The following is a 259235-nucleotide window of genomic DNA, read 5'->3' as shown; positions in this document are numbered from 1 at the left end:
CAACACTGGCAGGACCCTGGAAGACCACGGGTCAAATCTCCATTTGGTCATGGAAACCCACCAAGTGAGCTTGAGCAAATCATATTGTCTCATCCTCAAAAAAAAAGGCAATAACAACACCTCTCTCAACAAATCTTGCTAAGAAAACTCCACAATAGTGTTGTCTTAGCATAATCAAAAGTTAAGATAACATTAACATACAGGAAACACTGCATGAACACCAAGCACAAAGTAGCTGCACGCAACAACATCCTGCGGAAACTTACTGGCAGCTCATGGGGTGCAGACCCACAAGTAATAAGAATATCAGCCCTGGCCTTGTCTTTCTCAACTGCTGAGTACACCTGTCCTGTCTGGCAAAAGTCTGCCCATGCAAAGCAGGTGGACATAGCACTAAACGAAACATGCAGAATAATCACAGGATGCCTTAAACCTACACCTGTTGATAAACTCTACAAGTTAGCTGGCATTGCCCCTCCTGACATGCGATGGGAAGTTGCTGCTAACTGTGAGAGAAATAAGGTCAAACACTGTGAAAGCCACCCACTGCATGACTATCAGCCTCCTCCCACCAGACTCAAATCAAGGAAGGGCTTCGTGAGAACCACCACTCCTCTTGATGTTCCTCCAGCAGCAGCAAGGGTGTCCCTCTGGGCAGCTAAACCTGGCAATTCTAACTGGATGGCCCCCCACGAGGGTCTTCCTTCCTCCAGGGGCAAACCAAGAATGGGCAACTTGGAAGTCCCTGAACAGACTCGGAAGTGGAGTGGGCAGATCTAAAGACAACTTGGCAAGGTGGTACTACCTGGAGGAATCCTCCACCTTGTGTGACTGTGGAGCAGAACAAACAACTCCGCATATGTATGCTTGCCCACAATGCCCTGCCTCATGCACGGAGGAGGAGTTGTTCAAAGCTACGGACAATGCGGTTGCTGTTGACCATTTTTGGTCTAAAACTATTTAGTTGCTTGTGATTTCCTTTTTTTCCCCCATCATTTTAAAATGTATTTGTTATGCAATGCTTTTGACACGAAATAAATAAAATCAGAAGTTGGAAATGACTTGAAGGCACACAAAAACAAATAAGTTATTTGAGTATTATGATTTGCTGGGTTTTGAAAATAAGGCAGATACGAAAAGCTAATAGACGTTACTTATTGATCCACAGCTCACCGAACACTGAATCCATCATGGCTAAGATAAAATACTAGCTTTAATGGAGCACAGAACAAAACTGTATTTTGCTGATCTGTGGAAACACTTGATAATTTGCCCAGAAGAGGGCAATATCACCATGTTGCTTACAGCTATGATAAAGGATCAGTTTACAGCTGAGATTTAAAAGCCAATCCAATTTCATGAATGTCACATTTCCTGTATTTGCACAATCTCTCCTCATAAGTAATAACCAATATTATAGTATAATATAGACAACACTGAACAATGTAATGATCAGATGCACTCTAGTGAATTGTATCTTAATATTTGTCCATTCACTAAAACACACATTTACCATCTGTCATTTACATGTATTGTAGTACCCTGAGTATCCTCACAGATACCAAAATCAAGACCCACTATATACAAAAGAATAGTAAAATAGCATTACTTATATAAAATAGATTTTTTTAAAATATATTTTTTCAACCATGGATGGTTGAATATGTGGATGCAGAATCCACTGATACTGAAGGTCAACACTGCCTCAAAAAGATAAAGCAAAATACCCATCTGTTGCCCAGGATTGTGATGGTTAGGACAAAGTTGTCTTCCTGCCTTAATCTCAGTTCTGTTATAGAAGGCTAAAGGCAGCTGTGGTTGTCAGTTCGGGGTTGTCCCTGGTCTTGAAATTTCCAGACCAAAACTGTGTGCCAAATGCACTTCCATAAGATCAGAAAAATCAAAGGGAAAATGTAAACCAGTAATAGGGAATGCTGAATATACATTGCAATCACCAGGAAAGAGGACACCAGGTACTGCAGTAACCACATGGTCATTGTATTAATTTCATATACAAGCAAAGTGATGCTAAAATATTCTGCAACAAAGAGTTCTGCCATATACAGAGCAAAAGATGTTGGATGGCTAAGCTGGATTCAGGAACAGAAAAAGCACTGGGTCATACAGCAAATATACATTGGATAATGTAATACTAAAAAAAATCAGAAGAAAATCGGCCTGTGCTTTATGGATTATAGCAAAGCCTTTGATTGTATAAATCATGAAAAGGTATGGCTTACACTTAAAGAAATGGTTATGCCACAACATGCAGAACAAGAGACTACAATGAGAACAGAATATGGAAAGGCTACATTTTATTAACCCAGTAATTCAACTTGTATTCTAAACATACCATGATACTCAAAAAAAGGATTGGAGGAAGAAACATCAGCAATTTTAGATATGCAGATGACAGCTTAAAACTAACAGAAAATAGAAAAGACTTTAAGCACATTTGCTGAAGAAAGTCAAGGAAGAAAGTGCACAGGCAGCTTTATTGCTAAACATTAAAAATGGTCATAGATTATTTATATAATTTTAAAGTAGGCAATGAATGCATTGAAATGGCTTTTTTAAAAGAAAAAAATATCAGTTATTAACTAGAATGGAGATTGGAGTGAAGAAAATAAAAGACGACCAGGCTTAGAGCCGGCCCTAGGTATTTTTCAAGTGTAGGCGAACAGAAAATGTTGGATAATAAGGAAAAGCCTATTAAACATCAAATTACATTAAGATTTTACAAATTAAGCACCAAAACATCATGTTTTACAACAAATCAAGAGAAAAAGCAGTCTCGACTGCGCCCCCGTATGTTTTGCACCCAAAGCAACCGCTTAATTCGCCTTATTGTTGGACCGGCTCTGCGAAGGGCAGCTCTGAAAGAACTAGATGGGATCCTGAAGTGTTAGTGTATAAAATTGAACACTAAAGTGGCAATTGTGTATCATCATATTTCTAGTTTCTGTATGGTTGTGAAAGCTGGACAGTTCAGAAAGCTGATAGGAAGAAAATCAATTCATCTGAAATGGAGAAGAGTTCTTCAGATAATGTGGACTTAAAATTGTTGTTTTAGAGCAGATCAAGCCTGACTGCTTTCTAAAAGCCAAGATGACTAAATGGTTATACTTTGGACTCTTCATGAAAAGACATAACTCATTAGAAAAGACAATATTGCTTGGAAAAATAGAAGAGAGCAGAAAAAGAGGAAGACTACCTCGCTGATGGATCGATTCAATCAGGAAAGCCAGTGTGACTTAAAAGTCTCTTATTCCTAGGGTCACCATATGTCAAAGTTAACAACAATAACTACAATGTATCAAATTCCTGCAAGACAATGGTGTCATGTTAGTATTATCTTAATCTTATGTACTTATCAGTAAATGGTTTGGCTTGCTGTGAGTTTTCTGGGCTGTATGGCCATGTTCCAGAAGTATTCTCTCCTGATGTTTCAGCCACATCCTCAGAGCATGACCTCACAACCTCTGAGGATGCCTGCCACAGATGTGGGTGAAACATCAGGCGAGAATGCTTCTGGAACATGGCCATACAGCCCATAAAACTCACAGCAACCCAGTGATTCCGGCCATTAAAGCCTTTGACAACACAATAAAATGGTTTGCTTTTATGTCTTTTTTACTTTTGTCCTGCAGAGGGCAGCCCTGTATCACTAGTATGAGATGATACTGGCTTTTGCCAATAAGTCAGGGGAAAAACTGAAAATTATCAGTCTCCTTTTTTAAAACTCGTTCTGGCTGCATGTATATTTGCCTTCAAGTCACCTGTTGACTTAAGGTTATGTTATTTAAAAAAAAATAGAAAGGGAAGAGTAAGTTTGTGAAGAGAACCTTATTTCCCAGTTTTATTTCTTTGTTTGCAGTTTTAAAACTGCAAAATTCAGGGCTTAAAGAAAACCAAGCTCTATTTCACTCCCCACATGTATGTGTGTTTAAAAGAGAGTATGTGTGTATGTGTGTACACATACATTTTAGTCTCCATATGATGAATAAGAATCCTTTTGAGGTTTCCAGTTTCCTAAAGTGTTACTCAGAATCTAGTACAAGGAAACTTCTCAGTTTCCTAAACCCTTTTAAGTCTACTTGGAGTGGATTACTGATGGCACCTTGCGTTGGTTTTTATCAAGCTCATTTTATGGTCCATTAATTGAATAGATAATGTTTCTTTGCAAGGGCTGAAGGGTCATTTAGTATTTTCAACGGGATTTCTCCATTAGCTAAGGAAAATTGGGACATTTGTTGGCGAGGCAAAGTACTTGTGAACCGAGGAGCATGATTCACACAAAGGGAAGCACGTCTGAATCCCGTGGGTTCCAGTGAAAATATCATAATCATCATCATCATCATCATCATCTTCATCATCATCATGAAGAAGAATACAAATAATAATGTTGTTTCTTACCCACCTTATAACACAGACTGAAGGACATGCTAAATATCTCTCACTGAAATTGATTGGGGTTAAAACTATTTAACTATTGTGGTTCAAAAGGTCTAAGATAAACTATAAAAATAGGCGTTGTGTGTATCTTGTGACAAAGACAAACAAGGCCAAAGACTTCAGGCTTTGGAAAAGATAGAATCTCCCAATTCAATGCAGCCTTTGGGAAATTCTGAAAGGTGTCATTAAGAAGTAACTTTCCCATATTGTGCCCATACTATTCTGGCTGGTTCTTTCATTCAGCAACGGCAAATCAGTGTTTCAGATGTCTAAGTTTTATATAACTAAACTGGCCCAGAGCAGTTTGAAATCATAGCAAAATTGCCTCCCTACATCAACTAAGGTATATGCAGGGGGTGGTATGTGGGGTGGGGACAGCAGAGCTGACTCTTCAGAGTCCCATGTTGGGCAATGTGATCCCTAATGCCCAGCAATTGCTTACCCTGCTTTATTCAATAACTTCCTCTCTATGTCTTTTCTCCCTGCACTATACAAATCTTTCAAGGTCTGTATACTGTTCTCAGCAGAATTAGGAAACGCTGCTTATTTTGCTGAAAATAAATACCCTATTTATTTAGCAATTTTATTGAAATAAATAAGAACAGCTAGCATTCCTGGCAGAAACCCATAGAGGAATTTGATGTTCACCTTTCAATAAAAGTCAGTTGGAAGGGAAATACCACAACCAATCTATCTATACTAATAAAGGAGGGAATCTTTATTTCTCTCTATGGTAGAGGCTGAAAGGCATTTCTGCATGCTTGCACATATTCAAAAGCTGCAGTCATTCTACACTGTGGTAAGAATGTCCAAGTGGGCATCGACGCTGTAAAATTAATGCAGTTTGACACTATAACTGCCATGGCTCAATGCTATAGAGTCCTGGGATTTTAGTCTGGTGTGTGTGTGTGTGTGTGTCTGTGTCAAGTCACTTCTGGTGTAAGAGAATTGGCCGTCTGCAAGGATGTTGCCCAGGGGATGCCCAGATGTTTGATGTTTTACCATCCTTATGGGATGCTTCTCTCATGTCCCCATATGGGGGACTGGAGCTGACAGAGGGAGCTCACCCATTCTCCCTGGATTTGAACCGACAACCTGACAGTCAGCAGTCATACCGGCACAATGATTTAACCCATTGCACCACGGGGGTGGTGAGGTACAAGCAGTCCTTGACAGAGAAGGCTTTGTAATGGAAACAACAGATTCACAGATGAGGCCAAGCAACATCAGAATGTGGTCAGGATGACAAAGGATATTAAAGAGAAATAACATGCAGGTGTTTGCTTTTGCCTGAATCTGTAGGGAAAGACAATATTATTTCACCTCTTCTCCCCTTGCTGGGTTAGTTGAGTGCAGACTTTGTTGTTGTTTATTCATTCAGTCACTTCGGATTCTTTATGACCTCATGGACCAGCCTAGGCCAGAGCTCCCTATTGGCCATTGCCGCCACCCCCCCCCCCCCCCCCGCTCCTTCAAGGTCAAGCCAATCGCTTCAAGGATACCACCCATCCACTTTGCCTTGGTTGGCCCCTCTTCCCTTTTCCTTCAATTTTCCCCAGCATCATTCTCTTCTCCAAGTGCAGACTACTTTTGCAATTTGAACTCAGTTTCCTGCAACTGAAGCAAACTTAAGAGAAAGGTGGAAAGAGGAGAATCCATGTGATTTTGAAAACAGTTGAAAGTAGAATGACAGATGATGAATTGGAACTTTCTATCAAATGGTGCATCTACACTAGAATTAATGCAGTTTGACACAACTTAACTGCCATGGCTCAATGTACTGGAATTCTGGGGTGTGTAGTTTGTTGAGGCTCTAGCACTCTATGACAGGGAAGTCTAAAGACCTTGTAAAATGATAACTTCCAGGATTCCATAGCACTGAGTCATGGCAGTTAAAGTAGTGTCAAGCTGTATTAATTCTACAGCACAGATGCACCCAAATTGAGAGTATGAATTTTGTTGTTGTTTTTGCTGGAATGTTGTGCCTTCAAGTCATTTCCAGCCTATGTTGACCCTAAAGAAGATTTCTTCAGATGTCAGCTTCCTTTGGTTTCTTGGAGGCTGAGATAATATGTCTTGCCCAAAGTCAACCAGCGGGGATTTGAATTCTAGTTTCCAAACCACTCAGACAACTACACCACACGGGCTCCAAGGTTGAAGGTTGCCTTTACCATTACATAATCTTGCACCTATGGTCAACTTTAAATCACTATCATTTATTTATTTATTATATTTGTGACAAATTTGTATTTATAAAGACATGGTGTCAGTATGTGGGTGGGAAGGGGGGCATAGGTTTGCACCGTATTTCAAAAGTTATTCTGCATTTTTTCATGTTATCTTTATGACATGATTTTCACATTCATATGCCAATATATTTGGACACGTTGGTATCAACCACTGTCATATAGGAATCTGCAGTGAAGATAAAATTGATACGATACCACAAAATAGGTAAAGGTTTCCCCCTGATCTTAAGTCTAGCATATCTTATCTGGATGTGTGGTATTCTTGCTTAGGGCCCTTCTAAGTAAAGGTAAAGGTTTCCCCTAACATTAAATCTAGTTGTGTCCAACTCTGGGGGTTGGTGCTCATCTCCATTTCTAAGCCGAAGAGCCAGCATTGTCTGTAGACACCTCCAAGATCATGTGGCCGGCATGACTGCATGGAGCGCTGTTACCTTCCCGGCAGAGCGATACCTATTGATCTACTCACATTTGCATGTTTTCGAACTGCTAGGTTAGCAGAAGCTGGGGCTAACAGTGAGAGCTTACCCCACTCTCCAGATTCGAACGAACGACCTTTCGATCAGCAAGTTCAGCAACTCAGCGGTTTAATCTGCTAGGCCACTGGGGGCTCCATACCACAAAATAGTGTGGTGTAAAAGGAGACTTTGAATGCGTGTTTGTTCACAAAGTATATTAGGTGACATGGGACCTGGAATATCTTATAAGTGCTTTTGGTGAGAATCAAGGGAAATGTGCATTGTCCTTTACATTTAAAGTAGGAGAAAACTGAATTAATAATATCATAATAGGCTACTGAAAACAGCCAATACAGAGGTTTCTAAAACTGAAAGGAGGAAAATGCACAGTAAAATAGACACAGATTCAGAATGAAGAGTGATTTTGTTTTGGTTTTTAATCTCTCATTGGACTGTAACCAAGATTTTCCCCGTGTTTTGAGTTAGCCAGGTAAATTGTGAATAGGTGGCTTCATGTATTTGGGGCTTCTTCGGGTTCCTCCATTTACCTAACAAAAGAACAGATGAAGGCTTTTCAAGATAATATTTGCATAAATCCATCAAAGATGACATACCTAGAAACAGGATATACTTGAAACTGGATAATAGCTCAGCAGGCTAAAAGCACTGGGTTTTAAGGACAGTGTTTTGTTCCAGAGATTGGATAGGTATGTAGACCATTTTGCTAAAATAAAAATCTTTAGAGGATAAATCTATTTGCAATTTTTGCAAACTACTCAGAGTAATTAAGCCAGGTTGGGGTGTGTCTTAAAACATTGAGAAACTACCATTAAAAAAGGAACTGACCCTAGTGGAAACTTGGTTTAATTAAAGTACAGTACTAGGGCTATAGTTCTAGATACAACTGTTCTTGTTAGATGTTTTCCAAATTATTCCAACCAATGGCAATCCTATCATATGGTTACCTTAACGAGATTTGTTCTGAGGATGTTGGGAGAGTGTAACCAGTTCATCCAGTGAGTTTCCACGGCTGAATAAAGATTCAAACCCTAGTCCCCTAAAATCCTAGTCCAAGGTCCAAACCACTATGCCACATTCTCAATGTGGGAGTAAATTCCACAGGAAACCGTTGGACTTATCTCTTAAGTAACTCTCTTTATGTGTAATATGAGATGTTATTAAGACATTAACATTAATGATCATGAACTGTTACCACAGTTGGCAGGTTAATATTCATATACAGTACTTGAATTGCTTGGGGTGGATGCTTAGGATTGTAACCTATATGCATATTTTTGCAAAAAGTGAGACATTTGCACACCGAATTGCAAATTGCTTTACACAGGACAGCAACTGGATCCTGCAGATGTTTTTACTGAGAGGGAAATCTCAACTAGATTTGATCCTAGAACTGCAGTATGGTGGACAGATTTCATATCTGTGAGACCTACCTGATTTTCTTACTGAAACCTGAGACCCACCAGGTAATGGCAATTCCAAAATGGTAGTTGACTTGGCCAACTATTATTCAAGAATAAAGTGTTCATATACATATATATAAAGTCCAGGAACTGTGGTCAGAACTACAACAAAGTTCACACAATGTTCAACTCTTGTTTTCCTCATTTGTGAGGAATAATGTTTAAAGTTCTTGTTAGGCAACTGGGTCTCAGTAATTCCTCTTGACAAAGAACACGGAGATCCACTAATATATCTTCTCTGAATGTGTAGTATTCTTCCTTAGGGCCCTTCTATACTATACTAAAACCTGAGAGGAAATGAGTGAAAGTAACCCACTTCCTCTTGGGTTTCAGTCCCTACCCCTCACCCAAACCCTGGGCTTTCCTTGGTAGGGTGGCTAGATGGCATCCTGGGTAAAACCAAGGTTGACCTGTGATGCCAGTCATTCTCCCTCCAGCCCCCCATTTCAGCCTCAAAACATACCAGAGAGGCCTGTCAGTAGTGCAGGTCTCCCGCTACAGTCCTCCTGGTGTGAGAAAATGATGTGTCACGAGAGGAGAGGAGGGAAATTCCTCCCCTCCACATCCTGACACACCATTTTCTCACACCAGGAGGACTGTAGAAAGAGGCCAACACTGTTGACAGACCTCTCTGGTAAGTTTTGGGGCTGAAATGGGGGGCTGGAGGGGAGGGGTGGGCGCCATCCTGCTCCTCCAGGCTTTTTGAAGCCCAAAGAAAGCAGGATGGCTGTGGAGACTAAGCCCCAGAAGTGTGGAAGCAGCCCCAGAAGTCAGTCCCCAGAGGCCCAGCACCTCAACAAACCGGGCCTTTCAGTAAGGCTCAGATCTGTTGAGGTGCTTAATTAATCCAAAGTAAATTGGGAAACCCAATTTACTTTGGATTAATCCGGGTTTACCGGAAGTGTCATTTGGATGCCTCTTGTAAACCCGTTACCTATAATGGGTTTTGGGCCTGTATAGAAGGACCCTTAGCTGTGTTTTAATACTGCAGCTGATATGTTGATCTTATTTGCACTTGCTGTGCGATAACAGTCAGTATGTTCTGAGGGCTAGATTTATTAATGGGAGTTGTAGGTCACATCAGGGGTTAGGTCTCAGGAGACGTTTTCCAAGGAACAAATGAAGTCCACTCATCCAGTTAACAGAATGACTTATACCTCAATACTGAACATATTTTCATGGAAGAATGTCTCATTGATTTAAATAAAGTTTACCTCTAGATAAATTTTCTTAAAAGAAGAGCATAAAAACACAATTCTATATTTAAGTTTAAGATTTTCATTTCTTATCTATTCTATCTGAATTGTTCTGTTATAGTGTGAGATCACTCAAAACTTTTGGAAAACAGATGTGGGATAAAACAGGCAAAGGGCTGAAAACCACCCTGTATGCAAGAGAGAAGGTAGGATGAGGATACATTTTGTGTGGTGTGTAAACCTCCTGTCAGCAGCATGTTCACTGGCAACAGGCCAATAAGGAGGAGGGATAGAGATAACTATGCATATAACAGATCCAAAGCGCCCCCCCCCCCCCACACACACACACACATACAAAGAAAGCACATTAAGGAGGTAAAGACTGAAGACCTGACATTCTGATCAGCAACTTTGGTATCTGACAATCTGGAAGCATCTCAGGACTGAATGAGCCACTATGCTAAGTACATCCACAACAATATTAGGTAATGCTAGGGTATAATTCTCTGTGGTACAAAGAGGATTTTTCTTCTGCTGCTTCCTGCATTCCATGACAGGGACAGAAAGGCTACAAGTCTAAAATCATGCTCCCTGGTGATGAATTTGACATCTCCATCTTCTTGATTTTACAAGACTATTCTTGAGTTTTCCAGCTTTTTTCGTGGTAATGTGCAACATATGCAGGCTCTCCCTCAATTTACAATATTAAGAATAATGTATATATATTAATTTTACTGCCAAAGTCCATTCATTGAGATTTCTACCAAATATTGGAACACCTGTGTAGTTTTTTGGGCACAGGATCTCTGCAAAGTGGAAGCCCATGAAAAGACAATCCCAAGAACACCTTTCTAGGCATCTATGGGCTCAGAAGTTGGCCATAGAATTTCACTGAAAAATCTAGAGACGATTTAGTAGAAGTTGGTCATAAAATTGTCATGGAGGGCTGAGAAATTCCTAGAGAAACAATATTAAACAAGTCTATAGCAGACTCACAAATGTGGAGGTCTGACTATAAAATCTAATCATTACCAGTAGTCTGGATTTTAGTAGGCAATAATGGGGCCAGTGGCTTGCAAAGTTAAAGATCCCAGGGCATTTTGATAAGTGGGAAAGATGACATCACTTGCCACCCTCTGGAATTCCTGTATTTTTGAATGTAGCTGCAACTTAAACAGTAAACTAGAAAAAAAATGGATGGTAACATTGTATTTTAAAGCATTTGGGGCAGTTTTTAAAAATGTTCCCAGAGCCTTTTGATACTGTACATGTACAATCCTAACACTATTATTCCACTTCAGCTTCCATGACAACCGCTTATGGAATATTAGGATTATAGCTTGGAGAAAAACCAAAACTTTATCAGGCTGGGAATCCCAAGATCTGATTGGCACATAAAATAAAATCATAGTTATAGCTGTGTAAGGTCTTCTTCACATGGCCCCTGGGGTCTTGCCATTTCGTTGGCAGTCACCAGCAAAAGGGACTTGTGGTGCCCTCCCCGTGTGCCCGCCATTTCCCCTCCAATATGGGGCAGGGGCTGCTGAATGTCGTCTGATGACATTTGGCAGGCCCTGGCCAGGCCTGACCAAAACTGCGAAAACAGGGCTAAACCCCACGCCCTCCCTTTGAAGAGGTCCCAAGAGAAAAGCATTGATTGTTGAAAGAGAAACACTTTTAGAACATCCTAACAGTCTGCACTTCTGGCCTGTACATTTATCCACTTAATCATTTATATTATCTTAACACTAAGGATTATTATTCACTTCAAGAACTAGAAACAGTTTAAGCAATTCAATAATAAATGAAACCAAATGAACAAGAGAAATTGAATCTCCTACTATTTTCATAGATGGGGCAATTGTTAAGTGCTGTATACAGTGGATAGACTTTCTTCAGAACTCTTGGATGACTTATTACAGCTTTCCTTCAGTATCTAAGTAATTGCTCTTGTAAACAAATCAGAGGTGTTTGTCTTTATTTCCTGTTTCTAATTTTAATTGCATTTAGACAATAAATATAGGCCACAATAAAAGTTAGTTAATTAGAAGAAGTCTACAATGGTAAATTAACACCCTTCATTTTGCCAGAAGGAAGTTCAAAAAGCTGGAAGATAATGAGTTTTATTAGCTCTCATCATGTGAGTAAAGTTGACTTGCCTTGAATATTGGATCATTTTGGTACTTTCTTCCCAAAGAGCTCCCTATAGGATGAAATTGATCAATGGCTAATTGATCTATCTGTTTCTACCCGTTGGCTCAACTGATAACTTGTTGTTTGCCTTAAAATTGTTTCCCCATTTAGGGCAAGCCTAAAGAAAACCTATCACAGGGTTTTCTTGGCAAGATTTGTTCAAAGAGAATTGGCAATTATATTCCTTTGAGGCTGACAGAAGCTGGATCTACACTGCCTTATATCCCAGGATCTGATCCCAGATTATTTACTTTTAACTGGATTATATGAGTCTACATTGCCAGACAATCTGGGATAAGCAGAAAACCTGGGATCAGATTCTGGAATATAGGGCAGTGTAGATCCAGCCAGATAAAACTTGCCAAAGGCTACCTGATGGGATTCCATAGCTGACTTAAGGGTTCAAACCCTGTTCTCCAGAGTCACAGCCCAATGCTCTAACCACTATACCATGGTGATGACTACCAGCTAATAAAATATTCCTAGCACTGAGCAATTTGATCAGTAAATTCATGTTTTGTAAGGAATTATATTTCAGCCTTTTAAAACCTGGTAATATGTTTACAGTGTGACAAGAGTACAGCCCCATAATATTTGATTAATAGTTGGGAATAATTGAACTGGAGAAATCTAAATTAGGGGAAATTGGTCTAAATTCTACTAGTATTCTTGTATCTGGTTATTCTTACATCATATTTTCCCTGGCTTCAGTTCTCTGGTGGTACTTGTTCCCTTCAGTGTACATGCTCATGCCATCTTTAGTTTTTGACTAGTGTTTATACCTGGCATTACTTGGGTGTTGGAAGGGCTGCTGGCCCCTACTTTCATACTTTCTTTCTCTTTTCCTCCTCTCATATCTTCTCCACTTTCCTTTCCCTTCCTTCCTTACCTCCTCTTTCTCCTCCCTCTCTTCTCCTTTTCCTTCTCCTTCCTTCCCCTTCCCTTTCCCCCCTTTCCAACTCTGAGAGGGCCTACCTTGCAAAGTCTCCATACCAATATGGCTTTTTGTGTGGCTTTTTCCTTTGTCCCTCCTTCCCTTCCCCTGATACACAGGTCACTTCTTCCCAGTGACATCACAGAGGGCCACTTCATCTAGCAACAGCCTATGTAATACAGAGTAGGAGCCTCGTAGTGCAATGGGTTAAACTCTTGTGCCATAAGGACTGCTGACCAAAAGGTCAGCAGTTTGAATCCGGGGCGCGGGGTAAGTCCCATCTGTCAGCTTCAGCTTCCCATGCGAGAACATGAGAGAAGCCTCCCACAGGATGGTAAAATCCCCGGGCGTCTGCTGGGCAATGTCCTTGCAGACCACCAATTCTCTCACACCAGGAATGACTTGTAGTTTCTCAAGTTGCTCCTAAAACAAAAAATGTAATACAAACAGGTAGACAGACAGACAAACATGCATGCTTTGACCTTTATATAGATAGATCATGGGAGGCAAGGGAAAGTGATACATGGAAATTTACACTTCACCTTCATTTTATAAGTTGTTGAGTGTACTTCAATATTATTTTAAGGTTTGTTTATTTATTGTGTCAGAAGGGAACCAATAAATGCCAGACTTGCAGCATTAAAGATATTCATGCTTAACATCCAAATAAAAGCCTGATTCTTATGATATTCACCCAAGTTATATGACATTTCAGACAAATAGGAAAAATAGTCAATCTGAGCATGCACCTAAATAAATAAGTGATCTGAATAATAATTTGCATGACTTGCAAACAGTGGTTGGGCACTAATGAACTCAGGCCTAATGCCAGATGAAGTGATATCTAGTTAGGAAACTAAGGTCTATGACCACTGTTGTTGCTATGTGCCTTCACATAATTTATGACTTACGATGACTGTTAGGCAAATTTATAATTGGAATTTCTTGGTATGATTCATTCAAGAGGGGGTTTCTCTTTGTCTTCCTCTGAGATTGAGAAAGCAGATTTCTATGGCTGTTTGGTGACTGGAACCCGGGTCTCCCAAAATCCTAGTCCGACAAACCAACATACCATGCTGGCTCTCCTTCCCACTTAGTGTTAGTTCAACTTCTCTGTCAAGAACTCCTTCACGCTAACTGGGTCCAGGTTCTCCAGTAAAGATTTGTCCTTTGCTTAGTGAGTTATGGGAGAGCTCCTGTGTCTAACTAACTAAATTGAGATGGGATACTGGTTTGTTGTATTTTTATGAGTTTACTTATGGGAGACTGCATGACCCTATCTTTTTGTTGTTTACACATACATGCCACACAACCAAAGTCACATGCAACCAAAATGGTGAAAAATTTGTAGTTGGTACAGTAGTATCCAAGGACCTGTCATGTTGCTTCTCAATAATGTCCCCAACCCCCATATTAGAAAGTGACCTTTTCATAAAAGAGTTCAAAGGACAGATACTTCACTGACCTTTTGTATTTGAAAGGCTTCAGCATCTTAAACCAGACATTATTTTGAAAGGTGGCCTTGTTTCATTGAAATGGATAGAGAGCTAGGTTAGAGGCTATGACAATAAATAATATATGAACGACAGCACAAGAGCACAATTAGACCAAGGTTAATAAGCATCAATTTCAGAGGGCAAAGGATTTTGCTTTAAGAGTAACAACCATATGATAAATGTGTTCTGTTGAAATACCAGCTTGATAACAGGTAATTATATATCACTGCATATAGGAAAATGCAACCCCCCCCCCCAAAAAAAAACCCAACAACAAGTGGTCTTTGTAGTATCACATCATAAATCAGGTACTATTAGTTACTGAGCATCCAAACAGCTTGCACAGATAGCTTGCACACACACACAAAAAAAACTGAAAACAATATCTATGTCTACTTATGAGGTATTTCAACAAGGAAGAGGCATACATATGTGGAATTCTCCAGTGAACATCAAAGGAAGATAAAGAGAATTAGGTAGGACTGTTGTGTTTATTCATTCAGTTGCTTCCGACTCTTTGTGACCTCATGGACCAGTCCATGCCAGAGCTCCCTGTCGGCTGTCGCCACCCCCAGTTTCTTCAAGGTCAAGCCAGTCACTTCAAGAATACCATCCATCCATCTTGCCTTTGGTCGGCCCCTCTTCCTTTTTCCTTCCATTTTCCCCAGCATCACTGTCTTTTTCAAGCTTTCCTGTCTTCTCATGATGTAGCCAAAGTACTTCATCTTTGCCTCTAATATCCTTCCCTCCAATGAGCAGAAGCGCATTATTTCCTGGAATATGGACTGGTTTGACTTTCTTGCAGTCCAAGGCATTTTCCTCCAACACCACAGTTCAAAAGCATCTATCTTCCTTCAATCAGCCTCCCTTATGGTCCAGCTCTTGCATCCATAGGTTACTACGGGGAATACCACTGCTTTAACCAAGCGGACCTTCGTTGCCAATGTGATGTCTCTCCTCTTCACTATTTTATCGAGATTGGTCATTGCTCTCCTCCCAAGAAGTAAACGTCTTCTGATAGCCTGGCTGCAGTCTGCGTCTACAGTAATCTTTGCGCCTAAAAATACAAAGTCGTCACGGCCTCCACGTTTTCTCCCTCTATTTGCCAGTTATCAACCAGTCCGGTTGCCATAATCTTGGTTTTCTTGATGTTTAACTGCAACCCAACTTTTGTATTTTCTTCTCTCACCTTGGTGATAAGTTTCCTCAGCTCCTTCTCACTTTCAGCCATCAAAGTGGTATCATCTTCATATCTAAGGTTGTTAATGTTTCTTCCAGCAATTTTAACTCCAGCCTTGGATTCATCAAGCTCCACACATCACATGCTGTGTTCTGCATACAAGTTGAATAGGTAAGGTGAGAGTATACAGCCCTGCCGTACTCCTTTCCCAATCTTGAACCAGTCTGTTGTTCCATGGTCTGTTCTGACTGTTGCTACTTGGTTGTTATACAGATTCCTCAGGAGACAGCAAGATGACTTGGTATCCCCATACCACCAAGAACTTGCCACATTTTATTATGATCCACACAGTCAAAGGCTTTAGAATGGTCAATAAAACAGAAGTTTTTCTGAAACTCCCTAGGTAGGACTATATTGTGACTTTTTCTATCACGACCAATTGTTTTGCATCCCAGTGTTGTCAATGGTCTTAATCATAACTCAATTTAATAAACTGAAATATGAATGAACTTTCTCATACATGCAGCCTCTACATTTCCTCCAGTGCTGTAAGCAAACAAAACAGCATTTCTTTGACCACACTTCAATTTTTCATCCAAACATTGGACAGATACATGCAAGTATATGCAAGCCTGTGTGACATGATAGGTTTGCCTTAGGATCAACATAAATCAGAAATGATTTGAAGACACACAACAAAATCATTTCAGTAGGGTTGGGTTCTCATCATAACGATTTCAGTTGTTCTGCACCAACGATAATTTACTCTTTGATAATACCCAAAGAGTTTTGTTAGCTGTTTAGGTTTGGCACTCATAAGTGCACCTCCCCATTGCCAAATACACTAATTAAGAAAAGACTGGGAATTACAAAATGCAGTTTAATTTTATCTATATTTCCTGTGTTTGGAGGGACTGCTGAGAAAATGTGGAAATGGTTTAGCGCATAATTGTGAACTTGCTCAGAGATGAAGCCACAAAATGGCCAAATCCTGTGAAAATGACTCAATTAACAGCAGTCCGTCCAGCTTAGCGAATAGTGAGGATTGAAGTTCACCAATATCTGGAAGAGCACTCATGCAGTAACATGTGACTCTCACAATTTTGCAAATGCGGACTGGGTGCAGCTACTTAGTGAAATGTATGGGTGAGATCCAGTGTGAGAAGGAATGAAGTCTATTCTCTTTGTGACATTTTGCTTTCCTTAACCAGCCATGCCTGACTGAGGAAGCAAGACTGCAGTAATTATCCATGGTCTCTGTGATAAACCCATCATTATCTATAAAACACGTCAGATTCTTTTGAATGCTAATGTATCACTTAGAAAAACATATTGCACATGTCACACACTGATGGTGATTACATTCATGATTTATAGGCTCTGCATTTACATGTTTATTGACCAATAAACAGAAAAGAATAATTTCTTGCTTTTATTTGGAGCACCTGTCCTCATCTGACTAATTACATCTGTAGAAAACATTTGTGACATTCACAGTATTAATTACTCTCATACTTGATGGAGGTGAGTGCTGTAATGGACTGCACTTTGAACACTTTTGCTAATGGGACTTCCAACCACATGAACTTTCTACCAACATTACCCAAGAACTCTGTTTACACATTTGGCCTTTACACTGGAATTCATGCAGCAAACATTCAGACGGATTTTACAATTTATTATAAGGATCATGATGATTGGCTAATAACCATGATTTCAACATGAGCTTTTGGATGTGCTTTGGTAATTTTGGTAACCAAAAAGGTAACTTTTCCAATTTATGCTAAGGTGTTCAATATGTACAAATCAGTTAATTGGTTTCAGGGCTGTAACAGCTTTCCTGATAGTCGCCATTTCCTTCAAAGCCATTTTTGAAGATGATATCCACTCATGTCTTTAGTTTACAACTGTTCTGGCTTGAGTTCTGCATGGCAGAATGGGGTTGGATTGGATGGCACTTGTGGTCTCTTCCAACTCAATGATTCTATCATTTCCTGCATGGAATATAGCAACACTGGCAACAGATATTCTAAAGCAGGGGTCCTCAAACTTTTTAAGTGGAGGGCCAGTTCATGGTCCCTCAGACTGTTGAGGGGCCAAATTATCATTTGGAAAAAAAAAACGAACAAATTCCTATGCACACTGCACATGTCTTACTTGTAGTGCAAAAAAAACCCAACAACAATTATTTGTTTGTTTATTTGTTTGTTGACTACATTTATACCCCACCCTCTCTCACCCTGAAGGGGACTCAGAGCAGGTTACAAGTTGTATATACATGCAATATATTATATTATTAGTATAGCACAATATTAGCATTATATATTACTATATTGTACTATACCACTATAGTGTAATATTAATAATATTACATTTAATATATAATATTATATTGTATTCTTATTAGTATTATATTGTCTTACATTATAATATTATTATTATTTTATTTTTTATTTTTTTATTTTAATTACTTATTAATCGCCCTCCATCCACAATGCTCTAGGCGATTTACAAGATAAAATTGTAAAGGATAAAAATACATACATACAAATATTGATAAAAATTAAAATAGATTAAAAGCTATAGTAAAGAGCCATGTCTTGAGTGCTAGGGCAAAAGGCCCTAACTCACTCATTATCAATATTATATGTATATAGGTATATGTATATAGGTACACAATATATGATATTATTATTACCATAGCACAATATTTAAAAATAAAAACAATTTTAACCTACATAATCCTACCAGGATTTCAATGGGAAGTGTGGGCCTGCTTCTGGCCAATGAGATAAGTTAAGCAGGATTGTTGTTGTTGTGTGCCTTCAAGTCATTTCAGACTTTGGGTGAGCCTAAGTTTTAAACTGAGGGCGGGGGCCAGGTCAATGACCTTGGAGGGCCGCATCCGGCCCGCGGGCCTTAGTTTGGGGACCCCTGTTCTAAAGCATTTTCAGGGGATTGGTTGACAAACCCTAGGAAGATCAACAATTTTGAAATGGCTCAACCACAGCATCTGGATAAAAGATTGAGGAAGTACATAGGTCTTCTGGTCACTGTCTTGGCATTCTTGTACCTTCAGATTTATATCCGGATAAATTCATGTTTGGTTTTATAATTTCTTAATATCTTTAATAGTACTCTGTGGCATTTTCTACTTTTTATTTTGACAATGCACAAGTAGCTGTTAAAACAGCCAGTACAGTATAGAGATGTGGGTTTTGAACCAAGACTCTCGTGTTCAAATTCCTTCTCAGCCATGTACACCCTAGCAAGTCACAGCCTCTTAGAGAAAAACAGTGGAATATCTTCTCTGAAAAAATCTTGACAAAAAATACTGCAAGTCAAAGTTAACTTGAAGTCATATAAGAACAAAGTATGTATCCTAGTTTCCAGGTGCAGTAGCAGGTACATAACTGGGATTTCCTAAGGCCAGTCAGGTAAAATGCCTGCACTTGGAAATACTTTCACTGTCTCTGTGTATTTGTAGGCTCTTGGTTTCAGGTTGGAAATTCAGTTTACGGGGGGGGGGGGGGGGGGGGGGGCTATAGAAAACATGTGGCCCACAAGGTTTTTTTTTAGAGGCCCCCAAAACCTTACAGGTTCAGAAGGAAACCTCAACCTGGAGCTGCTTTTCTATCAGTGTTTTGGGGAAAAACTTTTCTGGGGCTAAAATCCCCAAAAGATTGCAACAGTGTTCCCCATGCTCCGTAGGAGTCCTTGGGGTTCATTTGGGAGCAGAAAAATAAACTTTCAGAGGGGAAAAACAAAGTTTCCTATAAGGCAATGCATCCTCTAACCCCTGACAGGTACTCATTCCTGAATTAGCCTTATATATAGTGCTATGTCAACCTTATCATTAATTCAAGTGAAGTGAGGTGGTAAATTGTGATGGGAACCCAAATGGCCGCAAGTTGTTGGAGGTACATTTGTTGTAGTCATGCCTTGTACCCCATAACACTAGTTTCTTGCCCTCAAGTGAAGTGGAAGGCAACATCTTTCTGTTAGATTGAAGTGCCAGTGTGGTAGGTTTTTTCATTAATTAATTGGGGAATGTGCCATGATGTTCATCTCAGGTAACAAGTTATTTTGAACTCTAGCTGTTTCCTATTCAACAAAAATATGTATTAGTTATTAAAAGTATTTCTACCAGTCCTCAACTGCTCTGAGGCAATGAACAAATAAAAAACCAATTAAACTAATACAAAGATAAAAGTATTTTAAAATACTCTTTTAAACCACTTAAAAGCAGTTCAAAAATAATCATACTATCCAGTTTTGAAATGGTTAAAGGAAGAAGCCTGGGCATTTTACAGTATGTTTTATGACTACACTCAAAAACACATGGTTTTCCACAGGCAACTGAGCAGCTATACAGTGTTGCCTTGAATTAGTGCAGAAACAAAATATTTGCAAGACAGAAGTCCCATGCCAAGGTTCAGAAGACAGGATACTTCTACATTCATTGAAATTCAGGGCCTCAGTAGGAAACTGCAATTTTGACAGATCTTGCTGGACCTTGCCAGCTTAGATTTCCAAGTTTAGAGTGTAAATGAAGAAGGAGCTTTGAAGCAAGATGCTCATATAGGATAGAAGATGGAATCAAGCTGACAGTCTCTGAGAACGTCAATGACAGCCCATCTGCAGATGAAGAGCAACTGTCCGTCCCTTATGAGGCAGATTATGAAGTGATCCCATACTTTTCCATGATATTCATTTTATGTCCATAATTATAATGGCATTTTATCAATGTTTATTTTAGGGTGGATTGATTTTATTGTGTTATTGTTTTTTGTATTGATGATGTAAATTATGTTTTTACCTTTTGTATTGATGTATTTGTACTTTATTGCACCATGTGTATTGTTACATTACAAGTGCCCTGTAAGCTGCCCCAAGTCCCTTATGGGAGATAATGGCTGGGTAAAAATAAAGTTTACTTATTTTATTTATTTATTTTCATATTCATATGTCTACTGTGGGAGCCCAGGTGGCAAAGTGTGTTAAAGCACTGAGCTGCTGAACTTGCAGACCGAAATGTCCCAGGTTCAAATCCCGGGAGTGGTGTGAGCAGCCACTGTTAGCTCCAGCTTCTGCCAACCTAGCAGTTCGAAAACATGTCAATGTGAGTAGATCAATAGGTACCGCTCTGGTGGGAAGGTAATGGCGCTCCATGCAGTCATGCCAGCCACATGACCTTGGAGGTGTCTACGGACAACACCGGCTCTTCGGCTTAGAAATGGAGATGAGCACCAACTCCCAGAGTCAGACATGACTGGACTTAATGTCAGGGGAAACCTTTACCTTACTTATGTCTACTGTTAATTTCTATATATGTCCAGTGAGTGCCAAGATCTGGTGTTAGAGGCAATTGCATGCCATACTGTCTATTTATCTCTCTCCACCCCAACTGCCCTTGCTGTGCTCTCTGAGGGAGAGAAAATATCTGCTGGACTTTAATGTCCTCCACTGCCATTCCCTTTTCTTTACGTGTAATGTCTGTAGATTATAGAACCATAGCTAGTGTGGTGATTTGGTTGTTGCGTGTTTCAATTCCTGCTTGGCATGTTTGGCATGTGTGGTCTTGTGTAAATCACTCTCTCACACAACCTAAAAGGAAAGGAAAGGCAATGACTCCTCGCTGGACAAAGCTTTCCAAGGAACCTCTGTTTTAGGGTTTAGTAAGGACATTAGTCAGCAAGGACTTGAATGCCAACAGCAAAATCTGAGAGCAGGGAATTGTTAAATTAACAATTTGTTACCTGTTCTGGGAGACTTTTTGGTTGAAGGTTGAGGTATAGATACTTAAAATAAATTTAAAAAGTTGTTTCTTGGTTGGTAAACCTATACCTGGGCCATAACATTTCAAACTGCAAATGGGGGTTTATGAAACTGAATGCATTTTTTTTCTGTTAAGGAGATATTCTGCATGAAAGAACACACAAAATACGAGGCCATCTGCAGTTTGTAAGGCATGGGTTACTTCACCACAGAACCTCACTGAGGAACAAAGCAGATAATTTCAAAATGAAGGCAGCTGATAGCTCTGAAACAGATTTTGCCATATAGTGATCCATTTAGGACCATATAGTCCACAAGGGACTATAACTTTGTCGTCTAATGAAACCATAAAAGATTCCTAAAGCCTTCCGTGGGTTAAAATGAGACTGGGAACATTACATGTAAATTTCCCGTTTTAAATTTAATTTTTTACTTGAGTCTAACAAGAAACCATAACCTTTATCCAATGCCCTCATTGATCTGTTGTCTTAACAAATAAAGTTTCTTGATTAGGTTTGTAAGCCCCACATCAGTAAATCAAATCACCTTGGGATAAACAGGCAGCAGTAGTTTCTGCTGAAAGCCCCAATAACACCAAAATAAATCTATTTCAAATAAACATAACTTCATTGTCAATTCGACAAGTTGGACTAAATGACTCCTGTGAACTGATTTATATATTTGTCCGAAATCATTTGCTGATAGGAAGCTGGAAACAATTCCTTGGTCTCTGGGCTGATTTATAGTAGAAAAGGGTACAAAAGAAAATGGGGTTCTCTATCTTGTTCCCTTCCATTCCTAGGCTCCTGTTACTATAGAATTGGCACCTTTTTGTTTTTTAATTACCTTCTCCATGGCTTGGGAGTTTTGATGACTTGATTAAGCCTTGCAGGGCAGTTCCAGTCCCTACCCATCTGATTAATTAGCCTGAAGCTTATTAACTTCCTAATTCTAATCAATAAAGCACCGATGCTTAACAGTACAAGGACAAACTAAGGATAGTACTTTTATTTCAATATATGGAGATTCTAACATAGTTTTCTTACTTTTACTCATCTATTCCATGCAAGAGTATTCTGAAAAAAATAGAATATGTGCAGGCAAAGTGCGTATATACAATAGAAGATGTATGGAAGAGAAAAAAGAAAGCTTTTTTTTTGTATATTGATATTTCCGAGAATGCACATTAGCAATTAGATCCTAACAGCTGTATACAAGCTAAAGACAAAATAGTTTCATTAGAAAATTGCATTAGAATACTTGTGATTTTCACTAAATACACCATTATCAGAGGACCACACTCATGGTCTTATCTGCAATATGGTAATTTAGGAGAGGTGGTCTGAGGATGATCTCTGCCATGCTTAAGCTATGAAGTGGCTTGTGTATAGGTAGGTAAAGATTTCCCCCTGACGTTAAGTCTACAGTAGAGTCTCACTTATCCAACACTCGCTTATCCAACGTTCTGGATTATCCAATGCATTTTTTGTAGTCAATGTTTTCAATAAATCGTGATATTTTGGTGCAAATACAGTAATGACTACTTAGCATTACTGCATATTGAACTACTTTTTCTGCCAAATTTATTGTATAACACCATGTTTTGGTGCTTAATTTGTAAAATCATAACCTAATTTGATGTTTAATCGGCTTTTCCTTAATGCCTCCTTATTATCAAACATATTCACTTATCCAACATTCTGCCAGCCCGTTTATGTTGGATAAGTGAGACTCGACTGTAGTTGTGTCCGACTCAGGCGGTTGGTGCTCATCTCCATTTCTAAGCTGAAGAGCCGGCGTTGTCCATAGACACCTCCAAGGTCATGTGGCCAGCATGACTGCATGGAGTGCCGTTACCTTCTCGCCAGAGCGGCACCTATTGATCTACTCAAATTTGCATATTTTTGAACTGCTAGGTTGGCAGAAGCTGGGGCTAACAGTGGGAGCTCACCCCACTCCCCAGATTTGAACCGCCGATCTTTCGGTCAGCAGGTTCAGCAGTTCAATGGTTTAATCCTCTGCACCACCGCAGGCTCCGGTTGAGTATATAGATGTTAGTTTTAAAATGACAGATCAGCTCCAGAAGTTTCTCAGAAGTGTCTGTTGATTGCAATAGACTTTCTATGCTTACATGTATCTGCCAATTTCTGTTTGATTGCGGTGTAAGTTAAGTTGTGAGCCACAGTTAAGGTAGATTCACTGAGTCATGGGAGCTAGCTAGCTACTGACTGACATGGTTACACTTTGCAGCAAGTTCATATTCAGTTTTTGCCTAAAGTACAAGCATTGATTCTGAAGACATTTTGGCTGTAATTCCTGGTATTCAAATGCACCGTAACAGATGTGTTTTTAAGACAATATGAGTCTGGTATAAGCCACCTATGTTCCAGCTTTGCAGCTACCTCGAAGCAGAGTTTTGAAAAGTTATTCTTTGAACTACAGCTACTTGAATCCTCCAAACCAGTTTCTATGTTTGCCTTGGAAGTGGATGGCTATCATAGCAGAGAGGTAGGCCATGAGTCCCAGATTTATCTATTTGCTGGAATGGACATGTCAGCATAGCCTTTTATACCATGTCTTTCTCTCAACAAAGATAATAACAACATCGTTTGGTACCATTTCACACTACAAGACAAAGAATGACATAATTGGATGGCAGCTTATGTTCCCCAACAATTGGTACATTTCGATTATAGGCCATAGTAGATTATTATTTTCATTTATGTTTCCTAAATAGTCTACATTTCTACTTCAATGGGATGATGGCAGCTTCTCCTTACAAATGTGCTTAAATATTTACTGGTACTTTATAAGTCTGTGGCTTTATAAGTCACTTCTGTTATGGTCACATGTCAAAACACTCACTGAGACAAAAGAAAGAAAAATATATAGTACTTTTCAGGAAATGAAAAAGAAACAAAGAAAGTTTGCAATTGTAGTCTAACTAGATATACTCTGGTTTAAATGGTTCTTATTCCACAGGAAGAAAGACAATAAATATAAGTTGCATGAGAGTTCTTTTTCTCACTTATCTTATCCTCCACAGGCTATTTCACTGGTAATTCCCAAGCAATTTTATTTGAATAGGAAGAACTTGCAGAAATGTTTTGCCATTTTTGATAAATATCCAGTAGCCTAAAGGAATGATAATTTAATTGAATGGGGTTGCTTTTTAAAATCAAAGTGTCTCTCAGTGGCCTGTGGGAACAAAAAGGGTTTCAGGCTTTAAGGAAGCTATCAGTCTCTGCTTTTATGATAGTTTTAGTGTCTGTGCTGTATTGGCTTCTACTTTAATGATACATCTATGTTGTCAAGATACATACAAAAAGGAAGGGTTATTTGTTAATGATTTCATTAGCAATCTGTTATTAAATAATATTGAATACTAATAGTGATGATGATGGTGATGATGATGATGATGATGATGATGATGATGATGATGATGATGATGATGATGATGATGATGATGATGATGAAAAAAGTGTGCCCATGCTGTTTGGAAGTGATAGTCCAACAGATCTAGGAGGCACTGGTTTGGAAGTTGTAGTCCAACAGATCTAGGAGGCACTGGTTTAAGGGAGGCTGATTTACAGACAGACACTTTCCTGATTGATTTTCACATATGAATGCAGACTCTCCCATTTATAGTATATACATAGCTGTTCTGTTCCATTTAGCTATTTCTGTTAGGGAAGAGGGGGCCTCTAAAACCCAGCATACCAGAGAACCATAGAAATAAAAATAAAAACAACCAGGCTTTCTTACAGACTCTTCCATCCCACCAAGGAATTAAGTAACTGCAAGCTGTTCCCCCTCACACTTAGCATATGTTTTAACAAATGGATTTTAGTGTCCAGAGAACAGTAAAATTCCTTTATCCCTCACATGTCCCTTGGGGGCCTGGCTGTAGCTTTCACTTGAGGACATTAATGGAAGCATCCTAACCAGGGTGAGTTTTCTAAAACAATGACAACTCAAGGTCATTCTCCTCAAAGTGACGCATGTTCAATATCATAGCTGGAAAAGGCACAGATACAGCACACAGACATACTTACAGATGTCAATCAGATTTGTTGTTTCTTCTTCAAATCAGAAATGTAATGGGGGCATTTATGCTAAAAGGCATTAACAAAATCAAGAAATCAATTTCTAGTAAGAAGCATTCAGGATGGAGAAATGTTCTTCCCATCTCTTCTCATTGTTTTTTCTTTCTTTCTCACAGACATTGCAGGAAAATATAGAAGGAGACTTTGCACCAAGTTATTGATGAAAAGTGGTCAAGGACATATATTTTCTTGGAAGCTAACACCGAGAGATATTCTACAGAGCTGCATTGGCAGAGGATTTTAAGTCAGCAATAAAATAGCTTTGAATGCATCTCATTATGGTCACTAGTAGTCAGAAATGACATCAAGACCCACCAACAGCTTAAAATGTATTCAGGTGGAAAGGTGGTGGTGGTGCTAAAAAAAAAAGGAGCAAAAACAACATGTTAGAATTCAGAGGTAGCCTTCTGCTACTAGAAAGGTTATTTTTATGTATCCTAGAGCAGCTATGTAAATGTATGGTTAAAAGCAGGGGGAGAAGAAATATTTTTACATTGTCTTCTCTCCCATCCCCTCCAATAGGAAGCGTTCCATGAGTAGTGTTCAACTCAAAGGAAAAATGGACCCAACAGTCATTTTTGTTATTTTTCTGCTGTTGTTATTTGTCATTAAATCAGCACTGATTTCTGACAACCCTATGAATCAGAGACTTCCATGAGCCACAGCACTGTCCTTGCAATCCCAGAGCCATGGCTTCCTTTATTCAATCAATCCACCTAGAATGCTGTCTTCCAATTTTCCTACGTTTCCCACTTTGCTGAGCTCTTAACACCTTTTCCAGTGCTGCATATACTTTCACACTATATCCAAAGTACGATAGCTGCAGTGTAGTTATCATGATTTCTAGTGAGAATTCAAGACTGATTTGCTCTAGGAGCTCATCTGCATGAACAAATAATCCTGGCCTCACTTTGAATCCTGTGCTGGTTGACTATTCACAATTCAGTCAGACTTTCAGGGAATATCCTGGGTTTTTTGCCCTTAATCCAAATAAAGTCAACTCACGTGAAATGTGGTGCTGGAGAAATTATGTCTGCCATGGAATAATGAAGAACAACACTACCAGACAATGCTCTACATTTGAACATTGGTTTTTAGATACCTTCAACATGGACAAGCATAAAAGTCACTCCACCGCCACCACCCAAAATAACTGTAAGGTTGCCTTAGGAGGTTCAACATACTGAAACGTGTTATGTAATTCTCTATCACCGATAAAGGCTCAGGGTAATTCATTTTCCTGAGACAACAGCAGGAAAGAAGAAAAGCAATTCTGAGGAAATGTTGTGACATCTTTCTGGCCCTTTCAGCTTTCTTAGGACACAAACGCCATTGCACATTTGGCTGTCAGCATATACCAGGGCAGTGATATGTCCTACCAAGACTGAGACTGTGCCTCCCAAATGAACCCCTGGGGAACCCCTACCGAGACTAGAAGAAGAGACCAGTTAGGATTTAAGAATCTAAGCTGTTAACTGGCTACAATTTGAGAATCTGAGCTGTTGTTCTTACAGTTACAGGCATCTATTGTATTTGTGGAAGAAAAGAATGGAGGTGCCTTTACATGTCAATTAAGTTGGGCTGAATGGATCAGGATCCAAGTGCTCTGACTCTTAAGACAAGTTAAACTCCTGAAGGATGGAGACAATCTCTCAGCAGGAAGGGAGGGATGAGGTAACATTTAGCCTGAGCTCCTTTTCAGACAAACTCATCGCTCCTGCAATCTGGGGAGCCAACCATTATCACCGTCATTATCATAATTATCTTGTAAATCTATCGCCTCTTATTCTAGGCATCTATCAGGAAAAAGCCCAAGACCTTATTAGTGTGGGCAATAAAGCCTAGCTGAGAAGGAAGCTAGCTCACCGATAAATGAATCATCCTTCTGGCTACACTCCTATCAGCTTTGTTAATTCCAAGTGACATTTATTGATAAGCTACATTTTATCACCCCATCATCAGTCAGATGGACACTCTCTTACCAGACCTTTGTGATCATTCTCTTTGGTCAACATCAGGCTATGAGCGATATGCACAGGCACCTATGGCCTTTTACAGTACCATACTCCTGCTCTTGCCTGGCTCTCTCAGAAAAGGCTACTTTAATACAGGTTAAGCGTCCCTGATCCAGAATTCTGAAATTTGAAATATTCCAAAATTCAAAATTATTCATAAAGCTAGCCGAGATAGTAAGACCTTTGCTTTCTGATGGTTCAGTGTACACAAGCTTTGTCTCATGCACAAAATAATTTAAAGCATTTTAAAAATTACCTTCAGACTATGTGTATATGAAACATCAATGAATTTCATGTTTATACCAGGGCGCCATGTTTAAGATTCTGGGAAGTTATACAATTATAAGTATTCCAAAATCTGAAAAAACAACATCCAAGCATTCCTGGTCCCAAGCATTTCAGCTAAGGGATATTCAACACGTATATCCCATTATCCAATAGCAAATACAGAAACTCTCACAAAACTTCAGCTTGATTTATATTGCATTCATGTCTTGGAGTTCATATTGGCATGCCAATAATTTCCTTACCAGAAATCTGGTAGCAATGCTGCAATCCAAGGCAGTGCATTAGCACTAAACAAAACACATCTGAAGGAAGAAAAGGGTACTTTTTAAAAATGGCCATGATCCAGCACCATTATACACACTTAAATCCCACCAAAATCAATGAGATTTCAGCATGCCAAAATGCATTCTGAACTGTTGCCCGGATGTTAATGAAAAAAGGCTTGTTTTGCTTAACTACACCAATCATAGGTGCCTTTTTCAATTGGATTTTTATTTACTTTTATTGATAAAGGTTTATTCTACAACATTATCAAAAGTTTAACATGACCCTGTTTCATTTGAACAAGTTACTTCATAACAGTCCTTGTGGTCAATACATCTCTGATTTTAGAAGATATTGCACCAAAAGCCATTTATATTGATGTTAAATGGTCTGAATCCCATTTTGGAGAAAAAGTGATATATGAATTCAATAATTAAGCAAAACATGAAGTATGATATATGAACATATACCATGTTTCCCAAAATATATATTTTGCTAAAAGACAGAAAAGTGTTACTTCAGGTAGTCTAGTTTAGGATATTAACATTTTGTCTTTGCACAACACATGCAATATGCACAAGGCATTTTCCTTGCACACAGGGCAACTGGAAATGTGAAATTAACTTTTAAGCTAATGATATCAAAGTACAAAGTCCTAAGCTAATGATTTTCAAAGTACAAAGTCTGGTAAACTATGAGCAGAAGAAAAGTTGCCAATAGCTGGCACCATTTTCTATACACCTAAAATGTGCAGGTGTACAAAGTACATGCAAAATGCTGCTGAAATAAAATACTATTAATTTCCATTGACTTGAATTAAAGAGTCTAGCACTCTTTTCAGGCTATTACATTGGAACCACCTGGGTACAACAATTCTTACTTGTCTGGATCCTAAGAACAGGAAAGAAGATGGGCCCAACATTTTCCAAAATATTTTGGAAAATGCTGTCTTTAAGAAGATAGTATTATTGAGGCCTTTTAATTTAAGATTAAAGCCTTGGTTACTTGGTGGCAATTCTATGTATCAGCCAAATGTTCCATAGGAGCAGCATATCTAACATTAACAGGAAAAGCCATTACTTCTTGAATTTACATTGGCCATATGACCCAAAAAAACAAACAAACAAACAAACAAAAACAAGGAGCCATTTTTAGGACAAAAATGGTGCAATGGCAACCCTAGTTTCATCCCAAAATGTGATCTGAGCTAAAGTTTTACAATGTTGGTAGTTTAGTTTTAAATTACTGCTTTTGGACTACCGTTTACAATGTGCTCTATTTTCTAAAATCTCAGTTTTCTACTCTTTTTGATTTGTGGTCCTGTATTTCTTAATTTTTTGTTTGAATTTTGTTTGGTTTACTTTCCAAATGAAAAGGCTTGGAGATTCTTTCTCTCATCTTCTTTCCTCAGACATTCTTATAAGTGATATTTTAGTATTAGATGTTTATACGCCAGGAAAGTATTCCATTATAATAAGTGTCTTTCACAGTGTAATTTAAAAGATAAGCATGATTAAGATATGTAGGCAGAATTGTTTTACGGTACTTAACAGTACTGCAGCTCCCTAAAATACCCTTAAGGTATCAGATCTAATCTGTCCATGGAACTAATCAGGGGCAGTGCTGGTTAGTAATTGGATGGGAAACCTTCAACAAATACCAAAGGAAGAAACTGGCAAAACCATCTCTGAATACTCATTGCTAAAGAAAACGTTTCCCAAAGAAAACCATGAAATTCTTGGAGTCGTCTTAAGTTGACAAGAGAATTGGCATGTACACAAACATATGGTGGTAGATTAACAGCCTTTGGGAGTTTGTATAGATGCAGCCATCATTGCCTAAGTCTCTGGCTATTACTGAGCTACCTCTAAAAAAGAATTAATAAGTAAGAAGCATTCTGGAGTCCTTTTGATAATCCCGATGCCATCCCTTTTGAAGTTTAATATCAAATTCAAAGAAATGTAAGGAATGTCTGACTAACCTTGTTACTGGCCAAGTTAATCAGCCAACCACATCTTCAGTGTTTTGATAGAATTGCTGTATACCCTCGATTAAATCAAGCATTTAATCTAACATGATTTGTTCTTAATTACTGTACATTTTCACCCCTGACCTCCAGTTTAGAACTATTTACCCACTGACCTTTGTCTTGCTCCTTGTAGAAATATCCAAAAGTATTGTAAAGAAGTCTCCATATAATCAATACCCATATGTTAATCTAATGCATTAATGGGCCTTCCTTACAGATTGACAATTATTTCACTTCTCTCCTGCAAGTGACCCTATAACGCAGGAAAACAGCTACTCAGAGAAACCCATCCTTTCACTCTTCCACTACAGCATGGACATTATCTCACAAAGACTGAAACAGAGGCTTAGGCTTTTTGAAGGGGAGCCTTTATAAGCCACAGCTCCTCAGGGATCAAGAAGAAAACACACTGCATTAATCAGCAATCCCAGAAGAAGCAGACCCACCATCTGCTCCATATCCTTTCAAGCCACATATAGACATAACGTTGGGGGCACTAAAGCACCTGTTTCCCGGCCGACAACAAATACTGAGTGTGGAATCAGGGAGACGAATGTAAATTGTATTCACTCTCAGTTCACAATTAGAAACTGTGTACATGCACATACACAAGCATACATAAAAAATGAGAGTAGAAATCCCATGCTACAATTTTTGCCACTGCTAAAGAAGACTCTAAAACACTGCAAGGCAGCATATTCCACTGTATAATCAAAGGCTATTACTTTGCTTCTCTATTTTGTCTATCATTGTCCTGACAAGGAATTTGCCAGAGTGGTCTGGCACAACAAATGCCATCATTCCCAACCAGGCTTGCCATTATAGACATTCAGAACGTCCAGCCAGTGTTCAAATGCCTCCAAAAAGTAGAGCGTGCCACCCTCAAAAGCAGTCCAACAAACCTGGAACTTGGAAAAGATTGTGCCAGAAGAAAGGGGTAGGGGACTCATGTGTGCTAATCCTAATGAAATTCCGTTTTCTTTCATAGGTACGCTCTGTCTTTCACTCACAATACACCGAGAAATTAACACTATTTCTTACTGTGAGTGTTTGAATATAGAAAAATTGTGCAATAGTTTGAACATTGAACTATGACTCTAGAAACCAGGGTGGGAATCTCCAATCAGCCATGGTAACCCACTGGGTAGGAGCTCCTAGTAGTGCAATGGGTTAAACCTTTGTGTCGGCAGGACTGCTGGCCAAAAGGTCATCAGTTCAAATTCGGGGAGTGGGGTGAACTCCCGTCTGTCAGCTCTAGCTTCCCATTCAGGGACATGAGAGAAGCCTCCCAAAGGATGGAAAAATATCAAACATCCAGGCGTCCCCTGGACAATGTTCTTGCAGACGGCCAATTCTTTCACATCAGAAGCAACTTGAAGTTTCTCAAGTCACTCCTGACATGGAAAAAAAACCCACTAGGTGATCTTAAGCAAATCACACTCTCTCCACCTCAAAGCAAAGACACAATTCTTGACAAGAAAAGCCTATAATAGGGTCACCATAGGGTCACCATATGACTGAAAGGGCTTGAAGGCACACAACAACTGGCAGGGAAGCCTTCAATGACTTCAATATCCTGTTTCTATGAGTCCAGGAAGATAGAAGATAGGCAAGGTGTGGCACTTCTGCTATCTTTTCCCCTCCCTATGATTGTTTAGCTTATTTTATGCCTTTCTTCCCAATGGCAATGGCAAAGGCTAGCAGCAACAAGGCTAGCACAAATCAGACCCATGTTCAAAGGCATGTCTGGGGGATCGAGATAGCAGTGGGTTCAGCAAATAGACAGCATTAGCTGGGCATCTCCTCAGTCTACATACCTCTCCTTGCCCTTTCTGGCATCATAAAAGAACTACTGCAGAGATTAATCCACAGGTGGGAAGAAGGCTCTAAGTTCTACTCTCTAAGGCTGAGGTTCCCCGCCTTCCCCTCTCTGAGGATTTTGTAATGCCTACAAAGCAGTAAGCCTAGTAGTGTCCTAAAAAGGAGATATTTAATTAAAAGGAAAAAATATTTTAAAAACAGTATGTCTAAAACTTCATTGGTTACTTTTATTTTATTACAGAGAGCCAACATGACATAGTGGTTTGAATGTTGGGACTATTACTCTGGGATGCCAGAATATGAATACCTGCTTAGCATGGAAACTTATTGAGTGACCCTTGGGTTATTACTCACTCAGCCACAAAGAAAGGCAATGGCAAAGCCCTTCCCAAAGAAATCTTACTCATGATAGGTTCACCTGCGGGGCGAATATAGCACTGAATGAGACATGTAGAATAATCACAGAGTGCCTTAAACCTACACCTGTTGATAGACTCTATAAGCTAGCTGGCATTGCCCCCAACGTGGAAGTTGCTGCCAATTGTGAGAGAAATAAGGTTGAATATTGTGAAAGCCACCCACTGTATGGCTACCAGCCTCCTTCCAGTAGTTTCAAATCAAGGAAAAGTTTCATGAGAACCACCACTCCTCTAAAAGTTCCTCCAACAACAGCAAGAATATCCCAGTGGGCAGCAAAATCAGGCAATTCCAACTGGTTGGCCCCCCATGAGGGTCTTCCTCCAGGGGCAAACCAAGAACGGGCAACTTGGAAGTCCTTGAACAGACTCAGAAGTGGAGTGGGCAGATTAAAAGGCAACCTGGAAAAATGGCACTACCTAGAAGAATCCTCTACCTTGTGTGACTGTGGAGCAGAACAAACAACTCCGCGTCTGTATGCTTGCCCACAATGCCCAGACTCATGTACAGAGGAAGAACTATTTAAAGCTACAGATAATGCAGTCGCTGTTGCCTGTTTTTCATCTAAATCTACTTAACAGCTTGTGATCCCTTTATTTTATCAGTTTTAAGCTTATTTATTATGCAATGCTTTTGACATGAAATAAAACTTGAGGGGCACCAAATGTTTGCATCACACCATCTTGTGGGGGGGGGGGGGAGGATGACTATTGAATGAATATTTACATAAATTAAATGAATGCCTTGTTTTTTGTTAACCCTAAATAAATGTATCCCAAGACAGTAGTGGTTTTCATTGTTGATATGCCCGTTAAGCCTAACAGAAAAATTCTAAGCATTTCTAAGAGGATGGGTTCCTTTTTTATGGCCTTGGTTTTTATTTTTAAAAAGTGTTTTCATTAAAGAATTCCCTTGAAAACATTGCTGAAACTGATACTGCTGCCATAACCTACTTCTCAGTGTGCCTCCTTGTTTTATAATGGCCTTTGCATTAGGCAGCTTGCTGGGGAGCCCAGTGATGTCCATTTACTTTAGTAAAGATTGTTATTGAATGAAACCTTTAATGGGGAGTGTTTATGATCCTGCTCAGCTAAGAGCTCTGAGCCCTGTCTTTGAATAGTCTTTCTCTCCACCTTGACAGCTATTAGAGAATCGATGCAGGTAATATGTCAGGCAGTGGTCAGCACTCACGTCAACAGCAAGGTAGGGCTGAAATGGAAACTGACAGGTAGCCACTTAGAGAGAGTCTGTGGGTCAAACACATTGAAAAGTGAAGCTCCTCCAGGGAGTGCCAGTATTCTCTAGCTGGCCCTGCGATGGGAGAGGCTTCACGGAGGCCAGACACCCTTCAAACCACAGGATAACTACTGTGTTTCGTCTCACAACACAGTCAGGGAGAGTAGCCTTCTGACCAAAGAGCCTGCGCAACTGTGGGACTTAAAGATGTATCCAGTTCCTAGGTTGGGGAAGGAACAAACTGCAGGAAGAAACCAGGCAAATTCTTTGGAAAAATAACATGTTACACAACTTTAAATATAAATCTAGAGATATTCCGAGACTCTGCCTCTGTTGCTTATCTGTGCATTTTGTTATCTCCTTTACATAGCAAATTTCATTTGCTGTTGCTATCTGCTTTCCCAATACACATCCATCAAGCAGGACATCTACTGTTAGCCCTATCTTGCAAAAATAGCTATGTCAACTACAACCTTCCAGAAGCCATAACAGACAAAATTTTGAACTTGCAGTTCAAAAAACACTGGGGGTTTTGAAACTTTATATTCAAGTTGCGGACTGAAAATGAGAGAGATAACTGCCCAGGTGACCAACCCATGGCAATAGTAAGATTCAAACCCAACTCTTTCAATCCAGTTTCTACACAAATGTAAAAATATTTTCAGTGTTAATTACTTACATTCTAATAATGCTCTGCATGTCCAATTGTGACTCTCTTACACACTCAGGCATACACTCTTACACACTCAGGCATACACTATTAGTCCATGTTGTCTAATCCTTAGCTGGTAAAGAGCAATTGCAGACTATGTATGGGAATATCCTGGCCATCTGCCCAGGGCAAATCATAAAAGGCTTGGTGAACTGTAGAATTCATATACAGCCAATGGAAGGGGATTTTATCACAATAAAACAATTCTTACACAACATAAAATTTGAACATTATCTTTGGCTGTTTCGTGTGTTGGCAAAAAAGGATTTTCAACAGTTATATACAAACAAAACAGACATGTAGACAATTCAGAGAGACATATAATTACAATGGCAACATTCGTTGTAATTATTTTACAGCTGATTGTATTGGGAGAAAAGTACTAATATTAAAGCTGGGCTCTGAAGCGCATAGTGGTGTTGTAAATCTCTGGACTGACCTTGAGGGGTAGGTTGTGGGTTCTAGGAAAAGGTTTTCCCCTGACGTTAAGTCCAGTCATGACCGACTCTGGGGGTTGGTGCTCATCTCCATTTCTAAGCCGAAGAGCCGGCGTTGTCCATAGACATCTCCAAGGTCATGTGGCCAGCATGACTGCATGAAGCGCCGTTCTAGTCATTGCTAAATCATGGAAAACATGCTTTGTACACAGGCAGTTCCACTCTTGGCACCTCAAAGTAGGGCCAAATGGCCTTTTAACCAAAAAGTCATACTGAATCACATTAAAGTAAAGGTAATGGTTTCTCCTCTACATTAAGTCTAGTCATGTCAGACTCTGGGAGGTGGTGCTCATCTCCATTTCTAAGCCAAAGAGCTGGCGTTGTCCATAGACACCTCCAAGGTAATGTGGTCAGCATGACTGCATGGAGTGTTGTTTCCTTTGCGCCGTAGGAGTACCTATTGATCTACTCACATTTGTATGTTTTTGGACTGCTAAGTTGGCACAAGCTAGGGCTAACAGCGGGAGCTCATCCTGCTCCCCTGATTCGAACTGCCAACCTTTTGGTCAGCAAATTCAGCAGCTCAGCGGTTTAACCCCCATTATCTGCAGAGGATAAATTTCAATGTCTGTCATGGATGCTGGAAACCATGGTTAATAAAATGGTTATTTTGACACCACATAAGCTGGAGCCATCCCACATAATTGCACTGGAGGACCTAAAGACACTTCCAGTGGGCTGGGTACTTCTTTGGAGCAGGGTTAAGTGAAAGAAGGATATCAGATAGGGGTGTTGTACTGTATTTATATACAATAGGTAGACTACACAAGCCATGGCAACCCTACCTATTATTTGCTTACCCATTTTTCATCAGCCATTTTCCTGCAATAGACTAAACTTGCCTCATTGTCATCATCCTGCCGTTCCAAACTATATTTCCTCTGTGCAGGCCTGTGGAGAAAGTGGGAGCTACTCCTGCGTGCAAATCAGCTGTAAAGAACCTGCTCTCTGAGAACACAGATCTCTCCCACACCAGAGAAGGCAGCCACAGTAGGAAGGATGATTTTCCTTGTTTAATGAACAGTTTGGTTTAATCAATATTTGTTTGCTGCATTATCTGTAGCTCACTAATCTCTTGGCAGCTTTCTTCTATTCTGTGGGGAAGAGCAAATCTTCTCTTTGTCTTTCTCTCACCTACTCCACCCTGTTTAAGTACAGTAGAACAAGAGCTTGCAGGTCAGAGTGGGGGTTTCAGGGCAAAGTGAGGGAAGAGAACATCTGAACATTTGGTGACATGCTACTGGATTCAGCCAAAAGGCACCAGATGTCACTGGGATGTCTTTTGTTGTGCTTCAGTTGCCAGTCTGGGTTTTAGGGCCATATCACTGTTTTAACTCTGCTATTGTCATTCACGTTTCAGGGGGGAATCCATGCCCCTCTATTTGAAGCACAACAAAGATCCCAAGCTTGACATCCCTGGTTTCTGCTTAGATCACTCTCAATTTAAAACTGAAAATGCTCTGTGAGATAATATAAAACAGTAAAATGCATTCACTTGTCCTACAACGTATAGTTCATTGTGGTTATCTGTCATATAGAAAGAAAGAGAAATAAGGCAATTGGTTCTATTTGGGGTATATTTGGAAATCTATACAGTAAATTACTAATGCAATATTTCTGTCCTGATATGATACAAATCCAGCTTTAATTTAGTCTTGTCTTTATATTTCTGTCATGTGTTTGTTTATTTACTTGACCAAAATTCTATTGTTGCCTCAGAAGACAAGCTGTCTGAGCAACTCAGAAACAAAGCATTTGCATATACAGGCAGCCACTGAGTTATAAACATCTGACTTATAAACAACTCATAGTTAAGAACAGGAGTAAGACAACATGAAGTAAGAGAAATTCCCACACAAATTCCCTTGAAAGAGAAATTCACTCCTGAAAGTTATCATGGGGAAAAAGTTTCTCAACAGAAGCTTTACCACCAAACCCTGTTTCCACAACAAGCCACATTTTTTCAAAATCCAATTATCACAGGGACAGAAAGTGAGGCAAAATCTTCTGAATAGAGGCAAAGACAGCGAAACAAACATAACAAGGGTTTTAACCTTTCTCTATGCTACCTGAAGCTGGAGTTGGCTGGAGTTACACTCAGGAAATGTACCTGTTCCAACTTAAATACAAATTCACCATAAGATCAAATCTACAGAACCTATCTTGTTTCATAACAAGAGAAGGTAAGGTTCCCGTATGAATTTTATGCTTTGCTGAGAATTAAAACTCAGTCCAACATACCACATTTGGCACCATATACTGGATGAACTACAGTTAAATATTTTAAAAGTCAGCATCACATGCACCAACAATATTCCAAATGGAAATATACAATGGCAAAGCTATTTCCATCTAGGTACATTTGCACGTGGCATATCAGCTCAATCTGATGTTTGAGGTGCAAATCTTCCAAGCTTCTTGTGACAATTCTAGATCTGTAAGCATCTTTTTGTGTCACTCTCACTCTCTGGAACCAAATTCCTAATTCTCCTCTCATCCAGAGGGGGTGGGGGTTGTTTTATCTTACAAATGAAGTCTTTTTCTAGTAACCCTTTGGTGACCTGCCCTCTGCCATTGCTGAAATACTCAGATGTGGTTGGTTCCCACTTAATTTTCAATTTTGCTTTTTGAAATGATGGTTTTCAACATTTTAATTGTTTCTGTGGGAGTGTTCTATTTGTGTGGGTTCCAAAAGGACAATATTTTAAAATTCCCCTTTAATCCAGCTTTCAATGTCAAAGTTTTAGGTCATATACTCTTTTGGCAGAAATTTGTCTGTGAATCTGCAGACAGTGTTATTTCCACTAATTTTTTTAAGATACCAAATCATGATAGGAATTCCACAAGAAAGCCAGTTTTATTGTTCATATCAATCAAAACATTAAAAGCTACACAGAAAGGTAACAGGTAAGGAAGGAACATGCATGAACAGTGAGCTGTCGTTTCTAAAGCTGCACCCATGGAAACCAGAAACTGATTTTTAAATGTAGTTTAATTTAAAATTCAGTTTCAGAGCCTGAAAAGTGCAATACTGGAAGATGGTGCTTCTTTCCCCCATACAAGTTTCTTTTACAGTTCCTCTCACATTAATGCCATGAAAACTGGGAGGTAGTGGCATAGTCTACATTCAGGACAAAAAGGACAAAGAAAAATAGACTAGCTAAAATGTATGTATGTAACAGGCTATGAATTCGTAAGAACCAGAATAAAAATTTAAATGGTTGAGACCAGCTCAACTCATCCTTCTTTGCAGAAGGGACCAAGATCCACCAGAGATTTCCATTGGTGTACGCATTTGGGGTGGTTTTCTCAGATTTCCCCTTTTTCCTGATATAAGGAAAAATCAGACAAAACCATCAACAACCCACACACCATCAGGAGTATCCCATAAATACAATTAAATTCACTTGAAATGGTATGAGTTCAACTGACTGAACTCTAGAAGGGGCCTCTAAAAGTCTCTCAACTGTTTCCTTTGCTCTTTTAACAGGTTAAGTTAATAATACATTTCCAAAACAACAAGTGAAATGATACAATAATTCACTAATGAACTGGGAAGCAAGAGGGGGATAACCACAACAAAAGAAATACACTTAATCACCTCCATCTGAAATAGGCACGACACTGGAAACATGTGTAGAATAGTTGTTGGCAAATTAATTTGATATGGCATCTCACTATTGTTTTATAGTCCTTTGCTGATTTGTTTTACTAAGAGGTGAACATCAAGTTCTGAAAGTCTTAACGGCTGCTAAAAAGGTAAGCAGTACTTTAAAACATCCCGTTGCAACGAGAAGACAGAAATAGTAAAGCTTCAGCTGTTAGTTTGTCGTCTGAATCGTTGCATGTAACTTTGCATGGAAGCGAAATTCATCTGCCTCTAAGAATGTTTTACCACACACCGTGCAAGTGCGAGGCTTGTCTTTAGTATTATGCGTGCGCCGTACATGACTGTCATGGGCAGCGTGTGAAGCAAATGCCTTGCCGCAGTGTTTACACTTAAAGGGTTTCTCTCCAGAATGCTGGCGGATGTGAGTACGCAGGATGCTGGAAGCAGTGAATGCCTGTTGGGAATCAGCAGAAAGGGAATTGGTGGAAAGAAAGAAGAATAAAAAATGAGATCCAAGTGATTAGGGATGAAAAAGCCAACCCCAACCCCTATAGATATTGATGGGATTCATTGCAAGTTAATACTGAGTCAGACTGCTTCTTTACAGGAAAAACAAAGGGTTTGCAAATTTAATTGGAAAAGCATAATACTCTGTTCACACTGCTAATTTGAGCAAATCTCCACCCACAGAGCTTAAGTTAACAGCTGAGTTTTCTCTATCACATTTAACAAGGTGAGTACTCATCAAGATAAGAACACAAAGCATTTTTGAAAAATAACATGGGGAAATAAACACAACACAGAGCATAGCATTCTACAAGGAATCAAAACTTCCCAAGAAAATAGCACTGGGATGTGACTGTCCTCACCTTGTTGCAGTAGACACATTTATAAGGCCGTTCCCCAGAGTGAACCCTCATGTGCTTGTTTAGACTGGATGACTGCGAGAAACTTTTAGCACATATACTACACTGAAATGAGAGAGAAAACATGTAATGGTTCTACAGCTGTAACAGCACATAAATTCCTAGTAGTGTTTGAGATGAAGGTTTTAATGAAACTATGTAAGACTGCTTTGAAAACAACAAAACTGCAGCAACAGTCCTGATCTGTTTGTTCTGTGCAATTAAGTTCCATCTGAAATACACATGTCACTGGAAACATGTAAAATATCTGGACAGTGATCACCATATTATCCCTGAATATGTATGGACACTGGGTCTTCAGAGAAGGTAAAGGAACATGTCACCACAAAGCCCACACAAAGACTAACATTTGGCACAAGGCTATTGTCTTATCTATGCCTACTAAAGTAAGTCTATGTAGTTTCAAAATCTTCACTATTTGTTAACACAGACATTGTTTTAGAGGTTAAGATTTGTTGTTGTTGTGGCGTGCTTTCAAGTCATTTCCAACCTATGATGTTTTCTTAGCAAGACTTACTCAGAAGTCTGCCATTGCCTTCCTCTCAGGTTGAAAGAATATGACTTGCCTAAGGTGACTTCCCAGTGGTGTCCATGGCCAAGCGAGGATCTGAACCCTGTTTCCCAGTTCAATGATCAAATCACTACACTATGCAGCAATGCTAGCTATTTTAGCATTGTTTTACTGTTGTTGTTGTTGTTGTTATTTATTCATTTCTATCCCGCTTTTCTCCCCTGGGTGGGATTAAAAGCGGCAGACTGATAGTAATAAGTTTCATTGTCATCAAGGTATAGCAATTGAAAGGATTATCTCTTTTCTCTATCCTATTTATCTGTGACAGCCTGGCAAGAAATGAGGCAACTGCATGGAAATTAACTTTTATATACTTAGCATTGGGATGCTACCTTATATTGATCAGACTACTGGTCCATCTAGTGCAGTATTTTCAGTGCTGGCAATGGCTCACCTGAGGCTTCTCTCATGTCCCCGAATGGGAAGCTGAAGCTGACAGATGGGTGCTCGCCCCGCTCCCCAGATTCGAACTGCCGACCTTTAAGTCAGCAATCCTGCCGGCACAAGGGTTCAACCCATTGAACCACTGGGGGCTCCATCTTTAAAATATATCACTTGAAGTAATTGCTTTTATTCGCTTCAGCTTGAATTATTAAATTTTATTGACATGACTAAAGCTGGCAGTAGAGCAGAATTCTCTACCCTGCATTTTTGTTTAAATATTTCATAATTCTCCTATCTGTAATCTTAAAATTCCAGAAGTGTGATGTACTCCATTACTACCAAACAGAAAAGCATACTTTTGGTTACATTACTGCAGTAATTCCCACTAAGTAGCCATTACTATCGATACCTGTAGGTACTCCGCCAGCATCAATTTCAATGAGGTGCTGAAGACATTTTTACCTACTTGGAAGCAGATGCCACTGATTTTGGTAGGATTTTCTCCCAGAAAAATGTGCTTTAGAACTAATGATGAATGTGGCCTCTATTAAATCATTGAATAAACACACAAAACAAGAACATGGGAATTGTTAATCTATGCACATCAAGGAGCAAGAATCCCAACCTAAAAAGCTTTTAAGAGAATGCCTAGAAATCATCAAGAAAGAAGGGAATTGGTTGGCAGATGGTATGAATCCCTTCTTCAGACCCAAGAAAACTCTTTCTATAGGTCTCCATGACATTCCCAGGAGAAAGAAAATAAACAATTGGGCAATTCTAAGTCCACTCTTGTTAACGGCTACTTTAAATCAAACCCATATAAATAGCACAAGAAGAATCCAAAATCCACACTTGGCCGACTTGAACATTTGCTCTAACTAAAGATTGTGGATCTTGTCTATAGGCAACCCAAATTTCTTCTACTTGTGGTCCTGAAAAGAGGTTTAAGTATCAAAAGAGCATTTACACTGACTAGAACAACATGCATATCCCCTTTTCTTGCACACTCACTCTGAACACAAGCCTGAGATCATTTCTTGTGACCTGTTCCTATTTGCTCACATTGTTAAGACACACCAGGAAGCTTATTACCCATTAAGCTTGAAGCCATGCAGCACACTGCATTACTTAGAAGTAGCCTCAATGGGACATACTTCTGAGCAATGCTTACTCTAACATATGTTCCATTGTGTTCACTGAAGCTACTCCTAAGTGATGCTGTACACCCAGTGAGGTAGTTTTCCAAAGTTCATCTTTCATCTTAAAGATGAAAAATAAAATGTCACAAAAGCCAGAGATTGGCGAGACTTATTCTGAAATGTCTCCTTGTCCACTGAAAATCCACTGCATTACTGATTCCAACTGCTTTAGGCAAGGCTGCATTTACTAAGTAGCACTTTCTGGGGATCGCAAATGCCTTGCTTATTCAAATGTAAAATGAGGCAGTACTCTGTATATGTTTAAAAGTATTCTCTCTTCTGCTGCTCCTGCTACTTCAAATGCTGCAAGGTAGGGCACACCTTTTCTCTCACCTAGAATAATGCATTTGTAGCCAGCTGGCAACCTCAAAAGCTTTTAAAAGAATGAAGACCTATGGTGGTTCTCCTTACTTTATGAGGCTTGTGCTTCTCGTGGACGTGGAGAACGTGGATCCTTAGGCGGTCTCTTTTTTCAAAGGATCGGCGGCAAAGTTGGCATGGAAACTTCCTGTCCCCTTGGTCCACACATCGCGTGTACTTCAGATGTTTGTCCCGATAGTATTTGTAGGCAAATACCTTCCCACACTGTTCACACTTATAGCCCTCCACTGACTCTGTAAAGGTGGATACAATATTGTTCAGAGCAAAGGATCCACTGTAGAAGGCAGAAAGTCTGCGTGGGAGTAAACCCCAAGAATTTCAGTTGGGCTTACTTCTGAGTCAAAATGACATTTTGAAACATATTTCATTGAGAAGGTCACAAAATGGTATGGCTAAAATTAAAAAGGTAAGAGAAATCTAAATTCTGAACAACTGCAGTTCTGCTCTCCAAATATTAAATACAAGCAAGTTAATTTTCATCTCATATTGAAATTGCCAGTATTATTCAAACAATCCTTTTGAATAGAATAGGAGCCCCCAGTGGCGCACTGGTGAACTGCGCTGAACTGCTGAACTTGCTGACCGAAAGATTGGCAGTTCGAATCCGAGGAGTAGGGTGAGCTCCTGCTATTAGCCCCAGCTTCTGCCAACCTAGCAATTTGAAAACATGCAAATGTGAGATCAAAGGTACAGCACTCTGACGGGAAGGTAACGGTGTGCCATGCAGATGCCGGCCACATGAACTTGGAGGTATCTACAGACAACACTGGCTCTTCAGTTTAGAAATGGAGATGAGCACCAACCCCCAGAGTTGGACACGACTAGACCTAATGGCAAGGGAAAACCTTAACCTTATCCTTTTAACATTCATGTGTGTATATATGCCTTCAGGTCACCAGTCAACCTAAGAATTTCACAGGGTTTTCTTTGATCAATAAATAAGAAACAAATAATTAATACTCAAGTGTAAATCTGCCATCAAGTCCAGTCGTGTCCGACTCTGGGAGTTGGTGCTCATCTCCATTTCTAAGCCGAAGACCCAGCGTTGTCCGTAGACGCCTCCAAGATCATGTGGCCGCCATGAATGCATGGAGTGCTGTTACATTCCTGTTGGAGTGGTACCTTTTGTTCTACTCACATTTGCATGTTTTTGAACTGCTAGGTTGGCAGAAGCTGGGGCTAACAGCAGGAGCTCATCCCACTCCCTGGATTTGAACCGCCAAACTTTCAGACAGCAAGTTCAGCAGTTCAGCGGTTTAACCTGCTCTGCCACCGGGGGAGTAAGGTGGCACAGCAGGTTATTCTTGAGTGATTACTTTACTCTTCAAGAATATTACAGAATTACACAAATGAAAGAGAAAAACTGGAAGTGTCTCTCCATTCATTAAGCTTCACATCACATGAAGCTGGGTAAATAGCTCACTCTCTCAGCCTCAGAGAAATGCAAAGGCAAATGAATCTTGCCAAGAAAACCCCATAAGTACATTTCCAAGGTTACCATAAGTCAGTAATGAACTGAAGCCATACAACACGTCCATTGGGGAGGTGCTGTCTTAATTCTGAATTAGCATATCCAAATTACACAGAGCTTGCTGATGGTGTGGGGGTTAACATTAAGAACTACACAATATTAACCATCCATAAATGCTTATTTTATTTTTAGAGAGCAACAGAAATGTGAAAGAATACGAAAACATTAACAGGAAAACAAATTTAAAATAAAAATTCTTTTTCATAATTGGAGCCACCTAATGAAAGTCACTGGGACATATCCTTACTGCTGCATGCATTATTTTTTACAAAAAATGTAAAGAGACCACTACAGGGTTAAACAAATTTGTGACCAAAAATTGCCCAGCAATTTCCTGAAAAAGATCAGAAAGCAGAAGATGATCAATGAAGTAGAGAATTTGGTAATAAAAAGATATGTTTCTAAACCAATAGAACTGCAAAAGTGAGATTCAGGGTGAATGAAACAAAAGGTTCTAAAATGCCTCCAATTTTAGCTCTGATTCATTCACAGGCTGCCTACAGGGCATGTCCAAAAGAAACCACTGGCATGCCTTGTTGCCTTTGGGAAAATTCCCCTGGAGCGAGAAACACCTTTTTCCTAGTTACAAAGCTTTTCCTAGTTACAAAGCAGATTCTGTTAATCACTCTCCTCTATCTTAGCCATTGTATCCTTAAATAGGAGGACATACTGATTATTATCTGCAATTCTGAGTAAAAAAGAGATATATAATGGTATGGGAGTGGTCACATTTTCAATTTGGAGCACCTGATGAAGTGGCAAAACAAATGGGTCTGGTGGGGTTGCTATGTTTTTATTCCAACTAAGAGACCAAGGCTGTATCTACACTGTAGAATTAATAGTTTGTGTAGATGCAAGCCTTGGTCTCTTTCTGGTTGGAATAAAAGCAATTGCAACCCCACCAGACTTGTTTTAAAGAAGAAAGTATTTAACATCAAGCCAGAGGATGCTGTGGTTTTTAATTTTGAGTATGTTTTTATGGATTTTAACTCATTTTTTAATACCAGTGATATTTTATTCTGTTTTAATGTTTGCATATTAGATTTTAAATAGTATTGAAATGCTTTTGATGTAAGGCACCTTGAGTCTCCTAGTGGAGAAAAAGTGGGGTATAAATAAACATAATAATAATCCTACAGAATCATGGAAATTGTAGTTGAGTATGACCTCATCATTATTTGGCAGTGTTAAAGATCTTGAAAAACTACAACTCCCAGGATAGCAGTTAAATTGGTGCCAAACTGCACTCATTCTACAAGGTAGATACACTCAGGCTGCAGTTTTTAAGGTACCTGGGGGCGTTTCCAATGCTCTTTCAAGCAGGTAGAATTCCTTTTGAGAGCCATATAATGTGTGTGTCCAAATGTAATTGATCTAATTATTCTAATTCCAGAGTTTGGAGAAAATCTGAATTACAACTCCTGGTAAATAACACCATGTAACAAAATCTGAAAAAAATGTCTGTTCCTGATTTGAAAGTGTTATTTCCTGTTTAATTGTGCAGTGCTTACACTGAAAGTAGTTGCTATACTCCAGAAACTTTGTTTTTGTGTCTGCTACAAACTATGTTGAATTGAGTTGTTGTGAATATGTTAAATTGGTTGCGACTATGAGTTATTCATTGAAAAACTATAGCAAAGTGTGGTACAGGATATCCTGCAAAAACAAAGTTTTTATAGTTTAATAAACTTTTCCCATGGTTTTATGGTAGAACCAAATAGAAAAAGGCATTGATACCCATGAACAACAATCATATAGCATGGTTTAATGGGAATTGTAACTTGCCTACCCCGCCAGAAGGTGTGGCCTCTCCTCCCTCCCTTGCTTATGAGAAGGTTGTCAACTGACCTTCTGGATGGTGCTGGGAACGCTGGGCATCCAGGGTGCCCTTGAGGCTGAGAGGGATGCCCAGGAACTGCAGATAGCCATCGCCATACCAGACCAGCAGCTCTTGGCCAGGAGGAATGGTCTTGCAGCTCTCGTAGTAGATCTTGCTCTGGCACTGGACGGCAACCAGGTTTTGCTCCTCAGGGAAACGGGCACAGTTCACCAGTGCCATCCAGTTCCCCGAAGCACCTTTGCCGTCAATGAAGTGGCTCAAGCGGCCATCCTCGAAGATCTGGGGCAGGGAGGGAAGGGGATGTGGACGGAGAAACATTCGTCAGGAGCTGGGAATAGGATCTATAGATCAGGCATGGACAGACTTCAGCCCTCTAGGTATTTTGAACTTTGAACTCCCATAATTCCGAACAGCCGGTAGGCTGAAGTTTGTCCATGCCTGATTTATGGCTCTGCTCACACACTGCTCACAAAGATCAGCTAAGGGTCCTCCCATCAAATACAAAGTTGCAATCCTGTGTCCATCTGCACAGGAATAAGTTGAAAAATTCAACTTTTCTGGACTAGATCTCCCCAAAACCCAGGCATCGTGGGTACTGGCATCCTTCTATAGCACATACGTACACCCTCTTGTCCCAAGCAGGAGAATAGCAGGTACCTCCCACATCAAGGAGTTGTCATCATAGGTCTTGATCTCACTGGTGTTGACAATCTTGCCCTGGAAAGGGCCAAAGCGGAGCCCTTTGGGGAGGGTCTGGGTGCAGAAGACGCCCAGCTGTGGCCCCTCTGGAGTGACCCTCTGCAGCACCGTCAGCCCTGCAGGCAGAAAGGCAGCCAAAGAGGGTTAGAGGCATTCAAACCCCGCTAATACAATTCCTCTTGCCCTTCTTCCCTCTCCACACACACACACACCATTTAATTACCTTCAGGAAGTTGTAAAGCCGCTCTGTCCAACAGTGGAGGTTGGGCATCCACTGCTCCTAAAAGGGGAGGAAAGAAGAGAGATCTTGTGTGCCTGCCTGCTCAGAGCCACATCCCATGGGACTCAATAGGTCAATGATGGGCAAACTTTTGCGCTTGGTGTGTCAAAATTCACCAAAAATCCTAGCATGACTTGGGTAGTGTGTCACTTCGAGAAAAAACCCATAATTTTGCAATATGTATAGTTTAAATAACAAAAATATATAATTGTAATATATAACTGTATTTAATTAATCAAAAACTATTTACTACCATTATTTCCATGTACAACAATCTATGGTACCTCTTGCAGTTTCCACGCTGATTTCTCTCTATTCTAGTTTCAATTTAGTCATGAATAATGAATAATATAATAATAACATCATAGTAATAATATGATAATATACTACAATAATAATAATAGAATGATATAAATATACAGTAGAGTCTCACTTATCCAAGCTAAACGGGCCAGCAGAAGCCTGGATAAGCGAATATCTTGGATAATAAGGAGGAATTAAGGAAAAGCCTATTAAACATCAAATTAGGTTATGATTTTACAAATTAAGCACCAAAACATCATGTTTTACAACAAATTTGACAGAAAAAGCAGTTCAATACGCAGTAATGTTATGCTGTAATTACTGTATTTACGAATTTAGCACCAAAATATCATGATATATTGAAAACATTGACTACAAAAATGGCTTGGATAATCCAGAACCTTGGATAAATGAGGCTTGGATAAGTGAGACTCTACTGTGTATATATATGTGTGTGTGTGTGTGTGTGTGTGTATATATATGATGTGCATAATTTCCATGGACTAAACAACAAAACCACTGGACCAAATCACATAAAATTTGGCCACAAAAGACATAGTCATCCAATCAATCTGCATGGGACAGCGTGTCAGCAAAAATGGCTAGATGTGTCAGTGCTGACATGCCTGTCATGGGTTGGCCATCACTGCAATAGGTCATGGGGTATCTGCACTATTATAATAGTGAGTTGTACAGGACTGAAACCTGGGGTGCATCAGCACTATAGCATGAATGAAGTTCTATACCACTTGAACTGCCATGGCTCAGTTCTATGGAATTATGGGTGTTTGATAAAGTTTTGAGCCTTCGCTGCAGTGTGTATGTGTGTGTGTCTGTGTGTGTGTGTGTGTGTGTGTATACATGCACAGGTGGTTTGCCAATCTACAAATCCCATTATTCCATACCATTGAACCATAGGAAGGGAGATGTTGACAAGTGGAAAGCGTCCAGAGAAGGGCGACTAAAATGATCAAGGGTCTAGAGAACAAATCCTATGAGGAGCGGCTTAAAGAGCTGGGTATGTTTAGCCTGCAGAAGAGAAGGCTGAGAGGATACACGATAGCCATATACAAATATGTGAGGGGAAGTCATAGGGAGGAGGGAGCAAGCTTGTTTTCTGCTGCCCTGGAGACTAGGACGCGGAACAATGGCTTCAAACTACAGGAAAGGAGATTCCACCTGAACATCAGGAAGAACTTCCTGACTGTGAGAGCTGTTTGGCAGTGGAACTCTCTGCCCCGGACAGTGGTGGAGGCTCTTTCTTTGGAGGTTTTTAAGCAGAGGCTGGATGGCCATCTGTTGGGGGTGCTTTGAATGAGATTTTCCTGCTTCTTGCAGGGGTTGGACTGGATGGCCCATGAGGTCTCTTCCAACTCTACGATTCTATGGCAATTAAAATGATATGGAGCCCCTGGTGGCCCAGTGGGTTAAACCCTTGTGCTGGCAGGACTGATGACGTGAAGGTTGGGCTGCTGACCTGAAGGTTGCCGGTTCTAATCCAACCCGGGGAGAGCGTGGATGAGCTCCCTCTAGCAGCTCCAGCTCCATGTGGGATGCAAGGATGGCAAAAACATCAAAAAAAATCCAGGCATCCCCTGGGCAACGTCCTTGCAGACAACCAATTCTCTCACACCAGAAGCAACTGGCAGTTTCCAAAGTCACTCCTGACACGCAAAAAAAGAAAAAATTAAAGTGGTGTCAAACTGCACTCATTCTACAAGACAGATGCACCTCTGAGAAGGTACAAAAGAATGAAGGACATCCAAGGCCAAATGTTTAATACATCAGAGTAATTAAATCTCAAATCATCTCCTACATTCAGATTTTATTTTTCTTCACAAGGACAAGAGGTATACCTCAGCCATACCAGTTGTAAAATGTATGGAGTTCTGGGATTTGTAGTTTGGCGAGGGACTTGTGAGTTTTCTGACAGTGTTGTCATTGAAGGGAATGTGCTACAGAATCCTAAGTACTACAAATCCCTGACTACAGCAGGATAGTCATCACAATTAAAGTGGTGCCAAGCTGTCATAATAGTGACAAATATCCCAGGACTGGAAATACTATTATTATTATTATTATTATTATTATTATTATTATTATTATTATTATTATTATGTATTTTGTCAAGGCTCCAGAACAGCTATGTTTCTTGGGTTGAATGCAGAAAGTGAGGAAGGGACAAACAGTCTTGTGGCAATGTGTCGTCGAAGGCTTTCATGGCCGGAATTACTGGGTTGCTGCAAGTTTTCTGGGCTGTATGGCCATATTCCAGAAGCATTCTGTCCTGATGTTTTGCCCACATCTATGGCAGGCATCCTCAGAGGTTGTGAGGTCGGTTGGAAATTAGACAAGTGAGGTTTATATATATCTGTGGAATGTCCAGGGTGGGAGAAAGAACACTTGTCTATTGGAGGCAAGAGTGAATGTTGCAATTGGCCACCTTGATTAGCATAGTCTTGTGGCATTTTTTAAGATGAACCGATTTACAAATTTCTGGACATTCCCTCTCTCTTTTTGTCTTGAATATCTAAACTGCAATCTTGTATCCACTTATTGGAGTAAAAGCCCTAATGGACTGAGTCAGATGGCCTCTGAGCAAACATGTATAGAATTCACCTTCAATAGAAAGGAATAATACAGTAATTCCATAGCCAGAATATTTTTGGAACAAGAGAAGAAACTTAGTGGCTTCCTTTCAGCTAAGTAATAGTCTAAAGAAGATGTTGAGCTGATGAGGTCTAGATAAATTGGTAACAGCAATGCCATCAGTAGTCATTACAGTATATTTGTAGAGGACTTTAGGGGGGAAAGCATATTAAATTTAGCCGTAATTACAGTATTGATCCTCCTGGCCAATTAATGGATTGAACTACACAGACCTGCTTCCTTTTAGACCACTTAATAACTACCACCTTCCCACCCCTTCCAGCTTATTCCATTCCTGCGGGAAAGAGTTCTAATCTAACTTTGGGTTTTACTATATTTCTCTGGAGGTTGCTAGTCTAGTCATTCTGAATTGCTGTGAATTATATATAAAAAGTTGAACAGATGGATCAGTTAAATAAATAAAGACAATTTTTCCACCAATTTCATCTAAGAAACCATGTTATACAAGGGAGAATTACTCCTACAGCAGAAAATTGTTTGAGGAGGATCACATATCAGCTAACCGTTTCCAAATCCTTTCCCTATCAGAATGTAATCTGCAAAGATCCAGTGTGATCCCACAGAGCTATGCAGGGCTACCTTTGGAGAGGAATCTCTAAGCTTTCCAAGGGCTTCATCCCCAACATCTGTGCGCCTTGGATTGCCTCCATCAACATGGTAGAACAAATACAGCTGGGCACCACCTTAACAGCCATAGCTCAATGCAATGGAATCCTGGGAGTTGTAGTTTTACAAGGTCTTTAGCCTTCACTGCCACAGAGAGCTAGTGCTTCCCCAAACTATACACCAGGCATGGGCAAACTTGGGCCCTCCAGGTGTTTTGGACTTCAACTCCCACAATTCCTTCTGGAATGTTTGCAAAAATGAGGTTTTTCTTCTGGAATGTTTGCAAAAAGTGGGATTTTTCTTCCGGAATACAGTAGAGTCTCACTTATCCAAGCTAAATGGGCCAGCAGAAGCTTGAATAAGCAAATATCTTGGATAATAAGGAGGGATTAAGGAAAAGCCTATTAAACATCACATTAGGTTATGATTTTACAAATTAAGCACCAAAACATCATGTTTTACAACAAATTTGACAGGAAAAGTAGTTCAATACGCAATAATGTTATGTTGTAATTACTGTATTTACGAATTTAGCACCAAAATATCACCGATATATTGAAAACATTGACTACAAAAATGTCTTGGATAATCCAGAACCTTGGATAAGCGAGGCTTGGATAAGTGAGGCTCTACTGTATTTGCAAAAACCTGGGTTTTTCTAGAATTTTTGCAAAAAAGTGGGGTTTTCTTTGGGAATGTTTGCAAAAAGTGGGATTTTCTTCTGGAATACTTGCAAAAAACTGGGTTTTTCTGGAGTGTTTACACAAAGTGGGGATTTTTTCTGGAAGTTTTGCAGACTAGGACAGGGAACAATAGCTTCAAACTACAGGAAAGGAGATTCCACCTGAACATCAGGAAGAACTTCCTCACTGTGAGAGAGAGCTGTTCAACAGTGGAACTCTCTGCCCCGGACTGTGGTGGAGGCTCCTTCTTTGGAGGCTTTTAAGCAGAGGCTGAATGGCCATCTGTCGGGAGTGCTTTGAATGCGATTTCCTGCTTCTTAGCGGGGGGGGGGGGGGGGGGTTGGACTGGATGGTCCATGAGGTCTCTTCCAACTCTACTATTCTATGATTCTATGATTAAGGGGCAGAGGGAAAAGGAAAGGGCCTGAGGCTGGGAGTTGTAGTCCAAAAGTTTGCCCAAGCCCGCTATACATCCTAGGACTCCACAGCATTGAGTCACAGCAAATGGTATCCAGTGGCTCCGCCTGGCAAGCCCGTTCAGCGAGAAATGCCCACGACGGGGGGGGGGGGGGGGGGGGGGGAGGGGAGAGAGAGAGAGGGGGGGAAGAGAGAGATCGAATTGCTCAGGCACTGAATGGAGTGGTGTGAAAGTGCGTTAACCCTGGAGTGCAGACGCCCCCTCCTGCCCTTGCGGGCCCCTCCTCCTTACCGGCTCCGGCGCCGTAGAGCACGGCGTGCAGCTCCTGGGCGGAGAAGCAGTACCCGGCGGGCGGGCTGCTGCTGCTGCTGCTGCGGGGGGCTCCGTCGGGGCCGCGCTTCTTCTTCTTGGGCGGCGTCCAGGAGGGCTCCGTCTTGGGCGGCAAAGGCGCCGCGAAGACCGGCACCGGGCGGGGCAGAGGAGGGGGCAGGGACGGTGGAGTGGTGGGCGCCCCGAAAGGGCCGGCGGGGCAGAAGGGGAAAGGGCCCGCCAGCATCCCGGGGGCGCAGGGGACGGGGCCCGTGGGGAAGGGCTCGGGCGGAGGAAGGGCGCCCAGGAAACGCGCGGGGGGCGCGGGAGGGAGAGGCGGCGGGGGCCCCGGGCCCAGGGGAGCAGCAGCAGCGCCGCCGCCGCGGAGGAGCAGCAGCAGGGACTCGCTCCGGCCTCCCGCCGCCTCGCCGCCGCCGCCTTCGGGGTCCTTGGAGGGAGCCCTTTCCGCCGCGGAAGAGGCCATTGGGGAGGAGGGGAAAGGCCCAGGGACCTGAGGAGAAGGAGAAGAAGGCATTGTTTTATGATGTTGTTTATTCATGTTAACGTGTCACGTTTTAACTATGTTGTGGGGATTTCCCCCCATGTAAGCCGCCCCGAGTCCCTTCAGGGAGATGGAGGCGGGAGACAAAAATAAAATAATTATTACAGTAGAGTTTCACTTATCCAACGTTCTGGATTATCCAACGCATTTTTGTAGTCCATGTTTTCAATATATCGTGATATTTTGGTGCTAAATTCATAACTACAGTCATTACAACATAACATTACTGCATATTGAACTACTTTTTCTGTCAAATTTGTTGTATAACATGATGTTTTGTTGCTTAATTTGTAAAATCATAACTCAATTTGATGCTTAATAGACTTTTCCTTGATCCCTCCTTATTATCCAACATACTCGCTTATCCAACGTTCTGCCGGCCCGTTTATGTTGGATAAGCGAGACTCTACTGTATATTATTAAGAGGGAAGGAAGGAAGGGGAAGAGGAAGGAAAGAGAGAGGAAGAAGGAAGGAAGGAGAGGAGAAAAAAATAAAAGGAAGGAAAGGAATGGAAGGAAAGGCGAGGAAGGTAGGAGGGAGGGAAGGTCGGAAAGTAAAAGAAGGAAGAAAAGTAAAGGTAAAGGTTTCCCCCTGACGTTAAGTCCAGTCGTGACCGACTCTGGGGGTTGGAGCTCATCTCCATTTTTAAGCCGAAGAGCCGGCGTTGTCCATAGACACCTCCAAGGTCATAACTGCATGGAGCGCCGTTACCTTCCCACCGGAGCGGTACCTATTGATCTACTCACATTGCCATGTTTTGGAACTGCTAGGTTGGCAGGAGCTGAAGCTAACAGCGGGGGCTCATTCCGCTCCCGGCATTTGAACCTGGGACCTTTTGGTCCGCAAGTTCAGCAGCTCAGCGCTTTAACACACTGTGCCACCAGGGGCCCCGGAGGCGGGATACAAAAATAAAATAATTATTATATTATTAAGAGGGAAGGAAAGAAGGGGAAGAGGAAGGAAAGAGAGGAATAAGGAAGATAAAAATAAAAGGAAGGAAAGGAATGGAAAGGCGAAGAAGGAAGGAGGGAGGGAAGGTAGGAGAGTAAAAGAAAGAAGAAAAGGAAGAAGGAAAAGAGAGACGGAAGGAGGAATAAGGGAGGAAAGAGGAGGAAAAGACAGACGGAAGAACGGAAGGAAGAAACTAGAGGGAAGGGAAGAAAGAGGGATTAAGAAATGAAGAAAAGATGATGGGAAGGAAGAGAAAGAAGAGAGAGAGGAAAGGAGGGAAAGGGAAGGAAGTGATGAGGGGAGGAAGGAGGGAAGGAAGGAACGTAAAAGAAGGAAGAAAAGAAAGGGAAGGAGAAAAATAAAAGTGGAGGAATATGGGAGGAAAGAAAGAAGGTGAGGAAGGAAGAAAAGGAGGGAAAAAGGAGGACCAAGGAAGGAGAAAAGAAAGAGGCAAGGAAGGGAAAGGGAAGTTAAAGAAGTGAGAAACGAAAAGGAGAATATGGAAGGAAAAGGGAGGAAAAGAAAAAAGAGCGAGGAATGATGAAGTATGGAGAGGAGGAATAAAGAATAAAAGAAGGAAGGCAAGGAAAGGGAAAGAGACAGCAAGGAAAGAAGGAAAGGGGGAGAGAAGGTGAAAGTAAAAAAGAAAAAAGGAAGGAGGAAAAGAAAGAGGGAGAATAAGACAGGAAAGAGGAGAAAAATAAAGGGAATGAAGGAAAGGGGAGGAGTGGAAGGAAGAAAAGAGGGAGGGAAGTAAAAGAAGAAAAAGGGAAGGAGGAGAAAAGGAATAAAGAAGGGAGACTAAGGAAGGAAAAAGGAGGAAAAGAAAGAAGGAAGATAAGGAAGGAGATGTCAGAAGCAAGAAAGAAGCGAAAAGGAAGGAAAGAAAAAGCAAAGAAAGAGGGAGGGAGGAAGTAATGAAAACATGAAGGGAAGGTAGGGAAGTAAGAGGAGGAAAAGAAAGAAGATTGGAAAGAACGAAGGGAGGAATAAGCAAGGGAGGAAGGAAAGTGTGGAGGTAGATTAGTAACCCTGCTCATGCTTGTCTCGGAGACAGAGGAGGAAGGGAGCGAGTAAGATGGTAAACAAAACAAGGCACCATGGCCCCTTCCACACAGCTGAATAAAATCACACATTTTCTGCTTTGAACTGGGATGTGGACTCAACCCAGTTCAAAACAGGTATTGTGGGATTTTCTGCCTTGATATTCTGGGATATATAGCTGTGTGGAAGAGCCTTCCGTCAGCTGTTGCCGGTCTGGGGACCAAACCCGTTGGGTTTACTATCGAGCCAGCCCTTTATAGACTTACCATGGACGGCAAACTCCCTCAAGCCTAAGATACACCCCCGACACACTCAGGATTGAGCCTGACCTCTCTGTCCCTCCGTCCGCCACCCCACTGCTCTCCTTCATATTCTAGGGGGCGATCCATCTCCCCAGAAATCACCAAGTCTGCTTCTTAAGGGGTGCATTTACACTGAGTGCCGTTTGACACCACTTGAACTGCTTTGGCTCCATGCTGAGGGGCCCTGGGATTTGTAGTCCTGGTGGAGAGAACTAAAAGAAGTTGAAAAAGCCCTGGAATGTTCTCGCCTTGAGCCACAGCAGTGAAAGCGCGCTTGGGAGGAGCAGGGAAGGCTCGCTCCTCAACGGACCTGCACGAAAGTCGGTCCTGCTTTGGGTTTTACCTCCCGAGGAAATGGAAGTCGTTTCAGCTGCCTCCTTTCTTAAGACTTGTTGCCCACCACGACGCTCTTTCCTGAATTCTCCCCCCTCTAAAAGTCCGCAAACGGAAGAAACTGAAGACAATTTGCGACGGCAGCCACCTCCTGCCCCCTTTCCTTAGCTCCGCAGTTGAAGTCTTGCAGGGCTAGGGAAGTTGGTTCGGAGTAGCTGCTTTTCCTCCTCCTAATATCCCAGCTACTCACTTCGGTGCGGCTCAGCTGACTCGTGCTCCTCTCCCAGTCGCTCTCTTTCGGTCAGGATCGCAGCCGATCCGTCTCTCCCGTCGGGTCTCTCTGTCCGTCACTCTCCATCCCTTAGACGTAGCCGAAGAGGCTCTTTCAAGGTAGCGCCACGTGCCTGGGGCGCAGATGGGGCCAAAAGGACGCGAGGGGGGAGGAAAGGCGAAGTCCCCTCGGCCCACCCTTTACCTTGCCCCCACCAACCCCAACCTCTCCTGGGTCCGGGCCAGGGATTGGCCAATGAGCAGCTCTCTTTATGGCTCCAGGAAAGAGGGGCGCACCAGCATCACACTCCGCCCATCTCCTCCTAAAGTTGTTGTTGAAATACTTGACCACTCCAACAACTATAATGTCAGACTACACAGAGAAGCCATTGAAATTCACAAGCATTTGGACAACTTCAACAGAAAGGAGGAAACCATGAAAATGAAAAAAATCTGGCTACCAGTATTAAAAAGCTCTAAAATCAGAACAGTAAATAAGAAGCAACACTCTGAGACATGGGAACTAGGGGCAGCTAACAAAGGATGCCCCCAGGCACAAAGTAGCCAGTAGATGAAACCATTCAATGCAAATTAGGGTGATTAACTGCAACATTCAGGCTGACCTCCAACTGACGAGAGTTCTTCCCTCACCCTGGACTTCCCACAGATATGTATAAACCTTCCATACCCTACAACCTCTGAGGATGCCTGCCATAGATGTGGGCGAAACGTCAGGAGAGAATACTTCTGAAACATGCCCACACAGCCCGAAAGACATACAACAACCCTGGAATCCCGGCCATGAAAGCCTTCGACACTTCCTTGCTGAGTTTCTCCATACCTCACAACCTCTGAGGATGCCTACCATAGATGTGGGCGAAACGTCAGGAAATAATACTTCTAGAACATGGCCATACAGCCCGGAAAACATACAACAACCCTGTTGTTGTTGTTGTTGTTGTTGTTGTTGTTGTTGTTCCTCTTCCTCTTCCTCTTCCTCCTCCTCCTCCTCCCTTAAGAGGGTGTAGTGCTCTCTAGGCTCCGGTTCAAGACTGCTAAACCCGTGACTGCTTGGAGTTCGTACACCACTTTAACCACCATAGCTCAAAGCTATCGATCCTGGGAGTTGCAGATTTTTGAGCTCGATACAGTAAGGAACCCCGGTGGCGAAGTGTGTTAAAGCACTAAGCTGCTGAACTTGCAGACCGAAAGGTCCCAGGTTGAAATCCCGGGAGCGGCGTGAGCGGCCGCTGTTAGCTCCAGCTTCTGCCAACCTAGCAGTTCGAAAACACGCCAATGTGAGTAGATCAATAGGTACCGCTCCGGCGGGAAGGTAACGGGCGCTCCATGCAGTCATGCCAGTGGCCACATGACCTTGGAGGTGTCTACGGACAACGCCGACTCTTCGGCTTAGAAATGGAGATGAGCACCAACCCCCAGAGTCAGACATGACTGGACTTAACGTCAGGGGAAAACCTTTACCTTTTTATACTCAACTACATCCCGCGTTTTTTCACGTCTAGAATTAAGGCTGCCCGACACCACTTGAACTGCCGCGGCTCCAGACTATGGGATCTTGGGGAATCTGTCGTTTTCCTGAGACGAACCTTCTCTGACAAGAGTCCCGGAGTCCTACCAAACTACAACCCATAGGGTTGCTGTGAGTTTTCTGGGCTGTATGGCACCACCGTTTATGTCAGGCTTGGGCAAATTTGGACCCTCTAGGTATTTTGGACGTCAACGTCCCAATTCCTAACAGCCTCAGGCCCGCTTAAGCGGCTGAGGGGGAAAAGGAAAGGGCCTGAGGCTGTTAGGAATTGGGACGTTGACGTCCAAAATACCCGGAGGGCCCAAGTTTGCCCATGCCTGATCTATGTGCTGATGTGTGTATTCTGGATAACGTGGAATTCTGGGCTGTGTCTCTTGTCAAGGCTTTGGCAGGGAAGGCTCTTTAGAGCTCGTGAAACTACAACTCCCATGATTCCATAGCATTGAGATAGAGCGGTTAAAGCCCTGTCAAAACTGCATTCATCCAACAGTGTAGAGGCGACCCTTGATTGTGTCACAAAAGCCCTCGCAGCCGGATGAGACTTTCAAGCCAACGCAGGATCTTTAGAGAGGAGCTGAGAAATTAATAATAATAATAACAAATACTTATTATAATAATATTGTAAATAAAAATAATAGTTACCTGTCTCTCCTCAGGGTTCGAGGCGGGGAATAACACAGTTAAAATACATAGATCGACATCGCCGCCAAGGAAATCAAGTTGTACTGCAACCAGGCTTTGAAGCTGCAAAGCCATTCAGTGCTACTCAAAGTGGCCAATTGCAATGCCTCTCCTCAGGGTTCGAGGCGGGGAATAACATAGTTAAAATACATAGACATCACGGCCGAGAAAACCAAACGGTACTGCAGCCAGGCTTTGAAGCTGCAAAGCCATTCAATGCCACTCAGTGTGGCCAACTGCAACATCCACACTTGTCTCAAATAGACAAGAGTTCTTTCTCCCACCCTGGACACTATTCTATACTTGAGTAGTTTCTAACAGACCTCACAACCTCTGAGGATGCCTGCCATAGATGTGGGCGAAACGTCAGGAGAGAATGCTTCTAGAACATGGCCATACAGCCCGGAAAACTCATAGCAGTCCAGTGATTCCGGGCATGTGAGTTTTCCGGGCTCTATGCCCATTTTTCTAGAAGCATTCTCTCCTGACTTTTCGCCCACATCTATGGCAGGCATCCTCAGAGGTTGTGAGGTCTGTTGGAAACTGTAGCGTCTTGAATATTATTATTTTCTAAATAGCTCCAGGTGTATTAAACGCAGCAACCCAGGGCATCCAATGGGAAAAAGCCACCGTCCAGGAAAGCTTGCTTAGGCTGGATCTACACTGCCGTTTGAATTGCATTATATGGTCAATGTAGACTCATATAATACGGTGCAAACTGCATCGTATGGAAGCGTAGATCCAGCCTAACGAAACGTATTCCCGTTTAAAGCAAAGGCAGGACTCAGGTGCTTTCGTTGCAACACAGGATCACATCCCGCTGCAACTATTCCATTCTTTCTCCCCTTGCTCCAAAGGAGTGTTGTTTTAACCCCTGAAATCAAAATCAACCGTTTTAAAAACTACATAGGTTTCTACGAATCCGATTTTAAAAGGTATCTCCCGTCATGCAAGAAAAAAGAGGATGTTTTAGGGGTAGACAAATAATCGATTTCCGTCGTCGCAGAGGAGGGCGGCAGAGCAGGAAGAGGCGTCTGTCCCAATGAAAAGCGAGTGTAAGATGCGGCAGGACTCGAGTTAACTTCCTAAAAACACTCATTGCGGAGACGCTCCGGAGGGAGCGGAGGTTTTGTGTGGCGTGTACAGCAACTGGGATCGGCGGTTGCCCATCCAAATACCAGCCGGGACTCGTCGTGAATAGCTTCCAAGATGAGCGCGCGACTCTTCGGGTATTTGGGCCCCACGCCACTGAGATATACACCGCTGGGATCTTGTATACCCCAAAGAACATCTATAGGTGGTGTTCCATTGAGATTTGTTTTAATGTTCCCAAATCATGTTGGAGAGCCCGCGATTGAGAAGCTGCCTTCACTCGACACAACGGGTAGCATCACCCTGAATAGCTCGCCGCAATCTGATGCGTTGTCCAAGGCTTTCATGGCCGGAATCACTGCATTGTTGTGAGTTTTCCAAGGTGTATGGCCATGTTGCAGTAGCATTCTCTCCTGACGTTTTGCCCACATATATGGCAGAGATCATCAGAGGTTTTGAGGTCCAGGGTGGGAGAAAGAACTCTTGTCTGTTTGAGGCAAGTGTTCATGTAGCAATTAGCCACCTTGATTAGCATTGAATAGACTTTCAGCTACAAGGTCTGGCTGCTTACTGCCTGGGGGAGTCATTTGTTGGGAGGTGTTAGCTGGCCCTGATTGATTCATGTCTGGAATTCCTCTGTTTTCTGAGTGGTGTTCTTTATTTACTGTTCTGATTTTAGAGTTTTTAAATACACTAGAGTCTCACTTATCCAACATTCTGGATTATCCAACACATTTTTGTAGTCAATGTTTTCAATACATCATGATATTTTGGTGCTAAACGTAGCATTACTGCGTATTGAACTACTTTTTCTGTCAAATTTGTTGTATAACATGATGTTTGGTGCTTAATTTGTAAAATCATAACCTAATTTGATGTTTAATAGGCTTCTCCTTAATCTCTCCTTATTATCCAACATGTTCGCTTATCCAACGTTCTGCCGCCCGTTTATGTTGGATAAGTGAGACTCTACTGTACTGGTAGCCAGATTTTGTTCATTTCCATGGTTTTCTCCTTTCTATTGAAATTGTCCACATGCTTGTGGATTTCAATGGCTTCTCTGTGTAGTCTGACTGGGTAGTTTATTAGACAAAATCCACCCAGAGGAAAAGTGTTCTTAACATACATCAAGGGAACAACTGACAGCATAGGGAAGCTGATGAAGAAACACAACCTATAAACTATTTACAGATCTACTAAGAAAATCCAACAAATGTTACATTCAGCAAAAGACAAAAGGGACCCTCTCACCACTACTGTATACCATGCAACTGTGGTCAAGTCTACACGGCATTGCCCAAACACGGATCAAGGGACACAAAAGGCACTGCAGACTAACTCAATCAAAGAAGTCTGCCATAGCAGAGCTTTTGATGAACCAACCTGGACACAGCATATTATCTGAGAACACAGAAATGCTGGACCACTCTAACAACCACCATGTCAGACTACACAGAGAAGCCATTGAAATCCACAAGTATGTGGACTATTTCAACAGAAAGGAGGAAACAATGAAAATTAACAAACTCTGGTCACCAGTATTTAAAAACTCTAAAATCAGGATAGTAAATAAAGAACACTCAGAAAACAGAGGAATTCCAGACATGAATCAATCAGGGCCAGCTAACACCTCCCAACAAAGGATTCTCCCAGGCAGTAAACAGACAGACCTTAAAGCTACTAGGCTATTCAATGCTAATCAAGGTGGCCAATTGAAACATTCACACCTGCCTCAAACAGACAAGAGTTCTTTCTCCCACCCTGGACAGTCCACTGATATATACCCCACTTGACTAGTTTTCCAACAGATCTCACAACCTCTGAGGATACCTGTCATAGATGCAGGCGAAACGTCAGGAAAGAATGCAGCCCGAAAAACTCACAGCAACCCAGCTTCTTCTGATGCCTTTAATAAATTGTCACCCAAATGATAAGAGAGAAAAAAAGCAGCAAAAGGGCACCCAGTTCCAGCTTTCGCCCCGATTTCAGTGGGATTTTGGAAAAGGCAATGAGGCTGATTCATGTCGGATTAATTCAGATTGACGCTGATTTAATTTGGCCACGCCTCCTGAAGCCCTTTCTCCATCCAACCAGCAGCTGGTCCTGATTGTAGTGCGGTGAGGCACCAACAATTTAGCAGAGAAGACGAAAGACTTTGTAAAACCCGCATGATTCCATAGCATTGATTCATGGTAAAGTGGGGTCAAACTCTATTGATTCTACAGTGTAGATGCAACCAGGAAATACTGCTTCTACCACTAGTGTCTCCAGTTGGAGGTTAACGCCAAGCCTTGGATGTGAAGACCAGCCTGCTCCCAATCTTTCCTAATACTTTCCTTCCAGTGGTCTTTTCCATCTCCTGAATACACCTTAAAGTGCCAATGGCTGTATACTAGGGGACCCTGGGGCTTGTAGTTAGTGAGGCATTAGACCTCTCTGGGAAACAATCTCACAAAACTACAAATCCCATGGCTCCATAGAATGGAGCCATGGCTGTCAAGTAGTACTAAAGTGTTGTAATTGTGTAGTGTGAAGGAGATCATGCTTGAGAGCTATTAATAATAATGCAGTCTGAGAAAAGTTCGTTTTGGACTAAAGCTCCAAAAATCCCAAAGCAACCAGGGAGTGCCCCTCCTCTGAATCCCTCGCAGCCTATCCAAAAGCTAGCTGTCCTATTACAGTGATGATTGGGACCTCACCGTTTCTCGCCTGAAAACGTTTTCCTAAGTGTTTTGAGTGTTAGACTATGGTTATTGAGAACAGTCAGTGGGTGCATCTCTACGCTGTAGAATTAACGCAGTTTGACATCAGCTTAATTGCTATGACTCACTGCGATGGAATTCTTCATTGGCTATAAGTAACCCTAACCCTAACCCCCCCCCCCCCCCGCCCCAATTTATCTTAATGCAGTGACCAGTGCAGATGAGCACAGTCTCTAAAGCAGCAAAGGCACGCTGCTCAATCTTGAATGTGATATTCTTTCCAATACTTAAACATAGCTATCATGTCGCCTCTTATTCTTTTCCCCACAACATACCCAGCTCTTTAAATCACTCCTCATAGGGTTGGCTTCCAAACGTTTGATAATGTTGGTATCTCTTCTTTGTACACTGTTCCAGTTTGTCAATATCCCTCCTGAATTGTGGTGCCCAGAACTGGACAGCATTATTCCAGGTGAGGTCTGACCAAAGCAGAAGAGAGCGGGACTAAGTCTTCCCTTGATCCAGGCAATATTCTCCTATGGATTCAGCCTAAAATCACATTGACTCTTTTAGCTGCCGCATCACACGATTGACTCCTGTTCAGCTTGTGGAGTATTAAGACTCCAAGATCCCTTTCACACGTATTACTGTCAAGATAGGTGTCACCCATCCTGTCTGTATTTCATGTCTTTTGCCTAAGTGTAGTACCTTACATTTCTTCATGTTGAAATTCATTCTTATGATGGCAAATGTTGTCCAATGCATTGGGAGGGGAACCATGTGCTGGAAATAGATCTTCAAATAATAGATACTGAATCATTTCCTGTTTCAATTGTCCAAATGTAGGAGGCAACTGGATCCTGTCTGATGGTTTTCAACATGACCCAGCAGCCCTTACTAGCATAGCTAATGGTGAGGTGCCAGGGAAATTACCATCCAAAAATATCCGGAAAACCACACTTGTACACTCCTGTTTTAGAAATGCATCAATGTGCATTGAGAATATTACCTTGGGGAGACGGGACAATATCTGATCATGCTGCCTGGGGAATTCTGGGAGCTGCAATCCAAAAAAGGTAATGATCTGCTTCTCACCAGGGCTTTGTCATGCTTTCCTCTCCTTAATGTATCACTATGGGATTTTTGGAGCTCAGTACAATGTTATCCTCGCTGCCCTTAGTGCCTTGGAATTTCTTTTGGGGTAGAATTTCTTTTGGCCCTATTATTTGGTCCCTGCTGGCCACTCCAAGGCCATAGACAGCGTGTTAAAGCACTGAGCTGCTGAACCTGCGGACCAAAAGGTCACAGGTTTGAATCCACAGAGCAGAGTGAGCACCCGATGTTTTCCCCAGCTTCTGCCAACCTAGCAGTTCGAAAACATGCAAATTTGAGATCAATAGTTACTGCTTTGGTGGAAAGGTAATGGTCCTCCATGCAGTCATGCCGGCTACATGATCTTGGAGGTGTCTACGGACAACACCTGCTCTTCAACTTAGAAAAGGAGATTAGCACCAACCCCCAGAGTTGGACACAACTGGACTTAACGTCAGGGGAAAACCTTTACCTAACCTAAGTATACTGATGAACAGCACTTGGCCAATTAAAACACTGCCATGACATTTTCAAAGTATTTTGAATAAACTATGCGGAAATAACATTTTCAATATCACTGCGAATGAGGCATTTATTATCCAATATTGGTCTGTCTTCTCCTTTATTCTAAAAAAAGGCCCATCTCACCAAGTGCACTCAAATTTTGAAAAAAAGTGGCAAGTTGATTCCCTTTGCCCCAACTATACTGCAATATTCTCTCTACCCACTCCCTTCCCCAATGATATGGAAATTGCCCAAATTTCAGCTGCTTCCTGGAAGTGATATTTATGTCACTTTGGGTCATCAGAGAACTGCCTATGGGCTTATTTCTTCTGCAGTTTCCCACTCTGGTTGTCAGAAAGTGATTTGTACTTTGCTTGTGATTTGTAGAACAAGGTAAGGAACTTTCAGCATTTTAGATGTTCATAAATTTGTTGACTAGGGATCCTTCCACATTACACAATTGTATCACTATGATCCCACTTTAATTACTGTGGAACCATTCTATAGATCTGTCATTTAGGGAATAGCTCTGCCTAAAGACCCTAAAGGCACCACAATGGAAGCTACACAAGGATGGGAAAGCACAAATAAATAACAAGTGCTGTAGACTATATTTTAGAGGAAGGAAGTGCCAAATGCACCTCTGAGTATTCCTTGCTTTAAAAAACCTTATGAAAATGTATAGGCTCACCATAAATCAGTAGGTGACTTGAGGGCATGCAAATAAATACAATTCTTACAGGAAGCTGAAATGCCTCAACAAACTGCAAACTCCAGTATTCCGTAGGCTGCTGCCATGGCAGCTATTATGGAATCATAGTGTTATAATTGTGTAATGTGAAAAGGCCCCAGGTCTGATGAGATCAGTAATGTCACTGGCTCCACAACACAGGACGTAGAGGTCTACATACACTTTCCCCTGTTGCAGACGATGTAGTTTCTCTGACCAACATTTTTGTTCAGTTCCTCAGGACAGATGATACTTTATAACTGGATTGACCTTCCTTATGGTATATTAAGGGGATATCTAAGGGGAAATCAGCAGACTTGTAACCGTTTTATATGAAAACTTAAGCAGATGAGCTTCCAAAGGTCCAGTGTATGGGAAGCAAACTGCAAGGGAGCTAGTTCAGTGTTCTATACCAGTTAGTATTCAGAACAGTGGAATTAGTAATTTGGGGGGTGTCATTTTGATTCTTCAATTATTTGGCTATGATATTCAAATCAGCCAGTGCAAAATAAATTCTGCATATTATTAAAACAGAGGAAATTATAGATCTTCTAATTAGATATTCCTCCTCTACACAGCAATTCTTTTTTGTGGAGAGTCCAGGGTGTGGCAAGAGTCCTTTGATGGGAACCAACACTCTGAGGGCAGAGGAGACCCAAGGACGCTAATGACTGAACAAAGGATGCCCCCCAGGCAAGAGACAAAACCTTTCCAATGCTAATTAGGGTTATTAACTGAAATATTAATGCTGGCTTCCCAGTGACAAAGGACTCTTGCCACACCCTGAACTCTCCACAGATACATATTTTTTCCTTTCCTTGCCTAGTTTATCCATGCCTCCGAGGATGCCTGCCATAGATGTGGGCAAAACGTCAGGAGAGAATACTTCTGGAACATGGCCACACAGCCCGAAAGACATACAACAACCCTGTGATCCCGGCCATGAAAGCCTTCGACAACACCGTGAAGTGACATCTTGCAGGAGGCCAAGGGAGTAAAGGTTGTGGGTGGCAATCATTTAAACCATGATGGAGCCACTTCACCTTTTACAGTTTCTGAATATTCTAGAAGCAACACTTAATTCACCAATATTCCTCCTAATTCTTTCTGAACACGGCTAGAATTATGCCATGGATTAGATAAGCAACAGGAGAACTATCTAAAGTGATGAGCATCGAGCATTAATATTTATAGGATCTATTGCTAACTATGTCAACAATTTTTACTCTTTGGTGCTTGATTAAAGTACTTACTTTCATCCAGACTTTCCTAAATTATCTTGTTAATCAAACTACGTGAGCTGCTGATTATGCCTTATATATGGAGAGAGAGGAAGGGCAGTGCATATTTTAATATTTTACTATTGTATTGTGATTATGGTATAACTGCTTTGGTAAATGTTTTATCAAATTCTATATAAATTGGTTAAGTAAATACCCAATATATAGCACAACGTTTTTCTTGGTGTCTTGGTTTTTAGGCTTGTTCCTGGCATTATTTGGAGTGTTGATTCAGAAAATTGCATTGGACAGGCAGCATCAGCTCTACTTTCTTAGATATGGTTATCATGTTTTTCTATGAGAAAGCAGATGAAAACTTGTATATGGCAAATGTTGCATATCTCAAAAACTAGACCTGATATGGGAAAACTAGTGCCATTTTTGGAATCAGCAGGTCAAATATACGCAGAAACAGGTCTAACATTTGAGGCACCAGAATGTGTTTTGGCCCACAGGTCTCCAAGGCAGACAGAGTTACTTGTGTGTACACAACTATGTAATTTGTACTTCACTCAGATCAAGATTACATTACTTAAACAGTTCAAATGTCCCAGTTCTAGAACATGTAAAAGTAAAATGGAGCCAATAAGGTAAGTTGTAGATGGAGTTCAACCCAGATGTCAGCTCAAATGCAGAAAGGCACAATAGAAGAAAAGCTGCTGTATCTAAAGCCATGTAAAACCCGAAGGCATTAAAATTTATTAAATGATGCAATAACAGAATTCTTTATTTACAATAGCATTATTTAACATCAAATAAGCAAACAGCATCAGCAAAGCAATATTAACTTGCATAAATGTATTTAAAATTTCTCTGAATATATCTACCTTTGCATAAACTGCTCACACTAGAAATACAAACATCAATGCAGGTGAACAAAGTGATGTTCAGAGTCAACTCAGTTTTGAAAATAAATCACAACCTGAAAACACTGTAAGCTTTCTCCTGAAGAACCATAGTTTATATATTGCTTAGTTTTACCCTCGTATAATCTTTTCATATACACACACTCATACACATCTCAGATGTAACTTCATGAGGAACTGTACAAATAAAACCCACAAATGGCAAAAAAGGAAAAAAAACAAAATAAATGAGTCAATGTCTGAAGAAATGTGTCCATCATCTCTATTCAACGACTGAAAGCTAAGTGATGATGCGCTTATTCCAAAATTGTACACAATTCACTATACAAATATAATACATCAGACAGCTATGTAGGAATATACAAGACTTAAAAACAGATCTAAGGCATTATGCTAGATTTTAGCATTTTGAGGTTCTTGCACATAGCTTTACCTGTAGTAAGAAACCGAAAAGATTTTGTTTTAGTCTACAAAGAAACACCAGGGAGAAATTTCTAATTAAAAATCAAAGCCACTACAGTAATTTTCTTGTGCAGAGAATGCTTTTGCTCTTAGGCAGCAATACTACCATACAAATACTAGAAAACTTTAAATTCACACCAACAATTAATGGCTTAAGTTGCATTTCAAAACTGATTGTGTATCTTTGGGTTTTGCAAGTAGTGCTGAACCACCTTTGTGTTAAGCCTGCATGAGCTCCATTTTTTTTAATACAGATTAAAAATGCATTGTATAAATGGCAGAAACACTGCTTTCAGTTAGTACAGCCAATAGAAAGACAGGTGGAGGCAATATCCTGAAAGTTGGGGTAACTACTTAAAATGCTGGAAAAGATCCATTGATTCTCAAGTGTACCCAAACAAACTTGGTCAAATGGAGCTTTGTTTTGTGTTATTGTTTATCTATATGTATTCCTCTGACTTAATATGAAAAATGATTTCTTTTGCATTTAAGTGTCAATATGAAAAACACTGATTATGTTCTAACAGAAAACCCAACCAGTATCTCTAGCAACCTTGTTGTGTACTGAATAAGAAATACTGATTATAGAAAAGACATTGGTATCATTTTCTTTGTCTCTAGCATGATTAAATGCCTAAATCCATTTATTGTGGTGAAAGTTTAAAAAAAATCAAGATGAATACAATGATTCTAAGCTCAACTGAAGAATCAGTGAATGGTGTAGACATAATTTGAACTAGGTCCCATTTAGAATTACATATTTGTTCTATTAAAAACAGATCTGAGGTCTAATAACTGAAATATTATCAAGGCAAACTCACCTAAACATCATCTGATACAAAGAGTTTTAATTCCTCTAGATGTAGGTTAATTTATACATTATTTCAATGTAAATATCATGGAGCTCAAGGCTGACACTGATTTCTACCAGATGGCTCAGTTGTTTGAATAGCGACTTTTGTGTTTCAATCTACAAAAGTGTTGACTGCTGAGAAATGCAGTTCCTCCCAGTGTAACAGGAGGGATACTCAACAGGAAACAAATGGTTTGAAATGCACTCTATATACTCAACGTATTATTTTCAGCATTCTATGAAAGTCGGATTCTTTGTATATTTCAACCTTCATCACAAGCAAACCAGATTCCAAGGTAAGAAACCTTCCACTCCCAAAGACATGAATGATGATTGAGATAATATAAAATGCATTGCATTTTAAATAACATCCAAAATTTGAGTCCAGGTACGAAAGTGTGTGGCTTGTGGGTAAGAGAAAAACAGGAGGTTGAAAAACAATCAGTTTCCTGATATTTCAAGTCCTCAGAAACGGATGTTAGCTTTTATACTAAAAGATTACTCAAACCACAGCAGGAAAGAGTAAAACCACTATAAGCAGTGGGCTGCTGAACAACAGTTTCTCTAAGATTATTAAGAAAGAATATAAACATACAAAAAAGTCAAGAATTGGCTCCTACAGTGGCTGCATATAATATAAGTTTAGATAAATGACTTATGAGCAGAATCGCAAGGTTTAGAAAATGAAGAGTCTCAAGCCTACAAATTAGGTCTAATCAAGGCATTGTGATCCTTTACAAAACACTTTTTTTCCAGGAGACACTCACGGCTATGAAGATATCTAATTTAATACTGAAGTACCTCATTTGGAAATCAACTCCACAACATGTATACCTCACAAAATTATACAATTAAAACACTAAAGTCTTTAACTTAAATTATTGCTTGTTTACATAGAAACTATTTTTTATGTACCTTACAAAACTTTCTCATAGTCCACACTGCTTCAAAATAATTAGAACATCTGATGGTTAATTCTGTAGTGATATCTGCCATCGCTTAAGTCAGTGTTTTCCCTAGTTGTGGAGATGGGAAAATGGAAAATGTTTCATTTATAGGAGATGCCTTTCACTTTGACGGTTTGCCTCAATCCTGCCACTTCCATCACCAAGAGATGCACCTTTATTTAAAATTGTTATTCAGCAACTAATCGCTACCTGTGATTTAGAGCTCAGGTAACAGGCCTACGGATTGGATGGGGGTTACACATTTCTCAATCTTGTAGGAAAAGCAAAGAGAAATGGCAACTGAAGGCAGGAGAAAAAGCAAGAACATTAATTCTAGTCAACTCTTAGGATGCTGAAATGAATTGAAATGAAAACTTAAATAGTGCATGACTCATGGTTTTATTTAAAGTAACCCAAAGGATTTATAAACAGCCCTCTGATAGGGTATCTTAGCCTGTTTACTAATGTAAACCTATTTAAAACTGACTGCTGTTGTTTTCTAGCATGGTATACACCTAGTCACCAGACACACGCTTCTCAAGCCTATTAGTTAGATGCCCAATGTCTGCATTGTGTTATCTCCCACTCTGGGAGTCACCATCCAGCGTACTCTTTACCTTCCAAAGAGAAGGCCACTGATTTCCAGGTGGAACTGAATCCTTTGCACTAGACTGTGTAGCTAAGGAAAACAAAGAAAGAGATCAAGATCTAAACCTAAAAACAGAACAGAATGAGAGGATGGTTGGTTTTCCTTAAATACATACATTTAAATACATTCAATCTGACATGGTTTATGAAAACTGGCTATCAACATTTACTTTGCAGGAGAGATCTAAGTTGCACTAAGGTGAATGCAGTGAACAGACTGAGCAACTGTCTGCACGCTAGCTTCAGACTGTCAAAGAAGAGTCTGCTCTTCCACCAACAACGGTTTCGATTCCACTCAAGAGTGGCATTGTTCTGTTTGCAGCACTAATTTCTACTTTTTCCAGAAGAACTGACTGGCAGAACAATTGGGGCAAGACCAAACGTATGCAGCTCTTCAAACTGGTAAGTAGTTTGGTCTGGAAAGGCCAGTCAGTTGAAGATATAAGCAATCGTCAGCGTCAGCAATATTTCTGCAAGACAAAAAAGATGCATTAATAGTAATGAATACACATATACTTTAATCTTCTCTGGAAGTTTTCAAGCAGAGGCTAGATGGCCATCTGTTGGGGGTATTTTAACAGTGTTTCCCTGCATGGCAAGGGGTTGGATTTGGTGGTCCTTGTGGTCTCTTCTAACTCTTATTCTATAGACTTCAAATTGGCAGAACCCTCTCCAAATATATGACTCCCAATTTCCAGGCACAGTGAAATAATAATGATTACAATGGAGTCAAACTCAACAGGGTCTAACTTTCTAATAAATTAATTTTACACAGTATAGTCTGTTCTGTACAAGTTATGTAAATAGTTTACATACTTTGGGACACTTCTGTTTGCTGAACTGGTGCTAAATTCATGATTTTCATCATATACAGTACAGTCTCGCTTATCCAACGTAAACGGGCCGGCAGAATGTTGGGTAAGCGAATATGTTGGATAATAAGGAGAGATTAAGGAAAAGCCTATTAAACATTAAACAATGTTATGATTTTACAAATTAAGCACCAAAACATCAAGTTATACAACAAATTTGACAGAAAAAGTAGTTCAATACACATTAATGCTATGTAGTAATTACTGTATTTACGAATTTAGCACCAAAATATCACGATATATTGAAAACATTGACTACAAAAATGCGTTGGATAATCCAGAACGTTGGATAAGCGAGTGTTGGATAAGTGAGACTCTACTGTATTTGGGTTATAAAGAGATATGGTTCCAAGGATGGATTTCCAGTAAAAAAAGTTTAGAAGTTCATTTAGGGAGAGTCATCCTGCTTGGATGTTTACCTACAGCTGTTCATTGCTTTCCAATGGAACAGTATTTGTGTCTTTAACAGATTCAAGACTGAGATATTAATTCTTTCTTACCCGTGATGCATCTCCCTCCTGCTTTATCATATCCATTCCAGGTAGCTGGTTCGGAAAAAGATTGCCTCCTCTCATAGCAGGATCATTAACCTAAAGTAAGGTAAAGACTAGTTTGTAAGTTAACCACAGAAACAGAAGCTGACTGTTAGCTGACTATAGTAGAGCATGCAAATAGAAACCTTTCTTGTAAAAAAGAAAGTCTGAATAAGAAGGTGCATTTTATATGAAGTGCCATGCATGTGCTCCAACCAACTTCTTTCTGTACTATGTTATACTTATGCATACTTGATAGACTTGGTGATATATGTATATGTGCCTGGACACAAATACATATACATCCTGCCCAAGATTTCGCAGAAGACTCTTTAAGGCTACAAACCATGCCTCTTCAGATTTATCCTGAATTTAATTTAAAAGAATAGAATGAGTACAAGTGCGGCTTGTAGAAATAGGAAATGCTTATTTCCTATTTGGTAACTTAAGATGGCTTCTGAGCAAATTGTGTTTGCTAAGTAGCAGCAGTGTCAATGTGATAAATATTTGGGAATGTAAAGCTGTCTTTATATAAAAGGAACATACAATTCTAACCCTAAAGACTCTTACTTACCTTTTAAAAACAAACCACAGTAACATTCATATGGCCTGAGTTATGTTTCATCCACAACATTACAGAGATCTCATCCACAACATGAAAAAAACTTCTATTTCCTGAAGTGCTCCAGGCCGAGAGTTCTCACCTGCTCAGGACCCATGGAGGACAACCCTGATGTAGGCACAGAGGTTGCTGAGGTCATGCTGATCTGCCCTGTCATCTGGTTCATGTTGTTCATACCGCTTGTGTTGGTCACCATGGATACATTGATGTTCATGTTGTTATTGTACATGCTGGTGTTGGCTTGCTGCCCAAAGTGTGGTGGAGATTGTTGTGAAAACATGCTACAGGATGAAGTACACATCGGCATGTCAGAATCAAAAGGTCCAAATTAAAAGTCACTCAGGGTGCAAATACTCTTGGAACACTTTAAAAGATTTGTTGATAGACCTGGCAAAGGAGTCTAAAAGGCATGATTTTGGTAATTCATGGGATCAGGTTTAGGCAATGATTTTACCATAATTTTCCCAATTTGTATGTATCTAGTTGTTTGTGGAAGAATATTTGCTATTTCACCCACTTATGTTTCATCATCAAGATGAAAAGATAAACTGAAATATTCTGAGCTGCCCTTAGTGTGATTCTCAGATAGTTGTGAGACTGGCACATCCATTTCAGAGAATCAATGAAGTATCAGAGGCATGTGTATATTCTAAAAAAGATAGTCCTGTAAGGATCAAACTGCTTCAAGCAATTTTCTTAATGGTGGAATAAACCTCAGAAATTAAATGTAAACACAGCCTTTGATGAAGATAAGCTTTAAAACAAATGAAATGCTTTCAAAATTTAGGCTGCATCCATATCCATATTTGCCTGGGAGTAAGTGCCAAAACTTACTTCTGTGTACAACTGCACAGGATTGCATTATGAATTCAGTTGTTTTGATAGTTAGAACATTGCTTGTAAATAAGCTCTTAAATAAATTTTATTCTGGATATTCTTACAGTAAAAAGGGAATGATAGTGGACAAATGTTCTCACAAACCACAAAGCTTTTTTTTAAAAGAAGGACTTCCATGCGATTAAATACCAATGGGTTGTTGTATGTCTTTCGGGCTGTGTGGCCATGTTCCAGAAGCATTCTCTCCTGACGTTTCGCCCACATCTATGGCAGGCATCCTCAGAGGTTGTGAGGTATTCCATACCTCACAACCTCTGAGGATGCCTGCCATAGATGTGGGCGAAACGTCAGGAGAGAATGCTTCTGGAACATGGCCACACAGCCCGAAAGACATACAACAACCCTGTGATTCTGGCCATGAAAGCCTTCGACAACACATTAAATACCAATGCTCACAAAATTCCGACAAATGGAATAAGAGCTTTTCATCTGCTCCTATATGGCGTCATACAATCACAGTAACATCTCTAATTTTTTAAAATGTGCATTAATTCACCCTGTTGAAGTATATCTGGTAAATTATGATGGAAAAACAGTCCATGAGGGAAGGTACAATTAAGATTTCCTTCTCTTGTTTTTCTTTTGATTTCAACAACGATTCTGGTGTCAAGCTGCAGAGTTGCAGTGCTATGTGGATGGCCATGTTCAAATGCTGCACCTCTTTCTTAATGCGCACAGGAGGAAAAGAGTCATCAAACGATGGTTGCTGAAGAAGTGCATGAATGAGTTATGTGACAAGAGTAAAAACTGACATGCTGCAAGTCACAGACAAGCCACAATGATTTCGAATTGTGAGAACCTACCTGTTTGCACCAATATTCCCTTGTGCCCATCCGTTCATCTCTGTGGAGGACTGGTAGGCAGGATTGGCCTGAGACTGCTGTATCATGGGACTCTGGCTATGCGCCATTCTTGGCGACATCAGGGGACTTTGAGGAGTAGTAGCCCCAGTGAAGCCTGGGTCGGGCTGCTGATTTATACCTAGGAAAGAGAGCAGGTACTTCAATCATCCTCTGCATGGCACCTGAGACAGCACAAATGAGCCCCAAACAAATACTGCTATGAACACAGCACTGAAATCTATTTGAAGAGAACTTAATGAACCAAGACATAACTAACTTCATGTCTTCCTTATGGCCACTCCCAGGCCACAAGTATTGTAGATCCCTCACTGTTTCTATCCTATCCCAGCCTCCCACATTTGTTAACAGACATCTACTGGAGATTGGTTGGAAAAAGAGGGAACCAAGCTTACACCAAATGTCAAACGCAGGCAGAATAAGATCTCAGCAATTCCTTTGTTCAAGGTGAAAATTCCTTCTTTTTGCAACTTCATCCTTACTCGTTCAATAATATGAACAACCAAATTTGGATCTTATTAATTTTAGCTGAGTGGCAGAAAAATAAAATAAACATGTTCACAAATACATAGGAAGTGAACAGCTGTTTATATTTAGGACTGATGAAATTTGTTTAGAACTTAAGAATCTACACTGCCACATAATCTGGAATAAACAGATACTCTGGGATTAGATCCTGGGATATAGGGCAGTGTAGATCCACCCTTAGTGAAACGATAACTTTTGAACTATTTCCACAAGGGTGAGAAACTGCTGCCTGAGAAAAAATAATCCTCCATTCCAATAATCTGGACTATTCCCATTTTAATTACTAATACAGAAGCTTCTCAAGAAGCTGCGAGGGAGAAGCTGTGATCCAGAAGTCAAGAAAGTTAGGACAGAGACTGATGAAAGATATTGAAATAAATCAAAATACCATAATTTGGAGGAAATGGAAACTGTTGGGTGTTTGCCTGGGGAATCCGGGGGTTGGTCATTGTTGCTGGTATGCCGCCAGAGGCCACCATACTTGGTGTCATATTCATTGTCTGTCCTCGCATCATCAGAGTTCGCTGTTGTACTTGCTGTTGCATCTGCCTATGCCTTAGGTGCTGGCTTAGTATCTCCCTCTGCCTCTGGGCTAACATCTGTGAATTGATAGGTCCCTGCAGGAAAAACAAAGATGGATCATCACATGCAACTAGAAAAGGCATTTTCAGAAGCTCATACTTGTCAGGAGTGCTGGCGTGTATCTCTGCCTTGCTGTTTAATTTTTTTATTGGTAAGGTGCAGGATTATGTCTGGGACCTTCAAGCGCACTACCATTCAGTTACAGTTGCTTACTTTGGGGAAAGAAATGAGAAAAAATCCACCCAGACAAAACTCCATGGTTGAGTACATCATCATATGAAAGTGGTAGGAACTACTAGAATAAGGCCAATCTACAAAGTAGGGCCTAAAGTATAACTTGCAGTTCTAACATTTGCAGGCTGAATTATCAAACTACACACATTGTAAAAAACATTCAGATTAAAAGTAGTTTTTAATCCTTTGTGTTTTAGCAATTTTAAGGACAGAAAGCATAGCTCCCATATAGAGATACTGACACAGAAAACAAGATCCATTTGCATTGTTGTCTCGCAACTCCACTGGTTAAAATTATAAGATGTGTTCCTCTATGGAAGCCTCTCTAAGTATAGCACTATTCTCATCTGTTTACAGTGGTGGCTAGCTCACTTATGCACAAGCAAGAACTTTTGAAACTGAGATTTAAAACTGCAGAGGTTTTAATTATAGACCATCAGCTATATAAATTAGAATAATATTCAATACCTGATCCCTCACCTGTGTAGGTACTCCAGGTCTCAGAGATAGATTCATATTAGAAACATTGCTGATCTGATTTATCAGTGGCTGGCGGTTCTAGGACAAGTAGGAAAAAAGAAGAAAATGAAATTAAGAAAAACAAAGTACATTAAAATGCCAGAAGAAAGAATTTTGCTTTGTTCACAAGTATCAATCATAAAGTTAAATGATAATGGCTCAGTTAAGATGCAAGGCCGTGCCTTATTCTTTGACGATGAACTGTAGTAAGGATTCTGGATGTAACAGCAAACCATGATTTGCCATGACAAAGGAAATATGGTGAGAATCTGAACGTGAAAAGACAAAATAGTGTGCAAGCTTGACATTTGTTCAGATAATGTCAAATTATGGTTCATATACAGTAGAGACTTGCTTATCCGACATAGACGGGCTGGCAGAACACTGGATAAATGAAAATGTCAGATAATACAGAGTCTCCTACTGTTACCCATAGAACAGCCTGGCAGGAAGTGCCTGGATGCGGAAGAGGAGCGTGGAAATCACAGAGGGAAGGAGGAAGGATGCTTCTGCTTCCGGTCCTGCCTCTTTTCCCCCTATTCTCCCTCCTCCTCCTCCTCTTGCCCTTTTCACTTTTTGGGAATGGAGAGAGTTGGAGAACGCTCCTTTAATTGAAAGGGAAATGCTGGAGGAAAAGGGAATGTCAGATAAACAAAGGTGGGATAAGCGAGACTCTACTGTAATGTCAAACTAAATCTCATACATGTGTATGTGCAGGGTGTGGACTAATTTGTGCAGTGTTATGACAGGACACTGTTCATTTTCTCTGCATACATGAACTATTCGTATTTTATTTGTTGGATATAGCAATGTTGAGGAAAACAGAATAAGAAAGGTGAAGTCGATTCCCACAACTTCACTGAAGGCTTTGAATGAAAATATGCAGCAGACCTAAAGAACAGCTGCTGGGAAAAGTGAAGTTATAAATAGATTTTGCCAATTTGAGGATGAGAGATTTTCTTCTTTTTTTAGTACAGTAGAGTCTCACTTATCCAAGCCTCGCTTATCCAAGCTTCTGGATTATCCAAGCCATTTTTGTAGTCATTGTTTTCAATATATCGTGATATTTTGGTGCTAAATTCGTAAATACAGTAATTACAACATAACATTACTGTGTATTGAACTACTTTTTCTGTCAAATTTGTTGTATAACGTGTTGTTTTGGTGCTTAATTTGTAAAATCATAACCTAATTTGATGTTTAATAGGCTTTTCCTTAATCCTTCCTCATTATCCAAGATATTCGCTTATCAAAGCTTCTGCCAGCCCGTTTAGCTTGGATAAGTGACTCTAATGTAATTGTTTTTATATATACCTTTTCTTAAATTCATCATTTGGCCAGAACACAGATGTGCATAGAAATATTGCAGGATATTTAGAAAAAGAACAACAACATGTGACTTACACTGCAATATATATGACCAAAATAAATCTCAGAAGTTATCACTGAACCTTCAAACAAGTATACAAAATCTGAATACTACGGACAGGTGAATATGTATTACCAGGAACCAAAATCAATGTCTTGTCTCAAGACTATTTATTTCATATGTGAAATCAAATATTTACACAGCCTATGTATTTCTCTATGTATTTCTCATGAGATGGTAAAAACAGCATCAGACAGCATATGGAATACCTGCTGTGCTTGAAGTCTATGCTGTAGTTGTAGTCGCAGTTGATTTGGTTGGCTCTGCACTATACCCGCAGGCCTTAACCCAGGCCTGGGCTGCATGCGCAGTGCTGCGTAACCTGGTCGCTGAGCCATTGGATGAAAGTTTGGATCCTGTATTGGTGGGTAATTGCCTTGGGCCATTTGAGCCTGAGACGCATACTGCTGTGTGAAAACAGGTGCCTTTTGTTCCAGGATGATGTTTGATTCTTGACTTGAGAATGGCTCTGGATCCACAGCTTGGCTCTGCTGAGGGAAAACAAACAAAAATGTACCCGAAGACAGAAGACTTGACGATTTTAGAATGTGTATGCGCAGAGACTTAAAAAACACACCTAATTGATATATAGGCAGTCCCCAAGTTATGAACAAGATAGGTTCTATAGATTTGGTCTTAAGTGGAATAGATATATATCTTTGGATAGTATAGGGAAGAGTTAACACTCCTGTGGTGTTTGTTTTGCTGTCTGTGCCCGTTCGAAGATTTCATCTGTCTCTGTGATAATTGAATTTTGAAAAATGTAGCTTGTTGTGGAAACAAGGATTGTTGAAAAAGGTTCAGTGGAGATACCTTTCCCCCATCATAACTCTTTCAGGAATGAATTTCACTTCCTAGGGGTAGATTTCTCTCACTTCCTGTTGTCTCACCCTATTCTTAATTATGAGTCGTTTTAAGTTGGATGTTTGTAACTCAGGGACTACCTGTATATACAGTTGTACTGGACAGAAGGAGAAGCATTTATGTAAATAAGCTGTGATGGTCCCAGAGCTCATACACCTTCCTTCCCAACTCTTTTGCAGCTAAAGAGATCAAGAGAAACTGTGGTTTGATTCAACTGTAGTTTACCCAAATCACCACTTTTGAGCTGAAACATCACAACACTCTGAAGATTGTTTAAACTCTGAATAAAAAAGTTCCTCAAATGTAAAAGATGAGGCAACTTGTTCCCATCTCAGGAAGCAACCATTACTTTTATGTCTAAATTAGCCACTCTACATCTTGATTCTGTCAGGTCTTTGGATCTTGGATCAGATTTCTGTGCCACACTCTACTGAAATAAATTAACTAGAGAAATTTCAAAAACATTTAAAAGATGCCAAAACATTTAGTAGCAAGTTTACCTGACTAACTAGTTCTGGTATTCCAAGAGCTCTGTCAATTTCTTCAAGACCATCAAAATTTCTTAGTGCCATATAAAGCTGGTCAAGAAGAGTTCCCTCATCACTTGGAGACTCCGTCACAGGATGCTGGCACAGCAAGTCATCTGGAGAGCTCCCAAATGGTTGCCTACAAAGAAAAGTAGATGGCTTGGTAAAAGATCAGATCTCACCCTATCCAAAGTTCCAGATTAATTCAAAAAGAATCCCAGTTTGTTCGGCAAGAAATGCTACCTTGGGCACACCCTGTTTCATCTGGGATTTAGTTAGTACAGTACTTGGATGGAGGAAAGGCTAGTTAAGAACACACTGAACTAGACAGTCAGACTCAGTAAGGCTCAGATTCAGTAAGTAAACTGGCAAAGCACAAGTCCTTATAGTAATACTTATGTCTCAGAGGACTGTTTTTTATCCTCATTTTTTTTCAGCTGTGCAACAACAGTCCGAATTTTCCTGATCGCAGCTCCAGGAGGAAGGGGATAGCATGAATGGACATCTACTTACATGACATTGGATGTATGCCAGACTGTATTAAAAAATAAACATTAAAAAAATGTTTGTGAACTACTGCCACTGAGTTGTGGACAGATCTGAAAAGTGAAAAAATCTAGGTTTCTGATCAACCACAAAGCAAAAGTAAGAAACACAATTTATGTCAAAGAGGAAGTGGAAGCACGCATTTGTCTTTCCTCATTTGCTGTTTTTCATTTGCAACTTTCTTTAGCTGCTCGCCGAACTCCTACATCCACCACACATGGTATGTATATTATCATTCTAGGGAGCATGAAGGGAGAATGGTAAAAGTGGTAGGCAGACAAAAAGTTAAGAAACCCTCACTGTCACTTTTCTGTGGTAAATCGTACTTTCACATTATATTCAACAGGGAATTTATCTTAGACCTCTTTATTTCTATGCTTATCACTGTCTAATTAAGAATACAACAAGGATTTCAATTAGTTTGTGCTGCAATGTTCCTTCTATTTTTATATATGGTTTAAATTTAAATTTTGGTGTTATTTTAGATTTTAAATTTAATGCTGGATTTGTAGCATTTTCTTGAACAAGATTTGTTGAGGAGTAAAGCAGCACTTAAATAATGTAAATTAAAAATATTTTTGCAAAATTGTTTCTAGGACTGATCAGTTGAACAATCTTGCATCTGAGTAAAAAAGCAGATATAACATTCAGCTGGCTAATCTAAGTAAAATTAAACTGAACATATTTAAATGTAATAATCTCTCTCAACCAATGTGTGAAACAGTATTCATCTTCATCATCCCATGTATGATAACATTTCTCTACATGGAAAAGATGATCTTCTACTTGCAGACATTTATTCCAAAATGAAAGAAAACCAAGTGTTAACCAAACATAATCATGGTTGCTAGAGAAAAGGATATTGTTGCACTTTTGAAATGAACAGAGAAGAACTTTGTAGCATAAATTTTTGTGGACCAAGTCTATGTCATCACAAGCATGGAGCGAAGTGACTATGGACAGACAAGTATACCCATGAATGGGAAGGTGTGTGTACGAGTACCAATAGAAATGAAAAACTTGTGGGTATGGTGATGAGGTGAGAAGTTGAGTTTGAATTATATTTATTGTTGGGGGGGGGGGGGCAAGATATTGCATAAAGCCAAGATAACCCTATGAGTGGTAGAAGGAATTCTTGGAATGTAGTGTGATTCTGGCTGGGAACCAAGAAGGGGTTATGACAAAATGAGCAAAGGAACCATCAAGAAGCTGGGGTGTTAACTAGTGATATGTGTAGTGTGCCAGGAAACCATTGTCCCAGTTCAACAGTCAATGGACTGGAATTTGTGGCTACATCCCAATTCTGTTGTTTCTCTTCCTAATCTCTCATTGAAGTTTGCTGTTATGAGGTCTGAGATGGAATGCCAAGAACACTGAAGCATTCCGCAACTAGCTTTTGAATATTCCCATTGTGTTTTCTACAATCACATTTGGTAACAGAAACTTGCTCTGCATATTTATCTCAAATAAACCATACTGAAATATTTTTGATATCTCTTGTGATAAAGCTAAGTACTTGGTAGGCCTACATAAAACCAGTAGATGTGTTGTCATTGCTCTGAAAAGATTTACAAAGAGCCACAACACAGGCTGGAAGCTTACACAACTATACAAGGCTAAGAACTAGACAGAGAGACTGCTTCTTTCCTTGTGACAGGATTGAAATGACTGAGATCAGCAGAAGCTTTAAAGCTGAAGCTTTATTGATATAAATCAGTAAAGACATTTAGTCATTTATTCATCCTGCTTGATCTTAAATAGGTCAAGTAAGACAGCCATTAGGCCACAGTGAAACAGTCTTCCTCAGACCTTTCCAGAAAGGAGTAATTCAAGTGCAGTCAGTAAAATGCTTCTTGTTCCTTTTTACTAGTTGATTTATTTATTTAGAAAAGCATTTTTATCTTGCCTTCAGGCACAACTTTAGGTCTGAAATCTAGTCCAAACTCAAAAGATAACAATACAAACAGAATTTAACATCAGCAACAATAATGAAGAAAGGCTATACATAGGACATTACTCAGTGATTCAGTGGGAAATGTTAAGTGTTTTTATTGTAAAAATGTGGCCACAGGTTAATTATGTTAAGGAGTGCTTTGAATATATGTGCAGAGTAGAAATATGAAATAGTAGAAAACATGGTAAAAACAAACAACAGGCAGCAGACACAAGACCAATATTATAAACAAAACATAAACCAATTTACTTCAAGTAAACCCGTAACTCTTAGGATCACCAGAAATTTATATTTTTCTGCAGTTTTATAAAAGATTTATGCAATCCTGTATTAGTTTATATTTAAGCTAGTAACATCCCCTGAGGTGATTCATCTAAACCTGATGGAAACATTCCACTGTGCTCTGATTTCTGGAAGACTGGACCTCCTTCTCCCCATGCAGCAGATGCCCAATAAAGTAGATTGAGAAGAAAGATGCAATTGTGGCAATAGAGCCAAAACCATGACTCAGCGATAATCATGAATATGAAATAATTACCTAAATTTTAACTGTTTTGAATTCATGATCATTACGGAGTCATGAATCTGTAACTATTTTGTATTTGTGTTTTGACGCTATTGCCATGATTATAATTCACCTCCCAATCTATTTTTGGGGAATCAACTGCATGCAGAGAAGGAGGTCCATTTTGTCAGAGATCAAAGCACAGTTGAATTATACTTAATCTTTTAAAGGTATATTTTGAAGCTTTATATGTGTCTATCTTTTTAGTTCTGAAATATAATTTTTATTCATTTTATGGGCTCCATTTTGTATTGTTTTAATTTAATATTTGCAAGAGTGACTCCACTATTGGATATCTTTCTGGCAATGAACTAGGAAAGAGGTGATCCACAACTTCCTGCATCCCCGAAACTAGCCCCAGGAGGTTGACATAAAGAGTTATTTGGGAGAAGAAGATTCCATCATGTTGGTGGTTGAATACTACTGCAATATAGGTTACAACTTTTTGCTTGGGATGAAAATACATTTTACACACATTTGCTTGAGCCAAACACAAAATTACTGCTGTAAGAAAAAAAACGACCTATAACACAGTCCATGAAGGGCAAGTTCAAGAACAGTGCAATTGCACCACTTACAGGAGTCTACAGCAGTCCTGGACCACTTACCAGTGCCAGTCGATTTGCATTGTTCCCTGGCTCATTCAGGAAAAAAAAAAAGCTGCCCCCCCCACATCAGACACTTTGAAGTACTGATTTAGAGCAGGCCTGCACAACTTGTGACCCTCCAGGTGTTTTGGACTTCAGCTCCCAGAATTCATGGCCATTGAACAAGCTGGCTAGGCCTTCTGGGAGTTGGAGGCCCAAACATCTGGAAGGCCGCAAGTTGTACAGGCCTGATCTAGAGTATTCTAAATAAACCATTTCCCCCATCAAAACCATCTGGTTCAATTGACAGAGCTTATACCTCCACACTTCCACTAATTCACTTCTATTACGTGTGAATAAGACAAATATATTTAATAGAGGACATAGTTGTGAAATAATAAAGGAGAAAAAGTCAACTTAATATAATGCATAAACAGAATGAAATGAATGATTTGCAAAAGACACACTCATCATTAGATATAATCAACCTACCGGTTCTGATTGCTAAAGGATGCCTGATCGATGGGTAAGATACTGTCTGGCCATGGAGCAGTCTGATTGGGAGGGGCCTGTGGCTGGGTATACTGGGGTCCTCCCATATTCATCTCTAGCTCAGAAGCCCCTGAGGAAGGAAAAACAATGCAAATAAAATATCACTGGAATCAATGACACTACTTTCAGGTGGACAACCTGTTTATTACACAGAGCACTCTTTTCTTTAAAGAAGCTGAGATTTTGTTGGGAGAATATCTTCTCTCAAAAAACATACCTTCAAAATTACTGCAGCTTTCCACCCAACATTTCTATGTTGCACTGAAAGTGATGGGATGATTCCCCAGCAACATAGGAATGTCTACATTGGTATGAAGAGCTGCACTGCTCAAAAGGTGGGTTATTGGGGGACTTTTGGTTATTGCATAGGCCTATAGTCTAAAAATGAATGGTAACAACATGATTCAGATTTACATAGTAATTAATGAACAGAACAACAAGTATTTAGACTTCTCTCTGTTGTAAACCTCAACATATGGGCACAAAATCACAGAGATGGAAGTGACCACAAGGATCTAATCCAGGGGTCCTCAAACCTTTTAAGTGGAGGGCTGGTTCATGGTCCTCAGACTACTGAGGGGCCAAATTATCATTTGGGGAAACAATGAACCAATTCCTATGAACACAGCACATGTCATATTTGTAGTGCAAAAACAACAACAACAACAACAACAACAACAGAATACTTTAAAAAAATAACCAACATAAACCTATCAGGATTTCAATGGGAAGTGTTGGCCTGCTTCTGGCCAATGAGATAGTCAAGTTAATTAGGATTGTTGTTGTTGTGTGCCTTCAAGTCATTTCAGACTTTGGGTGAGCCTAAGTCTAAAACTGAGGGCAGGGGCCAGGTAAATTACCTTGAAGGGCCGCATCCGGCCCCCAGGCCTTAGTTTGGGAACCCCTGATCTAATCCAACCCCGAGGCAGGAATACACAATCAAATCACTCTTATCTAGCCTCTTTCAAAAAGTCCAGAGAAGGAGACTCCACCAGATACTGAAACAACATATTCCACTGTGAAACAGCTGTTAGTATCAGGAAGTTTTCCCTAATGTTTAGAGGGTATGATTGGTTCGAGTCCATTGTTGCTATTTGGGCAAACTAGCTGTGCAGCTACTAAAAGAAACATAGATCTGTCCCCATACAAAATATATTCCTAGCACTACTCTTATCTGCTGTATTGTCAAAGTAGCTGTATTTGCATCCAATTACATCTAGGTGGCATTATCTTCCAGCTGCCATTGTGTAAAATTCAATGAAAGCAGAACTTGTGACAACTAGATTTCAGCTTACCCATATTCATGACTTGAGACTGAAGCATCTGCCTTGGACCTGCTTGACTGTTAGGTCTCAAAGGAAGGCTGGATGTTGGGTTTCGTATCATACCTCCTTGGATTGGCCTATTCATGGTGTTTGTTGTCGCAGCACAGGTAACTCTCACAGCAGCACCTTGGGATCCCCAGTCTCCTGATGGCATACTAGACCGAGGAGGATTACCACCAATCATTCCTATAAAAAACAAAGGCCAAAACCTTTTGTCTTGAGTAGAGTATTAAGTCTGAAGTTTTGATAGATTAAGTCATAAGAATAATGTTCTAAGATAGTCCAGAACCATTCTCTTCAACATTATTTTAGTGAAAAATATTTTTAAAGCAGAATATTAAATCAAATGGTATGTCAGCATCATCTCCCTCTCATTTCTAATTTTCTCTATCAATTATAGATTCATTAATTATATATAAAATAATACACTAAAGTAAATCTGCTAAGAGTGGACGAGGTCAATACTTAATTCCACACAGTTGGTTGGTATGATCATCATGTTGGTTAAGAAATATGCTATCTCAGAAATAATCCATTACATTTGTTCTTGCTTAAATCCAATGATAAAGAACAGTATTTTCCAGAGACACCCATAATCAAACTGAATTTACAAGAGCTTTGAGGGATTTTTATTTTTCAGAAGGAACTTTAACTGTAATACTAAATCTGTGTACTCAGAAATAAACCCCACAGATATGAAACTGAACATCCCAGGGTTGTTTTAGGAGTGCAGTCCTATATACAGTAAATGAAAGTGGGTCTTTTCAATGCTAGCTTTGATTTATTGCTGTAAGATTACTACCAAACACATTTGCTTATGTTACCACACAGAGCTATTCATCCAATGGATAAACTATTGTCTTTGAGAAATCTTGCTTCCTTTCCAACTATAACCAATTCTTGAAGTCATGTAAAACATTGCAAAAAAAATTGTAGTGTTCACAGTTTTCTTTACCTGGGCTATTGTTCCCTAGGTTTGCTTGATTTCCCATCATTCCTTGACTGCCCATCATTCCGGGCTGAGGTATTACTGAATATGGACTGTTGTTTCTTATGGGTGTAAAGGTTCCAGCACCTGATGTATTCTGCAATGTGATATCAAGCTGCAAACTCTGGTTTGGTAACATCCTTCCCAACTGCGCTTGCCTTGCATTAGTAAAAGCTAAACAGGTGGAAATTGAGGGTAGAAGAAGGTAGGAGAGATAAATGCTTGAGATCAAACTCTTATATTGTATTAACAAAAGAAATGGTTGTAAATCAACAGCAGTAACAACTATAATTCTGACCACATTTTAAAAAATCTGTAATATTGCTTATGTTCTTAAATGTGTGTATGCAAGAGAAACAAAATGCATAACTAAAGGAAAGAACGAATTGATGATGGATAAATGAATGAAGGGTAGAGAGGGCAGCTGCATGTATGTGCGTGTTTGTTTGCATGGATGCCCAAACATCTATGCAAATATGTGTGTCCCTCCATTTCCTGCCTGGGAGTGTGTGCAACCCTAATTACAAAAAATGTATTCTCATTCCGGATTTAAGTGACCAAAGATGTGTCAGATCTTCCTTTCTGTATTTTACTGTAATGGTTTAATTTCTCCTTTGGTGTTAACAGTGCCACGTCCAATGTCAATAAATAACATGTTGAAAACTTATGCTTTAGTGATGGAGAAAAGCTAAAAGGTTATCAGCAGAAAGCATGAATTTAAAATTGAGAGCTCCATAGTAGTATAATATGTTGGTTTGAGATTATACAATATCTGATCTGACAACACCATTCTTAAGAAGTAGAACAGCAGATGGTGCTGTGTGAGCACTGCAGATTTCTAAATTGCACTAAAGTATGGAAGACTCACAGGCAAACCCTACATTTTTTTCTCTTCATGCTAATTTTGTTGTGTTCATGATAGGGTAATAGCTCACTCACTGCTTTGCGACATCCTCATTGCGGGTTTGGGGGCTCCAACAGGTGTGCCAGGGCTGTTTTCACCTGCGATCTGCATGAGGTCATTGATGATGGCTTGTTTATCAACTGATCCTGCTGAAGCAACTGGTCGGGTATCTGGGAAAAGCTGAGACAACTGGCTGTTCTGTAGGTCATCCAGAATTTCTTCCAAGTTATCTAGCTCACTGCCAGGCTTTAATGAAAGAGGAAGAAAAAAAAGCATGTGTTTTTCATAGTGAGAACAAGCTCTCTAACTGCGGTAGTCCAAGTAACAGGAAACAGAATGAGGACCTGTAGCACCCAGTACATCTTCCTTCACTTCGAAGGGTTTGGTATCTACTTCTACAAACAACACATTGTTGGGGATTTGACAGACAAGGAACACTAGTTGTATATGTACTCGAAGCTTTCCTGTCACTGTGCTTCTGGAAGCACAAAGCAGACCAATTAAAGCTCTCTCTTAAAAGCAAACTCGTAATATTCTCTTGCCATAGCTTAGCCATGAGTTGGCACAGAGATATCTCCAAAGGATGCAGATTTTCATGAACAAAGAATCTTTGTTCAGCAGAAATCAAGACTCTGTCTTCAATGTAATGCTGCTTGTTTATGACGGGGCTAAAGTACTTTATAGAATAGTTATTTCCACATGGCTAAAAAGGCTTTACATCCCATCCTAGCTTTTTCTAACTAGAAGAAAAGTACAGAACACATAAAACCAATAATTTCTTTAAAAAAGAAATGTGGAAAAAAAAAGAAATAAGTGAAATTATTTCCCTGTAGCGAGAAGGTACAGCCAAAATCTTAGTTTGAAGAAACAACAAAACCCTCCAATTTGCGAGCACAAAAATACACTGGTTCCTACTTAGGAAACAAAATATTCTGTTTAGGATTAAGATGATGGTCTTTGTATAATTTCTTGAGTCTCATCTATAGCATTCCTTAATAATACATTCTCAGAAAAGTTTATTTTTGGACAGCTTCATCCTTAGTAATGTTTTACACCAATTATGACTGGAATTTCACCATTATTCTCCTTTTTATTACACTCACAGTGTTCTAGTGATAGGAGATCGTCCATTTACATTCTGTGCTATAAATAAGACTATTTTTATATGTTTCAAATGTTTTATAGATGTGTGTAAGGATGACATTAAAAGACTGATTTGCACCATTGATTTTTCTATGATATTTTCTCATTATTTCTTTACTATAGTCTATTACTAACATTTTTATGGTAAGCTGTGCTTCTTTTTTAAAAAAATAAAAGTTTACGGGTGACCGTCCATTGTGCCACACGCAAGAAAATCACTATGGAAGGAAAGGGGTACATACCAATAAAACCCAAGGACAGACATTTTTACATGACTTAGCCCCTCCTGGGGAAACACAGAATTCATTTATAATTTAATACAAATGTTAAAAGTTGAAACAATGACAATGCAGAAACTTTCTGACCACATCAGATCACTCCTGACATAAAGAGGGGAAAAAGTCCTTAGACAACAAGAGCAATATTACTATCTGAATCAACCTTTACATGTAGACCTATATTTGTCATTGGACTACAACTCCCATCATGGGGTTACATTCCCCCTAAAGACACAGGTTTGCAACATGGATATACTTCTAGATTCAGCTCTGAGTATGGTAGCTCAGGTTTCTACATAGAGTAAGAGTCACCGTAAGCAATTAAGGCTTATATGCCACCTGTGCCTGTCTCTTGAGCTGTCTGACCTGCCCACGGTGACACATGCCTTAGTTACATCTTGTTTCGGTTACTGTAATCAGCTCTATGTGGGCCTACCTTTGAAGAATGTTTAGAAATTCAAAACGTAACCAGATTACTACCTAGGGGTAGTTAAAGGGAACATATACCCATTTCTTACAACAGTTCCAGCAGTTCCCCCAGCTGCCAGTCTGTTTTCAGAAGCAATGCTGGTAAAGACTTCAAATTATCTGGAGGGCTGCATTGACCCATAGGAAACTGCTCACACCCAGACATTTTCAGGGAAGGTCATTCTATTTATCCCATCAACTTCAAACTCATCTGGTGGGGATATGGGAGAGGGTTTTCTCACTGGCTGACTCCAGATTCTAGAGCTTCCTTCCTAGCAAATCAATCAAATGTCCATCAAAGTCTCCTTCTGGTGGCAGGAACACATCTTTTTGTTTTGGCAAGCCTTGGGAAAGCCTCATTTTTAATTATTTCCCAGACTAGGAAAAATAAGCTATAAATAAATAAACTCCTCCTCCTCATCATCATCATCACCATCCCTGATCACTGGTGCTGATAGGAACTGATGTTCAAGAATATCCTGAGCCATGTGTTTTGCACTCTCTGGCACAAAAAAACCCAAATATAAGGACAAGTACTTTTCGATGGCACCAATAAGCAAAATTTAAAAAATAGTTCTCTAAAATAGATCAAAGTTGTTTAGATATTATATAAGTTTTAGCAATAGAAGATATTTCTAAAAGAATGGAAAGTCAAATCTGTCAGCTAAGAAGATGATTTTTTAAATATGTCTTATACCGTGGTGTGCTTCAAAGTACTTCCTGTTCAGAAAAAGTTACACTTGAAAGGGAAATGTTACGCTTTTCCCCATCAGACTCTTCTTTATAAAATATTTACTACACCAAGGCATTGCTATATTTGCAATGAAGATTACATATTGAAATTAGCAATTAGTTTAAACAAACATGAAGGGAAGCTTAAACAATCTTATTCGTAAGTATCACAAGAAGGGGAGAAAGGAGAGAAAACTCAGAGGAAATAAGAACATTTTAGAATTTAGAAGTGTTCTAGAAATATATGGTTTTAGGTTTTGATCTATATTTAGAGCTTAGACTTCCTGTAAGAAAGGAGATGGTTCTGTTACTAGCCAAAATTATTTCACTTTCTCATTCTAGAGTGAGTTTTTGTGGTTTATTACACATAGTTTAAGGGCAGATGCTGATTGAGATCCTTTCTTAAAGCAGAACCTCCTTCTCCTAATGACTTAACACAAAATCTCTTTCCAACTTGCCCTTTAAAGTCTTCTTTAGAATGAATGAATATCAAGCACTGAATTTGATTAGTCTAAGCTCCCTCTATAGAAGTGGCAGTATCTACATCCAGAATGTAACTGATTAGCAAGTTAGTATATCATATCTTTCAGCTGAGCAGGTATTGGTGGTATGAGGAAGCTGAGAAAACTCAATCACATGTGAAATCAAATGCAATCACACAACTTCCCACAAAGGAAGGATGAATGCAGAGATGTCACAAATCATCCTGAAAAAAGAACAGTTTACACATACATCTGACATAATGCAGTTGCTGAATGAGAACAAAAAGACATTCCATTTACCTGTTCGATTGGCTCAAACCGCATTTCTTCTTTTTCTGTCTTCATAGCTACTGGCTTTGTGCTGCTGGAAGGGTCTGTCTTACTGTCCGACCGCTCCAGTTTGGGGGTAATGTCTGGTAAACCAATATCTTTAGTATCATCTTTATCTAGCAAGTAGCGAAGTAGTGCATTTTCTTTCTTCTTAGGACTTACGGGTTCCTGTTTAACAGTCACCTCTGAACCAGGAGCTGTGCTACCGGTCTCCTGGCTCAGTTCTTTGCCTGTGGCCTCTGCTGTGAGCTTAGCCAAGTCTACAGGAGAACTGCTGTCCTGCAAGAGCCTGTGCAAAATTTTATGCTTCTCCTTGAGTGAGGTTCCATGTGCTGAACCAGAACCAGATAAACCTCCCATGGAGTCCTTGTTAGCATCTCCCATAGCATTAGACAACGGTGAAGGCTCCATCTGATCAGATTTGGTGGTCAGCAACTGTAAGAGCTTTGTCTGGCTTTTGCCATCATGCAGTCTGTTCTGTCCATCAGGCCTCTCACCACCAACAACCTGGGGCATATTGTCATTACTTTCTTTCTGATCTCCTGAATGGCAGACGTTTTCTGCTTGTCCAGTTGTACCTTCCGATTGCTCCCCATGAAGTCCAAAGCCATCTTTAGAGTCCAGGCTTCCCATTTTGCTCAACTGGGGAGGGTTCATGTTTACAGGGGAATTTTGTAAATTACCCATTTTTACATCAGGTGAAGCCAATGATGAACCGAGAGAAACTCCATGCCCTTCGCTGAGAGCTTGAAGTGCATTGAGGGAACTGTTGGTATAACTATGGCTATTTCCTGTGCTGCTGCAAACTCCAACAGGTGAATGCAAGCTTCCTGCAGGGGAAAACTGACTGGGTGGGATCCGAGGACTTCCTGCCACTCCAGGACTGACACGATGCCTTGGGGAAAGCATAGAGTTTGGCTGACCTGGTGTCATTCCAGGGCTGTTTTGAGAGGGGCTATTCATTTTTAGTGCATAGTTACTACCCTGAGGAGTGGATGCTTGTATACTTGACACATGATTCATCCCGCCTGAACCACCAAACCTGCTCGCTGGCATGCCCATTTGTTCCTTTGGGCCATTTATGGCAAAATTCATATTGCTACTGATGGTCATATCCTGACCTGGATTCCCACTGCACATGGTCTGATGGGCAGGGCTGCTGGAGCTAATAGGGTTCAATGGCTTTCCCATTGCTTGTCCAGTTAGATCCTGGCTCATTCCACAGACATTTTGTTCCCTGTAACATTGGAAAACTACAATTAAAATGCAAAATAGAAACAAGTTATATGTCTAAAAACCATTAAGAAAGAAGGGAGATTTTTCAAAATTCCAATATACAAGGATGAACTTAGTACTTGTTTTACTCTTTAAGTATTTCTATACCTTGGGTATGTAATGGCATTTATCAAAAAGCTGGAGAAGATCTTTTTGAAGACTGCCACTACCCATTACTCAGTTATACTGAATGAAGGAGCTGTAAGCCCTTAATTTTGCATCTTGTATTACTCCTCAGTGCTGAGTTAGCAAGCATTATATATATATGTGTGTGTGTGTAGCTGTATGGTTTTCTTGGGCAAAAAATACTCAGAGATGGTTTTACCAGTTCCTTAGTCTGAAATACTACAGCATTCAGTGTTCATTGGCGGTCTGTGATTCCCAAGGTTGGATCCCCAAAGGTTGATGAATGACAATTCCCAAGATTTTTGACAGTTAGCCATGCGGGTAGGCACTTCTAAGCATTGGTACATTGGTATCCAGCAACAACTAGGACAGTGGTTTTCAACATATGGGTACCCTGATGTTTTGGTCTACAACTCCCAGAAATCCCATCCAGTTTACTAGCTGTTAGAATTTCTGGGAGCTGAAGGCCAAAACATCTGAGGACTCACAGGTTGAGAACCACTGATCTAGGGGAAAAGTTTGGGAACTTCTATATAAGACATGAAGATTTTGTTATCTATCTGCATGAATATATTTTACATATGGTATCAAAAATGCATTATGTGATTCCATCTACACCATTTTAAAAGACATAGAAAAAGACAGAGAATAAAGTAAACCTGCACTTTTGTATAAAAATCGGTGGCTTTTTATGGATGTTTTGAGCATACAAGAACCCATCTTTTACAAATCTAGAACCACCATAGTGTTTGACATTAAGTCTAGTTGTGTCCGACTCCAGATTGGTGCTCATCTCCATTTCTAAGCCAAAGAGCCGGCGTTGTCTGTAGACACCTCCAAGGTCATGTGGCTGGCATGACTGCATGGAGTGCTATTACCTTTCTGCCAGAGTGGTACCTATTGATTTACTCACATTTGCATGTTTATAAACTGCTAAGTTGGCAGAAGCTGGGGCTAACAGCAGGAGCTCACCCCGCTCCCCAGATTCAAACTGCTGACCTTTCATGCAGCAAGTTCAGCAGCTCAGTGGTTTAACCTGTTACACCACCGGGGGCTCTAAAAGTGTTTGATACAGCTTACAGCAAAAAATCAACATGTATAAAACTGATCTTGGAAAAACAAAACAAAAAATACCACATTACTATAGGGGCCAAAACGACTGCTGCAAAAACATTCAAAATGTGATCAGGCTACTTAGAGATGGATTTTGTGTGCATATAGGCTCAAGAATGTATGCCAGGGACATGTACGGGAAGGGGGGGATTGGAGCTGGAGAGAGTTCTTAGGTAATTAGTGTACCAAAAACACATTTTATTGTTTGTGGGTAATCTCAGAAGTAACAGCACATACTGCATACAACACATGACTGGGAAGGAGAGCAGAAATATTAACCAACCATCAGAAAGCAAGCTATATTTGCTATTAATCTTCTTCCCTAAAACTTGGTTTAAAATCTTGTGAAACGCTATAGTATGAACAGGGATAACTGAAAGCTTTCCAAGACTCTGTGGAATAAAGAACCCAGTCTATTCTAATGGCGTCTGACAATCAGATTTTGGAGATCCATATTTCGTGCAGCAGACCAGCCTATATAAAAGGATGTCTCTTTCACTTTCCACCAGTGAAATCTTTAGTTGAAATAAATCTGTTGTTTGGTGATGTTTTAAATATAGTACAGAAGATTCTACAGTGTACAGATAAAATTTGCCTTGAGACGTATATGATCTATGGCCAAAAATCTCAGGGTAAGATTTCTTTCCATCTTTTCCTGGACTGAATTCCCTTGGAAAGTGCTTTTCTGTATAGATATTAACATCATCAGATATATAACTAACAATAGTTATTAGGTGTTTGTGATACATGGAATCCACATTCCATATAGCAGCGCTATCTGGTGAAGGATCACATATTCAGGAAGGAATTATTGGTGTTTGAGAAGGGAAGTAATCTCTCCCCAAGAAAAACACATTTTTGAGGGAAGATTGCTTCAGAAAACATCTCAAAAGACATCCAAATTTAGTTACTGATTTAGCTTTCCTTAAGCATACAAGGTTTTTTGTTCCATTGCAATACAGTGCTATGCTTCTACCGATCTGTAATGAAGCCTTAAAATATGAGTACTATCAGATGTTCCAGAGCTCCTGCAAAGTTTTTAAAGAAATACGAAAGTTTGAAAAATTGCACACTGGAGGAAAAGTGTTCCATGAACGACATTAATACCATTTTTGGCACTGTTTTAGACATTCCTTTCCAGTGTTTGCACTGTAAATTCTGCAGCTGAAACATTTAAACTTTGCCCTGCTGGTGGCATGAGAACTAGAAGAAAAGCTGAGGAGAAAAAGAAACTGTCCAGTCAATTACTGATAAAAAGACATGAATGAAGTGGAATGGTGAATGAGATAAAACAAATATTCATCTTAATATGCCGCTTCTTGCAAATTATGACTTGCAACCCGGCAGTTCTTGCTTAACATTGCCTTAGCAGTCTCCCATGAAATATTAAATAAGCCCCCTGAATTCTAACAATAAGAGCTTTGAATGGTGAAAAGTGTAACTTTTAGACAAGTGAATATATAGTCAAAGCAAATTATCACTGTTACAGAAGTTGTTTTCTTCTTTTGCAATAATACACAGATAAAGGAGAAGCGATGAAACAATACTTCCTAAACCTATTCTTTATAATGATTCACACTGACACAAGTATACAATTGCATCGAAAGATATAACACAAAGGTTTTAGTTTTAATTGATGAATGACAAATAAACAATATATTTCAATCTAGTTTCATTCTCTATTTTTCCATATAATATTTTTAAAGTTTTGAATTTATTTTCAGTTTAATAACAATATTAATTTGATTTCTTACTCGCCTCTCCCCATGGCTTGAGGCAGGTTTACAATGCAATGTTCTAGAAATACAAAGAATATTGAAGTTTTGGGAAATAACTGGTATTGTCCAGTCATCTCTTTTAACTACTTACTTGCAAAATGATAGCATTAGTTTATCTAAGCGAACCATGCAAGATGTTTCTATTGCAGACTCCCACTACAAGTTACAGGAATGAGGATTGAGGGAGCAGCTGTTAACAGCAATTATTTCTAAGTCTGCACATGAGAGCTGGTTAGAATAAACCAAAAGTGCTAAATGAAAAATGATTTTATCTTATACAAAACATATACATTGAAATGACATATATAGGGCCAGGATAGATGCAAATCCTAAAGTGAAAACAACTACCTATATCTTTAACTGCAGCCCCAAATTCATTGTTTTGAAATTCAATTCCAATAAATTGAATTTGCTTTCAAACAAATTTTTAAGACTGAGGAAAAAAAGGTTCCTTTAGAAAACAGAAATATTTAAAATCAAATCTATTGTTTTATTTCATGACAGAGCCAACACAATAAAGACATTATCGACTTATAAGAAGTTAAGATAAATGCATATTGTATACTCTTGCTGCAGCTGTTCCTAGTAAGTGGAGCCGAAGATTTTCACGATAAAGTATTCTTATAAATTACCTGTGAAGCATATGCAGGGATATTACAAGCTGAGGTTCATTAGTAGTCTGATTACAGATGAGCTTGCTCTTCGTTTGGGCAGCAACCATAGTGCCATCAGACAAAGAAAATCGATAGACAGGACTGAATGCCAGTCCCTGCCTCAGCACTGCAAGCAAGCAAAAACAAGAAAACAGAAAGTAAGACACTCAGAGTGCTGAAGATCGTTCACATGAAAACATGGAGTCGGTCTGTTAGCACTGCCTTCTTTAGAAAGCAATAAAGATTGTGATTCTTTCTGCAATATCAGCAAGAGTGTGTTAAAAGAAGAGCAAATGTTTTGCTGTTTCAGACCAAAGTACAAGTGCAGTAAAGTATTAACTGAAAGCAAGTTCAGGATGCTGCCAATTTTAGGGAAAATATGCACTTACCTGTGAATTATCTTTCTGGATAATTAGAAACAGGAATGACTTCCATCCACCCCAACCATACATGACAGGGACTAACTAGCAAGCGACTGAAGTCAGTTTGAGCTTTCTTACAGTGTCCACAAGAAATTCCACTTATTCTATTTTAGAAAAACTAGTGAAGCACACTTGTAGGAATGAATTTTCTAACTACAGTACAAGCAGACATTAAAATGATGCAATAGTCTAGCATCCCCAAGGATGAAAAAAAAATCATTTTGAACATATGCTAGCTTTAGCCATTATATCACAAGGGAAAGGTGAATGCTTTGCCTTCTGCTCAGTCAGGCATTTCTACAGTTATGTAGAAATGGAAGACAGAAGAGCAAAAGGTGCTTACAAAAGATTGTACATAATTAAATACTCTGTCTGCTTCAAGTATTACGCAGAGACTCACAAGGACAGCACCTATATTCAAAATTATGAGCCATTAAGAGTTTTCAGTCTGGAGGTATTCCTCCTCCCTGTCCTAGAATAAGTAATTCTTTTTTGGGGTATGGAAAAACAGTGTAGGTTGTCCCCAATTCAGTCCCCGCAGTGCCTATGAACTCATTGAGTAGTCTGCAGCAAGCAACTCTGATTGTAAGCTTGCCATACCCCATTCCTGTGATACAGCCAATCTTGCAAGATTCTTGCCAAAAAAAAAAAATTGAGATCACAAAATGTATCCATAACTGTTTCTTAATTCATGACTTATTCATTGCCATGATTGTATCTCATTCCCTAACTGGCTGTATGGAGAGATACCTTTCTCCTTCTCCCTGGCTGAGTGGGTACCTTTGCTGATGTCAGCCCAGGAGTCCCTCAATGGCCAGGGGCCCTTCCAGAGTACTGTGGCTTTCTGGCAGTGGTGACAGGGAAGGCAAAGTGATGGTCTAACGGGGCAAACCAGTTTTGGCCTCACTGGGCCATGTAGACACTGCCCCACCACTATTCAGTCATGGAGTGTGCGGCTGCCTCCAGGGCCTGTCCAGAGTATTGTTATTCTGTCCTGGCAGTGGATTAAGTGACTAAGTAAATAAACCCATTTACTCTGCTTTCCTCCTAGCCCAGAATGTGTTCTAGCTGCTTATTTATCCCAGATTAAAGGTAAATGGTGGTCGCAATTAATCATATTTGGTGATGGAAGACTGTGGAGGATACGGATGTCAGCAAAGGGTGAGGTGCAGTGCGGTGGAGAAATGCAGTGATATTTTGTCAGTTCGCACACCTGAAGACAGTGGTTCTCAACCTGTGAGTTCCCAGATGTTTTGGCCTTCAGCTCCCAGAAACCCTAACAGCTGGTAAACTGGCTGGGATTTCTGGGACTTGTCCCCAAAACACCTGGGGACCCAAAGGTTGAGAACCTCTGCCTCAAGACAAAATCAGATGAACCTTTTCAGATTTACTACCAAACATGGTTTGGTACTCTATACATAATACACTTGAACCTTGAATTTGCTTTTCTTCTCTTTTTCCAATTCAATTTAAAACTTCTAGTTACTCAGCAAAACGTATTTTGTGACTGTCTAGATATTGGACAAATCATAATCAAATCTAGAGAAGGGGAAGAAGCAAACTGTATGCAGCACCAAAGCAGAATTTGTGTTACATACGATTTGGAATGGCATGTGTTGTGAAGACACAAAATTAGAGGCACTGCATGAATCTTTCTGTCTCTACACATATTTTATACCATATGTTGTTTTTGCTTATTTTGTAAACTTTCATCATACAGTCTTCACATGTAGAAATGTTGGTTAGTGAAGCCTTTTTACTTCAATAAATCTGCATTTATTTTCCCCAGTTTTAAAAATAATTTTAAATATAGCAACTATATTTTCTTTTTTGGGCAAAAAGTCTTTAGAATTTAAATTGCCAGTTTCCAAATAATAGGAAACAGCAACCAAGGACACAATCCATGAAAGCTACATATCATTCTTTTCTAGATTTGTGTTCTTCAGTTTTGCTTTTGAAGCACATTGCTCTTATTTATTTTAATGCTTGCTTAACTATGACACTTTCAATTCATGATTGTATTTAACCAATTTAAAAACATGTATACTTGGTTATCACTATACCATAAAAATATTTTTGCTGCCACTTTCCAACCCCCAAATTCTAAAAATGTATCAAATATTTGTGATTCAGATATTACTAAGAACAAATTAAAACAAAACCCCACAGTTTAATTTTAAAAATGTATCTCTGCCAACATCCTTGTTTCTTCTAGTGTACAAAGGTCCAATTTTTATTGCTGACCTATGATACATTTGCAATTTTCCTGTATCAATCATGTAGTATATCAAATGACATTCAGAAGCTGACAGTGCTAGCAAGATTTACCCTCCCCCTGTTTGCTCAACTTGCAACACTGGTATGGTAGGATTTTTCTTCCTGTTCCTGCCTTCATGTTGTCCATCATGGTGCTGCATTTAAATTATTTTGGCAGGAGGAAAGCAGGAAACACACGTTAAACAACCAGAAAGGCTTATGTAGAGTAAGAATGCAAAGAAAAACAAAGCCTATGTTAACTGTGAATAATGCAAAGTCATTTTTTACACTGAAAGTATGTTATTGTTTCAGTCTAACCTTTGGGCAGAGCTCTCAGGAGCAACAGTTCTTTTGGTATAAGAACAGGAAATTCCAACACTCCCTTGTCAACAGCAGCAATGTTATAGTCACTAAAGTTAAACTAATTTCAAAAACAAGGGGTTTCACTCCACAACCATAGGCGTAGGGGTAGTGTTTTTAAATACATATATAGAATTGGTGTCAAATTAATTCTGCTCAAAATCAAAATTATTCTGATAACTTTAGAAGGATAATATCTGAAATATTATCCTTCTTATCAAATACATGGATAAGTCATCTTCACAACTTTCTGAAAAAAGTGGTATACAAATATTACAATAACTGCGGTATGATCACCTTATTGAAGGAGGATACGTTACAAGACAGTAACACACACACACATGGCTATGTGAAATTGTGGATAATTATCAACCTTGTATTTTGATTATGTTTGGGCCAGAAGCATACTACAGAACTGCACTAGAGGACGTAGGCAGACACACAAACTCTTCCAGTGGAAATACATTTTGGAGTGTGGTTAAGTGAAACTGTGTATATCAAATCTGTGGACAACCGGGGGGGCGGGGGGGGTCATACCATAAATAAATAAATAAATAGAAAAAGTATGCTACAGTGCTTTCCAAACATTAAATGGAGCAGGCACGGCAATATTAAATTTTCCATGTTTGTATTGGAGCTCTTGAAAGACATCTGAATTATGATCTGTCATAGGTTTCTTTTTTCTCCTCTACTGCAAACATTCCACTTGAACAAGCAAAGCTGCAAACTCTGAGAGGATCCTTACCATCCTGATGATGCTTCCTGGCATAAGACAAATCACCTTCCTGCTGTGCATAGAATCTCTGAATGCACCTCCTTACTACATCTTCCCAACCAGGCTTCATAGCTGCTCGCATGATACTTGTGTCCAGTGACGTAATCTTGCCTGTGTTTATCAAAACCATTATTATAATACATAAATACAATTTTTTTTTAAAAAAAGAACAATAACAAAGATTTGACATGTGTTCTTACACTACCTTGCAGATCCTGACGAGTGCTAAATGTCTCCGATGACGGCAGCGGCCTTTCCTTCATTGGAACTCTTCTTGCCACGCAAATCAAGCAAGACTGCAAATCTAAAAGGGAACAAAACTATTTTTAACTAGATAAATGTCTTGACTAAACAATATAGAATAAATGTGTTTGTTTGTCTATGTACGTATGTGATTTAAAGGGCAAAGCCTACTGTTTTAATAATACTGTCTTGCATTGGACTAAGGAAAAATGTAGTCGAATCTGACAAAGTCTACAAAGAAAAATGGCAAACAGTACTGACTATTACTTCATAGCAGAATGAATGCTATGCTTGTCTCAAAGGAATCTTTAAAAACATACGTATTTGATTTTTAGCCTGCTCTGTAGCTATTACACTACATTCAAAACCAAACAAGAGTCTAAATTAACATTAGACAGATCCATTTTGTTTTTTGGTCACATTTCCCTTATCTTGCTCAATCAATTTCTACTCCCACAGAAATCTCAATCCAAATATCTTCTTGACCTCTCAAGCAGTGTCATCTCAAAACTGGCTTCTCTATTCCCAGTGTTGCATCATTTCCAAATGTAACAGCTTCAAAATATCTTCCAATTCTTTTTGCTTGCAACTTTCACTTATAATTTTGAGCAGCATTGCACAAAGATCTAATCACATTCTCAAATCAGTCCTTCTTTTGATTAATCCAAAACACTAATTAGTAACATCCCTCATATACATATATTTGTGTCTTTCATATTTGTGCGAAGCCTTGCATAAAGATATCATATACATAAATTCATTTAGAGCAAGAAAGACTGAAGCAGACATCCAGGACCTATTCAGCAGATCAGGCAGGATTTCACATTGGCATGTAAAGAGGAAGACTTGCATAAATCCATTAAATCCAGAAAAAAAACCCTCTCAAAAGACCAGTAAGTCCAAAATTTGAATTTAAGTGCAGCACTGACTATAGGTATTCTAAAAAACCCTTTTCTCCAATTCCTGGAATTCAATTAATTCCAACTGGTGATACTAATCATCCTACAAGAATTGCTTTTATGCATCTCAGACCAAAGAGTCTTACTTCCTTTTTGAAGCTGCATTCTCCTTTTGCTGGAGACAAATAAATTCTCTTTCATGTTCTTCTAACAACTCCTTAGATTCCAAACAAAATAAGAAGTTCTGCAAATTGAGGTTTTCAATAAATAAGCCTCAAGCCATCTCCCCCAAAGCCCTAAAATGTTAACATTTTAGAGGCTACTGTCTGGCAGCTGCTCCTTTGAGCACACAGATTCAAGCAGATCAGAGATAGATATAGAATGATATATACCTATTGTACACAAGCAGAATTTATTCAAGCTCTTGATCTCCTCAACTAGTACCTCAATTACATAGTAAAAGTTTTCTGATATGAATTTATGAGTTTCTTACATTTTAAAGTGAAGGAATTCTACATTTACATGTAGTTTAGGTTCAACGTTTCTGAATGCCACTAAAAACTAACCAGCTGCATTTTTCTCTCTTACTTGTATACTGCATACATCTGGAATACTGCAGATTATATATTTCACTCAAATTGCATACTGTGTTTGAACACACTTTCTGAATATTTATGAACTTGAGGAATCTCATATTACAAGACAAGCCAAAAGAAACAATAAGCAGTTTAGTAGGCAGTAGCCATAATTCCTAAAAACTAAAAGAAGATTTTCCAGGATTGCCAGAGAGAAGTTAGTGGAAAAAATCTGCTTATGTTTTCACTGCAGTAAATATCACAATGTGTACCCTATTTCAAGCAAACATATTTTGGAGTAGATCTCAGGGCCCTTCCAAACAGGTCCTATATCCCAGGATCTGATGCCAGGTTTTCTGCTTTAACCCAGATTATATAAATCCCCACTGCCAGATAAACTGGGATAAACAGAAAACCTGGGATTAGATCCTGGGATTTAGGGCTTGTCAGGAAGGATCCTCAGTGACAATAACTAGGATTTCCAAATCAATTAATTTATGGTCAAAGTGTTATTGATGCTGTAACTCCATTCAAAGATACATTTGCTTTATAAAAAGTTGACCCAACTATTCTATTTACTAATGAGACATTTCCTACGAACTGAGAAATTAAGATGTATGTATGGGAAAACTCATGACCCTCAAGATATTGGTCAACAACAATTGCCATCACTCCATATAAATGGCGAATCATGTTGAGGGGAACTGGAGAGCAATAATATTCAATGGACCTCAATTTCTTTAGTCCTGATATGTTAAAAAAAAACCCCAACCAATATAAAATATGATTTTTGTTTACCTTCACCTTCTTCCTTGATGGACTTTGGTTGAGAAACAGCGAAGCACTGCATAGTTTCGTATTTCTGATGTGCTTCCTGGTTGTCATGGCCTTCTTCTTCAGAATCAGTTAAAGGCTTTACCAACATCCGACAATTAAAGGTATGGCTGTTACGCCGAGGAGCTTCACCAGACCAGGGTCCCCCGTTCACTAAATAAAGCCAAGGTCATACACAACTATTAGTTGACAATCAGAATTTTCTGAGTCTTCATATTTAATATCTGAACGCTGATTTAGTACTGATGACAGAAGAAATGAAAATCAGTTTCTCTCATAATACTTCATTATGATCAATGCCAAAAAATAAGTAAGACTCTGACTTAGAGCTATTCCAAATAAGGTTTCTGCAGTTCAGCACTATGATAGGTGGACTTGCCAAACACTCATGGAATACTTTAAAATTATTATGCATGTTTACCTATCAATACTGTTTCATGAGAAAATATATTACATTGTGAAACAGCTTTCAGGTTCATAAAAAATCATTCCCAAGCGCAGAGTTTTAAAAAGTACATTTAAAATTACATTAATTAAGAAACCAAGACATTCAGGGCACTGTAAAATATGTACCTAAGTATCCTAAAGGCAAGGTTAGCCTTGATTAGTACTTGGATGAGTGATAGCTAATGAATACTAGATATTTATAGCAGTGGTTCCCAATCTTTGGGCTTCCAGGTGTTTTGGACTTCAGCTCCCACAATTCCTAACATCTGGTAAGATGACTGGGATTTCTGGGAGTTGAAGTCCAAAACACCTGGAGGCCCAAAGATTGGGAACACTGTGCTATAGGAACCAGAGGAAGGAACAGGCAAAACCACCTCCAAGTATTGATTGTCTAAGAAAACCCTATGCAATTCACAGGGTTGCTATAAGTCCAAGTAACTTCAAGGCACATATCCAAACAAAATATCATGTCCCTGTTCATTCTAGATTAGGATAGCTTTATAGGTACTAAAATATAAATTATATAAATTATATAAACATTAAAAGCAAAACATAACCTGTATTTTTACAAAGATGATAAGTATATAAGGAATTAAACATGCAAAATAAAAAAAATGATGAAAGCAATGCTATTTCTGCAGAACTCAAAACCCTGCCATTTGCTTATGAAACATCTACATCTCTGATCACTGCTACTAACAAATCATTTCTCAAACATTTTGAATAAAGAAACCTTTTTGAATTTAACACTGTGTTCAGATTTTGTAGTTCTGATAAAGGAATTCCAGAAGCAGCTATCTGTTGCTCTTGTTAGTATTTGGAGATACTCCACATCTGAATAAATGACCCAAAGCAACACTAGAAGCTGCAGGGTTCCCAAACTGCCCTCATCTTAGTAGTTATTAAATACTATTATCTCTCTTCACGGTCTACTCTAAAGAATCTTCAGAGCCACCAGAATGAGTAAAAAAATTATTTACATGTTTCTAAAATATTACAATTAAGCTATCTTGTGGAAGGAGGAGTCAATGGATCTATGGAAATCCTCTGCCCAGGAATATCTGAGATATGCAGGCTTGAGATGAATGGCATGGCTCAATTGTTTAAGGACTGTCGCTTTCTGTACAGAAATTCAATATGAACACCTTTGCATGTCCCACTTTTAAGAATGTATAAACAGGAACTCAAGTTTTGTCTCTTTTGTAGGAAGTCTATACTTTTTATGCATTTTCTTATTTCAGTTCCAAAGCAAAGAGAAAAATGAAAAAAGATGTTCCAGTTTTTTGAAACAAAGAATTTATGCTTTAATTAGATTTTCAATCAGCATGGCAATACTCTAACATAAAACAGCTTGTCAACATTATAATCCCCATTTAGCACCACTTAGCTAGCTTTAAAATAGGAAATAGCTCAAGAGGATTCAATCAGATGAGTTTATAGCAATGTGAACTATACAGCTGAAAACTCTTATATGAAGTTGTGAATAAGGATGCATCTATACTGTAGAATTAATGCAGTATGATATCACTTTAACTGCCAGAATCATGGGAGTTGCAACTTTACAAGATCTTTAATCTTCTCTGTCAAAGAGCACTGGTGTTTCACCAAACTGTAACTCCCAAGATTCCATAGCATTGAGCCATAGCAGTTAAAGTGGTGTCAAACTGCATTAATTTTGTAGTGTAGATTTAACCTAAGATTCAAGACAAAAGTAGTTTATGTAGTAAGCCATTTGAGAAGTTGGGTTGAACACAAAAACTAACAAACAACTCTTAAACTATATATAATGAGATTAAAGTCCAGCAATTACAATATCAATGAATAAAACAACTAATCATAATGCATTTTGTGCTTTGGAAACATAATACCTAAAGATTTGGGCAGCAGGTTTCTGACAAATTCATTGTGGTCCCCTACATGCAGGATGCTATATACACTTGTGTTCATCAGCTCTTCTTGGTTGTACCTTAAGTACTGTGTCACATTCTCCGACACAAACACCACATTACCTTCCAGATTCACTACAAAGAAGAACCCATCAAGGGCCTGGAAATTCAGAAAACAATATGTTTTAGTTGAAATCATGCATCCAGATAAAAGCAGCTATGTTGTTATTATTTCCTAAAATTAAAATTAATAGAGAGAAAAAAGCCAACATTACTTGCTAATCATCATGTAAAGCACTCAAGAAGCATAGAGTGGGGAGAAAAGAGTTCATGTTCATTAGAATATTTGTGAAAAATCAATGTGAAAAAGCAGTTGTGTTGCTTAGCAACACCTGCTGTACCAATGCAGGCATGACGGAGCATAAATGCCCAGGAATAGCTCAGAACTTTCCTGTTGAGAGTTATTGGTATACAAAAATTAACATGCCCATGGATGATTCCAAAATATATTGATTAGATATGGCTTTATTTGGAATATTTAAAAATATTTACACTATCAAGGGAACATATCTAAGGATACAAAATGTACCAGTCACTATCTTTCATAACACTGAGGGTGCATCTGCACTGTAGAATTATGTAATACAGTTTGACACCATTTTAAGTGCTATGGAAACACGGGCCTTGTAGTTTTATAACAGTAGTTCCCAACCCTTTTTTGACTAGGGACTACTTCACCAGGGACCACTCTGACCAGGGACCACTCTCCAACATTAGTACCAAAAGGATTACGAATCAGTTTTTGGTCAACTTTAGATTCGGTTTGGTTATTTGGGGTGCTGATTCAGAAAATTGCATTGGATAGACCACATCAGCTCTAGTTTCTGATACAAAACATATGCCATCCAGTAGTTGCCACCTGCTCACCCACAGAAAACCATATTTAGTAATCTAGAGATGTAGTCTATCCAATGAAATTTTCTGAACCAGCACCCCAAATAACCTTTTCAGTTGGGGCTGTGTTATTATCCGTAGTAGTAACGGTGAGGCTGCGGACCATATTTTAGTTCTTGCGGACCATTGGTGGTTCACGGACCACAGATTGGGAACCACTGTTTTTTAAGGTCTTTAGCCTTCTCTGCCAAAGAGTGCTAGTGTCTCAAAAAGCTCTTGTATTTAACAGAACCGGATACAGGTGCTTGCACACTCCCTCCTTGACAATTTTATATCTGATGAAGTGGATTCCAGTAGCCAATATTGCCATAAAATATTTATTAGTTTTTAAGATGTCATAAGACTCATGGTTGTTTTCATTTGAACAGGGTAATACGGTTTTCATCTGGACTTTAGAGGAAGTGCAAAGTTGTGTTATTACTACTCATAAGAACACTGTAAACAAATCTAAACACAGAAAGCTTTATAAACCTCACCTCAAGCATCATTGGTCCAAGTGCATCCTTATCAATAACACTCTGACCTGTAGATGACACATCAGCTTTCTGCACTTCATCTTCATTGGCTGCTGCTGCTTTTTCTGCACACAAAAAAGGAAAGGGGAAAACATGCACACTATGAAGCCATTCAAATATAAACATTTCCTGCAATAAAGTCACTTTTAATACATTCACCTTTGAGAACCAAGAGAACGGCTGGCAGAAAGGCAAGGGTCTTTTCTGTAGCTGCCCCAGCTCTGTTGACGATATTACTTTTTGAGCCTTACAAACAGATAATCAGTTCCTTAAAATGTAGCATGATCAGCAGCAAGCCTATCCAATGCACACTCCCCTTTTGCACACAAATACTGCTCTTGTCAAGTTACAATCATACAATCATGTTAACCATGATTAATGTAATAAATGTTTAATTGTAAGCAAAATTTAAAAATGGGGTTCAGATCTGATACTTTTAAATTTTGGTTTATTACTTGTTGATGACACACAAAAAGGAACAGAATAAAATCAGTCAACATGCCTACTGGATATTCGACTAAATTAAATCTACCCATAACTAGAGGAACTATCTTTTCGCCAAAACAAAGGACCATATATAAACCTCTGCTATGGAGTGATAGAATCCTATATAAGAAGGTCTCTACTCTGTATTGCAGCTCTCCATGTGTCTACAGCAGGGCTTCTTAAACTGTTCCATTCACAACCCCTTTCTGCTCAAGAAATTATGTGACTCCAGGCATATAGGTATATAAAACGGGTATAAAAATAAAACATTTGTTGACAATAAATCAGCATTTGCAAAGTTTTAGCTAAACAGGCTGATTTTCTTTTTATGAAGTGGAGCTGAATCACTTTCTGCAGGATACACTGTGAATGCTACACAACAGAAGTGTATAATTGTCTTAAACAGCTATTAGGTGACGTTCTGAAAACTTTTACTACTGTATTACCAAATTTTTCAGGACACCAACATTAAATGAGGGGATCCCATTTGGGGTCGGGATCCACAGGTTAAGAAGCAGTGGTACAGCATCAATTCTGGAGAGGCTGGAAACTCTCCAGAGCCAATTTTGAGAAGGCAGAAAAACAAGAGGAAGCAAAGAAACCAGCACTGAGCTATCACTAACACAACACTGGATTTAGTTCAATGAGCCAACTGTAGTTTCCAGTACTCTACACAGAAATAGAACATGTCATAATGATCTAAGAGCACTTAGGTAATTATTGTGACTAAGGTATCAATGGACATCAAAAAATTATTGGCCTCCAAAAATCACTGTGGGTGTTGGGGAATGATGGTAACATCTGTGGCCTAGTCTTTCTCTCTTATACTGTTGGGCAGTGCCACAACATGAACAGAAAGCTTTGGGCCACAGAATAAGCAAGTTGCTTTTTTGACGAAGTCCCATGTACATTTTGCATTTCAAATCTTACATTTGCTATAATACCCGTATTTCATGACAAAAGAGTTGCCACCGCATAATAGTCACACCCCCACTTTTTGGGTACCAAAAAGGGTATTTTTGTTTTCCCCATTTGGAGCTGATTTTCCTTTCCTTCTGTGAAGTCAAAACAGTTCAAAAACTATAAAATGGAGGTCTCTGAACCTCCACTCTTCTCTCTGTCCTCCATGGCAAGGCAGTTTAAAAAACCTGAAATTGAGGTATCTGGAACTTGGATCTTTCCTCTTTCCTTCTTTCTCCAACTGGCTCTGCAGTTTTAAAAAACTGCTACTCTTTTGGAGGTAAGGCATTCTATTTATTTTATTTTTTAAAACCCATAAACTGTAGAATCCAAGACATTTCCCCCCTCACATAATGGTCTCTCATCTCCCCTTTTTGATGGAAAAAAAAAGGGGGGGGGAGTGTAACTATGTAGCAATTAAGTATCAAAAATTATTAGTTTGTTTTACTTGCATTGATTTACACATCCAACATCTGTAGACAACTATAACCCTGATGTTGTTGATGACAATGTAGCTCATCTTGTACTTGCACAACAACTGTAGCTTAGGAAATGTAAAACACTCATTATGAAACCAAAACTGTATCACATAAGAACCATGACCTCACTGTATGACCTTTAGTATTTCTTCACATGAACAATTAAAGGTTAGAATATGCATATCAGACAATCTATAGTTATTGCAGTAGAAACCAGAAACTATTTCCAAATGTCATAGTTTCCAAACTTTATCTAATGTGCATAAAACAGAAATTTAGAGTTGACAGAAAAGAAAGCAGTAAATGTACAATTTTGCAAGCATCTACTGGAATTGCACAAATTTATTTGAAGTAAAAAAAAAAGGGGGGGGGGGAAGTACTCCGTAGGAAATGGCAACACAATGTTTGTGAAGTTCATTTTATAGAACACAATGTGATAAATTTAGGCATTGACTTTAGTGTTATGAAGGTGTTGTTTCTGCTGCAAAACAGCAAAGCAGCTACTGTGCTACACTTCACCTTTTCTTTGATTTGCTCCTCGTTTATTAGGAGCCTCTGACACTCTCAGAAGTATTTTACCACTTAATGTGTTATTGTTGAGGATAAAGAGTCAGGGAACAGATAAATAATATGGTTTGGGAGACATCCAAATTAAATAAGAAAAGTAAACATAAACCTATTCCACTTGTTCCTTTTACTATGTGTACATCCAGTAACTTCCTCCAGCTTGGCTGGAAGAAGAAAGTGATGGCTACTACACTGAGTCAAAATACATTAGCCCTCAACAATTGCAGCTTTTGACTTTTGCAGAAATGATTATTCATGGATTTTTATGTAAACGTTTTTTCTAAGAATTTCTAGATCCTCCTGTGGAAGTTGATCCCATTATAAAGGCATACTGGAGGACCTAGAAAAGCCTAGAGAAGTGTTCCCTTAGGTAAAAAAAAATATATATACAGCAGTTTTTTTTTACTTTTGTAATTGTCCTCTGCCCCTAACCCCAATGTGGAGGGCTGACATAAAACATATAGCTGTGTGTATGTATGTATGTATGTATGTATACACACATGTACATATATGTGGGCTGTGGCTCTAGTGGACTAATATTTTGCTTCCCACTCTAAATTCCAATTTAGATTCCTCAAACCTTCTATATTGATTGCTTTAAAAAGTACTGTTCTAATAGGCCTTTATTGGCAAAACAAACTGAAAAGGGGCAGTCTGAATAAAGACTACAGTGGGTGGCAAAAGCTTAGATTCCATTCCATGGGCTTATTTTGGAGTATAAAAAGGACACAGCTGTTAGGTACATCTTTTGTGTTATCTGCAGTTTGAACCCGAGATTAATACCTATGAAAACAAACATTAGTTAATTTAAAACAATATCCAAGTAGTGGCACTCTAATGGTGGCACTCCAGTAGCTGGAATGATTTGTATTTTCTTAAGACACGACTATAGCTTTATAATATTTAAAATACCATAACCAGAATGGCTGGGCTGTAACAGCATAGAATAAAATTTACAAGCATTAAAGCAAACCGATCTTTCAAATATAAACAAAACTTCACAAGGTAGTAAATTCTAGATACGTAAGATGCTTGGTTAAGGCCACCTGGTATTTAGCTACTCTTACATTTTGTTAAACATTCAGCAACATCTTTCAAAATATTTTTATTTGTAATATTTAAACCTTTGGGAATTTCTGATAACCTCTAGCAGGTTATTGAATATTTTGAGCAGCAGAGAAATGCCAGTCTTTCATACAAGATTTTGAATTTTTTTCCAATGAAGGTATGAAAGTATGAAAGTTTTCCAATGAAGGTATGAAAGTCCTTTCTAGTGCTATGGCTTGGCAGCAACACCATACTATCCCAAGGCATCTTTTTATTCCGAAAACCAAGAAATGAAGAATGGTTTCAGCTATATTTTACAGAATACCTTTGCAGAGTAAAAAGGCCATTACAGAAACCGGCACATTTATTGCTAAAAATTAAAATATTATCAAAGAGATAGATATCACCACAGAAAGGTTTTAGGAGGTAAAACAAGGGAGAATTATGCATCTGCACTGAACTAAAATTAGAAAAGCTGCCATATGGCTCTGTGAAGCCAGCAACACATTCTTATTCATTAGGAAGCATTCTGCCAACATAAAAACACAAGGCCCTTCCTGCACTCTCCAAATGTGTTTATCTTTTCAACATTAATGCACGATATATCATCAGCTAGCTGAAATCTCCTGCAGTGCATATTTAAAAAGCACAGCTGCACTATTTGCCAGCTTGTTTACTCACTGAGATCAGCCTTAAGAGTGAAGATCTGCTTTACTCCCTTTCCTAGCACACACTCCCCTTGTCAGCAAATGAAAGCTTCTCATAATCCACAGAGAAGGACAGCCGTATGAGCCAATCCCAAAGAACCAGCAACATCACACAGTCAGCCCCACTTCCTTTATCTGCCTAGTTGACAGCTGAACACAGAAAGCAGACTTAGTATCAGTTTTATCACTGGTAAGGAAAATTAGTGCAGAAGCAGATTAATCAGAGCTAGAAATTGATTCATTCACCACAAAGCTTTGACTTCATCTTCCTTGCAAATGTTTCTTTATTTGCAGAACTCTGCTGACCTCTGAATGCCTCCCTCTCCCTTGAGTCAACAGCCCCTAAGTAAGTCCATCTACCCATGGAAACTAAGGAAAATTACATCCTGTCTAGTTTCTATTTACTTGTGATGTATTTCAGAATAGAAACCTGAAAAGCATTTGAACATAGCAAGTTTACATAAAATTATTTGTTTATAAAATTAATTGTTTTAAAACATTACAGGTTGAGTAAGCATTGGATCAGAATTGTTTTGAATTTCAGATTGTTTTGGGATTTTGGAATGTTTGCATTTACATAATGAGATATCCTGGTGATAGTAACCAAGTCTAACACAACACAATTTATGTTTCATAGCCTTAAGGTAATTTAATACCCAACAATTTTTTTAGTAATTCTGTGTATTAAACCAAGTTTACATTGAGCCATCAAAAAAACAAAGCTATCAGTCAGTGCCTCAGTCATTCACATGGATAATTCTGCATTTTGGATCACCAAGCATTTTAGATTTTTGGATATGGGATATTTAACCTGTACTTAATATTGATTTTGTCAAAATAAGCATTTGCAAACTGATTCAAGGATTTATTTACATGTTTACACTAAGACCTTTGGCTAGCATAAACAAAGAGCAGAATGCATACAAATACAATGGGTTGTCATGTTTAACAGGACAAGGAATGGGAAAGGAAATGCATATGGGGTGAATGTGACTGGAAGGTATGTAAATCATAAGGGTCCAAATTTGCTAATTGTGGGTAACAGTAAAAACCAACTTTACATCTGCATTAAATCACAATCCGAAGAAGACAGCACTCCCCTCCTCTCTCTCTCTCTCTCTCTCTCTCTCTCTCTCTCTCTCTCTCTCTCTCTCTCTCTCTCTCGCTCAATCAATCAGTGAAACCCATCCTTCCTTCTCCTTTCCCCCCAGAACAAGACTCATGGCAGCCTCATAAACATGATTCCAAAGCTAATTATGTAGATCATAAGGGTCCAAATTTGCGAATTATGGGTAGGTAAGGTAAGGTGTGTAAATCATAACGGTTCAAATTTGCAAATCATGGGTAACAAAAAAACCAGCTTTACATTTGCATTAAATCATAATCTTATGACGACCTCTGAAGAAGAAAGCATCTCTCTCTCTCTGAATCAATTAAAGCCTTCCTTCCTTCTTCCCTTCCTCTTTTTTCCCCAGAACAAGATTCATGGCAGCTTCAAAAACGTGATTCCAAAGCTAGCTAAACAAAATACTTTTCTCAACTTGAGCCAAGATAATATTGCATTACAGAGTCAACCCCCACTGAATACAAGCATGATGTTCTATGGTGTGACATGCTTTTCTTTTTCTTGAAAGGAAAACAAATAGAAACTGAAGGAAACTAACATGTGATTTGCTTTCAATGTGTCATTTTACTATGATGACATATTACAGATTTCCTAAATCCATGAAAAAAATAACATACTGTATCCATTCTTTTTCTTACCAAGAATATTTAAGAGCTCATTTTAAGATGACCGGAAATCAGAACGATGGTTCCAACTATCTGCTTGGATCTAATCAAAATTCATTCTAGGAGGTGCTGTAAAACTAGGTGCTCATGTTTCTGGGAAGTTGATATGATTGGATTTAGAGACCACAGAAAAACACCAAAAACTGTAATAAAAACTGTAATATTCTGGTAATCTTTAGTCATCTCAGATTTAATATTATCGATTCCAACATTAATCCTTTTATGAAATTTTGTCAGTTTTCCAATGTTTTCTTGCCAGATAAGAAACATATAATCTAAGCATGAACTCAATATAATGATTCATGTTTATATAAGGCATTCTATAAATAATTATATGAGATTGTATAACATTAATTATAATGATACACTGGTAACTTTAGATATTATCTCACTGTATAACACCATATCACAGGAGGAACATGTGTGAGATTTGGATTCATGAGAAATAATGATATCGACTACACTATCTTAGCTCTCACAAAACTGGCTCCTTTTAGAAAGTCATTTGAAAAGGGAAAAGGAAAATGTTTGGTGAACTATGTATGTGTGGAATCAGAGGACCATAAAACAGATAAAGTAATTCTCCAATGATGGTCCACAAAATTTCAGTAAAGATGATTTAGTGCTACTTCTAAATGTTAATGAATGCATATACTTATGTACACGATTTGGAAAAAAATGACCCGGGACAAAGAATGGACTCGCCAGGAAACTGAAACCACCAAAGAGAAGTGATGCGGTTATGTCTGAAAATAAAAGACTTCAGGACAGCTCAAGATAACAAGGGATGCTTCGACTATTGTATATCTAGTCATGGTTTATTAGAGTATCAACAGAGATTCAACATATCACAATTATAAAGCAAACAGTGAAAAGGGATATAACCTATGTGAAATGTGACGGATTTCATTCGTAACAACTAATACTAATAACCAACATGGACAGCCTTTTACTCCCTCTGTCAGGGTTGCAAACTATTTAGTGCTGTACTCTCGTATGTTAAATCAAACAAAATATTGTAACTTTGCAAGGATATCCATCCCTCATGACATCACGGAATAACATTTCACCAACGTTGCTTACTTTCATGTTCCACATAACCTTTGAAAACCTTTACGCTAACAGGCCCCTAAGATCACACTTTTTGCTAAACCCTCTCCCAACAAATGCTTTAAAAAGCCCACAAACACCAAAATGACAAACAATTTCTGGGTTATGCAACCACATAACAATCTCCCTGTTTCGTTAAGCTACACAATTTCACATTTACAGTACTTGCTGTATAAACAAACATTTTGTTTTACCAGTGCCAGAAAAGGACTACATTTTGCAAATTAGTAATTATTAGGACAAGGAAGCTTGTCAACCTAACTGGATATTTAACTCAAGACCATTGACAATACTATGGATCCTCAATGCTATTCAATATCTTCTGTTTGCAGCTGATGGAATCTAAATAGGGACAGCTACACTGCTTTTGTATAGTATGCTAGTTCTACTGCTGCATTACCTCCTTTAACAGCATGCATATATGTGCATTGGCCTGAAAGAAGAAAACAAAACCACAACTCTACATATGCGAAAGTTCAATTTTGACTTTTCAAAATAAATCTTGTGCATTTGTCCTGTCACTGAAACCCTGAAGCAATTTGTATAAAGTAATACTATGCATAAAAACAATTTGCACAATGTTTATATTGACTGACACACTGAGCATTTGATTATGCAAAGTATAATAAAGTGGACTTATATTCCCTCCTAGAAACACTGGGCTTGGCATCACGAGGACAACTTTATACATTATATATCAATACACTTTACTTAATTCAATGGAATTTACTTTAGAGTAAACATGTTGAAGATTCTACTTAATCTTGCCCATGCTCCTGATAGTCACTAGGTGTCTTTAAATAGGAAGAGCTCACATGTCTCGTTCCAGGAAAGTCCAGTACTGCTAAGTCATTTTGGATTCTTTGAATTCCAGCCCCTTCCTTTGAAAAAAGGACACATAAACCTTTCCTATGTTACTTTTAAGAAGATGTAATACTCCAATTACTCAAGTGGCAGCATAAATCTGCTCCTAAAACAAGATATTTATACAACAATATATTTCAAAATTATGGGACTGAGTGGATGGCCCACTATTTTAGTGGCACGGAAAGTGTTATGGTTGAGCCTTCTGGCTCCGATACTAGGAGACGAGGTCGTAAGACTCCTTGAGAGTCAGACTCTTTTGAGGAGCGTGAAAGGAAACGGCTCCGGGACTTATTTGCAGAACCAACAGACGAAGACTCCTTTGAGGGTTTTACCGAGGGAATGGAGGAAGAGATGGTTAGCTCAGAGGAGGATGACATGGAATGGACTCGTGTGAGGGAGGATTTGGGTGTCACTGGCAATGATAGCATGGGAGGCGACTGGCGGGTTGCAGGATCGGACCCGTGGACGGGCTGGAGAGATGGAACGGGATCCACAGCTGGGGATGCTGTGGGGTGTAGTCAAAGGTGTTTTAGTTCTGATGAGGATGATGATGAGGAGGCACCTGGAATTAGGATAGCAGCTGACAGCGATGAGGAGTTATGAACTGGCATAAAATGGGGTCTAGAATCAATGGCTAATTGCGTTGGGCAAGGTAATCTGGACGAACGCTTGGGCTCTTGTTGGGGAACTTCCTGAAGACGGGTGTGATTCGTTTGCTGGATACGTAAGTTACCAAGGACACTGGGCATAGACGGCGGGAGGAACTGTGTGGGCTTTTTCTGTGCAACTTGTGTTTAATCTTGATAGCTTGGACCTCCGTCGTCTTTTTGACGGACATTATTTGCCAACTCTGGATTGACGCTGGACTGACTGACTGACTACGACTCTGGACTAACCCTTCTGTGGCTATCGGTGGAACTTGTGGAACCTTAGATGTCTGCGTTTGGCTTTCGACCTCAGACCGGATTGGGACCCCGCTGACCGTCATTACCCTGATTGATGTGCCTGTATCTGGTTTTCGCCTGTTGCACGGAGGAGCAACAGCCCGAGTTACTTCTGTAGCTCTTGAGTAGCAGAGGGGAATCTGCTGCTGGGTTTAGTGTTCATTTTGACCTTTTGTTAACCAGTGTTGTTTGTTTAATTGCCAGGCTGAAGTAAGCACCTTTGATTTAACCCGGATTAAACTTCTGTTTAATCCGGTTTATTCTTTTGAACTGTTTAGACTCAAACGAAGCTATTTTTGTTACTTTTTATACTGAAGACAAGTGTTTGCCTAGTCTTTTGTTTCCTACGGGCAATTTTTAGTTCTGTAACCTCAATAAACTGTGTTGTATTCTATTTGGAGGCGTTCTGTCTATGACAGAAACAATGTGCAAACACAGCAAAAGGAATGTTGTTCTGGGAGGGGAAATATAAATGTATTTCTAATGTTTATATTAGCACCAAAGACACCTGACTAGTTTCTTACAGCATTATTATAATCCTCATGTAACAACTGGAAATTTCTTGCTGTTCCAAGGACCAAGCAGAGCATAGGCCTCATCTACACTTATGTTATATGTGTTGATAGGGGTTGTTGTTATAATTTTATGTGACTTATTTTATACTTTTGTACCGTTTTTAACTGTTGTATGTTATATGTGCACCCTGGAGTGCCTTGTAAGCTTCCCCGAGTCCCTTCAGGGAGATGGTGGCGGGATATAAATAAAGATAATGGTGATGGTGATGATTATTATTACACTGCCCATTTAATGCAGTTTTAAACTGATACTGAAGAAAGTGGTTTTGATGTTCATATGATTACATAGGAAATCATGGAAACAGATTACATAGGAAATCCTGGAATCAGTTACATAAACCATATAGCACCGATACACATTAGGGCTTTTGTTTTGCGCGTTTTCGGGGAGTTTGTTGTCTGGTTGCTAGTTTTGAACTGTATCAAATGGTCAGTGGAGATGGGGCCATAGAATATTAAGACACACGAAGTGACACTAGCATGAAAATTCACCATATGTGACCATTCTATATTTCACTCTTTGGTGTTATGGACATTCTCCGGAAAGAACACATTAACAGAAACTGATATGCAATGGGGCTGAGTGGCTGAAGCTGACTTAAAGTGGTACTTGAGTCCTGGGATATTATGGAATTATTCTCTCTCGTTCTCTCCTTCTAATATGTTTACTGTCACATAAACAAAATATTCTCTCAAACAGGTTCTAAGCATCAAGAATGCATAATTACCCTCTTATGTGCAGCACTAGAAAAACAATTCAATGAGAGATCATGGATCTGAAAGTGTACACTTAGATTTGTGCAATTACCACTCATCTTCTTTTCTTTGTCAATTTCACATATGTCATTAACACAGTGGTTAAAATAATTCAGTGCTTGGTGCATAAGCCAAATCTGAAAATGAAACTTGACACCTCTAAAGTGATCATTAACAGCTAGATTTTTCATCACCATCTTGATAACCAGGCAGCATACTGCTGCATATTTAACATGCTGATCATTGATGCCCATCAGCGGGCTTTGAACTAACAAGAAAGTAATGTAGTGTCTGATATCTGAAAGTATGGGTGGCAAGCTTGTGGCAAGAAAAGGAAGAATAAAGGAACCATATTGATATACGTATTTCAAGGTGTAAATCAAAACTAAGTGAGTCAATATAGCCTCAATACCTTAATGCTAATTTTCCAGGCAAGAATTTAATGCTGTAACTGCAGCTGCAACATCAGAACTACCATTATGTTATGCCATGTTTATTCAGCATCATGATGCACTCTTCGAAGTATGTTAAGTGCCCAATATTATAGTTAAAAAAAAACAGATAAAACATACTAGATTAGAAATCTAGCTGTGACAAAATCTCCATTTTAGATACTATATTATCAAGTAAGCTGTGTCTTATTCCTAGAATAGTATATATTACTAGAAACATCACATCCAGCCTTCACATTTACAGGTAGTGCACATGAAGGAATAATTTTGTGGTGTCACTATTTTTAAGAGGTCTGGATGAGTTCACTTTTGACAGGTGGCAGTAACTGTAGATGATTCCTTTTAAAAAAATAATGCTTTTAAATTATTTTCCTTTTCTGAGGGAATATCATCATAGCTCTTTCCTGAGAACTGTTGGCTGATATCCCGGCTTCCCTCAAACATACTGATTATAATGCAAGTTCTGTGGAATTCTGGAGAGGGTTCATCTTGTCATAAAGACAAACAGATTTACTGTGGCATATGTGTTTGTGGGGTAGGAGCATGAAGTAGTCAAGGGTTATAGCGGTAAATTTGTGATGACACTTCTATGGAGACCCAAAATGTATACAACATAAGAACAGCTTACACATTTGCAACAGCAGCCCCTGTTATAACACTGTGTGTCTACCTGTATTCTTATTAGTACTAATAATGGTTTGCTGTGATTAAGTAAAGAAAACTGAGACCCCTTCCACACAGCTGTATAAAATCCACATTGAACTGGATTATATGGCAGTGTGAACTCAGATAATCTAGCTCAAAGCGGATATTGTGGATTATCTGCCTTGATATTCTGGGTTATATGGCTGTATGGAAGGGCTCTCAGATAATACAGTTCAAAACAAATATTATGGATTCTCTGCCTTGATATTCTAGGTTATTTGGCTATGTGAAAGGGCCCTCAGATACTGCAATTCAAAGCAGATATTGTGGATTATCTGTCTCAATATTCTGGGTTATATGGCTGTGTGGAAAGGCCGTCAGTCAAGAGCAGTGACCAGAGGCTTCCAAGGCCCCATCTACACTGGGAGTATAATGTAGTCTTCACCCTCTCAAAGTTGCTTACCTGTTTTCCAAGCACTTTCATTCCATTTTAATTGAAAACATAGACACTGTTGCTTTTACACATGCTTATTTTTTTGTTCAACAATTCCAATGAAAATTAAGAGACATATGTTTTAAACAAATTATATTGTTATGAATGATTTCAAACACGACGTACTAAAGTAAGTGAAGCTGCCATCTCATGTTTATTTGAAATGGGAGAGGGGGCCAACAGGAGATTAAAAACAAAACTAAAAGTATTTTCCTTACCTTGTTCTTTTATTTGACGAATCTGCTTCACAGTTTCTTTCAAGATTGCACATTTGTCAGGTTTGAAGTTAAAGTTGTCAATATCATTAAAATTAGCAAAAATCAGTTCTGCAAGCTCTTCTATGTACTTATTCTCTTGTTCACGATTACGTTTTTCAGTGCTTCTTTTAGGACTGCAAGAAATTGTTAAAAATAAAACTTTTAAAGACTAGCACAGCAAAGAGATTTGTTTGATTGATTTATTTAATTGATTTATATTCTGTCATTCCCCCAAGAGTGATGATATGAGGCAGCTTCCAGGATAATTTTTAAATTTCTAATAAAACACAAGAAAATTATATAAATTCAAATACCTACCAAAACTAATTACTGTATCAAACACTAATTCACACTATTTTAATAATTACATGAAAATTAATAGTCAAATATTGGTAAGTTCAGCACATCGGCTCTAAAACCTCTGAATAGGAAATCACTTGTGGAAGGGCCGCTTTTTTGCCAACGACAAGGAAGCTAACCAACTTCCCATAGAAGGAAGGGAGCTCTGTAACATGGTTGCAGACACCAAAAAGACCTTTCTTATGTCTGTGTCAAACAGCTCATTGAAGGTGTTTGAAACCAAGAAATGGGATTCTCCTAGAGATCTCAAAATCTAGGAAGCACTGCAGCTTTCAGAAGGCTGGAACCAAAGTAGATAGGGACATACGTGTACAAAAACACGATAATCTCCTGTTGGTTTTGAAAAATAGGATGACTTATGGATGCCTTTTAATTTCTTTTATTTAAATTTTCATATTTTTCTAGTTATTTAATCTTTGTTTACATATAATTACACTATATGGATGGCACGTACTGTATGTAAATTATATGCAAGCCGCTACTTTTATGATTTTATTCCTTTTCCCTTGAACTTCTAAGCTCTACATTTAGGATGTATGTGTGTGTGTGTGTGTGTGTGTGTGTGTGTATATATATATATATATATACACACACCCATATTTACAAACAAAAAATTCCCAAGGTAGGTCTGAACTCTAGAAACCAAGGTCTAATGCACATGTATAAAACTTATCAGCAATGGAAACTGCTGGTTTCTGCCAAACTGGAGATCCAAATGTTTCTTCCTTGTTTCCAGTCCACATTTGTGGATGGAAAATGCCAGCAACAACTACAGGAACACTGGTATTTTTAAGAAGAGTATCACCCACTCTTATGTCTGATAATTCATAAAGGAGAGGCGAAATTTTGGCCTTCCCTATTTTTTTCTGTTTCTTTTTGCCTACCACTCTTGCTCTCTTGTCATTACCATACTAGTTGCAGCTGGTAGGAACTAAAGACCAAAACAACTGGAAGACCAAAGATTCTTCAGCCAACTGTCAATTTCTCTAATCGAGAAGCATTGAATGTTTGGCATTGAATGTTTGTTGTGCTTCGCCTTGAGTCCCCTTCGGGGTGAGAAGGGCAGAATATAAATGTTTTAAATAAATAAATACTATGAGCAACTGATATTCTGAAGTATACTGATTTGGCAGGTATCCCACAACCACCATAAATTCTTTCCCCTCCATGATTTTGTCTTACCACTTTTAAACTATCAAATTATGTAGTACTATTGCATGTTTTAGAAAGAAAATTCGTATTATAAATATGTGTCATGTGGAACAAATTTTAATTTGCCCTGCATCTGTCACCATTCAGTTTCTACATTTGACTCTGTTTCTCAGAATTATTACAAATGGAGAAAAATTATCTTTCTACACTGCACAAAATTCTGTCATGTCAGCCCTTGCTCACAAGGGCACTGAATATAGCAACAGGAAAATGAATTTACATAAATTCATCTTAACCATGGTATACAATTCAGCTGCAATGCTTTCCTCATTGTAATGCATTGGCAGACCAGTCTACATTATCCTTACCCTATGCTGCCAAGGACCATCTGTTTTATTCATCATGCCTGGGTCAAAATCTCATATGTAAAAAGACAAAATTCTTGCCCCCAAAGAATTTACTGTCTAAATTATGGTTATGGAAGAAAAAAACAAAACTGCAGAAGGGAAGAAATATGCAAGGAACAGCAAAAAAAAAAAAAAAGAAGAAGAAGAAGAAGAAGAAGAAGAAGAAGAAACAAGTGATACAAGTAAATGTGTTGCAGGTGTTTAGATTTAATTACAGTTAGGGACGGGCGTCTAAAGTAAGGATTAAGCAAACCTTCTAAAAAGTGCTAAAGTCTGATACCCAACCATGTACTATTGGCTGCATATTTGAAGGGAGATTCCAGGAAAGAAAGAAACATCTGTAGTAAATTGGCATGAATATGGTGTAGGACAGTGGCTCTCAACCTGTGGGTCCCCAGGTGTTTTGGCCTACAACTCCCAGAAATGCCAGCTAGTTTGCTGTTAGGATTTTTGGGAGTTGAAGGCCAAAACATCTGGGGACTGACAGGTTGAGAACCACTAGTGTAGAAGATAGTATAAGACAGACTCTCAGGTTGAGAGGCTCAATTAGAGTGGACAAACAGAGGAGAAGTACAAATGGAGCTGTAGCTAATGATTCAGTTGGACTCAAGCTCAAAGAGCGTTCAGATGCTGGCTGACATGCTCAAAATTGAGAAGGCAGTCCAAAGCTGCACAAGACACATAATAGGAACATCGAATGTGAGGAGCAGCAAACAGGGGAAATTAGATATTGTAAAACAACAAAAAATAAAATTTATAAATGTTGCAATCCTTGAGATGAATGAGCCAAAGTGGACCAGAATGGGGCATTTTTAGTCCGATAATTACACACTTAGAAAATAAAAATTGAAGAAAGAGGATAGAATTAATAGTGAAGAGAGATGCAGCATGAGCAGTCAGGGACATTAATAATAATAATAATAATAATAATAATAATAATAATAATAATAATAATAATAATAATAAAACTTTATTTATACCCCGCCACCATCTCCCCGCAGGGACCTGGGGTGGCTTACATGGGGCAGAGGCCCAAACAACATAGAACAAAACATAGGCAACATAATACAAATCACACTATAAAAAGATAAAACAGTAATACAATATATCAATTAAAATAAAAATACAGGATAAAAAATTGCATTTAAAACACATAAATGGTAAAATCATAATAAAAATGGGATAGATTATTAAAAACCATCTGGGGCTGATTAATTAATGACTGTATCTCCAAAGGCCTGCCGAAACATCCAAGTCTTCAGTTGTTTCCTGAAGGAAGGTAGAGAGGGAGCCAACCTAATCTCCCTGGGGAGTTCCAGAGTCGGGGAGCCACGGCCGAGAAGGTCCTCTCTCTCGTCCCCACCAAATGCAGTTGTGAGGAGGGTGGAAGGTGGAAGTGAGAGAAGGGCCTCCCCAGAAGATTCCAGCGATCGGGTGGGTTCATAGGGGATGACGCGGTCACGAAGATAGGCAGGTCCTGAACCGTTTAGAGCTTTATAGGTAATAACCTGCACCTTGAATTGGGCCCGATACAAAGTCTGACTGCATAATATCAGTAAGTCTCCGTGGAACACCAATAAGTATAAGTATAATCCAAATGTATCCTCCAACAACAGAAGATGAAATAGAAAAATTATGTGCGAGAATTCAGGAAATTCATCACACATCAAAATAGGACATGTTAGTAATCACAGATGATTAGAATTACAAAAGCAGAAGACAGAGTAGAACCGAACACTGCAAGATAATTTGGCATAGGATTAAAGGGCAAAGCAGAGAAGTGATTTATTGAATTTTGTGAGGTTAAAAGGTTGTGTTTTTTTTGCATTGCAAACAAATAAGGTAATAGGGTCCTGAGTGCAACTTTTCCATGACTTGTGAATGTGAACAAAGAAAACTACTATAACAATCAGTAAAAAGAAATAAAAGAAGATAATTAAAAAGACAGAACAAGAGAACTCCTCCACAAGATCCAAGGAATCAAAGGAAATTTAAACCAAAGTAGGGATGCCATGTGACTAACAGGAGAACACATTACACATTATTGATTATTAAGAAAGAATAAAAGACAATGAATGCAATATACTGAAAAAGTATATATAAGAGATGAAAGGATGACAAATATAGTAAAGAAAACCCATCTGAAAGTTCAGCTTTTGACAGTGAAGACTGTACTGGCCCTTTGACTTAAAATTAAACTGACTGCAAGCATCTCCAGCAGTAATACATTTAGTTAAAACCATTTCCTTCTGTAGAAACAGAAGTCAGAGAATAAATTATTATGTTTTATGGATGCAATAAAATAAAATAACTGCTTGACAGTGTATATCTGCAACGGTAGCTAAAATCATAGCAAAGTGAATACACAAAGCCAACTGGACACATTTGCTTCCCTCCATTCCCTGAAAGTCTCCGGCTTCTCAGGTTCTATGAACATTGTAACAAACCTGGGTCCAAGTTGATCAGGACATTCCTTGCGTTTCCTTGACTCTGCCCGGGCTGGGTCAGAGGAATTTTCACCAATCCCACTCATCTTAAACACATATCAGCAACTGAAAGAGAGGAGAGATAATACAATGTTATGGAAAGATTTCTTCAACAACTTTGCTTCTGCATTGATCAAAGAGGAAGCATACTGCATTTTCTTTTACTTCTTTATGGCAATTCCATAGGTATACTCAAGAATCCACATTGTTAACGTGACTGTTAATATTTTTTATACATATGAAAATTGGAGTTTCCAGTATGCATGGCAATACAGTTCCAAACAGCATGACAAAACAACCTACCAGCTACCAGCATCTCATTTATTTTCGTTCCAAGATTGTCATACACTAAATGATAATTTTCTAAAAGAATTTGTTTTTTGTTTTTAAAGGACAACCTGCAAGTCCTGTTATTCAAAATTAATAAATACTAATAACAATGTAAAAGAAGGTACTACTATAGAAGGCACTACAGGCAGTCACTGAGTTACAAACATCCAACTTAAAAAATGACTCATAGTTAAGAATGGGGCGAGATAACAGGAAGTGAGATAAATCTACCCCCAGGAAGGGAAATTCACTTCTGAAAGAGTTATCAAAGGGAAAAAGGTGTCTCAACTGAAGCTTTCTCATCAATCCTTGTTTCCACAACAAGCCAATTTTTTCAAAATCCAATTATCACAGGGACAGAAAATGAAGTGAAATCTTCTGATTTAAGTCACAGCTTAAGTCATATCAAAGCAAAGTGAATATAGGAAGCCAACTACATACACTTGCTTTGCTGTCTGGGGCACAGACAGCAAAAGAAACGTAACAGGAGTGTTACTCTTAACCTTTCCCTATGCTATCCAAACCTAAACACACCCTCCCTCCCTCTCTCCCCCTACTTCTATATATTTGACTGGAGTTACACTTTAAAAATGCACCAAATTCAACTTAAATACAAATTCGTCTTAGAATAAACCTACAGAATCTTTTTCGTGACTTGGGGATTGCCTGTATATCGAAATTAAGGCTACTGAAACCATGTATCAGCCGTAAATCCATGTGATACATGTTTCTTTAATAATATTTAGTGCTACATTTGCTTCAACCAAATTCAAAATATGTTCCAGAACACCAGTCCCCCCCCCTTTTAAAAAATACAATCTGTCACTGACAAAAGCAAGTAAGAAACTGACGGCTAGTACATAACTCAGCACACAAGCTGTCATTTTTTGCCCTTACTAAACACGCAACACAGTCATGATTACAATTTTTCTCTTAAACAGACTGAGAAGGGGGATTTGGTAGGGATATTGTGCTGTGAGATGGATTATTCAACGCTTCCTTATACTGACCGGTATTTCCTCTGAAACTGTTCTACTGGGGCAGGGGAGTCATACAGTACATGTAACAGCACTAAAAAAAAAAAAAAACCCGAATAAACAACAATATAGAAAAACCACAAATCAAATATAAAAAGACAACACCTTGGGCCAAATGCTATATTAAATATTAGATAATAAAACCTTTTGAGAAAAACTGTGTAACAAGAAGAGCCACGAGCATCCCTTTTATTCTAGATCTGGGGTGGAATATCCCAGGAGTAATCTACTTTTACTCACTTCCAAGGCCAAGAGAGCCAAAATTTGAGCAGACATAGGAAAAGGTAGTTTACTTTTTTCTTCTAGATAGGTCTATGCATTTGGAAATTCAATCTTTCTGACAATATGAACAGTTTTATATATATAAAAAACATTCTACTAGTTGTAATTATACAACTGTTAGTTGTTGTTGGCAATGAAGTGATACAGCTATCATTACAACAACATCATTATTCAACAACAAAATGTTTAAAAATGTCCCTAAACAGTTAGATAAAACAGCTATCAAATGAAATTCTTTTATTCAAACGGCATATGGGACACTAACTGCTACTACATAAAAAGTAATTCTCAACCATCTCTTCGAAGGTTTATCCCAAATTAACCCTACACATGTAAAAGTCTACAATGAATCAGGCAAGCCATTTTCCTCCATCTCCAAAACATTTTTATAATGATAATAATAAAGTATAGGGCGTAGCAGGTTAAACCACTTAGCTGCTGAACTTGCTGACCAAAAGATCAGCAGTTCAAATCCAGAGAGCAGGGTGAGCTCCCACAGTTAGCCTCAGCTTCTGCCAACCTAGAAGTTCGAAAACATGCAAATGTTTGTAGATCAATAGGTACAGCTCAAGCAGGAAGGTAATGGCACTCCATGCAGTCATGCCAGCCACATGACCTTGGAGGCATCTATGGACAACCCTGCCTCCTCATCTTAGAAATGGAGAGGAGCACCACCTTCCAGAGTCAGACACAACTAGACTTCAAGTTAGTGGAAAACTTCAAATTTACCATTATAGGAGTAGACCAATAAAATAATTACTGCCACCATGTAAAAAAAGTGAATATTAAAAAATGTTGATCAGAAAAACTTAATTCAGCAATACTTCTATGAGATAAGACATCCTTTCCATCCTGACCCAGAAGTATTACATCTATTTTAGCAATTCTCTTTTTCTGTATTGAAATTGGAAAAAAGCACCTCTTTGCATATACACACACCACATGAGTAAATTCCCAGGATGCAGTTACTGTCACTGAGAACCATTTCGCTTCTACCAAATGTTGAGTAAAAAGGAAGAACTAGAAAACTCTTTCCACACTATCTTTCCTGTCATTACTAAGAAATACTTCCTGTTTTTGCTGCGACACATACCATTATTTACATAATTTAAAAGAACAGTAGAAGTGACGCTTAAAACTGCATATGCAATACAAGCAGTGATAATCTGTCAGATAAACTCAATGTTTATAAATAAATGTACACATTTTAAAAAATCAAAATGGAAGGATAGATATGACTGAATGCACCCAGAAAAAGTAGAAGAGATAAATGTTAGAAATCATAAAATGTATTCAAAGTTTGTAGTAAACGTCAACTAGAAGAGACCAATGATAGAAATTGTACACTTCACTCTTGTAGTAAATGTCAACGGCTCACTTGTGCTTCCAGTTGTCAGACTTGTCCAAATTTACATTTAGAGCTGATATGATCACAAAAAACTCTACCAGTACATTTGACTCTAAATAAGATAATAGTTTCATATTTAATCTACATGTAATGAACAGTGGCTCTTGGACATTTAAGGGCATTACCAAAGGGCTGAAAAGATGCAGTCAGATCCAAGGCCAATATTTTTTTTCAATAGATTTATCTGAATTTTCAGTGGCTAGGTTAAATTCACTGGCTTTTCATCTAAGGAACCACCCTATCTAATCAGGTCAACAAAGATGCAATGAGATGCGGTGGTGCAATGGGTTAAACCCTTGTACCAGCTGGGCTGTTGACCTGAAGGTTGTCAGTTCAAACTCACGAGACGGGGTGAGCTCCCGTCTGTCAGCTCTAGCTTGCGGAGACATGAGAGAAGCCTCCCAGCAATACATCTGGGCGTCCCCTGGGCAACGTCTCTGTCGACAGCCAATTCTCTCACACTAGAAGCAACTTGCAGTATGTTCTCAAGTCGCTTCTGACACGATTTAAAAAAACAAAACAAAGATGCATGTCTATAGGCAAGACTAATAAGGTTTAATTCCATAGAGAATTGAGATATATACTTGGTTTACTGGGTTATACAGATTTTTTTTCCGTGTCAGGAGCAACTTGAGAAATTGCAAGTCGCTTCTGGTGTGAGAGAATTGTCTGTCTGCAAAGATGTTGTCCAGGAGATGCCCAGATGTTTTGATGTTTTGACCATCCTTGTGGAAGGCTTCTGTCATGTCCCCGTATGGAGCTGAAGCTGATAGAGGGAGCTTATCCGTGCTCTCCCTGGGTTGGATTTGAACCGGGCAACCTTCAGGTTAACAACCCAACCTTCAAGGCAGCAGTCCAGCCAGCACACGGGTTTAACTCACAGCACCTCTGGGGGCTCCTATACAGATGTAATCCATCTACAATACAGGAAGATAAATAAAGGAAACAAGAAAAAAGTTGTTTGGAGAAATAACATGAAACTCTCTCTTTAAAAAGTATAAAAGACATCGAGGTGAAATCTTGTTCTTTTCATCTATAGTATCTTGCATGTGGTGAGGTTCAGACAAAGCGTGACTCCACCTATCCAGAAGTATATTTTACAGGTGGAATGGCTTCATCTTTAACAATATCCTATCATTTTTTTTACTTTTACTGTGAAAAGTTTCTTATAACAGTCCTTGCCTTGTCAGTGAATCACTCTTGATCATTTTACTCTAATGGACAAAAGATTGCATAGTTCAACATTAAGGAAGAACAAAAGTATACTGGTCAATAGTAAGGGAGGAGGGGTCTAAACCCCCCACCCTGAAAAACTAGTGCTCAGCTGCACCACTTAAAAGGAAGAGTCAGATCACAAGAAATTATAAATAGAAGGAACAGGGCATAACAAAGGGAAACTAAGAAGCCAAGTTCATCTCTTATTTTTCAGTTCACATTAATACCATTTCGGCCTTACCATGTTTGCAATTAACCCTTAAATGTTTGTGTTTTTTTCTCCTTCTAACATTTTTAGTGAATGGGAAAATTGTGGTTTCGAATAGTCTTTATACTGGAGATATACACTTCTCATCTTCACATCACTTGCAACATCCTACTTGATGAAGGCATGATTTTATATTTTAAAAATAACTGTATTTTAATGTGATTATTGTTTGTGAAATAAATATTTCATCATGGTTAAACTTATCATTAAAAATGTAGTAGCCACTGGAAAAACGGCCCTTTTTCCAGTCATGTGCCAACAGCCAACATGATAAGAAGTTACTCTCTGTAAGCAGAAGGAAACAGAAAGTAGTGTAGTTCCTCTTTTGTTAGCATAAGTCCATGGTATGGAAGCAGCCACTGAGAAGATCTTATTTGATATGCTAACAAATGGGTGCTACACTGAGGGTGGCAAAACCAGAAGAAGGATCTACAGCCTGGGTAGGCTTACATGAGTTTTAAACAACTTGGACCCAAGCCATACATGACTTTATAGATCATAATCAGCAATGTGAATTAGTGTAGATGGTGAAGATGTACTAATAAGAGTCATATGCATATTGTTCTTGGCCTGGGACAATCACGTGGATCCACATTTTGGATCATCTGACATATTCAAACACTTCCCGTATATACCGGTATATAGAATTCAAAAGGGATGGAGCCAAAACATATGTTAACATCAGTGGATGCAGCTGATGCCCTAGGTTTGATTGTGTAAATACATTAATGATTGGCCAAAAGACTTAATCCAGAAGTATATGCACAAACTGCAAAACTTTTCAAGGTACGGAACAAACCAAGGTACAGAACAAAGCACATTGACAGAGTTGCCTAGCAAAAAGTTTCCAGACAGCAGCTACATTAGTTAGCCTGCAAAAACAACAGAGACTTGAGGCACCTTGAAGACGAATAAGTTTTATTCTTTCATGGACTCTAGCCATTCATCAAATGTTTCTAATGGAGGAGGCTGGAATCCATGGAAGTTCAAGCCAAGTAAAACTTGTAATATTAGCAAGGAATTATTACTTCTTATTCTACAATTGTACAGAAAGAACTCATGATTTTTAAAACCAGTCACAAGGTCCTAATGTATTCTCAAATCAGGCCTGGAATATAGAGGATGCATGGTTGATGCTGAAAATAATAGCCTTAATCTCCTCCTTTTGCTTCTAGAAAAGAAAGTAAAAGAAAATATAGCACATAATTTTTTCCGATGTGATTTCTTTTTCTCTGTAAGCAAAAGCCAAACAACCATGTCTGTCTGTCATAGCACAAGAATACGATTTTAAATGTTTTCTTTTACTACACATTACCATTAAAAAAGAAGGAGCTATAGCCAGAAAGTCATTGTATCTCTAATTCTGCCTTCAACTGCTCTGTTTTACATCCAACAATGGAAAAAAAGTTAATATCTGCTGAGTAGATAAAACAAAAATAAACACTCTAAATAATATGCTAAAGTCAACAAAGTATTTTTAAAACATTCTTAAAATGTCACATGGTTCAGAAAATTGTGTAAAAAATAAGACATCCACCAAATGCCCCTCTTCTGGATAAGATACCTGTGTAAATTGCACACAATTCTTTTCTATCATCTGTTTTAACAGAAAACGTATGCAAGTTCAGATGTATTGTCCATTTCAACATATAATTCTGCCAGTTCAATCACAATATCCAATAACAAAGTTACTAGCATTTCCCCTTCATATCCCAGGATGATTACTTAACATTTTATAAAGAACAGTCTATGACTTTCCTAAAACTTTACTGTTATTACAACATCTGTAACTACTCAAAACTTCTACTCCACACAATCATCACTATTCATAGAATGAAAATAAAGATTCATTGCTAGCAGCTTGTGTCTACAGATGCATTTTTAAGTACACACAGCCTACTGTTCTCCAGACTGAAAGTTAAAAAGTTTAATACTGAAGTCAAAGTACAGATTTAGCAAACAGGTAGCTCTCATTTGGATCGTACAGTCACATTGACACAATTTTTATGTACGCATGTTAATACATAACGTAATGCCTAAGTATACATTTGTCATAATTTTAAAGTATCAAATCTAAATGTGTTAACTTTATTACTTAATCCAACCATGCAAAGAATCTATGTGTATGGGGGAGCAGGGCAGTCAGATGACTTGCAAAATATATCTCAGGACTACTGTCTCAGAAATGGGACTTGGCCAAAGAATACAGAACATGCTAAAACTGAGCTAGTCATGAACCAGACTTTGCTTCGGTTTTCCATGGATTAGTACTGTCTTCTGTCAAGTTATGCCACATATGGTGATACCATGGAAATTTCAGTTAGTTCAGAACACATTGCAATATTACTATCTAGGCTGAGGAGCACAAACATGCCACATTTATACCTTTGCCAAATTCAATGGACTGCTGGGTCCAACTCAAGTGTTGCGTTGGACTTATAAAATAATGTATTCTACAGCTTGGGACAGCTTAGACTAGTGGTTCTCACCCTGTGGGTCCCCTAGCCTTCAACTCCCAGAAATCCTAACAACTAGTAAAATGGATGGGATTTCTGGGAGTTGTAAGACCCAAACACCTGGGGACCCACAGGTTGAGAACCACAGACGTAAACAGGTATGCCTCACCATACTCATAGAAGTGAAGGTTGCAGCCCTAGACTAGAGACAACTCAATGGAACTAGAGTGCCCACCATGAGATAGTCTGGGTGTAATTACCCATATTTACTCGAGTATAATGCACCGTCTAACGTAATACACATTATTACAAGAAAGTGCATATTACAAGAAATGGATTTGTCATTAAATGTAATGTGCCCACAGTGCAGGCATAGCATGTCAGGGAGGCATGCAGCATTTGGGAAGCCAATGCCCCTCTTTTTAATGCTTGCAATTAAAATCAGGCTTGCCTCAAACCAAAGGCTAACATGGCTCCTATCCTATGTCATTTCACTGTTTATTTTTTCTCTAAATTTAGATTCCTTTTATGACATAGGTTTAAAAGATTTTAAATAAACCCTTCTATTATTTGTATTTTCTTTTTTAGAAAATCTTTGTTAGAGATCAGAGAATATGGCTACAGAGTAAAATATAAACATTTTAAGGGGGAAATGGAGCCCCTGGTGGCACAGTGGGTTAAGCCCTTGTGCCAGCAGGACCACTGACCAAAAGGTTGGTGGTTCGAATCCGGGAAGTGGGGCGAGCTCCCATTTGTCAGCTTCAGCTTCCCATGCAGGGACATGAGAGAAAGCCTCCTACAGGATGATAAAACATGAAACATCCAGCTGTCCCTCAGCAATGTCCTTGTAGACGGCTAATTCTCTCACATCAGAAGCTACTTACAGTTTCTCAAGTTGCTCCTGACACAAAAAAAGGGGAAAACCCATAAAATTTGTCAAAGTTTACAACATGTAAAATTTAGACTTATTTACTTCTGCTGGATAATCCATTTCTAGGGTGGCAGTCTACTTCATTCGTTCCGATGTGGTTTCAGCTTCAAGAAGATGTAAAATTTTCAAATAGAGAAGCAACATATAACAGCATTGGTCATGGGTATTTTTTAAAAAGAAATTCAATGCCCCTTATTCTTCTTTTCACTTCGTTTCTGTCGTTTTCTTTCCAAAAGATCTTTGTGGTGTGACCCATTACTGGTAAAGTCATGACCTATCAGTTGGAAATTCCTCTTGTAGAACATAAAAACATTTAGCAGTTTGATGCAAGGTAGTATACTTCCATAATGCTTTTCATAGAAACCCCCCCCCCTTCAAAATAATGTATTAGAAAAGTGAACATGCCTTCCTTTGTCAAACTAAAAAGCAATAATGCTCATGAATTTTTGAGCAAATACAGAAATGCCACTGGGAAGGAGAAGTAATAAGCACATTAGGCTGCAAATGGGCAGCAGGAGCTCTTTATCACATCTTGTCACTATCAGATATATGGCTAAGATTCATGATTTGGATTACTGACACTTAAAAGCCCATCTCTTCCTTTACGTTGAAAGAATTCATTTCACATGCCAAGAACTTCAGTTCTGGCAAATCTAAGCATAATTTTGCCGTTTTAAGCTATAACTACAACTAGGGAGGGGAAATTAGCTAGTCTGACATCAACAGCACAAAATGGCTTCTAGTTTCTGTATTCCTATACACTAAGGTTCTTAATATAGCTATTCACTGAGCTGCTTACATATTAGACTACGTCAGCCACCTCCAATAAGCCTGTCTAATAAGCCCTAAAATAGCAAGAGAAGGTTTCAGCACTATAACAGAGAAAAATGCATTCTCTGAATAATGTGTAAGAGTTGTGATTTTGTTTCCACCAATTCTGACTCACTAGGCCACATGTCTTCATACACAACTTTTTTCTACTGCTGACAAGGCAATCATTTCAGTAACTTCATTATTTACAGTGACAATGAAACTACATCAGAACTACAGAAAGGTTTCTGCTGAGACTCAAGAAGCACCACAAAGATTAGTTTGAATAGAAATTTCATTCAAATCGTATTACACATATTTTCAATATACTGTACTCATACATAAAGCATTAAGACTGCAATAATAAATTATCTTCCCTTTAATTTCTAACTGGGGTAGGAAGAAAGAATTTAAATGCTCATGACTTGATGTGTTACAAGTTACTTAATATAGCTTTTACTGCACAGCAGACCATGAAAGTGAGACTAAATGCAATATGCTGCAAAATTATAATTATAATTACCTTGTTAATGACCATCAACTTCAAATATCATTTACTACTTAAGTACTTTTCAGACCACTTACTAGAATATCCTATTCTGTCAGTTTACATGCAACATAACTCAAGTCTTCCTTCCTACTTTATACCCCAGATGAGGCATGAAAATATAGAACAGCCAAAGGAAGGATAAATTAATTATGTAATGGAAATAGTAAATCTGACTATATAAAATGCTACATGCAAGAAACAGAACATCAAATTGTGAAAAGTACACTCTGGAAATTCAATATAAAAACTAAATTGTTTTAATTTATAATTTATGATATTTCATTAAAAAGTCTTCTGTGTCTCTTAAATATGACATCTTGAATGTATTTTGTAGGCAAACAAAATGGACTTATTCTTTCCTACTAACTGCATAGCAAATTTGGCCACATAAGTGGTAAGAAGAGGCCACTAGGCTATGTTGTCCAGGCCAATATAAGTTGGGTATTCCTTATCCGAAATATGTTTTTGGAATTTTCAGATTTTGGAATATCGGTACTTGTATATATGTAGATAATGTGATCCAAATCTAAATACAAAATTTATTTATGTTTCATTTGTACCTTATAAGGATAGCCTGTTGGTCCTCTGTATTGATGCATTTAGCATCCAAGGATTCAACTTTTTAGATTTTTTTAAAATCAAAAAAGTAAAATTTCAGTTGCAATGTTATATTAGGGATACCATCTTATTATAGCACTGAATGTGATCTGACTTGAGCATCCACAGATTTTGGTATCTATTGGGGGTTCTAACTCCAGTGTCTTCCAAGGGCCTGATATTTTTAATAATTTTTTACATGCAACAAATTTTAGGTACATAAAACCATCAGAAAGCAAAGGTGTCACTACCTCAGCCACCTATGTTGCTGATTTGATCGCATTTGGAATTCCAGAAAAGGGAGGCTAAACCTGTGTATTGCACAGGAATATCTTCTTCTGTGACACATTTATAGACCAATACAATGGACGGTGACTAGATCTTTCACCTTTGAGCGTTATCGATGTCATCATGGTGTAGTAGAGTTTGTGTGTTGAACTATGACTCAGGAGACCATAAATAAAGTCATAGTTCATCCATAGAAACCCACTTTTTTCTCATGTCAGGAGCAACTTGAGAAACTACAAGTTGCTTCTGGTGAAAGAATTGGTTGTCTGTAAGGATGTTGCCTGGGGATGCCTGGATGTTTCATGTTTTTCCATCCTGTGGTTGGCTTCTCTCACGTCCCCGCAAGGGGAGCTAGAGCTCAAAGACAGGAGCTCACCCCGCTCCCCAGATTTGAACAGCCGACCTTTCTGTCAGCAGTCCTGTCAGCACAAGGGTTTAACCCACTGCGCCACCGGGGGTTCCTATAGGAACCTTGCGTCACACTATCCCGGCCTCAGAGGGAAAGATCCTCCCCACCAAAGAAATCTTGCCAAGAAACTCTGTGATACAATTGCCATAAATCAGAAATTACTTAAAGGCACACAACCCCAAGAAAATACATAATATGCACACCTGAAACAGACCTGAGTTAGCACAGAATGAAAACCATATTGCATGATCTACAAAGAGGAACTTATAGGATTCGAATGTCAGGAAATACTACTTAAATTCTACAACAACACACCAATGAAATGATATAGTTGCTTACCTGTAACTGTGTTTCTTCGAGTGGTGTTCTGTGGAATTCGCACATATGGGATTTTCCCTGCGCCTGCGCAGTGTTCCGGAACCTTCTAGAATCTCTAAATGAAACATTTTGGCGGCAAGCCCCGCCCACTCTCCCCAATAGAGTATCTATATAGCCCGGTGGGCGGGGCTGGCCCCAGTTCCCAGCCGCGAAGAAGCAGCTGAGCACTGTGGCATGAGTACCGCGGGGAGGATGGGCGGGTTGTGCGAATTCCACAGAACACCACTCGAAGAAACACAGTTACAGGTAAGCAACTATATCTTCTTCTTCGTGGTGCTTCTGTGGAAATCGCACATATGGGAGACTGACAAGCTACTCACCAATGGCGGTGGGTCATGCCACGCATGAGAAGAGGATGGCCCTTCCGAACGCTGCGTCTCTCTTCGCCAGGATGTCCAGCTTGTAGTGCGTGGCGAAAGTGGATGAAGAAGACCATGTTGCCGCCTTGCAAATATCCTCCAACGGAACTCCTTTAAGAAAAGCCTGAGACGTAGCCAACGCCCTCGTGGAATGGGCGACTATCCGCTGTGGAGGATCTTGGCCTGCTAGTTTATACGCTAATCGGATCAGCGACACTATCCAGGATGCCAAGCGCTGAGAGGAGACTGGGGTCCCCAGAGCATCCGCTCGGTATTTTAAAAATAACCTGGTTGACTTCCTGTGGCCCGAAGTTCTTTGGGTATAAAATGCTAAGGCCCTCCTCACATCCAAGGAATGCAATGCCACCTCCAGGGGCGATGAGGGGTTCTGGAAGATTGCTGGCAGAGTTAGATCCTGGCTCATGTGGAATCTAGAAACCACTTTGGGTAAGAAAGTGACGTCAGTTCTCAGGACCACTTTATCCTTATGAAATCTCAAGTAAGGCGGGTCCGCCCTGAGGGCGCAAAGTTCAGACACCCTTCTTGCTGATGTGACCGCCACTAAGAAAGCCGTTTTCCAGGAGAGGTGCGAAATATCACACGAGGCCATGGGTTCAAATGGGGGTTTGGACAACTGAGATAGTACCAACTCCAGGCTCCACGCCGGTGCGGGTGGGGTCACCGGGGGGTGCAAGTTTTTGAAACCTTTAAAGAAGAGCTTGACTAAGGGATCCTGAAAGCACGACTGACCGTCGAATCCCCTCCGATACCAGGAGATGGCCGCCAGGTAGCATTTCAAGGAGGCAAGCGAGAGGCCCAAGGTGGATAGGTGTAATAAGAAGTCTAGGAGGTCCGACGTTGGGGCCGAGACGGGGTCTAGGCCTCTTGCCTCTGCAAACTTACAAAACCTAGACCACTTGTATCTGTACGATTGCTTCGTGGAAGACTTTTGGGCTGCCCGAAGAATGGCCTTCACCGGGGAGGAGAGTCCTTGTTGGGTTCGATCCTCCAAGCTGTAAGTCGTAGAGTTGCCAATTCTGGGTGGCGGACTCTGCCCTGATGAAGCGTGAGCAGGTCTGGAGAGTTGTCGAACCTGATGAAGCTGCCCTTGGCTGCCCTCCATAGTGGCGCAAACCACGGTTGGCGAGGCCACCACGGAGTCACTAGGATGCAGTTGGAGTCGTCGCGTAGAATCTTCGTGACCACCCTGCCGATCAGAGGAAGGGGTGGGAATGCGTATAGCAGATCTCCTGTCCAAACAAAACGAAACGCATCTCCTAGGCACCCTGGGGTCGCATTCGGGCGAAGACGGGCACAGAAGTTGGGGCAGTGAGTGTTTTCCGGCGACACAAACAGGTCTATTGCCGGCCACCCCCAACGGCGTGCCAGGAGTCAAAACTCCTTGTTGTTTAGCTGCCATTCATGGTTGGAGGTGGTCGTTCGGCTTAGGGCATCCGCTAAGGCGTTGTCTTTGCCTGGAAGGTGGACGGCTTGGAGGTTTATCCGTCGATCCACACACCAGTCCCAGATTCTCATGGAAGTTTGCAACAGGAGCCTGGAATGTGTCCCGCCCTGCTTGTTCAGATAGAACTTCACTGTAGTGTTGTCTGTTACCAATCTGACAGTGTTGCCCCGGAGCAGGCGATCGAATGCATGCGGAGCTCTCTCCACTGCCAGTAGTTCCAACAGGTTGATGTGCAAGGTGCGGTGTTGAGCTGACCAACGACCGTTTATTGTCATGCCGTTGAGATGGGCCCCCCATCCGTCTTGAGAGGCGTCTGTCGTCAATTCGAGTGATGGTGTCGGGGGGTGGAATGGGAGGCCCTTTAGTAGGTTGTGACGCTTCAGCCACCACTCCAGGGATTCCAGGACGCTGGCTGGTGGTCTCAGAAGTGTCCGTTGGCTGTCGAACAACGGGTTGAAAACTTTTAGAAACCAGAATTGGAGTGGTCTCATCCTCAGTCTGGCCAGGTCTACTAGAGATGTTGTTGAGGCCATATGGCCTAAGATAGACTGGACGTGCCACGCCGACGCCTGTCCAGACATACGGAGCTGTGAAATAGAAGCACGGATGGAACGGAACCGTTCCTCTGGTAAGTAAGCCCTTTCGGCGATAGAGTCCATAAGAGCTCCTATGAACTGGATCGTTTGTGACGGATGTAAATGGGACTTTTCCTCGTTGATGATCAAGCCAAGTCCCTGCAAGAAAGACAAGGTGAAGGACACATCAAATTCAAGTTGGGGTCTTGAGTCAGAGACTAGCAACCAGTCGTCGATGTACGGGAAGATCGTAATGCCCCTCTGCCTCAGGGCGGCTGCGACGACTGACATGCATTTGGTAAAAACCCGTGGCGCTGTGGCTAAACCAAATGGGAGAACGTTAAAGGAGTAAATCACATCCCCAATAAGGAAACTCAAGAACCTGCGATGGGAGCGCCTCACCGATATATGGAAGTAGGCGTCACGAAGGTCTACCGTTGCAAACCATGCTCCCTTGCGGAGGAAGGGGAGAATGGTGGCGAGGGTGACCATTCTAAACCTCCGAGCTTTGATGTGTTTGTTAACTGCTCTCAGGTCTAAGATGGGGCGTAGGCCTCCACCTTTCTTCTTTATAAGAAAATATCTTGAGAAAAAACACTTGTGAGCCCTCTCAAGCGAAAACTTGGAAATTGCTCCTTTCTCAAACAGCGTAGTTACCTCATCTCGGAGGCACTGTGAGGGTCTGGTAGGACGGAGGGTACCAGTGCGGGGTAGGGACTCAAATTCAATCGCATAACCTCTCTCAATAATATTGAGGACCCATGCATCCGACGTTATCTGTCTCCACGCACCTATAAACGGGCCCAGTCTATTTAGGAACGTGGGGTGCCCTTTCTGCTTTCCAACATGTCGAGGCAATAACATTTGCCCGTAACTAGAAACAGAACCACATAAACTTGGAGAACTTAAACTTGAACTGGATGGCAACCGGGAGTGGGTTCTAGGCTGTGAGCTAGAACCGGCGCCTCTGCTTCTCACCCTGCTTTCCTGCACTTCGGTGCTGAGATTTGAAGGGAAAAGAAGGACGTCTGGATCCCGATGGACGAAAGGAAGGCCTCTGCCGCCCTCTAAACGCTGGAGATGAGGATCTTCTACTTCGATAATACTGTCCCCATCGACGTCTTTGATAGTAGTAGGTCTGCTGAACACCGCACTTGTGAGCTGCCTGTGTCACCTCGTGTGTGTCTTTAATTTGGGCATCTGTGTCCGGGTTAAAAATACCTGCCTCATCTAGAGGAAGGTCCTCGATGACAGACTTAGCCGATGGGGATAGGTTTGCGGCCCGGAGCCAGGCATGCCGTCGTAGGGATATGGCCCCAGCTAGGAGTTTGCCTGAGGCATCAGCCACATTTTTAGCCAGCTCCTTCTGTACTTCCGACAAAAGACACGCCTCTTGCTGGAACGCCTTTGCCAGCGCCTGGTCCTGCATTGGGAGTAGATCAATGTATGGAGCCATCTTCTCCCACAGGTAGGATTGATAAGCACCTGTATAGGCTGTGAAGTGTGCCATCCGAGCGAATAGGCATGCTGATGAATAAAACTTTTTGCCCATACTTTCTAGCTTTTTTCCTTCTTTATCGGTTGGAGTTGGTTGAGACCTCTGCACTGCCTTAGGTTGGGTAGCGTCTACTACCTTAGAATTCAGTCTGGGTTGCTTTGCCAGCCACTGGGCCCCTGAAAGCTCAATCTTGTATAAAAACTCCGCCCTCCTGGGGGTTGCAGGAAGGGAGGCTGGGGAGACTCCTTCATTCTTTACCAGTTCTATGAGATATGGCAGTGACGGCAGGGATGTAGTTAGAGGCCCATGCTGCTTGGAAGAGGGGTAAACAGGATCCTCAACAACTTTAACAGGCTTTGGAGCCGGCAGATTGAGGGCCCGCGAGAGTCTAACTAGAAGCGCTGAGAAAGTCTTAAAATCTTCCCCAGACCCAGGGTCAGTAACATCATGGGGGTCTAAAACTACTGCCTGGGCTTCCAGTGACTTATCTTCAACTCCACTAGGGGCTTCTTCCTGCTGCGGAGGGACAGGCGTCCTAGGAAGGGAAGCTCCGGAGGTGGATGCCATTTCAGCCTGCGTTTCAGTCCCTGGGCGCATGCGCACCATAGGCATCGCTGGGGCGTGGCGTTGGCTGGCCTCCTCCAATGGCGCTGGCTTTGTGGGGGCGTGGCCATGGCGGCTGTCCTCCAATGGCGCTGTCGGGCCCGACGCCATGGAGGCGTGGCTTCGCGCCGGTGCCGAGGCAATGGCAAACTGCCTATAGGGCTCCCAAGGGTCGAATCCAGGAGGAAAAAATGGGTATGGAGGCAGCCCCTGTCCATAAAAAGGGTATGGAAGACAAGGGGCTGAGGAGCTGGCCCTGCCATACCGGTAAGTAGAGCCCTCACGAGGTGGGGATGAGGAGTCAGCAGAGCTGGCTGAGGCAGCTCCTCGCCGGCGGCGGGTTGATCGACCCCGTCTGGGGCGCTTAGGAGAGGGAGGGGGGCTGCTCGAGCTGGAGCTGGAGCTAGACCTTCTGCCCCTTCTTTCTCGGTTCCGCGCCTCCTGCAGTACGCTCGGTGGTGACGGCACCGGCTGGGCAGGGATAATTCCTGATAAGGAAAGCGCTTGCGAGGCCTGAGGCTCGATCGGAGTCAAGGGAGGGGGGTTGTCCAATCTTGGAGAGAGGCTTGCCCTCGGTTGGCACTGAGGCAGCGGCTTGGCCCGTGGGGCCTTATTGAGATGTTTTGTTTTCTTGGTTTTCTTTTTGCCTTCCTTCAGGCCCTTAGATGGCTGTGCCACAGTGGTGGGTACTGGCTCTTCTAATCCGGGCGCCTCTTGGGTGATACTCTGCAAGGCCTGTCGAGGTGGTGGACACGAGGGCTCAGCGGCCTCATCACCTCCAGCGGCCGATGGGCTTGGCCGGGACTCCTGGGCCCCTGGGGCATTTGGGGCTAGCGCCTGTTCATATAGCAAGGCTTTAAGCCTCGATTCTCTATTTTTCCTCGCTTGGGGGGTAAAACCTCTGCAAACTTGGCAGGATTGAGGGTTATGGCTCTCCCCCAGGCAGAGGAGGCATTTGGCGTGGCCATCCGCCTCAGGGAGTGTGCCCCCACACGCATCACACTTTTTAAAGAAGGACGCCATTAATACTGGCCTTAATTAAGAGTAGTCAAGTCCTTTCCTAGGTCTGTAGGGCGGAGAGAGGCAAATCAGATCTTTTCCGAGGTACTTTCCGAGGTCAAATAGGCAGGAGAGAGGCAACGGGTGTCCAAAAAACAGTCCAGGTCAAACCAGTAGGCCAAAAATGAAGTTTGAGATACTCAAGGTTCCTAACTGCTGCTGAGCGGCGGAGAAAAAGAACTATATACTCTATTGGGGAGAGTGGGCGGGGCTTGCTGCCAAAATGTTTCATTTAGAGATTCTAGAAGGTTCCGGAACACTGCGCAGGCGCAGAGAAAATCCCATATGTGCGATTTCCACAGAAGCACCACGAAGAAGAAATGAATGTGCACCATATTTTTTAAAAATGAAATACATTTTTGCCACAACCATTCCAAAGATGAGTTACAAGGTATTGCATAAGTAACTAAATAAAAGACATTGCTTGTTTAACAACCAGAACCCAGGAACAGCCAATGAGTCTTCGCCTTCTCTCTCATTATTAAACTTCAGATAACATAGAGATATACATATGACTAACCTGGCAAAGAAATGCATGTATTGTGATTTAATTTTTCATCCATAGTTTTAACCTAGACTTAAAAAATCTTACCTTTTGGTTATCTCATCATTTAAAAAACAGCTGATATAGCATCTAATGTCAGATTTTTAAAAAAAAAAACTATGGAAGGCTACAAACACAAACATTTTAAAATATTTTGATAATATGAATCTTAAATCTGCATCTTTTTATGCTAGCAGGTATTTGGGAAAGGACGAGGGGCAAGCTGGGGAGGTGGTGGGTGAGATTCTGGGTATTAAATGTAATTTTAATTGTATTTATTACATTTAAACTTTATTTTAACCTTAAATCCACACTGTACTTCAAATGTATTCCCTTTTTCAAAAATTGCGACCAGATTATGTGGTTGTTAGCCACCTTAAGTTTCATGGGGAGAAAAGTGAGGCAATAAATAAATAAATAAATAAAGCTATTAGTTCTTGGAAATTTTAAAATCAGGACAAAACAGCATTTAAAATGTAAGTATTGCTATTTCATTTTTGTAAATGCCAAAATACACTAGTATGTTTTAGGGAACCACCCTGAGCAATGACATGTTGCCTACTTAGAAATCTACTGCTGCCATCTACAACCCATCCATCATTAGCTGTCTCCACATTGATAAGTCTACATTACTGAACTGGATCGAAACCATTTTCCTTCCACCAGCACTCAACGTCAGTCTTAATGTGCACATACATTTCAGCACCATTCCACATCTACCATACAGAACCAAATTTCTCATAGTTGGGAGAAGGAGAATATATCACCAAGAAAAAAGTTAAAATCTGTTTACCCTACTTCATGCACACTGTCTAATGACAAACCAAAGTGTTCAACAGTCTCAAGTCAAATCAGATAGTTCACAAAAATGTCAAATAGTCAGGTGAACAAGCAGGGGGGAAAGCCAAACGTCCAGTCCCGGGTCAAGAGCCAATTACTAGTAATCCAAGCAACAAGATTGATTCCATGAATCCAGAGCCGATGTCCAAGAGCAGTCCAAGATTCCAAGAGCGCATGAGGGTTCAATGGTCCAAAGTCTTGGCATGGATACTGAAGTTGCGGCCAACAATCAGGTAATACACACCAGTCCCTTAAATGCACTTTCATGGGTGATCCTTGTTGCCAGCCCTCTTCTCAGCAAGCCTTACTGATCTACTCAGCTGAGCCCTTTTTTCCTGAGTTCCACAAAGGAAAGAACATTTAACTCTTCCTTAGCCTGCTCAACCAAAGCATCTTGTGTTTGGCCAGGAGGCTCAGTAGTCATACCTTCTGGATGTGGCTGAGGGAGTTGCTGTTCCTGGCTAGACTCTAGTTCCATAGTCGAGCCATCACTCAGCAAACCTTCATTCACACTATCCATGATATTCACTAATTCTATTGAATCTGCCAACATCACTTTCTCATTCAACAGACTCTATTCAACAAGTGTTGCATTGCTCTCTCTAAATCAGTGGTTCTCATCCTGTGGGTCCCCAGGTGCTTTGGCCTACAACTTTCAGAAATACCAGCCAGTTTACCAGTTGTTAGGATTTCTGGAAGTTGAAGGCCAAAACATCTGGGGACCCCCAGATTGAGAGCCACTGCTCTATAGCCTTAATTCTACCGAATACCTACTTGTGCCTCGCAAAAACAAAAACAGAGGCTGAAAGCCCAAAGCCATGCAGGGACCTATGAGAAGACAAGATATGAAAGAAGGTCTCTCACAGCACTACAGGCGAGTGGCACACAGGCACCAGCTGCCACACCAGGTCTTTGTTCTCATTATCTCAACTACATACAAATGTAAAGAAGAGGCAAGAATGGCAGTATATATTGCAGGGAGTTACTGGACAGGACAAAGTGCTGTCCTGTGGGTCATACAATATGAACACACAACAAAAGTATTGGTGCACTTTGTCTACAGTTTTGCACTGAGTGGTGGATGCTTTGAGTTCCTGAATGACACAATGACTCATATCCAAAGACTGTACGATGTTAGTCTGCAATACCAGTATGCAAAGGCATGTACCTTTGAGACTAACTGAAAGAAGGAAATTGGTAGCATGGGTTTTCCTAGACTTAAGTCTACTTCCACTGAAGCTGCATAATCACAAGCTCAAACTTCCTTTGGAAACTTTTTCCTGGTGGTCCTTCTCTTCATAGAATCCTCTTTATATCAGGGGCACTGCATTCACTAGCAGAATCTGGGACACTTTCTTAGCTGTGTAGATGACATAGCTATTTCCTCTGCTTGGCTTCAAAAGCATTGCATTTCCAGATCCCTTGGCAATGAGGCATGAACATTTGGCATGAACATGATCTTAAGTGAAGCTAATTGGTGTTTTACCCTCTGTCAACATGTATGTCTTGCAGAATTGCCATCTCTTCTCACCATTTGCACATAAGGTAGAATGAGAGACTGCTGATATAGATGCAGATGCTGGTCCTAACTGGATGTATGTGTTGGTGTGCATGCTGTGCAAGTATTGTGGCAATGAATTGGTGTTTATCAGTCTTATTTCCATGGACACCACGGGAATGCCTGCCACTGGCATAATTTCTTTTCTTCTAGTGCCTGCATATCCACCTGTCAAAGGCTATTGAATACAACAGATTTTTCACATGGTTAACCCCAGTGGATCTTCCTCCTTTATTTAGCTCTTAATATGGACATAAACCTTTATCTGGAGTGAAGTTATGTGATGAAAATAAAGTATGCTGGACAAATATTAGGCTATATCCTTTTATCATGATACTTGATTTTCTCTTCACAGAAGGAAAGTTTGGCATGAAAAACATTGTTTTGTGAACTTCAACATGCAATCTGAAGTGCTGCACCCTGAGCATGGACTTAATACTTCTGTGAGAATTAGGTTTCCTTGGGAAAAGATTCTGTAATCACAAACACCAGAGACCATCAATGCAGATTCATGACTTTTCAGGGAAAACTAGTTATTTTTTAAAGAAAAAAATATTTTTCTCCTCTAATATTTTCCCATTAACTCACCAGTATTGTAGTCATATTGTTTCAAGAACTCTAAAACAGCATGCATTTTGGAGATACAGACAATGTTTATAAACATTCTTTATCAGAGAAGCTGCTCCAAGTCTTCAAAATGTCATGGTTTGGCAATGTGGCTATGACTGTTTCTAACCATTAAAAAGATTTTCAGAAAAAAATTAATCAATCCTATTCTTTGAGTGCCCTGAGAAGCCTGCAAATGCTGTTTACAGTAGCATCTAAGAATCCTTCTGCAGACCAATCAAGATCCTAATCACAGTGCGATTGTTCTTCTATCCATTAGAGCTGTTTCGCAACCTCCACTTACATACCTTACACCCATTATCAGTACCCATATCTTTCAAATAAATACCCAGAGGTTGACCTTGGCATGTGCTTTGTCTATGTAGACATACTCTGTCTTTTAATCTTCAACCCACAAACATGTGTAGGCCTGTATTTCTGGCACTGCCATCAGTGTGTTACCAAATTGTTGCTTCTTGCTTTCGTAGCCTTTAACAGTGTCTAAACTCCAGTGAGAGCTCACTCAACACTACTTCACACTTTTCCTGCTTCGCATGCTGTCCAGAAACAAGGTACATAACATACACAGAAGCTACTTGTACTGAAAATATGTTGAAAAGTAGCATAATAAATGTGGGTTGATTAGCAAACACAACATATGGTGAAGTAATCATGTGACAGCACAATTTACTCCAACTGAATTCACTTATTTAGTGGTATGAATTTAACTGCATCCTTACACACAGCAATTTTCTATACAGTACAGCCCCTGTGCCCACAAGACCTGTGATTTCATCTACTCATATCTGACAAAATACACCCTCTTGAGGTATCTTCTAAGTCCTCCAAGCATTCAATTGTGTGCTTCTGCAAGGAATTACCTTAGATGCAATCTGGAGAACACAGCAAATTCCTAGAGGATACCTCCTGAGAAACTTGAGGTCCTCCAATTTGACTCTATGGTAATGTCTGGCAAAAGTCATTCATTTCAAAATGATTTCTAGTGTTAGCTGCTTTGAGAGAAGAAGGTAAGGTAAAGGTTTTTCCCTGACATTAAGTCTAGTTCAGCCCGACTCTGGGGGTTGGTGCTCATCCCCATTTCTAAGCCGAAGAGCTGTCATTGTCCGTAGACACCTCCAAGGTCATGTGGCCAGCATGACTGCATGGAGCACTGTTACTTTCCCACCGGAGCGGTACCTATTGATCTACTCACATTTGCATGTTTTCCAATTGCTAGGTTGGCAGAAGCTGGGGCTAACAGCGGGTGCTCACTCCCCACATTCAAACCTGTGGCCTTTCGGTCTGCAAGTTCAGCAGCTCAGTGCTTTAACACGCTGCGTCACCGGAAGCCCCCGTGAAGAAGCGGGACATAAACACTACTATTACTAAGATTCACTATTATCCAAAGTTTTTCATTTCCACAGTAAGTTCAGAATTGTATACCCACTGTACACCTCTTACCTGTATTTCATAAATTTAATTTTTATAACAGACATTCTAATAAACACCAAGAAGAAGAAAAACTAAAAAGTCTTGCATGTTAAAAATGCATATTACATTTATAAAGCTACACATGTACTTTACACTTTAGAATGATAGGACTAAGACCAAAACCATATAACAAGTGGACAAAGTTAATGAATCAAATTAGCTATTCTGCAGAAGCTGAACACAACTTTACAATTTAAGTCCCTTGTATTTATTTTATTTATTTCCATCATTTATATGCCGCCCTTCTCACCTGAAGGGACTCAGGGCGGCTTACAATCTGGCATAATTCAGTGCCACTATACAGTATATCAATATATTTCCTCATCAGCACCCCATTGCACAGAGTCTACTTTCTTATCTTTAAGAAGGTAAAAGCCATTTCTGTCATGGGAGTAAGTTAGTTTGCTGGCTTCAAACTACTCAGAAACCATCAGGACATTTTTATTTGGAGAAAGAGAAAATTTTCTCTGTGCTCTACCTACCACCATTATCATTCCAAAAAAGGTGTCTCAACAAATAATTAAGACAGCATAATGTATCAACAGGAGTGTGATGATATACAGGAAGGCCTTCTGTAACTAGAGTTGTAAGTAGTTGATAGTTAAGAACAAGTTGTCTTTTCTACTTAAAGGTCAGGAGTAAGAACAAACTCTATTGTGTTACAGAAAAAGTTTACAACCTAGGTGTGCATGAGGATAGTTTTGTACTGTATCTACAACACAGATATATGCATGTGTGCAGGACAATTTATCACTATCACCCCATATAATTAGCTGCATTTACTTGTGAAATAGCTATGACAGGGGACAGATTTTTTCTCAGTTTCTCCTGATGTGCATTTTAATGCAAATGCTGCAATTCATATATAGCCATAATAGTCACAAATTCACACAGCATTCGGGACAAGATCCTGAAATGTAAAGATATATTTTTGAATACTACAGTTAGGATTGACCATGCTATCATATTTCCAATTTCTATGTATGGTAGTGAAAGTAGGACAGTGGAGAAAGCTAGTAGGAAGAAAATCAACCAATCTGAAATGTGCTAATGGAAAAGAGTTCTAGGATTCCATGGACTGCTAAAAAAGGCAAATAAATAGCCCCTACAGCAAATCAAGCCGCAACTCTCCTTAGACATGAAAATGCCTAAACTAAGATTGCTGTAATTTGGACATTTAAAGAGAAGTCATGACTCACTGGAAAAGACCACCATGCTTGGAAAGGTAGAAGGCATCAGGAAAAGAGAAAGGCCTTTATTACAGTAGGATCATTCTAGGAAGTTGTGGCCCTGAGTCTGCATGACCTGAGAAGGGCTGTTGGTGATAAGGTAACTTGGACATTTCTCATTCACACTGTCACCACAATTTGAGGTCACCTTGACAGTAGTTAGCAACAAATTCATAAATAAGTAGTGAATATATTATGTCCCTAGAAATCAGTCCCCAAGTATTAAATGGAACTTACATAAAACACCAAGGTGCACATATATACAGAGAATTGTATTAGTAAAACTTTTGAAGTGTTGCTTTACAGAAGAATAAAGGTTAAAAAAACAGGAAGTGAATCAGAACAATAGGCAACTTTTCATTTCTGACGCCCGATATGATCCAACCTTTGTCTCTAACAGACAGAGTTCCTTTCATACACTTGAGATTTCTAATTCATCAGAGAAGTTCTGCTACTGAAATGAAGGATGCAATTTTTATATGTTTTCCCTCCCTCCAGTGTCACCTACATTGACCAAAAGGTTGCTTTGCAAGACTAGGGATACTCAGGAACTGTGGAGAGGTGCGCTGTAGGAGAATATTACAATCGGTAAAATTTTGTTGTTCGATCGTTTTGGGTATCATTGTTTAGCCAACAGAACTACCATGCCAATAAAAGAAATACAGAGGAGGAGCTTAATTTGTCACCACTTGAAGAAGAATCTTTACAAAATTAACTTCGTAAAGGAGAAGGGTAGAATAAAGATTTCAGAATTTTCCAATTAGCCATTTGAATAATACTTTGTGTGTTTATAATAAAGCTGCCCCTCATATGTGTACAACTCTGTTTCCAGAATGGGCATGCACAGGACTAAACTGAGTCTTTTCTTTCTCTCACCCTAGATGACCCTCAGCACATTGTTGTTATTATAGAAAACTAGAATCCTGTCTACTCTCACCTATATAGTTATCCAAGCCCTTGCTAAACTTGCAACAATTTCTTCAAGCTCACAAAATATTGAAATCTTACAAGAGCAACGATGATATGTTCAGAGACATCCAGGTGTTTCCCCATTTTGTCCCCCCGGGTGAGAAGGGCAGGGTATAAATGATTGAAATAAATAAATAAATAAATTTTGAGTATGCTAAGAGTGTGGAAAGCCCATTTAAAGTGAACAAAGGGGGGGGGGTAAGCCTTTGGTTGAACATTTCTAAAGGAAAGGACTTCACATTAGATGATTTAACAATAAACTATTTATGCCACCATTTTACATGTGTGCATGCAAACATATATAACAATATTCCACACTAGAGAATGGGAATATAGCTAAAACAAGTATGACTACATTCATAGCAGTTATTTTCATGAACATGTTATAGTCACAAGGAGACTGAGTAGTCAAGGATATTTTACAGGAAATGCACAATAAGCACCAAGTTGTTCTCTGAAGAACCACCATTTTCCTAACATAGCAATATCTGGATACATTTATCTTTTTGTTCAGGTTTGTTCTATAAATTTATTCATAGTTAAAGATGCAACATAAATCTGTCATGAAATCTGGGAACAGAGCATATTAAAAGTTAATATAATATTGCTCCTTTTATTATCTGAGGCAGTGGCTCTTCAGCTTTTTGAGATTTATAGACCCCTTTGACAATATGGACAGATATGGATCACCTTTATAGGAACTGAAGGAGGAAAAAGGAAGAAAAGGGAATTTTGTGCCTGGATCCTTTCAAACCCATCCATGCACCACCTTGGAGGTTTATGGATCCTTGATAAAGAACCCTGTCCCATGGGAACCCTTCTGCTAATCTCAGTTTGGAAATTTGGTACCACCATTTCCCAAAACCACTAAATTGGAACACCAAAACAACACTAGATGTTCAATGTGATGGAATTTTAATTTATTTTGTATGTTATTTATTTGTTGCATAGCCCAAGTTTAATAGCTATGCAAATAAAACCAGTCTTCTGCTAGTTATCTTCCAATATATTATATTGATGCTTTTATCATTATTCCTCTCACTCAGAAAGAGCCTCCCTGACATATATCCCACCTTCACTGAAGTCTTAAGTAAGAGCATTTTCTGCCTGTATGCTAATCAATAATTAAAAAGATGCTAAGCATTAGAGTAGCTATCACTGCCTCCTCAATATTATATATCCAGGATAACTGACAAAGTGCTTATTTGCATTACAGTAATGGCTTTGTCCCTGCCCTTAACTTAAAGGTAGGAGGGGAGACTGTAAAAGTTGGGTTTAGTTGCATTTGAAAATATAAATCATGCATGAATACAATGAATTTGTGGGCAAGATTATTACTACGATTCAAAGAAAGGAAATATAAAACAGTGTCAGCGCAGAAGAGAACTTGACAACGCCCACCCTTCAATATTTGTGTGATGAAAAGGCTTACAGTACAGGCTACTCAAAAGTAAGTCCCACTGAGTTCAATGGTGCTTAACAGAAAAGTGTGGACATAGAACTATAGCCTATATTCATTGTTAAAGAAACAGTAGATTAACTAACACAGCGAACCCATCAATATCTATCAAGCTGAGATTTCTACACATTTCTATCTTCAAGGTTAAGAGAAAGGTAAGAATTGCCAACATGGATAAATAAATCAGAATGTACAACAACTGACAAATACACAGTATGAAGTTTAACTGAACGCCCTTGTCCATACACAACCACAAAGACGTGTGCTCTGAGGATTAGAAAATGAAGTTATTACATGCAATTGTGTTTACTACTACAGTATTTGACCTATTTAAAGCCCCAGGGCAGCAAGCATGAAACAAAACAAAAATGCACATTCATTTCTCCTTAGATCTATACATAAAAATTAGCCATTTAAAAACCGTAAGATACTGAATTGTAATTACAGCAATGCAAGAATACATATCCTTGAGCTCCGTTTTCTACTGAAAAAAAATACAACTTATCATATAAACAATGCTTAGATTGTATGGCTGGGCTTCAAAAATGCTTAGCTTTGACATTTTCTACTATCAACTATGAATGAATTCATTTAGCTTCCAGTTCAACTGTTAACAAGGAATCTGCAAGGTTATCAGTAGAAAAAGAAGAAGAAACCTAACAAGCACACACGTAGAAAGCCTTTCTCTATTTGCTAAGGAATGCTGTTACTCAATTGTCATGCTCTGCATCTTCTACATTGCAGTGAGAGAGAGAAAACGAACATACCAAATATGAAGTCATTGCACCTTGGAAAACACACCTTGTAATCTTCCACAGACTGCAGCTCAATATGAAATCTCATCAGTTTCTCCTTTTATCTTCAGCCTGTAGTATAAATAAAATCCACACCCTGCATGCTGACTGTTTTATTAAAGCAAGCAGAAATGAGCGGAAAACGCATTAGAATATCTGCCCTGCATTAACTTAAAGCAACATTGTCTTGATGTAAACTAAAACACATGCTGAGTGAGGATGTGCGCACATAGCAGCTTATCTTCTCTCTCATCTGCTTCTAATGACAGCTGATAAACTAGCCACAACTAATCCTTTTCTAGCTGCTGATCAAATAGACAATCCAGCATGGTGGAGCACTCGAAAATTCCTCCTGCTTCTGTTCTACTGCTGCTCTAAAAAGCAGTTTCCTTTTCATTGAGATAATAGCTTTTTCTGCAGTCACATGACTCAGAACCTACATTAGCACAGCATTATGATAATAGACTTCCCTCCCCCTTCTCCACTGCTATTAAGGAGGGCATCTATCCTAAAAACCCACTTAAACATTTTTGCAGAGTAAAGTGCCAACACGATCTGTCTCTCTGAAGGAAAACAACATCCGTGAAAGCATTCCAATGCTCTGTCTTCCAAATATTGCATATACCCTAGCTATAAACAATTAATATAGAATGAAAACTATATTATGAATGATATTTAACAAGCATAAGTGATTATTTGATTTCTGTATTCTAGGTTTTCAGCCACAATTTAAAGTTGATGGTATTATTTTTTTTCTGTGTAAATTTGCTACCTTTCCATACCTAGCAAATACAATGCACTATTTTTAGTTTTATCCACGATATTTCCCCATTATAATGAATAGTTCACATTAAGTTTTCTTTGAAATCAGGAGTATGGACAGTCTTTGCAAAAGGTGTTCAATCATTCACTTTTTGTCCTTTTTCAAGGCTGAAGCACAAGAGGTGAGATCAACTTAGTGGACAACTTTCCTGGAATACAAAAATTTGCTGATGTTGAGGCTTTATAATGTTAGAAAGCCATGTAAATGAAAATCTGCACGCAAATGGTAAGGGTTTTTTTTAAAGGTATTGCCATATTTCTTTGATTCTAAGATGCCATTGTTTGTAAGACACACAAAGTTCCAACAGATAGATAGATAGAGCCACGATTCTAAGACACTCCCCATTTTTTAAGATGTTCATAGTGGGGGGAAAGTATATCTTAGAACTGAAGAAAGACAGTATTGTTGAAGTGGTGATCACTATAGCACTATAAAGTAATGGTTTAGAGCAGTGGTCCCCAACCTTTGGCCCTGCAGGCGTTTTGGACATCAACTCCTACAAATCCCAGTCATCTGATCAGCTGTTAGGAATTGTGGGAGCTGGAGTCCAAAACACCTGGAGGACCAAAGGTTGGGAACCACTGGTTTAGAGAAATGTGTACTTTCAGACGGAGAACTCCAATACCATAATCTCTGATCTTTCCTATAACCTCCCAGACTCTTGACAAAAGATTGGAAAATCAAATAGAAGCAGCTTAATTTTTCATCTCTGCCAGTAGGATAATTTATACCCATCGATCAATCAATCATGTTGTAAGCAATGTGATTCATTTAGATCAGTTCCACTGCAGAAAAAGATGCGCAATAGGCCCATGTAGCTTGAAATATAGAATTATTTTCTTAGTAGAAATGCTTCATTTGAAATTTCTTTGAGCCAAATAAAGTTGAAATTGTATTGTCATATTGCTTGTGTACCATTTTGAAAAAAAATAAGTTCAATTTATGTGTACTGGGAAGTGGGATAAAACTTGCTGTACAGCAGTGGTTCCCAACCTGTGGGTCGCAGCCCAGCAGTGGGTCACAAGAACGAAAATCCGGTCCACGAACCTCCTTTCTCTTTATTTTATAAATGTTATTTCTGCTCCTTTCCGCAGAGCTGACCATTGCACTGGATAGACCACAACAGCTCTAGGTTATTAAATATGGTTTTGTGTGGGCAAGCAGATAGCGACAATTGGATGGCATATGTTTCTTATCAGAAATTAGAGCTGATGTGGTCTATCCAATGTGATTTTCTAAATCAGCATCCCAAATAATCAAATCAAATCTAAAGTTGACCAAAAACCAATTCGTAACCCTTTTGGTACTAATATTGGAGAGTAGTCCCTGGTCAAAGTGGCCCCTGGTCAAAGTGATCCCTAGTCAAAGTGGGCCCTGGTCAAAGTGGGCCCTGGTCAAAGTGGGCCCTGGTATAAAAAGGTTGGGAATCACTGCTGTGGAGCAACACCTCCACAAAATTGTACAGCAGCTCCACAGTGTTCTTGAAGAGGAAAACAATTTATATGATTTTCTAAATAGAATTATGTAGTACCAATGAAGACAATGAGATACTAGTTTAATAGTTAACAGTTGTACAGATTTAAAACATTTAAGTGGTGAAACTACTGGATATGCATAGCAGTATAATTTTTTTCTTGGCGTCTTAATTTTTAGGCCTATTCCTGGGGTTAGTTGGGGCGCTGATTCAGAAAATTGCGTTGGATAGACTGCTTTAGCTCTAGTTTCTTAGACATGGTTATGACAGTTTCCTATGGGCGAGTAGATAGCAATTAGTGCGAGTAGATGGCATATGTTTTGTATCTCAAAAACTAGAGCTGATAGGGAAAAAATTGTGCCATTTTTGAAATCAGCAGGTCACATTTATCCAGAAACAGGTCTAACATTTGAGTCACCAAATGTATGTTGGCCAGTGTAATCTGTTGCACTCCTCACAATGAGATTGCTCAGTGTTATTATACTGCAGATGGGGTGGCTGATAGAATGTGCTTTACTTAAATCCAGAAAAGAAGTCTATGGAAAATAAAGAGATTCAAAGAAGAGATGTCTCAATCTGTAGTTCAGCCTCTGATCTTTTGCGCTTCATAGCTCTACAACAGGTTGTGATAATTGCCAGGTACTGCATCAAAGGCACCAACTTTTTCAGGAAATGAAAAATATTCTGAACTGCTAGGTACCAGGAATAAATGTAAAAAAGATTACAGCTTTTTGAAGCTGTGATTTACGTCTCGTTGAGGACAATTTTAATGCAGGGGAATATCATGAAAAAGAGGGGGGAAAAACAGTCAATGCCTTTAAGAAAATAAAAAGTAGTATTGTTTGTTGTATTTCAATATTACAGTACACTTTATATTAAATAGGAGAGGGTTATTAACTGTGATACCCCTGCAATCCTGAAGCACGGAAAACTGACGTATGGACTGAGTAGCAATATTAACTGTCACATTTATTTTATTTATGCAAGCCACTTGCTTTTTAGCACCCCCCCCCCCCCAATATTTATTTCTTATCCAGAGGAAACGGTGGCAAGCACACTGATTAAATTTGCAGATGATATGAACATGGGAGGAATAGTGAACACCGCTGAGGCAGATCTAATATTCAAGAACAGAAAGGCAGTGAGAAATAATATGAGCTTCCACAAGGACAAATGCAAAGTAATCCACTTGGGAAGTAAAAATTAAAGAAGCATGTACAAAATGAAAGCATGCTGGCTAGACAATGGTACCGATCTGCAGACAGATGTCAAGTTCACAGCGGATGTAGATCTAAGACACTGTAACAGCAATATAGCAGGAGAAGCAATGGAAAATAATGGAAGCAGAAATAATGTAAATAAAGAGCCCAGATAAGAGGTACTAGCATGGTTAAATGCCAATAGAACAGAAAATAAATAGCTTTCACAATGCATTGCTGATAGAATAGAACATCAGCAAATAGGAGATGAGGAAATTAGTGAGGAGATGCAAGAGAAATAACTACCCAGTATCAATCTTTGGTGAAGCTGCGGCATGGCTAAAGGCTCCAAATAGACTTCTAGTCATGCCTCATTTAGCCTTTCAATGATCAATCAATAACAGGGAACATGGGACCACAAGCAGAAATTGTGGTTAAGAAAAATACTGAGCCCATTCAGTTATAATACTGTTATTATATTGCCAAGGACAAGTCTTGCCCATTGCCTCTTCCATCTCCTGCCCAACCTTGCTTGCTTGCTTCTTTATGTCACATATGTTTGCAAGACATCTAGAAAGTCCAGGTGTGAAGGGAGAAAGACAATGTATGAGTCTGAGACTTCCCCCTAAGTTAATCATAACACATATAAAAATGTAGTGGCATAATGCTCAAAGGACCATTGCTAACGATACAGGAAGACAATCCTGGGAGTCTAGTAGTGAGGATAACTTTAATCTACAAGACTTCTCTTATGATGATCACATTTTAAATATAATAACAACTAAGAGCTTCTAAAACCTAAAATAAAACAAACATGCAACAGAATTAGCAGGGAAACCTGAAATAAATAATATCCAATGAATGTTGTGATAAGGACAGTTCCAGGACCCAGTATCACTCACTGAGTCTGAGAACAAGAATGGGGACCAAAGCAATTTTCTTGCTACTGAAAATGACCCTCTTTCTTTTCATAGCATTAAACTCAATCTCCACCCCCACAAAGGCCTTAAGATTAGGTTTAACACAATAATGAGGCTTTAACATAAGCCTTTAACATAGTAATTACTATATTATTGATGCATTTTGATACTATATTGGAACATCTGGTCTTAAGACTTTTCTTTCATGACACACACATATAAAATACATTATTTAAGTATAGAGCCCTACACCAGCAACATATAAGCCATAAAGTACTATCTGTTATTTTGAGAGATTCAATCATCATAGTATCCTTTTAGCTCACTTTGAAGGTCTACACTAACCAACTATATTGTGTATATATTTTAATGCAATAGAATATGAATCCATTTTATAGCACCTATGCTACTCATATCTTGTCCTAGTTTTGAATAGAATGAAAACAAGCTTTAGTTTACAGTTGATAATAATTCACAATAACGGAACCTCCTAATTCTTCGTTCTTAGCAAACACAGTAACATTCCCTGGTGCAAGATAATATCAGTTTATCACCAGGCAGTGCTGCCTTTGAGTATCTTCTGACTCGTAGAATCATAGAATCATAAGTGTTGGAAGAGACCTCGTGGGCCATCCAGTCCAACCTTCTGCCAAGAAGTAGGAAAATTGCATTCAAAGCACCCCCAACTGATGGTCATCTATCCTCTGTTTAAAAGCCTCCAAAGAAGGAGCCTCCACCATACTCCAGGACAGAGAGTTCCACTGTTGAACAGCTCTCACAGCCAGGAAGTTCTTAATGTTCAGGTGGAATTTCCTTTCCTGTAGTCCTCTGCCTCCATGATAAGTGAAGGCACAATGGGGGCACTGGGTTTTTTTTGTTTTCTACATCCTTACCTGATAAAGACATCTGGAGATCTCAAAAACTTAAAGATAATTCTTTTCTGAAGTGAAGGGGTGGGGCTTGATAGAGGTATTCTCCTAATAATCATACTAGTAAGGCCTTTGCTTTAATGTCAAAATGTTCTCCTTAGCATTCTGTAAAGTTGCCCACACTGCGTATGAATCACCAAGTGTCATAAAGAAAATGGTGGCATATAAGTCTACAAAACAAGACCAATAAATGAAATGACCACAAAAAAACCTACATAGGGGAGGAGACAGTGTTTAACAAGAGACCCTTCTGTCCCTCTCCACTCCAAGAAAAAGTAAAGGGGCAACTTCACTACATATATTCGAGTAAACATTATGTAGTGGGCATTCCACTCCCTGATGAACCAAGCTGCTGAGTGCTCCTTGCTGCTACAAAAGCTGGAGATAGGGTTTCCCACTTCCAAATAACACAAGACACATTGTGCAATGTAATCTGTTGGGTTTTTAAAAATTAAATTATATATATATATATATTTTAAAAAAACCAGAATATATGAAGGATGAAAACTTATATCCAAAAATTTAGGAATGTCTTCTTAATTTCAGATTGCCCTTTTAGTAAATATGCAGAGTAGTAGGCTGGATATATAAAGCCTGCTTAATGTTTCCTTTAAAGTAAATTTTTGAGTTACATTCCATCTTATTTATTATGACTTGGTTTTATTTTTGGTGATTTAAATTGATTGACTTGTTAGGTGTTTTATTATTATTTATGTCATTGTTTTGTTTTAAGCCGCTCCAAGTCCCTTTGGGAGAATGGGTGGGATATAAATAAAGCTTCATTCATTCATTCAAATTTCTATGACTTCTGTTATTTAAAAAAGACTTAGTGAAAAACTATAAAATATTGTATTCAGGTCCCTGATATCCTTTAAAAACTAAACAATGTTAGTAGCTATAAAAGCCTGTTAAATTCAGAAAATCCTTCCCCATTCTTTACCGTATATTTGAAAGCAACTAAGTAGTTAACAAAAATGTACACAGACACATCCAGTGGACTTTGTTATTTGTTTTCTTTTAAGTTCAGAAGTTCTGTTTACTATGTTTTCAGTGGGGGGGGGGCTCACTTGTGTTGTAACTCTAGTAATGACAACCCTATTTGTGCAAAACAGAGGAAGTATTAACTGTTGGGAAGAATCAGATTCAAGCTCAGTTCTATCTTCCATTGATGTTATTTTTTGCAAGAATACTCTGATGTATTAGAGCTTGGACTAAGATATAGTTGTAAAATTTTCATAGTAGATTTAAACTTCAGTTGCTCGTCTCAACTAAAATATATAACTGAATCAATGCAAACATGGAAAACTAACACTTATGTAATTTCCACAGATTCGATGAATTTTAGTTGAGATTAACAACTGGAAGGAAGCCGAGAAATACTGATATAAATTATATATATTTGTGCATCTCCACAGATCTTTTTTCATTGCTAGAATCCTATATACTATATAGAGAAGAACATTACTCTGCAATACTATACCACAACAAAGTTTTCAAAAAGACAATTCTGTTTAGGGAGAACAGTGTATTTCTAGCCATAAGATTTTCACACACATACAAATTCAGAAAGTAAAAAGATAATTTAAGATTGAATATAACTTACTGTGCCAGGCAGTAAGGTATGAGTCTTGCACAGGTATAAGTAACTCAGTTTTTTCCAAACATGACATAGATTATATGTGAGGACCTAGACTAATAATTGACTTACAACCAATTGTGTTGTGCTTTAACTATGCTATGGGTGACCCAAGTATTGGTAATTTCATTGACAAGTGTCTTTCTGACACAGTTTACACAAACTTAGAGTACTTTTTATTTAGAAACATTTCTTTCCTATCATATGCATCAACACACAAGGGCTTCAAGGTAAAAGCAGATTCTGTGATGTCTCATGGGCCATGTAGTCCTGTTCCTAGTACTATTGTGGCAGACGAAGAGGAGAACTTGGGTTTCCCACCGATTCAGCCAGAATTGGAGCCCCTGCACCTGCAGGATGTTTGCCCTCAAGAAGTCAGCCAAACAAGCCTTGGGCAGAATTCTCCCCCGTTCTCTCGTAAGGATAATTATAATCGAGATAGAGGCACTAGGGAGGCGAATCGCCAAAGCGCCAGAATCGCTGCCAGACAATTAGCTGATTAAGCCTGTTTCCCTTGGGAAATCTTAAGGAGTCATGCATCTGGACACAGTCTGGGTTTCACTTCTTGTTCCCCAGGGAAAGTGTTCCTTGGCGGGAAAACAAGATCCTATATAGGTGTTTACCCGCAAGGAGATCCTGGCGGAGTCAATTTGTCAGCTTCAGGAGTGAGATCGTGTGTGGACTACGCTACTCCAGTTCCTTGTTTCCAGGACCTTGCCACGGACCTTGTTCTAGTTCCAAGCCTGCCTTGTTCATCGGACCTCGCCACAAACCTTGTTCTTGCTTTTTGCTTCTTGTTGCCTCGTATCAAGTCTTGTTTGCCAAGAATCTAGTTTGTTTTCCAGCCTTGTTGTCAAGCTCCATTGGACTAAAGGACCCTGTCATTTCCCCACACTTGCTCAGCAAGTGTGTGTTTCGGTTAATGGATTATAACTCTGGACTCTAATATCTCATATTGGACATTGATTTCCTGGACTATATTTGACCTTTCCTGAAAGGTCTACTTCTGAACTATATTCTTCACTTGTTTTTATTGACTTTATATATTCCTTTAATAAAGATATTAGATAGATTCTGGTCTCTGTGCATGGTTATTGGTGCTCTGCAGCCTGGGTCCTGACAGATTCAGCTTTTGCTAGTCTTCCGGAAAACAAGGTACCCACTCCTCGCCCATGGTCCCAGGACCATAATTTTTGAAACTACCAGTTCAGAATATTGCCAATCTTCAAGCCTACACATTTAATCATCAGGCAGAAGTATCCAGAGCACAATATGAATACATTTACATTATCAATATCATGAGGATCAGGCAGGTACTTATATATGCTTTCTTTTACCACCTTAAACAAGGTTAAACAGCTCACATAAGGCAGAATGCCTAGAATCTCCATGGCTGGATTTGTCTAACAAAGTGGTGCTTTATTAAGTCAAAGCCACATTTCATTTTCCAGTGGCAGTGGATGCACAGAAGGTTTGTCTATTTAAAGAGGGTAAAATTTTAGCACCATGAGACAGCTGGGGCAAGGCAGAACACTAGCAAGTGTTTCACTGTTTGCCTGGATATATATGACCTTCTGAAATAACTCCAACATCAAAATTGGAAACAAACACTGGTTAAACTGCACAACAGTTAAAATAGTGTTGCAGAGGTGAAAATATAAAGTTAAAATTGCTGTATTTACACTTAAAACAAACTCCTGACAAAAAATTCAGTCCTAATATACCTCCTTCTGTTACCAGAAGTATTTTGGGCAGGAGAATGTGAGCAGATTCAACTTGTTTATACAAAATACATCAAACAATGATGGAATGAGGAAACTTTAATCGAAACAATTTTTATTGATCAGCTAATTGACTTTATCAAAACAGGCAACATGAAATGGAAAAGCTAGCTCTGTATAGGACACCAAGGTAGAACATATCGTGAGCAACAAAAAAAAGTGAACAAAATGCATTTGAATGTATTACTCATCAAAGAAAAGTGAAAATGCACACTGAAAAGTAAAATAATGGGAGGCGCAAGTGGTTCCTTCAACTTTTCACAATTTGGACAATTAACCAGTTCTATGAATAGTACTATGAGGACACTTTCAAAGCAGCATGGGCACTCTTTGCAAAAAAAACAACAAAAAGCCCAAACAAAAATAAAAATAAAATTTGATTCTCTGTAATTGGAAAAGCAAATTATTCCAAATATAGGCGCCTAAGTTGTAGAGTCAGCATAACTGGCAACAGATGAAAGAAATGTATACAAGAGACAAATTGAAGGAATTCCAACCATCTCACCATACTTTTTTTGTGTTATGCAGAGCAGTGCAAAAGGAGGACTTGCAAATATTGTTTATAGAAAAATAAAACCCACAGGGATCACAAAACAGAACAATGGGATACAATGAGGGGTAGTTTATCTTATAGTAATAGCAACACTAATGGTTAAGAATGGAAAAATAAAATATAATGTATAGGATGTTTTACCATGCAAACCAGAAAGATAATGGAATGATATATTGGCCACCTTATCCTAGAACATGGCTTTTAGATCAATTATGAAAATAGCAATGAATTTTCAAAAATAACTGTATTTAGCTACTTTGAGAGTCCTGACTTAAATGGAAAAGATGAATACCCATCCAATATTTACAAACAACAGCAAAGAATCCAGGCAGTTAAAACTCTGAGTGTAAGTTTAAAATGTAATGATGGCTATCTGGAGGCTTTTAATAATATTTAAAAAGGTAGGACTCTGCATAGTAAACATAGTATTTAAATACTCTTAGCTTCTGTACTGACCCAGAAAATGCCTGCACAAAATAGTACAAGCATTTTTGCTTGTATTGCTTGCATGTCTCCATAACAGACATGAAAATAATACAACTGTCTTGAAAATGTAGATGAAACATCTGGTCACACCGTTAAGTGCTCCCCACCCCTCAGTTGGTTACAGTTAAATGTAAAGACATTTTGTCTCTATTCTGCAACTGAAGCTGTGCTTTTATTCACAGACAACTAAACTGCATTACAATGCATATCCTGTAGATAACTAATGTAGGGAGTATCTTGATGCATTGCTCTGTATTTCTGTTTTTCTATTACGTTTTTTATCTTTTTAGGTGTATCTTCTCTAGAAATTTGCTAGGTCCTCCAATGTAACTCCATGATAATTTCTAGGAGAAGCATATCAAGAGAAATGTCTGGAGGTTCTAGAACATTCATAGAGAGGACATATTTTGTAGGATGCAGGTTAGTAAAACTACGGATGCCAATGTCACAGGTATGCTGGTTGGGCCAGATCTACATAAACATTATTAGACTCAAATATTACATACAATTATATGTTACAAAGCTATGCCCCGTCTCCATTTTAGCCAATCCATGAGGTCAGGTAATATTTAGAAGACCTCTTCCACTTACAACTCTGTGACAAACGAGCAGACAGACTCCAGGGAGAAACCTTCTTGGAAGTGATTGAATCAGTCTGGAATAGGTTTCTGAAGGAGGTCCATCTGGTATCTACTCTGGTATCTTTTGTTTTCAGGCAAAGATCTCATTCTTCTCACATTCTTTTTAACAATGTGTTTTATCTCCAGTGTTTTTATGCTATTCTACCATGTACTGTTTCAGATTTCCCTGCTTTTTTTTGGTTCTATCAATGTATTTATCTTCTTCCTGTAAATCTATGCTAAATGAGATTCTTTGAAAAGTATGTAAATGACCAGACTAACCAACTATTTGTTTGTCTCTGATGTCACCAATGAATTATTATTATTCTGGGACTCTTCCTGGATTGTGCTAGTTGACTATATCAAATACCTATTGATATACATCAAAAACCTTCTATAAATTGATTTCCAGAAAGAAAGAAAAACAAATGATTACATCCAACAAGAGATGTGCTTCCTTATTTCCAGAAAAAAAAACAAATGATTACATCCAACAAGAGATGTGGTTCCTTATTTTGAAAATGTATCCAACAAGAGATGTGCTTCCTTATTTTGAAAATGTATCTCTTCAAACTATTAGAATCGAAGTGTGATTTGTTTTCACTTCAAAATACAGAAAATATATTTCCTAGTTAAAAATGGAAATATATTTAACTCTTTCACAGTAAATAATCCTTTTACACTCTAGGAGTCTTAAAATCGGTGTGATGATATATCAAATTAGATTATTATTACGTTGGAAGATCATATATCTCCATATAAAACGTATCTGCAACGGCACTCTACCAAGACTTTGAGTGATCAATATGAGTGATAAAAATTCCATTCCATTTGAAATGTTGGGAAGAGAAACAGAATTTTAGAAATTAGAAAATATATGTTTTAAATTTGTAGCATACCAGACATAAATACTAATAGGAGTACTACCAGCATGATTGGCATAAGCAGAAGAATCCAGTTCTAGAAAAACTAAGAGAAAATGATACATGTGTTATTCCACTGGGTTTCAGCAAAACATGTCTTGCTGAAATGAGTAAGGTTTACACCAAGAGATTACTGAAATTAATGTAGTTCATAATAATCTCTGTATGGGAATAAGTTTAGGTTTTTTAATGGTATCATGCAAACATATTATTGAGCTTTACAACTGTGAATTAATTCTAAACATCAACTGGTATTCCTTTGTGCAAGTCAGATCTTTCAAACAAGAAAAAAAGTGTTTGCCTCATAAAAATTCTTCTTGCAGAATACATAAAGAAGCTGTCAAATTTCTGAATGTAAACCCAACTACTAAAATATTCAAGTGCAATGAACAGAGCACTTCTTAAAAGAGCTAACACTTTGATAATCAAATGGCTGGAGTGTACAAACATGTGATAGCAGCAGCAAGGGCAAATGTAAACACAAGCACAAAGGGATCTCTAGTATATTTTTCAACTTCTGTTTTCACTAGATATAATCATTGAGAAATATCTAGTATACTTCCCTTTCTACCACTAGACATGGGAACATTTGACAATTACCGTATCAAGAACACCTCCAAACTAATTTTGTCATTTCTTTAATGACAACTGGTTATGGGCATAATCTTATTATCTTTAAGTGGTCACATTTCCAAACATGACTACTCCTACTGTTTTAGCCAACTGGGGTTCACTACTCTGTATACTAATTTTCACTGGGATTGAATGATATGAAACCAAAACAATGAATCAAACCAAAAAAGGAATCAAATAATACTGGCTCTATTTATTTCCCTTGATCAGGACACTGCGGTACTACTAGCCAATTTAACTTATTAGATATTCTTCTAAAATGACTCAACTCCTCAGATTTCCTGAGCAAGACTGAAGTTCATCTTATACTTGAAGGCATTATTTTCAGAATATTTCAATTTGTCAAGGTAGGAAGGTGTTCCTGAAGGATTAGACTCTGAGGAAATGAATAATATGGATCTAGTACTAGGCAGACTGGTTGTCTCTGGGAGTAGAAAATAAAATAGATAGTTTTGCAATATCAAAAGAATAATTGCAAAGCATTTGAAGAACCGGGATAAGAAAGTATAACAGGCCTAGTCCCACTCCAGGGTGATACTGCACCTGCATCCTGACAACTGGCAGAAATTTCCTGAGTTTATTGAAACTGATAACACACAATTAAGTCTTTTTAGATGCAACAAGATACTCCACTGGTCCTCTCCCCTCCCAATTCCAAAGGCTTCAAGTACAGACTCCAAAGTTGGTTACTTCACCTGCTTAGGAAATAACCTCTGGCCTCATTCAGATAAGTAGGTCACAGTCTTCAATTCTATTTTTTGCTAGTAGATTGAACATCAAATAAGTAATACAATGTCCTAGTCCTGGTTACTTTACCCAGTAGGCCCTCTAATGCTCAGTTGATAGCCTTCTAAAGTCCCGGTTCTCCTTTCCTTATGTTGCCTTTGCTTCTGTCCATTGTTTCCCATTTCAGTTGGTTCCTCTAAGGTAGGGATGTCAAGGTCACTTTCATAGTGGGATGAATCAGCCTTATGATTGCCTTCAATGGTCCACTGAATCCATGGATACTGAGGGCCACCTATAATTCTTTATGTAGTGGTCACTGCTCTTTAGTTTTTACCCAGTTTGGGTCTGCCAACACCTACCACTTTTGATTATCTGCCATGTGGACTGGGGGGTAATGGGAACTGTTACAAATCAGCATTCGGGGGGGGGCACATAAAATGACATGGTGGGCCGAATTTAACCCACGGGTCTTGAATTGGACACATGTGCTCTAAAGACTTCCAATTATGCTTCTTCACAAAAGGTATGTTCCTTCCCCATTCCATGCCTAACACAGCAATTCTCTATCTTTTGTAATCCTGTTGTTATGAACTTCATCTTCCAAAAACTAAAAATCCAAAAGTCTGAAAGTTGAAACTCATAACATCTGGAGACCATTAGTTAAACTGAACAACCTCTGATGCTGTAAACCTGTTGTGAATGTTATGTACTATGACTCTGGAAACAAGGTTTAAAATTCTTATTTGGCCATAGAAACCCACTTGGGCAGTCACTCTCTCTTATCCCCCTGAACAGATCTTGCCAAGAAAACCACATGATAGGTTTATCCTAGGCTCATCCTAATGCAGGAACAAGTTGAAGGAATACAACGATTATTCCTGTTTACAGTACTCAATATTAGGTGTATTGCTCCCAATGAACTAATTACCTAATAAGTATGATTACTAGAACTGCATTGTAGGATTACAATCGAATATCAGTTTACCAGGGAGTACACACAACTGAAATTAGTAGATCTCCTTTCTGTATGATTATAAATAGAAGACCTCCATAAATCAACCTAAAAGGAGCCCCGGTGGCAAAGTGCGTTAAAGCTCTGAGCTGCTGAACTTGCGGGCCGAAGGGTCCCAAGTTCAAATCCCGGGAGCAGCATGAGTGGCTGCTGTTAGCTCCAGCTCCTGCCAACCTAGCAGTTCGAAAACATGCCAATGTGAGTAGATCAATAGGTACCGCTCCGGCGGGAAGGTAACAGCGCTCCATGCAGTCATGCAGGCTACATGATCTTGGAGATGTCTACGGACAACGTCGGCTCTTCAGCTTAGAAATGGAGATGAGCACCAACCCCCAGAGTCAGACATGACTGGACTTAACGTCAGGGGAAACCTTTACCTTTACCTATATATCAACCTATAATGGATAGGGCGGATTTCTAGTTGTATGTTGGAACTACCTTTGCTAACAGAATATGTTATGATATTATGGTGTGTGGACTATGATGATAAACATAGATATGATTTAAGTCTTTTTCCAGGAAAATTCTCAAGCATTCTGAAGAGTTTGCAACACAAGGAAATAGGCTAGTGCATTTTAAACCAACAGGGTTTTTTTTTTTAAGTCTCACACAGAAGTACCTTTTAAATACTCTTTTAGCTGTTCAACAAGAGCAGTTTTTCTGGGTGACATACAGTACTGCAGTAGTCAGCTACAGAATTTCAAAACCATAGCTGACGGACACTGAATCCCTTCTCTCCAGATAAGGCCACAATTGTTTTATCTTAGGGAGAGAGAAAACGTAGGCCTTGTTACTGCTATTATCTGTGCATTAAGAAGTAGGCCAAGGTCCAAACACATACGCAGGTTATACATTTGCTAGACCAACCTCTGCAGTCACCAGCTGATTGCCCACTTTTGGAGTCAACATTCCCAGCCAGCATCACTTTGGTTTTGCCTGGAGTCAGCTTAGTTAGTTGCTGAAGCCCAGGCACAAGACCAGCCGGGCACTGGGTAAGCATCAAAACAGATTTTCTAAAAACTGTAATCTATTAAGAATACCACATTTCAAAACTCTATACTTATTCTGTGACTTTCTGGAGATATGAAAGCATGAAGGGAAAAAATAGAATCCCACAAAATGCAAAACAGATCTATTCAATCTGTGGAGTAATTCCACAAAATTACTATTATCCAGTTAGGACAAAGTAAAGTCAACTCCCCACATGTAATGATTTCACTAGCTGCAAACACTGAAGTGTAGTATAGAAAAAGTATAGAAACATAACAGCATATTTTTTATTTTAGCTTTTTAAAAAAGCAATTTTGCAGGAGAACTTACTTCTACCCAACAGTCAGTCCTACATTCAGAGCAAGCATGGAGCCACTTGGCACATAGAAACACAATAAAAGCATTTGGAAAGTTACAGTAAATCCCACTTTCAAAGTATTTCTAAATCTGTAGTTCTGTATCAACTGCTTATTTTCCAGATACAGGAGACTCTCAGTTAACTGGAACTCAGGTAACAGAACTTTAAAGCAAAAATTCAGGACTTAATACTACTTTTTCACAAAGGGGTTTTTGTAATACAGTAAAACTGTTCCATTAAGTTACATTTGTCTTTGTCTTAATTTGCTCTTGAATTCCTGTATGTCAATATTAGTATTAAATCAACACATAGTTTATGATATAGTATGGAATATAATATTAGTTAGGCCTATTTTAATAGTAACCCCAAGCAACCAAAAACTACATTTATCCAGCATCCAGAAATCCCTGTGAGTGCTGGTTAATTGAAAGTCTACTGTAATAGCTAATTTTCTTTACCTTGAAAAAATACTGATTTTTTTCCTAAAAAAAAAAAAAAAGTCCAATGAAATAATTCTGTAAAAGTTTGTCAGTAATACAAATTAATGATTTTTAAAATTAATATTTTTTTCAACTCCCTAACTTTCATACTATCTCTTAACTGGTGCATTTTCAGTAGCTTTGAATGAGGCAAAAATGCAATGTATTTTGAAACCGTATTCTTACTGTTTCTATGACAAATATTGAAGCAAGTACTGAAAGCTTTCAGGAGCATATCTCTGAACAGGTACAGACATGGCTAAAATGCACTGATTTGTCTCAAGAAAGATGTTTACAGGAATTAAACTACGTTCAGAACAGGCTTCAGCATGAACTGCTTTCTTTTAAAAATTCCTTTAGTATCTGCAATGAGACCTATTCACACAGATCTTTCAGCAAGAAAAGACTTCTAAATCACAGAACTTATTACACAGTTAATACACTGTACATTCAAACTGTCTTGTATCAACATCTGAAAAATTTAATTACAAAACAAAAGGAGGAGGAGGGGTTGAAACCAGCTGAGTCATTGACAGAAGTGACTGTATATCCTTACATGCCAAGGTAATTAAGAATGCGTAGGTTTCCTTCATTTTTTGTTGTAAAGTTTACAATTTAAAATATGCAGGTAGAAGAAAATGGTCATAATGTGTCTCTTTGATATGTACAAACACCCAAATGAATACATGAAGACAAATATTTAACTGGTCAAACTTCTGCCCAATAGAATCCATATATTCCAATACTTTTAACACTATTTAGCCTTTTGTTTACCCCCAACAACATGCTATACGCTAACTGCAATATTGTAATTTGGATTGCACCTACATTTGAGAAAATCAGGTTGATTCCAAGAGGGTTTGCCTCCAAAACAATGTGCTTCTAATTTTTGGCCGTGGAGCCGGCATATGTGTTATTTATAGCACCTCTCCTGTACATTTAACTGATCATGTACCATCGACTCATGTAAGTATTGTAACAGATAAGGTAAAGTTGCTATATCATCCAGATAGTAGGGTATTACCTTGATTCTTGGCATGCTTGATATCAAACTCTATTTTTTTTTTCAAGTGCAGAGGTCTTGCTATGGGGCAAAATACAGAAGAACATTCACTCACTTGACAGTTACCCCCCAGGGCTTTGTATGGTATTTTCATGGATCTTAGGGGTTTTTTTTCTAAAATAAAGAGAAAGAAATCTGATTTTAAAAGCAGAAGTACCAGTGTATGGCAAGATATTATTATTGTTATCTTATTTGTCTATTATGAATTTATATGTCTACTTTACATGGTTTTTCTCTTCTTATTAATTATAGCAGTGGTCCATTTTGAAGAACTGGAATATGACACCCCTAAAGCATCTATTGTGCAAATAAAGCAGATGTGATCTCAAAAGTTTTTCCCCAATAATTAAATAAAGGAACTGGTTAAGGCAGCAGTTCTCAACCTGTGGGTCCCCAGTTGTTTTGGCCTACAACTCCCAGAAATCCCAGCCAGTTTACCAGTTGTTAGGATTTCGGGAGTTGAAGGTGAAAACTTCTGGGGACCCACAGGTTGAGAACCACTGGGTTAAGGCAATGTAAGAACCAGTTGTACATAATTCCTTTAATTTCAGTAACCATTGAGGACTGCAAATTAGTTAGGAGAAGAGTAGACACTTGAGGTTTTCCAAGTAATGGCCACTATTCCATCTAGTTGAAATACCCTGTATTTTAGAAAGTTCTTCTGTTCAATAGTGTGCTTGGCAAATTAACTAGGACATAATTCATTCTACAAGGGTGAATGATTTTGTTTTCTGTTCTTTATCTATATTCATAATAGAATCAGTATACTGTACATCTCAAGAGTGAATTTGGTAGAACAATGTTGCAGCAATTCATCATTCCCTCTTTTTCACTTGCTAGGATCTCAACAACTTAATATCTTGTCTACTGAGAAATAAAATGAGCTGCATTCAATGGAACCTTGAAGTGAACTGGGTACAGGCTTGAAGTTCAATGCTAAGATACTATCTATCTATATTGTTGCAATGGCAAGTCCCGGTCTGTTATGTTTACTTCTGAGTAAACACACAGGAATGAGCTACTACATTTTTAAAGCTTTTACATTAATGAGAAATACAGCTGAAAGATACATCAGTATATTATAGTTTTGCTGGTTCGAATCCAACCCGGGGAGAGTGTGGATGAGCTCCCTCTGTTAGCTCAAGCTCCATGCGGGGACATGAGAGAAGCCTCCCACAAGGATGGTAAAAACATCAAAATATCCAGGTAATGTCCCCTGGGCAATTTCCTTGCAGCCGGCCAATTCTCTCACACCAGAAGCGACTTGCAGTTTCTCAAGTCGTTCCTGACATGAAAAAAAAGTTTTAGAAGTGGTGCAACCATATAAATCAGTAGTGGAAATAACTGAGGCCCCTTCTACACTACCATATAATTCAGATTATCAAAGCACACAATCCACATTACCTGCTTTGAACTGGATCATATGAGTCTGCACTGCCATAAAATCCAGTTCAAATCAGATAATCTGGATTTTATATGGCAGTGTAGAAGAGACCTGAGTCTACACAGGTATAAAAATCTGGACTTGCCCAGAATTAACTCCTAGCTGTCCTCAAGATGTTCTAGTTTTTCTGGTGAATATCATGTGTTATCCTAGTTTAAACTGGCTTTGCCCCACTTTAGGCAAAATAAAGGGATGTGCTGGAGTTTGATCGAAATGCGAGAGTATCCCATGGTTTTGGGGCCATCTGGATAGTCGAACTGAGTTTGAACTGGACTGGTCAGAGGGGAAACTGACACCAGCACCTTTTCCCTGTGCTCAAAGTGTAGCAAAAGGGGGATGGATCGTGTCGTGTTGCTGCGTTCACAGCTCCCAGCCAGCCATAGAGCTCCGTGTGAGCTCTGGCTGTCGTATATGCCCCGTTCTGATATCAAGAGAGGTGTCCATTATCACTAGGAAAAGTGTTAAAACCCTACTTTTTTCATTTATCTTCCTGTTTTACTTTTCTAGTGTTTTATTTCCTCTTCATTTTGGCATGTCTTTTATCATAATTTTACATGGTCATTTCCCTATATATTCATTTATTGCAAATCATCAGCTTTAAAAAATAATTAATCACCATCATAACATTTTTTTAACTTTCTATTTTTGTTAATTTAAAAAACATGGTACAGTAGAGTCTCACTTATCCAAGCTAAACGGGCCAGCAGAAGCTTGGATAAGCGAATATCTTGGATAATAAGGAGGGATTAAGGAAAAGTCTATTAAACATCAAATTAGGTTATGATTTTACAAATTAAGCACCAAAACATTATGTTATACAACAAATTTGACAGAAAAAGCAGTTCAATATGCAGTAATGTTATGTTGTAATTACTGTATTTACGAATTTAGCACCAAAATATCACGATATATTGAAAACATTGACTACAAAAATGGCTTGGATTATCCAGAAGCTTGGATAAGCGAGGCTTGGATAAGTGAGACTCTACTGTACTTGGATTTTAAAATGAAAGTCAATCTGGATATATCTATGTTCCAAGCAGAGACCTGCAGGTCTCCACAAAGAGCATCTTTAGGAAAGTTAAACACACAGAGCTGGACTTTAGGAAAGAGTATGCAAGAAAAAGGTTGGACAAGGAGGATATACAAAGAGCAAACATACAAAACTAATGACTAGTCAAATACATGTTTGTATTTTCTCTTTCCTTTGATTTCTTTGCTGCCACTATTGCATTCAGTTATTTTCACTGAATTTCATTAACTCCCTATCTAATTTGTAGTGAAGAATTGGGAGGGGGGTCCACAAAAAGGGCATAGTTTAATATGACCGATGGGTTGCATTTTGCACATCTGTAGAACAGAATGAACCATCTATTTTGCAGCTCTGATTTCAGATGCTTCCTTTCAGGAGTAGGCAAATGAAATTATATTAATGTTTTTGCATTGCCTAAGATAGCAAAGGAGCCCCAGGTAGCACAGTGGGTTGAAACGCTGACCTACTGAGCTTGCTGACCAAAAGGTCAGTGGTTCGAATCCGGGGAACAAGGTGAGCTTCCGTTGTTAGCCCCAGCTTCTGCCAAGCGAACAGTTTGAAAACATGTGAACGTGAGATCAATAGGTACCACTCTGGCGGGAAGGTAACAGCGCTCCATGCAGTTATGCTGGCCACATGACCTTGGAGGCAACTACAAACAATGCCGGCTCTTTGGATTAGAAGTGGAAATTAGCACCAACCCCCAGAGTCGAACATGACTAAACAATGTCAGGGGGAAAGTTTTACCTACTAAGATAGCAAAGTTTGTATTATCTATGCAGCCACCAGGAAAGAATCTGGCGATAAACTCGGATACTTGATTTCTGTGATGTGAATAGATTAGATTCAAATTACAAAGGTTTTTTTTCTAATCAACTGACCAATTAATAGACTAAATTTCCATATGAATAAACAGAATTGTTCTGGGGAAAAACCTTTTCTGCTACATGTCACAACAGGCACCATTTTAGAACAGACATCTTCTCTTGCACTTCAGAGATGAAGGAATGTCTTTCCAAAGATGGTGCAAACTGCCTAAATTTTCCTGTAAGTACTTGTTTTAAAAACAGGTTTTTAAGTTTCTTTTAATATGTGCAGCCTAATTAATAATGAGGTCCTTTTAATGTGATCAAAAAGATTTTCTTAATGTACGCTATTAATAGACTAAATGTTGCATCCATGTATAAACCCTTATAATTTCCCTGAAGTATAAAGGTTAATAAATCTTTCATCTCCAAAACCTAACTTGGGGGGAGCAGCACTAGAGGATTAAAAGAAAAAAGTTTGATATATACTGTGTCAAGTGCTTGCTTTACGAATCCTCTCCCCGGTTTGTCCCAGCAGCCTTTCTCTTGACATCGGCAGACCTCCAACCAAAGAAGGGAAATTGTGTCAAGAAAAAAAGTGGAATAACTTTGATTAATATAACAAAGTCTTAGTAATCAAAGTAAATAAACGAACTGCATGTTATTTCTTTAAGAACACTTAACAGTCTGGATCAAATACCATAAGTGGTAATAAATATATAGGATAATATTCAATGGTATACATATATTATTCATGACGATTATAAAGAAACAACTATATGTGTTATGTTTGAATGTTTTTAGGTTTTTTTTATGTCAGGAGCGACTTGATAAACTGCAAGTCGTTTCTGGTGTGAGATAATTGGCTGTCTGTAAGGACATTGCCCAGGGAATGCCCAGACGTTTTTGCCATCCTTGTAGGAGACTTCTCTCATGTCCCTGCATGGGGAGCTGGAGCTGACAGAGGGAGATCACCCACTCTCTATGGATTCAAACTGCCAACCTGTCATTCAGCAGTCCTGCCGGCACAAGGGTTTAACCCATTATGCAACCTGGAGCTCAATGTTTGCAAGTAACAATTGAGAAAATAAACCAAGCCAGTTATCTCTTATGATTTATTTCCATGGCAAAATATGTGATATTTTCTATAGGACAGTTCATTTCCTAAGTATTTTAATTAACAGATTATGAATTCCACCCTTTCTTTAAGAGGTGTTTAGATAGATGTCAAATACATGAACACTAGAAAATATAATACTAACCATAAACAAAAATAAATAAACAATAAAAATACAATATACAACAAACTTATATGTGGTCATAATAATGTACAATTGTGATTCACATATTTAAATGTATCTCTATCAGGGACATTAACTTGTTTGAGGGACTGGATTTTTATCAGAAAAGGGGAAGTGAATCTTCTGCTTATAGACATCCAGCCTACAGATGGTCTAAATCAGATCCACATCACTTTAATGTCTCATTTGCAGCAGGTGAGATATCGGGAGGTGTGGCCATATGCCCTTATATCAAAGAGTCACCAGCTAAAGTGGCAACTAGAGATTCTTCCAGCTGCTTGCCCGGGGATTGTTGTTCTGCCTTGCCTTCTTAAGGCAATTAGCACTCATTCAGCTGTTGCAGAGAAAGCTGAGTAAGTCCAAAGGTTGAGACCTAGTCAGCCCTCCAAGTACTAGATGACTAGTATTATAACCTGAACACTTTTCCAGACCAGGGAAGATGGTTATACAGAAAACTATATGCCTTCAGCCAGCATTTGGGCAACAGGTTGACTCTCAAGTTATTTAGGATTCCATCTCTCAATAATGTATTAGCATAAAATGGCAAGAAGCCTCTGGCAACTTTGATTTGAACCTTCTGCAGGCTGCATGTCTATAAGCAGAATATGCATTTCTTTTTTCTGCCAAAAATGTTATTTAAAGATCCATGTCATATCCTGAAACAAAGCTATTAATGCCAGAAGTGCTAAAGTAGAAGTTAGGAACTTGTGGTCCTCCAAATGTTTAGCCTCAACTCATTATCCCATAGTTTGTATGGGATGATGGACCAAAAGTTTCCATCTATTGCTGAAGGTGAGGCCCTGATAAAGCTCACTTTTAGGAAAGCTCTATTTATTTGGTTACACACACACTACCTTTCTTAGTTTAGAAGTGTTCCTAAGCAAGCTTACATTCAAACACATATACACACGCACACATTTTCTTTAACCTTTCAGCATTAAAACATTAAAATATCGCAATAACAGAAAGCGATAAAAGCAAACTGTGTTTAGAAAAACACTATTTACCATGTTGTCGAAGGCTTTCATGGCTGGAATCACTGGGTTGTTATGTGTTTTCTGGGCTGTATACACACAGCCCAGAAAATACACAACAACCCACTGTATTTACCCTTTCATGTATGTGCTTCAAAAAAGGGGACCAACCAGATCTTCTGGAACTATGCTCAGCAATCTGGGAGCTATCAGACACTACACAGGTCCTGCCTACCATTACAGCCAAATACTGTATCCTTCTAAAGGCAAGAAGATATGGGTGAAGGCTTCAGGTGAGTATTATACTGAGCAGACAGATTTATGTGAAACAAGCATAGCTTCAAATACTTTCTTAATCTGTTTAGAGTCTTCTAAATATGATGAATGGCTTCTAAAACATAATAGAAATCATTGCAAATGAAACAGATCTGGAATCTCATAATGGTACAACTTATACATTGCCCCGGCAGTCAGATTTGTACCAGGTGCTGTTCAGATTTTCTAAGGGACTCTGGTTTGCTTTTAGATAATTCACCCTATTCCATCAGCCTCAACAGTTTAGAGAGGCTTTTGGGCAGTCAAAAGTAGTTGCAGGGAGGAGCAGTGACAAGAAACTTTCCTTCTGTGAACCTCTTTACTGTAATTGGCTAGAAGCCAATACTTCCACAGTTGCTTTGCTCTGCAAATTATCTGAGGCAAGTTAAATGTGCATGTCTGGGAGTAGGGAAACTTGTTTAAATTGGGTGCAACCATACTTAATATTCATACTGTTTCCAGGCAACGTTTTGATTATTTTATTATGCACGGAATACCATGTTTCATAGCACATAGGTAGCCTAAATATAATTAGCCTAAATTTGATTACAAATTCATGAAAAATTCAAAGTAATATTTGTCAAATTTCTATTAATATGCACAAAGCACGTTCCATATATATTCCCGTATAAGTTTTTAAAATCTGATTCTCCAGCAACCCACAAAACCTGGGTTGATTCATTAATGAGTCCAAGCTGGAAGAGGAACCCAGCACAAGAGGTAGATATGGGAAGCTCTTGCTACATTACACCTCGGTTGCCCAAACCAGAGAAAGAAAGGCAGATGGAGCACAGTGGCAGTGGCCACTTTTAATAAGGCCTTCCTACATAAGCTTCTCTGAAGAGAAACTGCTGCTGCCATTTATATAGGGGCAAACAGGTTTTATAGTAAGCCCTTATTAGAAATAGCTACCACAATATCTGTAATTCTGTCCACAGAGAAAAGAAATGGAGCAATTTCTCAGAGGACAGAGGAAACCGTAGCCTCTGTCCACTGAGAAAGGAAATCAACTGATTTTCCCTGCAGAGAGAAGGGTTCTCACTGGCTTTGGCACTCAAAAGCTCAATGCAGGCAGCCTGGCTCCACATTGCTCTCATCTTGATCCACGGAGGAGGGCTTTGCATATAACTGAAACCACATAACACAAATTTGCATAATATGTTGCCCTGCTGTATATATAATAGAGGGAACATTATTGACACATTCCTTTTTCAGTACTGTCATGTAATTGTTCATCTAAATGACATCTATACAAGAAAAAGTTTATATAGTAGACTCTTAGTTAACCAACCCCCATGAAATTGGTAGGTGCCAAATAAATGTAGGACAGTTACTATTAAAAATAGGCCTAACTAATACTATAACTATACTATAGGTAAAGGTTTTCATAGAATCATAGAATCATAGAATAGTAGTTGGAAGAGACCTCATGGGCCATCCAGTCCAACCCCCTGCCAAGAAGCAGGAAATCGCATTCAAAGCACCCCCCGACAGATGGCCATCCAGCCTCTGTTTAAAAGCCTCCAAAGAAGGAGCCTCCACCACAGTCCGGGGGAGAGAGTTCCACTGCCGAACAGCCCTCACAGTGAGGAAGTTCTTCCTGATGTTCAGGTGGAATCTCCTTTCCTGTAGTTTGAAGCCATTGTTCCGTGTCCTAGTCTGCAGGGCAGCAGAAAATAAGCTTGCTCCCTCCTCCCTATGACTTCCCTTCACGTATTTGTACATGGCTATCATGTCTCCTCTCAGCCTTCTCTTCTGCAGGCTAAACATGCCCAGTTCTTTAAGCCTCTCCTCATAGGGCTTGTTCTCCAGACCTTTGATCATTTTAGTTGCCCTCCTCTGGATGCTTTCCAGCTTGTCAACATCTCCCTTCAACTGTGGTGCCCAGAATTGGACGCAGTATTCCAGGTGTGGTCTGACCAAGGCAGAATAGAGGGGGAGCAGGACTTCCCTGGATCTAGACGCTATTCCCCTATTGATGCAGGGCAGAATCCCGTTGGCTTTCTTAGCAGCCGCATCACATTGCTGGCTCATGTTTAACTTGTTGTCCACAAGGACTCCAAGGTCTTTTTCACATGTACTGTTGTCAAGCCAGGTGTCCCCCATTCTGTATCTTTGATTTCCATTTTTTCTGCCGAAGTGAAGTATCTTGCATTTGTCCCTGTTGAACTTCATTTTGTTAGTTTCGGCCCATCTCTCTAGTCTGTCAAGATCGTTTTGAATTCTGCTCCTTTCTTCTGGAGTGTTGGCTATCCCTCCCAGTTTGGTGTCGTCTGCAAACTTGATGATCGTACCTTCTAACCCTTCATCTAAGTCATTAATAAAGATGTTGAACAGAACCGGGCCCAGGACAGAGCCCGGCGGCACTCCACTCGTGACTTCTTTCCAAGATGAAGACGACGCATTGGTGAGCACCCTTTGGGTTCGTTCGCTTAGCCAATTACAGATCCACCTAACTGTAGTTTTGTCTAGCCCACATTTTACTAGTTTGTTTGCCAGAAGGTTGTGAGGGACTTTCTCCTGACGTTAAGTCCAGTCGTGACCCGACTCTGGGGGTTGGTGCTTATCTCCATTTCTAAGCCGAAGAGCCGGCGTTGTCTGTAGACACCTCCAAGGTCATGTGGCCGGCATGACTGCATGGAGCGCCGTTATCTTCCCGCTGGAGCAGTACCTATTGATCTACTCACATTTGCATGTTTTCGAACTGCTAGGTTGGCAGGAGCTGGGGCTAACAGCGGGCGCTCATTCCGCTCCTGGGATTTGAACCTGAGACCTTTCGGTCTGCAAGTTCAGCAGCTCAGCACTTTAACACACTGTGCCACCACCAGGGGCCATAACTATACTATACCATACCATAAATGGTTTATTGACTTGATATTAATATTGAAATACAGTAATTAAATGCAAATAAAGACAAACCTAGCTTCCTATAACATAATTTACTGTATTACATGTGTATTTTAATTACAATTTTAAATATTACTTCTTTTTTGCCAGTTGCCTGATTTCCAGTTAATTGAGAATCTACTACAGGCAGTCCCCAAGTTACAAAAAATAGGTTCTGTAGGTTTGTTATTAAGTTGAATTTGTTTGTAAGTCGGAACAGGCACATTTTTTTAAGCATTAACTCCATCCAAATGTAAATATTTTTTAGTTTTGGATAGAATAAGGAAGGGTTAACACCTCTGTGGCCCTGTTCAGAAGATTTCACCTCACTTTCTGTCCCATTGATAATTGGATTTTGAAAAACGTGGCTTCAGTGGAGATACCTTTTCCCCATGGTAACTCTTTTGGGAGTGAATTTCCCTTCCTAGGGGCAGATTTTCTCACTTCCTGTTGTCTCACCCTCGTTCTTAACTATGAGTCATATGTAAGTCAGATTTTTGTAACTCTGGCATTGCCTGTATCAAACACTTTTGATATTAAAACATGGCATGCTACATGGGAAACAAAATATGGAGAGTCTGGCACAGGTTCATAGATTCAGACTTTAAGAATCTTCCTGGTTTCATTATGCTGTCTAAGAATATTGAAGCATGTGTAGTATCAGGCAGATTCATTCATAATTTAAAGGGTTTTTTTTCTTCCTCAATTGTACATCTTTTCTTTGTAGAAATCACTGTACCTCTTATAACTTCATCATCATGCTCTGTGAACTCAGGCCAGTAAAAACCCTCAAAGTAAAAACACAGTCAACACATTTTCTAGGCATTTGATGGTCTCACTTGCAATCTCTACATGACAGAGTAGGGCTAGGGAAATAGCAAGAGAGTTCATAATTCAGGTCAAATAGTAAATTAGCATGATTTGTGACACATTAATAATGAGATATATAATAGCCACTAGTTTTGAAAGCACAAATGATTGTACTCTATCTGACTAAAGTAGGGCAAGTACTCTATGCATTGCAGTTTATGGCAAAAATGAAAAGAGCAGTTGCAGCTAGTGACCTAAGAAACTGATAACATGCTTTAGTCATAAAAAATTACCAGTTACTCAATAAGTCCAAATGTTTCACCCTTATTTACCCTTCTTTGCCATCTCTAAAATAAATAAATACGCTGTTCCAACAAAAAAAATCCTTTAAGTTAATGGCTGAATGTAATTTTTCCTGGTTCAGTTGATCTATTCTACTTCAGATAAGCAATTATAATTAGAACTATATAATTAATAAAGTTTTTAAAATGCTGGGGTCACTTAGAAGAGTTACGTATTTATTTTTCATAGGAAAATTAATTGGCAAAATAAATAGCAACTGTGTAACAGTATTAAAAGACACACACACACACATTTAAAATTGCAGCAGTTGTTTGTCTTGAATAAAAACGGAAATTGTTAAGTAGTCTTCAACATGGAGCATGCATGCATGTCATGTTTGAGATCATATCCAATATTCTAACTTTCGGTTTTTCTGTTTTGATGACCAAAAGTGCTCAAAATCCTCACTCATTAAGGCATGTAGTAGGAAATAGGATCGGAGTCCCTACAATAGCAATTAATGGTTATACAAAACTATTCGTTATACTATCAATTTCATACTCCCATTTAGCACAGGACAAAAAGGGAGAAAACAATCACAATTTGATTTAGCAGATTGCATTTAATTTCTTTTAAGGATAGTAAAACCAGAACATTGCTTTCACATATTAGGTCTACTGGGTGTTAAAACCTGTTTTGCAATAATTCCGAAACCAATAACCTTGTGTGGGAAGAGTATGCAGCAATAATCTGCAATCTGTTAACAGCAGCACATTTGCACCAAGCCTATTTCTTTCCCCAATTTACAGATAGAACTGTTCAAAACAGCCAGCAATCAGATAAAAAAGAAGTCAGAACCTGCATCAATGCAAAACTGAACAGAAAAAAGCCAGTGGTTTATGTGTTCCCTGATTGAATGTTGCACTTTGAGATGTTATTCGTTTAAAGGCAAAATGTGCATCATTATCCAGTCCATGGTACTCAAAAAAGAAACAGAGCTGAGCACAAATGTATCTTATATCACTTTACAAATGGGGATACAAAAAACTTGAACATTTACCAAAATAAGAAATGTTAACAAGAAATGTGTAAAAAATATTTTACTATACATATTACATGTAGAAAACATGTAATATGTATAGCTGCACTACATTAGACTGATTCAATCTTTCCAAAGATGAATAACTAACATCAGTGCCTTTGTACCTTGACTGCAAAACCTGTCTGTCAGGAAGAAAAGACTGAGAGTATAGCAATGCAACGCAAGCTGTATTTCTGATGATATTATATTTTACATTTAAAAGTGGATTTGAAGTCAGCATGATATAATGGTTTGAGTGCTGGACTACGACTTCTGGAGACAAGGTTTCAAATCCAGGCTTAGCCAAAGAAACCCACTGAGTAGTCTTGGTCAAAACTTCTTCTCTCAGGATCAGAGGAAGGCCAAGGCAAACCCCTCTGAACAAATCTTGTCAAGAAAACCCTGTGCTAGGGCCCCCTTAAGTCAGAAATAACTTGAAGACACACAACACCAGGAATCTAGATGGTAATTTACTGTGAAAATGTAACTGAAACTGAAATTGAAAACATTCCAATTATTCTTGTTTACTCGAAAACACAACAACATAAGCAACTCCACAATGACACTTTCAGGAATATCTCTAGAATGCCTCTGTGATTCTAAATCAAAGTCTGATTTTTACTTATCACTGTGAAATGATTTGAAATTACTTCCCCATCTACTTTCTGTACGTGTGCATAAATCTAAAAGGGACACAGAGAGACGTTCTATTCTCTTTACGCAAGAACAGAACACCTTTTCATGAGGTGAGATTTTTTTTTAAAGTAAAGAAACAGTCATCTTCCTCCTGACCTAGTTCAGAGAGACAGGTCTGAAAAGCTGCGCATAGAGATGCTGTCCATGTGATTGGGGCCTGTGATAGTATGCAGAGCATGTTTAGGAGAAGCTCTGCTATTTAGACCCTCTGTGTGAAGAGAACTGATGGATAGAGGGAGCAGTGCTAGCGGTCTTCAAATGTTGAATCGGCCCATTTATATAATGAGTGAATGGGGCTACAAGGAATATTAAAGAACTCAAAGCAAAATTGGTAATCAAAACTAGGGCACAGGAAAAACTCAAAAGCAAAAGTGCAAGTCGGAGAAAATGACTGAGTGAATCCTTCTCTAGGACCAGAGAATGCTGTCCAACAAGATTCTGTACAACATTGGTCTCACCCCACCCAAGGTGCAAACAGTAACAATTACAGACTAGAGACACTACCCTGAAACTAGGACACAAGGCCATTTTGCAATTGGAGAACAGGGATGCAGCGTAAATAAATAAATTCCTGAGTAGTATATATATGAATTGTATTGATAAGTCACATTACCTGAGCATGAAATGGGAAAGAGGCAATTAAATCAACAGAATCACACTCCACTTAGATTCCTATCAGGAATGATTGCATGTACTTCTGTGTAATTCAGCCTCATGTAGAAGTCAAAGGTAAGTTGCAGGCTAAAATTATGAAATTTGCTTTGCTGTTTGTGGCATGTAACAAATATTTTCCTCTCCTGTTAAAATGCATAGAAGGTAACAGCACTCCATTGCAGTCAAGCCAGCAAAATGACTTTGGAGGCGTCTACAGACCTCACTGGCTCTTTGCCTTAGGAGATGAGCACCACCCTCCAGAGTCGGACTCAACTAGACTTAATGTCAAGGGGAAACCTTTACCTTTTTATTGCACAAGTAATCTCAGTCCACACATTCAATCTTGATAGCTATCACCTTTGGGCACCTGATGATGGGACTTCAGGTAAGAGAACTCCATTTAGAGCAGTCATGAGCAAACTTCGGCCCTCCAGGTGTTTTGGACTTCAACTCCCAGAAATCCCAGGTAGCTTCCCGATGGCTAGGAATAGTGGGAGTTGAAGTCCAAACCACCTGGTCCAAGTTAGAGTTAGGGTAATATTTCCAATAAAAATAAAAATTTTCAAAATCACCTAGAAAATGCCTAAAGAATGGCATGCTTTCAATAGTGCCAAACAAATCTATGAATAGCCAGGATTACTTTCATTTCAGCCCTTACTATGGAACTCAATAGGAAAACAAACAAAGAGAGCATGACAAACCTAACCAAGTATATTTTATTTATCTTAAGTTTAGTTTAGAAACAAACATGAGGACAAGTCTGTTTCTACAGAAATAGACTTGCTTTATCTCCGAAAAATGCACAAAACACAAACAAAGAGAGGCATAACTGAGCTAACTAAAAATCAATGTGGTGTTTAAACCAAACATAGCATTTGCCAAAGCAGACTAACTAGTTGTAAAAACCACACTGCAGCAGCTTTTTAAAAAACATGACAATCTTGGATGCCTCACCCATGTTTGGCAGCAAGCCCCAGCCATATATGCAGCACAATCATGTCTCATCACACTATGGTTAGAAAATACTGGGGGAAATGGGTGTGACAATGAGCCATGCTATCCTTAGTTTAAACAGATGAATTCAGCCATAGAGACATTATAAACATGTTGATTGTAGGGGGAGAAATCACTGAATGTGTTTTCCAAAACACATGAGACATTTCTTATTTTAGAAGAGTGGAGAGGTGTCAAATTCCCATTCATCCTTGAAGCTAACAAGATGATCTTTGCCTAGTCTCTTTGCCTTACTTTTTTCAAAGTGTGGTTATAAGGACAACATTGAATACTACATATACCATTTCTTGAACTTTGTCTAAATATGATAACATATTTCTATATGAGAAAAATATATAAAAAGTGTCCATTTGGCTAATTCAGACCAAACTGTTTGTAAAGTTTATTATGAGTTTTTTTTAAGTTCAGATAAATAAGTGCCACAGCACACAAATATTGACTGGTAAAACTCTAGAGCAGTGGTTCTCAACCTGAGGGTCCCCAGGTGTTTTGACTTCCAACTTCAGAAATCCCAGTCAGTTTACCAGCTGTTAGGATTTCTGGGAGTTGAAGGCCAGAACATCTGGGGACCCACAGGTTGACAACCACTGGACTAGAGAAAGCAAGGAAAGAGTAAATGAAATATCTCAGAGGATCACTATAATTAAGGTCACAATGTTTCCTCCAGTTTTAATGTTTAATGTGAGCTTCTCTTGTATAGCTAAGACTCAAAGAGCATAACCGCTTCAGCTTTTCAACATATTTAAATAGAAGTACTTGGCTTAAAATATTAAAGAAATAAAGAAGAAATGGACTAAGTCCGCTGTTTTCTTCTTTATGTTGCGAAAGGGCAAAACTAAAGACTGAGTCAGTACAGGAATGTCATCATACACATCAAGTTAAACAACATGTATGGCCAATGCTGCCATTGTAGTATCTAAAGCATCACTGTTATCCACTCCCGCAAACAGTCTTGAGATTTAAGGTATCTCTGCTCTCTCCCAAGTGTTCTATTTTTATTTATTTATTTATTTACTTACTTTAAAAGTCTGAATTAGCTGCTCAAGAACAGTCTTGGGAGTGTAATCATTTCGCCATGTATCCCAAAAACATACAACAAAAATGCAGTGTTGGTCCCTTATCAGCGCTTTATAAGAAACTGTTTCTATTCTGTGTCATTCACTTTATCTATAATGGGAAGGTCAGACAGGATAAATATTACAAGATTACAAGATTCTTTTTTTTAATGTCCTCATAAAATAAACAAGTTTTAATAGATACATTTCTTTGTCAACCTGGGTCTAGGGCAACTTCACTTTTTAGCTAGCTTTTTAAACTAGATCATATTTTTTCATATCTTGGTAGGAAAACTGATCACTTGCACATTGACATTACATTGGATTGCTACTGGTTCATCTACACTGCATAATGAATGCAGTTTGACACCACTTTGGGTGCCATGGTTAAATGCTAGGAATCCTGAGAGTTGTAGTTTGGCAAGGCACCAGCACTCCTTAACAGAGAAGGCTAAAACTGCAGCTCCCAGGATTCTATAGCATTGAGCCAGGACAGATAAAATGGTGTCAAGCTGCCTTAATTCCACAGTGTAGATGCACCCATAGACTTTCATAGAATCATAGAGCTGGAAGAGACCCCATGGGCCATCCAGTCCAACCCCTGCCAAGAAGCAGGAAATCACATTCAAAGCATCCCTGACAGATAGCCATCCAGCTTCTGCTTAAAAGCCTCCAAAGGAGCCTCCACCACATTCCGGGGCAGATAGTTCCAGTGCTGAACAGCTCTCACAATGAGGAAGTTCTTCCTAATGTTCAGGTGGAATCTCCTTTCCTGTACTTTGTAGGAAAATTTCTGAAGGTAATTTTAGCTGCCAGTACGACTGTCCTTTACAGCTTAAAAATGTATAGTACAGGGAATGAACCTCCTCTGATTCAGTTTCATCCTTCTAGATCAGTGGTTCTCAACCTGTGGGCAATGGCACAGCAGTGGGCCACAAAACTGAAAATCTGGGCTGCAAACTCCCTCTTTATTTATTTATTTTATTTCCGCTCCCTTCTGCAGAGCCGACCATTGCACTGGATAGACCACTTCAGATCTAAATTATTAAATATCATTTTCTGTGGGAGAGCAGATGGTGACTTCTGGATGGCATGTGTTCTGTATCAGAAACTAGAGCTGATGTGGTTCTAGCCAATGCAATTTTCTGAATCAGCACCCCAATTGACCAAAAACTGATTCGTAACCCTTTTGGTACTTGGAGAGTGGGCCCTGGTCAAATTGGGCCTGGTCAAAAAAAGGTTGGGAACCATTGTTCTAGATTATTAACTGATCATAGGAATAGGTCTGGAGAATAAAGGTATACCTAAACAACATATGGTCCATGGGCTGGATGTGGCCCACAAAGGTCCTCCCTGTGGCATATGGGTGAGGCTGCACTTTCCCCTTGCCACTTGGCTGAGTAGCCAAGGAGAAGCCTAAGTGCTTTTCCAGCCATGTGCTGTTCCCCTGGAAAGAACAGGCCTTCCCCTTCAGCCAGCAGGGAGGAAGGGTGGCCTGCATAAGTTTTTTTCAATATTGGCCCATTTCAAGGGCCAAGTTATGCAGACCTGGAATACAGACAGGGGGGAAACAAAAAAAAACTTTGCTGATTAAATTTGTGTCCCCATACATACTGTAAAACAATGTTTCTATAATGTTTTAATTAAGTTTGTTCTTTACAAAATGTATGAAAACGCTTTTATTAGTGTACTATAGAACTGAGGATTTATCGTAGATTGGAGAGAACCATTTTGAATCAATGCCACCAAACCTATGCCTCTGAATTGTTGTAAGGGTAAAATAAAGAAACTACTATGTGTACTCTATTGAGCTCCCTTGAAGTTTGACAAAATGTATGTGGGGCAACAACACAATATGTATTGGTATTTATACAAAGATTCTGCCAATATTTAGAAATATCTGATGTGCCATTTCAGAAGTGAGAACTATTAGCTTTACTGCAGGTAGATAACATCCAGATTTCCTGAACTTTAGCGAGTTCAGTAAAACTTATAAGAGCACAATCCTAGACATCTACATGTCTATGTTTAGTAAGACCCGTTTCCAAGAAAATACATAAGGGGCTACAGCATGTGCCCACCTGGATGTAAAGTTTCTACTCCTTTGATCCCTTCTTTTTATTTGTTCTAAGTATAACTGAAGAGCATATACAGTACTTCTAGGGCAGACTACAGAAAGAATAAAAAACAGTTAAAGTACAAGTGGTACAATATATATCAAGCCAATAAGCTGGAAAATATGGTGAATAAATGCTGGGAAATAAGCAAAACTTGTTTTTTCAACTCTTTTGAAAGCCACCTTCTGTCTCATTAAGACTATTTAGAGATCAAGCTTCAGTACTTCCTACAGCCGTCCCTTGAAAAGATGATGTCTGGCAATTTTATGTAAGGCAATGTTACATTTTTTCAAAGAAATCCAAAATCTGAACTGAGATTTTTAGAAGAATACCTCTGCACAAAGCATATGCATAACTATTCTCTCCCCCCCCCCCCCCCCAGCATCAATAAAACTCACAAAACGGTCATGAATAAAAACTAAAATGAGCTGATTAGCTGCAGTTCATGCTACATTCCTGTAGTGGCTTGCCTGAATAAGCTCCTTTAAAGCCTCAGTCATGTGAAAAGGAGAACTTGGATCAAGCAGTTTGTAGCCAAACTCTGTGCAAAGGCTTCTGGCCATGCTCCCAATCACTGTCAGCCAGATAGCAATGAGAATAAAAAGATGAGGAGGAGCCCATCTGACAGTCTATACTGCCTACTACCTCCTACTCTAGAGCAGGGATGAGAACTGTGAGGCTAGCCAGCTGCTGATGAACTCCAACTCCCAACATTCCCTCGCTACTGGGTTATGCTAGGTCTGCTAGGAATTGCAATTCAGCAATCACAGAAAGCCAAACAATGTACACCCACACCCTGGTCTAGTGTCTGTATGGGTTTTTACCACTGTTACCTGGAATGTTCCCAAAGCACTCGCTAAAGAACACATATGGAATATTTACAGATTAAATGGTGGACCACGGTTACTGCTACAAGATCAAATCTAGTTTACTCTTGGGGTTGCAAGATCCGACTTTTCATCTCCTCTTGCCAGATTGAATGCTTCTGACTCCATCTCAATTAACTACAGCTTAGTGAATAGAAGCTACCTTCATAAACTGTGACTTAAAACATGGTTTATTCATTCAGCCACTTCCGACTCCGAGACCTCATGGACCAGCCCACGCCAGAGCTCCCTGTCAGCCATCGCCACCCCCAGCTCTTTCAAGGTCAAGCCAGTCACTTCAAGGATACCATCCATCCATCTTGCCCTTGGTCCTCTTTCTTTTTCCTTCAGTTTTTCCCATCATCATTATCTTCTCCAAGCTTGCCTGTCTTCTCATTATGTGACCAAAGTACTTCATCTTGCCTCTAATATCCTTCCCTCCAGTGAGCAGTTGGGTTTTATTTCCTGAATTACGGACTGGTTTGATCTTCTCGCAGTCCAAGGCACTTGATTTCAGTAGTCATCACTAAAACAAAGCTTGCCCATGTTCAACCATCACAAGAAACCCCAAAAACAGAAACTGAGGCTTTCAGTCTCCTCTTCACTATCACACTACAAGAACTGAAAATACTATTTACTAGGCTTGCTCAAATAATTCGTTTTCCCCGTTTACCGTTATTGATTCGTTATTTTCTATTGTTTTGAAGCAATATCGAACCTTGGTTGTCCACACGTCTGGATATTGCGGTTTCGAATCGCGAGAGGCCGTTTTTTCTAATTTCTTCGTTTTTTTCGTTAAGAAAAAAGAGCTTTTGCAAAGCACCCAAACTCCTTTCCTTTTGCCCCTCAGCCAATGGGAGGCTCAGCCAATGGGAGGGGGCGAGGGGGAAGGAGGCCGAGGAGGAGGAGGAAGACGGAGGGGGGAAATGGCCGCCGCCGCCGCCGCCTCGCCTCAGCTCAGTGCATTAATTAATTGGGCCTTAATGAGCCCCCTTCCAAGCCAAACCCACCAGAGAAACACCCTCAATGCAAACCTTGCAACGTCCTTCTCTCCTTCTTGGACACAAAGGCAAAGGGAGGAGGCACTTCGGGTTCCCAAGCGACCTGAAAAGAGCCATAGAGAAAGGGAGAGCCAGTGCGCATGCTCCACCCTCCAAGGCACACAAGGGGGGAGTTCGCATGGGAGCCGGAAGTGTTGGGGCCTCCGTCCCTCCCTTGCTTTTCCTCTTTGGTCTCCCTATCTTGAACACAGAACACGCATGAAAAAAAACACACCATAATTTCACAATATATAGTTTAAATAACAAAAGGAAGAGGAAGGAAGAGGCCCGGGATGCGAGGGGGTGTGGGCCAGGCCCGTCCTCGGCTGCTCCCAGGGGCCCAGATTCGCACCCTCCCTCCCCCCAATACAGGTCTCCAGTCCATACTACGCTACATGAACTTGAATGGATACTGTGGTTGTGTTGTCGAAAGCTTTCATGGCCGGGATCACACTGTTGTGGTATGTATTCCGGGCTCTATGGCCATGTGCCAGAAGCATTCTCTCCTGACGTTTCACCCACATCTGTGGCAGACATAGAGGTTTTGACGTCTGTGCGAAGCTAGGCAAGTGGGGTTTATATATCTGTGGAAGGTCCAGGGTGGGAGAAAGAACTCTTGTCTGTGGGAGGCAAGTGTGAATGTTGCAATTGGTCACCTTGATTAGCATTGAATAGCCTTGCAGCTTCAAAGCCTGGCTGCTTCCTACCTGGGGGAATCCTTTGTTGGGAGGTATTAGCTGGCCCTGATTGTTTCCTGTCTGGAATTCCCATTTTCTGGGTGTTTCTGGGAAGGTAATGGCACTCCATGTAGTCATGCCGGCCACATGACCTTGGAGGTGTCTATGGACAACACTGGCTCTTGGGCTTAGAAATGGAGATGAGCACCAACCCCCAGAGTCAGACATGACTGAACTTAACGTCAAGGGATACCTTTACCTTTACCTACACACACACACACACACACACACACACACACACACACACACAAAAGCAGGGACTATATATATATATATATATATATATATATATATATATATATATATATATACACACACAATATATATCACACACACACCAATTTAACAAAGTTTCAGCCACAAAAACAAAGTTTCTGAAGTAGAACAATGACTTTCACAGTAAAGACAACCCAATTTAACAGGAAATAAGACTTTCAAACCAGGAACAGATTACTGCAATTATTAAAAAAAGGTTTATTATAAAAGCTATGAAAATTTGCCAAAAATCAGAGGATAAGGGAAACGTTCCACATTTTGGTGAGCTATCAGTGTTAAATGTGTTCTACCACTGTACCAAGTTTGAAGAAGATCACTCAAAAAATGAGGGCGGGAGAGCCCCCTAAGTCCCCCCCCCTTCGGGCTGTTTTTGGGCCACCGCGCATGCACGTCCGCCATTAACGAATTAATTTCGAAAATAACGAATTTTCGTTAATTTCGAAAATTTTTGGGGGCCAAATTCGTTATTAGCAACAAAAACGAAAAACTGCCCCCTCTAGTTTTGAAACGAGTTTAGAATCAAATTTTTCATGGATCGATCAAGCCTACTATTTACAGTGTTTATGAATAGTGATGGTTGTTTTATTCCTAATCATAAGGAAATCTAGACAGCACATCCTGATGAGACTGGCAACAGGCAGAAAAATGTAAACCCTGGATGCATTCATTAATTAAAACTTTAGATGGGGAAGTGCAGAAAGGACTGGAGAAGAGATGTACACACTGCACATCTTAGTGACAGCTGGCAATGCATATACATGTCATTCAGTGGTTAACAATTTTAACTGCTGAACACGCTGAGAAAGGAAGAATATTACTGCACTGAAAGTATGTGTTTTTCAAATACTAAAATTAAAAGGTGCATTTGAAATGTTATACCTCCAGACACAAGATGAAGCATGGTTTAATTCCTTTTTATGTTCCTCAGTGTCTTGTCTCTCCTTTTGGATTATATTTAATTCCTTGAACAGGGTCTGGATTGCTTAGGAAAAAAAACAAAATGAAGGGGGCAGGGGAAACCAAGAAAACTTTTAAGCAGTTTTTTTTCTCCAAGAAAAAATGTTTTAAAAGAAAATTCAAATGCTGCACAATCCAGAACATCTTTGGGTATTTATCTCAGGAACACCACCTGTAATTCTACCAACCATCTGGTGACAAATTCTTTGCTCTGACTCTTGCATCAATCCTGCTTCAGAGTTCATTTGCCACAGCAAATGGTCTGTTATTGGAAATACTAATATCAAATCTGGAAAGTGACTTGTGAAAATATAGAGACAACCATGAAAATGATGAAATGAGAGATTAGAAGAAGCAGACACAGCTATCACTGAAAGATTAAAAAATGAGACTGATTGGGCAAAACTGAATATAATAACATTAGAATTCAATTAGTCTTCGTCCCGCAACAACATCTTTCTCCTTTCCTGAAAATGTATTTCTCCCTTACGCTGCAGGAGGAGTGCAAGGGAGGGGCCTTGTGTGGTGCTCACATATACACAAGAGCAAAGGGAGAAAACGGGACTGTTATCTTCTAAAATAAATTATTGATACATACATATAATGTATGATGAAGCAAAAACTCTTTTTCTCTATAAAAGATGTATTAGTGCATTTTTTTTCGTAATTCAGAATACTGTTCCACATAATCTATGGATGGATTAGGTTTAAAATGAAATGAAATTAGGGCCATGTACTTACTTACTGCAATATGCATTTAATGGTCAAATACTGGTGAACACTTATCCAACAGGAGCCATGGATCTGGGCCTTTAATAAGCAAGCAAGTCACAGAATAGCTTAGTTCTCCAAAGTGATTTTGCTACTGATTGCAAGAAACATCAACAACCTAAAGGTTGGGAAGCAATGGACACTAAAAATGTGTGTGTGTGTGTGTGTGGGGGGGGGTGTCTGGTTCTCTTGAAAGTGTATCCCTTTCTATTTCTAAGAAAAAGAAGTAGAATTCTTCAAGAAGGGAGCAACATCTGATTTGGTTTTTTAAAGGGTATTTGCACAGGGTGAAAATGAATTGCTTAAGTGTAAATTGAAGCATTAAATACTAAAGCTAAACAAACTATGAAATGGCTTTGAATGAGTGCGAAATGAATCTTCTAATTGGCTTAGGAAGCTAATTACTGAGAGAGGCTTTAGCTCTTAAAAACTAATGTAAACTCCTAGAGCTTCTCAAGAGCTGCAAGAGGGTCCATTAATGATTAATATGAGCAAATGAAATAATTCCAGTTTCAAAAACTACAAGCATTGCGGTTCAAAGGTCATTAATTGAAGCCATGTTAAGCAAGTGAGGATGTTATTAAACAGTTACCATTTAAACTAGAGTCACAACAAAACCACACAGGAATTACACATTATATGCAATTAGAAGGAAGTTATATATTTTTTACAAAAAATGGCAAGGATTTGCTTTGGATTCTTTTTTTTCCCCTTTAGAACTAAGAGGACAATATACTCAGAAAATTTTATTGTTAGGACATTTTGATCACCTGTATGAAATAGTAAATAGGTTTAAAATAATAAGCATTAAATACTTAGATACTCCCTTTTTATTTGTATTCTGGGCTCAAGTCCGGAGTCTCTTGCATAACTAAGCAGAAGCAATGAGCTACTCTTATAAAAGCTACTGCATCTCCCATTGCCATGACAATGGGTTTTGATGTTGATAAAATACACAAGAGGGAACAATATGGCTGTATTGCCATGGAAAGGAAAGTGGGAGGATGCAAGGATATTTAAAAGTAGGCAAGCCATTGCGAAGAAAGACTTGTGATGTGATCAATAATTCAGAGACCCAATGAAGTGAGAAGGAACTATCTTAGGGCAAAACCTTGGAGAAGCATGGGCTGGATTCTGAACTCAAAGATCATGACATAATGATGTTACTTTTAACAAAATAATCTTGTTGCATTGAAAATGTTTGTGCTTCATTAGGCAAACTATTTAGTAGAACCAAGCAATTCATACAGCTCTGAATTTGATACACCGTAACATGAACATACGAAGTATCTCAAGCATTTTTACAGAAGTGATAGACTAATAATAATAATGATAATAATCTTTATATCTCGGCACCATCTCCCCAAAGGGACTCAGGGTGGCTTATAAGGCACTCCAGGGAGCACATATAAGACACAACAGGTAAAAGTGGTACAAAAATATAAAACAAGTCACATAAATTATAACAACAACCCTTGTCAACATAAATAGCATAAAATCAAAATCATACACTATTAAAACAACAGTAGATAAAACTAACTGCCGTCAATTCACAAAAAGGATTAAAGGGTGGGGGCTAATCTAATCTCTTTTGGGAAGGTATTCCAGAGCCAACCCAACATCTGATGGGTTCTGATTCATGATGATGATGAGGATTTCTAATGATATTATGTTACTCACATTTAAATTAATTCATTTTCCTAGCATCTTTATTTTGCTTAATAATAACCTTTTGCAACAGAATAATTTTAACACAGTTTTAGAGTTAAATGTATGGTTCTGATTCATGATCAGCAGTTCTTGGAGAAGAGACAATCCCCACTTCTTCCTGAAATTGCACAGTAACCCCAGAATCTGTTTCAGATAGCTGTGACACCTTCCAGAGCAAGTTTTGTGAAAGACATCTAGCACACCTAGCACAACACTGAATCCAAACACTGACACAACAACAAGTGGCCATGAGCAAAGCAAGCTTTTAGTACAATAACTGACTAGCATTTCTATGTTCAGATTAATTTTCATCCACAGCACAGCCATAGGCAAAGTCCTGCTGTAACAAGTCTTCAGAGCAGTTACAGACAGCTCTAATCACTATCAACCTATCCTAGGCACTTGTCTTATCTACATGGGCACGAGCTCCAAGCACAAATGCTTTAGTGTTTTTACACAACTTTCATCTCAAAATGTAGTAACATCAGAACAGATACTCATGTCCCACTAAAATGAACATGAAATAATAATGCAAAGTGACATTGCAATAGAATTTGTGAAATGGATTAAAGTAAATAGGTTGGTTTACAACTTAAAGCTAAAAAGGTTTCAGTGTCAAACTAAGAGGGTTCAATACTTCCTGCAAGTGCCATTAAAATGCATATAAAATAAATAAGACATTTACCCAAACATGCTGATCCTCCCTTATTCAGAAATATAATCCAAAATATTTCAAAATCCAAAATGTTTTGCTATCTGCTACTTACTTCTACCTTTGGAGAAAGGGGGTTAGTCACATGTCCAGCACTCACTAGGGTTTTGTTCAAGGCGCCCTGATGAGGCAGAGAGAGAAGAGGCAAGGGGCAGGGAAGATGACTCCACTTACACAAGGCCCCTGTAAAAGGCAGTTATCCCAGATTCTTCTGCACTTTCCTTCCTCCCAGACAAAGGTGATGAACAGTAGGACAGGTACAGAATTGGCAGTTAAGGCTACCATGGAATGATCCCATTGTCCAGTACCTGTACTGACCCAAAGAGAAAGAAAAAACTCTGTGTGTGTGTGTGTATGTGTATCTCTCCTTTCTTATCAGATACTTTGCTAAAAGGGCAGAAAGTGTGCCATCAGACATGGAAGTGTCAAGGGTGTTTGCTTTTTACAGGGACCCTGTGTAAGCAAAGGTCTTCCCACTACTCTCTTGTAGCAATGACAGAAGCACTTTGGTTTTTCTCTGATCTCATACTGAAATTCAAAGATTCTGCACAAAAGCAGGCACAAAAGTCTGCACCATGGGGCATGCCCAGGCAAATAGCCTCAGACTGGGTACCAAGGCTCTCCAATATTTATTGACACTTGAATAAGTTTTTTCCTGAGTCTGGATGGAATTGGATTGTGTTGGGAAAGTATGTTGTTGTTGAACAGAACTTTACTCCCTACAACACAGACACTTTTATCCCCATAAGCAGAGCTCTCCATAGTTTCAGAGAGCTCTCCATAGTTTCAAAATATGAACATGAATATAAGTACAAGCATTGCAGCAGAATACTGCTTGTACACACTGCTGTTAGAGGACTAAATAGAAATATGAAAGCCATGCACAGATCACCATATGCAACAATGTTGGCCTTTCTGTCTGTGGTGGAAGAAAACAAATCTCTCTTAAGCCTTATGGAAATCTGACTGAGTATTGTATCTGCACAGGCAAGCAATATCCCTTATCTGCTCAATGCCCACCCTGATAAAGACTTGAGATAAAATAAGTTATACCACATTTTTAAAGAACCCTTTGTACACAAAACACATCAGCATTGATACATCAGATCAAGCTAGACTATAGTTCCCACCTCTCCAGCCAGCAGGTCTAGGGACAATGGAAGTTGGATACTAACCCATCCCGGGGTAGTTTCCTTAGACATCACTGCCAATAGCTTGTAAAATAAAATTCACTGAAATTGTACTATTAAAAGGTCACTGCTCAAAAGAGTAGCAAATGTGCTTGGTTTGGAACAAAATTCAGGAATTCATTTTGGTCTGCATCCTAAAACATGGTCATACATATTGATGCATGCGTCATACATATTAGATTAACATGTGTTATTTTAAGCTAGGACAGGCCAACTGAATTTTAGAAAAAGAAGTAATGTGTTATGGAAGCTGGTTTCCTGAGCAATCAGACTTGCCACTATTGTTGCAGCTAGTAATTAAATTACTCTACCTGACAGCTTTGACAGGTCTACAATCAACTCCTGACATCTCGAACACAGTGCATGAATCCAAGAATAGAGATTCAAAAACAAGTTTTTGCTAATAAGTCTTTGTGACATGACTACGAGAACTGATGAAGTACAGCTGGCTTGTTTCCTTAAGCAGTGGTTTTAAAACCAAGGAGGAATGTAATGTTTCAAATATTTGAAAAAAAAACCTAGTACTGGTTAAATTAAGATGCAGAGCCAGCAAAGATCTTCCTTTTACTCTCTGTATCTCTCTTTCTTTCTCTCTCTGAAATGATACTTTTCTCCACGTTTGTTTTGTATCTTATCTACAAAGGAACAAATAAACATCCCCCCCAATTAACACTAACTAAAGATTATCTGAGCACACTGCATCATTGCTTATCCATTCTTCTCCCCATGCAACAGGACAACTATGATTTAATAGGCCAATTTTAACCTATTTCAACAGGAGTAGTAACATTAGCTGGTTGCAGCAAAAAAACAAATATTCCAGTAGCACCTTATGATTTAACAAATGCATCTGATCAAAAGTCCACTTTTTCCCATAAGGCCATTTGTTGAAAGTGCCACAAGACATTTTGTTAGTTTATCCTTACTCCTTTTATTTCATATTTGCTACATTCCTATGAAAATGCCAAAGCAAACCAGCTGCTCCACAGCTCTGAGCTGGCCAAGCTTGAGTCTGAATTCATTCATTTTTTTTACTTTAAACAGACTTTCTGTTGCTAGGGACAAATATGACAGTAGAGTTGTCATATGCCATAATCAATTGGACAGGAAAGCTTCAATATGCAAATTATGTTTGAAAAACATTGTTTCTAGAGATAGCTTTTGAGCTTGCATTCTACCATCCTATTACATTTTATCACAGATGGTGATTTTTTTTTAAAGATCTCTACATTATTGTCAGAAAAAGGCACCAGGATTTCAAGCCAAATACATTTTCACCAAAGCCTTTCGTCAATAGTCTGCACGGCGAGCAAAAAGCTGGAGCCTCAGCAGTTAACAGATCACAGGAGAGGAGAATGAATCAGGATAAATCCACATTTGCAATCTTAGTTGTCTAAAATATGAGCTCAGTAGTTCAGAATCATTACAAGGTTCATCCTAAATTAAACAAGTGAGAAATTATCCTAAGTTCACCAGGATTTCTCACCCACTGTAGTTAACTACAAACAGAGGGATCGCATTATATCATCTTCTCAACCTGACATATTTTAAACTAAATGGCTGAACAGTCAATATACCCATTCAGCCTCAAGTCTTGGACATCTTGAGACCTCTGCCCAAAAGGGGATTAGTGATACCAAATAGAGATTCCAAGATAGAACTCCAACCCTTTGGCTGTATTATTCAAATTCTAAAAGAACATTTGACAGTCCTAGGTTTATGTGCCTTTGTGTGTGCACATATGCACAAGTGTGTGAGAATAGTGTCACTACAAGGGAAACTAAAAAAACCACAAGTAAAGTATCTTCCTATCTACATACCCACAGGCAGAAAGGTGGGGTATAAATAAAGAAGAAGAAGAAGAAGAAGAAGAAGAGGAGGAGGAGGAGGAGGAGGAGGAGGAGGAGGAGGAGGAAGATGAAGAAGAAGAAGAAGAAGAAGAAGATAATGCACACTCATTCACACAAAACCCATTTTGTCCAGAGCAAACTATCAGGACTTAGGAAGCTGAAGACAGACTGCCACAGACCTTCTCTTGATTGCCCAGCCTCTTCTAAAGGTTGTTCTGCTTGTAACACTTGATTTCCACTGAAGTATGAATAATTTGCCTGCATATGGTGTTTGGAATTTGTCCCCTTCATATGTTGTTGTTGTTGTTTGCCATCAAACAAGGTTTCCATGGTTGAGCAGGGAATGAAACCCTAGTCTCCAGATTTGTCATGCATTGCTCAAACCAGTAAACCACACTGGCTCATCCCCTTCAAATATCTCTGAACTAAATGTTGATTCAAACAGCAAACTAAAATTACTGTTTTATAAAGCGCGAAACTATAGTGTGGAGCCCCTGGGCGCGGCAGATTAAACCACTGAGCTACTGAACTTGCTGACTGGAAGGTCAGCGGTTTGAATCCGCTGGACAGGGGTGAGCTCCCATGGTTAGCCCCAGCTTCTGCCTACCTAGCAGTTCAAAAACATGCAAATGTGAGTAAATCAATAGGTACTGCTCTGGTGGGAAGGTAATGGCACTCCATGCAGCCATGCCAGCCACATGACCTTGGAGGTGTCTACTGACAACACCGTCTCTTCGGTTTAGAAATGGAGATGAGCATCATTTCCCAGAGACGGATATGACTAGACTTGGGGAGAACCTTTACCTTTACTACACTATATATTTCTGATTTTTTCTTTTATTATTCTTATAGCAAGTGTTTTATCTCGTCTCCAATAATTTATGAAATTACTGTTTTATGAAATTACTGGAATTCCATGATCCATTTTAGAAGGCAGACAAAGCAAAGAATGCAGGATTTGACTGGCTATTGATTCTTGCCATTTTGACAGGATTATACTGTAAAAGGTATCTTCTCTCACTTTACATCTAATGTAATTGAGTTGCTGGATTACATCAGAATATATTAAGACAAAATATAAAAGACATTTAGCTGGCTGAGTCCTTGACACTATTATGATTTACTTCCCCCAAAAAAAGCTGTATTACAATTATTGTGTTCAGTTTTCAGGATACAGCTATCACAATGTATCCATTATAAACTCCATAAAGGGGTGAAAAAACATTACAGATTAGAATTTAGTGGGTCAATATCATTCTTTTTATTCTTGGCTAAAAAAGTGCATGGCATCAAAACTATTTTTTTATTTATGAATGTTTACGAATGTTTTCAACTTCACCTTTTGTTATAAGACAGACAGACACACACACATATATACACATACATACATACATATATACATACAGTTCAAGGAGTCTAACAATATCACCAGGGCTGGATTTATTAAATATTCATCTAGCACAATTGCTCTAAGTCTTTTACTTATTGGAGAGCCACTGCTAAAAGGAAATGCTGACAAACAGCTTCTTTTCTTTTCTTTTTTCTTATTTCCTGAATCTCCCTCTATTTGTTACCAACATCTTGAATATTACTGAAATAACTGAGTAAAACTGCATAGGATCAGTCTGTTTGTCTCACTAATAGGACAGAATGAGCTAATAAAAGAGTCACAAGTGAAAGCTTTTTGTTTTGCAATTCTATAGTATGTTTCTGGTGGAAGTTGACTATGGAGGTGCATTGGAGGACACAGAAATATTAGAGAGATGTTCTCTCTATGCATTTGCTAGGTGCTACAATGTAATTCTTTGGTATGTTTCATTAATTTCAATAGGGCTCACTATTCCACAGTAAGTCCAGGAACATATCCCTCTACCGATATAGGGTTGTACTGTATGGCTTGAATGGGCAGATTAGTAGAATATATGTTCTGCATCACCACTGCAACCAATTGTATAAAGTGAGGAGCGGCTTATTTACAATGTACATTTTAGTGATTTTCTGTGTACATAACCCTACAGATCTTCTGTGCACATAACTCCACTTCACCGAGATGGGGGGAGGGGGGGAGATAATGGGATGTGAAAAGTATTTGAACTGAATATTAAAAGAAAGTGTTACTGATCTGATTCCTATGCCTAAGACCTTATGAAGTCCCTGCCAGCTACAATGGAGATTAGATACACATAAATAGTCTAGATATAACACAGATTTATACATTTAAAAAACATATTGTCAAATGTGTACAATCCTATTATTTCCTTATATGACAAAATATTATTGAGCAACAACAAAATATACATTCTTTTGAAATCTCCCTACTTTATTTTTGATGAGCACTTTAGGATACCATAATGCAAGTACTCCAGAAAAAAAAATGTGTATGCTGTTTTATAATTGCCTCTTTTGTTACTGAGGCTGTCCCCCCCCCCCCCCAACATCTTTAACACTGCAAAATTTGCTCAGTCATATCAGTGATTGAAACTAAAGAATAGAACTGCATGTCATATGCCTCATATAAAAATTAGAGAAAGCATACCCAAGGTAAACTAAGTGTTTATTTTGCTGAAGCTTTAACCTTAAGTTAGACACTTACAAGAAATACCAGAAAGGAATGTTTACATAGTACAAATGATTTCTTTATTTTTGTACTTCTCTTTACAACTGAATGTTTTAAATATGTTTTTCCTACTAAGTAAGCACTATGCTAATCAGTCTATTTCCAGTGCATGTAACTTCTGCATGTGTTCATTCTCTTATATCCCAAGATTCAGAAAAGTGGAAAGTCCAGAGAATTGGATTTTGAATGGCACAGGCCTGTACGTATTTACTTAGACGAAAGTTTCAGTGGATTTACTTCGAATCAAAATTCACCTTTCTGCAACTGGAATCTAAATATATCTCTGTATCTGAAAAAATCAGCACATAAACAACGAACCTTAGACTTCTGAATCGGTGAACAACAGAATTTGGCTAATCTAGAGAAAACCAACACAATCATTTCTTTTCAAAATTCTTTTTTAAAACACCGTATCAATATCTAGAGTTGCAACCATTCAAATAATAAAAGAACAAATATATTTAGTAGCTGTTACACAGCTAATATAAATATTCTCAAGAGCTATCAACAATGTTCCCATCTATCTACCCACAGTCAAGCATTCTGGAAACATGAGGTACTTTAAGTAGTTTTGAACTATACAAACCAACTTACCAAGCCTAAAATCTGTTTACATACAGTACAGATACATTTAAAGACACATGCACACATACACACAATAGATACTTAAAACCACAAATAGTGAATTTAATAGTGAACGTAAAACGACAAATAGTGAATTCTATTTTGAGTATACTTGAGCTGAAAGTACACCACAAAATATCACTGGAGAACCTGGAGAGACTCACAAACACATTTAGGGATAACATTTTTTGGGGCATGGTAAATCAAACTGTGGATATTGAGTCTGTGGATAAGGGAATCAAATGCTACAATCAACTATAGTTCTGCTTCTTCCTGATCTCGCTGCTTACCAGCAGCTGTTTCCTCCTTCTGACTCAGCAAATACAGTCAATTCCTCCCCAACTTTTACAACTGCGGCACTAGCAGTGTCAAAGGAAGGCACTATCTTTACACTTTCCTTAGCACTAGGCAGCTCTCAGCATAAGCATGTCCTCACATCTCTTACCCAAGTCAAAGGATGTGCGTGTGATGAGCAGGCGAAACAAGGCAAGCATACACAATATAATGCAGTCAGCAGTACAGTGATACCAAACACTTCTTTAGCAAGTCTGTGGCACGCACAGATTTTAGTTGACTGCAAAGCACAGCCAAATTCAAACAAACCAAGGTAGTGGTGAAGGCTCTTTTTTGGAGGCTTTTAAACAGGGGCTGGATGGCCATCTGTCGGGGGTGCTTTGAATACAATTTTCCTGCTTCTTGGGGAGAGGTTCAACTAGATGGCCCACGAGGTCTCTTCCAACTCTATGATTCTATGATTCTAGTGTATTCCAAACAAAACAGAATAGGTGCCATCTTTGGGTAAGCAAGGCTCTACAACAGGATTGCCTAACTCATTTTCATCAAGTACCACATCAGTCTTATGGTTGTCTCACAAGGGCAGTTTGTAATTCAATACAGTATAAATGTAACTATGTTGCCCTGGCATTGCCCAGGCCACATAAAATGACATGGCAGGTCAAATTCGGCCCACAGGCCCAGCGTTTAACATGAGTGCTTTACAACTATCCCTGCATAGGTTATGTAATCCAATGTCTATTTACATGGAAATAAATCTTAATGTTGCAGTGTTTTTTTACTTCTCTACTCATAGGATTTTATTACAAATTATATAATTTTCTAAGTTTATGGTCACATTTTAAAATACTGCTTAACTTTGGAGCATCAATATAACATGCTCCTGTAAAGCAGATCTCTCTGTATCCTAGGATTCTGGATTAGTACTATAAACATTCTCCAATTAAGAAGTCTTAACCACTCGGTATTCTGATTACTTTTAAAGACCCATTACATTGAACACATTAATAAGTTAATTACAACACTATGAGAAAAACAACTTACAGTTCTCTCCCAGTGTCTTAGTACATTCATACTATATCCCATTTTCTTATTACATCCATACAATTTTATTAGTATTGCTATATTAGACATTTTTGCTGGCACAATTAGGTATTTACGTTATTGCAAACCAACCTAAAACAAACTGTAAAGACAAAATGCAAAAAAATTACAATGTTCATATTCTTAGAAAGAGACCATATTGTTGTGAACATTGCACAAAGAAAGCCAGCAGCATGCTCATTGCAAAATTGATCCTAAGGCATTATTTGAGTAATATAACTATCTAGTTCACATCTAACCAGCTCATAAACTAGACATCAGAAAGGACCTGAAATCAAATACACTACAACCACACCATTCATATGAGTTTATAAGTTTATAAGTTTATAACCATAACATTGAATGTTAACTTAAAAAGCTCAATTTGTTAACCATTGATAAGCTTAAACATGTATTTTTATTACTTTAGAATTTGCTGGTTAAGCTTTCAATTCATTACATCATTATCTTTCATTAAGGGAACAAACGTGGAAATACATTCTTTTGAGAATTACTAGGCTACATCAACAGGACATTTTTTTATCTGACTCTGATGTGTCATTCCAATCATTTTATATAGAGAAGTTGGTTCAAGGTCATGCATCCTATACAGCAAACTGCAACTATCAATTAAGAATGTCAGATCTTGAAAGCCTATCATAACACATTCATGGTTCTTAATGTGTGATCCAGGATTGGGAAAAAATGGAATGGCCTGAAAGGGAGGCATTACAGGAAAGAAAGTAACATTACAAGATGGATAGTTGGCTCTGAATTTTAATCTGAATTCTAATCCCTCTGCCTATACTCCTTATCCTCATAGCTGAAAGGAAGGCATGGTGGCATCTAAGATCACCTCTGTGTTTTGTAAATTCCATATGGACCACATACAATGAGGTAACCTTAACATAAAACCTGGAAGTAAGCCATAAATAAATAAATAACACTTGACAGAATAGCTAACTGAACTTTACACAAAAGAGAAAACAGCACTCAACAAGGTGGGCCAAAAATATCTAATACATGATTCAGGTCTGTCTGACATTTAATCTAGTCTGACATAGAAACAAAGTAGTCACCTTTGCTGTCCCCTCTCCTTTCTACTTCATCTTAATTTTCTGTCTGTTACATTATTGTCTGTATATAAGTAAATTGTATGGTGTAGAGTTAATACTAGTTAGGAACACCAAAAAGAGTGGTGAAGGTAATACTATGTAGATGTGTGTACATCAGATTCAAATGTTTTGCCATATGAAAAACCAACAAAACTGAAACTTTAAAAAAACGTAGGAGCTGTATTCTACATGTATTCAGATGTTAGGGAAGGCTACAACATTCTATTCTTACTCAACTACATGTCAATCCCATTGAGTTCATTGGTGCCTACTTCTGAATACTACTTGGTCCTGGGGTGGGGGAGATATTCCACTTTGCCCACATCTCAGTAGTACTTTGTGGGCACAAAGAGAAAGCAATCTTCAGTTCAGTTTTCTAACAAGTGTCTAGTTTTTTTAAATGATTTTTTATACACACACACACACACATATACAAATAATAAAAGTGAAAATCTGAATGTGTGTATGTAGCACTGGTGTCCACTAACACAGACAGCCTGCAGCCTCCACAAACAGGTTAAAGTTCCCAGTGCTCAGGAGCCACCAAGTCACTCCCTCCCAGGACATTGCAGGTTACAGTGAGCACATCCCAGTGTTCATTTCTTTCTCCATTTACATGACCCCACCCACTGCCTCTCCCTTAACCTTTTCCTATTCTTTTCTATGGCAAACAGCAAACATAGGAATTGATCAGCAACTAAGATACTAGATAGACTTGGGGAGAATTCACCATGATTTATAGGAGTTATAGGGACTGGGATGTAAAGTTCTCCTGCAATCTATGAGCACTCTGAACCCAATCAACAATAGACCTGGAACTTAGAACACAGTCCAAATACAGTCAGCTTTGTATCCTGACGGGGTTTGGAGGTGATTGCCCTAGAAATCTGGGAGTTGTAGTTCACCTTTATTCGAAGAGCACTGAACTCAGTCAATGACATATCTGGACCAAACTTAAGTGATATTACCTAACATCTCAAAACAATAATGCCTTTTTCAAATCACGCGGGCACCGCTGGGTCCTTAAGCTAGTATAAAATAAACTTAAAATTCCCCAAAAAGAAAAAGAAAAACAAGCATCCTCTCCTCTCTTTAATTCTTGACCATGACTCCTGTCACACATATCATCCTTACAAATTAGATATTTTTCAATGATCCTTTCAGACATAAATTTTACTAAAGAAAAGTTACACTGAACTACTGAGCTTGATGGGGGTTACTTCTGGATAAATGGGTTAGACTGAAAACTAAAAGCCAAAGTGACCTTGAAGGACCCTCTCCACATTCTTACTGACAATTTTTGGACTCTCTGCATTTTTAGACATAATTTTGGCTCTTTTATATATCTATAACATATCTGGTGCACTCTTTTATATATCTAATCAGAAGTAACTGTTGTTGGGTTAAAGGGGTTTGACTCCTGGGCAACAAGATCCAGGATGGATTGCAATCTGAAAGACAAAGCAACACTGAAAGGAGCTCTTCCATGTACTGAAATAAAAGACTAAGGGCTCCACTGCCAAAAACCAAGGATACTATAAAATGTTAAATCTCTAAGACCCTGAAAATGTCTGCCATTGTCAATCATTGGCTAAGCATTAAGTTAATGCCCCTCATTTACAAGGAATTATCAGTTAATATGTTATTTTAACTTATTAAGTCTGCGGTGTGTGTTTTTTGTTTTGTTTTTTGAAAAATTGCTCTACCATGAATAAACCATGTTGGCACCTAGTATCAGTGTCAGTAGGTGCTGGGATTATCTTTATTCTCCTTTCTGAAGATGGGAACAATGTTGACCTGTCTCTAGTCTGTAAGGACCTAACATATCTATAATCTCAAAGATTACAGACAGAGACTCCAAGACGACTCTTGCAAACCTTGTCAGCAACAATACATGCAGTCCACGTGTCTCTAAAGAGTTGAATTCATTTAAAGTAGCTGGGTGATCCCACATTATGTATTCTGGAATGAAGACCCTTTCCAGCATAATTTACTTTATTTTCACCAAATCCAGCAGCACGGAGAATGGTGTACATACAACTGCAGTGTGATGGAGCCTTATGTTCAAGCGTAAGCCTTTTCACAACACCAAATAAAGCAGTTTCTCAAGTGCTGTTTTACTTCCTGTAACAAATGTATGAGAAAATTGTACACTGGCAAATTATGTCTTTAAAAAAACCCCTGAAAACATTCAATTGTATTAGAGTATAACTAAAACATGACTAACTCTGTCCATTTTAAGAAACTGATCTAAATTTAACATAGTCCAGACCTCACACATTACTGTCCTAGTTTCAGAAGCATGGTTTTGGACCCATACTTATATGTTTTACTCGTAGTAAAAAGAGAAACATTCTTATATAGGCACCATATAAAGCACTTTTCCTTAACCTCCAGATAATTTGAAATCCAACTTCTTCCAGCTCTAGGAAAAACAACAAATTGGGCAGAGTGATATGAACTGTAGTATCTGAAGAATACCAAGTTTGGTAAGTTTTAGATAAAGCACAAGGGCGATACACATCCCTCCATTTGTTATTCAATTTAAAATCTTCTCTATTTCTATACAGAATACAAAATAAAGGTCCATGTGAATTTCAATCCACCAGAACTAGGAGGGCCACATACACCCCAGTCCAGAAAGCAAAAAATCATTCTTTAAAAAGGAAATACATAAGGGTTTGTCTGCACAGGCAATAAATCTCTGGCTCACTCTGAATTGGCTCCTGGCTATCTTCATTGAGCTTCACCACTTCTAGTAAGTATCATGGATTATGCTGGGTTAATCTATGTTTTAATGGATTGTTTTTGATTATTTTCATCTCGATGTTTAATTTTTTTGTGATAAGTTTACTGTTGTTATTGTGCATTATCTTGTATTATTTTGAGGTGTTTGCACTCATTTCATGAATGAATGTTTGCCTTTTTGTTTTGTGTCTGTAAGCCACCCTGAGTCCCTTCGGGGAGAGAGGGTGGTCTAGAAATAAAGTTGTTTATTATTATTATTATTATTATTATTATTATTATTATTAATCCAGTTTTTGCCTGCTTCCGTAAAAGTTGGGGGTTGTTCCAGAGTTTGCTTGAAACTTTGGAAATCCAGTGGCCTCAATGCAACTGGATTCAGTCTGATTTGAACTGATGCACAGTCCACATGGGGTACTGCTGCCATCACCTTTTTCTTACACTCATCCAGAAAGGAGAAAGAAAATGGGTCATGCCAGTATCACCACCACTGCTGCTCCCAGCCAGCTGCAGAATTCCACGTGAGCTCCTGGCTATGTTGGATGCCCCATTCTGACACCACAGGGGCATCCATGAAACTATAGCAACTCCTTGCCTTCTCCCAGATTGTGCCAGTAGCTCTGTTGAGGGTGCCTACAACAACCAGGAGCTCACATGAAGTTCTGTGACTGACAGAGATCAGCAACATAAAAGATAAGATGATGGGTTTGTCAGGGCTGGTGTGGTCTTGGCCTGGCTGGACCATACCAACCCACTGCTGCAGCAGATTCAAGAGGCTGTGTGAGGCCACATTTCTGCTCCAAACAATTCCCTGATTTACTGGCCAATGTAGATATAGTCTACATCTGTCAAGATCAGCTGCCTTTTTCATTTGGACAGATAGGGAAAAAAAACTAAAAAAAAAAGGCACATTAGCCTCTAATAATTTTTTAATTCTAATTAATCCTAGTCTCTAGTGCAGGTCCTCCTCTCTCTCTCCTCCTTGCTCCCTCTATGTTTCTGACTCTTCTGGTTCTCGTTAGCAGCATAACACCCATGAGACCCTTCTTTCTCTGCTTCCCATTTCTCAGACTGAGTCAGAACACCCACAGTAATGAATAACAGGCAGAACACCAACATCATCATCCTGTTACAATGGAAAGTGCTGAATTACAGTGTTGGTAGTTAATGGCAAAAAGTAACATTCATTCCCATTTTGTTACTTAAAAAAATAACTAGCTATTGAAATACCTCAGTAAGGTAACACTTCTGCCAGGCTCTAACCATCTTTAATATTCTTAATATAAAGAACCCTATAAACCTTTACACTGAAACTAATTTGAGAATTTTAGGACTAAATTTTAGGACTATCTCTTCTTGATTTTTGGGTCCTGTTCATTTCTTTTATCGATGCAATGTAACTATTTCAAAGAAAGAAGAAATATAACCAGTTCAAGGTATTAATCTTTACAAACAAATTTATTTGTACTTTGATGTGTCTCTTCAAATTGTTTTGGACTTATGGCAACCCTAAGCAGAACCTATATTGAGTTTTCTTGTCAAGATTTGTTCTGAGGGGCAGTTGACTTTGCCTCTGAGAGTGAGAGAGTGTGACTCTGCTAAGTGGTTTTTGACAGCTGAGTGGAGATTCAAAACATGGTGTCTGAAATCATGGTACAACACTCTAACTACTACACATTAGCTCTCTATATTTTGCATAAACTACATTTTCATTAAGGGCAGAAAAAATGAATAGCATGTTTAGCATGATTTCTAGTAATAACACCTTAAATGCCATGCATGGGTTTTTTATTATCCAATAATAAGTGAATATAGAATTATGTATAAGAGACTAACGTTATAGAATTTGCAGAGTTCAATCAAACTGTTGTAGAATATTGGTGGTTGGGAGGTGGGTTTTAAAATGTACAATGGCTTGTTTGTTATTTTAACACACAGAATACAGGACGAATGCATGTAAGATTATGAACAGTGTTTAAATGGTAATATCTGGTTTAGATTATTGTAACACACAGAGCTGCCTTTGAAGACTGTCCAGAAACTGTAGTTAGTTCAAGGTTCAGCTGCTCGACGTAATCAGGAATTGGGATCATATTTCAATTATGCTTAAACAACTGTATTAGTCAGTCAACTTGACTGTTTTCCATTTGATTCCCATCTTTTAGGTTCTGTTTCTCCCAGACTGTCACCAAGACCATAAGCAAAGGCTTAACAGCACGCATAGTTCAAAAGCCAGGTTGAACTCTTAGATAATACTTAGTTTGTTTTGGTATTGCGGAAGATCCAAGATGACTTTACCAAATACAGATTACTGAGACAGCTATATCAGATTTTTCAGCCAATTAGTACCAGGCACTATTTAGGTTATCTGACAAGTTTTCTTTTTGAATTAAAGCATTACAACTTTACTTAGAAATTGTTATGATTCTATTTACTAGCATTTACAAGTTAAGATGGACATTAATCCAAGTCACAACTTGTTATCACTCCTCTGTATACCATCCCCAATACATAATAATAATTCAAAACATAACCAGTTTAACAAGCCCTTTAATCTTATGTTGAAGGAAAATTAGCAGAACTGAACAATTTGATCTGCCAAACTGGTGGAGACTGACAACATGCACACTTGTGTCTATATCTAGATGTAGCAGCATACACATAAGAAATGTATTTTCTTTTATTTACTTGGTATTCTCTCACTCAAAAGTACAGTTTGATTTAAGAAAGGTGGGAAATTGAAAAATATCCTCTCCAAAGAACATACCCTTAACACCCAAAGCTTAGAAAAGAATAGAACAGCATTATTCATTTGAAATACCACTTATGCAAGCATTAACTTCTCAAAGGGTCACTTTTTCACTTTATTTTTCCCAAGATGCCAGCCATATGGAGTAGTTTTGCTCCTCTCTCTTCTAACAACAAGCAAAAACTATTAAATTTCCTCTATCACTTCTCTAAAAATGCAAAATGAGCTATTCTGTTAGGAATGCTACAAACATTTTTTAAAAGTTTCCTGACACTGCATTTTAGACTTCCATCTGTTCTGTAGTACAAACAGGAAGTGTAATGCTTTTTTTTAACCAAAGGAAAGAAACAAAGAGGACCCAAGGAAAGGTTTGAAGAACACTCTCTATTTTCCGCTTTTGTGGGAATGGACAGGAAATATTTGCTTTCAACAATAAGCCACTTTCTCCTCACTGTTAAGAAGAGTATGCATACATGGGATGTATCCGGAATACAAACCTAACAAGCAAATATTCAGTAATTAAATTGTCACAAAATTTAAAAGCAAACAGACAGAAACACCATTGTTGAATTTTGTCAATACAATAGACTTTTAAGACTAACTTATACATTGGTTAACTTCATGCTAGAATGTCCCTGGACTGCAAGAGGTTTGCATCTACAGCCAGCATATCTTTGAGTGAGAATTGCACTGAAGTCTACAAAAGATGGGATGTGCAAATGCAAAGGAACTGAATAAATGAAACTCATGGCCTACAATTACTATTTGAGGCAGGAACATTCCTTGCGTTCAGCAATTCAACTACAGTACAACCCCATATCCGGGGTGGGGGTAAGTTTCTGGCTTTCGCATGAATATGTGAAACAGCAGGTAATATTCAAATGAAGAACTTTTGGCATGAGAATACCAAAGAGTTGTGCCAGACAACCTAGAAAATGCCTAGAAAGGACATATTTTGTCAAACATGGATAAATAAAACCATGGATATCGGTTCCACGGACACACTGTATTTGCCCCTTTCAATTTAAAAGAATTATATGCTGTTGTTTGTTTTTAAAGAGGAACTACAACTTAAAAGTGTAAGAGACATAAAAACCACCTGCCTGCTCTTTCTTTTCTTTAAGAAAAATTAATTTAAAACTCCATACAAACCAAGCTAGACTAAAAGATAATATGTAACCCAAGTGAGCTCTGTGGCTGACTGAGGATTTCAATCTGTGTTTTCCACAGTCCCGGTTAAACTCTCTAGTCATGAGTGGGCAAGAAGTAGAATCAAAAACAGAATGCATACCACATTTACTTAGGAATCTAACACAGGAATACCATTCGATTCAGAAGAAGTTTGGCCTACCTATGTCTGTCCTAAACACAGGCACAAAGTACAACAAGCCCTGAATATGGTACAAGTTCAATCACAGGACACTAACTTGCTGGTATGCTACTCTTCTTCTGGAGTTCTCAGCATAACCTCATCTGACATACAGACACAGGAATGAGGCCAAATTCTTTGAAGTTATTTGAACTCCATGGGGAGAAAAATAGGCTGGGGGTAGGGAAATACTCAATTCTTCAAAATGCTGCACTTTATACCAACTGAATGCACAGGTGGACAAATTTACAGTAGACATTTTGACATATTTAAACTAGTACTTAAGAAGCCATGCTGCAGTCTGTTTAGAGGTTCTAGTGGAAATGCTGGATTTTGTTCTTTGTTAGGATTTCTTTTCTTTTTCATCAAAACATGGTGAACGTGTCTTCCAGTTTCTATAGAATATTGTAGTGTGTAAAGTATTTTTTTACAACACAACCTTATCCATGAGCATTAGTACAAAGATCACAAACCCAATGACAGAATTTAAATGCATGAAGCATTCAAACATGAGAAAAAGTTGTGCTAATTTGCTTTGTACGATCTGACTTGAAAAGGGATGGAGCCAGGCTACATTTGAACGACCTTGTACACTGTCCCTGCCCATTACTCTAAGCCAGTGGTTCTCAACCTGTGGGTCCCCAGATGTTTTGGCCATCAACTCCCAAAAATCCTAACAGCTGGTAAACTGGCTGGGAATTCTGGGAGTTGTAGCCCCAAACACCTAGGGACCCACAGGTTGAGAACCACTGATCTAAGCATTGAGGAGAAGGAATGTACAAATTATTGGCATCCATTCACTATATTGATCCTTCTCTTTTTGGAGTCAGTACTTCAGGATTCTAACAATATACTGCTAGGTATCTTACATAAACTTATCTGAGCAATAGGAAAGGCATCACCCATTCCAGATCTCAAAACAATCCATTAATCAAATGGGCAAAGGAAGTAAAGCAATATGGAAAGTTGCATTCACTGAACCCTCAGGGGCCACACCTTACAGAGAATTTCAGCAGCAAAAAAGGGAGAAAATTCACAATTTTTCTTTGAAAACTAGGCATATGATGAAATAACATTTTGTATTACAGCAGAGTCATGGTTCTAGGAAGTCTCCAGAACCACGAATTTTGCTTCAAAATAAGGTGTGCTCTCCTGACATGCCTTTTTTTGTGGACGCATGCATAGTTTGATCCTTGTTTTGCCCCTTAAAAGTTAACAACAGCAAAATAAAATCATCAGAGGAGAAGATAGAAAATGCAGGAAATTGTAAAATCAGCCCTATTTACCAGGTGTTGCTCACTCCTATAGTGAAGATACATTTCACCCTTCCTTCTGAGTAAGTGTACTTGAGAGTCAGCTCTGGTTAGTACTTGGATGAGAGATCACCAATTAATACCAGGTATTATAAGCTATATTTCAAAGGCAGGGACTGGTGAAACTATTCAAAGTATTTCTTCTCTAAGAAAATCCTATGAAATTAATGGGGTTGCTATAACTCAACAAGCAGCTTCAACAGACAACATTCGCTCATCAAAGTTGTTTTTTTTTCAAACTATTACCAATATACTTTAAGGATCTGCAGAAATAGCAAGGTTCTAGTCCAAGCATGTGAGTGAAATCTTTATAGTAATTTGTTTCATTTGTTTCTATACCATAGCTGATGTTCGCATGACACAGAATTAACTGAATCAACACCCCAAGCTAAAGTTCTAGAAAGTGTCATTAAATCCTGAGATTCCATCCATGAAGAGATGGTATAGGTACATCCCAAGCCTCAATAATCAAAAGTGGCAAGGACAACAATTATACATAATGTACAAAGAAATTACAAAGTAGCTTCTTATTTGAAAATACAGTAGTCCCTTTATCCACAGACTTGATATCTATGGTTTCACTTACCTATACTCCCAAAAATGTTTTCCTGAACTGTTTATAGGCTACTTTAGGCCCTCCAAAGTTATTCTATACTATGCAAGTATAGTAAAAAAAAATAATAGGGTTCTCTGTTATCTATTTAACCATAATTACCTAATTAATAACTCTAAAAGAAACTTGAGGTCTCAGGAGATCATTATTTTAAAAATCATAGATGTATTCTATATTTTCAATTATGTTGATGCTTAGGTATTTAATATATTTAATAAAAATATTTTAAAAACCCAAACCTATAGAATACCATTTCATTTAACAGAGTCCCATCCGGGAGATAGGGTGGTATATAAATAAAGTTTTATTATTTATTATATTACCAGTGAAATAAACATACACATATATTGATTGTAGGAATGTAAAAGTAAAAGCTGTTTTTACCAGGAGTCCTTATAAAGAACATAAACAGCCAAGTCAACAGTATCATCATAAAAAGTGTCCTTAGATCTTTTAACAAGCTGGTAGATAAACAGAACTAGAAAATTAAATTTTCTGAAAGACAAGACAAATCTATTGGTCTTCATCCAAGAATCAGTGTCATTGTCCGGGCTTTGTATTTAATTAGAACTATTTTACTGTCAGGCATTTACTTGGGCAGATCTTTCACCATATTCAGTTAGTAAGCTCTGGAGCAAACACTGGGGAGAAAAACTGCTTCCATAAATGCATCAAAATACTGATTCCTTATATCAAGAGAAAGTCCCTAAATTGGGAGAAAGGCAGGATAAAAATAAGGCATATAAATAAATATAAGTAAGATATTCCTTAAGATGTAAGAGCTTAGTTGCCTGTTCTGGATCCCAACAGTGTTTTCAAGCTATACTGTGTGGATGTATCATCAATTTAAAACTTATTTACTGATTTCCATAATAACAGGGACAATCCTCTGCAAATTAACATACTTGAAATGGAGTAACAAAAGAAAAGACAAAAGCGATGCCCTTGTTGTTGTTTATCCCAACCAAAGGAATCAATAGAATTTTGGTCAATGTTGATTGAGTGGGCTTAATCTAGATGGGAATAATACAATTTAAGAGTTTTTTAGTTGTTGTGTCTTTAAAGACATTTCCAACTTACAATAAATAATAATAAAACTTTATTTGTATACTGCTCTATCTCCCCGAGGGGACTCAGGGTGGTTTCCTACATAGGTAAAGCATTAGTTTACCAACACAAAAAACATACAACAATCATAATAAAACATCAACATAATTACTATTAACATGGCATATTCATTTGAATTAAATTATGGCAAAAGTAAGGTTAACCTGTTTTTACAGGTTTACTTTTGCCTTCCTCTGAGGCTGAGAGAGTATGACTTGTCCAGGATTACTTACTGGGTGGGGACATGAGAGAAGCCTCCCACAAGGATGGTAACAACATCCGGGCGTCCCCTGGGCAACATCCTTGCAGACAGCCAATTCTATCACACCACAAGCAACTTGCAGTTTCTTAAGTCGCTCCAGACATGGTAAAAAACAAAACAAAACACCCTACTAGGTTTTCATGGCAAATGGAGATTCAAACCCTGGTCTCCAATGTTATAGTTCATAGTTTATAGTTCAATCCTACATTATGTAAACTATCTTTAATATTGTTGTTTCTTAAAATTCTTCCCCAGACAAACCTCAGCCCTTCTAATAAAGAGGAATGCTCAGCATAAAAAATCTATCTACTTGAGAAATATGACATAATATCATTATTTCATTTAATAAACTATACTGGTACATTATTACAAGTTTTGTCTAAAGAGCTGAAGCATGGAAATTAAGCAGATGGCTGATTTCCAATACTGTCATTTTCTTAATGGAACTACTTCTATTAAGCAGAAGGAGGCAACACATCATAGTTCATATGGGCCCTCAAACAACTGTTTTGGCTGTGGCTTCCTCTATTTCCAGCACTGAAAAGTCCAAATCTATTTAACAAGGAACAAGAAAGGTACCTGTGCTTAAGTATGTATACACAGTACTTTACCTAGGTTGTATACAGAGGCCTCAATGTTAGTTTTGGACATTAATTTGATAATATTAGAAATTAGAAAATGTATTAATTGCTCCTGACATCAATAATTCAAATGTAACAACTGTATACACTCACGTATAAGTCAACTTTATATACACATGAAGGCAGTTTGGAGGGCTGAAATTATGGGTTTTGATATGATCCATGGATGAAAAGAAGGTAATTCCATGGACAGGAGAAAACTCCCAATGCCATCTCAGAGGGCCAATTGTCTCTGGCAGCTACCATCATTTCCCTACCCAGGCATTCAAAAAGACCAGAAGCAGGCCAATGACAGAGAAGATAGAGAGGGTCAGTGCTTCTTTTTGGTTCTCCCAGGTAATCCCCACAAATACACTAACCTTTCAATCTTGAAAGGCCCGACACTTCGTAAAAGCTATGGCTGCTTAATGGGTAACTGTCCTTGTGAATTCCAGGACTCAGCCCAAATTCTTACAAATTACATTGTTCTAAAATAATTTGCTTGTTGAACATAGGGTTAACTTCAGTATTAATCAGGAAATCTAGTGAGTCAAACTACACAAGGAAAATATCTAAGACATTAATAACACAGCAAGTTGATTAACCAGTTATTTCGAAGCTTTAGCTTTTTGTAACAGGACTTATTTTAAACTTGAACCAATAAATAAAAACATTGTAAAGAGTTAGATCATAGGGTAACATACTGGATGTGCTCAGTTTAGTTGGGTTCATGTTGGTTCTACTACTACAGTACTAATACTTTTGCAGTGTTTCCCAGCTGGACAAACCAAAAGTATTAACAATTCTAGTGTTCTGTTCCCAGTGAAAAGAATCAGTGCTTAAGAATGTACTACAGCTAATGAGGAAGTGGCAACATACAATGTTAAGATCCTCTGTTTGGGCTTCCACAATGACAATGAACAGCAGTTTAGCAACCCTGCACAGCACACAGAGAAATGAAAGAGCTGAAAAAATAAAGCACCTCTCTGCTATTTATTTGGCTTTTTTTTCCTCCCTTAGGCAGAGTGCTATGATGCTCTATTAAGTTTAGGTGTTACCAGGTCCTCCTGTAACCTAGGCCACTTCAACACAGCTGGATAAAATACCACATTTGCTTTGAACTGGGTTATATGGCAGTGTGGATTCAGATCACCCAGTTCAAAGCAGATATTGTGGATTATCTGCCTTGATATTCTGGGTTATATGGCTGTGTGGAAGGGTCCCAAGTGGTACTCGGTAGTAAGAAACTTGACTCTGTCACACCTTATAAGTGCCCTACTACCCTCTTCAGATGGGACCACTCAAGCTGAAGTCTTGTAACTCTCCAGGATTCATCTCAGTTTGCAGGGCAAGTTTCAAGGCCCTTGCTATTGTAATGTATATTCTGTCTCTATAACCGAAGAATACATAGTTCTTTAATGCTGAAAAGAAAAGGTGGGCTTTATGAGAGCCGACTGCATTAATGAATGAGGATAAAACATACACCTGCTGCATTAAACCAGTTATTTACAGAACATTTCGAAGTAAGACATGCATATAAAGCCAATACAGTAAATAACAAGACCATGAAACAATTAAAGAAACACATTTCATTAATCTCATTTATGACTAAAAAAACTGTTCCAAAAAGTTACCTTCTAAAACCATACAAAAGAAACGATTGTTAACTGGTGAAAAAATTAAGAGGAATGGCCAAAACTCTCGAGGCAAATCATTCCACAATTTTGGTGTACCTACATGGTTACTGTGGTTAATTGAAACAAGTCAATGTCTTAAACCACTCTATGAAGCTGGTTTATTTGAATAAAACATAACTGAACTACCGCAGTTCAGTTGTTTGGACACAACACTAACCTGTAGTTATTACTGTTTAAAGGAAGCAACAGCTTTCAATCTCACTGGAGAAGGATGAGAGACCAAACCCCTAGGCTCTTTTACAAAATAAACCAAATATATATACAGTATTCAGAAAATTAGCACAAAAATCACTGTCACTGTCCACTCTGCCTAGATACACAGTATTTGGATACAACACAAGGTTTTTCAAAAGTGGCACGAAGTGCAATTGTCCCAAGCATCACTTATGGAGTAAACCACATCAATGTTGACATAACTACCTTTTTGCAAATTCATTTTTTTCAGATTCCTACTAACTTTTTCAGAGTCCCAAAAAACCAATGGAAAACTATACTGATAGTAACATCTGTCTGTCATGCCAACATGAGAAAGATTATCACTGCCACATGCTAACAGTGCTAACCAGCACAACCAAAGTCAGACCTTATAATTATGTTTATATTCTTCCTTTCTTCCCACTAGGAAATTCAGGTCACCTTTTACAAAATTCCTCTCCAACTTCCTTACAACCTCACAACAACTAAGTGAGGAAGGTTATATTTAGAGTCAGTGCCCAAAGTAATTTGCTGGACTTTCGTGATTAAATTGAGACATGAACCTGTCCTGCATTTAACAACTAAGCCGCAATTGCTCCACGAATGAAGTCCCAAGTGGACACTCTGCTTTCATTCTCTTAAAAAGGCCCTGATGCCATCACACAAAAAAATTATGCCTCATTAGATACATGCAAATTTCATACTTGTCCTTGACAAAAAAATCTCTCATAGTACTTTCAACTATTTTTCCTCTTCCACCTGAGCTTTTTTATTGTTGTTCAACTTGCACGACTGCATCCAGTAATTATTTCCATCTATTCATTAACTCTTCTCAGTAGAAGTTATTCCAAAATTATTTCATAAATCCACATCCCTGCTGTCTTTACAAAGCTATTTTCTCTTTAAGGGTCAACCACATTAAATTTATTAGATGTACATAGCTTTCAATTCTTTAAATCCGGAACAGGTTTAAATCCAAATTTCACACTAATTTTAAGTGACTAATTTTACTTACTTTTGCAAGAGAAATCCAAAATTCGATTAAATTGTAAACATGAGGCAACTTCAGACTCAAGGAAAAGATTATACTCAAAACGGTTCTCCATTTTTTAAGAAATACATTAAAAAAATCAAGTTTATATTTGTGAATTTTCACAGAAATTAATGATACAACAAACCATGCACTTAACTCAGTATTGTAGCAAAAAGGATGTTCAACTCTGCTGATTATTAAATTCCCCTTTATGCTTTTCTCTCAACAATGATTAAACTTCCTTCTTGAAACCTCTGAGTACTTTGCTAATCCTTCAGTGTATCTAATTACTGGATGGTTATAGTCTATAAAATTCTATATGGCTTAGTCCCAGGGTATCTGACAGACTGTAACATTTTTATTTGTAAGTACCCTGAGTCCCAATATTGAGGATAGGCAGAACATAAATAAAAATAGTATCAACAACAACAGGAATTTCACTTATAAGGAAACCAATAAGTTTTAATTAGTATCAAGTTTTATTCAGGAAATGCAGTTTATAAAATAATTTATGAACACATATTGGAAAACTTTTTTTGTGCCTTGGAAACTTTTACTTAATTAAAAACGTTTTATTTTGAGTTTTCAAGGTATGCCCTCACAAACCTAAAATTTCTTACCTTTTAGAATAGCAGTCATATATATTTGCAAACCTCCAAAACCTCAGAGTCTGCCATTATGAACTGCACTAAATTCAGAGATAATTTTACTTTGAATTTCTGTGTATGCATTTAAATTGCTTTATGTTTATAGTGCAATCTTATCATTACACTGGAGAATTCTAAAACACTTATGGGCAGGGCAAAAAATGAAGGAGGAGCACTTTCCTTTTTAACCACTTTTCTCCCATTGCTTAATCCAGTTTCAAGGCTGGTCTAAATACTGCTCCATATCAGGGCCACAATCAGGGACTAAGTGAGCTTTGGATCCTCTGGTTTAACATTTGGCAACTTCTCCATTTTTTCATGCAATCTATATTCTCTTTGCATAGACAGATTCTGCCATCTTTGTGGGTAGGATTTCAGGTGATTATTTAAAATAGGTTTTCAATCTATTTTGCCTATTTATAATATTAACCAGGATTTACTGATAAACCGGAAGGCAGAAACATGACCACAAGTTTATTTCAAGTAGCATCACATCATAATTTGGATTTAAATCTGGATCTTGAAAGATGTTCTCCATTACCCTGACAAACATGGCTGTGGTTAAAGGAGCTCCAATTTCATCCCTGGTGATGGCACTCTGATACTGGCCCTAATGAACATGCTTCAGGCAAATAATTTCACCATAGTAGATATACTAAGGCCAAATTTCAACATGATTAAAAAACCTAGTCTGGAAAGAGAGCCACTGTCACAGAACAAGAACTTGTTTTTTGTGCAGCATATAACCCCATAAAGTGACACATTTCATTCATAAGACATAATCTTATTAAACATGCTCCATTTATAGAGAACTTACCAACATGCAGTGAGGCAGGCAAATCGGTACTACAGGTTGTATTTTTGAATGCTTCAGTATTCAGATACATTTCAAGCCTGCTAAAAATAAAACAAAGATAAATATTAATTATGCAATTTATTTTGGCACAATCATTTCGCTATTGCATTTTTGGCCCATGTTTTACTTGAAGTATTTACGAATCATTCTTTTGTTATATTAATTTAATAAAGATTTTGCTTGCAGATCTGAATTTCTAAGCACAAAGGTAAATAACAACACCTTGACATTTATAATATGCAAGTCTATTTCCATTTTACAGAGATATTTAAGAGCATTTAAACAATTCAGAAACAATTCAAAGGTCAAGAAACCTTTCCAAAATAGAATTTGGAGCCCAGTTCTTCCACACAAACATTACTAACATTAAACTAGTTACACTCTACTGGAATTAATTTAAAATCTGCTTAACTTCCTGGACCATGAAATGAAAAATCCAAATCTTATCTCATGCACAAACTCAGAAAGTAATGTTGCCCAAGCCATTTTCTAACCCACTTTTTCAACTGACAACATAGAAAGGTGACCAACAGTGGTTTGACTGAGAGATAGAAGTGACCTCAGGAAACCAGGCCACAGAAACTCATTGGGTGACCTTGGGCAAGTCATACTATCTCATCCTAAGAGGAAAGCAATGCCAAACCTCCTCTGAACAAATCTTCCAAAGAAAAAATTGGTCTTTGGATCCTAACATCTCCTTGTTAGGGTTGACATTGACACATAAAAAAGGTTAAAGGCACATAAAAACAACAATGAATCAGAAATAATAACCTATGATACAAGGTGGCTTTAAAGGTTAGAGATTTTTTTTAAAACTACGATGTTATTGGAGAATGTAAAAATTCTGTAAAGTTTAATGTTCCTTTTTTGTTTTTCCTGTGGGATTTGCTTCCTCAAAATGACAAAAACTACATGACAAATGGAAATTTTGCTCCCCTCTCAATACCCTCTTCCACAAACCCTTTCCTGCAGCTGAAAATGAGCCCAAATAGTGACCGGAAATGACAGGATGTCACTTCCTATGCTCTGTAACACGAACACAGACCTTCATGCTCTATCGTGAGATGCTGAACTGCATTGCTAAGAACACTAGTTTGTATGCAGAAGAGCTCTTTTGTATCCCAACTCACTTTAATGGCTTTCAGCAAACCTCTTGGAATGAATGTCAAAACATCACAATGCTGTGACTGAATAACTAGATGCCACCCAACTGTCATGCATGTTTTACACCAATACAAATTCTACTGAAATGAGTAAGTGGACAGAGGACTGCAGCCTTCTCTTTACTCAGAACAGCAATGAGTCAACAAAACAAAATGTACTTATTTTGAAAATGATAGATATCTTGATCCAAAACGCTTAAGACTCTAATGTACACAAAGTTCTCAAACAAGAAGGAATGCAATAGTGCTACTGAGCTGTGAGTGTTTCCACAGGTCCACTGTTTTATGTCAACTAGGTTTTTACACATAAATATTAAATGTTTTCTTATGTTATTGCTTAATATTAAGTCAGATAAAAGGCATTGTAGTCATTTGGTTGATCTACAAACTGAATCAAAGCCTTCATCTTGTTATTCTGAATTATAGGCTTTATTTTCAGTGCAACTGCAACTCTGGAGTGAGAGGAGCTCTTTTAAGTGGAAGGCATTCTAGAGTTAGAATGTCTTCCAAATAATCATTTAACTAGTAACAATGCTGCATTGTGTTTGATAGCCATTATATGACACTAGGCTATCATTTGAATACCTTAAGAAGTACAGGAGGCTCTTGGTTTCTGCAGGGGTTTGGTTCCAGGCCCCACCAGTGGATACTAAAATCCATGGATGCTCAAGTCCCACTCTATACAATGGTGTATTATATATAGGCTCATAGTTAATGACTCATAGTTAAGAACGGGGTGAGACCACAAGAAGTGAGAGACAACAGGAAGTGAGAGGGAAAGCAGGAGAGAAACTTCTACTACTGCTATGATGCCCAGTTTAAAACTCTGAATTTCACAGATGCACTGACTATTCCTGACTTTTTCATATAAATTTTTATTGAAAAATATAATATAATATTTATAACCTGCTTTATCCCCCCAAGGGGACTCCGGGTAGTTTCCAACAAAGGACAGGGCAAACATTCAATGCCATAAAGGTGGAATCTCCTTTCCTGTAATTTGAACCCATTGCTCCTAGTTCTAGTTTCAAGGGCAGCAGAAAACTCCCTCTTCCTTATGGCACCCTTTCACATATTTATATATGGCTATTATGTCTCCTCTCAACCTTCTCTTCTGCAGGCTAAACATATCCAGCTCTTTAAGATGTTCCCCACAGGGCATGGTCTCCACACCTTTGATCATTTTAGTCGCCCTCCTCTGGACACCTTCCAGCGAGTCAATACTATGTTCCCAAAAGTTACACTTAGCACTGACACAGTTCATGTCAGGGGTCCCCAAACTAAGGCCCGGGGGCCACATGCAGCCCATCGAAGCCATTTATCCGGCCCCCGTGGTGATGGCTTCCTCCTCCTCCATTGAGGAAGGTGCATGCAACGCGAGGGAGGAGGGAAAGGCACATACCTTTCCCACTTCCTCCCTTGGTATTTTAATTATTTATTTATTTATCCTGTCCATCAGCCCTAGCTTCCCATGCGGGAACATGAGAGAAGCTCCCCGCAGGATGGTAACAATTCCAGACATCCCCTGAGCAACATCTTTGAAGTAGGCTGATTCTCTCACACCAGAAGCAGCTTGCCTTAATTCACTTCTGAAACGATCAAAAAATGTTCTTATGAATTATAATTCAGATTTATTTATTTTTTTGCTTTAGGACATGTCCACCACATATGGTTAAAGGTTTCTTCTTTTTTCAATTTTGCTAATATTTCCAGTCATGTACCTTCTATATATTATCTTGTATAATTTTTTTCTTAGTCCATAACATCTTGCGAATGTAATTTTTGTTTCCTACATCTGTTCCCGTTTGTCTAAGTTAATATTATGGCCCACGTTCTTGACCACTGAATCATACAATCTTTGATTAGATGTACGGTGTATTGTGATGTTTGTCAACTTTTAAAGGTCTGCTAAATTTACAATATAAAGGCACTCTTTCATGTCTTAATGCAGGTAGTGATGTGGAAATGTATTCGCAGATGTTTCAAAAATTATTTATTAATGTAATTTATATCCTGCTTTTATCGCAGTATGATATCTAAGGCATCTTACATGAGATAAATTTATGGCAAAGGAAATGATACTTGTTCCGATTTTGGTGGTGGGGTTATGTGTTTGTAAAATATTCATTGTTTTGTGTTTGTTTACACTGTAAGCTGTTAATATATGTAAATAAAAAATTATATTCACAATAAAAACAAACCTGCGTGATACCAAAGTTTTAAAAGGCAGCAAAGTACAGTAAAAAGAAAATAAAGAAAAGCACAACACATCCCATCTTACTTGAAGCACTTAACATATATATGATCAACAACAGATTAAAAGGGACAAACTAACAAGAACTGACTTTATTTTAAAACAATGCATCCGTTAGTAAAAAAAAATAATAATACAAAAGCAGGCTCAATACCAGCAGACACAGTCATAAATAATGCATTTTCTGAAATGTCTTAGTTCTAATTTCATACATGGGAAACAGAACCAGAAGCAAATGTGGACTTTTCTCTCCTTCTGCAGGATAGAGGATGAAGCTACAAGAGTTGTCACATATTCACATGAATACCATTCAACAGCAAATTTAAGAAGTTCTAGGTATGGTTACATCCTACAGAAATGTTTCAAGTCCTCCTGATTTTGAAAAAACTGTAGAGCTTTTGTCTTCTTGACTTAATTCCTACCCTAAAAGGATGTTTGATCAAAATGATACCTTGTGAAAGAACCCCAAATAATCAGCCGTGGTTTCAATAGGAAGCAGCTTTACACAATATCACTACTGTACAGGTGCACATCCTCCTTCATGTTCATCTTGGTACATGAAAAGTTTTCTGCTAAGTATTTTTAGACCACATCTCATTCCGTGCCTTCCTCTGAAAAATAAAGTGATGAACTTATCTTGCACAAGCCCCACTAAAGAGCTAAGAGGGCATTAACTGTAGCCGAGACCAACCACAAAGGGGGTCTCTTAAAGAACAACAAACTCCTGATGGTCAAATTAACTAAAGTTTTGCAGTATCTTCAAAAGAATAATGTTTCTGATCATTTTGTTAGATTATGTAATACGTAACTATATTATATTAGTGTGCCACAGTATTGTATTATTTATGTAGTGACTGTAAATTTTAACTTGGGTGGAGATTATTTTGAAACTGTGCACATTTATTACTACTCTACAATTATTGTTACTTTGCAATCTTTACATCCAAGAGTAAACAAATTCCTCTGTAAAATAAAAAAAATAACCAAGAGAAATGACAGCTCAGTTCCCATCTGAGTGCACAGCTGATAATGCATCTCTTTCTGGAGATCTCCATATTCCTACCTTCCTTCCACTAAAATATTTGCTTTCATCCACAATGATCAAACAGCATTTCCAGGAATAAATGAAGCATAGTAGCTTTCTCACCATTAAAGTAGATAAAAATACAACACTATTAAAAATAAGCCTAATTAATACTATACCCAATACTATAATGTATAGACTCTGCATTAACTTGATATTCTGGTTGCTTGAGTTTCAGTTAACTGAAACTGTATCTACACTGCAGTATAGTTCAATAGCAATACAGTAGAGTCTCACTTATCCAACATAAACGGGCTGGCAGAACATTGGATAAGCAAATATGTTGGATAACAAGGAGAGATTAAGGAGAAGCGTATTGAACATCAAATTAGGTTATGATTTTACAAATTAAGAACCAAAACATCATGTTATACAACAAAATTGACAGAAAAGGTAGTTCAATACACAGTAATGCTATGTAGTAATTACTGTTTTTACGAATTTAGCACCAAAATATCACGATGTATTGAAAACATTGACTACAAAAATGCGTTGGATAATCCAGAACGTTGGATAAGCGAATGTTGGATAAGTGAGACTCTACTGTATCTTAGAGTCTACTATAGTTCAATAGCAATATCTGGTATCTATCAGATAAGGGAAAATGTCAATGCATTTCACACATATAGTTAAGGTAAAGATTTTCCTCTGACATTAAGTCTAGTCGTGTCTGGGAGTTGGTGCTCATCTCCATTTCTAAGCCAAAGAGCTGGGGTTGTCCATAGACACTTCCAAGGTCATGTGGCTGGCATGACTGCATGGAGCACCATTACCTTCCTGCCAGAGCGGTACCTATTGATCTACTCACATTTGCATGTTTTTGAATTGCTAGGTTGGCAGAAGCTTGGGCTAACAGCGAGAGCTCACCCCGCTCCCCGGATTCGAATCGCTAACCTTTCAGTCATCAAGCTCAGCCGTTTAACCCGCTGCATCACCGGGGGCTCCAACATATATATGAATATACACACACACACACACATCCTGCTGCACCACACACACATATATATGAATACATGTACAGAACAATTAAATAAGTGGTCTTTGGTTCTTCACTATATAATATCAATAAAGTTAAAAACCTGCAACAAAGCTCTACTAAATTTTAATTCTCAAAAAGGAGCACCATCAAGTCTGGTATTACTAGTATCTCCCTTGACCATAAGCAAGAACAAAGAAAAGAACACAAAGAACTTGCCAAATGTGCAATTCAGTTTTAGGTTGCTTGCATATGCTAAACTGCCAATATCTTAAACACTGAAAGGTAAATTTATTCTCCATCTAGCCCAGGGGTCCCCAAACTAAGGCCCGGGGGCCGGATGCGGCCCTCCGAGGTCATTTACCTGGCCCCCGCCCTCAGTTTTATAATATAATACATTGTATATACATATAATATTGATAAAAATATTATAATGTAATACAATATAACACTAATAATAATACCATATAATAATATTAATTATATATTATATATTACATATAATATTACTAATAATATTACAGTATAGTGGTATAGTTCAATAAAGTAATATATCATGCTAATATTGTGCTATGCTAATAATATAATATATTGTGTGTACATATAATTTGTAAGCCACTCTGAGTCCCCTTTGGGGTGAGAAGGGTGCGATACAAATGTAGTAAATAAATGCAGTAAATAAATGAATAATAAATAAATACATTTTAGACTTAGGCTCACCCAAAGTCTGAAATGACTTGAAGGCACACAACAACAACAACAACAACCCTAATTAACTTGACTATTTCATTGGCCAGAAGTAGGAGCACACTTCCCATTGAAATTCTGATAAATTTATGTTGGTTAAAATTATTTTTATTTTTAAATATTGTATAGTTCTTTCGTTGTTGTTGTTGTTTTTGCACTACAAATAAGACATGTGTAGTGTGCATCAGAATTTGTTTGTTTGTTTTTTTTCAAATGATAATCCGGCCCCTCAACAGTCTGAAGGATTGTGGACCGGCCCTCGGCTTAAAAAGTTTGAGGACCCCTGATCTAGCCTATTGTTTAGAAGCAATTTTAGAACTCTTGTAATTTCCTTACAGATGTGTTACAGCTCACATTTTTAAAAAGCCAGGTTATGTATTTTCCTTGCATGAGCTTCATTTTGGCAGAAAATTTCTTCTTATGCCAACACATCAGTGACATCATCAATACAAGGAGAGAACAGAAGATAATGAGCATTGTAGTAGTAGCTTCATTTTTATAGAGCAGCCTGTATTTTTTAAAAAATAGATGGATAGGGTTATTTGAATTATTAAATAAAATGGTGGAATAGCCAACTCGGAGAGTTTACAATTTAATGCAGTAATAGAAAATCTCAAACATTTAATACACCATTTATAAAAATACTGTTTTTAAAAGATTATTTTGGACTAATTCAAGTTGTCATTCTTATCTGATGGCTTTTCAAAATGGATGGTTTACATCTCAATATATTGCACCTATCATTATCCCAAGATAAAAAAACTTGTTCAACAATTTTGACTTTCAAGCATAATAAAATCTGAGCCAATGTGGTGTAGTGATTTGAGCACTGGACTATGACTGCCTCTGAAGATATAATTTGAAATCTTACTCAGCCATGAAATCCCACTGGGGTGACCTTTTGGCAAGTCGCACTCTCTCAGCCTCACAAGTAGGCAAAGGAAAACCACATCTCAACAAATTTCACAAAGACCCTATGAGTCTGAAATTACTTGATGGCACACAACAATAACAAAGTAAAATCTGAAATGTGTAGTGATTAATAAGTAAATTATAAAATGTATTAACTGGAACATCACAGCAAAGAAAAATTATGACCTTTTGTGTAAAATCTGTTCTTTTAGGGAAAGTATCTACAAGGGTAAATCATCTACTCATTATTTCAAATGCATTTCAAAAATATTTATGGGCCTGAAATTCTGCAACTTAAAATCAAAGTCTGCCTGAAACTAAGTAGTTTGTTCTAAGGTTAAAGAGCACTAGTTTCTAAAGCAAACAGTTCCCAGTTGAGTAATAACTTCCACAGGGGAAGCCATATTAACCTATTTTGCAACAAATGCTGACATCTGTAGCACCTTAAAGATTAGCAAAGTTTCGATAGCCCTACATGTATGGAAGACCAGCCACACAAAGCTGCATGTTCAGTTGACAAGCGCATATTCAAATATATGCAGACTGTAAGCAGAAAGAAAAGTGACAAAAGGTGGGTCAGGTTGGTAGTGAAATGGTAGGTTATGTAAAATAATAAGTATGCCTCATTGCAACTGCATTAATAGATGACAACACGATCAATTTAGCAATGCTAAGTTAATTAACAAGTGTAGAAGGACAAGAAACTACTGGCTGCATTCACAGGTCTCATCACTAGGTCAAGTTTGTGTTAGCTCTGGTTTGTTGCTTTGTCATTAATTACTTTGAAAAAGACAAAATACCTATCTTATTTTGCCTATTTCTGATCTGTTTAATCCTTAGCCCCCCATTCCTGTTTTAGTGTGTTTGGATGAGAAAACAAGACACCAGGCACATCTACACTACAGAATTAATGCAATTTAACTGCCATGGCTCAAGGCTTCAGCATCATAGGATTTGTAGTTTTAAGTTATTTGGCTTCCTCTGCCAAATACACTGGTGCCTCACCAAACTACAACTCCCAGGATTCCGTAGCATTGAACCATGGCAGTTAAAGTAGTGTTAAACTGCATTAATTCTACAGTGTGTGCACACCCATGGACAAACTACAGTTATAGGTCCTCATGTAACGACAAGCCATGGTTTAAACAAGCTATGTTTCTTAGCTAACAAGGAATATTCTAATTGGGATAGTGACTGGTTAAATCAGTGGTTCTCAACCTGTGGATCCCCAGGTGTTTTGGCCTACAACTCCCAGAAATCCCAGCCAGTTTACCAGCTCTTGGGATTTCTGGGAGTTGAAGGCCAAAACACCTGGGGACCCACAGATTGAAAACCACTGGGTTAAATAGATGGTTTGTTTGTGGGTGTGGACTAAACAACAAGCCAGAATCCATCTTAAAGTTATATGCAAACACAGCCACTGTATCTATTTACATCAGAATAAGAAGAATTAAATTAGTTCTAATTCAGCCATATAAGACTGGAGTCTTACACAAGAATCCCAACTACAGTCATCAAAAGTACTCAAGGATCTGTCAGCTAGGTACAGAGAAATCTATTCTTGCCATATAATGCAATCCCACATGAGATGGCATAACAGTACCAAGGGCAGCCAAAATCTGTAAACATCACAGGAATCACCATATTGAATTAGTAGTTTATTTCAGCAAGAAAAAAGTATTATAGCAGCATAATGCCGAACAAATGTTATTATGATATAGGTTTCCACTTTAAAACCTGTTAGTAAGGGATGAACTTTGTATTCATTACTCTGTCATTCTTGATGAAAACAAAATTAGTTCAGCAATGAAATCAAAACTTTACAGGCAGGATTACAATTTTGTTAGTCTTAATGAGCAAAAATTCTCTCAACTGTATTGCATATTTTGATAGGCTATTAGACACAGTATGTCATAACATATGCAACAAGAAATTAAGAACTGGTTATTCTGTCCAACTCATATCTCAACCATCTCATATATGTACACCACATGGGATTTTACTACTGGACAGACCTGAAGTGTTGCCTTGTGTGGCAAACAGAAAGATTATATAATGCAAATATAAATAGCATTTACCTTTTTATCTTGCAAATGAACCTCTAAAGACATTTTTGTTTTAAGAAAACATCCCATCTTTTAATAATCCTTTCAATAAACAATGAAAACAAAACCAAGATGTGGTTGTATAATAATCTAAAGGAAACATGTACATGATTCATTACCATTATATTGCGACTTATAACAACTTGACTTTCATAATTCCCCCACAAGAAATTGAAGCCAAAAAATGTTAAAAATTTTGTTACTCTGCAAAATTTTGTCAGGCTACCACATGTTCATCTACACTATATAATTAATGCAGTCTGATGCCACTTTAACTACTATGAATCAGTACTATAGAATCTTGGAAGTTATAGTTTGGACAGGCACCAGCAGTCTTTGACAGACAAGGCTAAAGACCTTGTAAACCACACCACCTATGAACCCATAAGATTGAGCCATAACAATCTGCATTAATTCATCAATGTAAATGCACCCATGGTTCTAGATATTTCCTAGGATAATAAATCACTCCTGAAGTCATGGTGCCTCTCTATTCTGTTTTGGTTAGATCTCACCTGAAATTCTGTGTCCAATTCTGGGCACTACAGTTCAAAAGAGGTATTGACAAGCTGGGAGGTGTCCAGAGGAGGGCAACTAAAATGATCAAAGGTCTGGAAACCATGCCCTATGAGGAGCATCTTAAAGAGCTGGGTGTGCTTAGCACTGAGAAGGTTCAGAAGAGATATGATAGACATGTATAAATATGTGAAAGGATGTCATAAGGAGGAGGGAGCAGGCTTTTTTTCTGTGCCCTGGAAACTAGGACTCAGAGCAATGGTTTCAAATTACAGAAAAAGAGATTCCATCTGAACATTAGGAAGAACTTCCTGATTGTAAGAGCTGTTCAGCAGTGGAATTCTCTGACTTGGAGTGTGGTGGAAGCTCCTTCCTTGGAAACTTTTAAACAGAGGCTGGATTGCCATCTGTCATGGGTACTTTGTGCCTTCCCTGGATAGCAGGGGGTTGTACTGGATGGCCTATGTGGTCTCTTCTAACTCTATTATTGTATGCTTCTATGTTTGTGGAGTAGAAGTACAGTAGAGTCTCACTTATCCAATATAAACGGGCCGGCAGAACGTTGGATAAGTGAATATGTTGGATAATAAAGAGGGATTAAGGAAAAGCCTATTAAACATCAAATTAGGTTATGATTTTACAAATTAAGCACCAAAACATCATGTTATACAACAAATTTGACAGAAAAAGTAGTTCAATACGCAGTAATGCTATGTAGTAATTACTGTATTTACGAATTTAGCACCAAAATATCAAGATGTATTGAAAACATTGACTACAAAAATGCACTGGATAATCCAGAATGTTGGATAAGTGAGTGTTGGATCAGTGAGACTCTACTGTACTTCTGAAAAGGCATTTTTTAGCCAAACATAATTTTTCACAAAGCTTATTTAGTTGTGTTGTTGAGGGCTTTCATGGACAGAACCACTGGGTTGTTGTATCGCCATGTTCCAGAAGCATTCTCTCCTGATGTTTCACCTCCTCAGGCCTCCTCAGAGGTTGTGAGGCAGGAAACAGCCAGGCTTTGAAGCTGCAAAGCTATTCAATGCTAATCAAACTGGCAAATTGTAACATTCACACTTGTCTCAGGCAGACAAGAGTTCATTCCCCTACCCTGAACATTCCATAGATATATAAACCCCACTTGCCTAGTTTCCAACAGATCTTACAACCTCTGAGGATGACTGCCTTAGATGTGGCCGAAACATCAGGAGAGAATGTTTCTGGAATATGGCCATACAACCAATAAAACTCACAGCAACCCACTTATTTAGTTGAATATTCCCAAAAGGGGATTGTCTTCCTAGTTGGTGACATGGTGGACCAATATGTTTCTGAGAGATGGAAATGATGATTAAGATAATTTATTTTACAAGAAACCAGTTTTGGGATTAATAGGTAGAGACATCTGGCTGCAACGTTTCCTTCTTTTGTCATTACTATTCAGTGTCCATACATATTTTACCTGCTTTTTCATCCATCAGAATCACCTGCAGGAATCCTCAATTCCAGGTTGATCACAGAAGCGTAGGGAAGCACGGCATGCAGATCAAAATACATATTACACGAACAAAGTCAAAGTTGCCAAGACAACCAATAACCCCTGGATACCTTTGCAACAATATTGTCGGTAGGAGCAATGCACACAAGAGCGTCTGCTTATAAAAACAGGGGGGGGGGGGGAGAGAGAGAGAGAGAAGAAACACTATCACTCTGCAAGATGAAATCACAGTGGCCTTAGTCGCCAAAGAACAGCCACTTTACTATCCCGGTCAGCCTTTCTGGAAGAGGGAAGAAGCCACAAGGAGGAATGGAGGAGGAGGAAGAGAGTGGTGTTTGTATTTGACACAGACATACACTCCCCCATCCTCCCTACATAAGAGTAGGGCAGGGAGCAGGTGGAGAGGGGATTAGACACATAACCCTCCCCACTGCCACCCTGAGAAGGGGGAGGAGTAGGCCCTTCGCCCTGTACAATGGAGGAGGGAGAGGAGTACAAATAGGCGCTCCTCTTTCTCTCTCCCTCTCCCCTCCAACCCATTTGCACACTAAACAAAAAGAGTCACACGCAGAAAAGAAGGTGGAGCTGTTCAGCGCCCCCTCCCTCCTCTTTGCAGCTTTCATCTACCAACATACACAGAGAGAATGTGTTATGGAAGGCTTTCATGGTTGGAATCACCGGCTTGCTATGAGTTTTCCAGGCTGTATAGCCATGTTCCAGAAGCATTCTCTCCTGACGTCTTGCATGCACCTATGGCAGGCATCCTCAGAGTTTGTGAGGTTTGTTGGAAACTAAGCAAGTGATGTTTATATATATCTGTGGAAGATCCAGGGTGGGAGAAAGAACTCTTGTCCCAACAAAGGCAGGAATCAGCCAGGCTTTGAAGCTGAATGTTAATCAAGGTGATTAATTACAACATTCACACTGACCTGCAACAGACAAGAGTTCTTTCTCCCATCCTGGACCTTCCACAGATATATAAACCTCATTCGCTTAGTTTCCAACAAATTTCATAACCTCTGAGGATGCCTGCCATAGATGTGGGCGAAACGTCAGGAGAGACTGCTTCTGGAATGTGGCCATACAGCCTGGAAAATTCACAGCCACACAGAGAGAGCTTCCAAAGGAATGAGGAAGAGGTGGATGAAGCACAAGAGTTCTCAGAGAATGGGGGGACTCTTTGCCCTTCTAAAATAAAGGGGAAGAAGAGACCCTTTCTCTGCTTTTCTAAGAGGGTAGAAGAGGGGGTACTTAGACATTGGGGAGCACAGTAATCTTGAGACTCTCTCTTCCTCCAAAATAAGGGGAAGAGGGGGCTGGGACACAATGCAATCCTGAGACCCTCTGGCCTTCCAAAAGAATGAGGAAGAAGTGGATGGAAGAGGTGTCATCTGAGATTGGAGTACAGAGAAATCCTGAGAAAATGGGGAAGGAGAAGTTGGAAGAGGGGAGCCTTTAAACATTGGAGTACAGAGCCAACCTGTGCTTCCAAAAGACTGGAGAAGAGGTGTGTTGTGTGGCAGAAGGGGTCTTCAGAATGGGAAGAGTGGCAGAATGGGAAGAGTGGGTCCTAGAGATTGTGGTGCAGAGCAACCTTGAGACCCTCTACTCTTCTTAAAGTACAGAGAAGAAGTCCTTAACCACCGAGAATCTCTGACTGTCCAGAAGAATGGGGAGTTGATACTTTTCTATGTTGGAAAGACTATTTCAACTGATATGTGTGTGTTTTTTTACTGTTTTATAATATTGTGTTTTACTGATATTGTTATTGTCTAAATCTGGCACTGAATTGTTGCCATATTTTGTAAGCCGCCTTGAGTCCATCTTCAGGGGTGAGAAGGGTGGGGCGTAAATACAGGGGCGCTTACACGTGGGGTGCAGAGCAACCCTGACCCCTTGGCTCTTCCAGAAGATTGGTAGCGGCAAGGGGGGATCTTGGAGACTGAAATACAGTACTGACCCTCTTGGAAATAAACCATGAAAATGAACAAAATCTGGCTACCAGTATTTTAAAAACTCTAAAATCAGGGCAGTAAATAAAGAGCAACACTCTGAAAACAAGAGGAATTCCAGACATGAAACAATCAGGGCCAGCTCACACACCCAACGAAGGATTCCCCCGGCAGGAAACAGCCAGGCCTTGAAGCTGCAAGGCTTTTCAATCCTAATCAATATTCACACTTGCCTCCAACATACAAGAGTTCTTTCTCTCACCCTGGATATTCCACAGATATATAAACTCCACTTGCCTAGTTTCCAATACAGTAGAGTCTCACTTATCCAAGCCTCGCTTATCCAAGTTTCTGGATTATTCAAGCCATTTTTGTAGTCAATGTTTCCAATATATCATGATATTTTAGTGCTAAATTCGTAAATACAGTAATTACAACATAACATTACTGTGTATTGAACTGCTTTTTCTGTCAAATTTGTTGTAAAACATGATGTTTTGGTGCTTAATTTGTAAAATCATAACCTAATTTGATGTTTAATAGGCTTTTGCTTAATTCCTCCTTATTATTCAAGATATTCGCTTATCCAAGCTTCTGCTGGCCCGTTTAGCTTGGATAAGTGAGACTCCACTGTATTTTAAAAACTCAAAAATCAGGGCAGTAAATAAAGAGCAACACTCTTTTTTGTGTGTGTGTCAGGAGCAACCGGAGTTGCTTCTGGAGTGAGAGAATTGGCCGTCTGCAAGGACGTTGCCCAGGGGACGCCCGGATGTTTAGATGTTTTACTATCCATGCTTCTCTCATGTCCCCGCATGGAGCTGGAGCTGATAGAGGGAGCTCATCTGCGCTCTCCTCGGGTGGGATTCGAACCTGGCAGCTTTCAGGTCAGCAAACCCAACCTTCAAGTCACGAGGCTTTTATCCCCTAGGCCACCGGAGGCAACACTCTGAAAACAGGGGAATTCCAGACATGAAACAATCAGGGCCAGCTCACACCTCCCAACGAAGGATTCCCCCGGGCAGGAAACAGCCAGGCTCTGAAGCTGCAAGGCTTTTCAATCCTAATCAATATTCACACTTGCCTCCAACATACAAGAGTTCTTTCTCCCACCCTGACTCTTCCACAGATATATAAACCCCACTTGCCTAGTTTCCAATATACCTCACAACCTCTGAGGACGCCTGCCATAGATGTGGGCGAAACGTCAGGAGAGAATGCTTTTGGAACATGGCCGGAAAACTCACAGCAACCCAGAGAAGAAGTCCTTAACCACGGAGACCCTCTGCTTGTCCAGGAGAATGGGGAAGCGGGGGCGCAGAGCCCTTGGATCTTCCAGGAGATTGGAAGGAGCACTGAAAGGTCGCGCAACCTCGACCCTTTCCACACAGACACGCCAGGATGGTGTAGGCCTCGCTCCGACCGAAAAAGGACGCCCCTGTCCAGGGCCCGGCGCCGCCTCCCCCGCCTCTTCCCTCCCTCCCTCCGCCGGGCGCACGCAGCAGCAATGCGGCTTCCCAGCCAGCCAGCCAGCCAGGCAAGCAAGCAGGCAGCGCTCGCACCCAGCAGCGGGCAGGCAGGGCCTCGCTGGCTCTGCCCCCGAAGAAGGGGGACTCCGAGGGCCGCGCCACTGAAACCTGCACGCTCACACACACACACACAGGCACACACACGCGAAGTTGGAGAAGTTAAAACACCCAGCCCCGCACGCGCGTACACAGAAAGGCCCCGATGGCCGCCCCAAGGCCCCTCCAACCCTCTCTCCTCTCCTCCTAGGTCTCTTCGGAGGCAGACTATTCAGTTCCAGGACTTAGAATCATAGAGTTGGAAGAGACCTCACAGGCCATCCAGTCCAACCCCCTGCCAAGAAGCAGGAAAATCACATTCAAAGCACCCCTGACAGATGGCCATCCAGCCTCTGCTTAAAAGCCTCCAAAGAAGGAGCCTCCACTGCATATAATACATCATATACACCTTTATTTATATCCCGCTTTTCTCCCTAAATGGGGACCCATAGCTTACATCATAATATAAAAGAAAATACAAAATATAAAAAAGTAAAGGTTTTCCCCTGATATTAAGTCTAGTTGTGTCTGACTCTGGGGGTTGGTGCTCAATGCTCATCTCCATTTCTAAGCCAAAGAGCAGGCGTTGTCCATAGACACCTCCAAGGTTGTGTGGCCGGCATGACTGTATGTAGCGCCTTTTTGTTTTACCAATATAAAAGGTAAAGGTTTCCCCTGACGTTAAGTCCAGTCATGTCTGACTCTGCGGGTTGGTGCTCATCTCCATTTCTAAGCCAAAGAGCCGGCGTTATCCGTAGACACCTCCAAGGTCATGTGGCCGGCATGACTGCATGGAGCGCCGTTACCTTCCCGCCAGAGCAGTACCTATTGATCTACTCACATTGGCATGTTTTCGAACTGCTAGGTTGGCAGAAGCTGGAGCTAACTGACCACTCACGCGCCGCTCCCGGGGTTTGAACCTGGGACCTTTTGGTCTGCAAGTTCAGCAGCTCAGTGCTTTAACACACTTCGCCACCGGGGCTCCTTTTAATACATCATATAAACCTTTATTTATATCCCGCTTTTCCCCCAAATGGGGGCCCAAAGCTTACATCATAATATAAAAGACAATACAAAATATAAAAAGGTAAAGGTTTCCCCCTGATATTAAGTCTAGTTGTGTCCGACTCTGGGGTTTGGTGCTCAATGCTCAATGCTCATCTCCATTTCTAAGCCAAAGAGCTGTTGTTGTCCACAGACACCTCCAAGGTTGTGTGGCCATAGGCATGATTGCATGGTCATGCCATTATTGTTTTACCAATATACATATGGTAAAACAATAACCTACAGCAGTGGTTCTCAACCTGTGGGTCCCCAGGTGTTTCGGCCTGTAACTTCCAGAAATCCCAGCCACTTTATGAGCTGTTAGGATTTCTGAGAGTTGAAGGCCAAAAATATTTGGGGACCCACAGGTTGAGAACCACTGACCTACAAAATCAAACTTACAACAAGAGATAAATAAGCATATTTTAAAATGTGTTGTTGAAGGCTTTCCAGGCCGGAATCCACTGGGTTGCTGTGAGTTTTTCAGGCTGAATGGCCATGTTCCAGAAGCATTCTCTCTTCACATTTCGCCTGCATCTACGACAGGCATCCTCAGAGATTGTGAGGTCTGTTGGGACCTAGGCAAGTGGGGTTTATATATCTGTGGAATGTTCAAGGTAGGAGAAAGAACTACCATGTCAGACTAGACAGAGAAGCCACTGAAATCCACAATTTCAACAGAAAGGAGGAAACCATGAAAATGAACCAAATCTGGCTACAAGTATTTTTTTTAAAAAACTATAAAATCTGGACAGTAAATAAAGAACAACACTCAGAAAACAGGGGAATTCCAGGTATGAAACAATCAGGACCAGCTAACACCTCCCATCAAAGAATTCCCTCAGTCAGTAAGCAGTCAGACCTTGAAGCTGAAAGGCTATTCAATGCTAATCAAGGTGGCCAATTGCAACATTCACGCCTCCCTCAAACAGACAAGAGTTCTTTTACTCACCCTGGACTTTCCACAGATATATAAACCGAACTTGCTTAGTTTCCAACAGACCTCACAACCTCTGAGGATGCCTGTCATTGATGGAGGTGAAACGTCAGGACAGAATGCTTCTGGAACAAGGCCATACAGCCCAGAAAATTCACAGCTACACAGAGAGAGCTTCCAAAGGAATGGGGAAGAGGTGGATGAAGTGGAAGGATCCTCAGAGAATGAGGGACACTTTACCCTTCTAAAATAAAGTGGAAGAAGAGATCCTCTCTCTGCTTTTCTAAGAGGATAGAAGAGGGGGTCCTTAGAAACTACTCACATATTTAAAAACATTTGTCTAATACAGTTATTGCAAGCAACTCAACCAGATAGATGAGGCATGGGCAAACTTGGGCCCTCCAGGAGTTTTGGACTTCAACTCCCACAATTCCTAACAGCCTATCGGCTGTTAGGAATTGTGGGAGTTGAAATCCAAAACACCCGGAGGGCCCAAGTTTGCCCATGACTGGGATAGACGGCGATAACAATACAGCATTACTGTCTGGATATTCCACATTGGGAATACTCAAGTGTAGAAAAGTTCATGGCTCGCATTCCATATTGCCAAACAATGCAATCTCCTGCTGGCTCCTTACAGGCCCAGAAATCCTTGGTGACATTAGGTCAGGCATGGGCAAACTTGGGCCCTCCGGGCGTTTTGGACTTCAACTCCCACAATTCCTAACAGCCTACTGGCTGTTAGGAATTGTGGGAGTTGAAGTCCAAAACGCCCGGAGGGCCCAAGTTTGCCCATGCTTGCATTAGGCGCAGGCACAGTCAAGGGCTGGACTACAACAAGGGGCTTGTCAAGCCGGGCCAAGCTTTGGAAGGGGGAACCACGTCTCCCTTTCCTCTCAGGCCGGTTGGGGTGTCAGTCACTCACACAGAAAGGGAAGGAGATTGAGATTGAGACAGAGACAGAGACATAGAGAGAGAGAGAGAGAGCAGAGCGGCCTGCCTCTGCTTCAGCCTCTCTCTCTCAATCTCTCTCTGCCACCGCGACCCTCATTGTCAGCCAGGCAGCTGGCAGCCTCGCAATCCCTTCTGCGGCGCAACTCTCCTCGACGTGGTGGGGAGGGGAAAGAGAGAGAAAAAGAGAGAGAGAGAGAGAGAGGAAGAATGAGCCAAGCCAGCTCCTCCATTCGCACCCTCAATCCCCCTCATAGAGGGGGGAAAACAAAAAAACAAAACAACTTCAATCCGGATTACGTGTGTCTCCTTCTCCTCCTCCTCTCCCTTGCATTGGGAAGCCACCCCACGCCCCCCACTCACTACAGGGAGGAGGGATAGCAAGACCTACACAACTTGCCTCTCCTTGTGGGGAGGACGGGGGGAGAGGACACAAGTCCCCCTTGCTAGGTCAAAACAAAAAACAACCCATCGCCGAAAGAGAAAAGGAGAAAGAAGGGTAGCCAGTGGGTTGTGTAACGCGACTGCTGGGAAGGAAGGCGCAGGGAGCTCTCCCCTTTGGGTGGGTGGGTGGAGGGGGGATCTTGGGGGGCTTCTTACCGAGGCCAGTCCCGTCTGAGGCTCCTGTCGCCGGCGCTGACCTTCGCTTTTGCAAGAGGAAGCTGGAGCTGCCGCGGCCGCCATGTTCCCGTTTTAATCACTGGCTGCTTGTTTATTTCAATGGAGACCCTCCCACAGGCTCAGCCTCGGCCGCCTCCTCCTCCTCTTCGTCGCCGCAAAGCTACTCAGGGGGGAGGAGAACCGAGGAGGAGGAAAAGGAGGAGGAGGAGGAAAAGGAGGGCCCTCCGCCACTCCCTGCCGTCGCCAGGCGCAAAAGTGGCCTCCCAGGCCAGTCCTCTCTCGCCTCTCAGCCACACATACACACACACACACACAGAAGGAAGGAGGGAGGGAAACACAAGAGGCGTCAGAAGGGTTGAAGCCCAAGCAAGGCCCCGAGAAGAAACTTCCTCCGTCCTTGGCGACACTTCCCAGCCCCTTCTCCCTTCCCTCCTTCTGCGGATGACCCCAAGTCAAGGTTTAAACCAGGGACAAGCAAAGGAAAAAGCGTCCTCCTCCTCCTCTTCCTCCTCGTAATAATAAAGTAGCCATTCCGCTCCTGGAGGAGGAGGGCTGGGAACGAAGGGATGCTAGCTATTGTATCTGTAACAAAGAGACACAAGCAAGACGCAACCCGGCCTGAGGGAGGACGGCGACAAAGAGAAACAACAATGCCGTGTTGGATCAGGGCGCACTGCAGCCGCATTTGTGGTTTGTTGTTGTTTTGGAAGGAAATAAAGTATAAATGCACAGACAGAGCCAGCTCAAAGTAAAATGATGAAGGGTTGTTGTATGTCCTTCGGGCTGTGTGGCCATGTTCCAGAAGTATTCTCTCCTGACGTTTCGCCCACATCTATGGTAGGCATCCTCAGAGGTTGTGAGGTATGGATAAACTAAGGATGGTATGGATAAACTCACAACCTCTGAGGATGCCTGCCATAGATGTGGGCGAAACGTCAGGAGAGAATACTTCTGGAACATGGCCACACAGCCCGAAAGACATACAACAACCCTGTGATCCCGGCCATGAAAGCCTTCGACAACAAAATGATGAAGCCTGCAGCGTGGAGGAGCCTTGTTACAAGAGCTGAAAGGGCCCTATAGAAAACCAAGCCACCGTGGTTTCTGACATCGAGATGGATATATGCATTCGTTGCAGCCTTCTTGGGCTTCATCACACTATAGAGTTTGGATCCAGTTTAAATCCACTTTAGGGAGGGGCCTTCAAACAGCTCAGACAGTTCATGGGCCTCACCAAACTACAAACCCCAGAATTCTGCTGGAGGCGGAAACCAGATTTAAAGTGGATAAATGCTCAAGTGTGATGAGGCCTCTTGTGTCACCAGAAGTTCCCTGCAAGGTTCACCCAAATGCTGCCTACACAACCTGCAGCCGCATGCTTTCATATGGCCACTTTTCAGGCGCTTTGGCCCAAGAGTTCCTGTCCTCCTTGACACAGTAGAGCAGGCACGGGCAAACTTGGGCCCTCTGGGTGTTTTGGACTACAACTCTCACAATTCCTAACAGCCGGTAGGTTGTTAGGAATTGTGGGAGTTGAAGTCCAAAACACCCGGAGGGCCCAAGTTTGCCCATGCCTGCAGTAGTCTCACTTATCCAACAAACAGGCCAGCAGAGTTGGATAAGCAAAAATGCTGGATAATGAGGGATTAAGTAAAAGCCTATTAAATGTCAAATTATGTTATGATTTTACAAATTAAGCACCAAAAGGTTATGTTTTTACAACAAATCGACAGAAAAAGCAGTTCAATGTAGTAATTTCTGCATTTACAAATTTAGCACCAAAAATCGCAATGTATTGAAAATATTGACTACAAAAACATTGACTACTAAAAATTTGACTACAAATAAAGATAGAATTGCATGAAATGAACTTACAGTACAGGAACCGTAAAAAGTTCAGTCCTGTGAAGATTTTAAAAATCTGTGATCCTTGCCTGCCTAGAGAAATAGCTGTGGATCCAGGCAGGAGGCAAACTGTGTTGGATAATACAGAACGTTGGATGAGCAAAGGTTGGATAAGCGAGACTCTACTGTAATACTGTCTCCTGGATCTGTTTTAAGTCATTGCAGAACAGAGTGGTTTGAAGGGGATGAAATGAAATAAAACTTTTTAGAAAATGCATTACTGTTGTGAGATTTGATCATTTAGAAAACACATTACAAAGGTGTACGAGCTTGCTTTTGTGAAATGAAGTTTTAAAGCACAGCGAAAGTCAGGATCCACCAGCCAATGAAGCTCCCGTGGTGTGTATTATCCCCAGAGGGACAATATTCTTCTATTCAGATATTATCTTCTGCAAGTGGGTTCTCCAACCCAGAAGAGATGCATCTGTCAGGCTGATAGCCAGCCATTACCTCAAAATAGGGCACTCCCTCATCATCTTTTATTATTTCTATTTTTTATTTTCAAAGTGTTGCAGCCATTGTTCAGCTCAAAAACATCTGGAGGATTATCTGATTCCCATCTTTGTATTGGTGAGATGTTCAATTATCAAAACTATGCTGGTCACAAATGTGTTTAGAATAGCATTTTCTGACAGGGAAATATCACGTAAGATATTCTTTTCTTCCAGGATCAGGGAAGTACGCTGTGTGCTTGTATGTGCCTTCAAGTTGCTGATTGACTTATGGCAACCTCATACATTTCATATTCTTTTCAAAAGCAAGGAATGTTGCATTTTAATTTCATCACTTCTTACATGCTTAATTGAGCTCCTGTACCTAAACTAGTTCCAGGTAGCTCCTTTACAGTCGTATTTGTAATTTATTGCCTGTGAGATATATTCTAATTTAGAATGAGGTGTGTTTGACAGGTTGGTTTTCCTAAATTGCAGATACTTTTAATATAATTATTATGTTCATATACAGTATACTACCTGCACTGATTCAGGTTAAGCTGAATCTGAAGATTCAAAAAGCAGTCATTTGAAGGCCTGTGAATTTGTTTTGCTCTTTCTGAAACAGGATGTTCTGCTGTTTCCTGTTATAGGGTATCAGCTCGATATGCACTGAATCAAGATATTTAATATATTATTTTCACAGAAAAGTCACTATCCTATACCCATCTCCTAGATATTTTAATGAAGGTTGATCATTCCCATTTTCTTTGCAATAGTACTGCAAAAGGGCATGCCACTATGAATTTTAAAAAGCAGCTGTGCATTTTTAAAAGTGCAAAACACTGCAGTAAAATCTGGCACCAACGTTCTGACTGTATAGTTACATCCTTTTACATCCCATGCCAGAATGGTATAATATGTTGGCTTCATAAACTGTTCCTCCATGAAATATATGGAGATTTTACCACATTGCTGTAAGTGAAATCTGTTGAACGACAACTTCTAGGTACATGCTTAACCAGTCAGCAGTAAGATCATTGCAATGCAACAGTGCTAGGTTCAGTTATGCCCAAAAGTCCAAAATCATTTTCAAGCTCAATTTGAAGTGTGGGCTATGACTTCTGAAATCCTAAATGAGGTCCAAGATACATCAAGGTCCTTCTGGTGCTATTTGAATCTTCCCTCCAGTTAAAAGATAAATGGCGTAGTCATATTCTCTACTTCCTGAATATGATGAAAGTTTGTGGGAAGATATTAGAAAAAAATGAAACATTGCTCTGATTTTTAAAACATTTTACATATTCCTACTTTTATTAACAGGAATCTAACATCTTATATTATAATAAAGAATCATAGAAATAGAATTGGAAGAGACCACAAGGGGCATCAAGTCCAGGTACTGTTACCTTCCCACCGAAGCAGTACCTATTGATCTACTCACATTTGCATGTTTTCAGACTGCTAGGTTGGCAGAAGCTGGGGCTAACAGTGGGAGCTCCTCCCACTTCCCGGATTCAAACCGCTGATCTTTCGGTCCGCAAGTTCAGCAGCTCAGTATTTTAATCTACTGCGCCACCAGGGGCTCCATGATGGCAGTGTAAATTTATATAATCCAGTTCAAAGCAGATAATGTAGGTTATCTGATTTGTTAATCTGGATTATTTGACAGTGTCGAAGGGGCCTTAAGCACTCCTCATAGGATGTGGTTTCCAGACCCTATATCATTTTGGTTTTTATTCTTGAATTGAATTCAGGTGAGATCAAATCAAAGCAGAATAGATTGGTAATACTATTTCCCTTATTCTAGACAATTTACTTCTTCAGCTGAGAATCACATTGGCTTTTTTAGCTGTCGCATCACATTCTTGACTCATGTTTGGCTTATGGTCTACTACAGTGGTTCTTAACCTGTGAGTCCCCAGATGTTTTGGCCTTCAACTCACAGAAGTCCTAAGCTGGTAAACTGGCTGTGATTTCTGGGAGTTCTAGGCCAAAATACCTGGGAACCCACAGGTTGGGAACCACTGGTCCATTTCACACACATTCATGAAAGCCAGGTGTCACCCATTCTATTAACAATTGCTCAGTAATTTTGCCTCCCTCTCTTTTGCTGGATGCCTAAATCTGTTTCAAATGAAGTTTTGTATTATTTCCATGCTTCTGAAGGAATTTTTTAATGGGATGACATAATTATTATTCCTGAGAACAGTCCTCTCATTCCCCCACAATAACTACATGCTCCTTTCAAAGGGACTTCTTGGGGTAATATGCCTCTCTGACACCACAAAGTCACCCACCCCTGACACAGAGACTTTCTTTCATCATTTTCCTGCAATAATAACAGCAAATTCCTCTTAAGTTTTAAAACAGATTTGCAATTTATTACAAGGAACTGCTCTGGGGAAAATTAAGGAGTAATCTCCAAATGTATTTTTTATGTATGTATACACTATCCCTCTGGGTTGGGTTCCATATACCTTTTCTTTCATCAGCATTGATTCTTTTGATTAATGCTGGGATAAATCATATTGATTTCTTTTATTGAGCTTGCATTTTAATATCACTTAATTGAATTAGACCCAATGTTTCAAATACTACTGTAAAGAGAATCTACTATACCATATGCAATGGCTAACTAGCTACTGAATTTACTACTTAGATATAACATACGGTAATATCTTAGATGAGTGGTCCTTCAGCCTTTGGTTCCCTGGCTATTCGGGGCTTCTAATAGAATCCCATATTAATAGTTATGCATGCTGAAGTTTGGGAAATCCTAAATATTTGGAGGATCAGAAGCTGAGAGCCACTGCTTTCAACCCCTTGTTCACAGCCTTCACAACTCCCATGGTCCCCAAAATAAGATTAGGGATGATGGAAACCTGTAGGCCAACATCATGTAAAAACTGAAGATTAGGGACTACTTCTTTAGACAAAAATTTGAATTCTGCATACATTTAACCTATCGGAATCATATTGAATAAATTAGTCAAAGCAACCTGTCTATGTACATAATTGTGTTTTCAGGTAATGAAAAGTAAATGACAGCAGTGGAAATGGACAGGTTATAAGAATGGAAAGAGCTGCCTGCCTACATTTTATTTCTGCCATGCAGGCTAAGCATTTGATCCTGTGGAGCAGTGCTTTATATTTAAATGGGTTATTTTCTACTTTGGAGCATACCCTAATTATCGCAGTAGTCTCTTAAGGCTCCTTAATTACTAGTAGTATATATGTTCAGCCTTGTACTTTATGTAGATAGAGGGGTTCTTCCTTATTGTTTCTGTTTGGTATAGACCCCACCTTGAGACAAATCAAAATACAGATGAGATAAAAGAATTGTGGATGAAAAGATTATGGGTTAAATCGGCAGCTTATACTGATACTGGCCTGCCATGTCAGACATTGTTATTCTCAGAAACTTTTGAAGTAATATTAAGTTTTATACTTACAAAGCCATGCCCACTACAGATACAAAAATAAGAGGCAGGACAAGTCGAAAGTCATGGAGAAAATTAATCTAGTGTCTAAAGAGCAATGGCCAGAATCCAAAATATTATTGAGGGAAAATGGTAATGAACAACATCTACGTACCTAAGAATAGGAATTTTTCTGTTTCATAGAAGGAAAACCCATGGTCATCCAAATGCACCTGGATTACAACAGTCACCATCCATTATTATCAGCCATGTTGGATGGGTTTGATCGTCCTCCAGCAATGTCTGGGGACAGCAGTCTCTCCAGTCTCTGTTCTGGTGAAGATTCAAATGCAGTTTGCATTTATTTCTAGAAAAGGCATTTTCTTTGGTGTACCGCTTCTGAAACTAACACTGCAATCTATTTAGTATCTATTTAGTGGTAACACAGATTGCGCTTGATGGGATCTACACTCAAATAAATGGGTATAGAGTTGCAATCTGTATGTGAAGTTGCATTAGGTCTATTGGGGGAGTAGGGAAAAGGATAACTCTTCTAAATTTCAGACTAAATTCCAGGTAGAATTTTCCATCCTACTGGCATAGAGGCCACCAGTTGTCCCTGGACACAAGCCATCTCTAAGCTCTGTAATTGTCAGGACCCAGGCTACAGAGCACCAATAACCATGCGCAGAGGCCAGATTCTATCTAATATCTTTATTAAAGGAATATATAAAGTCAATAAAAACAAGTGAAGAATATAGTTCAGAAGTAGACCTTTCAGGAAAGGTCAAATATAGTCCAGGAAATCAATGTCCAATATGAGATATTAGAGTCCAAAGTTATAATCCAATAACCGAAACACACACTTTGCCGAGCAAAGTGTGGGGAAAAGACAGGGTCCTTTAGTCCAATGGAGCTTGGCAACAAGGCTGGAGAGCAAACTAGATTCTTGGCAAACAAGGCTTGATTCGAGGCAACAAGAAGCAAAAACAAGAACAGGGTCCGTGGCGAGGTCCGTGGCGAGGTCCGGGGAACAAGGCAGGCTCGGAACTAGAACAAGGTCCGTGGCAAGGTCCTGGAAACAAGGATCAGGAGTAGCGTAGTCCACACACGATCTCACTCCCGAAGCTGACGAATTGACTCCGCAAGGATCTCCTTGCGGGTAAACACCTATATAGGATCTTGTTTTCCCGCCAAGGAACACTTTCCCTGGGGAACAAGAAGTGAAACCCATACTGTGTCCAGATGCATGACTCCTTAAGATTTCCCAAGGGAAACAGGCTTAATCAGCTAATTGTCTGGCAGCGATTCTGGCGCTTCGGCGCTTCGCCTCCCTAGCGCCTCTATCTCGATTATAATTATCCCGGCGAGAGAACAGGGGAGATTTCTGCCCAAGGCTTGTTTGGCTGGCTTCTGGAGGGCAAACATCCTGCAGGTGCAAGGGCTCCAATTCTGGCTGAAACGGTGGGAAACCAAAGTTTTCCTCTTCGTCTGCCACAATAGTACTGGGAACGGGACTACATGGCCCATGAGACATCACAGTAATGTACTAATCCTTTTTATATGTATGTCTGTATATTCCACATTTCTCCTGAATGGATTTCAAAGTGGCTTACAGCATAAATTAGAACAGAGCATTTCACTTAATTAATTCATTAGATTTATATACTACATTTTTTCTAGAAAATAGCTTGAAGTTCAAAACTGCTAAAAAGCATTGAAGAGTTTATCACTGTGTGCCTTCAAGTTGTTTCTGACGTATGGTGACACAGAGGCGAACCTATCTCAGGTTTTCTGGGACTAAGAGTGTCAGACCCACTCAAGATCGTGCACTGTGTTTGCCTGTCTGGCCAAGGAATCAAACTCTCCACTCAAGAGTTAGCTGCCTTGAGTCCCTATCTCAGGGGAAAGGCAGGATAAGAATTAAGTAAAATAAATACAGGCAGTCCCCGTTACAAACAAGATAGGTGCTGTAGGTTTGTTCTTAAGTTGAATTTGATTGTAAGTTGGAACAGAAACATTTTAAAGTATACCTCCAGCCACATATATATATAAAAGCTTTGGGTAGCATAGGGAAGGGTAAACACCCCTGTGGTGTTTGTTTTGCTGTCTGTGCCCCTGCTCAGAAGATTTCACCTCACTTCCTGTCCCTGTGAGAATTGGATTTTGAAAATTTTGGGGCTTGTTGTGGAAACAAGGTTTGGTGGTAAAACTTGAGTTGAAACACCTTTCCCACATATTAGCTCTTTCAGGAGTGAATTTCCCTTCCTATGCGTTAATTTCTCTCCCCTCCTGTTGTCTCATCCTCGTTCTTAATGAGGAGCCTGACTCTCCTTAGACATCTTAAATTAAAACATTATTTTTAAAACAGTAAAATGTAAAACAAAACACATAAACAGTGTAGAAAAAAAAAACATGGCAAGGACAAATTGTTTGTTTTTATTGTTTTAAGTTGCTAAACTAGCAAAGCATTTGTAACAATGGCATTTTTTTTAGAAAAAAAAACACAGGAGATCAATAAGAAGAAGAGAGCCTTGCGTCATCAGATAAGGATAATCTGATGTAACATTTGGTTTCCAGTAGTGAAAAGGTATCCCCATTTCTTTTTTCTTTGCTGATGGCCTTTCTTTTTTCAGAGATATACTGCCCCTGAACATGAAGGCTCCATTTAATTTACATAGCTAATAGCCATTGATAGATCACTCTTTCTGGTGTCATGTATATAATCTATCACAGACATCATGGCTGCTGGCCTTCAAAGAAGTTTTTGGCAAGGAGCTTGGAAGGAAATAATTTAACCTTGGTCTGCTGATGTTCACAAAACATCCCTGTGTTCATTCTCCCTCTCTTAGAAAAGTTCTCTGCCTGGGCTACAATCCTGTTGCCTGGAAGTTAGCTCTATTTAACTCAGTAAAACTATACATGTATATAGGACTGTATTGTTAGCGGGATATAAAAAAAATAAAAAGCTATGTGAGTCAATTATAGGAGGTAAGATGGAAATGCAGAATAACACACTTTTTGTTAAAACCAACTAAAAATTATCTGCAAAAAGGAAGAATTTTTTTGATTTTCCTATAACTTATTTCTCAGGTAGAATGTTAAACTAATAAGAAAGAAAGCAAAATCTGAGGTGTTGTTACTGTTCTCCAAACCTGTAAATTATAACCGTATTGAGTAGGAATACAGAAGGTGGTAAGGTGCAATTGTAAGATTCATTATTTTGGAGTTACAAGGCCAAAAATGCAAAACTGGATGTTTCCCCATTTGGAGAGTATAATATCTGTTCAATTTTATCTCAAGTCCTAATTGGTTCATATTTGGAAAGCAGAGGGAAAAATCCAACATATTACTCTTTACTTATTTTAATCTACATATTTTTCATTGTTTTGAAAATGCACCTACATCTTGAACATGGTATAATTTTCCAGAAAATCCAAAAGTGATATCATTAGTATATTAAATGCAGTTGTAGAGAACTTTGAATTTTTATTTACTCATGAGCAATAGCTCACAATTGAAAAACGTGTCCAATTCTGGCACAATAAAAATAGACCAACAGTTAACAACTTTATGCTCTTTCATTGTCAATTATTCTGAAGATTCACAAATAAGAAAGCTATTTTCTGAGCAGGAGGAGGAAAGAGGAGGATAAAAAAAATCTACAGTTGCACACGCACTGACAAAATTCATAATGACCTACTGCTGCACCTGAGACCCCATTAACATTTCCCCATTTTGCAGCCTCTGAAGTCGCCCAAGCCTCCTGAGCCCCCTTAGAATCATAGTTGGAAGAGACCACATGGGCCATCCAGTCCAAACCCCTTCCATGAAGAAAAAGCACAAGCAAAGTACCCCTGACAGATGGTCTCTATTTAAAAGCCTTCAGTGAAGGAGCTTCCACCACACTCAGAGGCAGAAAGTTCCACTGCTGAACAGCTCCTACTATCAGGAAGTTCTTCCTAATGTTCAGATGGAATCTCCTTTTCTGTAATTTGAACCCACTGCGCCGAATCCTAGTTTCTAGGGCAGCAGAAAACAAGCCTGCTCCCTTTTCCTTATGACATCTTTCAGATATTTGTACATGCTAATCACATCTCCTTTCAACCTTCTCTTCTGCAGGCTAAACATGCCCGCTCCTCATAGGGTAAGGTCTCTAGACCTTTGATCACTTTTAAAAAATTTAGCGCAATTTTCAGGCAATCTTTCACACTGAAACAGCAGAAGATATGTTAAAACTGTCTTCAATTGTTTGTTTTGACTCACTCGTCAATAACTTCAACTTCTTTCACATCCATGACAAACATTCAAAATCAGCTAAGAAAAATATAGGAAATGAATGTGATGTCACTTTAATTCTTTTCTTACCTGGGACCCCTGCAAAGGGCGGTTGCAAGAGGAAAAATTAATGCCCGCCTCAAGAGTAGTTGGCTATTCCTCTATAGTCAGGACTGTGAAATAATAATAATAATAATAATAATAATAATAATAATAAATCATATTCGTATATCCCGCCCTATCTCCCCAAATTGACTTGGGCGGCTTACATGGAGATCAAGCCCAATGAAACAAAAAATTAAAATACAACATTATAAAATACATTTACATAAAAGGCATAAAAACATGTAAACCATAATTAAAACATAACCTAGAAACAAAAAAAAATAGAATCATATTTTTAGAAGGTACCCCAAGGCCATTCAGTCCCACCCCCTGCCATGCAGAAACACACAATCAAAATACCCCCAACAGATAGCCATCCTGCTTCAGCTTAAAAATTTTCAGAAGGAGACTCCACTGGACCCCAAGGCAATATATTCCACCGCCCAACAGCCCTGACCATCAGGATGCTCTTCTTAATGTTTAGATGGAATCTTTTTCCTGCAGTTTGAGTCCATTGCTCCATGCCCTAATCTCCAGGGCAGCTAAAGTAAATTTGCACATCCCAGTTCCAAAAACAGTCACAGGAAAAAAAATCTTCTTACATTTTGGGACATCTCTCCTGACGAACAGGGATAGTGAACTCTACATTAGCAGTGGACTACATCAGGTCTTTGTCTTATGGTGATCCACCACTAAATTTTGGGAGCAGTACTGCAACCCATCCAGACTCGTTCCTCATTTTAAAACAAGGCATGCTTTTAAGCCATGTCACATTTCAAGAAGTACAATTCAGCTTTCATTTCCTACATATCTAATTTAAAGTGAAATTGGCAAGGTACAGGTAGAAAATTTCCTGATCCTGATAGGTTGCGGACTCTTGCTGGTAGTGAGACGGTGCATTGCCCCCAAACCCCACTTTAACTGCCATGGTTCAATGCTATTGAAACATGGGAGTTATAATTTTACTATCTCCGTAGTGCTGGTGCCTCGCCAAGGTACAACTCTCTTGATTCAGTGGCATTGAGGGTCAAACTGCATTAATTTTACAGTGTAGATCAGGCACGAGCAAACTTTGGCCCTTCACGGCTGTTAGGAATGGTGGGAGTTGAACTCCAAAACCCCTGGAGGGCTGAAGTTTGCCCATGCCTGGTGTAGATCCACCCTATGGTTGAGGTATTACCATAGTGAATCATGATGAAATATATCACCCTTCAACTTGCCTAGAAATTCAGTGTGTAAGAAGATGAAATCCTGTCTCCAAGGGCCAAACTAATCCAACGTTTCAGAAGGCCCTTTGCTCTGTGGTCACCACCAGCATTCATAGGCTGAGAACAATAAGGTGAGATGGCCTGCTTAAATACTCCTTACTGTTTTTCTCATTCCTCCTCACACATTCTCTCATTTTGTTTCATGCCACCCACCCCTTTTTGGCATAGAAACAGTATAAATTAAAGAGTAATAAATAATAAATTGACAAAGAAAGTAAATTATGAAATTGAAAGGGTTGTTTTTTTTAAAAAAAAAGTTATTCTAAAATATAATCCCAAATTTATTTATAGCATATCTTTAAAAAAAAATATGTGGTTTACTATATTTCTTCTGGATCTTAATTATATTGACAGTGTGGGCTAAATTCAGGACTCTATATCAGTGCTAGATTTGCTCTGAGCCTCTCTTCAGGCTTTTATGTAAAGTAAGTAAGTCAGACTTTTGTTTAAATTGCATGCCTCTGAAACTTAACAGTTATGTATAAAAATAAGCAGGAAGATAGTTATATTCAGTGTAACAACAGAAAATAGCACATAAAAGTTTGGGCCTGGATGCTATTTCAGAAAACTCATGGCTTTCGTTCTAAAGGCTAACCTGCAATCTACACTGTCTTCAGACCTATTTTCATTTCCTCTCTAGGACAAGATGGACATTGAGTTTATAGTTTATTTTAATAGTTCCTGCCATTAAATTACATGGATAAGAAATCCTTCTTTTTCAAACCATAATTCCATTTCCAGCCAAAAACTAAAGTACATATGGCCTAGCGGCTTCATATTGTTACACCAGTTGATCTGTGTCTCTGGATTGTAGGCTGCTCAGACTTTTAAAAAAATCTATTATTGTAAACAAGATTTTTCTCTTGTAAAATGGTTGGTAGATGAACCCAGGAACTTCCCTGCGGAAAAACGAGATACTATCTTTAAAGATGACCAAACTAATTGATTGTGAAGTTGCCATATGGCATGGGTTCTTTTAAAATTCCATTAAGAAATGAAGAACAGTGCTATAACCACTGTAGCAGAGCAATACACTAATGAGAACTCTGTTTTTTGTTTTTTGTTTTTTAAATCAACAATATTGAGGCTAGAAACTGGTAGCATGTATGGTTGGTTACAAATCAAATACAATTCTTGTTTCTGAAGATGAATTCAAATAAAAGAACTGCATCCATTTTGATTGTTTTGTTTCTAAAAATCAGATGCTCCCCTCCCACTCCCTAATAGTATACAATGGCATGCACAGACACATAATAATAATAATAATAATAATAATAATATAGAAAACAATATTACACTGATTTAACTAAGATCAGAGGAGCCTCTGGTAGCACAATGGGTTAAACCCTTGTGCCGGCAAGACTGCTGACCAAAAGGCCGGTAGTTCAAATCTGGGGAGTAGGGTGAGCTCCCATCTGTCAGCTCTAGCTTCCCATGCGGGGACATGAGAGAAGCCTATCACAGGATGGTAGAAACATCAAAGCATCCGGGTGTCCCCTGGGCAACGTCCTTGCAGACAATCAATTCTCTCACACCAGAAGCGACTTGCAGTTTCTCAAGTTGCTCCTGACATGGGAAAAAACCCCACTAGGTGATCTTAAAAAAAAAAAACCTAAGATCAGAGATGTGGATTAAATATTTCCAAATTTAATTAGATTTTTTTTCTATTTAAAATGTTCCACATCCTACATGGGTATACACAAAACTCCTTATATCCAAACCATAATCTACTGCATTTCTAACAAGAAAATATAAGAGCTTGATATTTTCATATCAGCTCATCGGTATATGTTTATACGCTGCCCAGACTCAGAAATCTATTAATAGCAATGAGATTTTTTTTCCTCTTTGTACATAACACATTAACTATTTTATGTTTGAAAATAATATTTAAACCAAGAAATAATACTTAGAGCATTTGAGGGTTTTTTAAATTAAAAAATCCATTTCTGTTTCTGTGTTTGTTTGTTTTTTTAAAATAAGCCTTAACATGCCCTAGGAGCAAATCCAACTGAAATGAATCAGATGTACAGTACTTCCGAGAATACGTGAACTGTATACGATATGGCTGTTTCTTAGAAAAGAAAACATTTTAATGTGTGTTTCTCACATGAGACTGAACGGATACAAATAAATGTAGTACTAGTGTAGATGTGCCCTAAATCAATTTTACTTATCAAAGGATAGATACAAAGTTTCCTCCTTTTTTAAAAAAAAGCCTTTGGAATTTATATTTCCCAAACAAAGGAATGCACTAGTGTTGTACGGGATTCAAAGCAAAGAAGCAGACGAGGAAAGACAAGAAGTGGCTTCACAGATCTATTTTACTGGCATTCTTGTACTTTGTTTTTACCACTCTGAAGCAGGGAGACATTACATAAAACCTAACAACAAACAGGTTGTGTTTAGAATTTCTTAATTTGAATTCAGGTGAGATTCTAAAATGTTTGATTTGGAAAAGAAAAGAAAAGAAAAAAAATGATCGTCCTTTAGACTTTCTAAATCTTACAGATATCTGAAAAGAAAGAAGTAACTAGAAAACTACACAGATAAATGTCATGCTATCCCTTTATTCTGCCTTGGTCAGACCACACCTGGGATACTGTGTCCAATTCTGGGCACTGCGATTGAAGGGAGATGCTGACAAGCTGGAAAGCGTCCGGAGGAGGGCAACTAAAATGATCAAGGGTCTGGAGAACAAACCCTATGAGGAGAGGCTTAAAGAGCTGGGCATGTTTAGCCTGCAGAAGAAAAGGTTGAGATGAAGCATGATGGCCATGTATAAATATGTGAGGGAAAGTCATAGGGAGGAGGGAGCAAGCTTGTTTTCTGCTGCCCTGGAGACTAGGATACGGAACAATGGCTTCAAATTACAGGAAAGGAGATTCCACCTGGGCATTAGAAAGAACTTCCTCACTGTGAGTCTCACACCAGAAGCGACTCAGGTTGCTCCTGACACAAAAAAAAAAAAAAACAACCTGTGAGGGCTGTTCATCAGTGGAACTCACCGCGCCGGAATGTGGTGGAGGCTCCTCCTTTGGAGGCTTTTAAACAGAGGCTGGATGAACATCTGTTGGGGGTGCTTTGAATGTGATTTCCTGCTTCTTGGAAGGGGGTTGGACTGGATGGCCCATCAGGTCTCTTTCTATTCTATGATTCTATGAAATGCAAAGCTCCTCCTTGCTATCTACATACAAGTAGACCCAACTGTTGCATACATGAAATGTACCTGTACTCTGCATTGCTAGCAGCAGTTTCATGGCTTCTAATATGAAAGTGCTGAAAACTGGGGCATGTATAGCCAAGCCATGATCAAATCAGAATGGGAAAAGTTATTACTTTTGTACTTTGACCTCAATTTGCAGCACCATGAGTAAGCTCAAGGGAATGTGGGAAGAAGATAAACTGGGACATTTCAAAAGCAGATGGGAAAAGTGGGATAGCAGAGGATTAATTGATTCAGTGCCTGCCAAACTCAGACAGTTGGAGGGAATGCAATGTCTGTTGCTCATCATGCAGTTGCAAGTTTTAATTGTCCAGGTTCTGCATTTTAACTAACTATTGTTACTGTTCCTATCACACCAATTTTCTTCTACTCTCCAGCTCTGCCAATAAATCTCCTCCCAGATACTGCACTTTTAACTAACTCCTATAACCTAAGCCTTTCATTTTAAAATGTATACTTTAACTTGAGAGATGTTGTGAGTATTGTTTTCTTGCTGCTGTTGCTTTTGTATTAAGGTTCTGCACTTCCTTTTGCTTATAAATTATTTTTGCATTTATTTATTGTGAGCTGCCCAGAGACTTTTAATCAGTCTTGACAAGTAAAATAAACAATTATTGGGGTAGCTAATTTTTGTTTATTAAAATATGTATATCATGTCCTTTGTCTAAAAAACTAGGAGCATACAAGACAATCACACTGATTAATGTAAACAATGTAAAAATCATTTTTAGAGGCTAAAGCCTCTAAAGCGGTATTTAACAATTTAACAAGTTGTAAAGACAAATTAATATGTGTTAAAATGGATTTTATGTACACCTTTTAAACACTTGTTTTCCAGCCATTATTGCGATCCAGTGTGCATTTTTGGCAAACAGCATTTGGCCACCCCCATTTTATCCCGCTTTCTTCCACATTCTGGGGCCTTGAGATTTTGAAAAAATCTATACTGTTTTAAATAAACTGTAAACTTGTTTTGAACCTTATTTTGAAGAAATGGCAATGTAAATAATGAATAAAAATAATAACTGTCTAAACCAGCGGTATAATTGCTGCATTTTGCATAAGCTGCAGTTTCTGGGTTGTCTTTAAGGGTAGCCCCACACAGAAAGTAGTCTAATAGGGAAGTTACAAGTAAACAGACTATTGTGGATAAGGTATCCCCCCTGCTAAGGAACGGGAATCACTGACAGACCAGTAAAAGTTGACCTCAAGCACTGAGGCACCCAGTCCACCTGGGGTTCTAAGTGACAAATCCTAGGTCTACACTGCCATATAATTCAGTTTCAGAATGCCGATTAACTGCTTAATAATGAACTTGATTATATGAGTCTATGCTGCCATATAATCCAATTCAATGCAATTAATCTGTGTTCAGAAACTGGAAAATGTGGCAGTGTAGATGGGGCCAAAAACAGGTGTAAGAGTTGTCCCAAGCTGCATACTTGCTCTCTCAAGAGGAGTTCAGGCTCATCCTGGGCAACTAGCCTACCAGTTCCTGGACTCAAAATCCACTAATCCACAGAGCTTCCATTTTATCAATTTATTAGTCCCCATCCAGTCTATTACATAATTCAGGTCCTGATCCTACACTTGCACAACTTCAACTTACTTTGAACATAAGGAAGGTGAAAGTGTTTAGGGTCACCCACATTCTTAGATTGTCTATTACACTGCAGACTTCTGCAGATGCTTCAAAAATGTTCTAGAAAAATCATCATGAATAAAATAAAGACCATCTTCACAGAAAGACAGAGTTGGAGACAGTTAGTGTCAGTGTTCCCATAGACTTCAGAATGATGATTGAGGATTATTGGAAATGATTGTGTTTCTTCTTTGGATGTATCTACACTTAGAATTAATTCAATTTGACACCACTTTAAGTGCCCAATGTTATGGAGTCACGGAGGTGTCATTTAATGAAGCTTTTGCACTCTTTGGCAGAGAGTCAGCAAGTTCAGCAGTTCAGTGCTTTAACACACTGCGCCACCAGGGCTCCTGAGAGAGAGCTAAAGACCTTGTAAAACTACAACTCCAATGATTCCATAACATTGAGCCATGAAAGTTAAAGTGGTGTCAAACTACATTAATTCTGCAATGTAGATGCACCTTTTGATTTTTTTTCTGTGAATAAAAAGCTTTTGGTTATTGCTGGGTAAACTGATTTTTCACTGATTAAAATGAAAAAATAATATTAGGCTATGAGCTGTTGAACTTGCTGACTGAAAGGTCAGCAGTTCGAATCCGAGGAGCGGGGTGAGCTGCTGCTGTTAGCTCCAGCTTCTGCCAACCTAGCAGTTCGAAAACATGCAGATGTGAGTAGATCAAGAGGTACCGCTTCTGTGGGAAGGTAACAGCGCTCCATGCAGTCATGCCGGCCACATGACCTTGGAGGTGTCTACGGACAACACTGGCTCTTAGACTTTGAAATGGGGATGAGCACCAACCCCCAAAGTAGAATGTGACTGGATTTAATGTCAGGGGAAAACTCCTACCTTTACCTATGGTTCGTCATTATTGTTGTTATTGGTGGTAGTATGGAATAATGCCAATAAGAATAGTATATTGGGAGCGTGCGTGTTTACTTATTTCTCCCTTCTTGTCAAACTGGAAGTCCCATGACAAGGGCCCTCACCTACACTGCCATAAAATGCAATATGAAACTACATTATATGGCCAATGTAGAGTTGTATGATACAATTCAATTAATTATATGTGCCTACTAGGCTTGCTCAAATAATTCGATTTCCCCGTTACCCGTTATTAATTCGTTACTTTCGTTACTTTTGAAGCAATATACGACCTTGATTGTCCACACGTCTGGATATCGCGGTTTCGAACCGCGACAGGCCGTTTTTTCTTATGTCGTCGTTTTTTTCGTTTTGCAAATCACCCAAACTCCCACCATTCCTAACAGCCTCAGGCCCTTTCCTTTTGCCCCTCAGCAAAAGGGGCGTCACGGGCTCAGCCAATGGGAGGGGGCGAGGGGGAAGGAGGCCGAGGAGGAGGAAGACGGAGGGGGAAAATGGCCGCTGCCGCCGCCTCAGCTCAGGCCTGGTGTCTCTCTGTGAGGCGGGAAGGCGGCGGATGGAGCCGGGAATGGAGAGACCGAGAGAGACAGAGGTCTGACACGCAGAGATGGAGGCTGGCGCGGGGCCCGGCGGTGAGGAGGAAGAGGCCCGGGATGTGAGGGGGTGTGGGCCAGGCCCGTCCTCGGCTGCTCCCGGGGAGGGAGGGAGGGAGGACTACGACTCCCAGGGGCCCAGATTCGCACCCTCCCTCCCCCCAATACAGGTCTCCATAGGACACTACATGAACTTGAATGGATACTGTGGTTGTGTTGTCGAAAGCTTTCATGGCCGGGATCACACTGTTGTGGTATGTATTCCGGGCTCTATGGCCATGTGCCAGAAGCATTCTCTCCTGACGTTTCACCCACATCTGTGGCAGACATACTCAGAGGTTTTGACGTCTGTGCGAAGCTAGGCAAGTGGGGTTTATATATCTGTGGAAGGTCCAGGGTGGGAGAAAGAACTCTTGTCTGTGGGAGGCAAGTGTGAATGTTGCAATTGGTCACCTTGATTAGCATTGAATAGCCTTGCAGCTTCAAAGCCTGGCTGCTTCCTACCTGGGGGAATCCTTTGTTGGGAGGTATTAGCTGGCCCTGATTGTTTCCTGTCTGGAATTCCCATTTTCTGGGTGTTGTTCTTTTACTGTCCTGATTTTAGCTTTTCTGTAGCTAAAAATGCATATAAAATTGATTCTATAGGGAGGATAAATGATTGGATTTCAACTCCTACAGCTTAGCTTTCTCTGCCAATAATGGTACCATACCAAACTAAAGCTCCCAAGATTCTGTAGCAGTGAGCCATCTTGGATATTGTAAGGGATTATTATTATTATTATTATTATTATTATTATTATTATTATTATTATTATTATCATTATTAGACCTTGCTCCCAGGAAGGTGCCTTCGCTGTGGCTCCCAACTTATCTATCTACCTTTCCACATATTCTCCACATTGTGTGTATGTGTATGTATATTATATATACATGAGCCCCGATGGCGAAGTGTGTTAAAGCACTGAGCTGCTGAACTTGCAGACCGAAAGGTCCCAGGTTCAAATCCCGGGAGCAGAGTGAGTGCCCGCTGTTAGCTCCAGCTTCTGCCAACCTAGCAGCTTGAAAACATGCCAATGTGAGTAGATCAATAGGTACCGCTCTGGCGGGAAGGTAATGGCACTCCATGTAGTCATGCCGGCCACATGACCTTGGAGGTGTCTATGGACAACACTGGCTCTTGGGCTTAGAAATGGAGATGAGCACCAACCCCCAGAGTCAGACATGACTGAACTTAACGTCAAGGGATACCTTTACCTTTACCTATATATACACACACACACACATATGCAGGGACTATATATATATATATATATATATATATATATATATATATATATACACACATACATACAGTATATATCACACACACACCAATTTAACAAAGTTTCAGCCACAAAAACAAAGTTTCTGAAGTAGAACAATGACTTTTACAGTAAAGACAACCCAATTTAACAGGAAATAAGACTTTCAAACCAGGAACAGATTTCTGCAATTTTTAAAAAATGGTTTATTATAAAAGCTATGAAAATTCGCCAAAAATCAGAGGATAAGGGAAACGTTCCAAATTTTGGTGAGCTATCAGTGTTAAATGTGTTCTACCACTGTACCAAGTTTGAAGAAGATCACTCAAAAAATGAGGGCGGGAGAGTCCTGTAAAATCTCCCCTCGTGCTGTTTTTTTTGGCCACTGCGCATGTGCATCCACCATTAACGAATTAATTTCGAAAATAACGAATTTTCGTTAATTTCGAATTGGGGGGGCAAAATTCGGAAATGACATCAGAAACGAAGCGCTGGCGCCCCCTACTTTTGAAACGAGTTTAGAATCAATTTTTTCATGGATCGCTCAAGCCTAGTGCCTACCTACGCTGACCATATATGTCTACACTGACCATATCATTCAGTTCCAAACTGCATTATATGGCAGTGTAGTTGAGCCTATAAATAAATTTGGACAAGAAAGCCTATCCACCTGTTGTAATAGACTGGATCTACACTGCCCTATATCCCAGGATCGAATCCCAGATTATATTCTTATCCCAAATTATCTTGCAGTGCAGACTCATATAATCCAGTTCAAAGTGGATAATCTGGGATCAGATCCGACAGTGCAGATCCATCTTTAGTTGGAGCTTTTTGCTGCTTTTGGTGACAAGTAAAATGGTATAAAATAACAGCAGTCCACCCCAACAACAGATTGTATCTGTTAAGAATCAAAGGCAGCATATTTATGGCATATTTAATTTTACGGCGACAAAAATTCCAGCTCATTCTACCAGGCATATTGTATATTTCTAAAACTGTGCCATTTAAAAAGAGGCAGAAATAGAAATGAAGGGGGTGGGGGAGCTTGCTAAGAAGAGCTTTTTGTCTGGCAACATTGAGTAAAGATAATCTTTGTTTATCTTATAAGTTTAACTAGTCTCCAGTACATCCAAGGTGTTGGAAAAAATGTGGAATTAGAAGTAAAGCAAGCGAACACACCCATAATGGAGGGTATAATTTCTAGTCATGCTGAAGGCAAGGAAAAACAAACCCAGCAGTTATTATGGCATATTATTTCCTCTGTAATCTCTCCAAGACTTCAACCAGGATAATTTAAAATATACTTTGACTAGCAATTTTACACTATGGAAGAAAATGATGCAACATTACTCATGCATCCTCACTACAGTTTGATTCTGGAAGAATTTAATGATAAGAGTTTAAGAGGAAAAGCTGGGAGACATATGGATGCAGAAAACTGAGAACTGGATTTAAGTATTTAGTGTCAGCCAATCACAGCAATATGATTAATGAGGCCCGAGGAGAGCCCTGCTTTCTACCATTGCTTCTTCTTGTAACAAAATAGACTGGGAATTGGGGAGACTTATTGAGCTTTTGAATGGGAAAAGGCAGCAAAATTCTACACGGCAAAGCACACGTTACAGCACAATTGCTTATTTTCTTCAGTGTGATTATAGCCTCCCATTTCCCTCATTACAGGCTAGATATTATTGAAGCTGCGCCAACAGCAAGTTAGCAAGCCAGCAGGAGAGCAAATTGATTATACAGTTAGTGGTGGAAAAACTGAGATTTTTTTATTATTAAGGGAAAATGAAATACAGTCGATTTATGCTTCACCTCAACCCCTTTCCACACTGTAGTTATTTTGTTGGCTCTTTAAGGGCTTTTCCAGATGGCAGTTTCCTCCATGTTGCCTTTCAAGTTATAGTACTAAACCAGAAGGATGGAGAACTTGGTTTTTAGACTATTGAGCAGCTTCAGTGAATCTTGCCAGACTAATAAGGCTCAACCCATGGATTCAGTACAGACTGCCATGCTTTGCAGATGTTAGGTGTACTTTATCAAAGTGCCGATCACCTTCTTTAACTCTTTGTGAAAAAAGAAGCAGAAAAACTGATGTTTTATAAGAGGTCTCTCTGAAGTCTTGGCCAGCAATTAATCCTTCAAAAGTACTTCTTGAAAATATAGGGAGGTTGTGTGAACTAATAACTCAGTCTGTATTTACACTGTAGAATTCAATCAGTTTGACACCAAATTAACGGCCATGGCTCAGTACTTTGGAATCATGGCAGTTGTAATTTGGTGAGGAACCAGACCTCTTTGACAGGGAAGGTTCATGATTTTGGAAAACTACAACTCCACAGCTTAGAGCCATGACAGTTAAGGTGGTATCAAACTGCAGTAATTCTATAGTGTAGATGTACCCTTAGATCCCATCACAGATTTCACTTTATTTTTCTCCACCACCTTCACTTCTGTAGCGGATTGATGATGATAAATGGAAGCTCTTACGGGTGCCCACGATCCAGAGTCGCCCGCAGTCAATAACATGTCACTCAGCAGGAAAAAAAAAACCAGGAACTTTACTGATTCTGAGAGATAAAAAAAGTAGTATTTACAATGGTCCCTCTGATCACTTACAGAAGTCCATAGTCATAAATAGTTCTTTCTCAGTCCACAAATCTGCTTCAGAGAAGAATACTGTTCTGGTTCTTCTCCCTCTTTTCTCAGCAGCAAACAGGCTTCAAAATAGCAAGGCCTCTCTCAGTACACTGCTATCTTCATCAACAGTATCCAGTCAGTACTGAAACTTTTCCAAACAGGTTCTGCAGCAGCAGAACAGAAACAGTATCAAATAAATCCCCATATATTTGCAGGATCAGCCAATCGACTTCATGCACTTTATTTTCCAGTTAACACACACAGCACAGTGCCTTTGCAAACCATGACAACTTCCATCTCATTGTCTTCATTTAGGTTGGCAAGATTTGGTGGCAGAAAGTAGGCCACTTTTCCTAGGAGGCAAGACTCCTGTTGCTAACACTACTGTAACCCACTATGACTATGACATGTTCCTTTTCTGATTCTGTTCAGGAGAGGAGTATGTCGACTTCTAATGTAAATAATATAGGCCACATATAATATTATCATTACCCTGGGGTTTAGGATAAAGTGTCTCCTTGTCAGCAGTTTATACCTCAGTTCCCTGACGCTCTGTATAACACCTTTTATGGGTCTGGAGGAATTGCCATGGAAGGAAGGAATGAGAAACTTCTGTCAGCACAGCTTGACACGTCCAGAAGCAAATATGTTTATTTTTTTTATTGAGTAATATATAACAATAATGAATTTTGAAAAATAAAAAGGAGTCGATGTTTCAGGGCAATGACACTAACATGGCAGTTTTCTCTATTATTGTATCCATCTAGGTAGAATGGAAGTGGGGAATATGTGGCTAGATGTTGTTGACTTGGATTCCCATCATCTCTAGCTGGCAGAACAAATAATGAGGTGATGAGTTGCAAAATAACAATATCTGGAGGTCAGATGTTTCTCATTCCTGAGTTTTAGTATTGCTTTGTAGAATACAAAACTCACTGTGCCATCACCTCTTCTGTTGATGAAAAGACAACAAACAATATAGAGAACATGGCAGCAAAAAGCCTTGGTCTTCACCCACTATTGAACGTCATTGTTGCTTTGCTGTTGGCATTGAATGTTTGCCGCTGCTTGTTGTAAACTCCCCCGAATCCCCACGGGGAAATGAGGCAGAAGTCTTATTATTATTGTAAAGTTTTTTTTAATTATTGCTGTTGCTGTTAGCATTTTATCTACTATTCCTATTACTGTTAATTTCAAGGTAGATAGCTCTGTGGGTCTGCATTTAAAAGTTTGTAGCAGCATAAAGACCAATAGAATGGGCCCTCGATGCTTGCCGAGGATTAGCTCCAGGAGCCGCAGTTGATATCAACATCTGTGGATCCTCATGTCCCATTATATACAATGAAACGGCAAAATAAATATTTGCTTTTTGAAGTTTTTGAAAAATATTTTCAAGCTGTGGGTGTTTTAAACTATACATGCAGAATCTGTTGATACGGAGGGCTGGTTGTATGTTATACTCAGGATACGTTTTTGCGACAGCAGCGAACTTCATCAGAACAACTCATACAGCTACTGAAATGAAGGCATTAAATCAAAGCTCATCCCAAACAAAACATGTTATACAGCAGTAACTGCTGGTTCCAATGTCAGTGAAACTGTAAGTTTACTGTAGGCTTTAGTTCAGGCTTTAAAGGAGCTATCCAAAGTGCTAAATCTAATCTGAGGCTAAGGCTTCATGCTAGGGCTAGGTGATTCCTATGGCACTTGGACTGCATCAGATTAACTGCCTCACTCAAATCAGAGCCTCCGCTGCCTTAAAGGCAGGCTAGCCTAACCTGTGGCCCTCCAGATATTTGGGCCTCCAAGTTCCCAAAACCTGAACCAGCTTGTCCAATTGCCAGGAATTCTGGCACCTGGAGGGCCACAAGTTGTGCAGACCTGTTTTAAGGTGCCGTTAGGTTCTTTATAGCTGATGTTTTTTCTACCAGGGATTTTACAGGCATTTTTATCTGCTCCTCAGCCAAGAAACCTCCCAGAATGGCTTATGTAAGCTCAACAAGAATGAAAATAGGTCATTAAAATAGAACACTATTTTTGGAGGTGGTAATGATGACAGTCCATTTCTGTTTTCCAACCCACAAGGCAATTGGTTACTGTGGCCTACGTAAAGGTAGAATAAGCCCAGCCTCAGTCTGATCAAGCAGCAGGAGGAAAAAGTGATAATTGTGGTTTACTTCACTAAATACTTGTTCTCCACCTTGCTTGGCAGTTGTTTGTAAGAGCTTCTATAAGAAGGTCTTAGGCCACCATACAAGTCCGCTGATTGCAAGGCTAGGCAACACTTTCATGGGGGAGGTTGCATATTCCTGAGATTGTGCTTGTTCTTCTGCGTGGGGAGTGTGTGAATATATTGCTCAGTGTGATTTTGTAACACCATCCCAACAGTTGCCACCTGTTTGAATACACTTGTTGAGGTTGTGGAGGATTATGGGCCATGTGCCTGATTATAATTTCTAGCAATAGTACAGGGGATGGCTATCAAAGAATAGCTTTGCATTTTTTTCAAGCACTGAACTGTTTCCCAGGATTCCATAGCATTGAGCCATGACAGTTAAAGTGGTGCCAAACTGCATTAATTCTACAGTGTAGATGTCCCCTTCCATCTAATTCATGAGATGCATATTCTAGCTCAGGCATGGGCAAACTTTGGCCCTCTAGGTGTTTTGGACTTCAATTCCCACCGGCTGTTAGGAATTGTGGGAGTTGAAGTCCAAAACATCTGGAAGGCCAAAGTTTGACCATGCCTCTTCTAAATGCTCTCTCTCAGCCTATGGTGACTTCGTCTTTGATTGAAGGCAGATGGAATTCATTTAGTTACAAAACCTGCACTCGGTCAGCAGCCAAACGTAGTCAAACTGCACTTGGAAACCACTTTGTTGCTATTGTGTACCAAACAAAATTACACAAGGAGATAGAGAAATACCTCCTTGTGCAGCATCATTATTACTGCAATTCCTCCTTCGCACAGAAGATTCTTTGCTATTTTCAAGTCCAAGACCAAGGAAATCCATATATTTTGTAGGTACAGTTCAGTCATGTCAGGTTTACCAATGCAGACACCATGTGTTCTTAATATGAAATGTCAAATATGAGCAAGGGAAATAATAGTATTACTCTATTCCACTTCAACCAGATTTCACCTGGAATACTGTGTACAGTTTAGGGTGTTGGCGTTCAAGAAAGATTTAGACGTTAGAATGTGTCCAAAGGAAGGAACAAAAATGTTAGGAAAGGAAGGCTATATCAGAAAGAGTTTAGGAAGCCTGAAGAAGAGAAGAGTGAGAGGTGACATAATAGCTACATTTAAATGCCTTGTGGAAGCTGGAGCAAGCCCGTTTTTTTGCTGCTCCAGACATAAAGACATGAACCAATGTTTTCAAATGGCAAGGAAAGAGAGTCTACCTGTATTCTCAGAAGTGTTTTAGTGGTGTTGTTCTGTCCTGCATGGTAAGGGGTTTGACCCTTGCAGTCCATTCTGCTCTATGAATCTGACATAGGGAATACCTGTGTAATCAAGGGTTAATGCCATCCACATGATCCAGACCAAATTATGAATAATCAGAAATGTGTTTCTTACTGTTTTCACATCACAGGACTTCCTCAGTGAACAGTATTGTTCATTATTAGGGTGTGTGAGCCTAAAGTAACATCCCTTTCTCTGTTTTCTGAACTTTCAAAAAATATATTAATGTCACCTCAGCTCCTTCCAAGCTGGAGGTATTTTTGTGAATTGGTGGTTTCATACTGTGATAGCATTCCAGTGAATTAACCATCCAGTGATAAAGAAATAAATATAACTTCCAAGGAAAGTCCATCTTTACTTTTGATTCATTCTCATTTTATATTGTTTTGTATACTGAAAGCACTGCATTGGTTTTGCATTAGGGAGAATTCCAGGGGTGTTGCTACTGGGGTGGTGCCAAAATGAGAATTTTGCTCCTCAAAGATTTTGCCCCTAATGAAATTTTCCATATGTCTAGCACTGCAGTAATTTAACACTTCAGCTGAGTATTTAGAAACAGAATGTAGGCATCCAAAGCAAAGGGAGAGGCACAGTTATCAAGGGAATGTGAACTCAGCAAATATCAGAGTTCTAGCTGTGAGTGATTTTCAGTGTCTCACTTTTTGCAAGGCTAGAAAACTGGGGACTGAAGGAAAATTATGAGACAGTGGCAGGATGCAAAACTCTTGTTTCACTCCACGCTTGAATTGATCGGACTCACTAGGCTTGGGCACCTGTCATTAACCTCAACTAGACATCCCTTTCATTCTACTCAGGATTTTATCTCACACAGCCCCCCCCCCCCCCAATTTCTAAACACATCAAAAACTTTAAGGAAATGAAGTACAATGGAGCTCATCACACAACGCAGGGAGACTTCCTCCGATCATCTGTCATGCTTCGTTAGGGAAGTGTTTTAAAAGTGTAAAAAAAATGAGGAGACAGGCAGAAATCGTCAAACACGTGGGATGGGATCTATCAAATTTGCCTGTGTTTAAACGCTTCAGTTACATGGTGTAAGGTGACATTCTGACCCTTATATTTTGTGCCCTCCTTCAGAAATAATGTATTTTGGCCACGGTGACTGAAGAATTATAGCTTTAAAACTGCATCAACTACCCTGCAAAATCTTCCTTCTCAACAACTAGTCACTTTCCCCAAACTAGCCTGAACAAGAAGGTATTAGCCTGCTAGAAGAGCAGGTAGCATAGAAGAGGGAAGGGGCAGCTTAGCCTCCTTTGCAATTCTGTGAAATTAATTCCATTGGCTATTCCAAGGTTTTGTGATAGAGTGAAGAAAACCTTTTAGATATCTATAGATTTCCAATTCTTGGCGTCTTTCTCCCACTATGAAAAGCATGCTGCTTTTTCTAACAAGTCAGTTTTCTCTAAATCACTTCCAATTACAAAGAAAAATGAGCGTAGTTACCATATCAGAGAGAAAACCCGTTCTCCCTGATAGTGGAAAAGGAATTAAAAAACATTAAATGCTTGTTGAACAGAAACTACTCCTTTGAATGTGACTGAAGGTGCACTTCCTCCACAGCAAAGAACTCTGGATATGATTGGACCTTAGAGTAAAAAATGTATTATTTTTAACTCCAACACCCCAAATGCACAAGTCCTCCGGTGACGATGCTGTCTATGCTGTGGCTGTGCTCAGGAATTTTGCCAGTTATAATTCCAAAAAGCAACATTCCCCAACTCTGCATATGATTTTATTGGAGCCGTAATAACAAGACCTGGTTGTCTCCCTCTTCAGTAATAAAGAAGCTTCATGTTGGTTAAATTTATGTCTAGGATACAACATTGCATAACAGGCTCGGAAATGTTAGGCATGACAAGCAGAAAAGTTTAAGTAAATACTGCACACAAACGAAGCTTTTGTTCGCTGACTCAGATGAGTCTTAGGAGACATTTATAAAGGCACATCTAAACGCAGCCGGTAAGCTGGGGGTGGGTGGGGAGATGCCATCTGAAAAGAGCACAAAGCTTCACTGAAACTGTTGTATATTGCAAGCGCTGGGTGCTTGCTTTCTGACACATGGGGAGTTGTCTATGCAAGGAGTTACAACTGGGCACACAAGTCTGAGTAATAAGGAAGGGCCTCAGATGCAAGGCTGATCTGAGAGGGAATACAGGAAATTCTACAAAAACAAGTATACAGTAGTAACATATTTGGATTAGCATAGCTCACACCCAGCGCTTATAATGCTGGCATCCATATCAAGGTAAGGGATTCCCCTCATAACTCTCCCCATGTGATCCATTTGACCTCAGAAATCAGAAGTAACAAATTAAAATTAGTTTGTATTAGGCATGTGTGCAAAATTTGTTCTTACCGTTTCCACCATTTTTTCCCCCTGTGTCTTCTATTTTTTTCAGAAGCACGAAATGGGAAGCTCCTTCCCCACATGAAAATCTTCTCAACATCCAAACTTGCCTCCTTGCCTTGGAAAGAGAGTGCGTGTGTGGCGGGGCATGCAGGCAGGCCTGGAGCTCGGCTTCAGGCGCGCTTTGGGTCCGTCTGCACACCCCGCCACACACGCACTCTCGGAAAGTGTGGTGGGGTGTGTGTAGCGGGGCATGTGTGCATGGTGGGGCTGCAGGCACACTCTGGGCCTGTCTCGGACAGTGTGGTGGGGCATGTGTGATGGGATGTGCATGTGTGGCAGGGCTGCAGGTGCATTCTGGGCCTACTTGCATGCCCTATCACACACGCACTCTCAGAGAATGTGACGGGGCATGTGTGGTGGGGCACCAGGCATGCTCTGGGCCTGCCTGCACAGCCCGCCACACATGCTATCTCGGAGACTATGGCAGGGCATGTGTGGCAGAGCATGCAGGCAGGCAGACCCAGAGCACTCTTGCAGCTGAGCACCTCTTATTCAGCTGAGCACCTCTCTCTTCCAAAGAGTGTGTGTGTGTAACGGGGCATACAGACAGGCCCGTATGCCTGCCAGTGCCTACAGCTGAGTGCCTCTTACTCTAGAGTAGAAATAGCAGGGGCCAGGTAAGAATAACACATGTCAGGAAGGGGAGCCAGTGGGTGGGAAGCCCCCCCTCCCCATAATGGTCAGATTTTTGGGCTTCGAAATGAAAGAACCAAAAACAACCCTCCCAATTTCAGGCGGCTTACAAAAACGGACTGGAACACCCAACAAAAGCTTGGACATTAAACAGGACAAGGTTTCCCCCGAATGCACATGTCTAGTTTGTATTGGTAACAAAGAAAAAGCTAAGTTACATAGTAAATGCTAGCATGGCAAGTGGTAACAGCCTTAGCTGTACTGTTGTGACAAGTAATGCATTTTGATGTTATAGTAGAGTCTCACTTATCCGACATTCGCTTATCCAACGTTCTGGATTATCCAACGTATTTTTGTAGTCAATGTTTTCAATACATCGTGATATTTTGGTGCTAAATTCGTAAATACAGTAAATACTACGTAGCATTACTGCGTATTGAACTACTTTTTCTGTCAAATTTGTTTTATAACATGATGTTTTTGTGCTTAATTTGTAAAATCATAACCTAATTTGATGTTTAATAGGCTTTTCCTTAATCCCTCCTTATTATCCAACATATTCGCTTATCCAACATTCTGCCGGCCCGTTTATGTTGGATAAGTGAGACTCTACTGTATTTTAAAGTCATTTAATCTGTTAAATGGCACATTTTAAGGATATCCTTCCCTTCTCAGCACTATACAGAACTACTGTATTACAAACACCACTAGTTTTATTTACCAATTGGATAGTGAGGTTTCTGCACACCTGGATGTTCTGGACTGGAAAGACAACTTAAACTTCCCAAAGGGCATTTTTGAAGAAGACAGCAATGAAATGTACACTTATGTGCAATGATGTCAGTCAAAGTACTATGTGTTGTTTTTCTGCTAATCCTATGGTTTCTAATGTGATCATCAATGATTAACAGGATGACAACTCAGCATGTTAAAATTTTTCTTCATGTCAACATGAAATACTAGATAGGATTTTTGAGCTTGGTAGCAGTTAACAAAGGCTTTTCTACTAATATTTTGATCTCAGTTTCCTTGTTCTTTTGAACTATTCGCCATTTCTTGTTGGGGTACTAATTCTTTCACCTCTTCCTTTCCAAAAAGCATTATCTTGGATGACCATCATGGTTCATCGGAGCATGAGAGATTGCTTGGAGGATGCAGTTGGCTGTTTTTGTTGAAGTCCTGTTATCTAATTCAGGGATGGGCGAAATAATGGGTTGCATAACATTCTTAAGGAACCAGAGCAGCTCCAACTACCCCCTCCCCAATCCTTTTGCTTTTGTTTAAAAATTAATGATGTCTGAAAATGGACCAGTGTGGTCCCCAGGTTCCATGGTGATACTGTGTTATTGGGTTTCTTAGCCTATTTTGACCCCAATTTACACTTTTTGTGATGAGAAAATGACTTCTAGGCCATAGAAGCGCTAAAGCATAAGAAATCTGACCCCAGACCCAAGAAGTTGAACAGAGGGCCTTTTTCAATAAAAAGAGTAAAATTACAAAAATACAATTTTAGAGTTGGAGGAGGTAGAATCTCTTGGATCTATGATGAAGATACGTGGTCCTCAAACCAAAGGTGGTTGGTTATTCTTGGCCTGATTGTTACCTAGGCTTTTTGGAGTGGAGGAAACATGGTATCAGCACTGCATGGTAGGTGCTGACCACAGTTTGAAATGGCAACAGAATGGATACTATTCTTTTAGCATAGTGTTTCTCAACTTGGGAGTCAGGACCCCCCCCCCCCGAGGGGGGGGTTGCGAGAGGGTGCCAGAGGGGAAGCCAAAGATATTCAGAAAATACATATTTCTGATGGTCTTAGGAACCCCTTTGGCAAAGAAAGCTGACGATCTCTCCGCCTGTTAGGCCCAATTCTATCATTGATGGGGTTCAAAGGACTCTTTGATTGTAGGTGCAATAGAAATCCCAGCAATTGCAACTCCCAAATATCAAGGTCTATTTCCCTCAAACTCCACCAGTGTTCACATTTGGGCATATTGAGTATTCGTGCCAAGTTTGGTCTAGATCCATCATCGTTTGAATCCAGAGTGCTCTCTGGATGTAGGTGAACTGCAACTCCAAACTCAAGGTCAATGCTCACCAAACCTTTCCAGTATTTTTTGTTGGTCATGGGAGTTCTGTGTGCCAAGTTTGGTTCAATTCCATCGTTGGTGGAGTTCAGAATGCTCTTTGATTGTAGGTGAACTATAAATCCCAGCAACTACAACTCCCAAATGACAAAATCAATCTCCTTCCCCCCAACCCCACCTGTATTCAAATTTGGGAGTGTCGGGTATTTGTGCCAAATTTGGTCCAGTGAATGAAAATACATCCTGCATAGCAGATATTTACATTATAATCCATAACAGTAACAAAATTACAATTATGAAGCAGTAATGATGAAAATAATTTTATAGTTGGGGGTCACCACAACATGAGGAACTATTTTAAGGGGTCGCGGCATTAGGAAGGTTGAGAACCGCTGCTTTAGTAGTCCAAATACACAATTTCAAAACTGGCATGAAGACCTGACAAATCTGTTTTCCAAGACAGGGATTGGGAATCATGTGGACCATTGCATGTAGTTGGACTACAAGTTCCAGCAGCCCTAGTTGGGAGTCTTAGGCAAAGAATGCTGTGAGTCAGCTAAAAGATAACAAAGATGTAAAAACAGTGTATGTTTGAAATAGTAACAGGCTGTTAATGGCAAAATTATATGTTTACCTTTAAATAGATCTTTCTGCTATGAACACCTACAAATACTAGAGTTGTCATATTTTCTGGGGGGAAGACCAGGAATGGTCACATAACTGAATGTGTCCGTGTAAAATAGATCATTGCTGAGTAGCAGCATATTAAAAACAAAGTATTGTAAGATCAGTTTAAAGACAAATGGACAAGTGGACATGCTAGTTGAGAATGATTCACTTACTAGAGCCATAAATATTTCCTGTCTGTCATCCCTGTTGTCTAGTAAAGAAATGAATACCAGGTTATAAATGTTCATTGAGTTGACACTAGCATTAGACAGATGAAGTGGCTGTCTCAAGAAACTGCTTGTGGGTTATCACAAGTTCATCAACTATATAGTTACGTAATTTATTATCAACTTATTTAACTGGCAGGGGTGAAATGTGGGGATTGTGGGATTTTTGCCTCAGCTTCCAAAATAACTTGACCAGCCTTGGTTAGTGTCTAACCAAAGGTTTATGTACACAATTTATTTAATGGCAATTCTTTTCTTTTCATAAGGGATGGGTTTTATATGGCCCATGGGCTGTTTTTGTTTCCCTTAGAAACCAACAAACCTGTCACAAATGACTCCAATGCTCTCTTGTGCAGGAGAGGACTTCTTTGGAAAAAAGATTGAGTCTCTTGTTGTTAAAAAAAATAGGTGTTTTAAATAAGGTAAAAATGGCTTTTACGCTACTCTATCTAATGTTTTGGAGTCATTTTAGGACAATGTATTGTATTTTACTTCATTTTGTAGGTTG

At 39.3% G+C, this 259235-nt stretch overlaps 2 protein-coding genes and 3 long non-coding RNA genes across 14 annotated transcripts; 2 read left to right on the top strand and 3 right to left on the bottom strand.

Moving 5' to 3' along the window:
- Positions 1-7571: 7571 nt before the first annotated feature.
- Positions 7572-13490, bottom strand: LOC134298654 (uncharacterized). The gene is made up of 2 exons (XR_010005755.1): positions 13005-13490; positions 7572-7707 (listed from the first exon to the last, which is right to left on the bottom strand). It is a non-coding gene; the product is annotated as an uncharacterized LOC134298654 (long non-coding RNA).
- A 24150-nt stretch (positions 13491-37640) lies between these two features.
- Positions 37641-55070, bottom strand: prdm14 (PR/SET domain 14). Of its 2 annotated transcripts, none has more exons than XM_062980276.1 (8): positions 54656-55070; positions 51195-51723; positions 46167-46223; positions 45902-46059; positions 45253-45523; positions 41904-42106; positions 39282-39383; positions 37641-38866 (listed from the first exon to the last, which is right to left on the bottom strand). In XM_062980276.1, exons 2-8 carry the CDS (start codon positions 51694-51696, stop codon positions 38624-38626), a joined length of 1536 nt encoding a protein of 511 aa, XP_062836346.1. In that variant the 5' UTR covers positions 51697-51723; positions 54656-55070; the 3' UTR covers positions 37641-38623. The 2 variants fall into 2 exon arrangements, with proteins under 2 accessions (XP_062836346.1, XP_062836348.1); XM_062980278.1 differs by lacking the exon at positions 54656-55070 and adding an exon at positions 54416-54641.
- Positions 55071-64981: 9911 nt separating this feature from the next.
- On the bottom strand, positions 64982-227791 carry ncoa2 (nuclear receptor coactivator 2). 9 transcript variants are annotated; one of them, XM_062980269.1, is made up of 24 exons: positions 227491-227791; positions 209145-209224; positions 161629-161781; positions 119016-119120; positions 114611-114783; positions 102475-102578; positions 101027-101204; positions 98676-98864; positions 96366-96464; positions 96131-96271; positions 92327-92474; positions 87373-88639; positions 84005-84215; positions 83033-83239; positions 82048-82263; positions 80693-80822; positions 76522-76687; positions 75367-75648; positions 73678-73767; positions 72782-73010; positions 71809-71986; positions 70191-70389; positions 69454-69543; positions 64982-68551 (listed from the first exon to the last, which is right to left on the bottom strand). In XM_062980269.1, exons 4-24 carry the CDS (start codon positions 119099-119101, stop codon positions 68540-68542), a joined length of 4395 nt encoding a protein of 1464 aa, XP_062836339.1. In that variant the 5' UTR covers positions 119102-119120; positions 161629-161781; positions 209145-209224; positions 227491-227791; the 3' UTR covers positions 64982-68539. The 9 variants fall into 9 exon arrangements, with proteins under 9 accessions (XP_062836339.1, XP_062836340.1, XP_062836337.1 ...); XM_062980270.1 differs by having other exon boundaries at positions 209145-209221; XM_062980267.1 differs by lacking the exon at positions 161629-161781.
- On the top strand, positions 106885-108745 carry LOC134298855 (uncharacterized). Its single transcript, XR_010005966.1, has 3 exons — positions 106885-106949; positions 107054-107105; positions 108235-108745. It is a non-coding gene; the product is annotated as an uncharacterized LOC134298855 (long non-coding RNA).
- Positions 110445-112697, top strand: LOC134298854 (uncharacterized). The gene is made up of 2 exons (XR_010005965.1): positions 110445-111251; positions 111335-112697. It is a non-coding gene; the product is annotated as an uncharacterized LOC134298854 (long non-coding RNA).
- Positions 227792-259235: the final 31444 nt, after the last annotated feature.

Source organism: Anolis carolinensis, chromosome 4 (genome assembly GCF_035594765.1).
Source record: "Anolis carolinensis isolate JA03-04 chromosome 4, rAnoCar3.1.pri, whole genome shotgun sequence".
Classification (NCBI taxonomy): Eukaryota; Metazoa; Chordata; class Lepidosauria; order Squamata; family Dactyloidae; genus Anolis; species Anolis carolinensis.
This window is presented reverse-complemented; position numbering and strand designations above follow the sequence as displayed.

Coding starts and splice junctions, on each gene's coding strand:
- ncoa2 (XM_062980269.1), bottom strand. CDS start 119,101: ATGAGTGGGATTGGTGAAAATTCCTCTGACCCAGCCCGGGCAGAGTCA. Junction 102,579..114,610: donor TCGTCAAATAAAAGAACAAG/GTAAGGAAAATA, acceptor TTTTGTGTGCAG/AAAAAGCAGCAGCAGCCAAT. Junction 73,768..75,366: donor ATAGACTTCAAGCACAGCAG/GTATTCCATATG, acceptor TACTTGTCCTAG/AACCGCCAGCCACTGATAAA.
- prdm14 (XM_062980276.1), bottom strand. CDS start 51,696: ATGGCCTCTTCCGCGGCGGAAAGGGCTCCCTCCAAGGACCCCGAAGGC. Junction 46,224..51,194: donor GCTCTACGGCGCCGGAGCCG/GTAAGGAGGAGG, acceptor CTCCCCTTTTAG/GAGCAGTGGATGCCCAACCT. Junction 46,060..46,166: donor GGCTTTACAACTTCCTGAAG/GTAATTAAATGG, acceptor TTCTGCCTGCAG/GGCTGACGGTGCTGCAGAGG.